Raw genomic sequence first — 210,621 nt, forward strand, 5'->3', positions numbered from 1 at the left:
CAAAGGCCAAATTCCCTTAATCATTCATCACAATGAGTAAAACCAAAGAATATAGTTCTGATGTGCAGCAAAAGATTGTTGAGCTTCACAAAATAGAAAGTGGCTGTAAGAAAAATAGCTGAAAATCTCCATTTCCACCATCAAGGCGATAATTAAGAAGTTCCAATCAACTAAAGATGTTAAAAATCTGCCTGGAAGAGGATGTGTGTCTAAATCGTCCTAATGCTCGATGAGGAGGAGAGTTTGAGTGGACAAAGACTCAAAACCTGAACGCTTCTGCTAGAAATCCAATAATGGGCAATCAGTGGTGTAATGTAACGAAGTAATAATACTTCGTTACAGTACTTAAGTATTTTTTGGGAGAATCTGTACTTTACTTGAGTTTTTATATTTCTGTCAACTTTTACTTTTACTCCACTACATTTCCTAAATAAATTATATACTTTTACTCCGATACATTTTCCGAAAGCATTTTCGTTACTTACTACAAAATAAAGTCGGAAGAACACAGACTGCAAGCAAGCATGTGCAAACAAGTGCTCGCACAACCGCGGTTGATTTAATTTTCCGGGTTGCGTCCATTGCTGGAGCGGCTGAGAAGTGCACTGTCATTACGAGCATAGATTATGCAGCCTGGTCTCATTGTTAATACGTAGTTATTAATACGTAACTTTAAAAGACACAAAACGTACATATTTGTACGTTTTGAATGGTGCTAAAACGTACAAATACTGACGTAATTATGGCACCAAAACGTAAACATACTTACGTTTTTACTGCGAATAAAACGTAAAATATTTACGAATCTTTCATGTCATAAAAATATATGCATAAAATATATATAAATGTTCCCTTTTTAACATTTTTAGATGAATGTAATATCCCTAAACCCCACCCCGAACCTAAACCTACCCATTTTATACATAATGTTAAAAGAATAAATCATAATGGACAGAAATGTGTAGGAAAATGACAATTTTAGTAAAAATATGACATTAAAACGATATTTTGAGCCACTTATCCTACACCTACCCATAACAATTTCTTAAAACTACATACTGTTAATAAATGAAAAACAGACAAACAAGCGTAACGTTAATCACAATAATTTATTTTTTGCAAATATGTCAAAAGTGGTACCAAAGGTTAAAATGATGATGAGTTCCAGTCGCAGTCCTCTCTGGCTGTAACGTAATAGTTTTTATAGGGTACAGAGCAGAATATAATTTATTAATCCGTGAAATTATGAATCTGTCTTCTCTCCGTGAAGGCGCGCACTCATTTCAAATGTCAATCCACTGAAACACGGCATATCGCAATCTGCGACGAAGCAGGTGAGAACCAATGAGCGTTCGATATCAGTGCCGTAAATCATGTCGTAACGCTTCTCGAGGGTGGCGCAGGCGCACTGGCGCTATTTTTTAAATTTGAATCATAACGTGCGCGGGCTTTGACTGTGACGATCGCTGTTGCTGAGAATGAAGGTGAAGATCGACAGATAAAGGGCTGAATTTGAATCTGTTCCTCGCAAACATATGGATTCTAAAGATATGGAGTACAGCAAACAAATAAAATGGGTGTGATTTGTTAATTTATGTTGTGCTTTGGTGTATCTTATGGTTGTATTGTCAGTCACTGCATAGGAAAAAAATCTGACAGCAAAATATTACAAAACGATTATAGAAATGTTATTCATTTTAAGGTTTCAAAGTGTAGTCTCGTTTAACATTATGTAACGTTAATGACAATTGAACACAACATATTTGAATCATTAAAGCCACGATTTTAATATTAATACATGGTAATTCATATACATTCACACTTTACGTTAGATGTTTTACGTTTTTTAAGCTGCTAATACGTAAGTATTTGTACGCTTTAGTGCTATAAATACGTCAATGTTGTACGTTTTTGTGTGTATGAAAACGTTAGTAAATGTACGTGTGGTAGAACCACACTTCACGTAAAAATACACACGTATTCTCATGAGATCACGTTGGATTATGAGACATTACGAGAGCGGCCTCTAGAGGCGAAATAAAAACTATCACTGATGCCTCGTATGGTTTCTTTTGACACGTGATGTGAGGCTGCGCGCTGCACAGAGCGGGTCACTTCAAAACGATTTAAAACGGACAACAAAACGGTATGTTATACAATGTACACTACAGTACATGTTTTCATATCACTATAAAGTAATTAGTTTGTTGACTAGATGCTGCATTAGTGGAGAATAAGTATGTTTGTCGTCGAGGCTGAGACATTAGTAGTAACCTCAAGCGGTTAAAACAATGTGACAAAAAAAAACAACAACTGTATGCCACGATTGTTACCATTCATTTGCATTAGTTTATAACTATTTCTTCACTGTTATGCATTCATTATCCGGCGAAGTTGCATATTTAAACTGTATTCTCATACAGCGACAGAAGAATAACAAATCAGAAATGTAGCCTATTCAATTTCAGTTTTTATCGGCACTGTAACACATATTTTGATTAGATAATCATCAATTTTTCTAAAATAGAGCCAAATAATGTGTGAAAGTACACATATAATAGACCCATGCTATGCCTTTGTGTGTAAAGATGGTAATTTTTAAGAATGACTGTTTGGATTTATATGAAATAGTAACATTTTACAATAAGAGTACATTTGTAACACTGGTTAAGGTTAATAAAAGTATTGTTAATTTTTGATTTCATCATTTACATTTTAACATTTTAAAGTTGTCTCTTGCATTAGTTATGATGCACTATAAATTAACATGAACAAATCATCAATGTATAATTAATATATTAGTATTTTTTATGTATAAAAATTACAATAAACCTTTAGCCAATTTAAAGAAACAAAATGTAAGAGAGTTAAAACTGAACACAATCTTGCTGCTCAAACTGTGTATAGAACAATTTTTAATTTTTTTTTTTTTTTTTTGCTCCTTTTGTATTTTACATTTACTTGTACTTTTACTTTCAATACTTAAGTACATTTAATATAAAAAAAATACTTTTCATACTTAAGTACAAAAAATATCACATACTTTAAAACTTTTACTCAAGTAACATTCTAAACAGCAACTTTAACTTCTACCAAAGTCATTTTCTGGCAAGATATCTATACTTTTACTCAAGTATGGTTTTCGAGTACTTTATACACCACTGTGGGCAATGGGATCATTCAGGACAATGATCCAAAACAAACACCAAAACCAACACAAAATTGTGTCTCTGAGCACAAAATGAAGCTTCTGCATGGTCCTCCCAGTTCCCTGACCTGAACCCTAAAGAAAATGAGTGGAGTGAACTCAAGAGAAGCACCATCAACATAGAGCTGGAATCTGAAGGATCTGGAGAGATTCTAAAGGAATGATCTCTGATCTCTTGTCAGGTGTTCTCCAATCCCACCAGGCATTATAGAAGAGTCAGAGCTGTTATCTTGACAAAAGGAGGTTGCAAAAAGTATTGAATAAAAGTGCCAATATTTGTGCTCAATGTGTTTTGGAGAAAAACATTTATTTCATAATGTGATTTTCCCCCCACTTTCATTTATTTTCCTTGAATAAAATGATAGATTTTTGAAAATTTTATGAATTAAAGATCGAAATGATGCAGATTTATTTTTACAGCCATCTTAGTTCATATTTACCAAGGGTGCCAATAATTCTGACCACCACTGTAAATAAAGACAACCTTTTTCCTCTTTAAGCACTAATTCAAATACACGTGATATGACCATAATTTCTCCAAATACACATTTTCCACACTAGAGGGCAGCAGCGGACAGCAGGACAGAAATTTCTTCAGGGACACATGAAACTCCAACCGCTTGACAAGTAATGTATTTTTTATGCTGGGTTAAATATGGACAAAACCAGGGATTGGGTTGTTTTCACCCAGCCATTTTTTCAACCAATTTTGGATTTATTTTTTTAGCCAGCAATATAGTAAAAGGCATGTTTTTGCTCACCCCCAAATAGGGGCAAATTTGTGGGGTATTTTAAGCTGAAACTTGACCAGACCAGACTTATATTACATCTTGTTAAAGAGGGCATAATAGGTGCCCTTTAACCCAACCTGCTGGGTTTGTCCATATTTAACCCAACTTGGGTTGTTTTTAACCCAGCATTTTATTTATATATATAACAAAATAACAGAAACTGCTAGTTATTTGTGGTAAGAACCCTTGCTATATACAAGTACAGAACAATGATGAATGTGAGTTTGGAAATTGCAACAGAACATATTTAAATGATATTTCTTATATATTTAAGTTATATATTTAAATATGTATTTATATGTAATTTACATTTAAATATAATTGCATAATTGCATAAAAATAATATAAATGTAATATATTAATATAAATATATTTAAATATTCAAATAATATATAAGGCTAAAATATATAATAAAATTATTTAAAAAATAATAATATTATATAAATAGGCTATTTTAATATAAATAAATAGGTTATTTTAGTCAACATGCATGAATATAATTTTGGATGGCAAACAAGCTCTTTAACGTGAAAACGTTGCAAATCTCTCGCTTAGGGTTGCTTGTTTGTGTTAAGTTCTTTTGGTTTTTAGAGATGCTGTAAATCTATGAGTATCTTGATTCATCTAACAAATCCCAGGTAACAAATCAGAGGATAGGAGAGAGAAAGTGAGAGCTTTCTTGTTGCATTATACAGCTCCTTTTGGTGAAAGGTTTAAGTCTGTCTCCCGTCCTCCCATCTCTCTCTCTCTCTCTCTCTCTCTCTCTCTCAGCATGGTAGTTTTTAATTCTGTGTTTGTGCAGATGGCTGGTTGCCCCATTAGCATTCATTACAGATTCCTTGAGCACTTAATTATGGAACAAGAGAGAAGAGTGGCAGACGGAAACATTGAGGAGTCTCTCTCTCTCTTTCCCTGTCACTTCATTGCACCTTTAGGTCCGTGTATGGCACAGACAAGATCCATGAAAATGTTTTTTAGAATGCTTGCATGAACAAACATACCATATCCTTGATGTGCATTGGGAATTATAAAGGATAAATATGAAATATGAACATATAATTTGTGTGACATAGTGCAAAATATGATTCACTGCTCATTTTATGCAATGCCATGGTCAGCATATAAAAATGCTGAGTTTCTGTAACTGATGATACATTAAAAAATCAGCATTGCACATCTCAAGGATAATAAGTACACATTCACTAACACTTGAGTAATTCCAGGGATGTGAATAACACCTCAATTTCAGATACTGAGAACATCTTAAGTTATTATTAATAATATTGTACACCACATGATCATTTTTATGGTTAGCTCCAGGATACAAGGTTTACAACAGAGATCCATTGCCACTTAATTTTTTGGCCATTTAATGTATAGCCTACTAAATAACGAGCCTTCCACAATTTACTGAATGATTTTGGCACAACTAATAGCCTATTCAGTACTTTGAATAATAAATAAAACGACGTCTATTCCTTGATACTATAAAGAGGTCAATCTTAAAGCATGACTGTGCGCGTTCACGGGTTTTGGCTTTCTAAATAGGCGCTCAACATGTTGTTCTGCCAACTGTAATGATTTTCTAATGCGCACTGGAGTTAACGAGCCAGTCAAACATTTAGCCTAATCATTACCTTTAAAAACACAACATGAAACGGTCGCTGAACAACCCCTCAAGATAGCCTAAATATACATCGGCCTGTAAATTAATAGCGAGGCAGAAGTTTGTGAGCTATATCGCTTGAAGCCTTCTTCGCAATGCTTGCACTTTTGTCAAAACCCTGAAACGAAATATTTTCAATAATTTACCCACTCGGTCGCATAAGCCTCATAATGCCGTCTTGTAGCCCAGTCCGCTGACCGCGGGTGAGTGATCGGAAACAGGTGCAGGCGGCTCGGCCTGCCATGAGATGTTATCGATGTGCAGTTCTGGAAACCACTCCGTGACCAAGTTAATACGTTACTGCGTAAACGGGTCAACGATTTCTCATTTTAATCGACAGACACTGGTTAAAGACTAAAAACGATGACTGTAATACGGTTTGTATATAGACAAAACTGCCATCGAATTTAGTTCTTTAGGCTATAGTTAGTATAGCTAATGTCTGTGTCATTATGCACTGCTGATTCTTTTTCTTTTTTTCTTTTCTTTTCTTTTTTTTTTTTTTTTTTTTGGAAAGTAGTTGGCAGTATTATGTCTTTAATAAAAATAATTCATAAAAATGACAATTCAAAACATGATACTAACAATAATAATAATTACTTTACCATGCAGTTGGAAGATTATTATTAGTACACTAAAAAAATGCTGAGTTAAAAACAACCCAAGATGGGTTGAAAATGGACAAGCCCAGCGAATGGGTTGTTTTAACCCACTGGTTGGGTTAAATGTTTGCCCAACCTGCTTGGTAGTTTTGTTTAACTCAACTATTGTTTAAAAATTACTATATTGCTCGCTTAAAATGAACCCAAAATATTATGGAATTAAGTTTACTTAATAGTTAAACAATAAACATTTATTAAATTACTTTTTAACAAAATGTTCACCTTTTTTTCATTTTAAACCCACCTTGGGTTATTTTTAACCCAGAATTAATAGTATAGGACTATTAGTATTGTTATTATTATTATTAGGCTATGGCCCATTGAATAAATTTGATATTATATTATGCCGAAATTATCTAATTTATCATCTAGATATTTATGTAAATTGGACCTTTTAAATGTGGATTAATGAAAAATTAATCTCAGTAAAATTCATTGCTGGCATATTTGCCAGAGAACTAAGTAAATGCATTTGGTCCACTCCTACTCAACTCTGTAGACGCCAAAATTATTAAGAAATGTGGATTTGAATGTGACGTGGGTTCTGTTTTTACTCAATTGAAAAACTCATATTTTTGTGTCCTTTACATGTTCTTGTTAGGGTTTTGTGGCAAAAAAAAAAAAAAAAAGCAATCAACGCAACATAACATCCCCGTTTTTATTATTCTACTGGGCTATTTTGAATTAGCCTACTACGGTTCAGCATCATCGCTGTAATTATGCGTAATTGAAGAAAAACATGTTTAAATTAGTTAAATGAAGAAAGGTTCAAAAGCAACCCTTTTGCTAAGGCTGCAATAAACTGCAGATTGTAGCCTAGTACACCCTGAAGGCTTGCGTAGCCCATAGCTGGAAGTGTGACAAGGAAAATAGTTTTTGATGATCTACTGCGTAGGAACTGACCTGTTGGAGGCAGCCCATTGAAGTGAATGATCAAACTAATAGAGTTCATTATCTGACCCAAATGAATGTAGGACCCGCCCACCGCCGGAGCTCTATGCGCCAAGGGCTTTCATCCAATGAGTGCAAGTCTCAGACGACACTGTGTGGCGTCCCTCAAATCCAAATCGATGGGTCTCGAGCTTCTATTCTCACTTTTTCTTTCATGATTTATGGACACTCGTGGATCGATGGATTACACAGCAATTGGCAAAAGCAGTGTTTTATATTTAGTTTAGGTCTGACTTAACTACAATGTCTTTCTAAAATACTGCTGCTGACAGAGGTCACTAAAAGAGTTCTGAAAGGACGTAAAGGTGAACCTCATCATCTGCTGGACTGTACTGGTAACGTCACGGACAATGTTCTCGGCAACGGGGAAGCGGTGTTTTACCATTGAGTCTTTGGTGGCGAAGGAAAACCCCTTAACACAAGAAGACCCCATTCGCCCCACCGCCCTGAGCTATTCTGCGCCTGCTGACAGTTTTCTTAACGGGTATCAAAGCCCCGCAGGCCGCGCGCTCTATCCAAACCCCGAGCTGGTGTTTTCGGAGACTGTGAACCATGCACCTCTGAGCATGCACCCACACCCGCTCGGCAGCACGCACCTCCAGCACCCGCACTTCTTTGGCACGCAGCACCGCGAGCCGCTGAATTTCTACCCGTGGGTCTTAAGGAACAGGTTTTTTGGACATCGGTTTCAAGGTAAGCTCGACATTAAACAACTTTTTCACCTAAATAAAAATAATAAAATAGCCTATGCATATTTTTTACACGTACATGTGGGTTAAGTGTTCAATAAAAGTAGGCTGGTGCATTAATGCATACGCGTGCGTCTCTGAACTTATCTGAAAAATTCTCATAAATGCTCACCCGCGGCTACAGGCTACTTACCACTGTGGAGCGGGATAACACTGATAGATGGAGATTGTATTTGAAGGTAATTCCGGTTAAACTGCAAATGAAAATCACAAATGATATGCTTACAGCTTTTGCCATGCCCTGAGGCGATACTTAAAGAGGGACACACAGATTTAGACTAAGCTGTCCACGCACAATAGCACAATGTCAAATCTCCCAAAATGAATGCATTATGTTCGTATAAGCTTATAATAGAAGCATTGGAGAACAGTTCTGATAACAGTAATTGCTTGATCTTGCATTCAAAATTTCCACCAGTTTCATGTGCCTACGGCAAAGTGGGAGAAGTTCAAATGTAGTCAGCCTTAATGTTGTTTATGAGTTATTTTTTTTAATAACGTAACATTATATTATCATATTAGTATTTTAGTGTCTAAGAATACCTTAAATTGTTTTATACTTTATTAGTTGACTGTTACTTAATTAATTACTTATTATTAGCTTACTATTGCCACGCTATCGCTGTCTTTGCAGCGAGAGATAATGACAGATGACGAACCTGCTCTGATGAACTCGTTACACCTCATCATTATCACAATTTAATTTTCATAGGTCACTCGATAAATTGTCCTCTTTTGATGTTCAAGCTGTTGCCGATGAAAGTAAACTAATATATGAATTGAATAAATACAAAAAGCTAATATAAAGGTCAAATATTTAAGCTAGCTAACAGTGTTAATAATTTAGCTAATTGTGATGACCTTTAAAGATGAATCTAAAATCTAAATTATAGGCTATTCTTAAAAATGTATTCCTGTTAAACAAGATTTATTCGGTGAAACCTTTATAATTGAGAACGTTTAAAATTGACAGACTCTGCATTTTTTTTTAAATATAGTCCATCAGGCTAAGGGTTGCAAAGCATAGGCTAATGAGTGTTAAACTCATTACATGGCTATTAATAATAAAAAATTACAGGCTAATATGTTGCATGGCTATCGATTTTAATTAATGCTTGCATTATTTGGACTTTATATTATATAGACAAATATAGAAAAATATTATGTAGCTGTAGCCAACCGTCCGCCAATTAGCCTACCGTGAAAAGGTTTTATTCAGATGAAAATGGGGGGTCATATAGAAATATTAGAAAGGGTCTGTTGTTAATTGTTTTCGTTATTCCTTCATAAGACATTAAAACATTATTCAGTCATGTAGTCAATCATTTAGACTTTTCTTATAGAATTAGGCTACTTAGCTCAGGCGGGAAATAAAACTCCAAAAGCGCAAAAAACTACAACAACAAAAAAGTTAGAATGGCACGATGTTGATACAAACAGTATTCGACGAATAAAATACAGTTCATACTATTTAATCAATTATATCAATAGGCATAAAGCAGGGTACATTTTAACTCTTTTTGACAAAGTCGATACTGATGTCAACTTTTGTTGAAATTTACAACATGGGCTAAAGCCAGAAATGGTGCCTCTTGGGCTATAGTTTTCTTCTTGGGTTTAATTAACATTACTTAAAGTTCAGTTTCACTGACATAGCCCACTGTCGCATGGCTATAATCAAGTTGTCTTTTATTGATTATTATTATTACTGTTATTTCAGGGAACGACGTCTCACAGGACACGCTGTTACTACACGGACCGTTCGCGAGGAAGCCCAAACGGATCCGCACCGCGTTCTCGCCTTCTCAGCTGCTGCGCCTGGAGCGAGCCTTCGAGAAGAACCATTATGTAGTCGGAGCCGAACGGAAACAGCTCGCTAACAGCCTCAGTCTATCTGAGACTCAGGTAAACATTAGGAAACGCTGCAAGTTCCCATGCTCAAATAAAATCGTTTAAAACAAAGTAAAAATGGTATTTAGTCGACTACGGTTTCGCTTACAATAAAGAAACTGCCCCGTGGACAATTTCACAAATAATCACAGACAAAAAAGTAGGCTATTGCTAATTAAATTATTTAGTGGAAAATTAAAACTAGGACTTGTTCGTTTAAAAAAGATGATAAATATGTTTTAAAAAGTTATGAGGAAGTGTTTGATATTGTGAAACTGAGGGCTATTAATGAGACATTTCTTTATTTTGAATGATTAATGTTGTACTGACAAGCTGTTGCTGTTGGCCTACATGATAATGTAAACAACACTTGGACTGCTTGCAAAATCCAGAAACGGGCCAATAGCAGAATATCCGAGTCTGAAAGGACGCTGGCTGGCCATGTGTCAGTTGTTTGCTGCGCCCTGTGATATAATTTTATCTTAGGCCAAGACTTTAAAGGGATGAGTAGATAATAGTCGCTTCGCTCAGATGCCACCAAGTAGGAATAAACCCATTCGCCCTGATCCTTTAAAACAATGACGTAAAGCTCATTTTTTAAAACCTTATATAGAAGGGAAAAAAAAAGTTTTTTCCACAAAAAAATCCAAACTATGGCAAAAGGATTTTTTCTTCAGTGTTCCTCCGCATTCGCCATATGGCAATGAACTGGCACGATTTGATGCATCGCATATAGGCCTACCTTAGTTTGTAAAATCTACGTTTTACACTGGGAATGATCATGTTCTCTCTCTGTTTTTACTTTTTGTGGAGTTTTACTGCAAAAATTAACCTAAAAACTCAAATGACTTAGCCTACCATACACGCATCTCAGGAGAGAGGCAATTTTGGTAAAACATAAATAAATAAATAAATGATAAAAAATTTGTGAATTTTTATTAATGTATTGGCTACACCTGTTTTATGGAAAGCGATTCAGGATTCAGTCAGCATCTTGAGAATTTATTCAGCGTAGCGCGCGTGTGATCGCTTCAGAAATAGCCTAAATAGAATAAAATAATTGGTAAGCCATCTTTTTCACCTATGCGCGGTTGTTTTTGGCTATCCTTATGTTTCTATAAATGCGACTATTTATGACTGTGGGCATATCAGTCTCTTGAAATGTGTGAATGAACAGTTGTTGCAAAAATAAACGCGGTTTTTAATTAGAAGGCCAAATACATTAAATGCCTAGGCTACTTTATATTTTGAAGATCTGTTAGTGATTGTATTTGAATTAAATTAATGTTTTTAGATGGCATTATCTGTGGAAACTTATTCGTCTTTTTGTTTGGATTTCTTCTGATACACAACAAAGTTCTGAAATAAGTGTAAAAAATGGATAATGTCGTGACAAAAAAGTCAACATGAATGAATTCGAACGTGAATACGCGTCATGCTGTTAAAATGGTTCGATTAGAACACAAATGAGTTTGAACTGTCTTGCGTCATTCACAATCTGTCTCGGTTTACCATTATGACGGGTGAACTGTCAACTGCGTTATATTTAACCTACTCACCAAAACCTAAACGGCACTGATGTCCTGGTCTTCTGCTCCACTCAGGTGAAGGTGTGGTTTCAGAACCGCAGGACCAAGTATAAGCGACAGAAGCTGGAGGAAGAGGGCCCAGAGTGCACACAGAAGAAGAAGGGAAACCACCACATTAACCGCTGGAGGATTGCCACCAAACAGACCGGATCTGAGGACATAGATGTCATGTCGGATGCCTAAGACCAACCTAAACACTGCCCAAATGAACACACAAGACCAAGAAAAGCACTATTTATTTAATGTTATTAGTCATGATATTTCAGATTCTAAACCTAACCGCAGAGGACCTGACCACGTGAGTGTGGTAAATATGAGTTAAGGATGAATTAAACCAGAAAGTAATCTACACGCAGGACTGAACACTATAGTTGTTTAACATACCTCTGCTGGAATTATCCGATGTTTGACACATGCTTCACCTGTAAGAAGAAATCATCTTATATATATGACGATGTCTTTTTCGCGCTCTCTTTTTTTCCCTTCTTTTTTTGGGGGACAAGAAATTGTATTTAAAACTAACAATTAAGTTAATTTTCACAAGTCGATATTTTTTAATTCTGATTAGTTTGTTGTTTCTCTGTAAGGTCAGTTAGTAAAATTAGTTTTAATGGATATTTTTATTAAGTTAAAAATTATGTTGGCTAAAATCCAAAATCTATCCAAACAAAAATGTTTCAAATGCTTTAAAGGGTTGGTTCACCCAAAAATAATATTTTTGTAATTAATTACTCTCCCTCACGTCGTTGGACGCATAAGACCTTCGTTCATCTTCAGAACACAAATTAAGGTATTTTGTTAAAATCCGAGTTTTTTTATCCTCCATTGAAAGCAACGAAATTAGCCTACAACATTCAATGTCCTGAAAAGTAGTAAAAACATCGTTAAAATAGTTAACGTGACTACAGTGGATCAACCTTAATGTTATGAAGCGACCAGAGTACTTTTTAGTGCAAAAATAATGAATTTATTCAACAAATTTTCCTCTTCCTCCTGTCAGTATGTTATGATGTTGACACAGTGCTGTGTTTCTGTGTTTACGTCCGAACGCAGGCTCATTATTGGCCGGCTCCTGCATCAGCATCTGCAACATGCATCACGTGGACAGGCGTCGGCCAATTCTGAGACGTGGTTCGATGTAGAACCCGGAAGAGCTGGAACGAAAATAGTGTAGTAGAATGATAGGGGAGAGACGAATTTGTTGAATAAAGTCGTTATTTTTGTTTTGTTTTTGCGCACAAAAAGTATTCTTGTCGCTTAATGACATTAAGGTTGAACCACTGTAGACACGTTGAATATTTTAACAATGTTTTTACTACTTTTCTGGACATTCAATGACAGTAATTTCATTGCTTTCAATGGAGAATAAAAAACCTCTCAGATTTCATCAAAATATATTAATTTGTGTTCTGAAGATGAACGAAGGTCTTACGGGTGTAAAACCACATGAGGGTGAGAAATTAATGATAGAAATGTCATTTTTGGGTGATCTAACCCTTTGAGACATGCTGATGAAATTGGTGGCAGTTTTAATTATCATAATTATTTTAAATGACTGTAGCAAGTAGCCTGAAATAACTTAAGTGATGTGAGGAATCAGTTTACCAGCCAGTTTTAACATGAGCCATCCTGTACCCACAGCAGAGGCAAGGGTGTGTGTGTTTGTGTAAATAATGGTCTCTGTATCTAAAGAAGTGTAGGAATTGGTGTTAGAGTGTGTGTGCGCATGTGTGTATGTATGTGTGTGAGAGTGATATGCGTGCTGTCATTCAGTAGGCCTACTGGTAAATACAGGCTGATGTATGCAGGTTTCTCTGTAACAGCTCCTTGATCATTCTACTGGAGTCATCAACTAAAATGAATGTTTGCCAATTTACACATTAGCTTCTTTATAGTGTTCATTCACCTAATTTTCAAGAAAAACATGATCAAAAATTGTCCATAATTAATAAAGATGTTTCAGAGACAAACCTCATTTGTAGCTCACACCTTATTGTTTTTGTTGTTTTTTTTTAACTTTAGTGATTGTAAATCTTTTTATTTATTTTTTTACTTAAGAAAAACAATTCTTTTAAAATGTTTGCACACACACACATACACGCACACTCAAACAAAGGGATAGCGCCTGCCGGCAATTTTCCTCTCATCTCACCCTGCTAACTTCCTGTCACAAGAAACAGGGGAAGATTGTGTTAAACGAACCCGCAGGTGACCTTTCACCTCAACATTTGACCCCGAGCCTGCAGAGTGAGCAAGGGTTATGAGAGTGAAATGCGCAGTCTGATGACACCCGAGTATCACTGTCAAGTACGACAAGAGCAAACTGAGATGGGATGAAAAAGATTGTTTTGGTAGGTTTGTTTTGAGGCCATCAGATATCCAATCCTGTGTGCAGGTGCACACATCACATCCTCTGTAGCTTTACATCACACATTCCATGCATTCCCTAAGAGCACTATTTCCTCTTTGAGAAAAAAGATTGAGAAAAAGATGGATCTTTGTTTGTGCACACGAAAGAGTTTCATTTTGTGTGATAGCACACATAGTCCTGGTGAAAATGATCATAATTTCAATGGTAAAAGACTGCAAAATGCTACAGTTAAAACTCTTTAATTGGTTAACAATAAGACTTCATGGATTCAAAACAGAAAATTTGATTATTTTATTGCATATTGCAGTATTTGCTACAAATTATTTATCTGATAATATGTTCTAAAATTCATGTGCTCTCATAATCTTTAATCAAAATAGCTTCCCCTCCCTCTTAAAATGACATCTCTTCTCTCTGATCATGTGCTTACTGGTGCGAGGGCGGGGCAAACTGTCACACACATGACATCACAGCAATAGCAAACTACAACCAACCAATCAATTCCTGATTGACATAATCAAGTCATTTTTTTCCTTTTCAAGATGCCATTAGGATAGGATATATAAAAATAATGATAGTAACTTACTTTTCATCTACAATGTGAAAAAAAAAGAATCTACTGAGACATGTCATGTAATTTAACATTAAAATATTAAAATATCATCAAAGTGTTAGTTCACCCAAAAATGAAAATTCTGTAATTACTCACCCGAATGTTGTTCAAACCCATAAGACCTTGTTCATCTTTGAAACACAAATTAAGATATTTTTGATCAAATCCGATGGCTTGTGAGGCCTGAATTGAGAGTAAGTTAACTCAGACTTTCAAAAGCCCAGAAAGATACTAAAATATATTTAAAACAGTTCATGTGACTACAGTGGTTTATGTTAAAGTGACAAGAATACCTTTTGTGCACCAAAAAAACAAGTAACTACTTTATTCAACAATATCTAGTGATGGGCGATTTCAAAACACTGCTTCATGAAGCTTCGACGCTTTACGAATCTTTTGTTTCGAATCAGTTGTTTGGAGCACTACAAAAGTGTAAAAGTGCAAAAACATTGAAATTTCGAAACACTTATGATGCAACGAATCCTCGTTTACTGGAATCAGTTTGGCAGTTTGATACACGCTCTGAACCACTGATTCGAAACAAAAGATTCGTAAAGCTTCATGAAGCAGTGTTTTGAAATTGCCAATCACTAGATATTGTTGAATAAAGTCGTTGTTTTGTTTTTTTTATAACATTCAGGTTGAACCACTGTAGTCACATGAACTGTTTTAAATATGTCTTTAGTAGCTTTCTGGGCGTTTGAAAGTCTAAGTTAACTTGCTTTCAATGGAGGCCTCACTGAGCCATCTGATTTTATCAAAAACATCTGAATTTGTGTGTTCTGAAGATGTCTTACGGGTGTAGAACGACATAAGGGTGAGTAATTAATAAGAGAATTTTCATTTTTGGGTGAACTAACCCTTTAAATGTACAGTTCTTGTATTGAAAAATAAAAAAATGTAAATTGACATTCCCAGAATTGTGACAGCTCACATTTTTTTTTTTTACTGAGATAACCATTTCTTCAATTTTCTTATCAGTTATGTACATTAAGATTTTGTAACATCTTATTGTTTAATTTATGTCCAATGGATTATTTTTAGTATCATATGATGGTGATTTGTATTTGTCTGCACTTTTTATATATTAGTATTTACCTCAACTTGTGGAAAAGCTCTTTGTGTTTAACTTTGAAAAAGCTGATTTAAAGGGGCTATATGTAGAATTCATGACATTTGCGACACCGGTGGCCATTAAGTGAACTGCAGCTGGTGCTCGCACTCATGCACACACTCCATAGTGATGCAAACTAGCCTCCGATGGCCAAATCAGTCACATAACGTACAAGAGACTGAACATGATCCAAGGCCTTCATATTTTCATGCCAAAGTTCTTGTTCGGTCTTCGCCTTGGAAGTAAAAAGAAGTTGGAAATACCTTTTAAGTAATATACTGTTAATGAACAACCTTACACCGTTCACGCTGATTAATGAGCGGTGAACATGCAAATATGTGCTGCACGGTTTCCTTAATAACAAAATAAACACAACAAAAATGACAGCGATGAGAAAACAGTAGTTCTGTCATGACAACTCTCCAGTGTTTGGCATGGTAATGGATATTACAATGTTTATATGTATGGTTTTGGCAGAATAGATCTGCTACGCTGCTGCTGCAGAGCAAGTATGTGACTTGCTACTACCTTTACATTCACAGACACACTGCTGTGAGCAAGTAAGAGCTGCTGCTGCTGTACAATAGCATACATGAATTCCCCGTAGCAGATCTATACAGGTGGAGCTGGGGAAGGTGGAGGGTTTGCTACTGCTACAACAAACGCTGATCAAGTATGATTAAGTTCAATCTATAAAACTTAAATTGTTGCTACAGTTTTATGGTAAAATGCTGGCAACCACAGCTGCAGGTTTTGGGCTAACCTTTTTTTCTTCTTTTTTTTTTTCACAGTGAACTGCTTTAAGCACGGTGGTGTAATGGAGAACCTATGGTAGGTAAACAAAAGCTTGTTGATGTAGAGTGCCACTCTAGTGGAACATGATTTTTGGCTGCTTGCTGCAAGAACTCAAAGTCTTGTGGGTTAACAAACTATTATTTAAAGCAATTTTTTGTTGCAAATTGAATGGCTGCGAGGAAACACTCATCTAATGACAAATTACTGAATATATATGCCAGTCATTAGTGTGACACTACACAGTGGGCAGTGCAAAAACCAACACTGGATCAAAGAAAACTTTTTTTTTTTAATGAAATTTTCATATTTTTCACTCTGTTTTCTCTGAAGATGAGAATAGTTAAGCTAGATCAGTCTGTCACAGGACAGATCATATTCTCACAGACCTGATTTTGGTCATAACTCAATTTTGAAGATGTTTTGTCTTTATAGGGCAGTGTTGTGCTCACAGGAAATCTCATTCTAATTAGGAAAAAAAAAAAAACCATAAAAAAAAAACATTTATCTTGATTTTGAAACTAAAGCAAAAGCTGACAAAAAGGGAAGAATAAGCTCTAATGCTACCCTCATTAATCTGGTCATGTGCGTGTTGTGCAACTGTTTCTGTGTTTGGCAGTCTTGCACGGTTAATGATTCTACATGCGGCTTCATGTCATGTCTCTCCTCACTACTGCCCACTGTGATCTGTTCCCGTGACAACCAGGTAGAAAAACACACAGGTCCACTCCCTCACTCTAGCGATAGATCGAATGATAAAATAGAAGTTTACAGGAATCATTTTACAGCCCTGCCAAAGGAACTCAAACACATCCAAATAAGAGATATAATCATCTAAAAACAATGGAACAAATGGATGGAAAAGGAAGAAAGTACAGCAGGAATTGTACACTTGTGTGCAGTGTTTTCATTCATTAACCGTGATAATAAAGTTTTAAAGGATTTCTATGTATTTTCTTGAACAAAGCATGTGATTTTTTTCCAAAAAAAAGGGAAAGCATGTGATTTTATCGTAAACTTGAGTGCTTAATGCATTATTAGCATGCAAATAAGAAACCAACATAAAAAGAACATAGAAGTTCTATATAAAATCAAGTGAGTCTGATGATTTTTGTATGTATTAAACAGAATAATCTTTCTGTAGTAATAGTGTATGTTCTTCCATTCTGCTATACATATATTAGTGCTATCAAATCGATTAATGGTGATTAATTGCATTTAACAAAAGTTTGCAAATATATAATGTGTATCATGTGTATATTTAGTGTTGTCAAATCGATTAATGGTGATTAATCACATCTGACATAAAAGTTTGTAAATATATGTGTGTGTGTATATATATATTTGGTGCTATCAAATCGATTAATGGTGATTAATTGCATCTAACATAAAAGTTTGCAAATATATAATGTGTGTCGTGTATATTTAGTGCTGTCAAATTGATATTGTAAATATATATGTGTGTGTATATATGAAGAGTTTCGTTGCAAAACGAGATAACTTCGTTTTTAACATTTTTGTAAAAACATGTTTACTATTATGTTATCATGTTATTATTTTGTTTTGTATGTTTTAAGTTATGAAGGTTTAAATCAAAACAAACCAACTGCAGTTGAATTGATATTAATTGGAATGCACAACCAAAAAACAAGATTTTTGAAAAATAAAAAAAATGGAGTTCTCGTTTTGCAACGAAACTCTTCATATATGTAAGTGTTGTCAAATAGATTAATCGCATCTAACATAAAAGTTTGTAAAATTGTGTGTGTGTGTGTGTGTGTGTGTATATACACACACACACACACACACACACACAAACACATTATATATTTGCAAACTTTTATGTTAGATGCGATTAATTGAGATTAATCGATTTGACAGCACTAAAAAATTATATATATATACACGTGCGCACATATTATATATTTACATACTTATGTTAGATGAGGTTAATAGCGATTAATCGATTTAACAGCACTAAATATATACACATATATATATATACATACAAACACTTTATATTTAGAAACTTTTATGTTAGATGTGATTATTCGCGATTAATCAGTTTGACAGCACTAAATACACACACTTCAGACTATTTCAGTATAGTAAAAAGAGTAAATGAAAATGTATATAATGATAATGACAAAAATTGAACAAATAAGGTTTATTAAGTAAGATAGATCATAACTTCTTATATCTTTTCCATATGGGAATTACTGGTAAATCTTTTTTTTTTTTAAAACAATTTTCTGTTTACATTCATCTCATTGTGAGCATGATTTGTGGTTTGTAAAGGCATTATAAGAAAATAACACAAAGGCAGCTGAATTCTGTGTAAACAACATTTTTCCTAATTACAATACAGTTTAAAATATCAAAACTGGTTATTTATTGTTTTAAGACAATTACTTAGTAAACATTATAATTGCAGGCAGTTAATACAGAACTGTTTGAGTGAGAAGGCTGATAATTATGTAAATTTGTAAGCAGATCACAGGGAAATTCAAAAATCCTCTATTTGCCATTGCCATGTTCAAGTACAAGGAAAGAGGATGATTAGCACTGGTGTGAGTCTGTCTCTGTGTGTGGCTGGGAGAGGATTCACACACAGCAGGAACAATCCAGTGAGACGCAATCAAAATTTGTAATAACGCTTTGCATTTTTTCTGTTCGCATTAGAGTTTTACTGTGAAGGACAAAGACATTAGTTGCAAGGTGTCAAGCATTTACTGGTTAAAGACCCTTGTTGTAGGTCAGGATCTTGCACTCTGTTGCAGCAGAGATCTCTGGCTCTAGCTCTGACACGTGGATCTGAGAGACAGAAAGCAGGGCAGAGGCAGAAAAACACGCAAATAATCAGCGTTTACAGCTTCATCAATACCTTATCTCAATGCTAATCTATATCTCACTATTATATTCATTTAATTCAGCTTCAGCGGAAACAGAAAAACAACACAAATATCAAAAAGCATAAAATCGCCTCGTATATGAATCCGCTGTTTTGATTACGGAGTGTTTTTTTTATTTTTGTACTGACATTAAGATTCAGATCTTTTGGCTACAGTGAGATAACCATTCACAGCAATTCGTTAAGTCATTAAGATGTTTAAAATGTTTCATCAAATGAGAATTAAAAGTGTGCCATGTCTTTCCAGCCTCGAGCATTTTTCACAGTCAAAACTGACACTTCTGCCATCATAAAAAGCTAAAATGAAGCAGCGAGCACTGGTAAATATCCAAACCAGGGCCAAAACTTGCAATATTTTGCTCAGAAACAGATGGCAATGAGTGTGTGAGTGTGTGAGGCAGAATCTGAAACAGACATCCTGTGGGGTGTGAAAAGGTGGGGGGGGACAGGAGTGGAGTTTTTTGGGAGCGTTCGTCTGGAACCCTCGGATAAGTGTAAAGAGGGAGCGAGAGAGTGAGAGGAGAGGAGGAGGGGAGGGGTGGGAGAGGAATAGAAGTAGTTGGCAGCACATATGTCTGCAGTTCAGTAACCATATGGATGAACAGCTTAATAAACACCATTTTAAACCATAACCGTCTTCATGGCAGACAAAGAGAGGGGACAGAGAGAAAGTGAGAGGGAGAGCACGAGCGGATGGAGGGAGGCATGTGTGAGTGCTCACCTGACTGTTTTGGGGGAACAAACTGATGGCAACAGGCAGCGCCAGGCCGAACGCAGAGAGACACACCATGCTATGAACGGGCAGCGCAAGACGAGGGTGCTTCTGCAGCAGAGGGAGCCTAATGCACAAAAACGCACACGTTATTGGCAGAACACACACTCCAAACTCATGAGCATTCCCGCCATTATCGTTATTAAACTCCCTTGCTGACACTTTCAAACTGCTGCGCGTGATTGGTCTCTGACACCTCCCCCTCCCTCCCTGGCCGCAGTGCGTGTGGGGGGTTGTGGGATAGCGTGCTCTGCAGGAGTCCTCCAGAGTAGTCCTGTTTTAATGAAGCCAGAGACTGCTTAATGATGACTTCATCAACACATACGCATGATGAGCTTTAATTGGCCACCAGAAACTCTCTCTCTCTCTCTCTCTCCCTGCGCATGCTTGTGTGTATGTTTGGGAGAGAAAAGCTACGGAGAAAAGGATCAAAGTACGTTAAAGCCTTTTATCGTGTCCGTCAACTGCTCTAAATAAATCTGTCAACCGTCACTCGGACGTGAAGAGGTCGAAGCCGAACTGAAGTGACGTACCGCAAACAGTAGTGCTGCCTTTACAGGAAATAAACGCATGGAGGAATTCAATGTTTGCATGACATCCAGTCTACTCTCAAAATTCATCTGGTTTTTGTATCCTTTGCTGCCTATGATATTTGGGATACACAATATTTATTTTCATGTCAAATTCTATTAAATTGTTTAAAAAAAATGTAAAAACTAAAAAAAATTACACTTATTGTACTGTATGAAATTTGACATTCATCTTGAGATTTGCTGAAGATTACATTGATTTAACAGTGTAACTATTGGCACTATTGAGTTGCTTTACAGCAGAATTGAATTCTGTTTATATCATTGATCGTAATCTTCCTGTTTATCACCGTATAAAGCTGCTTTGAAACAAACTGTATTGTTTAAAGCACTATATAAATAAAGGAGACTTGACTTGTGTTTCTGAAAATCAACTTTAAGTTGGTATTAGATGGCAAAGGTAATCTCAATGAAAAAATGAGGTTAAAATGTAATTTACAATTAAATCAATTCATTTTTTATATACCAATTTTTTTTTTTTTAAATCTTGGTACGGTACACATGACTATATGATATATTGGCAGTCAGTCCCTCTAAGAACAGCATCTGAAAGTAGAAAATTATTTAATTAATGCCCTTTTTTCAACTTTAAAAAATTCAACCAACAAATAAGCATTGTAGTAATGAAATATTTGCTTGGTTGTGTGTAAAGCTCATTTCAATTTCCTCCAGATCATTTGGTGTGAACACATTTTCCTTATGGTGCATTCAAGTCCTCCTGGGAAGGTCGTATTTACAAGTTGGGAAGTCGTAATTACCACGTTAGATGCATTTAACTTAGTGCAGTCAAACGATTAATCGCGATTAATCGCATCCAAAATAAAAGTTTGAGTTTACATAATATATGTGTGTGTGTACTGTGTATAATTATTATATAAATACACACACATACATATATACATATATATATAAAATTATATATAATTTATATTAGATATACATATAAATATTTGATATATAAATATATTTTTGTTAAATATATACATGCATGTGCGTGTATTTATATATACAGAATAAATATGCATAGTATACACACAAATATTTTGTAAACACAAACTTTTATTTTAGATGCGATTAATCGCGATTGATCGTTTGACAGCACTATTTTAAGTCACTTTCTACGGAGTAAGATGGCGGTGTACCTTCTCTTAATTAACTATACAAAAATACAGCAAGGTTTTTTAATTCTACTCCTAGAAAATGAAGAACAAAGAATGTGCATCAGGTGTGTTTTCCTTTTTATGATTTTTTATTAATTTAAGAAAATTTACCATCAACTAGAGATGTTGAATCCATTGATTCAAACCCCAAACTCGGAAACTCCTGTATATCTCACTCGTAATTCCGACTGTGTGGTGGCGATCATGTGTGCTCAACTCATAAATACGATCTTTCCGACATGACTTCAAGCCACCATTAGGCGGTACCTTCATGCAAAAATGCCTTCAGTAAAGCCAATGACTGTTCGGTAAAGCAGCTGCTGTCGGACAAAGCAAGAGAGATAGGTGAAAGGTTCAAACACCGCACATATATCACACAGACTCCTCTCAGCGCTCTAATTAATCAAGGATAGCCCTGCCACTCAGTCTCACCCTTAAAGCAGTGACCCTCCTGCATCTCTGTTCTTGCTCCATTGAGAGCCAGTGAGGGTGAGCTGACAGTCAGCATAGCAGAGGACAACTCACCATTTACTGCCGCTCACACACAGACACACCTACACACACACATAGCCGTACACACCTGCGAATCAGAGCAGCAAGAATTTGAGGAGGTTGCAACAGTCTATCAGTCAGAAAACCCAACAAATTCTGTTGAAGATTTGATCCCATAAGGGCTCAAAAGTCAAAGCAAGTGACAATTTGTGTTTTGCATTATATTTTTAGCATAGCGGTTTGAGTAAAAAGTTATAAAACTTTTTTTTTTTTTTTTTTTAATTCTACAAAAATTCAACATCACATACAGGACAGATAGACAGACACTATATATAGTTCAACCTAAAACCTAAAATTTTGGCATTATTTACTCATTCTAATGTCATTGCACTACTGTTTTAATGTTTGTGCTGAGTAAAGTTTTTGAAAGAAGTCTCTTAAGCTCACCAAGGCTGCATTTATCATATTGGATCTACAGTAAAACAGTGATATTGTGAAATAATACTACAATTTAAAATAACTTGTTTTATATTTTAATATATTTTAAAATGTAATTTATTCCTGTGATGCAAAGCTGAATTTTCAGCATCATTACTCCAGTCTTCAGTGTCACATGATCCTTCAGAAATCATTCTAATATGATCTAATATGTCATAAGATAACTTCCTGTAAGAAAAAAAAAATTACAATTATATATTAGAATATTAAAAGTGCACAAAATATATTTAAGAGCTATGGCAAAGGGGAAGATTTTTAGTGATTGTATGGCTTCAGAAGACTTTGAATATAGCATACTGTATTTACCACTGCTTATTATTTTGAGCTTCACATCCAAACATCTCCTTTTGTTTGTTTTTTTTTTTTTGTGTAATTTTGCATTTAATTTATATGTAAACTACTCCTTTAAACACATACATAAATGTGTTCACATCAAACCGTCAAATAAAAATATACCAGGACATATGGTTCATATGGATGTGTGATTTTCGAAGTGATGGTGCTGTAAAAATAACTCCAATCTGAAATGTCAAATTCACAAGAATTTCTCTGACCTCTCCAGTATGGCCATTATTAAAGGCGGCAACAGGAGAATAGGCATGGGCAGCACTACACGTGTCAGGGATGTCTCCATTAAAGCCTGAACAAAAAGACATTTATCAGAGCAGATGTCTTTATCCTTTCACCTTACACATGCGAAATAATCCATACTCACATGCCTGGCAGCCAGCTTTGAGGAGCCCACCACATTGCCTTTGTCATCCAGCACACTGATGCCCTCTGACAGCTCGGTGTGGCGCATCAGCAAAACATTACACACGTTGGCACTTGCTAAAAGAAGGTAGAACTACAGTTAGAAAACAAAGGGACTTCCATTTGATGGCCAAATATTTCTTATTTGGATGCAACACAGACCGCTGATTATGATTGAAGAGAGAGTCATGTGTGACTCTGTTTCGACTGTTGTTACTATCCCTGATACATTTTGAAATAAGAAAACATATACCAACACAAACACAGTAGGGGAGAATAATGGGGTAAGCTGTGCAATTTTATTTTTAAATTGTCCTCTAGGCCAGGAGAAATGAGACTGAGATAAAAACTAATTTACCTAATTATATTTCAGAATATATCCTTTCAATTATAAGAAAGCTTCTATAAAATGGGGCCATAGAAAAAAATTTTTAGGGTTAAGCTGTGTCAGACATTAACAATTTCTATTTGAAATAAAAATATGAACATAAAGTCTTATTAGTTCATCCATCAGTCAAAGGGTTAGTAATTTAAAATTCTGTCATTTATTACTCACCCTCATGTCATTCCACACCCAGAAGACCTTCATTCATCTTCGGAACACAAATTAAGATATTTTTGATAAAATCCGATGGCTCAGTGAGGCCTGCATTGACGGCAAGTTAATTTAGACTTTCAAGTTGAATCAGTGGTTCAGAGCAAGTATCAAACTGCCAAAGTCACGCCCCCCAGTGGTGAACCTTTGATATATCATAACACTTATGATGTTAAGCCTCATTTACTGAAATCATGTGACTTTGGCGCTCCGAATCACTAATTCGATACAAAAGATTCATAAAGCTTCAAAGCTTCAGTGTTTTGAAATCACCCATCAGATATTGTTGAAAAAAGTTGTTATTTTGGGGGGTTTTGGTGCACAAAAAGTAATCTTGCCGCTTCATAACATTAAGGTTGAACCACTGTAGTCACATTAACTGTTTTAAATATGTCTTTAGTAGCTTTCTGGGCTTTTTAAAGTGTAATTTAACTTGCTGTCAAGGCCGCACTGAGCCATCGAATTTTATCAAAAATATCTTAATCTGTGTTCCAAAGATGAATGAAGGTCTTACGGGTATGGAATGACATAAGGGTGAGTAATTAATGACAGAATTTTCATTTTTAGTCTTTAATGCTTTATCTAACCTTAATTGAACCTTATTGTAAAGTAGATATGTTACCATATCTAGTTCAGTCAAGAAACTCTAGAGGGCGCAGGCTGATAAGTCCATTATGGCATGGCACAAGCTGATTGGCCTCTGCTGATCCTGTAGCCAATGAGATTGCTTGCTTAACATTTAAATAATGTGGTTCATTGTTTGTTGTAACCTCCACCTCCCCCAGCTCCACCTGCCTACATCTGTTACGAGATTAATGTTTGTCTATACATATAGCTGGTTTTACCTTGATATGCAAAGGGTTTTTACCAATAAATTTGCTAGATTGGGAGTGACACATCTTACCCCACTGTTATATATACTATAGAGCTAACAGAACAAAATAGGGTACTAATAATCTGTTAGAGAGTCACTGCCTGTGAATACTAAAATACACTATGTTCCAAATTATTATGCAAGTTACATATCAGTAGGATTCAGTACAATTTCAGTTCAATAAATATTTTAGTGTTTCTAATAAAGTGTTTGTTTGTTTATTTATCCATGTCTTCTTAGATAACTGGTATCAGTCTCAGACAAAATAATTTGCCAGGTCTACTTAGGTAAATGGAAACCCTACTTAGAGGTTGTTCCACATTATAAAGCAAGTCACAGTTTTCATGCAATATGGGGAAGAAGAAAGATCTTTCTGAAGATGAAAAGCATGAAATGGTGCAATGTGCAAAAGGCATGAAAACAACTAATATTGTGTGAAAACTAAATGGAGATTATTGAATTATCATAAGATTTGTGAGTGATTTAGAGCACAGCAGATAAAAAAAATGTATTGTATTAAAAGGGCAGCTTTAAAAAAGCCAGTGTTGAGCAGCAAACAGGTATTTGAAGCTCCTGGTGTCTCTGGAGTCTCAAGAAGCTCTCCATGCAGGCTGGCAGTTGTGCGGAAAGATGCATTTCAGCCACCACTAACCAAACCTCACAAAGAGAAACATTTACAGTGGGTTTAGAAATACATAAAGACTAATTTTTAAATAATTTTACTCACTGACGAATGCCGTAATACAATGGATGGTCTAAATGCATGGATTTCTGGATGGTTGGTGAATGGCCACCACGTTCCAACAACACTGTGACTTCAGAAGGGAGCTGGCGGGTGATGATTTGGGCTGGAGTATTGGGAAGTGAGATGAAAGGTCCCTTTAGGGTCTCTGAGGGTGTCAAGGTGACTTCATCAAGATGATGCTGAATTCATAACTGGCCATTTTCAGCTATGGTATAAAAAGAAGTGCCTTCTGAATCACATGCTGCAAAAAAACACCAAAGCAATAAAACTGTTTGAAAATGTATTTCTACACCCACTGTAAATGTTTCTCTTTGTGAGGTTTGGTTAGTGGTGGCTAAAATGCATTTTTACGCACAACTGCCAGCCTGCATGGAGAGCTTCTCAAGACTCCAGAGACACCAGGAGCTACCTGTTTGCTGCTCAACACTGGCTTTTTTTTATAGCTGCCCTTTTAATACAATTAACATGTTTGACAGAAACTTTCCTTAATAAGCCTTTATTTGAACGAGTTCTGCTGTGCTCTAAATCACTCACAAATCTTATGATACTTCAATAATCTGCATTCAGTTTTCACACAATATTAGTTGTTTTCATGCCTTTTTCACGACATTGGACCATTTTATGCTTTTCATCTTCAGAAAGATCATTCTTCCTCCCCATATTGCATGAAAACTGTGACTTGCTTAATAATGTGGAACAACCTCTAGGTAGGGTTTCCATAGATCTGGCAAATTATTTTGTCTGAGATTGATACCAGTTGTCTAAAAAGACATGGATAAATAAACAAACACTTTTAGAAAAACTAAAATATGAATGTTTATTGTACTGAAATCCTACTGATATGTCACTTGCATGATAATCTGGAACACAGTGTAAAAGCAAGCAAAACTGGAAAACATTCTTGATCTGGAATGTCTGCGTTAAGAGGGGTTAACTGGATATAAAACAAATAGTTTCATATGGTCATGTCAAAGTGCACACGTGAATTACAAGCGCAAAAATGATTAGAATAATGATTTACTTCCTGGCATTATCATCTGTGGCATGTGGTGAGATTGGTGTGGGTGTGTGTGTGAACAGAGAAATAAAGAGAGCCTGAAGCATTTTTAATTTACAGGCCTTGTGTTGTGAGTTATCAGTGTTCAGTGCTGCAGTGTTGTGGGGCTGAGTTAATTGGCTGAGTAAATAGCTATTCACCTCTGAGGGGTTCAGACCCAGGCCAATTAACCGCACACACGCACACACACAATGCAAAGAGAATCAAAAACGAAGAACAAAGAAAAACATATGCATACTAAATCTGACAAAGAACAAAGTCCTGCTTTAGGTCATGCAGCCTAAAATCATCATAAAATGTCTTTATAAAGGCGCTGATTCCAAGAGGATGTCATTTTGAGGTTAATAAAATGATAAATGAATGCTGTTTTACTTGCGCAAAAAAATCTGAAAGCAAAATAAAATCCAAGAAAAATTTGTTTCCACTGCGTTTCATTAGATGTGTTTAATTGCCTTTTATAACTAAACACTGAAAAACAACAACAACATGGCGGCCTGGAGACAGGGAACCCAGAGCTAACACAGAGAGCACTTTAGGCCTAATTAACCAATTAGAGAGCGGCAGCCGAGAGCTAACAAGGTCCCGTTACTCCAGTCCAGAGAGGTGAGGGGGAACCTGCTGATTTAATTAAAGGGGTGGGGTGGGGGACAAAAACAATTTAATTACAACCAAGGATCCCCAAGGCATTGTGGGACAGTCTCCCTCAGCCCCTCTGGACCTGTTTGAGCCTCAGCACGCTAATGGAACACTGAGATAACATTTCAGCAGCATCCCCCTATGACAACAGGATCAGTCAAAACACAACATGAGAACAAACAACAATAAACAAACGCTTGAGGTTTAATGGAAGTCTGAACCAATGCTCATTTAGAAATTGAGTGTCATTACAAATGCAAAGACGTGAGCTTTCAGACAGCAAAGGAGCTGATAGAAAACTGCAAGCATTAATTAATATCGTACATTACTGAATCAATCAATTTATGCTTTACTAATCAGCAGTTTAGCAAGACAACATGACAGGAAGCTGTTGCTTGAATTCTGTCATAAACGCAACAGGGCAGATTAAGTGGTGCAGAAAAATCAAGCTCACATTCATCGCTAATACATACATAAACACGCTCTTGCACACATGCACATACCAACTGCAGGGAACGGGATAAACCTCTGGACCAGGATTCTTGTAGCTGGACTGAAATGCTCAGCTCTCTTAATAAGAATATTCAGCCCCACCTGTGGACACAATAACATTAAATTTTACAATGTTTTTTTTTTTTTTTTAAACAATTTAAACTTTTATTTTTTTTTTATGTTTATTATTTTTTTAAATAAACACTTTTAACATTATATTACTATTCTAAAGTTTTAGGCAAGTACATTTTTTATTCAGAAAATACAATTTTATTCAGCAAAGAGGCATATAAACTGATCAAAAGTGAGAGTAAAGACTTTTATAGTGTTACAAAAGATTTCTATTTCAAATAAATGCTGTTCTTTTGACCTTTCTATTCACCAAAGACACAAAATATTGAGAACACTAATATAGTATAACGACCGTTTTCAACATTGATAATAATAATAATAATGAGAAATGTTTCTTGAGCAGTAAATCAGCATATTAGAATGATTTCCGAAGGATCATGTGACACTGAAGACTGGGGTAATGATGCTGAAAATTCAGTTTTGCCATCACTGGAATAAATTACATTTGAAATATATTAAAATAGAAAATATTTATTTTAAATTAATTGTAATAATACTTGAAACAGTTACTGTTTTACTGACTTTAATCAAATAAATGCAGGCTTGGTCAGCATAACAATTTTTCCAAAAAAAAAAAAAAAAAAAAAACGGATCGAATTTGAACCTGAGTGCCCATGAACCCAACAGCGTTCACATGTGTCCTACTGTGCTACAGGACCACTATCATCAAAGATGATTGACGATTGACCGTTTGCCCCCTTTAGTAACTGTTACTACCTACGTCCTACAAGCCATGCTGCGCTCACGCCACACATCATATTCTCACGCAGTGAAAAAGAGCAAAGAGGACACTGACAACACGTCGACAGACAAGACACAGCAGGTTACTTTTGATATTTCAATTTTTTAAAAATCCATTTCTTTTAAAGAAATTTAAACAATAAATACCATTTTTCAAGTTCAAGTCCACCGACGTTAATCTACTATCTCCCCTGACTGCTTTGTTGACAAAACAGCGGATTTGGTGTTATGATTGGTTAGATCACCTGTCAATCAAACTCCTGGCCAAGAGTCAATTAGCATACAGTTTGGATTGTCAAGTTGCCAGAGTTGCCAAGTCTACCTGCAGAACTGGGCTACTTTAAACACTGTTGCCGCAGGTTGTTTTACATGTCCGCGTGTTGAAGCGACCCCAGATAACATGATATTTAGCCCCGGAAATGTGAATTTTTACCAGGGGAACGCTGCCAAAAACACTAATTTTGGGCTAGTTTTGAGTAGCATTTAGCGGGTTTTGTTGTGAAAACCTGGCAACCCTGATTGGCAGTATGGCTCTGTTCTGGGCAAGAACTCTTTGCCCATCCATGCAGCCTCATGGATAAGAGCAGGGAGAGCAGTGATAACCACGTTAGGGTAAACAGAACAAAGCCAACATAATGGTCTGCAGATATCATTAATGTTCAATAATTGAATATAAAACATAATTCAAGAAAAATTAGTCTGATTCAAAGAGGAACATCAGAAGGCCAAGTCCTGACTGTGGCAAGAGGAGGAGCTGGGGATGGAGGAGGGTAATTATCTCCTGAGCAACACAATAAAGCTGCTGATAATACTGAATGGACCTAATATATGCTGTGATGGGTGTGGTATTCCTTTAGGTAGATGTGGATCAGCTGAGAGTCATCTGATGTGACCTGCCAGAACTAACACTACGCTTGATTTGTTTTTTCCATGTGTTCAAATTCAAACTCAAATGAAAAACAGAAACACGTACCTATAGTGAAACAATGAAATCTTAAATTAATCTTATATGAAAAATATAACACATTAAGTCAAAGACGTTATGGTGACAATACACATTTGTTTTCATAGTGACCTTGAAAGCATGTAACTCCCAGTGGGCTTCATGACAGGTCATGACAGGCTATGCTAAGTTGTTTCTCATCTCGCCTTGTGAGTCTCTGGTCATCTCTGTGAGCTCTTCTAACAAACATCTGAGAACATAACCCATTCACATCCCTTCCCTTCCCAGCAGGGGTGTTCAGAGGGATTGTAGTTTTAATTAGTGCCCCCCTCCCGCATTTCTCACAGGCATGGGGCCATTTGTAGTTGTTGTCACCATGGTTCTGCTTGTCATGCCCCTGGGCATCAAACTGCCGCCCAGCAGGGCAGCTAATTGGCTCTAGAGGACACAGGGGGCGTGACTAGAAGGATATGCAATTCAGCAAAGTGAAATACAGCATAGGGCTCTGTGTGCCTGTGTGATGCAATTAGACTCCATCAGTTTGCTTATTAAAATTAAATTCACATAATACTAGAAAAGTCATTCTGTTAATAAAAGAGAATTTTTTCTACACATCAAATTACATAATACTGTTTTGTGTAAACATGTGAACTCACTGCAATAGTAACTGCACTGCTGACTGCACCAAGATAACCCTGGAAAAACGTAGACATTGGTGTGGGCTGAAAAGATAAAAAAATATATAAATTAATAAAAAATTTAATTAATGGCATTTTTGGTAAGACTTTTTATGAAGCCTGTATTTTTAATGCATAAGTGTACTCTTATGTCATTAAAATGCAATTGTAAAGTATCACTTTACAATAAGGTAGAATTTGTTAAAGTAAATTAATTAGTTAACTTGAACTAACCAGAGTAATATATATTTTTTTACAGCATTTAACTTTTGTCAATGCTAAAAATACAATTGTTCATTGTTTGTTCATGTTAGTTCACAGTGTGTTAACTAATGTTAATTTTGATTTTAAAAATGTATTAGTAAATGTAGAAATTAACATTAACTAAGATTAATAATTGCTAAAAGTTTTGTTTATCGTTAGTTCATGTTAACTAATGTAGTTAACTTAACGTTAACAAGTGAAACCTTATTGTAAAGTGTTACAGAAAAACGTATGTTGCATCATATCATGAATTGTAACAACAGCTATAATGCCTTTTCATAATTACCTATGGGTTATAACTTATATGACGATTTATTAAAGCACACAATGAACACATTATATCCTCTTAAGTTACAAATGATAATAGTTCCCATAGTTATATTGTCCTATGTCTCTTACTTGACATCTGTACTTTATCTTACTATATCTTGAGTGGTATTTTACTTGTAAACATCCAACAAGCTTTTCAATATATTTGTAAGTGGTCCTTGTCTGCTTTAAGTAAAGTTACATAAGTGGGAACTATAATAAGAAGTTAAGTCTTCTTTTAAACAGCCATTGGATATCATGAATGGGTTATGACACATTTGCTTTGAACATTTTCATTGTAATATCAACAAAACCTATTGCATTGTTTCAAATGTAAAAAGGTTGCCAATGAGCATTAACCAGCTGACACTGAAATTAAAGGGAAATTAAACTTCTGTCATTATTAACTCATCCAAAAGTTGTTCGAAACCTGCATGAAGTTCTTTCTTCTGTTGAACATAAAGGAAGATATTTTGAAGAATGTGGGTCACCAAACATTTGCTGGACTTTATTCTAGAAAAAAAATACTATGGAAGTCAGGAGGACCAGAAACTGTTTGGTTACTGTCCTTCTTCAAAATATATTATTTTGTGTTCAGCACAAGACAGAAATTAATACTGGTTTGGAACAACTTGTGGGTGAGTAAATGACCACCACTTGAATGTAGCAAGATACTGTGCAGATCTTAAATAAACAAGGTCAAGATGTGAGACTTGCAATATATTATAACTATGGGAATTATAATCCACTATAATTTAAGTTTATATAACATGGTGTTTATTGTGTGTTTTATATTAACTCCTAAAAGTTATAACCATAAATAGGCAAGTAACTGTTTTCACAATTACTCATGAGATGAGAGGCTTTTTATAAGGTACTTTGCATGCATTATAATGCATTAAGAATACAATTACAATGCGTTATAAATACAGGCTTCATTAAAAAGTGTTACCACATTTTTTCATTATAGAGTGCTGCCGGGATGATTTATTTTTGTAGGCCAAAACATGGAAATTAGTTACCATTTTAGCACTTCCAGTTCCATCGTCCTGAGGGTTTTTTGAATGGGTTTTAGGTTAAATGTCTGGTTAACAAAAGCTCAAGACATTTTCCCCTTTCATTCTATGACATAAAATACAGCAGTAATACTCCCTTAAAGCTTCTACGTGTCTTGAAAAAGGCGGTTGCAAACAAGTGATTAAATGGGACTACAGAGAACAGAAACTCACTCGTCTGCTTTCACAGTCTCAAATTTATAATCACGCTCTTGCAGGGGCGTAAATTTCATCGGACAGTAGGGGGGGACAATAAACATAAAATTTCTCAAGAGCAATTTTTGAAGGAGACACAAATAATACAGCCACAATTTTACTTATAAAGGATATATGTAACGTAATGTTACACAGAAGAAAACCTTACTACTATTATTAGTGTAGCATGTAGACTGCCATTATGCTCAATGTTTCTCTTTGGTTCAATAAAAAAAAAAAACTTACTAAATTGACCAAAATATTCAAAATCATTTATTTATTGGAATATTTTTGAAGTTTTTTACAACCAAGTCACCAAAATACGATGAATATACTTTGAGCAAAACCCAACACACAACAGTAAATCTTCTAGCCTTATTACAGTTCACATATTCTTATCACACGGTTAATTGTTGTTGGTGTGGGTGACATAGTATCCAACAAACTATTGTAAACAAGCTACCAAACACGCTAGGTAACTTTATAATTGCTAAAATAGCTCACGGAAAAAAAATCATGTTATCATCTTGCTTTTTTTTTGTTATGACTAACTTAATTACTCAGCGTCGTCATCATTAAAGCAAAAATAACCACTTCATCCGATGTTTTTGAATAAAATAGCCTTAACAGCCGACTTACTAGAGCTCTTCTCAACCACCGTCTCTGTTCTCTCCCGCCGGCGCCGCCGGATTTCTACACGCACGAGTGTGACGTGCGCGGTGGACCAAACCACTGTGAGGCAAGGGAGGGGTGACTCAAAATGTTTCTAAACTTAAAACGCCTGTTTGCATTTGTATTGCTTTAATTCTTACACAATTATTTAAAAAAAAATATCATTTATTTACAATACTTAGAGTGGTATTTAATTATATTTTTTTGGGGGGACAGCACTCAGATAAGGGGGTCATGTCCCCCCCGTCCCCCCCGCGATTTACGCCCCTGCGCTCTTGCAAACTATTCTAACTCAAACTTTAAGGGATTTTTTTTTTTTTAAATAAGGACTGAAAGAGTAGCTTAATGGTGGTTACATTGAAGCCATGTGACCGTGTTTTAGCTACGTTTAGCTTTTTACTTCCTCAAACAGTTGTGTTCATATGTGAACATTATCGTGATGAACAAAATATGCAAGAATACCAACTTATCTTGGTCACAGAGCTCATTTTCTGCAATAATCTAAAAACCAATGTAAAAATCCTATTGGGTTAGGGTATTGTCAAGGGAACCAGGGTGATGTTAACTTACAGAAATCTCTGCAGCACTCTTTTTAATAACTTTAGTTTACATGTGAACATAAAATATGCCATGCCATCACCATATGCACCGGTCAAAATTATATTACTTACACAGTACCTTAGTTGCATTGCGGTTGCAGTAGTTGACACAGGCATTGTGACTCTGGTTCAGCCACTGTGAGACAGACAGTGCGATTGAGTTCATAGTAAACTCACCAAGCATAAAGACCAATAAAACATGTGTATACAGTACCATACCTGCCAGAAGATGGTGGAAGCAAATGTCTGATTGGGTAAAAGAAGGCCAACAACCTATAAATGGAGAAGAAAGTGATTTAACACAGTGATTTAATGTGGTGACAAGACAAGAAGGAAATGTTGGATATCTTTTCACATTGACCTACCACTGGAGTACCAAAGGGCACAAAACCTGAAAGGAAAAGGAGAAACAGGTGCCAACAGAAAGAATAGGAATGAGATGATTTCAGGAGGAAATTAATCCCCTTGAAACACTAAGAATGTAATTTTGACATTTGAATACGCTGGATCAGGCCACAGAAGTACATTTCATGTCATGTTTGGTTTAATAATCAGAATTATAGTCTCTCATATGACTTTATTACTGACCTTTAACAGATTAATAAAATCCTCATTATTCATAAAAGATAGCATTGTTCAGAGGTAGCCATCATAATTGTCAGGCAGGTCTCTCCCTATCTGTTCTCTCTTTAAATAGTAGTGTTAACAGAAGACTAAAATACTCCTATTTCTGAGTGGCCCAACAACACTTCCAGACAGCAGGAGGGAGAGGGTTTAATCAGAGCCCAGCTGAGTGTGACCTTTGCCAACAGATCGGTCCAGAGAGACCCCCTGCCACCAGACTCTAGTCTCCAGAGCTGGTAACAAGCAGAAAACTGCCTACCACCCATGACACAGACACACACACACGCGGAAAACACACTCACACCCTTACCTGACATGCGAAAGGGCATGGGGATCTTCTCTCCTGTGTCTGGATGGATGATGGCCTGAGGACATAATGAATCCACAGACAGCAGACAGGATGAAGAGGAGAAAACGAGAGAGAATAAGAGGTGAGAGCGGACTGATGGGAGAATTATGCTGAGGTTCTCCGCAATTCTCCTCTCATTACACCATTATTCAGAACCACAGCTTGTGAGTGTGTGTCACACCGCGCACGAAGATGTTGAGTGATTTAAGCAGGTTCTTTCATCATAGGAACCTGTAAAAGGCTTTCAACACTGTTCACACTCACCTGTTTAATCTTCTGAGCTTCCCAAAGCTATTGCGAAAAACAGAGAGAAACATGCAAATGAGCGAAATGTTTACAATTATTTCATCCTCACCTTGTTTTTGTTGTGTTACTAAAGTTACCAAGAAATCTGAAGTTCTTTACACAACACGTGTGAGTTGAATGTCAAATTCTGACAGTTTGATTGGTTGAAGTCTTCTTTTCTTTTCACATTCCCATTAGCTATACACACTCTTTTACTGGCATCTATGGTTCCATAAAGAATTAACCTTTAACATCCATGAAACATTTTCATTCTTTATAGAGTTTTAGATTATTCAAATGTTCTTCACAATAAGAAAAACATGGTTCTTTTAAGATCTGTTTGCTGAAAGGTTTTTTGGGGAAACTAAAATTGTTCTTCTATTTAGCATCACTGCGAAAACCCCAATTATGTACAAAAATAGACGGCCCCAAACTTACCTGTACATTAGTCACACCTGGAGGCAGAGTTCCATTTTTGAACTGATCCAGGAGTTTCATACATTCATTTAAATGTTTCTACAAATAAAAAAAGAGAAAACAGCAGTCACAGATAAACTATCAAATCATTTGAGGCTTACATTTCAGGAGAATCTTGTTTACCTCTGAAACAAAGAGCGTTCGGGGGTCAATCACATCCAAGAAGTGTCTTAATCTGCCATAAAATGAACCCTGAAGTAACGGGGAGAACATTATGGGAACATTAAGAAATAAAAAAATAAGATGCACTCTATTAACATGTTGGGAATTACCAAAGACTATAGAATAACACAAGACGTGTCACTCGTATTGTTTTGAATGGGAGAAAGTGTAACGCAATATGGCGGAAAAAGTCATCGCGTCACTGCAGCAGAAGCACCGGTTTCTATAGAAACAGGCAGACGCGCGCCTCTGAAACATGGCAGAAGAGACGCGCATTTACGTCTGCGCATGCGCATTAGCACCAGCCTAAATTTTTTTTTTTTTTTTTTTGTCATGATTCGAGCCTTTGGATAAAACTTTTATAAGACAGCTGTTGTCAGATTTCATTGGTGATTTCAAATATGAAATGTAATCGTAAGGTTGGCGAACAGTTTTGGAGAATTTGATGTTTCCCCATTCAAAGAGATAGGGCATGATGCCCAGGATGCCCGAGAGGCATTTCAAAGATGGCCGCCGAATGAAATGACTTGTCTTAAAGGGACTTTGGAATTACACAACACACTCTCATGGCATTTTGTAACTATTTTACATTTTGGTGAATTGGTGCCTTATACATTTTTCGTATGTGTTCATACAATCTGCTTATGCCCCACTGAAGGTTACACTCAAAAATTGCTGGGTTAAAAACAACCAGTTGGGTTGAAAATGGACAAACCCAGCAGTTGGGTTAAATGTTTGCCTAAACCTCTGGGTATAACTGAACTATTGTTTAAAAATGACTGTATTGCTTGCTTAAAATGAACCCAAAATATGTTGGTGTGGCGAGCAGGGCGGGCGAGAGCCGTGAGGGAACGGCGCGAGGCCGGTGACGCGAGAGATAATGAGCTCCTCCGTGAGAGACTCAAGGCCGGTGCGCCTCGCAGGTGGAGCTCATTATCTCTCGCGTCACCGGCCTCGCACCGTTCCCTCACGCCCTGCTCGCCACAGTTGGAAATTAACATTTATTAAGAAGTTTAATGAATAATAATGAAATAGTGGACATTTATTAAATTGCTTCGTAATAAAAATTTTCACCTTTTGATTATTATTGTTGCCTCTAGTAATTATGTGTTCTAATTTCCAACCTATTTGGGGTTCATATTAAGCCAGCCATATAGTAATTTTTAAACAATAGTTGGGTTAAATAAAATTATCCAGCAGGTTGGGCAAACATTTAACCCAACCGCTGGGTTTGTCCATTTTCAATCCAACTTGGGTTGTTTTTAATCCAGCATTTTTTCAGAATTTAGATTTAGGGGTGGACCTTCATGCTTAGTTTTTTCCTAAAAATGGTGGGTTTCCATACAAATCACATCGAACAGATTTATATGAAATTGACACCTTGTAAAATAGTTTGCTCATAAAAATAGTTTGGAATTAAATGTTTAAAGATCTTAAAATTTGAGAGAATGCAACAAAAGAAGTGAAATCATCAGAAAAACCTACTTGTCTGGAGGACATTAATTCCAGCTGAAATAGATGATATATTCTTTCCTTCTAATATATTTCAAGTTTAACATCTAGTGCAGTGCATACCTGGTTTGTGACAAAGGTCCATTGTTTTGTTTGTAATGTAGATTGAGATTACAGGTAGAGACAATTTTATATGTCTTCCTTTTTACTGTGTGTAGTGGAGTTATTTAATCAATGACAAATGATCATATATTTGTCAGCTTATTTGTACTCATCCTATTTTTTATAGTAAACTAACTTGTATTGTTTGTTGGTTATATGCTTGTTATATGTTAATTATTTAGATTTTTTTAATTGATTGATTGATTGATTGATTGGTTGATTGATAATTTGTTTCTCCCCCCCCCCCCCCCCTAAAGAATCCAATGAATTCTAAAAATTCAAAGTTTTAAGCTACTCGATAGGGAGGCGTGTGTGGAACAAGAACATTTCTCCCGTGAATAATAATCATGATTATTAATCATATGTTCACAATTTCTTTAAATTACTCAACAAATTATTTCTGAGGTCCCAGAAACTTTCTCCAGACGCGAGAGTCAGCTGCTGATGCAGACTCTGACACCACGGCCGAACCAGTTGTTTTCGCACGCCAGGTGTGTCCGCCTCATTATATGTGCGCACCAACTGCTGCTGGCTGATCTGTAGACCTAAAAAATTCTTCCAACGCAATTAAAATGTTCAAATGTGTGTGTGTGAGGAGGATTTCAAGATTTCCAAGCAGCACGCAACATATTCTGTGTTTATCACGTCTAACAGGCGGCCCTTTACACATATGAAGGACGGTACCGCTGGAGCAATAACAGCAGATGTGAATCATCTGTATTAAATAAATAAATGAATGAATATACAAATTACCTCTCAATTCCTCTTCCTCTGAGGTTAAAGTTATTGAGTCACTAATACATATAAAATGGCTTAAATAGTTTTTGTAGCAGTGAATGTTCCAGTTTCCACATGTTTTAATAGAGAGTGTTGCTAATGAACTCGTTTTGGCTCAAAACAGTTTTTAACGATGCTTTATCTCTTCATTTGATGCTGAAGATTGAAAATAATTAATTGAGGCTGAGGTGTGAATTACAAGAGTCTGGGCCCTGACTTTTTTGTTAAAACTTAACCACTAGAGACTTAAGAAAAAAAAAGTTGGCAAAAGTATGTTTTTACATACAAATAATATACATATTTTTATATAAACAAAAGTCAATCTGAAAAAAGTAATCTGATTACATCTTTTTTCAAGTATCTAGTAAAGTAACTCATTACTTTTAAATTTAGCTACAACAGGATTTAGTTACTTATGTTTCAAACGCAAGTTACTTTCTTTTCCCATTTACTGACTGACACCTATCTTGTCCCCATATTGAGAGAAATCGTGAGTGCAGAGGTGTTGTGTGCGCTGTGAACATGATGGTAATAATACTAAATTTACTCATCTCAATTGCACAAAAACAGATTCAGTATTCCTCAAAATTATTAAAGACTGTAAAATGTAAACTCAGAATATTGCACAAACCTTAATATCACTTTATTAACCAATGTCTTTGCCACTGACCTTCGATGATCCAATTCAACCATGTTAAAATTAATTTAGATAAACAAAATATTTGTTTTTTATTGCTGAAGAGTGTTGAAATTTCTTCTCCTGCGTCCTATTGTTCTTCAATCAAAGAATTAAAAAATGGCAGCACAGCTGAAAGGTTTGTTTGAGCTGCGGCCTCTACTGTACAGACATGCTATCTCACGACCAATTCGTACGTACAAATTCGTACGACCTCACTCGTACGAATTCACACGTTTTGTTTAAACCTCAGTGATGGGTAGGTTTAGGGGCGGGGTTAGGGGTAGGTCATTTGTATAGAGTACCTCAGGGATGACTTGTTTTATAGGCCAACCTAGAAATTAGTTAGCAGCACACGGGTACCCCTTCAATCGAAAGCCTATGCATTTTTTCCCATAGACTTTTGGAAAATCGCAAAAAATAAGAGTTATGACACTTACACGTTTTGTCTATCAAGATAATCTTTACAAGTTAATACAACATTTATACATTCCGAAGCCTAAATAAATTTGTCAGATATAAAAAGCTAACAGTAGGCTATAAACGGACTACAGCACACCAACGTCACCACTGCCAAGCTTCCTCAAACTTTATTTAAAAAACAACTTTATTTAAAAACATGCTCGCTGATTATGATCTGCGGCGTGTATGAATACTTATTCACTTTTTCATGAGAAATTCTGTCCAAATGTCCTGTTTGTCATGATGACGTCTACAGTCCCCGCCAAAGGAAGTAGTCCCTTTTAGCAACTTGTTAGCAACCGCCGTTTTTAAGACACAATAAAGGTTTAAAAAAAGCGGGTTATAACTGGTGTGTTTTATGTCATAGATCAAAACGTGAAAATATTTAGAGGCTTTGTTAAACCACAGACCTTATTTCAGGTGATTTAGCAAAAACCCATTCAAAAACCCATTGACTTAAAGCGATGGAACCGGAAGTCCTAAAATGCTAACTCGCTTCCGGGTTTTGCATGCAAAAACACGTCATCTCTGAGATACTCTATTCACACGAATTTGGCAACTTGTAAAACATGTACGATTTAGCAAGAAAATAAGCCACCTTGTAAAAAACGTCCATGATCGAATTTGCTTCAGCCTGAGGCTTATTCAGTTCAGTTTTGATCTGAAGGGGCTTTACATCTGCCAAAAATAATATTTTTATGTTGTTATTAAAAAAAACAAGCAAGCAAGCCAAGCCCATGTGAGAAAAGTTAAAAGCAACGTAGCACATTACTTACACAATTGGTTACTTTTTTTGTACAGTAACTTTCCTCAACAATATGTGTGTGTGTGTGTGTGTGGTAAAATATGTGGCATTTTGGTTGCTATAGTGGCACAAATAGACAATTCGGACATAAATGCTGACCCATTGTTTGAGGCTATTATCTGTATTTCTGCAAATAATATTAAAAAAAACGTGTTTGACTTGTTCTACGCAACAAAATATTAATCACATTTTGTGAAGCAGTTATGTCACCAACAGAGGTCACTGTTAATGCGACTGAACTACAGAGTGTGAGTGAGGGCGGAAGAAGCAAACACTGCAGTGCACTGTTTGGTTTTAGCGAGTAAAGCAAACTGAAGCTCATTTGAGCAGCAAAATGCGATTCCTCTTAAACAATTCACTTGAAACATTCCGTCTCCAAACCCGTCTGCATTGAGCTTAAAGGAATCAACCAGAAACAAAAACAGAAAAGTCTCGCATTCAGATGCACTGGGTCCGGTTGTTATTTACCTGATCAAACCGAGACTCGCCGAGTCTAAACGGAGGACACTCAGTCAATTCAGGCATGGCAGGTTTTGCTTTCAATAAGGCTGTTTTACTGAGCTCTGAAACTAGCGTAGCGTAGACTTTCCCAGAGTGGTCGAGTCATCCGTATCGATGCATTTTGGGTAATGTCGTTTTTTTAACAGGTCAAAGTATAGAAGCACCCCATGGGTGTGATAAAGGACGTTTGGAGAGTAGTTTAAAGATTTGTCATGAATGTCAGTAAAACATTGCTTTTCATAAATTACTTAATTTCAGTCGCCTTTACATCATGTAGTTCAGTTTAGTCATTACTATGAACTTGCACAGGGTGTGATGTGTTTTGAATTCATATCTACATAATTTATCCAAGATAGTCATTCCCCAAATAGCTCGGCGACAAGCTGTGTAATATTAATTTAGCCATAAATTATGTTCTCCTATTAAAGGATTAGTTCACTTTCAAATAAAATTTAGCCCAAGCTTTACTCACCCTCAAGCTATCCTAGATGTATGACTTCCTTCTTTCTGATAAACACTCTCTGAGATATTTTAATAAATATCCTGATGTATCCGAGCTTTATTATGGCAGTGAATGGGACCAATTAGTATGAAGCCGAAGAAATTGCTTCCATCCATCATAAACGTACTCAGTCCGTGTTAATTAAGTGTCAGGACACTTTCCAAAGGGGAAATTTGAACTGCGTTGCATAGATATCTCTGGAAGGGGGATTAGGGCTGTGTGGCACAGTTTGAGATGTCTTAAGACAATTGGCAAAAGGGGAGATTGAAACTTTATCAGTTTGAAGTGCCTTAACAGGTAGTGGTCCTGTCGTGTGAGGAAGATCCATTTAGATACACTCTGACGGGCAACAACAACAAAAACAAAAAACTCCCTAAGACTTCCTAGCTCTTCCATCCAGATGGCAAAATTCTGTTTTTACTCTTATCTCTATTCCTTATGTTCTATTTTTATTCTTCTTTATGTAAAGCACTTTGAATTACCATTGTGTATGAAATGTGCTATACAAATAAAATAGCCTTGCCTTGAAGCAAAGCGATGTGTTTGTGTAAAAAATATCCATATTTAACAAGTTATGAAGTAAAATATCTAGCTTCCGCCAGATCACCTTCCGTATTGCAGTTACGAAGAAAGTATAAACTAGCGTTGCGTCAGTTACTTTTTCCGTAATTTGAATAGGGAAGGCGTAGGACGTAGTTTAAGTGTTTTGGTCTGCAAGGGTTTTACACTTTCTGCATATGTTGAATATGGAAGGCGTTCTGATGGCAGCTAGATATTTTACTTCCTAACTTGTTAAATATGGATTTTTTTTTTTTACAAAACCTTTTTTTTGAAAGTGAACTAATCCTTTAATACTCTCTAAAAATGAACTCATTCAGTGCGAGCACATCAAAACATTTTAATCACAAATGTTCTTGGGGAATCTTTTTTGCATATTTGTTGCACTAATGGTTGATTAAAAGCTATCATCTCATCATTGAGGCAAATCTCATTTACAGTAGTATAGTTGAATAGTGTAGTAGTGTTAAAATAGTGGTTTAATTTTCAATACCACTACATACAAGACATATGAGAGCTTTGTCTTTTTTCCTTTTTTGTGTCAAATAAGGACAGTCAGAGATGCATCCCAAAGTGAAAAGTTTATTTCATCAACAGAGACCTTTTCCTAGCAGAGATGCATAAGAGCACACCGAAAGTCAATTGAACATCTCTCAGATGAGGCATTGGATAAAAAAAGAATACATCACAACCTCCAGTGGACACTCATGTAACTACACCCTAAACATCCAATCGAACAACACCTCAAGGAAGCACTTCAAATATATGTTTTGCACCTAAGACAAATGGTTTCTCTGAACATTCCCATCATGTTCGGTGCTTATATGCTACTTAATATGTGAGGTTAATTTAAGCCATTTTTATCCACTGAAATTTACAACCAAGAAGGAAGAATTGAGCCTATACTTCAGGCATCAAACTTCTTTTCGATGCATTCTTACAACTTTAAAATAAACCCTTTGCAATTCTTTAAAAAATATCTAGGTTTTAAATGACCTTAAAAGAAAAAAGATATTCCAGACCTCTAAAAAATAAAATGAAATGTAGTCTAGTAAACACAAGTTTTTATTTGCAAGTTCCAGAGTTTGTACTACATAAAATGTAGCTTTGATTATCAACTTCACCATTAAAAGCATACAAATCATCTTCTACACACACATCTCATGATATCATTCAGCCAAGGGCACTTGAACACACTTTCTTACTAGGCTGCAGGCTGTGTGTATTTGTGAATATTTATAGAAACTGCTGTTCAACACAGTGGCAACCCAAGCAAATATTTCATATTACATTCCATCTGTTTAGACCTAGAAAAGTATGAATCTCTTAAATTCTGCAAAAGCCTGGCCTTCACATCTATTGCTTTCTGTTACTACTGACCTTTAGAAAGGAAATCCTAGGTTTAGTAATCATGATGTACACAAACAGCGTAAAAAAAAAAAAAAAAAATGAACGGAATGTACAAACCTTAATACCACCCCAAAATAAAGGCGACACAAGTCCTGCCCACAAAGCAAAATACAATTTAAAAAAAAACATAAATAGGCATTTGCATGATTAAAATGTAACATATTCTTGAAAATTTGTAAACTTTTAAGTTTAATCTTTATTAAGGGGTTAGTTCACCCAAAAATGAAAATTCTGTCATTCATTACTCACCCTCATGTAGTTCCACACCTGTTAGTCCTTCGTTCATCTTCAGAACACAAATTAAGATATTTTTGATGAAATCCGATGGCTCAGTGAGGCCTGCATTGAGAGCAAGATAATTAACACTTTCAGATGCCCAGAAAGCCACTAAAGACATATTTAAAACAGATCATGTGACTACAGCGGTTCGACTTTAATGTTATGAAGCAACGAGAATACTTTTTGTGCGCCAAAAAACAAAATAACTTTATTCAACAATATCTAGTGAAACACTGCTTCATGAAGCTTAGAAGCTTTACGAATCTTTTGTTTCGAATCAGTGGTTCGGAGCGTGTATCAAACTGCCAAAGTCACGCCCCCCCAGTGGTGAACCATTGAAATTTCAAACACTTATGAGGTAACAAAGCCTCGTTTATTGAAATCACGTGACTTTGGCAGTTTGATACACGCTCCGAACCACTGATTCGAAACAAAAGATTCGTAAAGCTTCATGAAGCAGTGTTTTGAAATCACCTATCATTAGATATTGTTGAATAAAGTCGTTATTTAGTTTTTTTTGGCACACAAAAAGTATTCTCGTCTCTTTATAACATTAACATGAACCACTGCAATCACAAGAACTGTTTTAAATGCATCTTTAGTGGCATTTAGTAGTGTAAATTATCTTGCTGGCAATGCAGGCCTCACTGAGCCATCGGATTTTATCAATAAAAATATCTTAATTTGTGTTCCGAAGATGATCGAAGGTCTTACAGGTGTGGAACAGAATGAGAGTGAGTAATAAATGACAGAATTTTCATTTTTTGGGTGAACTAACCCTTTAAATGAACATTCATTAATCCACCTCCAATAGTCTGCGAGACGAACCTTCAGCGCACACGAGTCTTTAAGTGCTTCTAATCACAGAAATATGTTATTGATAAATCTCGAGCTTTCTAGCAGGGACTAGCACTGAAACACCGTTAATATCCTGTGTTTAGAGGATTATTAGTCTGTGCAATGAATGTGTGTGCGTTTGACTACGTGCACTTCCTAAGCTGTTGAGAAAGAACTGTTGTAAATGCCTCAGTGTGAGGTTTAAAAGTGCTGCGGCCTACGCCTCTATCACATATCTACATATAGTGCTACATTGTACACAGACAGTGGCAACACTGATAGTGGCGACATCATAAAAACATTACAGTAACATTAACAGAGCCGTTGCGGTATCGAGAATACTGTAACGTTAATTTAGAGCAGATAGTTTCTGGCATTTGCATTGTCATGGCTTTCGTTCTCTCTCCAGATCATTTTGATACTTAACAGTCTTGGGAAAGTTAAACTTCGTCTTTTATTTTGTAATATAATGTGCCATCTAATTAAAAGTGATGAGTTCAGCGACAACAGAATGGAGAAAATACTGTGATAAGGCAGCATTTGGCATTTTGTCCGAGTGGCATATATGCAATGAATACAGTATATATCCCATTCATTACACCTGAAAGCACTGGCAGCGATGTACGTGCATTGGCTCAAGCAAAGGAAGAAAGAGGAAGGACACCGACCTACAAAACAAAGCTAGAAGGTCAGTTGGTGTGAGCCTCTGCCCTTAAGCTCTTAAGTAAAGTGCAGAAGATGTGTAGGGAGGCACAAGCAGATTCAAAACTGGCTGATTCGCCTCACGCTCCCTGTCACACACTCTAAAGCCACCTGGAATTCTCAAACTTTTGTTCGCTGTTCAAGCAGCTGAGCGTTACATGTCAAAAGGTGATAGAAAAAAAACGAAAGATAAAGCAATGCTTTTCTTCGTGCATTAAAAACCATTCACACTAGCACTAGAAGACAAAGTCATGCCTTCCTTTCGACTGACAGGTGGTTTTGGTACTTAGCTAGACTATCATGTGACGTCTGGTGAGCGAATATGGATCCTACCAGCTTTGAAGTTTAGCAGCAGAGTGCCGACCTTTAACCATCAATGCAAACCTGCAGTGCACACAGACCCCTGTAGAAGCCCAGGTATCTTTGGACATAGTTAAGAACACCAAATCTACACCCTCTCCTCCATGCCCATCACCTAGCGCCAGATAGCTCTCTACATATATATGGTTGCTGTAGCAGTGCAAGGTTGTGACGTCCACCCAGGATTTATGGAAGGATAGTGGAGCGTTTGTTGCATCATTTCATCTTGGTGCGGACCTGCAGCAGCGTGGGGGTTTGCTCCATGATGCGTACGAGCAGCGTGTCGATGTAATCCTCTAGATCTCGGATCAGAAATTTCATCTTCTTTATCTCAGTCTCGCGCTTCTCCAGAAGAGCCCCTCGCTTCTCGTACTCCTCCTGCTCCTGCCTGAGCTCGGTGTCTCGCTGGATCAGCAAATTGACCAGCTCGCTGTGGTTCAGGTGATAGTACAAGCCCCCTCCCTCTACTAGAGGCTAAAACAAGAAAGACAAGCAAAGAATTACATCACCAGAGTATTCTGAAGTTGAGGGGAAAAAAGTAACTTCTGAATTATATTTTGATTTGTGATCATGGTAATGGATTTAAATGACAACTATTAGAGTAGTAGTATTAGTACACTGTAAAACCTATTGTTGTTATGTTGGGATTTAAAAGGGTTTCTTTCTGTTATGTCTGAGTTTTTGGTGGGTTACCATTGTGCTGAAGAGTTGAGCCTGCACTCTGAAAAAATTAATTCAGGGGACCTGTTACCACAACTTAAATAAATGCATGGTTGCAAGTTTTAAAAAAAAATAGAATTTATTTTCTTATTAAACCTTTTAAGTTGCGAATATTATTTTGTTGAGTTTTGTTGACATAAAAATCATGTTACGGGGGGAAAAAAATACTCTTTTTTTTTTTTGGTGGGATTCCCCTGTTAAAATTTGCATTCCAGGGGCTAAATATTATGTTATTTGGTATCACTTCAACCTGCAGACATGAAAAATATCTCACGGCAACAGTGTTAACGTAGCCCAATTATGCAGGAAAACCAGACTTGTCAACACTGCACATGTTAAGCATTAGCCTGCTAAGTAGCTAGCTAACTAAATGTTTTTAAATTAAATTATTTAAATTAATTGAGTTGATTAATTTTTGAGTGAAGTTTAATTGTAGTTTAGGAAAAATTCTTTTAGTGAACTATAAGTTCACAGTACTCATAATAACTATTGATTTGTAAACTTTGAAGCAAAAAACTTTGAAGGTTTGAAGCAATCGGTTTCCTGAAATGATTTATAACTTGTTGGGTTTTACTAGTAACTAGTAGTGCTCATTTCATTTTATTAACAATTAAACATTAATTTTAGTACATTATTATTTACAGAATATTCATCTAAATTTTAAAAGCAAAAAATATGTCTGAGCCTGATATGTTTCCACACACACACACAAAAAAAGAAAAAAGAAAAAAAATCACCCAAATATTTCAGCAAACATATTAAGTAGCACAATTGTTTTCAACATTGATAAGAATGCAGCAAATCAGCATATCAGAATGAATTCTGAATGATCAAGTGACACTGAAGACTGGAGTAATGATGCTGAAAATCCAGTTTGGCCATTACAGGAATAAACAGAAAATAGAAATTTCACAATATTTCTGAAATATTTCACATTTTTACTGTATTTTTGATCAAATAAATGCAGCCTTTGTGAGCATAAGAATGTGGGAAAATTATATCTAATACTTTTGATATATAGTGCAAAAATATCACTTTTACTCAAATAATGATCAGAGTAGGAAAAATGTATTTAGATGCCAATAAGGTGACATGACAAGTGAAAGCTGATAAAATGTTTTTGGGTTCATCAGTGTCAATGAATTAAATGATTTACTCAAATTACAATTTTACTATCTAAAAAAACAGACTGCTTCTTAATCATGTAGTACCTTCTTGTCAGCTTCCTGGTCTGAGTGGTGACTTCGTCCTGAGTGGATGGTGGATTTAAGCTTCTCTAGTACCGAGCGACCCTCTGACCTTTTTTCATCAGGGGGTGTCAATGGCTTCACTGGGTGTGGACTAAAAGACATTGACACAGTAAGATTAGGGTAGAGGGCAAAAAAGAATGGTGGCAGCTTAAAATAAGTCAATCAATTTATTCACAACAGCACACCATTTAAGATGTTTTCAAGAAAAGCTCTTAAGGCCCATTCACACTAATGACAATAACTATAACGATAAACATGTAGTTTGAAAAATATCTAAAAATAAAATAACCTAAACTTTAAATATTAAAAAAATAGCAGAGTCCACACCACAACTATAACAATAACAGCAGAGAGAAACAATATCACTGGAATTACTTTCAATACGGCGTGTGGTGTGGACACTAATGTAGTTATCGTTATAATTATCTTTAAAGTTATCGTTCTTGGTGTGATCAGCCTTTAGTTCGGAGACAAGCAGATCTCCTCTAGGACACAATAAATGTTACATTCAGTTCATCCAACAACTCCTCAGACTAGCTGTAGTAAGGGTAATCAAGCAAACAAATATGAAGGAAACAACTAAGCCACCAAAGTCACAGAAACTAAAATTTACTCAGCCAAGCTTCCTGTGGACCGAACCACACATCTCACTTGGTTGGACCGAACCACGCATATCACTCACAGCTCACTTGGTTAACACCTGCTAATTGAAGTGAGGCTCCCCCATCCCAACTGTAGGATCCACAAGAGAGTGTGAGCCTATGTGTGACTGTCCATGGAGAAATCAGGAGACATGCTGCTACCACAAACAAATTAACACAAGAGAGAAGATGTGGATGAAGGGAAAGAGTCTCCCTGCAACCCGAGAAAGTGAAGTGCATCGATTGCGAGTATATAATAAGAAATCCCAAAAGACACCTTGCCCAACCCCATAACACTATTTTCACAAGAAACACCTTGCATCACATATCTAAAACAGGAAATCTGTAGTTACTGAAACTGGCAAGACTGTAGATATTGTAGATGTATGTAGAACATCAGTTTATGATGCTCTAGTCCATGCATAGTCCAACACCATAATAATTTCTAGGATGGATGGGCCATATGGCGGTCATATCTCTATTACTCCATAAATGAGAATTTTTAATGATCCAATATGTTTAAGTCAATAAATATCAGCCAAATTATCATGGGACCCCATAATGGCCTACCTATCAATAATTATCGATTATCTGAATTAGCCAAAATTTCCACATGACTGCATCATTCATTTCTAGGAGTGTAAATGACCAGTTTCAGTAATTACAGATTTTACCTTTAAACATCATTGAAGACAATAAGATTTAAAGCTGAATGAAAGTGACTGGAAAGCCCAAGAAATTTCTAAAAGATCTTCAGATGTGCCCATTAGTGCAAGACCAGGACCTTGAGGATTTAACATCGATCTCCCATAGCAACTACAACAAAATTAATTGAGACCTCACCTGCCCTGATGATCAAATGGCTGTGTTTTATCCTGGAGGAAAGGATTGTACGATGTAGTAGGCTGCATAGTAGGAAGAGGAGCAGCAAGTTCTGGATGTGGCAATGACTCCACTGAGGTAGGGGGAATTTTGGGAAAGGGGAATAGCTGGGGAAATGCATTAGTATCTACTGCTACATGTGGCGTTGAGGAAGCTACAGGTGAAAGGTCGAACAAAGAAGATGTAAAGTTAAGGCTACGATCATGCCTTGAAGCCAGCTTTGGCTGATCAAATAGTGAAGGTGCTGATGGATGGGGTAAAGGGGGCCAGTTTACTGGAAATAAGTCAGGTGTCCCAGAATCATGAATAGCTGGGGTTGTCCACATTTCAATATTTCTGTCTAGATTCTCTGCAGATTCAGGGTTTGCAACTGAACTTCTACTAGTACAGACAAGGTGCGTTTCAGTTGGCTGGGGTAGAAAGATGCTTTTCAGGTCAGAATCAGTTATGACAAGGTCCTGAGTGATACTGGAGGTTTGGTCTAATGTACAATCGGATAGAAACACGTTGGGTTCAGTCAGCTGGGCTAAATGTAGGTTTCCCTCCGATACAATCCCAAAAGATTCAATATTATGGGATTCGTCTTTTTGCACTTTTTGGGAATCGTTTTGTTTGGTTGGGCAGGTTTTACAGTCATTTACCAGATATGTTTCTCTATCTAACGGTGCAAGCTGAGCCTCAAGTTCTGCTATCATATCCGAGGTAATAACAATTGGCATCATATCTTTGGAAAAGTCGTTTTTCTCAACAATGTCCCCTGAAGGGTTGTGCTGTAGCATTGCTTCATTAAAATCTGACTTTATCATGTCAAACATTATGTTCTCAGAAGATGTATTGTGTGAGGGGGCCGATTTTTGTGTAAAGGTATGCGTTTCTGGCAGCAGGTCCAATAAGCAATTTCTCTGTGAAACATCTAGAGGGGATTCTTGAGAGAATCTTGGCTTTGGCAAGACCTCTTTAGATGGTTTAATGTTGTCTTCTATGACCTGATTTTGCTTACAAGCCATTTCTGGTACAGCCTTTACAGATGTGTCAACTTTTGGCATGGCATGAGAGATTTGGTTTGGCAAGGTCTCAAATTTCTCTACAGACCAATCACGTTTGGGTTGCACATCCTGTGTGAGCTCTAAGCTAGGGGAAATTGAATCCTGCTGAGACACACAAGTAAGGTACTGGTCTGATTCTGCACTCTTGTACAAGCTGTGGAGGAGCACACTACCAGGCGAAAGCACAGAGTTTGGATCTGATGCATCCTCATGTGTCCCTGTTCTAATTCCAGTGGTGGGAAGGAGATGTACTTCAGGATGTGCTGGCCCATTAGAATGCATTATTTCTTGCTCTTCACTGATGCTCTCGAGTAGATTACCCGTTAAGTCATTCTTGCATGGACTGGTGGGCAATTCACTGACTTTCTGTTTGTCCTCCTGCATGTCTTTAGACATGATTTTTGAGAGCCTTGGAGAGGAAGGGCCATCAAATAGGTTCTCAGGAACAGAGTCTTCGATTTCAGAACAGATATCTTTACTACTGACATCCTCTAAGAGACCATCTCCTGATTCATTCTGAAGCATGGTGTCCATAACTGCATCTGCTTTCTCTTCATTCTTCACTGGAAAAGCAGCTGACACTAGGGAACTCTGTGCTGATTGAACATGAATTCTTGAAGGCTCAGTGGTTTCAACTAGGGACTTTCCACTTACTGCCACAGTTTGAATGAGTAAGGCATTCGATCTCCAAAATTCTTCATCAGATTGTATTATATTACCTGGAATGATGTCACTTTGTGGAGAATGACAGGGCTCAATAGACTGGTGGTCTGGGTCTCCACCTAGGGAATCAGATATCACAGTAGACTGTTCCAGGGTGTCACCGGAGCTGTTTTCTCTACAGAATGGCATAGGATCCTCGTGGACTATCACAGACTCAATATCTGTAGCAGACTCAAGTGCTTCAGGCCTCTGTGATGTTTCAGGATTCACAGACACCCCCTCTGAGAACTCAAAGCAGATACCAGGAAGAAGGTCAACAGTATCTGCTTCTGATAATGATGGCTGTTTGACATCTGATTTGGCATTTTGTGAGTTTATGGACATCTTTGGGCGGTCTTCAAGCGATGTTGCATAAGAACTGTCTTCATTCATGGAGCGGGATGACAGTGTAGGATAAGGGCATGCAAGTGTATTCAGTTCAGAAAATTCTAAACTGGAATTTTCTGGTAAAGAGATTTCGGATAAATTCATATCAAATTCTAGGAAGCCATGTGATCCGTGATCGGTGAGGTCAGGCTTGTCAGAACTAGAGCAAACATCATTAACATCACTTCCTGAAACTTTAGGTGTCTCAGCAGCAGTTTCCTTAGATGCCTCTACAGCACCTGCTGAAGCAGTTTGCCCTAAATCAGTTAGGTCATTTGTATCCGACACCATTAAGCCATCCAAAGCACCCGAGGGCTCTTGATTATTTGTTTTCAGAAGGAGAGCAGGGGGTGTAACCGGATCTTTTGTTTCATTCACCTCATCTGAAGGCTTCAGTCTGTCCTTGGCAAAATGTTCAAATTCATCCTTTTCTGTCTGTCCCTCGAAGTGAGAAATTAAAGGATCAAATGTAATATCCATTTGGGAAGGTCCTTGTTTGTTTCCAATTCTTAGCAAATCTGGGGTGGCATTACCACCAGACTGTGAGCTAAAGAGAGAGGGCACATCAGGTGTTAAAGGAGCAGCAGAATGAAGCTCCTGAAAAAAAGGATTCTCTGGTGCAAGTGGGAGGAAGGGATTGGCCTCAAAAAAGGGTGGTAGAGAAGTGAAGGGATTATCGTGTTTGTCAGCCATACTCTGTGAAGGGTAATTAAAGGTCAAGGGTGCAATTGGATGGATTGTACTGGCACTCCAGTGTGACCGAGGAGACACCAGCGGGCTGTGAATGGAAGGTATATACAGTGCACTTCATTAGTAACCGTGACCTCCATTAAACCCTTAATAACGACGAGAAACAATGACGGCCAAGTGCAATGACCAGTGACCTTCACCATCGTAAATGCGAAATCCCTCAAACACCAATTGTGCACCATGCATTCCAAACAAAAAAAGACGCCTGCTACAGGAAACAGACACTGTTTTCTAAATACTATCCCAAGACACGTAGAAACGCTGAGTTTGAAAAGGCCATAACAAATCACTGAACCGTATTAGAGGGGGAGGTGAGAGATAGGAAAAAAAGAAAGATTGAGCAAACTACAGACTTTTTCAGACTGAAGTCTACACCCATATAGTTAAGTTCATACATAAACTAAATCACTTTTTGCTTCAAGCAAGAAAACATAAGAGAGCATGTGATTGGTTGGGGTATTTGACATGTTCCAGTAGCTAAACTTCAATGAAAATTCTATGAAATCATTTGAACTAGATGTCACATAGTTAATAAAAACATGCTAGAAGCCAGTTGCTTAGGAAAAGATTAACAATAGTTGTGAGCTAAACTGCATTGTAAATGGTGATTTTCAAAAGAAAACTGTTTTTATGTTAGGTCAAGGCTTAATCTGTATCCATTTAATAGGTCATTAGCCATAGAGATTTAGTCTGTTATGGGACATTTCATGGGTGAATAATAACTTGATCAGCATAGATTATATTCTCTTTGAGGTCTATGTGTGTAAATCCGTTTATCTCACTCCCATCAGGATTTCAAGGGACTTTTTTCTAATTAAAACGGCCCAGAAACCACACTGCTATTTGCAGAATTTGTGTTGTTTTGCATTGAAATCCCACCATAAATTATTATTACAGTAGAAGTGCAATTCCTGTAAATATGTTGTGCATAATAACTGAATATGCATTAATAAGTGCACACTGACTAGGCTCAACAATGAGTCAATATATTTGTTTCTTTTTGATCTTTGCATGATCAAGTAGCAAATTCCAAAAGGCGTTTTTGCATCTTTGACAGACGCAAATATGCAAATATCTGTGCTCAAATATGGCGCATTTCATAGGTTCATTCTAAATAATGTAAGCAACTAAATTCTGCTAAGAAGAGTCCTTCCTCGAGGCCATTAGCAAAGAGTACAGATGAATGTCATTTCAATAGAGAATATTTATGATAAGACAATCTGTACGACCATTTTAAGGGCTGAGGTTTTACTTGGAATTTCAAAACCCAAGACACAAAAGAACAACATTGGAGGTAAAAGTGTTCTACCGTTTTGTTTAACTAATGGGATTTAAAATAAAGTGTCAATGACGTCTTCGCACATGTACCAAATGTGAAAATACGAGATGTAATGCTGCTCTCTTCTGAGTAATCTCACTTCAAGTGCCCTACAGAGTGAGTACAACATAATGAAGCTCAACTGAGGAATTTGCTCCAAGACATCAGCAGGAAACTTCAACATGAGATTAATTTGGAATTCACAGATCTTAATTAGCTAATATTGCTTTCTTTTTTCCTCTCAAGTTTGCATTTTTTTTGATGTTACATAACTGAAAGCATTAGCAATTAATGCAGGGATTTCTTTATTTGCATTAATTTTTGCAATTGAAAATCCAATGGATTGGATCCAATTGCAATGGATGTTTATGAGCATGAGCATGCATGTGTGTGCATTTGTGTTGACGCAGCATGAGGGGCATTTCCCTGCTTTATAAAAACCCAAACCAAAGCTCTGAAAAAAATAGAACAGAGTGTGATTTACCATCACCAATGAAAAAAAGAAAATATTTACCAAACAATGGACAGAATACACACCTACAACAGAAACAAGAATGTAGTTATACTGGTTCAGGTCAGTGACAGATTTAAACTGACTGACTCCTCCCATTCATAGCGAACACAAACACTCCCACACACATTCAGATCCATCTGTCTGCAATACAAAAATAGCACTTTCCGGTTAAAATTGAGAAATCGAAGCTTGGTATTGAGGGAGAACGTGTGTGAAAGTGAGAGAGAGAGATGAAGAAAGTTAAAAGGAAATAATTCAAGGGTTCAGGTTTCCAGGCAACACCTCCCTCTGCAGTGCAGATGCTGAAACTAAATCTACGGCTGTATGTCATAGCGTTCACACTCATACACACACACACACACACACACACACACACACACACACACACACACACACATACTTCTGTTTAGCATCTGTAACATAAATATGGCAAAAATAAGTTTACCTGGGTTTACTGTGTGAGTCCTTGGAGCTGAACCATCCTTTGTGTTTAACTTCCACAAGTGGTTGAGCATGTTCTGCTTCCTCTTTACTTATGATTGGTCCTTTCCCAGCCGAATCACCTCTCCCATGTGAAAACAGGCCCCTCCTTTTCTTGTTTTGAGTCTCTGTCTCTCCAGCAGGTATCACTGTTTCCATTACAGCCTCATCTGTGACTCTCCCAGCATGCTCTAATGCTGCTACGATGGCAGCTTTTTCTTCCTCTCCGGGTTTATCGAAGGACCAGCGGCGGCCATCCACAGGGCCGCCGTTTTGCTTTTCTTCCCCACGTCGAGAGAGGTTCTGCAGGGAGAGGGAGAGAGAGGAGCCCTTCTGAAGCACCCCGAGGGCTGGGAGTTGGGGCTCGTGCCTTGGCTTTGACTCAGGCTTGGATAGCCTGGTTTCTTCGGATTTCGGTTCAATTTTCTGAGGCTTAACTGGCAGCTTGGTTGCCTGTGGTTGACCTGACTGAGATACTGGTTTGGTTGACTCTCGTTGAGGTTGTTGTAGTATGAGTGACGGTGGGTGGTGAGTAAGAGGAGACGTTTCAACCGGATTCCCGTTCACGCACACTGAAGGAAGCAGAACTGGGGTGTCGTTCTCTGACGTCACAAAATGAGGCACTGGTAAGCTGATGTCGTACATCACGTGTCTGACGGGAGAAACCTGTGGTGAGGGAGCCACTGTGTGTTCTGAAAGAGAAAGAGTTTTACCGTTTTCTTAAAGTCGCTATGTAACGGACAAAACAATTTTTTTTTTCCATGTGACACATTGAACAGATTATTGAAAAAAAAAAAAAAAAGTAGGATGGGGACTTGATTGGACAGAGACAGATCTGACTGCGAGTATGCAGTCGATTGTAAGAAAGAGGCGGAGTTTAATCAGAATAAATGACTGGAGAGTCCAGCACACGTCACCAAAGATAAGTCTGACATTTCACCGAAAGGTTGAGTTATGACATTAAAGGTGCCATCGAATTGAAATATTGAATTTACCCTGGCATAGTTGAATAACAAGAGTTCAGTACATGGAAATGACATACAGTGAGTCTCAAACACCATTGTTTCCTCCTTCTTATATAAATCTCATTTGTTTAAAAGACCTCCGTAGAACAGACGAATCTCAACATAACACAGACTGTTACGTAACAGTCGGGATCATTAATATATACGCCCCCCAATATTTGCATATGCCAGCCCATGTTTAAGGCATTACACAAGGGCAGCCAGTATTAACGTCTGGATCTGTGCACAGCAGTATCATCAGACTAGGTAAGCAAGCAAGAACAATAGTGAAAAATGGCAGATGGAGCGATAATATCTGACATGATCCATGATATCATGATATTTTTAGTGATATTTGTAAATTGTCTTTCAAAATGTTTCATTAGCATGTTGCTAATGTACTGTTAAATGTGGTTAAAGTTACAATTGTTTATTACTGTATTCACGGAGACAAGAGCCGTCGCTATTTTCATTATTGAACACTTGCAGTCTGTATAATTCATAAACACAACTTCATTCTTTATAAATCTCTCCAACAGTGTAGCATTAGCCGTTAGCCACGGAGCACTATCAAACTCATCCAGAATCAAATGTAAACATCCAAATAAATACCATACTTATGCGATTAGACATGCTGCATGACGAACACTTTGTAAAGATCCCTTTTGAGGGTTATATTAGCTGTGTGAACTTTGTTTATGCAATGATAGAGTCGAGAGCTCGGGAGGGGGCGGAGAGCATGAGCAATTAAAGGGACTGCAGCCTTGAATCGGTGCATTTCTAATTATGCATCAAAATAGGCAGTTAAAAAAATTAATTTAAAAAAATCTATGGGGTATTTTGAGCTGCACATTCAGGGGACACCTTACATTTATATTACATCTTGTAAAAAAAAACGTTCAATGACACCTTTAAAAATTACAAGTTTAAAAAAAGAAAGTGAAACATGCACATCAATTGATAATTTACAATAAAATCAATAACATGCACTTAGAAAATAGACAATGAATTTCATTCAATTTCATGCCGACTTAATGGGATTTTTTTTTTTAAGAAAACAAGGGATCAGTCTAATTTATTTTTTGTGGTACTTGCAGTATAAATAAATGAGGCCAATTTTTGGAGGATTTAAATGCAGAAATGTGAAGCTAATATTTTAATAAAAATATATACTAGTATATATTATGTTATAGACATAGTCAGAATTGCGAGATACAAACTTTCCCACTCAGAATTGGACTATATAGATATAAAGTCACAATTGTGAGTTATAAAGAAGCCGAATTTTGAGATATAAACATAAAATTGTCACTTTATATTAAGCAATTCTGACTTTATAACTATATAAATAACAATTGCGAGTTTATATCAGGCATTTGCAAGAAGAAAATTATTTTATTTTATTTCATTGCCCACACTAGAGATGTCACTGTAAGGAAATTTTCCCCAAGGTTAATAAACTTGCGACAACATCAGTGTTACCGATTACACCGGGGGGTGGGGTTATTAAAATCGCTTTTAGTTTTGCACCGGCTACCATAGCAGGCCTAATCCACACCAAAGGGAGTTAATTTCTGCAAAAGAAAATAATTCCATGAAATGCCTCAGTTGTAGTCCTGCCATCATTTCTGTGACTTAGCCATGTCACCATGTTACACATTTGCATAATGCCGCCTACTGGCTGCTTTGGCCTGTTCTCAAAGAACAGTTATGTAAGTGATTTCTAGAAAACATTGTTTTGGACTTCATTGTACTTCCAATACTGATGCCAGTTATCATAGATTTAATACTGTTTACGGATGCTCATGAAACCACGGGAGCTGAAACCCAGGGGTGTTACATTTCCGACACACTCTAAGTGGCTGACCAATCCAACAGACTGGGGGCGGCTGACCAATCAGAGCAGACTAGTCTTTTTGGAAAGGCATGCTTTAAAAAGACAGAAACTAAAATGCATTTCAGAGCATTTCAGGCAGAGGGCAATGTATAGAATGAGAAAAATGCATATAATTTTACACAGAACAGGTTAATAAGCAATTTTTACACTAAAAGCATGTGAACATACTTATTATTTACGTTTTCTGGTTCAAGTACTTAAGCAGCAAGTGTTTTAATGTTGCTTGCACTTACCTAAGACAGTACTGGGTAACTTAGGTTTAGGTTTTTCTGTAACCCACATTTTAGTTTAAAAAATAAAAAGCGAGACAAGTTGAAATAATTTTTTATGTTGATTGAGTTAAACTTGTACTGAACCCAGAATATACCTTAAAAAAAAAAAAAAAACTTTTAATGTGCATACCTGGACTGTCTGCAGTCAGGTTGCTGCTGTTACTCGGAGAGTTGGACAGATCTGAGACCACCACACTGATTCCTGCTGTCGGGCTGAGGCTGCCGCCCCGCGATGAAGACTCGCTGCTCTCGGAGCCCAATGACGTGCTTGAGCGTGTGTCTGAAGACTTCCTCAACCTCCCACGCAGGAAAAAACTTCTCATCTTACTCCTACGGACCTCCCCGCCTTCGTCGTCCTCGTAGTCTTCCTCGCCACCCCCATCACTCGGCAGCCGCCCCCGCACGCGTACCAGCGATCCGTATCCCCCAGCGACGATGGCAGAAGAGGAATCTTCTTCGTTAGAGCGCTTCTTAGCTCGCATGCGTTCTCTGAGCTTGTCGAATGCAGAGCGAGGTTTGTCCTTCATGGAAAGGTCATACATGCTGGCCGTCAGGTTGTGCCGAGTGAACTGCACGGTCAACTGAAGCTCCCCTCTTTCCTTCTCCTTTTTGCCAGTTTTAGAATGCAGCCGGTGCCACCTATGAACAATAACGAGTAAAGAAAATGTTAAAGGGAGGCACAGATGATAGGAAGCAGAACTAGAGGCCAAACATGATGTAGGGTCAATGAAAATGAATCCAAACAAGTTTGATTAAACCATTAAAGAACACAACACTAAACTTGGTTAAGGTTTTTATAACAAAAACAACAAACATTTTTCAAAATAATTTTTTTTGTTGTTGTTGTTCCACAGAAGAAATTAAGTCATTCAGGTTTGAAATGACACATGGACATAATGATGACAAAATTTTCATTTTTGGGAGAACTATTCCTTTTAAAATGATTGGTTTAGATGTTTCTTTTTAATACCGGCCAGTTATTGGTTATAACATGAAAATAATTATAAGCTCATCAGTTTATTATTTTAATATTAAACCCAAAAATGTCTGTGTTTTTTGGAATGGTGGAATTGTGAGAGAAACTTTATATTTCAAGCAGGCAATCCACTGAAGGTTGAAGAATAGATTAATTGATCTGATGTTCAAGGTTTTGCCAAGTGCCCTGTCCTCTTCATTCACACGGTTTTCATTTTCTAACACAAATACACAAACTTTATGTTTGATCAAATGGTCTCCCTGCTAAAATTAATTGAGGATTTCCTGATCCCGAGTTTTTTCATGTAAACACTAAAACATACACAAACACACACACATACTCAGACATGCTGACAAAAGCAGAGCTGGGACAAGGTCAGCTTTCTTCCATCAGCATTATTGCTTTTCTAGACAAGACAGCACACACACACACACACACACACACATAACGCAATTTTCTTATTGTTAGAAACTTGGCTGACACATTAAAAGAAAACAATTATCCAATTAACAGATGAACAGTTAGGCGGATCCACCCACACATGGATGTCTATTAATTATTCACATTAACTAATAAACACATTTGGCATTATTCCAGTGCACTTATGTTGCTATGGTAGCATCACATTGAAGTGACACTGGGATATGTTGTTTTATATTGCAATTAGTAAAAGTGATACATACAATACATTGCAAACACTACAATATGTAACTTCAATTCCATCAAAATCCATCCACGTATATATAGTTAAGTGGAAGAATGTTTGGAAGGACGTTTCTTCTTTTGCTGAGTATATTTCACTTATAATTCATGTATATTGTACAACATGTAGACACATGCACACCGTCTCATTGGACTATGGATTGAAATGGGGGTAGTTTGATGTTCTGATGCCAAAGCAGATTAAAAAGATATCAGTGCATCTGGGAAACACAAATATTCACACATATGCACAAACAAAAAGACATATCAGTCTTGTGATGTCATGGCAAAGTATCAAAGACCACCAGCAAAATCACAATCTCTAACAGGAAATCAAACATTCTCTTTCTAGGTCATAACATCTACAGCATTTCTGACACCCTCGCTTTAAGCATGGAGCAAAGTCACTTCATCCAAAAATGAACACCCATGTCTCATAGATGTGCAAACTTATAATGCCATCTTTTCTCTTTTCAATGTCCAATCATTGTTACCAAAATTCAGTCTTTAAAATCCACCTATTTTAATTTATGCTAGGGCTGTGCGATATGACAATACATATTGTTACCACGAAATAAAATGTCTATCGTTAGAGATTTTGCCATGTCATATATATGGTAGTATGTAAATATATTGCACTATTGACACTTCAGAGTGATGAAATGCATGACTGAGAATATAAAGAGCGGGACGTGCTTTATGTTAAAAGAGTTATAAGTGCAATATATCCTGAAAAGGAACGCGGTGCAGAGCTCGTGCTGACTGGCACACTGTCGAAGTGCGCGCATGAAACCTGCCTCTCTTTTAGAAGGCAATCGTGAATTAGAGACATGCTCGATGTTAAAGTGTATTAAGCACAATAAAAAGGGGTGGGCGATATACTGGTAGACACGATTAGCCTGTAGAAATTTGTCTGGTAGAGATTTTGGATGATCGTCTCTGTTGCAAGAGGTTGCTATGCTGCGCAGTCACAAAAGTTTATAATTTGCATGAGTTTTTAAGCATTGTGGTTTAAAAACAAGTGGTTTTAAAACGTTTAAGTAAAGACTATATATTGTTTTTTATAACTTTGATTACTTTATACATGTTTTAGTGCTATTTCGTCTGTCTTTTTTGTTCTATTGTAGTTGTTTTCTTTGCTCTTTCTTTATCACAGTTTATTTGTATTCAGTAAGCTTGAGAGTTTTTAATCTAGTATTTATTTTTTTTAAATTATATTAAAATGAAAGATAATTATGAAATATCAATGATATGGAAAATTTTGATATCATAAAAATCTTATTTAAAGCAAAAATAACTATACCGTGATATATATTGTTATCGTGATATAAAATTATTCAAATGGTGATAGAAGATTTTGGTCATATCGCCCAGCCTTAAAGGTGCCCTAGAACCAGTTTTTACAACATGTAATATAAGTCTAAGGTGTCCTCTGAATGTGTCTGAAGTTTCAGCTCAAAATACCCCATAGATTTTTTTTATTTAATTTTTTTAACTGCCTATTTTGGGGCATCATTAACTATGCACCGATTCAATGCAGGACCCCTTTAAATCGCGCCCATTTAACCACATTTAACAGTACATTAGCAACATGCTAACGAAACATTTAGAAAGACAATTTACAAATATCACTAAAAATATCATGATATCATGGATCATGTTTTTTCGCTATTGTTCTTGCTTGCTTACCTAGTCTGATGATTCAGCTGTGCACAGATCCATGTATAATGTTACTGGCTGCCCTTGTCTAATGCCTTGAACATGGGCTGGCATATGCACATATTGGGGGTCATACATATTAATGATCCCAACTGTTACGTAACAGTCGGTGTTATGTTGAGATTCACCTGTTCTTCTGAGGTCTTTTAAACAAATTAGATTTATATAAGAAGGAGGAAGCAATGGAGTTTGAAACTCAATGTATGTCATTTCCATGTACTGAACTCTTGTTATTCAACTATGCCAAGGTAAATTCAATTTTTGATTCTAGGGCACCTTTAATTTATGCATAGCTCCTTTGAGAAACCACTAATTTATTACCAACTAATGAACATTATTACGAACTACATTTAAAATATATTGACAACCTTCTCAAAACAAGAATCACAGCCAATAAGTTGTTAGTGGTGTTTGCTAAAGGGAAGCTTCACTATATTTATATATAAATATAAATATATATTTTATATATAAAGAGACAGATGACGATCCCCATTCACAGAGATCTGTGCCCTGTCCAAATACCCACACTTGTGGTCTTGGCCACTTGAGAGCTTGTGCACGCGACAGGAAGTAAATGCGCAAGACTGTCCCATGTCTTAAAAGTGCCCAAGTGCAGTCCCCTTAATGCACACTAAACTTGAATACCGCTTCTGAGCAGTATTCAAGACTAAGCATATCCCATCATGCATTATGTTCCAGACCTCACATGCCCCGAAATCGCAACATTCCACTGTAAGTTAAATTAATTAGATATTACATATAATTTGAGAGTAAATCAAAGTGTTGCACATTTTTTTGGTGCAAATATGGGTAAGGTATGTGTATTTTGTACAACATTTTCAACTGCTTTTTATCACTTAATTAGAAGCACCACAATTTTAAAATGGTGCCTTCTGTTAGCTACATAGTGACCACTGAACAGACATTTAGATGTTTATTTTCAAATGCAAAGTATTTAAAATAAAAAAAGAGCTGTAAACTTGCATTTTTCACAACACTAATAAGTGTGTTCCATTGGGTAATCAAAAGTTCTATACAGACCTGCGGTCTTAACACCTACTTGAACACTTAGGCCAAATACAGGAAAGATGTCATGCAAGTAGAGAAGTGGTCAAGTGCAAAGATCGCAAGTGTGGGTATTTGGACAGGGCACTGCTAAAACGATTAAAAATGCTGTATTCTGCTGCCAGGCCAGTATTGGCAATGTCACTTTGTAAAGAAACACTAAACATCTGTAGACTGAACACATAATATGCATGTGCATGACGGCACCGTTTTCACAAATTTGTTTGAGAGACATTAATGATATCTTTTTTAAACTCTTGCACTTTGAAACCTTTTTTCAAAAGTTTTGAGTTTTCAGGCCCCCAAAACACCATTGTCGTGTAAATTAACGGCCAGAACGCATAAAATTTTTCAGTTTTTTAGTTGAAAACAGTGTCGTGTAAACGGCCTCTGAGTTAATGTTAATCTCAGCATTTAACACACTTTTAAGATCAAAAGTTGATCTTGTTAACATTAGTTAATCCACTTTAAACTAAAATGAACATGGGCATTTTTATTGTCTTGGAAGTGTTGTTTGTTGTAGGTTTCTTTTTTTTTTAACGGACCTTGAGTCAGGAAATAAAGTTGAATGAATCTATTAACTAACATTATCAACTGGTTAATAAATGCTGTAACAATATATTTTTCATTGTTAATTTTCATTAACCAATGTTAACAAATAAGACCTTATAGTAAAGTGTTACTGACATTTCAAAGAAAAAAGGTGTACAAATGTAAATGCATAAAATGTGAACTAAATAAAACCTCCATTTTTCCTTTAACTTAACTGTAAGAGTAAAACCTTCTACAAAATAACTTTTCTGCAAAGTTTCTTAAGTTACAAGAGATATTATGTACAGTACTCAGCACAATGGTATGCTCAAACAATGCCTGGTCAACTAAGCAAATGAAAAGCAACATGAACCTAGTAAACTAGAAATTAGTAACTGAATATTTTGTCTTCTCTTACTCTTTATTAAGGACTTTGCATGGTGGTTGAAGCGCAAAATGTTACTTTGTGTCTTTGAAGAGCTTTAAGATTCAAAAACGTCTAGTCAGCAAGTCAAATCAGTCTTTTGTATTCTTTGTAGCATCTATGGTAACCACACCACACCAACGAGCCCAAAACACCCACTATTTCCAGTATCAATGTGAATAACCCAGATTCAGAGCTACAATCATTTCACCTCTGAGGTGAGCAGCAGACTCCTGCCCAGTGTGGTTAGATGTGGCCTTTATTACTCAGCATCCAGCAGAACTGGCTCTTTCACAATGTGGTCCTTTCAAAAAAAAACTCTGTACATGGATGGAAACACTTTTTATACTTCTATCAGCACCAAGTATAGAAAACTCACATCTGATGGATTGAATTTTGAATAAATGTTTTAATCATGAAATGCAGAGTCAAGAGTGATCTAATCGTTATGTCTTACAATGGTAATTTGCCAACCCACAAACTAACTACATGATTCATCTGACTACCCGACTCACCCCACCTACACAAACAAGGGGATATACCAACACTCAATCTGGAAATCACCAGGAAACAAGTAGTGAGCATCATATTCAGCAAATATTAAACCCTCAGTGTCAACATTTAGTGCACTTTTAATAAACTGAAAGTAGAGGTCTACAACCCCACCCAAGCCTAGTGGGTTTGGGCCAGGCTCAAGTATTCTTCCATGCATAACTTTAGGTTTGTGTCAGCTGATGAGTTGGACTAAAACAAATTTCTTTGCTCTGCTGAACACAAAAGATGATATTTTGAAGAATATGGTAACTGTAAATATGGTAAGCAGATCATTGTCTTCAATAATATGGGGAAAAAATACTATGGAAGTCAATAGGGCTCATCAACTGTTTTTTATTTTGTGCTCAGCAGAACAAAGAAATTCATACAGGTTTGGAACAACTTAAGGGTGAGCAAACGATGACAGAATTTGTAGTTTTTGGTGAACTATCCCTTTAAGGCTACAGTTTAATGCCTGTGTGTACCTTTCATTGGGATCAGTGAACAGTTACAAAAAATTATCATTGTGTCACATGACCTACTCGAGGTATTACCTATTCTTTTCATATTTAAAAGTTTTTTGTTTTTTTTAAATGCAAGTTGAAGACATAATTTCTGGTTGCACTTTAACAGAAGTGATACCGGAAGAGCTAGAGAGCAGCACTGAAAGGCCTCTATACAGTATAATACAAATTAATTATTTCTTTTTTGCTGGCCAGTTACAGGAAATGGGGCGTATACTGTGAATAAATATCTCACGGCTGTATTGTTAGAATCTAGATACAGTGTAGAGCCTCACTCACCCACAACCCACTCATCAAACACATAAATATATGCATCCTAAAACACTTCCTTTGCATGCTACAGTGAAACACATACGGTTTTAGCCTCAGGATGAATGAGAAATGTTTAAAAATGTATCAATAAGTGAAGCATGAAGTCATCATGCTCCACTGGTCTTCCCAAACGTCCATCTTGAGCTATTCTGAGCTTCTGACATCTGTTATCTAAGTGCCACAGATGCTTTTGTCATTGTTTAAAAACTCTTGTGTAGGACAATATCTTAATGTGAGTGAACAACGGGCACAGCAACATAGCTGACAATTGGTCCTGCAATGTGACAAATGTTTTTTGTAAGTATAAAAAATGCATTTTAAAATGGTTTGAGATGCTACATCACAATGCAGTACACTGTTGTCAGTGCAATGCATTTTATTTTATTAGGAAACATATCTTAACCACCTTTAAGTCACTAAGATTCTTGCATAACCGAAAGAAGAGGTTCTCTGAATTCCCTTTTATTTTGTTATGGATCTTGCTCGATGGACTTGTGAAGCCAACCTGATCTCAAGAGAAAAAAATATTGCCATTTTACGAGGTGACGATTTTGCATTAATGTGTACGAGATGAACATAAAATCTTTAGAAAAAAACATGAAAGTCTACACCTAACCCCACCCTTAAACACAACCATCACTAATAATGATTGCGCAAATTCAAACCAGGTAGAGGCAGCACATGACCCAAGCCTTCATTTTCCCTCTTGTGCCTCAATCTTACATAATCGGAAAGCTGACAGAGCAAAGCTAGATGGTTCATAATATATGCATAAGAAATTATACATTCCACACTTTAGCTCCCTGAATCAGATCAATCAGCGTTTCTCAACACTGATCCTGGACACCCTCTAAGACTAAGAGTTCACACAGTCAGTCCAAATCTGATTATTTCTGTATCCGAATGGAATCTGATCTAAATTATTAACTGTCCACACTGTGTATCGCAACCGTTTAGATCCGCAGCACTATTTCGTTTTCCGGAATCGCCTTTCTGCGATAGTTTGTTTCTATTGAAATGGCGTTGCATTGGTAGGTCTATGCCAAACACAACATGGAGTTTGTTTGCAATGTTGTCTTAAAATATGACAACGTAGCCATGGCATTGGACTACTACATCTAATGAAGCAGTGGCAGAAACATAGTCTCTGCCAGTCTCAAAATTCAAAGAGGTGTGTGGACCAGGCCGACTAGCAATGACTGGTGGACTCGTGTGGTATCACCACATCACTGGACCACGGAGATGTCTCCATTATATTATAAATTACTGTGTAACACAGACAACACAACCAACCTTATTCCTTTAAATGACATCTGACGCATTTACGTGGCGTGAGAAAGTGAAGTGAGAAAAAAGCTAAGCTAAGCAAACAGAACGGTCAGAATGAAACACTTTTCCAAAAATGAGGTTTTAATAGGATTTCAAACCACATATGAATGTAGCTTGAAACTGATTTGCAAAAAAATAAATGTGATTTTTTTTTTTACCATTCACACTTGCTAAATCTAATCAGATTTCAATCTTGATATGCAAAAAAAAATGGATTTGTACGGAGTCTGAACGAGGCTTAAAGGGTTAGTTCACCCAAAAATGAAAATAATGTAATTTATTACTCACCCTCATGTCATTCTACAGCCGCAAGACCTTCGTTCATCTTCAGAACACAAATTAAGATATTGTTGATGAAATCCGATGGCTCAGTGAGGCCTCTATTGAGAGCAAAGCCATTCAAACTCTCAAGGTCGATAAAGGTACTAAAAACATATTTGAAACAGTTCATGTGAGTTCAGTGGTTCTACCTTAATATTATAAAATGACAAGAATACTTTTTGTGCGCCAAAAAAAACAAAACAAAATAAAGACTTTAACAATATTTAAATGGGACGATTTCAAAACACTGCTTCAGAGCTTTACGAATCGAATCAGTGAATCGGAGCGCCAAAGTCACTTGATTTCAGCAGTTTAGCCGTTTGATAGGATATCACTGATTTGATACAAAAGATTCATAAAGCTCAGAAGATTCATGAAGCAGTGTTTTGAACTCGGCCCATATAGATATTGTTGAAAAGTCGTTATTTGGGTTTTTTGACGAACAAAAAGTATTCTTGTCGCTTTATAATATTAAGATAGAAGTTTAGATAGAGAATAGATAGTTTTAAATATGTTTTAGTACCTTTATGGACCTTGATAGTTTGAATGGCTTTGCTCTCAATAGACGCCTCACTGAGCCTGGTTGAATTTCATCAACAATATCTTAATTTGCTTAAAAGGTCTTACGGCTGTAGAACGACATGAGGGTGAGTAATAAATAACATTAATTTCATTTTTGGGTGAACTAACCCTTTAACACATTTAGAATGCTTTACTTATGGGACACACCCATTTCTAGTCTTGGAGCCTCTACTAATGAGCTCAGGAGTTGTGTTTGATGAGGAGGATTCAAAATGTGTACGAGGCCCCCAGGAACAGGAATGGAAAACACCAAGGAAAATTCCCCTACTTTCCTCAGTCAACATCCAGGCCCACTTAAAAGAGGGCGTGACTGCAGAGGAACAGATTGCAGCAGTCTGAGTAAGACATTTCCAACTGGGCTAATGGCACATATTAATCCTGATTCCTTCAGCCACAGTAAAAAAAGTCACAACGGCTCCTTCAAACTGATACTAATAACAACAACAATGAATAAATACATTTAAACAATAAATGCAATGACAAACTTACTCGTTTTTCATGCATTTCCGATCCTGGAAGGCTTTATCTACCGGTATAACAGCCTGGCCCAGGAACCCATCTAGTCCTATGAGAGCACGGTGCATAACGGTGAGGGTCAAGTCGGCACTACCGGGTGGGTACGCGTCTCGCCCTCCCTCTTCCAGGATCCCCGGCAGCAGCTCGAACGAGCATTCCTCGCCCCATTCCGGATCCGTAGTCTTCTCCATCACGCACGTGGAATATTTCTCCTTTCCCAGCTGGATGATGGTGTAAACATCGCTGGTGCCGTGTTTACCCTTCGCGCGCAGCCCTCGGGCCCGTAGCACAGTTACCTGCACGTGCGTTGGCACCCATCGCTGCTCCTCTTCACACTTCACCAAGGACATGCTCACCGGTGCACCGCACACGGACACATAGACAGTGGGGCAGCTGATAACGGCTGTTCTCCCGGTCGAGCGTCGCTTAGTAACCGCCAGCCTATCGTCGTGGTCCACAGCAAAACATTTTTAAGATTCAGCGCGCGTGAGTCGTCGAGCCGCCCACGATGAAGTGGCTGGTTTGTGCTCGCACGCCGGGGTGGATCGTTTGTCCGGGTCGGGCGGACAGCTTTCCCTCTGCGGCGTTATAGCCACCGTGCAGACCGGTCCACCGACGTCACTGCTTTATCCTCTCCGCAGGACAAGGAAGTGACTGTAGCGGTACCCGGACTACAGCATGCTGCATTCGCGTTGCTCTAAAACACACGTTCTCTCGTGTTCATTTTAGGAAAGCAGTTTCACTTGGCAACCTCAGATTAAATAAACTGTCATTCGTTGTCGAACTTTATGCTAAAATAACGTATAGGCGAGCTATCCTGCGCGAGAATCCGAAAACGATGACATAATGTTGCAGATACCGGGATGCGCGGACTTTAAACCGGGAAGATGCTGGTACAGGGCAGGGTTTTAACCCTCATGTTGTCTTGAGAAACTTCACCCACCTGGGAGCCTCTTGAAAATTTTGGGCCACATTTGAAAACGATTAAAAATGCATGATTTTTTGATTAGGATGCAAATAAGGGTCATAGGCTTTTACCTTTAAGGAAAAAAGGTCATGTTAAAAAAATGTGTTATTTGTTGAAAGTTAAAACTAAGAAAATAAATAACTGAATATTGATGGAGAGACACCATTTTTATAAAAAGACTCAACTTTGGCACTGGGTGTTTCCCTTCCTGGTTTATTTCAATCATTTTATAATATCTAATTTAATAACATCTTATGTATTGTACCTTCAGAACAGTGTATATTTTAGTTCATGCATACTTCACAAATAAATCTAATATGAATACACTTTGCACAACTGATGCAAAACCATGTAACTGATGCAAAACCATGTATTTATTCATTTATTGCAGCACATTGTTGTTGTTGACCACACGGCCTTTAGCTCCATTGTACCATATCATCAGAATTTCTCATCAAATTTCATACTTTTTTCTATCACCTTGGATATTTATTGCTGAAAATATGTTGAAGATAAAAATAAATCCACAGTCTATGCCATGGTAAATAGTAGGCTACTGCCTGAGCCAAAATGAGGGTGTTAGTGCTTAGATGTAGCTCACTATGAGGAGCTGACACTAACACAACTAAGATTTCCGTTAAACTTAGCTATTCTAATGATACAACCAATAAAATGTTTAAGGATAGTTTTAGATGGAGTTTAGTGTATCTTACCACCCTACTGGACATTTCATAATATTAAGCAATTTTTAGACATTGTTCCTGTCACTAGGCATTCCACATAAACATTGCAAATGTAATTATTAATTTAAGCTAACCCTTTACCTAGCTTACAAGGTTGAAAAATGCCTTACTTCCTGTTGGGGTCCTGATTAGCAGCATCAAGGATCCCTAAGAGATTGCCTACATCAAAAAAGTATTTTTGATGACAAAATTTGACATATTCCCCCAGTTTCACAGACAAGGCTTAAGCTAGTCCCAGACTAAAATGCATGTTTGAGCTTTCTTAACTGAAAGCAACTTGCACTGATATCTTAAAATATATCAGAGCCATTGTTTTGTCTCAACATGCACCAGTAATGTTTTTTCTATATGTTTCTAAAAGCTACTTAAATACCCTAATTGAAATAAGGCTTAATCCTGACTTAGCCTAAGACCTGTCTGTGAAGCCAGGCCTTAATGTGTAATATGAAATATAAGGTAAAATGAATGACCAGCCATTTTTGAAAATAGACCCAAATAATCAAATAATGCCAAATATTTAAGAATTTAATACTTCTATTGTTCATCTTCATATACTTGCATATTATACAGTTCATAAGAAGGACAGCACATTTTACTTAAGATTAATAAACAATAAAATGAAAAACAACTACTCCTCTGTTTACACCAAGGTATAAAATAGTAAAAAAGTAGATGGTATAGCTGTAGATACAGTTTGCACCATCATGTTTGCACTAGTGATAGATGATATTCACACGAAGTATAAACAGAAGTAACATGCTATTTGTACTGAGGTTACGTTGTTTGAGCAATGGTTGGTGGAGTTTGTGAAAAGAGTCTTTGCATAAGGTTTATTTGCAGTTAACACACTTTAAAGCCATGACAATTTAAGCAATGGCCAGTCATGAAACGGAAACCTGTTGTCAGGCCTCTGAGTTTGAAGCAATGCACTAACAATTTCCTCTGATGTGGAAAACACATCAACCACAACTTCAAAGGGTTAATTCTGTCATCATTTCTCACCCTCATGTCACTTCACACCCATAAGACATTCATTTATCTTTGGAATACAAATTAAGATATTTTTAATAAAATCAGAGATTTCCATCCCTTTATGAAAGTCCATTCGCCAAAAACTCTGATGCTTCAAAACATTCGAGATCATAAAAGAAATCCATCTGCAACAGTTTAATCCAAGTCTTTTGAAGAAACACAATCACTTTGTATAATGAACATTTAATTTAGGCTTTATATATATATATATATATATATATATATATATATATATATATATATATATATATATATATATATATATATATAAACATTGATCAACAAACATACATAGCGCTCAAATTTGGTAAACAGAAGCTCAAGCATGAGAACCAATGAGGTTCATTCTCACATGTCATGCCAGCATGTTTTGGCTTCTGCAAGTGCATCAAGCAAGGTTGAGCCTCCGTTTATGTGCTCTATGAATGTTTATATGTGAATAAAATGTATGTCTGGATTGGATTGGACTGGATTTGACTTGGATTAAACCGCTCCAATCAAATGGGTTTATTTTACAATCTTTTTATGAACAATTTGAAGCGTCAGAGTTTTGGGTGAAAAGACTTTCAATGAACAAAAGTCTACGGGTTTGGAACAAGAGTGAGTAATTGATGACAGAATTTTAATTTTTGGGTGAACTAACCCTTAAATTGTCAGTTTAATAATTCAAAAATCTCAATCTCTGCTTTTGCGTGATGACATTAAATGACCATTTAAAAAGAGAATAAGCTGCATCCCTAATGACTATGTCTTACTTTAGACCTAATTAACTTCTATGCTATTCTTAGAAGTAAGATGTCTCTTACCACAAGTATCTCTCACACATATTGTCTTCACTTCGACCAAACACTTGCACAAAACACTTGTGCACGCTTGCTAAATGACAGTGTAGACAGAGGTGCAGCTGACATTCATAAGCGCACTATCTGGGCCAAGAGAAACACACGCGCACACACACAGACTCACACATACTTATCTGGAAAGGGTTCAACTCCAGCACCAAAGTGCAAATAGACCACTTACAGTCTAAACTGGGTAATTAGATCCTTAATCAGGGATCAGAATCACAGAGTGGCTTCTACATAATGAAATTCTTCATTCTTCTGAACATACTCATATACCACATGACCCAATCAACTTTCAAGCACACTGCCTTGAACAGCTGTGACTGACACACTGCCTGTCACTCAAGCGTGTAAATAAACACTTGCACACACACAGATTATTTTCCATGATAGTCATCAATAATTTCTAACATGCGAAATATAAGATAGAAGTTAAAGGGTTAGTTCACCCAAAAATGAAAATTCTGTCATTTATTACTCACCCTCATGTCGTTCCACACCCGTAAGACCTTTGTTCATCTTCAGAACACAAATTAAGATATTTTTGTTGAAATCCAATGACTCAGTGAGGCCTGCATAGGGAGCAATGACATTTCCTCTCTCAAGATCCATCAATGTCATTATTTAGTTTTTTTAGTGCACCAAAAATATTCTCGTCGCTTTATAATATTAATATTGAACCACTGTACTCACATGAACTGATTTAAATATGTTTTTAGTACCTTTTTTGGATGTCATTGCTCCCTATGCAGGCCTCACGGAGCCATCGGATTTCAACTAAAATATCTTAATTTGTGTTCTGAAGGTTAACAAAGGTCTTATGGGTGTGGAAGAGCATGAGGGTGAGTAATAAATGACAGAATTTTCACTTTAACACTTTAATTAGTGAAGTTTAATAACAAATATATAGGCTAGGTGGAATTTGGTACAATATGTAGGCCTATATTTGCACCTAATGAGTTCTGTAGTGTTTAATCAATGGTCAGTCAGGAACCAGAAACCTGTAGTAAGGGCCTTCTATTTATTTATGGACTGGTTGTCTCATGGGAATAAACCAGATTCGAAATGCCCAAGAGAGACGATTAATAATGTGCATGTTTCCGCTCGGTCAGACGGATAATATCCTGTCAAAACAGCTCGTGAGACTGCAGACGTGTCTCGCGGCCTTGTCCTGTACTAGACTGGCGTCGTGGCGGTGCTCGCGGGCTCAATAAGCGCACACTTGTTTGACGCAGCTGGCCGCACGCGGCTCTTCTCTGTGTTCTAGGGCTTTACTCGCGGTGTCGATTTACAAACTAGAGGCATCAAGATTTTCTTTGAGCGGTTTAACTCGATTTAGAATTTAATTATCCGCTAAACTGCGCGCGGAAGCATTTTGTGGGAACAAGCAGCATTTCACAACCTCTCGTGTCAATCATGAGCTAAAGAGGGAACACAAATAATCTCAACAAGCGATCACGTTACCACTAAACTTAAAATTATATCTATTATAAAACATAAAAATCTATTAGGCTACCATTTAGATAAGTTTTCTATTAATCGACTGTAATATGATTTAATGATTTAACTATTTAGAGCTAGCAACATGAACTAGCCTACCCAACACAAAATTCAGTATTGATAATAGGCCTACTTGTCAGTATTTTTTTCCTTCACTTTTAAAAATTCCACCTATTTCAACATACACTAAGTTCAGTTGCTGCCTTACATGTTTATAATCACTAAGTCATTTAAACTTAAATTATATTAAACTGACTTAAAAGTCAGAGTTGAATCTTGTATAACTTTAAAAAAGTTGAAATTGCTTTTTTTTTAATGATTAATGTAAAACATATGTTGCAATGACTTATTGATCATCTCATTTTTACAGTGTTGTCACTCAAATTAACATTTCAATAAATGTTGTCACAATTTCATCGCATGTAATCCACTTAATTTTAATAACCTGGACAGAATGAAGAGTAAACGTTCATTTTATGTGTTTTTGAGATGAGATGAGAAAAGATAGACATTTAAGAGTTTAATGGTCTGTTGGGATTTAAAAGTTTCAACAACATTACATGTAGAAAATGTGTGCTTATTTCAGTTTGGTTTATGCTACAAAAGGTTTTGAGTGGAGTAATTTAGCTAAGAAGAACACTTAACAAAACAAAACCAACAAAAAAACGGATCCATCCACATTTTCAACCATGTCCGCATATGTATTCAGTTTAGCCAAATAATTATTTTTTTGAGTTCTTCCACTAGCAATGGTAAAACATGTTATTCAGTCACATTGCCCTCTACTGGTAGGTTTGTTTTCATAAATGACAGATCTAGTTCAGCAATAATGCATTTTTTTTTTTTTTAAACAATATTACATAACACACCTAATAACTTTTTACAGCACTCAAGGACACCTTACAGCATAAAAAAACAATTAAGACCAAAAAAAAAAATCCAAAATAGCAATACAATAATGATTTATATAAAGAATAAGATCATTTGAGCAGAAATGTTTTAATCTGAGATTTAAACACATGAATTTATACATGAAATGTTTTATAGTTACAAGTTACAATCACAAAATTGACCATGTTCTTAAAGTCTCAGCACCATGTTCAAATGTAAAAAAAAAAAAAAAAAAAAAATTTAGACTATAAACACCAATGAAAGGAAGCAAGTAATGGCCTTTAATGTTGAAAATAAAAAAGAAGAAACAACAAATGATGCATATTTATGCACTTTTTCAAGTATCTGTGTATCATTCTGTGATGACAGATGTCTCTTTTGAATATATCACTCAATTTCAATCACAGAATGATCTTTTGAACAGAGAAAGATTACAGACTCAATTTGCTTTAGGTTTTTGAGCTAACTGTGGTGTGGCGTTTGAATGAGGGTCCGTGTTTGAATCATAATGGTCCAATCTGTCAGTGATCTTCAGTGTTTATCTAACAGCTTAGACAAGGCAAATAGACACTTGGGTTTGATCTTGAGGTCTATTGTGATTGGACACCACAATGAGCAGACACATTTGAGCAGGTTAGAGGTTACAGGTCAAAGGTCACAGGGTTTGTGGTCATGATCATGGGTGGCGTATCCCCACAAACATCATAAATTGAGATTCTCAGAGCCATCTGTGTGCATTTATATGTAAGATGACTGAGTATAACAGGATAGAAACACAAAGCACACAAACCTTTCTCCTCGTCTCTGATTCAAAGTCTATTGCCATGATCACCGCAAGGTCAAGGGAGATGGACCTCAGCAGAAAATATTGATTATGAAACTGTTAAAGATTCTTTGCTCTTGAGCCAACACTCTAAGAAAAGGTTCTGTGTAGAACCTTAAAGGGTTCTGGCAGTCGCTTTATAAATATGGATTTAGTTTTAATTCATTTTTAGTTGTATTTACATTGTATGAATTAATATATATTTTTATTTATATAAATATACTATGTTTTTATGAATTAAACAGCTCATAAACATACTTTATCACTAGAAAATTTTAAATAACCAGTTAAACATGAAAGTGTGCAATCGTTTAAGACATTTCTCTTTATATTCTGGCATAAAGCATTCTTTAAATTTGAGTCAAAAACCTCATTTAACACTTTTTTCAAAGAGTGTTGAATTATTTATTTTTTTTAATTAACTGTGATTTGAGGATATTTTCTAATAAATAATCAGCAATATAGCTTTAAGTCATGTCACCCAAAGTCAACATGTTGACAAATACACCGATCAGGCATAACATTATGACCACCTTCCTAATATTGTGTTGGTCCCCCATGGACTCCACTAGACCCCTGAAGGTGTGCTGTGGTATCTGCACCAAGATGTTAGCAGCAGATCCTTTAAGTCCCGCAAGTTGTGAGGTGGAGCCTCCATGGATCGGACTTATTTGTTCAGCAAATCCAACAGATGCTCGATTGGATTGCAATCTGGGGAATTTGGAGGCCAAGTCAACACCTCAAACTGTTGTGCTCCTCTAACCATTCCTGAACCATTTGCTTTGTGGCAGGGCACATTATCCTGCTGAAAGAGGCCACAGCCACCAGGAAATACTGTTTGAAAGAGTGTACATTGTCTGCAACAATGCTTAGGTTGGTGGTATGTGTCAAAGTAACATCCACATGGGTGGCAGGACTCAAGGTTTCCCAGCAGAACATTGCTCTCCACACATTGCCCTATCACACTGCCTCCACCGGCTTGCCTTTTTCCCATAGTGCATCCTGGTGAAATGTGTTCCCCAGGTAAGCAATGCACACTCACCCGGCCGTCCACGTGATGTAAAAGAAAACGTGATTCATCAGACCAGGCCACCTTCTTCCATTGCTCCATGGTCCATTTCTGATGCTCACGTGTCACTGTTTGCTCTTTCGGCGGTGGACAGGGGTCAATATGGTCACCCTGTCTGGTCTGCAGCTATGCAGCTCCATACACAACAAACTGTGAAGCACTGTGTATTCTGACTCCTTTCTATCAGAACCAGCATTAACTTCTTGAGCGATTTGAGCTACAGCAGCTCGTCTGTTGGATTGGACCACACGGACCAGCCTTCACTCCCCATGTGCATCACTGAGCCTTGGCCGGCCATGACCCTGTCACCGGTTCACCACTGTTCCTTCCTTGAACTACTTTTGATAGATACTGACCACTGCAGACCGGGAACACCCACAAGAGCTGCAGTTTTGGAGATGCTCTGACCCAGTCATCTAGCCATCACAATTTGGTCCTTGTCAAACTCGCTCAAATCCTTATGCTTGCCCATTTTTCCTGCTTCTAACACATCAACTAAGAGGACAAAATGTTAATTTGCTGCCTAATATATCCACCCACTAACAGGTGCCGTGATGAAGAGATAATCAGTGTTATTCACTTCCTCTGTCAGTGCTCATAATGTTATGCCTAATCAGTGTATATTTCCTATCTAAGGCCATTTCTTATCAAAAAGTATTCATCTGCATGATGTATCTTTTACCCATTATTCCCATGCTCATATTGACCCACACACATGCTTCACTTCTGTGTGACCCTGGATTAAAGGGCACACATACACTCTGGAGCTAATCGAACAGCGTCTGGAGGTTTAGGCGTGTCATTTGTTTATTTTAGTGGGAGGCCGTCAAAGCCAAAGGCGAATATCTCTGTGCATTAATCAAAAGGATTTTAGTTCATTTATGAACACGCTCGCCCAGCACCACTGTTTTAAACTCCGCTGTCTTAATCTGAGTGAACTGTGCGTCTGCCGTTGTTTTGGTCTTTGCCCTTGACCGCTGATTGATTTGTGCTCAAACAGGTCGGTAGTGATGCATTTGCTAGCAGTTTGAAAGGCAAACGTCATTAACCTATCAAAGCATGGCCTTCGATTGAGCATAATCTGATGACCACAGAGAAAATGTTACTGTTATTAAGACAGTCATTTCATTAAGGTTGTTGTAGCGCTGTATTGGAATGTATTTATTTTTGAAGAAGTACCACGTCTATTAATGGGTACAGCTACAGTAACATCAGAGTCAACTTGAGATCCTTTCCATCTAAACTGGTTATATCTCTTAAGCCTTGAATGTTTTATGAGCAGTAGGATAACCTCTCTCTCTTTTTTAGTTATGAGAAAGAACCATATTCATCTGCACAGTAACGCAGAGCCAAAGCACAACCAAAACAAAATTCTTGCAGTTTTATTTTAAACAGCTAGTGGGTCAAAAGTTACATAGTGTACCTTTAAACAAAAATAGACAGTTATGTAGTATATTGTCCATAATATATACTGTGGACAATATATTGGATAAAATATCTCACAATTAAGTGACCATAAAAGTAAATTCAATTTTTTTTTCACTACTTTGGTTTGTATGGATTTTGACATGTCGTTGGGTGTTGTGTAACTTTAAAAAACATGAAAAACTGACAATATTAAGAAATGTTTTTTCCATTTTTCTAATCAAAAAGTTTAAAAAGAAACATTTTTCTTAGGAATTTTGTTTTAATTGGTACTTATTTTATTGGTTTTTCCTGTGTCTTTTAATTAAATTTCTAACTAAGTCTTTTGTAAAATCATTTTAATAAACAAAAGCTAATACTTCAGCAAATTATATATGGAAGTGAACATACTCGCCCTTGAAATGGGAAGCCTGGAGAGAGCAGGGAAATTGTGTCTCATAATGTAGCTGTTTGGAACACATTTGGTGAATGGAGTAATGGAAAAACAACCACATTTTCTCTTCATATGGAATGACCTTTCAAGTGACATCCAGGCCTTAAAGGGTTAGTTCACCCAAAAATAAAATTTCTGCCATTAATTACTCACCCTCATGTTGTCCCAAATCCGTAAAACCTTGTTTGTTCTCAGAACACAAATTAAGATATTTTTGATAAAATCCAAGGGTATCTGATCCACACATAAGCAGCAATGATAATGCGTCTTTTGAGATCTAGAAGGGTATTAAAAGAAATTGATAAAATGGTCAACGTGACTACAGTGGTTAAACCTTAATGTTATGAAGCGACGAGAATACTTTTTGTGCGCAAAAAAAACTAAATAAAATAACTTTTTCAACAATATCTGATGGGCGATTTCAAAACACTGCTTCGTGATTCCGCATAATGAATCTTTTATTTCGATTTCAAATCACTGCTTCATGAAGCTTCAGAGCGTTATGAATCTTTTGTGTCGAATCAGCGGTTCGGAGCGCCAAAGTCACATGATTTCAGCAGTTTGGCGGTTTGACCTGCGATCCGAATCATGATTCAACACAAGATTCATAACGCTCCGAAGCTTCATGAAGCAGTGTTTTGAAATCAGCCATCACTATTTAAGTCCCATTTTGTTTTTTAAATATTCTTGTCGCTTTATAATATTAATAATGAACCACTGTACTCACATGAACTTATTTAAATATGTTTTTAGTACATTAATGGATCTTGAGAGAGGAAATGTCATTGCTCCCTATGCAGGCCTCACTGAGCAATCGGATTTCAACAAAAATATCTTAATTTGTGTTCCGAAGATGAACGAAGGTCTTACGGGTGTGGAGAAATAAATGATTTTATTTTCATTTTTGGGTGAACTAAGTGCTTGATCTTGACTAGAGTAGGCCTATATTTCTGAACGTTGACTCAAGTGTATTTTTTATAAAGGAGGAAAAATAAAATAGTAACACAAATCGTTACGCTTAGTTACCACATAAGGTGCCAATGGTTCACAGAAGAGCCTCGGTTTTTATATAGGGGACGTGTAAAGCAACGATCAGGGAATATTCAAAGAGTTTCAGGAAACGCTTGCAGAGCGCTTAAGGGCATAAAGCAACAGGAGAGGATTAACACAACTGAGCGCAGGAAATGACATTTAACTTGTTAATATTTCTAGCTTTAGATTAATGATAAATTGTCTATTATTTTCCCGTAAAAGGAAAAGATAAAACTGGTGTTTGGCCGAGGGCCCGAGCGCCGTTCGTATGCAAAGTGACAGCCAATTAATGCGCGCTGAGTTCGGCTAATGACGTCATGCCTTTCAGCGTCTAGTTTCGGGTAATGACTTTCCAATGAATCTACTGATTGAAATGTAACTTGCCTGGCCTGGGGCGAGCAGCTACAAATAGCTAGAACAGAGGCAATCAGAAGATGGCTGAAGACAAAGGATACTCCCCTCCTTACAAATCAGTTTCTCCATATAGAGCTGCAGTCAGCCGATGTTGTGAATCTAGGTGAGGAGATATGCATATATTGATGAAAAAATTATTACGCCATAGACTGCTTCCAGCAAACATGCATTAGCATATTCATAGTAAATATGAAGGCTATTTACGATAATAAGGTCGGATTATTCAATTCAATGAATGTTAAATAGATGAGCAAATAGTGTACGTGTTATCTACAATGACTTCTATTTATTCTTCATCTCTTCCCAATTGAACTCTTCATTTCATTTAACTTTTCTCCTTTTTTTAATTTCAGTCGATTTCTGTGTTGTTTTTTTTAGAAGTCAACCTAACGTCCGGGTTATGTGCTGAGTAGCTTATTTGAGGGAGAAATCCCGCCCTGCGGCCAGCGCGCGGGAAAAGCGCTTTTTTATTTACCGCCACAGATAACGTTGAGATTAGCGCGCGAATGCTATGCATAAATGTATATGCGTGTGGATCAAGATAAAATGATGCCATTTCCGCGCGTATGGCGTCCCACTTTGTGTCACAGTTACTCTGCAATTGTGTGAGAAAAGTTTTTTAAGCAGGGGTGTCAATCTCAGCTCCTGTGGGCCAAAGTCATGCGGAATATAGCCTTAACCCCCTTTAACCCGGTCAGAATTACTTGAAAACAATGTGGCAAGTGGATTGGAGCATGTTTGAAACAAAGCTTTGCGAGAATGCGGGCTGTGGCCCTTTAGGAGTTGAGTTTGACACCCTTTTTTAAAGTGTTCTTCAAGTAACTTCTTGTGAGGCCATGAGCTTAGCTACTAATGGACTGAATAGCCTATTATTGTTTGTGTGAAACAACTTGACTCAGAGCCATCATTCATTAAAAGCGAATACCTGTCAGAAGACGATGACCGCCTCCATTTAGCTTTCATTTCATATGCAATATTAAAATATTAAGGTTTATAGTGTCTCTAATGTTATTCTAATTACGCCATATTAGCCTACTTATAAACTTACCTTTTTTTACGGTCATGGTATTTGGCTTTATGGACTCTGCTGCCCTCTTCAGGATAAATATATGTATTACTAATCTCTATTTTTCATTCTAACTATCGAAAGCTTTGGAGATTTTAAACATTTGCAAATTATTTCATGTTTTTTGTGTAATTTAGCTTGTTCTTAATGTACTGGTATTCATTTTGTGTAACTAGATAGGTGTTAGACTGTTGTTGCAAAATTGTTAGAATTAGGCTACATAGAAAATAAGTTTAAATTGCTAAAAAATGTGTAGATTTATGTCATATATTTTATTTTGAAAAGAATTATTTTAAGACAATTTAATTGTTTATTTGTTTAGGCTAATTGTTCAGAACATTATGAAATATATTTAAGAATTACAAATAATAATAGTAATAATAATAATGGTTTAAATTATTGTTTAACTATAGGCCTATATGGTTTACTTCCTGATTCTTCTTAGCAATAAAAAAGGGAAAAAGTAATACTAACTATACTGTCCTAAATCTAATTTAAAGATTATTCCCTGTTTATGGCACTTCAGAATTATTTTATGCAATCCTTGAATTTACTATTTTAGTTATTGTAAACATTACAAATTCAAATTTGGGATGGAAGCATTCTATAATCACTAAGCAAATGTACAAAATGGAGGTTCAAACCCTTATAGAGATCACCTGTTAAAGTAAGAAAGTGAGAAAAGTGCTTTTGAGAAATACAATGAATGAATGAGAATGCTCCACTATAAATTATAAATGATTAATACATTTATAGCACCTCAGCATTCCTCATATCATGTGTTTTGAATGAAAAAATGTCAATTAAATTTAGCTAAGAGCCTCCATTATGTTTTTGGAAACAAGAAGTCAATAAACTAGCCCTACCAGTGAGTGTTTTTTGTTTGTTTGTTTGTTTGATTACACTATAAATTATATTTTATATTGAAAAAAGAAAAGTTTATTTAAGCCAATTTCCTGCCTATACTCTGGAATAGGCTCCAGCATCGTTTTCCAAATACATAAGAAAAATCTCTCTGCACCCCTGCTGAATTTCATTCCATTGAATATCTTGCCCTGATTTTTCACATTGTTTGTCAGAGTGTTATTAAAATATTTTTAATGCCCCAGGGGCAATCACATACATACATCTAAAAGCACTGACTGACAGCAGAGAAAAAAAGCAATATTGTGCGTGTTTATAGAATCTTCTATAAAAGCAGGTCCCTCAAGTAAAAACCCTTTGACCTTCCAAGAAATTCTCCAAGAGGAATAAAAATAACCTCCTGTCCTCTGCACATTAAGCAAACATTTTTGCTCTTTCTTTGTTGTTAGAAATTGTAAAAGTAAAGCCAAGGGCACTATGTCTAGAAGAAATTACATAAACACACTGGCCCAGAATTGTAAAAGCAAGTCTAAAAGAGTGACTGCAGGGTCTCTGAGCCACAAGATGCTTGAATACAGAATAAACATGAATGTATGAACTAAGAAAAGAAATATGATAAATGTAGCAAGGCACTTTTTTTCAGCTGTAAGTCACACTCACAGTAGATGCAATAGAAAATATTTCCCCAAACTCCTAAAATGTTTCCACAGATTCCACTGTAAACCTCCATTTATTCGTAATTCTTTAAGTGGTAAAGTTCACAGTGTGAGATATGTTTTGATAACTATCTGAATGCTTTTCAGTCACCATTTGCACAAAAACACAATCCACAAAAAGTAGACCTTTTGAGATTGTTTACTTCATTCAAACTGCACTGGTGAGAAAATGGGAATGCCATTAGTATGTTTTAAATGCACAATAGACAAATCTGGGTTTGTGTTTCCCTTCAGCTACGATGACGTTGATGCTTGACGACACTGAATGGCATCTCTTAAAATATCGCATCAGCAGCCAAGCGCGCGCACAGAAAGGTTCATCCACAGCAGAGTAGTTCCTACTGGATTACATCTCGTGGAGTTGGACATGGCAGCAAACAACACATTTGTGAGTTACGACGGTGGCATTCAGCAGTTAGAAGGTGAAGATACTAAAGTAATCATACCGACTGTTCTCGGCGCAATCAGTGGGCTTGGGATCGGCGGGAATGTTTTGGTTCTCGTGATTCTAATCTACGTTTTTGCCAGCCAGGGTGCATCTGAGGCGTATGTCATGCTCGCCAACTTGAGTGTAACTGACTTGTTGATACTCTCTGTGTGCGCTCCCGCGCGCGCGTTCACATACTACATGCGCTCGTGGACTCTCGGACTACTGGCTTGCAGAACTACGGAGTGGATCCAGCATAGCTGTCTGGCGGTCAAAGCTTTCACACTGTTAGCGACGAGTCAAGCACGCCATGACTTTTCCACTCATCCCGAGGACCAGTCGAATTTCCGTCAAAAGAACGTTATAATCACCTTAGTGATCATATGGACGGTTGCACTTGTTTTTCCGGTTCCTGATATTGTTTTTTCCAGGTTAAAGGAAGAGGGAAACATCAGTCTGTGTGTCACTGAATTAACCTCTCAGTCCCAAGATGCTATGCGAGTGTTCAGTAAGATGCTACCATTGGGTATCTATGTTCTTCCCATCATCCTCTCTGCTGTGTGCCACATCAGGACCATCTTCCTCATCAAACCCAGTACCAACGAGGAGGTTTTTCTTTCACGCCAATATGAGAATTCCTTGATGTATTTAAGCGTCATCGCCGTGAACACGCTCATGATGCTTCCTGAATGGGCCTCTTGGGTGTGGATGCGTCATAGTTCTGGTGAAAGCTGCAGACCTTCAGCCGGTTTGCTGATTTTCGCTCAGGTGTGCGTTTACTTGAGCAGCGTGTTTTTTCCCGCCATCCTTCTCACCATGCATGTGCCGCTCAGAGAAAGTCTTAGCAATTTGTGTTCGCTGTTGGCTTGTCGAGGTTCTAAACACAGACTGAAAACCGAGGGCAATGGAAATGAGATGCGCACGATGGTTATGAAGGTGTTGGATGAGCGGGGATGTGGGACTACAATTGAAAGGCACTCGGATGCATGCTGTCAAACTCTCCCAGAACTCGAGCATTTTTGGAGCGAACGGCGAAACACAACAGTCACGGAGGATAGTGACCCTTTACCATGGGAACGACTGAATCAAAGTAATGTTGAACTCTAACCCTTGACCTCTGTCGTTCCCGTGTTGGAAATTCAGTTTAAGATGATAGCTGTGTTTTGGATGATAGCTGAATCTAGCTTGACTAGCTTGTCCAAGCTGGTAAACCATCAACAAACCAGCTGCTAACTGGTCATATCATCTTGTGTTGGTTTTTGGAACATGGTAGCTGATGAATAATATAATTCTTTATAAAAAGTGATGAGAGAAGTCTAGTAATATTTTGTACATATTACACCTTGCAAAATAAACTGTGCACTAATGCATGTATTGACTATACGCAAATCTTTTGTTCTTGCCCTGGTTAGTTACACAAGGCCAAAAAGGTTTAATTATTTTTTGTCACTAGTCTGCTTCTGTTTTGTCTGTTGTCTATTTAATTAATATATGATATGTTCACTCAGAAATGTTTCAAGTATGTAAACAATAAAAATATGTTTTACAAATTATGATAATGTGTATCATTTATTTCTGTTGTTGGTTAATTTCAAATTCAATTTAAAGGCACAATATGTAGTTTTTCACCACTAGAGGTCGCCTATTCAAAGTAAAGGTTATGCGAGAATCGAGCATGGAATCATGGGAGATGTCGTCTTCACAGCTGGTGGAAAAGAATCGAGATGTACGAAGAAGAGTGCTGGGCAGCGATCGTGCGCAGATAAATGTAAACACAGCCCACTGCTAACACCCTTGTAATTCGCTTCAACCTTTTCGAACTTTATGAATGATTATTTTAGGTTTAAGTGGTGTGTGTAAAGAAACTGGAAGCAAGCATATTACAGGTGTTTCTAAAGCACATAGTTCCATCTGCTGTTATAAACTAAGCTCACTGCAGTAAGCTAGATCAATATTAGTCATGGTAAAACATGGTACTTGCGGTAAATCAAGAAAACAAGATTCAAACAGTAAGACTAAATGTGCTGAGCTATATATGATTAGATTTCTGTCTATAAATGTATCCAAACAGTTGTTCCCTTGTCTAATAAAACACGCAATATATTAAAGCGTCTTTGGTTTTACCGTGGTTTCTACAAAATAAAAAAAAAAGAGTAACGCGGGTATGATGTCATTGATAGGTGACACACGGAAACAGTACGTATCCTGGTCAAAATTGCTTATTTCTTTTAAACATTCTTGGAAACATCTGGGATGATGTAAGCACACAAGTCAACACAATATGTACCACTGTTCTAGTGGTTTTTGGATATTTTAATCCAAAAATCTTACATATTGTGCCTTTAATATGTTGGGACTAACATTTCAGAACATTCAGCATGATTTACCGAAAAAAGTTTCATAGACATATTACATATTTACATATGAATTCCATGTCCAGGCTGGTTTATGGTGGTAAGAGCTGGTATTGTGCTGGTTTAGCTGGTGGACCAGCATAACTGAGCTGGTGTAACTGGTCCTCAAGAACTCCTGCTTCCCATGCTGGAGAACAGCAAACCAGAAACCAGCATCCATACCATGCAACATACCTTATGCCGGTAAGCAATGCTGGATTTATATATATATATATATATATATACATATACATATACATATACATATATGTATATTTAATATTGTAGGGCCTATATGTCTTTATTTGTATATGGTTTCAAAAGATTATAGAATGAAAGGAAAGACTGTGGAAAAACCACTTGAGCAAGCTATATTGCAGTCAAGAGCTCAAAGTGGATGCTGTGTTAGTGTAGGCTCTATTAGTGCCGAATGGATGATTACCTTTAGGTGCTTTTAAAAGATGACGGTTCTTTCAACTAAAAGCCTCCTTGGCTAATACAAAATACATTCTGACATTTACTCTTCCTGCAATATATAGGCCAGCAATGAATGATCTCCACAAATGTGGAAAATACAAGAAAATGTATATGTATACATTTACTTAGGAGCTCTTCAGTTAGATGTGACATTAGCCAAGATGAACTTATTTATATATATATATATATAAACTTATATAAATATAATATATTTATATATATATATGTTTAGTCTGGCTGGGTACGGAAAGTATTCAGACCCCCTTACATTTTTCACTCTTTGTTATATTGCAGCCATTTGCTAAAATCATTTAAGTTCATTTTTTCCTCATTAATGTACACACAGCACCCCATATTGACTGAAAAACACAGAATTGTTGACATTTTTGCAGATATATTAAAAAAGAAAAACTGAAATATCACATGGTCCTAAGTATTCAGACCCTTTGCTGTGACACTCATATATTTAACTCACGTGCTGTCCATTTCTTCTGATCATCCCTGAGATGGTTCTACACCTTCATTTGAGTCCAGCTGTGTTTGATTATACTGATTGAACTTGATTAGGAAAGCCACACACCTGTCTATATAAGAACTTACAGCTCACAGTGCATGTCAGAGCAAATGAGAGTCATGAGGTCAAAGGAACTGCCTGAAGAGCTCAGAGACAGAAGTGTGGCAAGGCACAGATCTGGCCAAGGTTACAAAAAAATTTCTGCTGCACTTAAGGTTCCTAAGAGCACAGTGGCCTCTATAATCCTTAAATGGAAGACGTTTGGGACGACCAGAACCCTTCCTAGAGCTGGCCATCTGGCCAAACTGAGCTATCGGGGGAGAAGAGCCTTGGTGAGAGAGGTAAAGAAGAACCCAAAGATCACTGTGGCTGATCTCCAGAAATGCAGTCGGGAGATGGGAGAAAGTTGTAGAAAGTCAACCATCACTGCAGCCCTCCACCAGTCGGGGCTTTATGGCAGAGTGGCCCGACAGAAGCCTCTCCTCAGTGCAAGACACATGAAAGCCCGCATGGAGTTTGCTAAAAACCACCCGAAGGACTCCAAGATGGTGAGAAATAAGATTCTCTGGTCTGATGAGACCAAGATAGAACTTTTTGGCCTTAATTCTAAGCGGTATGTGTGGAGAAAACCAGGCACTGCTCATCACCTGTCCAATACAGTCCCAACAGTGAAGCATGGTGGTGGCAGCGTCATGCTGTGGGGGTGTTTTTCAGCTGCAGGGACAGGACGACTGGTTGCAATCGAGGGAAGTAAGTGATTAGCAGTGAAGAAAGTGAAAGAACCAGTCAGCGTGGGAATTCAGATGGATAGGGACAAGATGGAAGGCCCACTGGAGAAATATACATGGAGGTGACTTGGCTAGTAAGCAAACACCAAACACCTGAATACCTTGTAGCATAATGGAGGCTTTTGCACAGACAAGCACAACAGTTTCTTACAGATATATTATTATGCTGCTGCTGCCATGTCTTACTGCTTTAGTTTTTCAATTAAACATGACAAAATTAAGTTATATCTTAAGAATTTTGACAGTCTTTTTCCTTTATTCTGTCTATTTTGCAACATGGAAGTAAAGTTATATTTTCTGTGAATGTGTGAGACTTCCAGTTCATTAGCCGTAAATAACTAGAAAAATAACAAAGTGCTGTAAACGTTAAAGCAATTTGCACTACAAATCAGTGTGCTTATATTTAAGACAATACATTAAAATAATATGATAAGAAATACAAGTTTGCAATATCAAGCAGCATAATGAGTTGGTTTTTGCTGGAAGTGATTGACAATGGAAGCCTTCCACATTCAAGTAACAAATGGCCCCACCCAATCTCGTGTTAACCCTCTGGTGTTTGTCAGTCACTTCTGAACAACAAAAAAAGTTATTTCTTTAAAAATTGTAACTTCATCGGAATGGTATGAAATTTGGTGACTTGTGGCACTTACTATGTGAACAAAAAGAAATCATGGACATGATTCGAAAAGGCTAAATCATTGTAAAATTAATGGGAAATACAGAGAATCTTTGGGGTGTACAATCCACAAATAAAGCATGATAAAGCATTCCTGTTCATTTCGGTTACATTTTTATTATGTTGTGTAACAAAATGCTTTCTCTGTGTTCAGGTTTGACTGTAATAATAATGCCATTGCCTGACACTATAAATTAACATTTTACATATTAAAAATTTTGACAAGTAGTCAAGTATCAACAAATTGATAATGTCTAAATACATATCCAAATATTAATATAATTATGTCTGAAAACACTGATCTCAGCAAGAACAAATAAACAGGAATACCCTGTAAATATTAATATGGCTATAGAGGCATATAGTGTTTATAATAGTGTTTATAATATAAAATATTATATTCTTTATTACTTTCCACCTGATGGCACCAATCTGCCTCCATTCGTTGGATTTTAAATAGTTTTGCTCAATTATTGTCTTAAATATACTGCATAATTTGAAAAAGGTGTTTTTATAAGGCCTATTTGTATTTTTATATAGAAATAAATGGTGCATAATTTAGAGGTGAATATTCTTTAGTACCACAAAATATTAAAGTAAAAATATTATTGAACCAAAATATAGTAGCCCACATATTTATTTCATTGCAAAACCACGATGTTCAACATGTTCCTGGGTCAACGTTTTTGTTGATCCTAGAACAACATTCAAATCAACCAATCAGATTTCAGGGACAAGTTTACAGATTATGTCATGTTTAGGCTTAAAATCATGAACTGGTGCTTCTACATCAGTGTTATTGCTCTTTTTGGTATAACTTTTGGGTAGGGTTAGGTTTAGGGGTAGGAATAAAGGTTAAATTTTCAGACTAGAATGTTGTTCAAGGATCAACAAAATATGTTGACCCAGGAACGCATCTAACTCAGCAATATCAGGACGTGCGAATACAAATGTGATTAAATGAGGTGCAACATTTCAGTTTAAAAATAAGGTGCACACCAGTGCTACTCAACTTTACAAGCTCATGGGCTTAAAACAGTATCAAATAATAAAATAAAACATAAATAAATAAACATTTGGGAGAAGCCCCTTTTTCTGTCAACTGTGCAGTGCATGCATATAAACGCGCATGTCTGGGAACTCGCGTCTGCGCACACACTGTTAAACGCACGCGCAGCATATTAGAATATTTGTACACATTTCATATTTATTTTTTGTATTATGTCACAAAAACAGCGGCTCGGGGGACTTAGACATACCAATAACTGGAAGTATATGGCACGTTCACTATGAAGCACATGTCCTTTCCCTCCCTCAAGAAAGTTTATCAAGTGCCGTCTTTATCAGATTTTACAGCTACCATACCTTTAACAGCTGTATAATTAAAATATGAAGCCATATATTTCAAAGTCTACCTGACTAGGCATAATGTCTACTTTCGACCTCACAGTTTGTCCTCTCCAATCGCTATACTGCCACCATAATGAATGATACATAATAATGTTATGTTTTTTAAAGTTGTCATGTTCCAATAACATTCCAAAATTGGAGCACGGGAAATACAGGAAATATGAGAATTTAGTGGCGTTCTATTGTAACAAGTTGAAACACAGTTCGGAGATCCAATGAAAAAGACAAAGCGTGTGATGACAGGGGAGGGTTGTGCTTTAAATGCCTGACGGAAGACGTGTAAACGAAAGTGGCTCAATCTGCGAAAGACTTCATAGACTGACCTTCCTCTAGTCTAAAGGGTAAGCTCAAATACAGTTTGCATTTATGGTATGTTAGTTATTTTGTGCGTTAGTTATACTGTACTTGTGTTTCATGTATAAATGTATTGTTGCACAAAGCTAAGGCGGTTATGCTAAGGGGGTACGATTTCACTTACAAAAAGGCTATTGTGTCTTGTAAATACCCGTCACATGAAGTCAAAATGCAATAATTTAACACATTTATATGCGCGTTTTGTATATTTATGTGTCCTGCGACTAGTTTTTTGGCGTAAACTCGACTTTAAAAGCATGCTTTTTTTCTGTGAACTCTTCTTAATCACTTTTGTTTGGGATTCAAATGTTGTTCTTTGTTGCTAATCTTTATCATTTACGTCAGGCACAATGTGTAGCATACTTTAAAGTGTGGTATATACTGTGGTATCGGCTACTTTTAAAGTGTGGTATACTATATCAAGATATGTAGTTGCTTCCTGGTCACCTCCAAGAACTTGACAAGGTTCCTTCAAGATTTTACAGGGAAATGACGGTCGTTTAGAGGACATTCCACGTGAGAGTTGGTTTGCCAGTTTCCTTGAAGTGAAGCCAGTTAAGCAGTCTGTCATTGTGACCTCAATCTCGTGCTTTAAACCCTATAATAGTTTATTAGAAACTGTGAATAGTCTTGAATCTGGTTGGCTGCACATTAGCTCCGAGGAAGGACAGCACCTGAATACCTGTCAAGTTTAGTGTTAAGAGTAGATCTCTATGTGCCTGTTATCATACAAGATGACAGATAATAACACATGGCTCTGTTCCAGTTAAACTATATTTAATTTGTGACCTTTGAGGGACATGAACTGTGGATTAACCTGCCATTGCCTTGGTTTAGAAGAGCAGTAGTATCATTGAATCTGACAACAGATTATAATTTCTGAGCTGTTTAAGTGCAAACAGACCAAAGTCTCCGACGACCTGTTCCCTTGAACCCTCCCTTTGCCTATAAGTTTGTCAAAAGTTTGGTTACACATGACTGAATACTCATGTAGCATCTGTGTTTTCAGTTGTTGTCTTTAACTATATCATACTTTTTATATTGTATATTATACTGTAATAAAGTAGTATTACACTGTATACTTTTTATTCTATTTTACAATTTATATACTACTTTTATACTAATATTATAACATGTGGAAAATAGTACTAATAATGAATGAATACAGTAGGTGTGTCCAGGTTGTTTTCGTTGTTTATGCCCAAAAAAAGTTGTATTAACTGGAGTATAATGAATGGGAATATTTTATGTATTTATTTTATTGTGAGTGAATAGCCAGACTGAACAAGTCAAATGACATGAGTATCTGTTGAAGACCAGGGCATTGAGTTGTCACTTTACTCCATTGGCTTTTGGCATCCCAGTTTTGAACATGATTTCCTTCCTTCACAGTATATATATGACCCTGGACCAAACATTTTTTGAAATTGAGATTTATACATCATCTGAAAACTGAATAAATAAGATTTCCATTGATGTATGGTTTGTTGATAGGACAATATTTAGCCGAGATACAACTAATCTGAGGGTGCAAAAAAATCTAAATATTGAGAAAATCACCTTTAAAGTTATCCAAATAAAGTCCTTAGCTATGCATTTCCACTCAAAAAAATATTTTTTTTATATATTCACGGTGGGAGATTTATAACATATATTCAAGGAACATGATCTTTATTTAATATCCTAATGATTTTGGCATAAAAGAAAATTTGATAATTTTGACCCATACAATGTATCGTTGGCTATTTCTACAAATATACCCGTGCGACTTATGACTGGTTTTGTGGTCCAGCGTCACATTTTGAGGGAAAGAGGAGCAATGGTTACAGAACAGCAGTAGTTTTATGCTTTGATGTTTGGAGATCATTAATTTTTCCACTAGGGTAATGTCCAAGTCACATCACGTTTTGTACTGACTACCATACAGAAATACTAAAGTATTCATCCATGTCATGGTCATTTTGGTGGTGTTCTAGATAATAGTTCTAGATAATATACCTACTATTGACCATTTTAAGTGCCAATTATTTAGCAAATTTGTCTTAAACATTTAAATAATTTGCACTTAAAATGATTTACAGATATACTGTACGTGTACTCAGAAGCTTAGCACACATACTGATTAACTGGCATATTAAATGTGTCTGCAGGAGGTAGAGATCGGATTTGTCTCAGACATGGCCTTGCTTGCGAAATCCTATAGGATTTATTTGAAACATTGCAATGAATACAGTACTACAACTTCTCAACTTCAACAGCTTCTCTTTGGTCACGTAAGCTAAATTCGGTTGTTGGTTCACCTTGTAGTGCTTAATCCTGTTCTGTACACACACTGTGCGGTAATTTATGGGAGTGACAAATGCATTCTACAAAAAATCTATGCAGTGTGTAGTGTACGAGACCTTTGTGTTCCTGATGTGAAGTCTTAACTTGTTCGGCTTCATACTGTCAAACAGCATCCTTTATGTCAGAATTTGCGTGAGCGCAAATGGGAATATCAGTTTACTCTCAGGGATTTGTCTATGTCTTGCCGCATCCAGTGTAGACAGCATCACTAATTATAATTAGTCTCATCTGGTATAGATATGTTATTTTGGTAGTTGTGAGTTTGAAGTAGATTCATTGTCTGCTTTACGTTTACCTGGCACTGGCAGTCCATGCTTGTCCATGCTTAGTGCAGAAACATGCATAATTTATATATTTACTCCCTGCAATACTCAATTCTGATTCTTCAGTTGCGCCATCTAGCGGTCTGTTATTCCACGAAAACAATCTCTACATCTGATAACAGGTCTCTCAAGCATGAGGTAATATAATGTCAAATTAATAGTTTGTGTTCAATTATTTACTTATGTGACAAGTAGCTGGATAATTTCACAGCGGTGTCTTGTATCACCCTGAGGAGGTTTATTTTGCATAATAATCTGCTGACTGTACTCTATCCCTTAGCCTTGCAGTGCCCCCTTTTTAGAACTCCATGCCCCACAGTTTGGGAACCACTGCATTACTGACATATAGTCAGACTAAAAATGGGACAGAGCTCTGAAAAATAATGATAAATGTAGTATGCCTGTGAGTTTGGGAAAGTATGGGGGCATTTATTGACATCCACTCCACTGCAAATGCAAAATCTGCTTTACATTCATCATCACATCCGCTCTACCTTTCATAGACATTTATGGGGGTGTTTGGGGACATCCCCTGTACTGATGAGTAAATGTTGCAAGATGATGTAAAATCTGCTTTACATTCATCACATCTGCTCTACATTTCACTTTCACAACATTAATTTCTGGTTTAAGATTGCAATTATGTCAAATGCATTTTCATTTTTCTGTTATGTTTGAAACTCTTTTCTAATGGAGGCCAAATGGAAACTTAAGGATTTCCCTATAATTCTCAAAATACACCAGTTTTCACTTTCACTTTTAGTTGCTTTCCTCATCCAGAAGTGCAATCCAGGATGCATTATGAGATGATGCAATCATATTTCTGGCATTGTCAGCAGACTGTACTCTGCCTAGCTGATGATAATTTAAGCCAATTCAGTTATCATTAAACATTTTTTTACGCTTTTAAGGGTTTCACAACAAAGATTTAAATAACAATTTGTTATTCTTTTCCCAGGGCTGATTTGGAGTCCAGATTCAGGGACACAAAGAAGAGCTGAATTTTACGGTTTAAAGCAGGTACTTATATTCATTTCAAAGTATGTGTTTTTATTTAGTGTAATTAATATCAATACTGTAAATCACTAAATAAAAATCTTTTTCTATCACTCTCTTTTGAAGCGCAAAAATGTCATTGACACGTGAACAATTTTATAACAAAGCGATCAGGCCAAATTTGGCTCGCTTTTCGTCAACGGTCAAAGTGAGAGATATATTACCTCACCTGGCATGCCTCACAATCACTGATCGGGTAAGATGAATCACATGAACACAAATAACATCACAACTATAACCAGATATGCAGTTAAATTGTTTTTGTTTACTAATTACATTTTTTTAATTTTGCAGGAAGAGGTCGAAGCTAAGAGAGAAACTTCGGGAAACTTCACTGCTATGCAGACACTTCTGGACAATCTGCGCAGACGAGAGAACTGGCCTGATGAGTTCATCACTGCACTAAGGAACTGTGAACATAGAGAACTGGCTGATGAGATGAGCACTGCTTATGACAGGATCAGGGGAATCACAAGTAAGAGCTTTCTTGCTTGTGTTCACAGCTAATTATGAAAAGGAGGGACATTATTTCTGAATTCCTTTTTTCTTTATGTTTTGTCTATAGATAATGCAGCTCCTGCTGCTCCTGTGCCTAGACCTGCACCTGCTCTAGCTCCTTCTTTTTCTTCAGCTGGTGCCACAGCAACCGTAACCACAGCAACAGTTCATACTGTCCCAGTGACCACTTCTCCTTTGCTGAATCCACCTGCAGGGGACGTCCCAGCACATTCAACTCCCCCTTCCAACATTGCAGCCCCAGAACCATCTCCTGCTCCTGTTCCCAAAGTTCCAGAGACACAGCAAGTGCAGAACATTCCTACTTCAGTTCCAGCACCTTCTCTTGAACCAGTGTCCCAAGCTGAAATTGCACCTGTGGTTGTTGCTCCTTCCCAAGCACCTCCCTCCACTATAGTCTCAGTCTCCAAAGTCCCAACCCACACTGGGCCAGCTGAGAACAAAACAACTGATTTAGATACTCCAGATGGCTTGGATTTAACAGACCAAACCTCCATCTCCTCATTATCTGATGAAACTGTCCTCTCCACCTCAACTGCTCAAGCATCCTCCTCAAACACCTCTCCAATTCAAATTACAAAGCCTTCCACCACCTCCCAGAGTTCTCAGATGTCAGAGAAGATCCAGGTGCCAATCGCAGTCAAGGACACTGACACCTCTGAGAAGCTCCCTGTCCAAGACACTAATCCCCCATTGAGAGAGGAAAGGACAGTTCAGGAGCCTGAAGAGATCTCTGACCCAACTGCAAATGAGGTAATGCTCAAACCAAAGCACTTCACTTTTGTTCTTAGGCAAAGCTATACTGTTGCTAGTTTGTTTTCAGTTCAGTCCAAATCACGTTTATTTGTATCCGCTTGTTAAGTCGTGACATAAGGAACGCCGTTTCTGGGTCCAAGCCTTGACTCGTTTCACTTGAGAATGCCATCTCGACGACATTTTAAAAAGTTAAACATTTAAAATACTTAGTCTACACAACAGTCTCCATGCTCACAGCATCACAGACATTAATTTTTTAGCAATTTATAAAAGATGTATCACTGTCTAGCCATCTGGAATTTTGGTATGGAGATAAAGGTTATGATTATAAGTTTTTGGTAGTATTACACCACATCGTGTGTGTATATTAGCACTGTTTGTTGATTTTTTTTTTTTTTTTTTTTTTTTTTTGTGGTATGGGATAGAGCGTTTGGACCCAGAAGCGCTGCCGCGTGACGTCAGACTTAACAGCCGTATTACGCTTTTAACAATAAATATAGTTTCAAAGCAGCTTTACAGAAAATGTATGTTTCTACTAGGGCTGCCCCCTAATATTAAATGTTAGTCGACCAAAAATGTTATCAGTCTGTTAAGCCCTAGGTATACTTAGTTTTTTTTATGCACTAGTGTACGCGCACAGTCGAACGCACAGCCTTGGAAAGTATACTTCATTTGACTCGTACACAGGCATTCGACGCTTGTAAAGTTTTGAGCAATCTTTCACCATGACGAGTTACCACCAATGTAAACATTTTTTTATGCTTTTATGCTTGAGTAGTACAAATGAGGGTACTTTCTAACCTCTTCGCACAATCTCACGTCTGTATAGGCCTCCATTGTCACTGTAGCTTGCATGCGTTCTGTTCTGTTTATGCATTTTGTCTTTGACTACCTTGTGAATCGACGCCCCCAGGGCACGGTTGCCACCGTGTGGATAAACTAATAACTGCAAAAAAATTAAATGCACACTGTTACAAAAAATCCAGCGGTGCGCGTACAGTATGCATGTACTCTTCAGATGACAAAATTCGAGGTCACGTGCACTATACGCTGACCCTCGCGTACGCGTAATAAGTGAACTATACTTTGGGCTTTATTCGCAGAAAAAGAAACACTTGTGGCAAAGTCACGCAGTATGCGAGAGACAGATCCTTATGATTAATTACAGAATGTTGGGCAAGAAATCCAAATTTTCGCCTGTCATCCATCAACCTCAAAAATGGCTTTGAAACTTGTAAGTAACTTGGCTGCTCGCTCTAATGTTAACCTAGATAAATATGTGTTATTATTAGGTACATACCAAGTGTTTTTGTGGAGAGTGAAAACTGAAGTATTAACTTGCTTACTGCGTGACATGAAGGCGCCAATGCAATCACTTGCATTTTTTCTGATAACAGCGGAAACAACTTTAAATACTCCATTTTTGGTCATACAGATAAGAGTAATGCATAATTCGAAACTGGTCTACTTTTTTAATTTGTGTAACTCCACAATAACAAGAAAACATTGTGCCTTTGTAAATTAAAGAAACAAACAGGATGAGCTTTCTGCTGTCTCGGTCTCTGTAAACTTAAAGGTGCCCTAGAATTAAACATTTAATTCATCTTGGCATAGTTAAATAACAAGAGTTCAGTACATGGAAATGACATACATTGAGTCTCAAACTCCATTGTTTCCTCCTTCTTATATAAATCCATTTGTTTAAAAGACCTCCGAAGAACAGGCGAATCTCAACATAACACCGACTGTTACGTAACAGTCGAGATCATTAATATGTATGACCCCCAATATTTGCATATACCAGCTCATGTTCAAGCATTAGACAAGGGCAGTATTCACGTCTGACACATTCAGGGGACACCTTAGACTTATAGTACATTTTTTAAAAAGACGCTCTACGGCACGTTTAAGTACGTCAAAAAAAAAAAAAAAAAAACTCAGTGTATACTTGCCTCACAGACTTGAGAATTATATCTATAGAAAGCTTGAAATGTCAAGCACTTGTCAACCAATTTAAGTGGTAAACAAATGTTCTCAGATTATGTAATCTGTATGAAACATTCATAAACATCCATTATTGCTGAGATGACCAGTCAGCATCGTCAACCTAATTTCTGCAGCCAAAAACGCAGAAAACATTATCAATAAATTATTAAAATGTTTACAGTTCACATTCATAATCATTACTTTTGCTGGTGCATTGTGGCAAGCTTTATGCTTGAGTTTGAGTGCTGATTAGGCTATGTATTATATATATATAAATAGGCAATTAAAGGCTTGTTATTATGATTTATATAGCTTATTAATATACACTTGCTATTAGTCAACTAATCGCTTGAACAACTATTAGTCGGCTAGAAAAATCTTTAGTTGAGGGCAGCCTTAGTTTCTACATTACCATTTATTTTAGAGTAATCTGTTATCAGATGTGATCAAGTAATGTCCATATGTCCAGAAATACATTTCTAAGTTAATACAAATCATGCAGTTAGCAAATAAAAGCTCATAAAAGCAATTACTACAAGTTGTGATAGTAATTGATTACAATATACAGAATTTTTTCATCTCTTTTTCCAGTTATTCAACAATTAATCTGTTGTATTCTGTGACTTCTGTTTTCTCTGCAGCTTGTTCAGAGGAACAACACTGTTGTATTACCAGTTTTTAATGGCCAAACAAATTCGACTAGAACAGGTCAGGCAACATCATCCGCACCTACTGAGGAGGTTACACACCCTCCCTCTTCCATCGAGCAGGAATATTTCAGCAAACCTGGCACCCTTCAGTATCCAGAACCCCAGGAGAACAGAGCAGAGCCTCTTCCTGCCATGCCAGAAGAGCCTTGCTCAGTGGTTTCTGATGATTTGGAGATCAGCAGATCAATAGGGTCTTCCACAGAACCTGGACGGTCTACTAGTCTTGCAGAGCAGACCTCCACTGCCATTGCTTCCCTTGATTCTGCCTCTTGGTGTGAGCCTCCACACATTGCTGCTCCCTCGACTCCTAACCAGCCTGAGGAAGACCACTACGAATCTTTCTGTCCAAGTCAGACACTGGTCAATGAAATCCGGTTTGCTGAGGAGCCATCTGCTGAAAATTTGAATGGTCAGCCACCAAGCATGCTGCAGCATAGCAGAGTCATCTCTGAGAACCATATTGGCACAGAAAATGTAGTTCCTCTCAGTGATCCACATGGGCATGATTCAGAGGCATCAGACCGTAAGAAGTCAGCCTCCACCAACTACCAAGAGGAAGAATCTAATGCTAGGCCAGCAACTATTCTACAGCCAGAGCTGAGAGAAGAGGGCTATCGAGAGTTATTCAGGAAAAACAACTACCAATTTGTTGCTGCTGCTGGGATCGCTCTGTCTGCTGTTTTCTTGGCCTGGAAGCTCAAGCATTAACTGAAAAGGTCTTAAAAGGATACTTCACCCCCAAAATGAAAATGCTGTCATTATGTACTCATGAAACCCATATAATTTTTATTTTCGTGATTAAGTGAATGTCCAGGTTGATACAGGTTGGAACAGTGGATAGCAACTGCTGCTGTCAAGTTTAGAAAAGGACAAAACGTAGCATAAAAGTACTTCCTACGATCTGTGCACTATATACCAAGTCTTTTAAAGCCACACAATAGCTTGCGGTGAGGAACAAACTGAAATTTTAGTTAATCACTGAAAATTTTGCCTTCTATCCTACATAACCTCTGTCACCAAACTCTTTTGTGGTTTCATTCTTATGTATTTATTCTCATGTGTGTATATTTAGGCCTATACATAATCCTTGTTTGCCATGTGCCTTGTATGACAGGGCCGATAATGAATTTAACTGCCATTGCACCAGTAAAATCAGATTCACTGCTAATAAATGAAGTGTCATGTAGCTTTTAAGTAATTTGGAAAACCTAGCTTGTCAAGTATTATATATTGTACAACAACTGGTTGTATTGTCAATTGTAAAACATTGCGAGAATATATCCTGTGAGTGACAGAACATGAATATAAGGAGCTTTTGCATAACCTCTATTGAACATTTATAGAAAGCACTTGCTCGAGCATTATACAATTGCTCCAACCCTCTCCGTTAAAGCTAAATGCAAACATAGCCAAGTGCCTAATCCAAGTGTGGAGGGGGGAAATCTGTTTATATATAAGGGTTGTGTCTGCAGAAGTGTCTGTCTATTTTGAAGTGTAGTTGAATAGGATAAATTTCATTTTTGCCAGATGCATTTATCTTAAATTGTATTCAATGTATATATTTTTCAGTTCACTCTCTCCATTATTCAAACTCATGTTCTTTGGGTTGCCTGCGGCATTCGCTACCTTTTGAGATGAAGAAATGTTATACGATTCATGCTATTAGCATCAAATTACCTGTGTAAGAGTAATTGCAAGTAAACATTATGAAACTCTGAACCGAGTACACTTTAAACTTCATATTTTAATCAGCAACTGCACTTTTTGATATGAAGTTTAGACATGTATGATTGAACATGATTTTAAAGGGTTAGTTCACCCAAAAATGAAATGTCATGTATTACTCACCCTCATGTAATTCTACACCCGTAAGACCTTCATTCATCTTCCAAACACAAATTAAGATATTGTTGATGAAATCCCATGGCTCAATGAGGCCTCTATTGAGAGCAAAGTCATTCAAACTCTCAAGGTCGATAAAGGTACTAAAAAAATATTTGAAACAGTTCATGTGAGTTCAGTGGTTCTACCTTAATATTATAAAGCAACAAGAATACTTTTTGTGCACCAAAAAAAACAAAATAAAGACTTTTAAATAAGGCTGCACAACGATTAATCGTTTGAAAAATAAAAGTCTGTGTTTACGTAATATATGTGTGTGTTCTGTGTATAATATGTATATATTAATACATGCACATACATGTATATATTTAAGAAAAAAATTATATTTATATATGTAATATTTATATTTATGTAATATAAAATATATATAAATATGTATATTTATTTATACATGTATATATTTTTTAAATGTATACATGTATGTGCATGTATTAATATATACATAATTATTATACTCAGAACACACACATATATTACGTAAACACAGACTTTTATTTTGCAAACGATTAATCGTTGTGCAGCCATACTTTTAAACAATATCCGATTTCAAAACATTTCTTCTTCGGAGCTTTACGAATCGAATCAGTGAATCGGAGCGCCAAAGTCACGTGATTTCAGCAGTTTAGATGTTTGAGAGGAGATACAAAAGATTCATAAAGCTAGAAGATTCAAGAAGCAGTGTTTTGACACTAGATATTTATGAAAAATCATTATTTTGGGGCACAAAAAGTATTCTTGTCTCTTTATAATATTAAGACAGAATCACTGAACTCACATTAACTGATTCAAATATGTTTTTAGTACCTTTATGGACCTTGAGAGTTTGATTGGCATTGCTCTCGAGGCCTCACTGAGCCATGGGATTTCATCAACAATATCTTAATTTGTGTTCCGAAGATGAATTAAGGTCTTACGGGTGTAGAAGGACATGAAGGTGAGTAATAAATGACATTATTTTCACTGCTGGGTGAACTAACCCTTTAAGTGCATTGTATGTATATATTTTAAGTATTTTTCCTGGGCCTTTATTTTTTAGAAACTGTATTTCAGGAGAATGCCATGCGCGGTCTTAGCGATTTCCAGTAATGTTTCTGAAATAAATGTCCTAACTTGTGTCTTTCTGGTCAGTCATATAATAATAGGCTGTTAAGGGTTGCGACCGAAGTGTTGTTATATGAAGCGCGCCATCTGCTGGTGATGAAGACAACGTGCTCGCCATTGAGAACAGAGAACTTGATTGGCTCTTTGCGATTTCAGTTGACAGGAGAAGCGCATTCATTGGTGATTCGAGTAACTGTGCTTGTGTTGTAAACACAGCGACGTAAACATTTTCTATATAGATCTAAATAACAATAAGAAATACTGACAATGCATTTATACATGTTAACGGTGATTTTTCTGCTTGACAATCGATGTAGAGATTTTTGTTGAACGACATAATGGAGCTGAACGGCTTTCACTGTGACGGCGAGGGATGTGCGGAGGAGCAAGAGGAAGAATCGACAGCGCTCAGGCTGCCTCGATCAAAGACGGAGACGTCATGTAGCATCATTGCTACACCGGGAGCAGACAGCGCTGCGGCCGGCGGCAGTGCACTCAGAGAGCAGCGAGTGTCAAAATCGACGCCGGCAATGATGAGGCTCGATTCGCTGAAAAAGAACAGGCCGCGTAGGTGAACCATCTTGTTATAGCGATAGGTAACGGGGTTAACGGAGCTCATGCTCACATCATAGTGATAAAAATGTCGAATACGAATAAATAAATAACCTATAGTCTCTTTTTAAAGCCATATTTGTCAATATTGTACGCTCACAATTAACACGATAGAAAAAAATGTAAATTGGAGGTTCCTGTTAATCTGCAAAAACATAATATGCACTAGTCCTGGAATTAAATATTGTTTAAAATGACATATGGGGTGTAATTAGGTTTAGAAATAAACACAATTCAGGATATTTGCATAAGGAATTGATACAGAATAATTTCAAATTGATATATTTAATAAGGAAATGGTTGTTAACTAGATTTTTTTCAGGAATTTTATATTTTCACAATAAGTGGCAATCCAGCACTAAAGTAAAATTGTACAGAAGTATAAAATATACACAGTAAACTGACTCATCGGCCACTTTATTAGGTACACATTGCTACTACTGGTTTGGACCTCCTTTTGCCTTCAAAACTGCCTTGTATGCCTGCCACGTAAGACATGTTCCTGGATCAACATCGTTTTGTTGATCCTGGAACAGCATTCCAGTCTGAAAATTTAGTCTTAACCCTGTTCCTACCCATAACTTATCCCTAAAATCAGAGGGGAAATATTGGTGAATAACATTGATGCAGAAGCACCTAACCCTGGTTGCAAGCCTAAACTTGACATAAATGGTAAACTTGTCCCTTAAATCTGATTGGTTGATTGGAATGTTGTTCCAGGATCAACAAAGACCTAGCAGACCGGTGACCTAGCATCACACAGTTGCTGCAAATTTGTCGGCTGTACATCCATGATGCGAATCTCCTGTTCCAGCACATCCCAAAGGTGCTCAATTGGACTGAGGGATGGTAACTGTAGAGGCCATCTGAGTATAGTGAACTCATGTTCAAGAAACCAGTTTGAGATGATTTGAGCTTTGTGACATGCCGTGTTATACTGCTGTGCTGTGGTCATAAATGGATGGACATGGTCAGCAACAATACTCAGGTTGGCTGTGGTGTTTAAACAATGCTCAATTGGTACTAAGGGGCCCAAAGTGTGCCAAGAAAATCTCCCCCACAATGGATTCATGCTTTCATGTTGTGTACCTCAGATTCTGACCCTACCATCTGAATGTCGCAGCAGAAATTGAGACTCAGACAACATTTTTCCAATCTTCAGTCTAATTTTGGTGAGCCCATGCAAATTGTAGATTCAGTTTCCTGTTCTTAGTTGGCAGGTGTGGTCTTCTGCTGCTGCAGCCCACTTGACGTGTTGTGCGTTCAGAGATGCTCTTCTGCGGACCTTGGGTAGTAACAAGTGGTTATTTGAGTTACTGTTGCCTTTTTATCAGCTCGAACCAATCTGGCCATTCCCTTCTGACCTCTGGCTTCACCAAGGCATTTTCACCCATAGAACTGCCACTCACTGGATATTTTCTCTTTTTTTCCTGACCATTTTCTGTGTAAACCCATGAAAATCCCAGTAGATCAGCAGTTTCTGAAATACTCAGACTAGCCCGTCTGGTGCCAGTGACCATGCCACTTTCAAGTCACCATGTGATTGGCTGATTAGATATTTGCGTCAAAAAGCAGTTGAACAGGTGAACCTAATAAGGCCGGTGAGTGTGTGTGTGTATCTGTCACTGTTTAAATATTCTTGATTATAATTACAATCATTTTGATAACCGAATTCCATGCAGTAAAAATATTTTAAATTAGTCAGTTTTACTTATTAGTCAGTGTTGACATCATCAAATGCAACGATTCAACCCTGCCCAAGTGATTGTGTGAACATTTATGAAATTAATCATTAACTGCATTTTAATTTATTTAAAAACAAGCTTAAATAAGCTTTTATTTTTATTTACTTGCAGGAAATGCGTTCGGAATATGCACAAGGTACTAAAGTGACTTACCTGTCATTTGTCTCCAGCTTTCCCATGGTTTGGCATGGACATTGGTGGCACATTGGTGAAGCTGGTCTACTTCGAGCCCAAAGACATTACAGCAGAGGAAGAACAGGAGGAGGTGGAGAGTCTGAAAAGCATCCGTCACTACCTCACCTCACACACCGCCTACGGCAAAACAGGTATTCGAGATGTCCACCTGGAGCTGACTGACCTCACCCTTTGGGGCCGCAAGGGCAGTCTGCACTTCATTCGCTTTCCCACGCACGAGCTGCCTGCCTTCCTGCAGATGGGCCGAGACAAGCACTTCTCCAGTCTGCACACGACCCTCTGTGCCACCGGAGGTGGTGCATTTAAATATGAGGCTAACTTCCGTACGGTATGTCCAAGCTTACTTTTTTACTCATTTTTATTCTTATGTATTTGATTTTTCTTTATGTAAAGCACTTTGAATTACTATTGCGTATGAAATGTGCTATACAAATAAATTTGCATTGTCTTGTCTTACTTTGTTGCACTTGTGTATCTTTTCTATGCAATCTGTTTAACTAAATGGCTCACTGTGCTGTCTCTCTTTTCTTAGATGGCCAATCTGCAGCTGTTGAAGCTGGATGAGCTTGAATGTCTGATAAAGGGGGTTCTGTACATTGACTCGGTGGTCTCAAGTGGTCTATCTGAATGTTACTATTTTGAACACCCAACAGACCCTGAGCGTTGCGAGCAGAGGGCATTCAACCTGGAGAACCCCTATCCTTTGTTGCTTGTCAACATTGGCTCAGGTGTCAGCATACTGGCTGTATACTCCAAAGACAACTACAAGCGTGTCACTGGAACCAGGTTGGCCATGCCTTGATAATATTGCATCCATTTCTTAATAAGTGTTATAGGGTTAGTTCACCCAAAAATGAAATTTCTGTCATTAATTACTTAGGTACTTGATGTCCAAACCCCCAAGACCTTCGTTCATCTTCAGAACACAAATTAAGTATTTTTGATGATCTCCCTATACACAGCAATGTCATTCCAAATTTCAAGGCCTTGAAAGGTAGTAAAGGCATTGTTAAAATAGTCCATGTGACTACATGGACCATGGAGTCAAGCAACGTGAATACTTTTTGTGCGAAAAAACAACACAGCGGTGTTCTGACGTAGAACACGGACGCGCTACACTGTGTTTACTACGTCAACAGCGTAGGAGAATGACAGGGAAGAGAAGAAATTGTTGAATAAGTTAAATGAAGTTATTTTTGTTTTGTTTTTGCACACAAAAGTATTCTCATCGTTTCATAACATTAAGGTTGAACTACTGTAGTCACATGGAGAATTTCAACGATGTCTTTACTACCTGTCTGGGCCTTGAAATTTGGAATGACATTACTGTGTTTAAGGAGATCAGAAATCAAATCTGTCTTAATTTGTGTTCTGAAGATGAACGAAGGTCTTACACGTGTCTACACCAGACACGTTGCTTCGCACCGCAACAGCTAAAAGCTGTCTACACTTTGCGAATTTGTCACGTTGCATCGCATCCAGTGTAGACAGTATCACTGATTATAATGGGTTCTATTGTCTTTTGACGCGTTGCGCCACTCGCGCCCGATGTAGACATGGTGTTTCGGGGTTGGAACGACATGAGTGTGAGTAATTAATGACAGAAATTTCATTTTGGGGTAAACTAACCCTTTAAACCTAACAATTTAACAAAATAAACATGGATTTTGCTGTAAAGATATGGTATTTTTTTCTCAATCTCCCTTCCAGTCTTGGTGGTGGTACATTCCTTGGGTTGTGCTGCCTGTTGACTGGATGCTCCACCTTTGAGGAGGCATTGGCAATGGCCACAGAAGGGGAAAGCACACGTGTAGATAAACTAGTCAAGGACATTTACGGTGGTGACTATGAGCGATTTGGCTTGCCAGGATGGGCTGTTGCCTCCAGGTACAGTTCAAACATTTGGAGGCTTTTTTATGTTAAAGGGTTATTTTTGACACACATAATCAATATAATTTGTATATATGGTTTTTTTTTTCTGTAGCTTTGGGAACATGATGTGTAAGGAGAAGAGAGAGACTGTCTCAAAGGAGGATCTGGCTAGAGCAACACTTGTCACCATCACAAACAACATTGGCTCAATCACACGCATGTGTGCGCTTAACGAGGTACACATGTACACCCACACTATAAATCGCTATTATGTTGTCCTTGCCCTTGTCTGTCAGCCTCTTTACGGTGCTGCCTTGTGAAATCTGGATCAAGCAGCATTGTACAGGGCTATGAGAGACCAGGGGCCAATCAACTCCTGGAAAACTCCTCTTAAATTAATTGCATTTTCAGGATGAATGCTTATTATGAGTTTCTTCTGTTTAGAATATTGAAAGAGTGGTGTTTGTTGGGAACTTCCTGCGAGTGAACACATTATCCATGAAGTTGCTTGCTTATGCTTTGGACTACTGGAGCAAAGGACAACTCAAAGCCCTATTCCTTCGACATGAGGTGTGTGTGAGTCTGTAAAATACCTCCACAGCTCAAACAATATCTAAACACATCACTCATAACCGTTTTATTTTTGTTTTTCAGGGATATTTTGGTGCGGTTGGTGCACTTTTGGAATTACCAAACCCATTCTGATCTACTAATCAATCTTAGTTCATGTCTTTTACCAAAAGACGTATTTATGCAAACAGACCAAAGTTGCCTTCAAAATATCAGACATGCCCTCAACTATAAAGCCCAAGTCATCTACCACATACCAAAAATATTATAGTCACTATAATAATAACATTCAGGTCACACAATCAGGATTAACCTTAACCTAACATTATAATACTAGTTTTGGGAATTGCTGCAAGCTTCATAAATATTTAGACCCTTTAAACGTTTTCAACATCTTATATTATGGCATGTTAAAATGCTGTTATTCTCAATAGCTGATATGAGAGTAAACCAATAAGATCTGATCTATAGGTTATATCAGCACTTTTTAGTCACAATGAAGTGATTAGATATCATTTATAATACTGAAATGTGTCCGCTATCATCTTATATTGACTGTACAACAGTTAATGGTTATGGATTGAATTTGCATCAAGCAGCAGTACAGAGATTGAAACCTGTATTGTTTGTGGTTGTAAGTGTCAGTAATCATTACCCCGGTATACAGTACATTTCACTATTTTTGAGGCACAATCATCATTTACTCAAATGCAAGCAGATATCACTCAGGCAACTTTCTTTTTCATTTTGCTCTATACTTTATATAACTGATGCAATATATAATTGTTGTGGAGGTCTGGTGTACAAAAAGTTTTATGTTAAGTGAGAATTTCAGAATGTAGCTCATATTATGTTTGTGAATCTTGACAGCATTTTGCATTAAACAACTGTTAGAGAGAAAGGGACCAGGCAAAACTTTGACCTTTTATCAGGGAGGGGAGCAAAAACTTTTACACTATGGATAATTCTCCTCTTCAAAGCTGAGATTGTCTAATCGTTTTTTGTGCTCTGTTACTTTCTCCTCATAGTCTGTTGTATATTACTTGCTTGATTGCTCATGTCTGTACAGGTAATAGGCAGTTTGTTCCTACACCAGCAAATATCATGCTTGCGTTTTGTTTGTTTAAAACAACACTGTGGTATTGCGTTCTTCAACAAAACAGCCTTTGTACCTTTTTAATCCAAATGATTGTCAATTTTCTTTGTAATAAAATATGTAAATCACAATATAATTAGGCTTCTTGGTGTTTTTGACATGCAGAAACATTTAAATCTAATCTATTACTGGTAACACTTTGCATTGAGCAATATTTGTTACTGTATTTATTCATTAACATTAGTTAAAAATAGCATGAACTGCACATGTTAGCTCAGGTCCATCAAATAATTGTGATGTGTATTTCTGAAACTGCCCTATCCTGGTTCACTTCCTACCTGTCTGATCCTCAGCTTTATCCACAAGGCTAAGTCCACTACTGCCCCTGTTTCTCACAGGGTTCCCCAGAGTTATGTTCTTGGTCCTTTATGTGTGCTGCCGTTTTGACCAGGTCTCCCTAGAAGAAGAGATTATGATATCTCAATGGGATCTGGTTAAATAAATCTAATTTCTGTGTTGACAATGTTAACATTGCTGGAGTCTTGGTTCGACCTTCCACCACTGTTGAAAACCTGGGTATAATCTTTGACTCTTCTCTCTCTCCTTTCTTCCTTCACTCACTAAGTCTGCCTTCTTTCACCTCCGTAATATTGGTCATTTACGTCGCTTCTTAAAAATGGTAGGTAGGTAGGTATCAATGATGCTGAGACAGTTTCATGCCTTCATTATTTCCTGACAACTGTAATTCTCTTTTCTATGGTTTATTATTATTATATTCACAGATACACTGCCCTCCAAAAGTTTGGAAACACCCCTGGCAAAGTGTGGTTATGGACGATATCAGCATAAATCCTTATCATTTTTTGGTGCAAATACATTAAAGTAACTTAATAGCTTCACCAGTTGATTGCCAATTAAGTTTAGAATACAATGAACCAATTAGAACCCAATTTAGGTCAGATAGCTGCTAATGTTGGATATTTTAATGAATGTAAATTTAATTTTTTTTCTATGTATAAACTGTTTATGTAATAAAATATGTTTTCGTAGTTTGTGTTGTCCCTTATCAGTGCAAAATTATCACAAATTAAAAAGGATTAATGCCAATATTGTCCACTTTCTAAGGCGTTTCCAGGCTTTTGGAGGGCATGCAGTGTACATTTTTATAATATTTTAATAATTTATTAGTGAAAGCTGAAATTAACTAAGATTGATGAATGCTTTGGAAGTGTTTTTCATTGTTCATGTAGTTAACTAATGTTAACAAATGTTTTTTTTTTTATTTATTTAAAAATAATTAGCATTGATTAAAATTTCATAAAGGTCAAAATTCCTCCATGTAGGCCTAAAATTAAATTTTTTTCCATGTATAAACTGTTTATGTAATAAAAAATGTTTTCGTAGTTTGTGTTGTCCCTTGTCAGTGCAAAATTATCACAAATTAAAAAGGATTAATGCCAATATTGTCCACTTTTCTAGTGCGTTTCAGACTTTTGGAGGGCATGCAGTGTACATTTTTATAATATTTTAATAATGTATTAGTGAAAGCTGAAATTAACTAAGATTGATGAATGCTTTAGAAGTGTTTTTCATTGTTCATGTAGTTAACTAATGTTAACAAATGTTATATATTTTATTTAAAAATAATTAGCATTGATTAAAATTTCATGAAGATCAAATTCCTCCATGTAGGCCTAATTTTACAAACATAAAACGTGACCAGAAGAACGTTCCGTTATGTGGACTGTACAGTAGGAAAATCTTTTCCTGAACTGTGAAAGGGTTATGTGTTTTCCTAAAAACAAATCCTGCCCCTTTTCATTCGTGTGAAGTCGTCCACGAGTCAGCTCCACCTCTCCCTCCTGTTCCCCCAGTGTGTCCCGTCTTTCCCATCGCTCTTTCTCTCTCTCTCTCTCCCACCCGCACGACTGTCCAGCTGGCAATTCACTGCCATTACAGCGGTTTATCACTGTTCATTAGGTGTCTTTCTTTGCTTCGTACAAGGTCTCGGTCCTGAAGCCGGTATCTATTCTTTTCTAGATGCTTTTCAGTTTCTGTGCATAAATACAAACTTCATGAAACTGTGCTAAGACTCAGTGTGGGGAAACCGACTAACTTAAGGTAAGTGAAAAGTGAAAATAGTTTCTTTTTTATTCGTCTGTGCGTATATTATTGAATAGTTTACTCTTTTAGTGAAAAAAGTGTCAAATAGTTACTATTGAATAGCGTTCTGCACCGAGATAATCTGAGATAAAGCAGCTGGACGCCAAGTAGCCTACAATAGTCTTTATATTTCTCTCAGTTTTGTCAATAAAAGATGCCAATTAGCCTGCTTGTATATGTTTTAGAGAACAGTGATAATGGAAGTTTATTTTCTCCTCCTCGGCTTGTAATGTATTTCTTAAGAATGAGCAGCAGTCTTCTTCCTTTGCGCAGAGACGTTGATTAAAACTAGATTTGGAGTCGCTTTAAATAAATATAGAAACATTTGCATTTCGCCTTCATATACTTAGGAACTTGTACTATTATAATAAATAACTTGTAACTAAGTAGTTAATATTGGTCGGTCTACGACCCCTACAATCTCCACATACCTTTTGGGATCCAGTCAGATCTGGCTGCGTCTCGCCGTTACCTCAGCAGATTTGTTTATATAAGCATTTCAACTAGATACAGTTTACAGATTAGATTATTTAAAATCGTATACTTAATGGTGTTAGTTTGATTTAAATATAATAACAGTTGAAATACCATTATAATTTAAAGTGCTTGTGAATCATGTGACCCTTGAGCTACTGAATATCTGTTTTCAATTGCGCGCCAGTCTCTTTACTACCTTGTATAATTGGATCCATCCAAGCATTGGAGGAAAAGTCCTTTGTCTATTAAATGGAAGACGTTTGACACGTTTTTAGCATGTTTTACACATGAAACATTCTTGAAATTACTAATAAGTCTTGTCTAATACAACTATATGTAGATTTAATAGGCCTATGCGGATCTGCATATGCTATTTTATTACAAAAGAGAGAAAATATGAGACATGTGATTCTATAATTAAGGTAAATATCTCTAAGAGAATAGTTTTATTCAAATCAAGCTGTTATTTTGGCAAATTATGTAAGTATGGAAAATTAGTGAGTGTATTTATTTATAGGCTACATAAATGCTAGCTATGAAATTCCCTCAGCAAAACAAAGGAGTTTGCCATTTTATACCCAAAAATGTTTAAAAATGTGGATTTGCATCACCGTCATTTCCATAATTAACCTGTTAACTGTTAACTTTTTGAAAATATACATGAAAATGCACCATCTAAACTTAAATAGTTGTAGCCTAATTAAAGAATGCTTTGGAATATAGACTTAAGTTTGGTCTCATTTTAAAGAAGACAGTCAGCAGATTATTGCTCATGTGAAACAACAAAAGGACAGCAAAAAATAAAAGTATGAAAAAGTTATGTAAGTTTAAATTTATTGCAAATCAAATGTACTGTATTTATATAAAATATATATGTTACAAAATAATTTTTACTCTAAAATTACTATCAAATCAAAGCCATATGTCTAACCAATTTGTGTTCCAAATTTGAAGTTGATATCCCAAAATTGAAATTCCCATGAGATTTTGTTTAGGTATCAAAAATAGCCACTGAGTTTCATTGACATTCTTTAGATTTTTTTTATGCATTCTCCTGTAACAAATTTATATATTTCTGTCCAAATATCACAAAACAGTTGGCAGATATAGAACCGGGAGACACAGACCTTTCCAACAATATGTGTTTTGTCAAGATTAGAAAAGGTTTTTATTATAAAGTAGTTAAAATATTTTTTTTTTACTACAAAACCTGACAGGGGAGGAGCTTGCTAAAAGAATTTAAAGTACCATTTTCATGGTAACACAAGGTCCAATTTCAAAACAGGATGAATCTTGAGTTTGTAAGCTTTCGAATGATATATAGTTTGTCAACATTATAGATCAGGATAAGTATAGGATATAATTGTTTTAAACATGCAGTGGCAAATGGGCCCCCGGTGGGCCAGTGACAGTTAAAGATGTGGCGGAAATGACAATGTGGTGCAAAGTTCATAACAGAAATGAAAGATACATTTGCCCAACTGTGTGACATTGTTAAGGGTCACACTTTATATTGGGTGGCATTAACTACTACTAACAAGACTGAGGATTTACTGTGTAACTACATCTTGTCCTGGAAAATTCCCACATTTACTTCTAATGAGTTTGATGGCTAGATTTGGGAGTAAATGTAGGGTTAGGATTATAGGGGTTAGATTAAGATTTTGGGGTAATGGTTGGGTTACAGTTATGTGTAAAGTGTAATGCAAGTACTATTAATTTAATTACAATGTATCAACATGCATGCACATTGTTGTATCAAATGGTTAAGTACATACAGTAGTCGTCCACCTATAAAGTGTAAAGTAACTGAAAAGTGAGTTTTAAGAGAGTCCACTGGACCACAAGTGGCCATGTTTAAAGGAAATATTAGGGAATCACCCTTATATGGGGATCTGCTTGTAAAGGCCAAACTCGTCTTGCAGTTCGTAGAGTTAGTGAAGTTTTTATATGGATTCAAGTTTGTGTTATGCTTCAAATGAAGGTAATGCAAAGATGCTGTCTAGTCCCAAGGCTGACAGTTGAAGGGCATGTGTTTGGGTGACGGGTCTGTACCCGCTCGCAGTGCAGCAGTGCTCAAGATTTACATTCCTTTGTGGTCCACAGGCTCCAGAGTGACTTGTCTGTTAAGCTGTTGTTACATTAGTGAAATCCCATAGCTGCACCAGTGAGGGGCTTTTATATCATTTTCATCATCATTACAATTTTCTGTGCAATATCGTACTATATACAAAGATTTTAAACTATTCTGTCTACAAACATTATGAGATGAACCTCATGTCAATCACACATGCAGTCAGTGGATTGCGCTGTTAAATGTTTTATTGCTTCCTTTAAGTCAGTATACAAGCTGGTAATAATAGCTACTGAATCAAGGCAGACAGCTGTAGTTTTCCAACTCTGCTTTGAATCCAGGGAATTACATTCACAGCTTGTTCAAGTCAGGTGTTTAATTCATGTAACTTTTTTGTAAATCCTGAAACAGCTCATAGTGTTCAAAAATATAAAAATAGATGCTTGCACATGAAAGTATTGAGTATGTGTTTATGTTGAATAGGATGTGTGTGTCAAATGCAGTTGTTGTCAGTTTCCTACTCACTTTTTCTGCAATACAGCAGGTACCCTAGGGCATGTTGGGAATCCAGGATACTTGCAGACCTTTGATCTGTGGGTGAATCTCAAGAAATCATGTCTGTGTCACATTTTGAAAAAAAGAAAAAGAAAAAAAAGATATATAAGATACTGTAACATTAAAAAAAAATAGTTAAGTTAGCAAATAGCAAAAGTTTTTTAAATAAAACAAAGATTAATGGAGTATATTTTACAAGAACGTACTTAGTCTTTCTACTTCAAAATTTCATGTTTAATTCAGTGTGTTACTTGCCATTTCTTTGTATTTATTTGTGATTTTTTTTTTTACATTACAGTGATTAGAAAGCATTTTACTGTACTACATTTTACTGAGAATTTAGGGTGGGGTATGCTTAATCATCTTGAAAATTATGTTACATGGCAAAAAAAAACAAAAACAAACATGGTATTAAATGTCGGCAGGAATCTGAAATCATGTGATAGTCTTTTCTTCCTTATTGTGACAAAAAACCAAATGTGAAATGGCTTTTTAAACAAGAAAAAAATTAGATTATGTTCATCAGGAATTGATTGGATGGTTGTGGTTTGCTATTGCTGTGATGTCATGTGAGTGACAGGTTGTCCCGCCCTCGCTCCGGTAAACATAACGTGAGAAGAGAAGGGGGATTTTTTTTTATTAAAGATTATGAGGGCACATGAATAAATAATAATAATAATGTGCATGCATGGATAAGTGATTTTATAAATACTGCACTATTCCAATGAAAAAAAATAAGAATGGTCTGTTTTGATTTCATGGAGTCTTAAATTGTTTTTAAGCAATATACAATTTTGCTGCGAAATGTGACCCAGGCTAGAACAACCACAGTGACCAACATGCAAGATAAATTTAACAGTGAGCTTAAACATGTTTTGTGTGAGCAACATTGTGAACGATAGTGAACAAATCAAAACTCACACTCGCACAACAGTAACCGTGTGTGTTTCCTCTCTTTGTTTCTGTTCCCTGCTGCAGAGCCACACATGGAGCTGTGTCAGTGGTGGCTACACATTTTTGTCTTCTTACTTAATGCTTGGATTCCATCATGCTTTGCCCAAACCCCACCGCCAGTGCGCTCCAGCCCCACACCGACCCCTCAGACGAGTCAGACGGCAGAAGGGCCAGAAACTCTGAAGTTCCGCTTGTCTGGTTTCCCCAGGAAACACAACGAGGGACGAATTGAGGTGTTTTATAAAGATGAGTGGGGAACCATCTGTGATGATGACTTCTCACTGGCCAATGCTCATGTCCTCTGCCGGCAGCTCGGCTTTGTGTCCGCCACGGGCTGGACACACAGCGCCAAGTATGGCAAGGGCACAGGTAATGCGCTTGCACTCACTCGCACACTCACTCAGACCAGATATAAAGCTATTTCTGCATGCTGGTATGTGCTCCTCAGAGAGTTTGTGTTTGTTTCAGGGAAGATTTGGCTTGACAATGTGCAGTGCAGTGGCAGTGAACGGAGCGTGTCGGTGTGTAAGTCTCGCGGCTGGGGCAACAGTGACTGCACTCATGATGAGGACGCTGGAGTGATCTGTAAAGATGAGAGACTGCCGGGATACGTGGACTCCAATGTTATAGAGGTAAAAGACCCTACACCAGTGTTGGGGAAAGTTACTTTTAAAAGTAATGTTACAGTATTGCGTTACTCCCTAAAAAAAAGTAAGTAATTGCATTACTGCATTACGTTACTTTTTCTCACCTTGGCAAAAATTCTATTTTTGGCAAATGAAAAGGCCCTTTCACACCAAAAGTGAAATGAATAAGCCTTAAAGGGATAGCTCACCCAAAACTGAAAATGTGATGTTTATCTGCTTACCCCCAGGGCATTCAAGATGTAGGTGACTTTGTTTCTTCAGTAGAACACAAATGATGATTTTTATCTCCAACCGTTGCGGTCTGTCAGTCATATATTACGTCAATGGGAACTCCAACTATAAGAGTAAAAAAAAAAACACGCACAGGCAAATCCAAATTAAACCCTGCGGCTCGTGACGACACATTGATGTCCTAAGACAAGAAACGATCAGTTTGTGCGAGAAACCAAGTGGACATAGTGGTGTATTAGAGGTAAAAAATGATATAAATACTGTTCGGTTTCTCGCACAAATCGATCGTTTCGTGTCTTAGGACATCAATGTGTCGTCACGAGCCGCAGGGTTTAATTTGGATTTGTCTGTGCATGTTTTTCTTTACTCTTATAGATGGAGTTCCCATTGACACGCATTATACGACTGACAGACCGCAACGGTTGGAGTTAAAAATCATCATTTGTGTTCTACTGAATTAACAAAGTCACCTACATCTTGGATGCTCTGGGGGTAAGCAGATAAACATCACATTTTCAGTTTTGGGTGAACTATCCCTTTAAGGCAGGTGCACATGTGTGATTTTGGCCACAATTTGGTCATCTGAGACAAATTTTGAATTTCCTAAAAGATTTCTCTGATCCTAGGCTAAAATCTGTAGTCTCTGGTCGTTAGTTTGACATGTTCACTGATATCCAATGCGATCAAATTTTACCTCAGATGAAATGTTGGCAGTGTCAGAGGATTTGGCGCACAGTCCTGCAGTGTGTTTTCTTCTACGACGAATGTCAAATTGACTTATTTTTCAAGACAAGTCGTGATCAAAATTGATCACTAGAGATTTCTTTGTTCGTCTAGGTTTCGGTCTCGCATGTAATGCACCAAATGTGTATGGGCTGATGATGTAAAACTATGGTGACCATATGTGCCATTTTCTCAGGACACGTCCTGTCCAGGATTTCTAAGTTGCATAAAATGTAGTTTTGGTTTTGTTTTCATATTTGCAGAAGGTAATGATTAAAAAATTATTTTACCAATAGCGTGCATTATACATAATCGACCAATCGTGGCTTGCGAGAAGGCTGGATCTACAGAGACCGATCAAAGCATTGCAAATACGACAACATTTTAATGCATTGCATGAAGACTGTCGATAAGAACAGTGGCTTGCACAGACCTCCGTTTAGAAATCACGTTCCGGGGGCACATCAATATGACCACTTTCACGATTAAAGAGGCAAGGGCTTAAGCCATTTTAGGCAATTTAGAAATCCTGGATAGGAAGCATCCTGGGAAAATGGCACATATGGAAAAACTCCAGACAAGTTAGTTTAAGTTTTTCATCTAATAGTTATATTTTATTTTATTTCAGCTTCATTCCAGTTAACAAATTAGTTTTAGGTTTAGTTAACAATAATAACCCTGATAAGAGTGCAGTACGCACTCCAAGCACCTCTTTCTCACATGCTTCTTCGCTCTCTGTTCTTGTTTGACTGTCCACATAGTTTCTATTCTTTGCACGATGCATTTCTCTCAGGTGCAGGTGAATGAGAATAAAGTGGAGGAGGTCCGTTTGCGTCCTGTGTTCACCATTGCAACTAAGCGGATGCCGGTCACCGAGGGAGTGGTGGAAGTCAAGAATAAGGACGGGTGGGCTCAGATCTGCGATAATGGTTGGACACCCAAAAATTCTCGAGTGGTTTGTGGCATGATGGGATTCCCTCACGAGAAGAAGGTCAACAAGAACTTCTACAAGTGAGTGTTCATGACATGTAGAAGACCTCTGACAGGTTGTAGGGCGGGAATCAATTTTATCCATCAGGATTGTGATTGGCCAATGAAACATTGTTACAAAAAACCCTGTTAAAACCAGTTTTACACAGATGAATGTTGCTCTATTTAGAGCAACATCCTGTGTGTGTGTGTATGTGTGTGTGGCATCTCACTATACTGTGGCTGTTTAGCCAGTGTGAGTGGAAATTATGTTTACTTTCTCAGTCATCTGTGAAATGCAGTTTAGCTCAGCAACATACACACAGTTTAAACCACAGACAAACACTTAGACAAGGAAACTATTGCATATTGCATGCACACTAATTAGAAGAAAGTACACTGGATTCTCATCCTTCAAATCCAGTGGAATGTTACAAGAATGTTTGTAACCTTTGAGACCTTTGTAAAACACATATGGCTTTACACACATACACTAGTGAAGATTTGATAATGAGAAGAAGCTTAGAGGATGTCTGTGTCTCCATATTTTCCATATGTTGTTTTATTGACTACATTAAGGTTTCATTTCTCAAGCCGTCTCTCTAAGGCACGTACGCACCATTACCTACCCCACATTCTTGAATCAATGGCACACTGTGACTGATGATGTTTCCATAACCTCAGAAAATCAGAATCCGAAAAAATGTCACAGGCTCCATTAAATATCCCGAAAACTATAATATTTTAATGGAACTTTAATGGAATTCTTTTTGAATTCCAGCATTGTAAAAGAACAGTCTGATTTATGTTTTATTTTTGATAAAAAAGCAAAGCAAGTTTCTTTCTGCAATGCTATGACTTTGTTAGAGCTGGCCAGGTCAAAATAACATACAAAATACAATCAAATTAAAATAACAAAATGTTAGAGTAAATATGGAAAAATATTATTTTTATATATATTCATTTTATATTCCCTTTTAGCATACTTTTAAAAAGAGTGTTTATTATGGAAATAATATACTTTAAAAGAATGTACTCAAGTATGAATGTAAAGTTTTACTTTTTAATTTTAATTACTTGAAAATGTATTATAGTTTAAAATTATATTAAATGAAGTTAGCTGAACTTTGTGGTTTTTTTGACCATCTTAAGTAGGAATTAGGTACATCTTTATTTGTAATTTCATAATTACTATTATAATTTTAAAGCTCAATTTACTGACAAGCATTTTTGGTAAACTAAAATATACTTTAATGTAAACTTGTGTCATGTATATGAATATATTTGTAATGACGAAGTTGCAATTTAGTACATTTAAAATGCTGTAAAAATCGATTCATCGCATCTCACATAAAAATTTGTAAATATACTGTTTGTGTGTGTGTGTGTGTGTGTATATATATATATATATATATATATATATATATATATATATACACACACACACACATATTATATATTTACAAACTTATGTTAGATGCACTTAATCGCAATTAATCGATTTGACAACATTATTTAAAATCTAACTATATAACTTTAAAATATAACATTAATATTGAATAGCACTACAGTTAAAATGAAAATGAAAAGTACTTTACTTGTGCTTTAATGAGTCACTCAACATCACAATAAGTGTACATCTTTAAAGCATGACAAAAGATTATTAAAACAATGATTTAGAATGTACTTTACAGTAAAACTTTTAATTAGTCATCATTACAAAGTGCAGTTTTTAAAAGTGTGTCAAGTATACTATCTTTAAGTTCACTTAAGTGGCCTTTTATTTCATTATTATTATTTTATCTGCAAGTACATTACAAGGGCACATTCAATACAAATGAGCAAACTTTATGACCATTTCTATCAAGGGTTAACTTATGGTGATGCTATACAACCTTTCCCCTCTCAAACAGCCTGAACTGTCCTGAAGTGGACAAAGAGAAAGAGTATGTGTGCTTGACCCCATTTCCCTGTTTTCAACAGGCATCTCAGAAAGAGATCTGCTGAGCCAAAAGCTAAAGTTAAAGTAACAGCGGCCAGGTACCATCTGAGGGAAAGAAACCAGTAGTGTTCTTTCCCTAGAAGACTGAAACACATAGTGTGGCTTAAGTAGTGATCTTAAACGCAGCGCTATTAGTTTTTGTCATCCTCTAACTAACTTCAATCTAATGTGTGTTTTAGTCAATTATCCTATTTTGTGAATGAGTTGTTGATTTGCTCTCTCAGTGAGGTGTGTGTGTGTGTGAGAGTATATCTGAGAGAGTGGAGGACGAAACATTTCCCCATGAAGAACTTATTACCATCTGTTAGTTTTACTCACATAGTTTTGAGATGAGGCTGTGCTTGTGTAAGAGTAAAAGCTTTCAGAGGGAGGTTTCTTGAAACGGACACCCTCGTGATAATACTAACACAAATCCCGTTCTTTTGCTTCCTGCATGTTTACCTAAGATATGTGCGCTTCTAAGTGTGCTTGTTTCAGTGTATATAACAGGCGTGGGAAAGTGAAATCACCACTAACAATTTTTTTAATTGATGTGGTATTTTAAAGTTTCTGTTACTGACTCTTAACGTAATTATTATATACCAAATAATAATTCATTTAGTTGGTTTCCTCACAGCATCTTGTTAAATCTTAAAAAAAATAAAAAGACTTACATTTCATTTCCCTCTTTCCCATGCAGCTGGTATGTATATGTGTGCACATGCATGCTGGATGTTGCAGTGGACATTTAAGTGTTTTGAATGCTTAATGGATGTTTGCATTACAGGCAGGGGCCCAAAGCTAAGACTATCACTAAAACTAGTTCTAAGCATAAACTGGGCAAATCAGCTGCAGCTAAAAGGTAACCTTGGTAAAAAAAAAAAGGGAAACATACTTTACTTTCTTGTCTCAGACCTTTCTAACCTTCTGTTTTGTTTTCTAAATATAAATGTGTCGCCAGTCAGAATTCTGAGGCCTACAAAACCTCTAACAAATTATAGAAAGTGGTTGAAGTCTTCTGAAATAAAAATATATAGAAATACACTGCCATTCAGAAGTTTGGAGTCAGTAAGATAATTGTTTTAAAGAAATTTGTACTTTTATTAAAAGTGACATATTTAAACTTTTTTTTTTCCTGTAAAAAAATATGTATTCATGCCTTAAAGGGATTGTTCACCCAAAAATGAAAATTTGATGTTTATCTGCTTACCCCCAGTGCATCCAAGATGTAGGTGACTTTTTTTCTTCAGTCGAACGCAAATTATGATTTTTAACTGCAACCGCTGCCGTCTGTCAGTCAAATAATAGCAGTGATTGGGAACTTGAACAATAAGAGTCGAAAAAACTTCCATAGACAAATCCAAATTAAACCCTGCGGCTCGTGACGGCACATTGATGTCCTAAGACACGAAACGATCTGTTTGTGCGAGAAACCGAACAGTATTTATATAATTTTTTACCTCTAATACACCACTATGTCCAACTTCGTTCAGGTGAGGTCTAGTCAACGGAAGCTCTGACAACGGAAGTGATGTCTCGCGCTCATTGAAGTATATGGGTGAGACATCACTTCCGTCAACAGAACGTGTTTTTTGACCTCACTAACAGGAAGCTGAACGAATATGGACATAGTGGTGTATTAGAGGTAAAAATTATATAAATAATATAAATTATAAATTATATAAATAATCGTTTCGTGTCTAAGGACATTAATGTGTCGTCACGAGCCGCAGGTTTTAATTTTGATTTGTCTAAGCAAGTTTTATTTACTGTTATAGATGAAGTTCCCAATCACTGCTATTATTTGACTGACAGACGGCAGCGCTTGCAGTTAAAAATCATAATTTGCATTCGACTGAAGAAAAAAAGTCATCTACATCTTGGATGCCCTGGGGGTAAGCAGATAAACATCAAATTTTCATTTTTGGGTGAACTATCCGTTTAAAAATAGCCTAAATGTAACTCTACACCCTTGCTTCATTAACTATTTTGATCAAATAAATGCAGCCTTTAGCAGAAACTTCTTTCAAAAACATTAAAAAACTGTACCGACCCCAAATCTTTGAATGGTAGTGTACATTTTGTTGTATGTCATTGTTAATATTAAATTACTGTCCAAAATTAATATAATTCAGCAAGCATCTCCAATATTTCCATGAACAAAATCAGAGAAAAGGAATGTGTAGCTTATAAAAATTGTGTATCTATACAAGAATATTGCAGCAGCTGTTGAATGTGTAAACATCTTTCTCAGAATAAAGGCTTAACCTGAATATGGACCTTAATGTGAAAATGACATGCATGGAAACATGGTAAGTGTCTTTTTCACTTCTCCTCTCTCAGGCTGTATGCTGAGCGGCAGAAGAATCACTTCCTGGTTCATTCAGTGGCATGCTTAGGCACAGAAGTGCACTTGGCTGCATGTCCTCTAGAGTTTAACTATGGCAATGCCACAGAGTCGTGTCCTGGAGGAATGCCTGCTGTGGCCAGCTGTGTACCTGGGCCACTGTACGCACAGAGCGCTACCATGAGGAAGAAACTTAAGATGCCGGTAAAGTGTGTTCATGTGTATGATACATGCAATAGACTCACTTTTACATGTATTTACACTGTGGTCCCCACTGTTTCATTTCAGTCTGCTATACGCCTGAAGGGTGGAGCGAAACATGGCGAGGGTCGTGTCGAGGTGTTGAAGGGCAGCGAATGGGGGACGGTTTGTGATGATCGCTGGAACCTGCTCTCTGCCAGCGTCGTATGCAGAGAATTAGGCTTCGGCTCTGCCAAAGAAGCCCTCACAGGTGCTCGCATGGGACAAGGTGAGAATGCAAAGGAGAGACCAGAAAAGATTAGGAGAAAGATTTTTTTTTTGCCTGCAGTGATGGAATGCATGGAATGCTTTATTACCTGACCAGTGACTTGGACTCTTATCTCTGAGGTCATCAGAGATAACAACCCATCACTGAATATATAAATGCCCTAATTTATTACCTGACTGCCTGGAATATTTCATTCTGACTGGTCAGTTGCTACAATCTGCAGCCATATATAATAAACAGGAATTATATAACTGACCTTTGTCCCTGGCAAACCAGTCTCCTATATAGCTATATGCTAGTTATAGCTTAATGCTTAATGGGTTATTTCACCTAAAAACGAAAAGTATCCCATAATTTACTCACCCTCAAACCATCCTAGGTGTATATGACTATCTTCCTTCAGTCAAACACAATATATTAAAAATATGCTGGCTCTTCCCAATAGTAACTGAGATTTAACTCTTATGCCCAAAAAAGCACATCCATCCATCATAAAACGAATCCATACGACTCCAGGTGGTTAATAAAGGCCTTCTTAAGCAAAGTGATGCAGTTTTGTAAGAAAAATATCCATAATTTTTTTTTTTTTTTTTTTTCAATTATTTGTTAGTATGAATGTGCCATTCTATGCATATACTTCTGTGTTTTCTCTCAGGATTTGGGCCTATCCATATGAATGAGGTGCATTGCACTGGTCATGAGCGCTCTCTATTGAACTGCCGCTATAAAAACATCACTACTGAGGACTGCAAACACACTGAAGATGCTTCGGTCCGCTGCAATGTCCCATATATGGGCTATGAGAAGACGGTCAGAGCAACATATACATTTGTTATAATAGGTTTATATGCACTGTTTAAATGTGCAAAAGTATTTTTACATGTGCTAATTTTATTTCATTTATGTCATGTCATGTCTGTCATTCTGATGTTTTCAGAAACTCTATTTTACATCCACTTGCATCTATTGCTTGTTTCTCAATTCAAGGAGAACGCAGCAATGATCAAATGAATGAATGATGTTGTGCTCAATATTCATTTTGACTCAAAATGGATGACTTGAGTGGTATCATTGTCTGTATCAAGAGACAATTACTGGAATTAATCATCTGTTGTGATTTACAATGACTGATCTCAACAGATGCAACATACCTTTATGCATGTAGGGGTCACCAAGGATAGTTGTCACACACTATACAATATATATATATGGTCCAGTTATACCAAAACTAATTTTAAAATTCAGATATCATACATTTTTGCAAAAGCTGTTTGGAAACACATGAACAAAATAAAACAACACTGACATACACTTTTTTCTTTCATTCAGCAAGGACATGTTGATCAATACAACTGATCAAAAATAACAGTAAAGGCATTTATAATATTACAAAACATCTACTTCATATAAATTCATCAAAGAATCCTGAAAAAAGAATATTGGTTTCCACAAAAATATATATATTTTTATTTTAGTTTTCAACTTTGATAATAATAATAAATGTTTCTTGAGCAGCAAATCAGCACATTAGAATAATTTCTGAAGCATCATGTGACACTAAAGACTGGAGTAATGATGCTGAAATTTGTTTTTTTTTTTGTAGCCAAAACTGACTTTTAAAATAAAAAAACAAAAATGCAACCTGAGAAAAGGTGTGACAATTAGCCCTGGTCTCCCCTAAAATCTAATTGAACTCCCTCTTACCCCTCGTCCCTGGTTGTGCTATGCTCAGGTGCGCATCTCAGGGGGCCGAACTCGCTATGAGGGCCGTGTGGAGGTGTTGCAAACTGAGGCCAATGGGACGTTGCGCTGGGGCCTGATCTGTGGAGAAGGCTGGGGCACTGAGGAGGCCATGGTTGTGTGCAGGCAGCTGGGCCTCGGGTACGCCAACCATGGTCTACAAGTAGGATGCTAACAGTAACAGCAATACACACTTGCATGCTAACAATACCTTGAACTTTCTGCTACCATCAAAAAAAGTTCAGATGGTGCTGGCTTACACACTCCCGCATACATATTCAAAGCCTTGAACTTTGAAAACCACATGAAAACACAGAGTCAGTGCGTGTTGTACAGGGACAGAAATAACCCTGCTGAAAAGATCAGTCAGCTCTATCCACGTTTGCTAATGAACAACTTGGTTATACTAGATAGACCAGCACCAAACTAGTACTAACCAGTCATGCTGTTCTATACTAAGGCCTCTTTTATAAAGACATGCATGGAATGATCCTAAATGTGAACGAACAAAAATTTCCGAAATGTTCCTACTAATGATTTATGGAATAACATACACAGAGACACAAACAATTATCCTTAAAGGTGCAGTAAATGATTTCTGAGAAATGCTGTGGAAAATTTAATGGGGGCTTTCATTTTGATTTCACTTTTTTAACTGTAGTTAGTGTAAAATAAAGTTCAATGCAAAGGGAGATATTTTCTTTTGTAGAAACCGCTTTTTAAGGACTACAAAAAATGGCTGGTAGGAACTACAACAAGCTTCTTCCTGGGTTGGTGACATCACAAACCCCACAATTAACATATGCCCTGTCCCTGAGAACATGCAGGCCATGTTGGGCCCCTTTAGAGGAAGAGGAAGAGTTGTTGTAGTAGAGTGTTGTTGACATGCCGTCATTTTACACCAAACTGCTTCACAAACGAGAGTCAATTCAACACTGGATTTGCACAAAAGATTAACATGACAGCACATGCTAGTCGATGAGATTAATCAACTCCACAACAACTACATAAATTTATCCACTAACCATTCAGAAACGTCCAGTTGCATTCTAAAAGTTGTAATTTCTTCCTGAGTTTCAAATATCATCAGTGTTTCACAGAAATCGCTTAATACACCTTTAATGCATCCCACTTTATAAATCACAGTTTATCTTTAATTCAAGCGCATGTTCTTCATTTGGCATACTTATAAGATTTCTTTTTTTTTTTTTTTTGCCTTTATGAATCCCAATTTGTTCCTTAACATGGGATAAAAACCATGAAATTTAGGATCGGATGAGATTGTATGTGCGTTTTATAAATGAGGTCCTTGGCCTTTTCAGCAGGGACGTCTGTCTTTGTATGTGGGTAAGCATCGAATGGCAGGAGCCAGATTGGTGAGCGTGGTCAGATATGAGTGTGTTTGACGTTGCGTAGGTTGTGATTTCAGGTGCGTCTGTCAGGTGGGAGGTCACAGTATGAAGGGCGAGTGGAGGTGCGGGTGGGGCAGCGTTGGGGCAGTGTATGCAGTGAGGGCTGGACCACCAAAGAGGCCATGGTGGCATGCAGGCAGCTAGGGCTGGGGTTCAGCATGCATGCTATTACAGTGAGTACATGACATACACACATGCTGACGCAGACGCAGCTGTTTTCCTTCACCAGGAATGTTGTTTTTAGGCAACATGAATGATTAGGAATAAGATGTTTCTTGTTTTTTTGGAAAATAAGTTGAACACTTTTGTGGTAACTCTGTATAGACTAGAACAGCCATTGACGGTCTGGATGCTTGGCCCTGTTTTTGTTATGTGGTGCGGGCCCACTATACAATTCTGGGTCATATTTTACCCCAAAATAAAGTAATCATAGAAATAATATTTTAGGACCAAGATTTTTTGCATATGGCATTATTTTCATAATAAATGAGCACCCCCTCCCCCATTCTCATTACCATAATGCAATAAATAAATAATCTTTTGTTAAGTATAATTTCTTATTCTTTAATTTTAATTTTTTTATTTTAGAGTTAAGTGTAATCTGGTAATGTTTTTCCCCAAAATAAGGAAATTATAGAAATAATATTTTAAATATATGAATGCGAGACAAATTTCATCTAGTGGAAACATTTGGTACTGCGCCCAAACAAAATCTTACTGAAAGCTCATTTTTTTAAGATATCAAGCTCTAATTTGGAGCACAACTTGTTTAGATGTATTGCTTTAATTTTCTCACAAGAGTAAACCATGTTTTGGAAAATATATATTTCAAATACAATTTAAAAATAATATTTTTGTACATTTTTCCAAAATCATAATCTTAAACTTTATAACTTTTTCTTAGTTTCAAATTTTTTCTTTTTTATCTTTTTTCTTTCTTTCTTTGAATTTTAATTTTAATTTTGAGATGAAGTATGACTTGGTCATGTTTTAAAGAAATTATAGAAAATACATTTTTAGAACCAAGGCATTTTGAATTGTGACATTATTTTCATGACAATTAAGTATATTTCCGACAAATTCTCAATTAAAATTATTTATGCAAAAAAAAACAAATAAAGAATAGTATAATTTATTTTTCTTTCAGTCATTTAGTTTTTTAAATTGGGGTGAAGTGACTTGGTCATGTTTTTGTGAGATTTACACAATTGTTATTTTTTCTTGGGTATAAAAGGTGTTAAGATGAAAGGAACTTTACAGTACAATCTTCAGATAGTTATGAAAATGGCATGTGTACCATATAAGTCTGTGTTGGTGTAGGTCCAGTGAATTTATGACCATTTCATTCTTTTCATAGAAAACTGCTTATCACCATCTGTCTGTGTTTGTTTGTTTTGATGCATTTGCTAAGGAAACATGGTATTGGGATAGCAGTAACGTGACAGAGATGGTTATGAGCGGAGTGAAATGTACTGGAGATGAGATGTCTCTGAGCCAGTGCCAACACCACAGAACGGTCAGCTGCCAGAAAGCAAATGCACGATTCTCAGCAGGAGTTATCTGCTCGGAAAGTGAGTAATCTTACATGTACACACAAATACAAAGGTCCTTGAATTTGTTTGGCTGAGTAGCTGATATTAAGCTGGTATTTAGACCAACAGCAACGGGAATTTTCACTGATTGCAGCACTTCATTGGTGTTTATAATTTCCAAACAGACTTTCAGTTTTTGTATTAGTGGTAGAGTATTTTTCAGTGACTCTTTCTGTAGGTTACATTGTTAAACCAGTAGGTGACTGTCTTTATAAGTGGGTCATTGAATCATTTATTCAACTGATTTGTTCTATATATTCGTACTATATAGAACCGAGTAGAAAAAAGTAGTTTGTCCGAATTCATAGTATTCATAAAACAGTAGGCGAAAAGTACCCGGATGACCTACTACTTTGTGCAAGATTCTGAAGTGCGCATCTTATGGACATTGTGCACATCTTATACGATCCCATGAGGCCAGAGGAGAGGATTTGTGAATGTCAGTGAAGCAACACAACAGATGCTGAAAGTCCAGAGTTCATTCATACTACACGCATTCATAATACATAAAACATACTTTTTTAACGGTCGGCAAGTAGTTTCTTAATTAATGATTAATAGGTTCTGTCTTTATGAGTGAGTCACTGAATCAGCCACTCAACCAATTTGTTTAAAAACCCTGATTCATTATAGGATCAAAAATAGACAAAGTAGTTGGCAATATTGTGTCTAAAATTAAGGTTACTTAGTATGAACTTCTTGTTTATAGAACTGTTGTATAAAAGCAATGTCATATTCCGAATCTAATACTGAGTCTTGAATATTCAGTCATTATATACAAAATATTACTCATGGATAACTGGAATTCTCACCTCTCAGACGGTCAGTCTGCTGCTGATGGTATACCAAAAGCTGTGGTCAGTCTTGTTTATCTCTCTCTGAGCACTAGCCTGTAATTAGTGAACCTCACATGGCGAAGGCTTGACTTCAGATGACTTACACCTGTCTGGATTACGCAAATGAGACAACATATAATTTTCTTAACTGTTGTACGTTGAGCAAAACTGTTTGTTCAGACAACAAAACCTCAGAAATCCAGTCCAGTGTCCAACATGCAATGGCATAAAAATAGAAACAAAACTCTAAATCAAATTCCTGGAACAAAAAGATATATCATTTTTTTTATCGTTGAACTTTAGTTTTAAATTGCCAGCATGCCATTTCAGAGTTTTCATGTTTTAGCTTGATCCTGATATGCACAAGTTTATTTCCCCAGCTGCATCAGATCTAGTGCTGAATGCACCATTAGTGCAGCAGACGACGTATATAGAGGACCGGCCGTTACACATGCTGTACTGTGCAGCAGAGGAGGACTGTCTGTCCAAGACCGCTGCTAAAGCTAACTGGCCTTACGGTCATCGCCGCCTGCTCCGCTTCTCCTCGCAGATACACAACATCGGACGAGCTGACTTCAGGCCCAAAGCTGGTCGTCACTCATGGGTCTGGCACGCATGTCACGGGTAACCATACTGATCCAATTTCTTCCTTCAATAGAGTAAAGTAATTCATATTATTCATGTTGCGCTGAAAATTTGTGTTGCGAGTCAAACTGCGAGTCACATTGGTTTCTGTGCAGTTTGTATGGACTGCCACAGACTAAAAATGGTAATTGCGACTTTTCATTTCACACTTCTGACTTTTTTTCTTAGAATTGCGAGTTGATACCTCACACTTCATAATCTTTTTCTCAGAATTGTGAATTCATATCTTACAATTCAGACTTAATGACTTACAATTTCGAATTGATATCTCACAATTATGACGGAAAAAGTCAAAATAGTGAGATATTTTGCGTTTTTTTTTTTAGAATTGCAAGAAATAAACTTGCAGTTCTAACTTTTCTCTCACAATTGTAAGGTTATATCTATATTATGAAATAAAAATTGCTATTACCTTTTCTATTTTTTATTCCATGGCAGAAACAAGCTTCCATAAATTTGGCAAAATCAACAGTCCAAAAAAAAAAGGAACTAAGGATTCATGAAAAAACAGAAAACCACTATTAATATGTCAGAGATTAAAAAGATCAAATATGAGAAATTATGAACTCCTATTGTTAAAAAATTGTTTCTCCCTTTGTGTTTGTGAATTTTAGCTGCACAGACATGCTTTTTTTTCTTATGTTTACTTGTGGTGACTATTTGCACACTGAAGTATCTAACATTATTTGTACTTAGTGTGAATAGTATTTATCAATATTTGTACTTGGTGTAAATAGCCTCTGCATTTTTATGTCTGGTTCTCAAACCTTTCTGAGAATAAAATGGTTTATCACACTGCTTTTAAACGCTGCAACAGACTAATAATTGAGATTTTACAGATTTACTGTTTGACTTTACATTTCAAGTTTCACTGAAATGAATTGTTTATTAAGTGTCTCAAGCTGTTTAACAATCAAGTGTGGGTCAGATTGACCCACAACACAACATCCACTGCTCTTCTAACTGGTTTCTTTTCAGTCAGTTCTGATGGGATAATGTTATACAAGTTTAAAAACGTTTGATATGTGTGTATGTGACTCCACAGGCATTATCATAGTATGGACATCTTCACACACTATGACCTGATGTCTGCCAATGGCACTAAAGTGGCAGAAGGACACAAAGCCAGCTTTTGCCTGGAGGACACTGATTGTGAAGAGGGTAAATCACACTCATCCACATACACTAAACAATTACAGTCAGCTCAGTTTATTTAGACATGCTATCAGTGGCATAGTTAAAAATCTGTGTTAATTCTAGGTGTTTCCAAGAGGTATGAGTGTGCAAACTTTGGTGAGCAGGGCATCACAGTGGGATGCTGGGATTTGTATCGCCATGACATTGATTGCCAGTGGATCGACATTACTGATGTCAAACCAGGAAATTATATCCTTCAGGTCAGAGAATGGGTGCAGATCATTGTCCCAATCACAAAAAAAAATATCTTTTATTGAGTCAAGAGTAACTTACGGTAGAGGATTAGGGCCAAGCAATAATAAAAAAATAAAACCATCTTGAGATTAAAGTTGCTAAATTTCAAGAAAAAACTTGTTAAATTTCAAGAAAAAAGTCGAGATAAAATGTTGAGAATAAAGTCATTAAATTATGAGAAAAAAGTCTTTTGATTATGAGAACAAATTCATTAAATTATGAGAAAAAAGTCGTTAAATTATGAGATTTTATCTCGACTTTTTTTCTCAAAATTTAACGACATTTTTAAATCGAAATTTAACTAGTTTTTTCTCGTAATTTAACGAGTTTATTCAACATTTTATCTTGACCTTTTTCTCGTAATTTAACGAATTTATTCTCAACATTTTACCTCGACCTTTTTCTCGAAATGTAATGACTTTTTTTCTTGAAATGTAACAACTTTTTTCTCGTTATTTAATGAGTTTATTCTCAACATTTTATCTCGACCTTTTTCTTAAGATTTTAATGACTTTTTTCTCTAAATGTAACAAGTTTTTTCTCTAAATTTAACAACTCTAATCTCGAGATGGTTTTATTTTTTTATTATCGCTTGGCCCTAATCCTCTTCCGTAGTAACTAGACTTGTTTTTGCTTGCTTTTTTCTAGGTTGTCATAAATCCCAACTATGAGGTTGCTGAGAGTGATTTCACAAACAATGCCATGAAATGTAACTGCAAATATGACGGCCACCGGATCTGGGTCCATAATTGCCATATTGGTGAGACACGAATACAAAGCCTCAGAATTACCAGAAAATTTTGGAGTAGAATACTACTGTCGCTTACTACTTACTGAATTATCTGCAAGACATACTTTTAAAAGTAGTATATGAAACAGAATTATGCAACCATTTTAAACAGCAGTGTGCTACATCCCTGTCATGTAAACCTTACATGATGCAATTATATTGTATATAATTCAGAGAGTGGTGTCATATTATCATCTTGGAATTAACACAGTTATTTTGGATTTAATCCAGTTTTTGACTAACTTTTTTGGCAGTCTGATCGAATACAAGAAAAAAAATAGTAGTTGATATCAATTCCAGTTAAAGTGCATTCTGTTGTAGCGATATGCATTATGCACTGAAGATAGTAAGAGTATATGGTAGTATGCTGAACAGGAAAAAGTGTTTCCATTGAATGTCAAATACTGAAAGATTTATTTTTCCTGTCTTCATTTCAGGTGATGCTTTCAGTGAGGAGGCTGAGAAGAAGTTTGAGAAATACCCTGGACAACTTAACAACCAGATCTCGTAATCATATCACCAGATTGAACTAATTATCATATTGAGACAATCTAACATGTAGGTTAATCCAGAATAAAATATTTATTCATTCAAACCAGCCATAAACTAATTATCGTCTCACATTGCAAACCCTAAAATCTACAATATCCAGTGTTTTAACACCAACAGTATAGTTGTATTGACATTACCTGTAATTTCCCACAAAAACAGAACTCTAAAATACACTCTGGGCCACTGAGTCTGGCTTAAGTAGTGTGAAGATTAGATGTAAATGAACATTTGCCTCAGGCCGTGCAGTGGTACAGCCTGCTGTATGTGTTTACAGTGCAATCAGGTGCTTGTTTTCTTAAAGGTTTAAAAAGCCTTGTTGATGCATCACACAGCCAATGTGCTGCTGTCTCTGTGAGTTAAAAGTACTTGAATGTTTCGTATTCCAGATGAGCATTCGTGTTTAAAAGCTGTTGCAAAGTGTGAATGTATGTTATGCTTCAAAGCTCTGACTCAATGTAGGATCCTATTTTACTTTCAAATGGTCTTTTATGTACGACTTGTTAAAGCTTCAGTGACGTTTTTTACACACTGTCCTGTTTATGCATTCATGTGTTCAGATACAGTAATATTAACATTTCATGTCACGTGGAACTGTTAAAGACGAAAAAAAAAGTATTTAAAGTTGTAATACAAAAAATTTCAAGTTTCATGAGCCAATAAACATAAATGGTCATAATGAATTATTAGTCATACCTTACTTTACAAACGTATGGAAGCTTGTAATTGTGACTTTTATCTCACAGTTCTTTCCCTTGGAATTCCGATTTTATATCTCGCACAGTAGACGACTTTAAAAATGGTCAAATTTCATACTACAGGACTGGTATTGCAGACAGGTCTAGATTTTTAACCTGCGTGCTAAATATCTCATGTGTATAGGCGACGAATCAGAGCTTCTCTCAGAGAGCCGTCGTCACTTCAAACGTGAACGAGCACTGATGTGCTTCCAATGTTGGGCTTTTTTCTACTCTCCATTAAAGGGGTGGTTGATGATGATTTCAATTTTTTAACTTTATTTAGTGTGTAATGTTGCTGTTTGAGCATAAACAACATCTGCAAAGTTACGACACTCAAAGTTCAATGCAAAGGGAGATATTTTCTTTTACAGAAATCGCTGTTTAAGGACTACAAACAGCTTTTAGGGACTACAATGAGCTTCTTCCCGGGTTAGAACATCACAAACCCTAAAATTTAGAGAACATGCAACAAAGGGGGCGAGGCCATGTTAGACTGCTTCACAAACGACTCCGGTTTGAACAATGTAAGGCTGAACACCGTTACTGACAATCCTCATTTTGTCTGCGTGAGATTCTCCAGCTTTGTTGTTGTTGAGCAACCGAAGCATGAGCTGTTAAAGCTCCGCCCTCTTCTGGAAAGCAGCCGGGAGCAGCAGCTCATTTGCATTTAAAGGGGCACACACAAAAACGGTGTGTTTTTGCTCACACCCAAATTAGGGGCAAATTTGTCAAGCTATAATAAATGATCAGTGGAGTATTTTGAGATGAAACTTCAGACACATTCTGGGGCCAGAAACTTATATTGCATCTTGTAAAAGAGGCATTATAGGTCCGGTAAGCAGAAAATCAAGGCTATCACATTGCGTGTTGGGTGCCATTAAAAATATCTAGACCTGTCTACGATGTGACCTGTAATGTGAAATGCATTTTGACTGGAACTGACTTCGGCGACGACAGTTGTGTTGTAGACTGAAAAACAACAGCATTTGAGCTTTTTCACACACTGTGATGACACATTTCCAGTTTTCAACATCCCAAATCTAGTAAGTTTTATATATTTTCATTAAAATATTTATAGACACAGTACAGTCCAAAAGTTTGGAACCACTAAGATTTTTAATGTTTTTAAAAGAAGTTTCGTTTGCTCACCAAGGCTACATTTAATTCAAAATACAGTAAAAACAGTAATAGTGTGAAATATTATTACAATTTAAAATAACTGTGTACTATTTAAATATATTTGACAAAGTAATTTATTCCTGTGATGCAAAGCTGAATTTTCAGCATCATTACTCCAGTCTTCAGTGTCACATGATCCTTCAGAAATCATTCTAATATGCTGATTTGGTGCTCAAGAAACATTTATGATTATTTTCAATGTTGAAAACAGTTGTGTACTTTTTTTTTCAGGATTCCTTGATGAATAGAAAGTTCAAAAGAACAGCATTTATCTGAAATACAAAGCTTCTGTAGCATTATACACTACCGTTAAAAGTTTGGGGTCAGTAAGAATTTGTATTTTTATTTTTTTGAAAAAAAATTAAAGAAATTAATACTTTTATTCAGCAAGGATGCATTAAATCAATCAAAAGTGGCAGTAAAGACATTTATAATGTTACAAAAGATTAGATTTCAGATAAACACTGTTCTTTTGAACTTTCTATTCATTGAATAATCCTGAAAAAAAATATTGTACACAAATATTTTATACAATTGTACACATTAAATGTTTCTTGAGCAGCAGATCAGCATATTAGAATGATTTCTGAAGGATCATGTGACACTGAAGACTGGAGTAACGATGCTGAAAATTCAGCTTTGCATCACAGGAATAAATTACTTTGTCAAATATATTTCAATAGAAAACAGTTATTTTAAATTGTAATAATATTTCACAATATTACTGTTTTTACTGTATTTTTAATTAAATAAATGTAGCCTTGGTGAGCAGACGAAACTTCTTTTAAAAACATTAAAAATCTTAGTGGTTCCAAACTTTTGGACTGTACTGGACTGGACTGTGTATATATATATATATATATATATATATATATATATATATATATATATATATATATATATATATATATATATATATATATATATATATATATATATATACACACACACATTTAAAATGCTATACTTTTTTACATTAGCAGTAATTACCTTGGCAGTGAATTAACACTGCTGCGAGTGTAATATGACAATTTCTGCTTCTGAGAAGACCGGAAATGTGACAAGGGTCAACATCTTTGTGTGTGGGCGGATAAACATGTTGATATTAATTTTCTGGATCAAAGTCTATTTGGTTACTTTCGCATGAGCTCTGCACGTTCAGAATGGAAATTCAGTAACCACAAACCAGGACGCCATTACCAGGGTAATCTAAACTCAGAATCTGCTCTAGAATCTACAAACATCAAAATGAGGCAGTGGGAGTTGATTACTTTCTGAAGGTACTGTGAATATATAATGGAGATGAGCCAATTACTTTGATATTCCAATGTTTTACTGCAAAATCACAGTTGTTTTTAAAATGTGTTGAAAGACAAACGTTGAAACATGAGATTCAGTACAAAACATCTGCAATGTTGTAATAATAGCACCCACTTTTATTATAATGGTTAAATGTTCACTGATCTTTTGACGATCGTGTTTCCCAAACATGAATAATTAGTGGATTTCCTTGAAAAAAAAAAATACTGATACAGTGTATTTTGCGAGGACCTTGATATTAATCCAGTTCAATTCTCAGAATCATCCACACTAATTCATATACTTCCAAAAACGTGCACAAACGGCACAATTAAAAGATTTCAACTACACAAATGTCTAGCTTGGCTAAACAAACTAGACTGTTCAGACCTTTACATTATTAAAAAATTCCTCACATTGATTCTCAAATTATCTCTCGCTTCTCATTTCTCACCAGCTATCCTCAGCAAAACCATTTCTTACTCTCTCTCTTTTTAATGCATAAGCTTCACATAATGTCACTCTGTGGACTCTGGGGTCATGTGCAGCATGAGGAGGTCGGCACCCCGGCTGACCACCATGTTTAAGCTGTCGCTTGTCCTCACAGCATTATAGATCTCTTCTGACGTGTTCACCTTTGCCCCGTTTATCTCAACAATAACATCCCCTGGTTTCATTCCGGCTCTGTGAAACAGAAAACGAGAAACGGCATCAACAATAGGAGGCCTCTATAAACAGACCACAGCACTGAGGTCAGACCATTGCTGCTTACCTACTGGCTGGAGATCCTATAATAACACGGTGGATAAGAACTCCATGAGAGACATCAGGAAAGGACATGTCACGCATCTTCAGCTCTTCGATGATACTGAGGAGAGGTAAAGACAACATTTAAAAGTTTAAAAAAGTCACTTGACTCAGTGATCATCTCACACATTCTTAAGAACCCGATATACTTTAAGTGAAATCAAAGAACAAACTATGTTTGAAAAAAATCAGACCAAAATGAAGTTTGTTTGGAGTTCAAAACAGCTTGCCAAAGCGAACTTGGTTGGTATAAACCATAGACTAAAAAAGATGGACGACACATCTTCACTCTCTTCCACTGTAGTAACTGAAGCTGCTAGTGTGCCAATATGGCGCTGACATCTTGAGTCTCGAGTCTGCACGTAGTGAACTTGGAGCCCGAGTCTGCACAGTAGTGAGTCGCAATATCAATGTCCCGCCCAAACTCAGAACAACTCATTATGTCGGTGTGAAATAAACAGTTATGGAAATGTAGAAATTAAAGTTAAAGCTCCAATCCCCTACAGAATATCCAGAAAAAAGTCTGTTGGCGCCTCAGTGACTACTTCATTGACTACCCGTCAATCTCAGCTGTCAATCATGATGTTACACCCCCATTTTTTTAGCATCAATTAAGTAAATAAAACCAAACTTTTTAAAGAAGGAACACATGAACTAACACCAGCGTGATAAAAACTAGGGATGGCCATTTTGGCAATTTAGATCATGGACCGGTTTCAATAACAAGTAATCGAATACTCGGGGGGTGGGGCGTGTGTGAGGGGCGGGGCATGGCTGTCATGGAGATAATAAATATCTGAATACTGTTATGAAAATGAATGTTAAAAGAAAAATATGACATGAAAACTTGACTATGAAAACATGAACATGTGATTAGAACAATGTTATGATTATGATGCAGCAATGTTATTAATAAAGAAGCATCTAAAAGGAATAGCTGCCTGAGGTGAAGAGTGACTTTATGCCAATAAACTGAATCCTGTTTTATGATATTAATCAGATAACTCAGGTACATAACATAGGCGTAACATTACAACTTATATCTGCACAAAAGGATGCAAATGCCAGTGAACTTTAAGTTACGTGCTATAGCGAGAGAGAGAGTTCCCGAATTTACTATAGATTTCTATAATGTTGGTCGGTGTTATATTCGTCCTGCCCTTCGTCCACTCTGATTGGATGGCTAGGTAAAAAGTGAGTAATGAGCGCAGCGTTTTTTCCGAAGTTGAACATTCTTCAACTCAACCGGTAAAAGATGCCGAGCGCTTCAGCATGAAACAGATGCTCAGCACCTCGTTACGCACCTGGCTTTTTTAAAAACACAGTGCTCAGATTGAAAACAATTGGAAAAATACGCTAGCCTCTGAAAAAATTAGCTGGATGGACGATGACATCACTGTTTTGTCCAGAGCTGCTGTATAAATTAAAGGGTTAGTTCACCCAAAAATGAAAATTCTGTCATTTATTACTTACCCTCATGCCGTTCTACACCCTTAAGACCTTCGTTAATCTTCAGAACACAAATTAAGATATTTTAGTTGAAATCCGATGGCTCCGTGAGTCCTCCATAGGGAGCAATGGACACTTCCTCTCTCAAGATCCATTAATGTACTAAAAACATATTTAAATCGGTTCATGTGAGTAAAGTGGTTCAATTTTAATATTATAAAGTGACGAGAATATTTTTGGAGCGCCAAAAGAAACGAAATAACAACTTATTTAGTGATGGCCGATTTCAAAACACTGCTTCAGGAAGATTCGGAGCGTTATGAATCAGCGTATCGAATCTGATGTTCGGAGCGCCAAAGTCACGTGAATTCAGCCGTTGGCAGTTTGATACACGATCTGAATCATGATTCGACACACAGATTCATTTATGCTCCGATGCTTCATGAAGCAGTGTTTTGAAATCGGCCATCACTATATAGGTCTGTATTTCGTTTTTTTTTGGCACTCCAAAAATATTCTCGTCGCTTTATAATATTAATATTGAACCACTTTACTCACATGAACTGATTTAAATATGTTTTTAGTAACTTTATGGATCTTGAGAGAGGAAATGTCATTGCTCCCTATGGAGGCCTCACTGAGCCATCGGATTTCAACTAAAATATCTTAATTTGTGTTCTGAAGATTAACGAAGGTCTTATGGGTGTGGAACGGCATAACATTATTTTCATTTTTGGGTGAACCCTTTAACTGAATTAATAACTGTTGATTTTTACAACATACTGAATCAATACTGAACTTACTTAAGATGGACAATGAGTCCATTTTCTTCTAGAGCTCCTGTACAGCCAAAATTATGTTCCCTCTACCACTGTAAAGCTGCTTTGACACCATTTGCATTATAAAAAGCGCTGTATAAATAAAGGTGACTTGACTTGTTATTGAGAGGAAAGTGCAGCACATATTTACATATTCATCTAAACGCTGCTCTCATCAGTACTGGATGTTCATTAACCCGTTTTTACCCCTGAGCAAAGAACGAAAAACAACTTCACTGTGAGTATATCGGGGCCTTTAGGGTCTGGTATCAGAGAACAGTTTGGCACCTGGGGGTCAAAGTCAACATCATCACTCCAATGTAACGGCGTTTTGATCCCGATTCTCCAAACCAGGACTCTTAAAAAAAAAAAAAAAAAAAAAACGATACACGTCAAAAACAGTCAATGAGCTCAAAACAAATGATAACAAGAACCTGTGAGGTCAAAGATCATTCTTACTCTGCTTGTCTGCAGCACGCTCAAGGAAGAGACGGACTCTGTCTGAGGGAATAGCGAAGGAAATCCCTGCAGTCACTTTCATAGTATTAATTCCGATGACATCCCCATCCTGAAGGTTACAAACATAAAACGTCAGCTCATTACACGAGGCTAACACATGACCAATCATTAGGTTCTCAGACAGATTGATCAGATTCTTCTTGTTGTTTATATTTGTTATTCTATTATTAGTCATATGAACTGTAAATTAAATTTAATGTGCAAAATTAAACACCTCAATGTCCTTGTTCCTTAAAGCCAAAAGCTACAAGCAGTATGTTATGTAAATGTCAGTGACTCACCAGGTTTATAAGGGGACCTCCCGAATTTCCAAACTGTAAAATAGAGATTAACTACTGAGTGATGCAATATATTTAATTATTAATGACACAAATATAGTGCTTATTACATGCAAATGTCATTTTCATGTGTGCTTACATCTATGGTAGCATCAGTCTGGATGTAGTCCATATTGGAGTTGGACAGGCCCAGTTCTCTACTGCCTCTCTGGACAGAGCTGATGATTCCAGATGTGATTGTGTTTTTAAGAGAAAAGGGGCTTCCCATGGCAACCACGAACTCACCCTGACGCACATCAGACGACTGACCAAGACGCAGTGTTGGGAGGGGATGCTGGGATGAGACAGAGAACACAATGAGACTATGTGATTTATATTTCGTGAGTTATGACTCTTTGGATCTAGCATTCTGCCAGCTTTAAATCAGACACAGAGATAAGGTAGTGTGGTAAGATTACATTTGTTTGGTTGAATTATAACATTTATTTGAATGAATTATCAAGAGAAGAGAGATGCATGAGTGAATTACCTGCGTCTGTGCGCGTCTGTGCAGTGTCTCTTTACTAACAGTGAATCTGTGAGTTTAATTAGGCCATCCTTAAAAATATTTTGGTTTGCAGTAACAGTAAAAAAAAAAAAAAAAAAAAAGGGTCGGTAGGTAGGTCTATTTTTTTTTTACATTGAAACTTAAAAATAAGTACAATTTTGGTGAAGGTTGATTACGTAGGTATGAATTTAAACAAATTAGCATATCGTGACGTCACTGACTGGGTCTTTCAACCTGTGCCTTCGGGGGCAGCCGTGTTTCCACTGTCGGGCCTAAAGCGGGCGTGCTAGTGCGTGCCAGGGCCATCACCAAGACTATGCGCGCTTTTACCATAGTAAACATGGTAAATACGGCGGCTTGAAGAAATCAGACAAATATACTTAGGTTATCACAATCATGTAATTATTTTATGTCAGCACGTCTTGTCTCTCAATGAGTTGAGACGAAGCGAACGCACCGGCCATAGTGTGACATCCGTTAACCAATAGTGTAAACATAGATGACGTCAGGTTTTTATTTAAAAGAAAGAACATAGCCTTCGTTTGTATGTAGGCCTAGGTTATTTATATATTTACAATACTTACTAAAATATAATTAATATTATTTTATTGCTTTTGTATTAGTTGTTTGTAGAGTAAAAAAAAAAAATTTGGTCGGTCTTAACGCAAATTTACAACCAGCAAGTCGGTCGGACTTAAAGCAAAAAAAAATTAAAAATTTGAGTCGGTCCTAAATTGACAGGGTCGGTCGGGTTACGGCAAACAAGAATATTTTTAAGGATGGCCTTACTTAAAAAACATCTATGTTACCCCCTCGTTGCTGAGTAATATAATGTAGGAATTCAGTAGCAAAGCTATTTTATTTAAAAAAGTCACAGGCCAGTGTTGCGCAGAGCGATTTTCTATCTCTGTGTGCAAATGGTGTACGTTTCAATTAATGCAGTGTATTAATACAGAAAGGTAATTAAACTGACGGGAACTACCAGTGCATTACAGTGTGAATGCACACCTTCCAGCCAATCAGAATCGAGTATTCAGACAGAGCATGGCACTATATATACACTGCCGTTAAGATTTTTAATGTTTTTAAAAACTGCTCACCAAGGCCACCATTTATTTGATTAAAAATACAAAAAACACAGTAATATTGTGGAATATTACTACAATTTTAAACAACTGTTTTCTATTTGAATATATTTTAAAATGTAATTTATTCCTGTGATGTCAAAGCAGTATTTTTAGCATCTTTACTCCAGTGTTCAGTGTCACATGATCCTTCAGAAATCATTCTAATTAAGATTTTATTTATTTATTTATTTTTAAAGAAATTAATAATCTTATTCAGCAAGGATGCATTAAATAGATCAAAAGTGACAGTAAAAAATACATTTATAATGTTACAAAAGATTTTATTTCAAGTAAATGCTGTTCTTTTGAACTTTCTATTTATCAATAATAATAATAATAATAATAATAATAATAATAATAAATGTTCCTTGAGTAGCAAATCTGCATATTTGAATGATTTCTGAAGGATCATGTGACACTGAAGACTGGAGTAATGATATATAATGACATATTCAATGGTATATATACCGTTGAAAATGTTTTGAAAGAAATCTAGGCTTCCAAGACGACATTATTATTACAATTTAATTCTATTTTCATATATTTCTAAATGTAATTTATTCTTTTGATGAACTGAATGCTACCTTAGCATTGATTTTGATGGTGGCGATGTCTGCAGCCTGGTCTACATCCTGGACAGTGGCATTATAAGTCTCTCCATTGGTCAGTTTGACACGGACTCCACGCTTGTTGGCAACCACATGAGCATTGGTCACTATCAGGCCATCACTGCTTATGATAAAGCCGGAGCCATTCGAGATGGGCACCTCACGGCCAGAAAAAGGGTGTCTAAAAAAAACAAAAAAAAAAACAAAACAGTATATAATACATGACACAATCAGTTCACACATGTTAAAGGATTAGTTCACTTTCAAATTAAAATTTCCTGATAATTTAAGTTACTCACTCCCATGTTATCCAAGATGTTCATGTCTTTCTTTCCTCAGTCGAAAAGAAATTAAAGTTTTTGATGAAAACATTCCAGGATTTTTCTCCATATAGTGGACTTCAATCGACCCCAAACGGTTGAAGGTCAAAATTACAGTTTCAGTGCAGCTTCAAAGTGTTCTACACAATCCCAGACGAGAAATAAGGGTTTTATCTAGAGAAACCATCGCTCATTTTCTAAAAAAAAATAAATAAAAAATAAATAAAAATATATACGTTTTAACCATAAATGCTCATCTTGAACTAGCTCTCTTCTTCTTCTCTATTAGAATTCCGGTAGTGTAGACACTGCTAAGTGTATTACTGCCCTCCACAGGTCAAAGTTTGAACTAATTGTTATATACTTGCACTAGCATATTGTATATGACAATTTAGTTCAAACGTTGACCTGTGGAGGGCAGTAATACACTTAGCAGTGTCTACACTACCGGAATTCTAATAGAGAAGAAGAAGAGAGCTAGTTCAAGATGAGCATTTATGGTTAAAGCATTATTTTTTTTTTTAGAAAATGAGCGATGGTTTCTCTAGATAAGACCCTTATTTCTCGTCTGGGATCGCTGTAAACTGTAATTTTGACTTTCAACGGTTTGGGCTCCATTGAAGTCCACTATATGGAGAAAAATCCTGGAATGTTTTCATCAAAAACCTGTATTTCTTTTCGACTGAAGAAAGAAAGACATGAAAATCTTGGATGACATGGGGGTGAGTAAATTATCAGGAAATTTTAATTTGAAAGTGAACTAATCCTTTAAATGATTCAAAAGTTCCCTGTTGAGAAAAACAACTCAAACCAGCCTAAACTGGTTTGCTCGACTCCAAGTCAGGCTGTCTCGAGTCAGTGGTCTGTTGGCTAGTTTAAGAAAGACTTGGGTAATTTACTTCATCAGCTTGACCAGTATAAGAGACCATATTTAAGCCAGCTAAGACCCTTTTAGGCTAGTTTAAGGTGTGTTCAGCGGAACTAGTACACCGTTTTATTGTATTTTTGACAGACTCACCGCCCAACGATCTCGATGTAGACTACAGCAGGAGTGGACTTCTCAACCACATCCGCGATGAAATTGTACTTGTATCGCGGACTGTCCGGTTTAAATGGAGAGGCACACTGGACAGTAGGTAGTATGCTGTCAATCAGCAAATTCCTTACCGCGACTGTCCTCTGTAGGGCATCTTTATTGTTCTCGTCTCTTAATGAATATAGTAAGGCTGCTGCTCCTCCGAGTCCAAAAGCGACTGCCAGGGAAGCGGTGCGACTGCTGCCTCCTGAACCCCGGTGTGAAACTACAGTTTGTACTTCTACATGTTCCTGCTTACCTGAAGAGGTGTTAGAAAAGTGTCCTAAAGGCCTTGCTGTCATAACATTTGGTTGCCGACGGAGACATCTCGTGATTGTCCTTATGAGACATCGATTGACATATGATGTTGCCATGTTGCATCAGATGTATCGTGGTAGAAAAACTCAATCCAGATGGAAGCAGGACTTTGACATCGCTGTGTCTAACACATTATATTAGCAAAAGTTTCTTTGAAAATAATTTTTCTTCATTCTATTCTATAATATTCTTCGCATAAGCTTGTAGATGTGTGCCTGTCAAATCCTCTGCTCTGACTGTGGAGTCTGTGACTTTACCGGAAGTAGTAGTTGCCCAACGCATCTGCGCATGTCTGGACATGTCTGATGAGAGAGGGGTTTAATTCGGAACCGCATACTAGCATACTACTCTTACTAGTATGATAGTATGTAGTTGAGAATACGGCATCGGAAGCTCTACTCAGTTAGAAAATCGATTATCTTTGATTAATTTGGTGATGCACCAAATTGTTTCCAATTCATCATCTACCAGTTAGGGTAAGATGGGGCAAGAATGTGTTTTTTTAAAATACTATTAAAGTGGCTATTATTTAAAAATGTTGTATATAGGGCACAGCTAGTGATGGGAGAAACGAAGCTTTTCAAAACCATAAATCAAGCTTTGCAAAATGATTCACTGTTTTGAAGCACTTGAAAAGCCACAGATCAGTGTAATGCAGCGAAAACTCAGTCCCGAATACAACTCTTCCTTTTATTATACAAATGTGTCATTAAAGGATTAGTTCACTTTCAAATAAAATGTTCCTGATAATTTACTCACCCCCTTGTCATCCAAGATGTTCATGTCTGTCTTCAGTCGAAAAGAAATGAAGGTTTTTGATGAAAACATTCCAGGATTATACTCCTTATAGTGGACTTCAATGGCCTCCAAACGGTTGAAGATCAAAATTACAGTTTCAGTGCAGCTTCAAAGGTCTTTAAACGATACCCTTATAGGAATAAGGGTCTAATCTAGCAAAACGATCAGTCATTTAAAAAAAAAATGTATAGAAATGCATATGCTTTATATAAACAAATGATCGCCTTCCAGAATGATCGCATTCCTATTCTTCAGAAAGCTTACGCTGTATGTCCTACACCTTCCCTATTCTACTTACGGAACAAACGCAGTGCCAGTTCCATTTTTCCATAAATTATATGGGAAAATTTTATTTTAAAGTGAACTAATCCTTTAAATCAAATTTGGTAAAAAATCATATATAGAAACTGGTTCTTGAACCATTCAAATTTCGAATCATTTAGTGTAACGAAGCCTTGTTTTGAATCACTGGTTCAAAACAAATGATTTGCAAAGGTTTCGAAGCTTTCAAAAGCACCCATCACTAGGGCACAGGGATGATCACTTTACAAACTGAGGGATGAGACAAAATTAGCTTCTGTGGTAAGTTCCTTTTTCTACATTTAAAGGAATTATGATTAATTTACTGCACACCATACCCCTTACTGGAACTTTATTCAGTAGCCCCACACTGCAGAACACACGAGATCCAGGGGGTGGAAACGGGTAGGTTTAAGGATATGTAAAGTGGGAGGAGTTGGATCCAGATCCAGGGGGCGGAGATGGGTAAGTTTAGATCCAGGGGGTGGAGACGGGTAGGTTTAGGGATATGTAAAGTGGGAGGAGTTGGATCTGGATCCAACCTCACCCCCTGGATCTCAGGTTCTGCAGTGAGGACCATCTCACCTTATGTGGGCATTTTTAGATGCCAACTACGACAACATTGGTTGGAGCATTTACTGTATGAACTGTTTTAACTAATGAACACCATCTTAACAAATCAGTTCCAAGAGACTTAAGTTGAGACATTTTGAAAATGAGTTCCTCACACAGTACACACACAGAAAGATATCACTCACTACATCCACTGACTCTCTCATAAAGTGTCAGAAGACAAAGAACTCATGTGAATCAATTTTGAGAAAACACTTTATCCAAACAAACAGCTTAAACCATGACACTGACAGTATATATTTTATTTACATAGGTATTTTTGCTCTACGAATTGTGTTATCACTGAAACGCAGTCCGTTTGACAATACGTCCTTCTTTATCGATGGCAAAATTGTAGTTTTTCGGGTTGTCAAGAGCCTCTTCAATCCGCTGATCTAGGTTATCCAGTGTGATGAAGTCCTTTGCTTCTTCCTGAAACAGAGGAATGCAAAGAGTTAATTCATAAAACCATAACCCCCTCCCACCTTGTTCTGCTGCATCCTATCATTGCAAAATACTTAAAGATTCACCTGTAGTTGAAGAATTTGTCTTTCTTTCTCTTTAATGTAGTTCTCCAACTCTTGCTGGCGTAAAAGGATTGCTTCTCTCCGTTTCATTTCCGCTTCCTCAGCCTCCTTCTGCACACGCTGCTCTCTGGAAGAGCAGATGATACACATACGTTTCAATCAGCAACAAAATGCAGTCTATTCTACTGCATCCTGCAGTACTACAAATGAAGCGGTAAAGACCCATTCACACCAAGAACGAGAATGGTAACAATAAAGTTCTAAAAGTCATTCTAAATATTAAAGAATAGCAGTTGATGAATAATAAATACACTGACAGCCAATTAGAATCCATCCTGCCTTAAAGAGTTCACACATTTAAAATGGCAGATGACAAAACTGCGGTGTGCACTTATAATAAACAGAACGATATCATCAGCTGGTGTGGACGCTAATATAGTTATCGTTCTTGGTGTGAACGGACCTTAAAGAGATAGCTCACCCTAAAATGAAAATTGAGTCATAAATAACTTAAATAACTTAAATAACTAACTAATTTATGGACCACAAAAGTAATGTTACTGCTTGTAATGTATTATTTAACGAAATTCACTCCATCTTGCAGAGAAAATGCACACAAGTTAGGAAAAAAGAAAATGAGATTAACAAAATCAAGACATGAAATACAATGCCAAGAAATCCCCAAAAAGTATCTGTGTACTTATATATATATATATATATATATATATATATTATATATTATATATTATATATTATATATATATATATATATATATATATATATATATATATATATATATATAAATATATATATAAGTACACTTATAAAGTACATGTATATACTGTATATATTCACCTCAGAAAAGAAGGTACATGGGTTGTATTTCTTGTCACATGATAATTTTATTAATCTAATCAGATTGAACTGCAGAGCGTCATGCAGCTGTGCAGAATAGGCCAAGGTCAAGAATTTCGTTAAATAATTTATTAAGTTTCTGTGTTTTTCACCAAACCCCATTGTATACCCCCAGAACACTTGGAATATGTGATACTTTTGCGTAGCCTGATGCTGGTTGCTATTTACTGTCATTATATGGACAAGCTCAAGTCTGACTTTTTTTTTTCTTCTCTCCTTTTGTGGTCCACAAAAGAAAGAAGGGCATACAGTGTATCCCAGCCAGAACTCATCCTGTTTTCCCCCCAGTTATAAAGTATTTTAATTATGAAACTGTGTATTTTTTATATTATTTTAGGGATAGATTTGTAGCTATAATTATTAGCATACAACAGGTCTGTATTTGATTGTGTGATTTATTTTATGTTCCATTAATAGCAGCTAAAATATAAAGCAATAAGTTAACCTTACAAACATTTCTTACATAAAACATGTACACAGCATAACTTTAAAGGTGTACTATGTAATATTTTCTGTCCACTAGAGGTCGCTAGAGGCCTATTCAAAACAAAGGTGTAGTTTGATGACGCCAAGTTTGAGCACAGAATCTTGGGACATGTGGTCTCCATCTCAACGGATGGTGCAAAAGAATAAGGGTAGGACTCAGAAAGAAATCATGTTCATGGATGTGATTATTAACGTTACTGTAGTATGAAGCAGAGCAGGACCGAGTGTTGTGGAGCTGAACGAGGAGCTGGAGCCATTGCACCACACACGCCGCAAGCAGCAGGACTTTTATTATGCCACATTCGCCGGTGCTGCTTCTGCTTTTCCGGTCATGAGTATGAGGTAACACAGCTCTGTTTATCATATTAGATACATTTGAGTGTGTTGAAAATTATGTTATAACGTTACTCTGTGCGTTCGCTCAGCGGCTGCTGTGAGACACTTGTTGCACACTGCAGTAAGATAGATTGATTTTAGAATATCATATTAAATAATGGATGGCTTGTGTTGATAAATGGCATGAAATTAATTTTCAAAACGTATTGTATGATGGATAAAATTCTGTATTACTGTTACTAAAAATAAAGCTGCATCTGATTATGCTGTTAGCTACTTCACAAAATATTGTTTTTCTCTGAGGCATGGTAAAGCATGGTACTTGCAAAAAAATCAAGAAAATTAGATTTTAACAATAAGACTAAATGTGTTGAGCTATATAACAACTTTTATTTTTCTGTCTATAAACGTAACCAAACAGTTGTTCCCTTGTCTATTTAAACATGTATATCAAAGTGTCTTTGGCGTTTCCATGGTTTCTACAAAATAAAACCGGAAACCGAGGGTAATGCGGGTATGACGCAATTGACAGGCGACTCCTCACACGTCCCGGAGCCTTGGTAAAAATTGCAATTTTCTCACGATTTACAAATAGTTGCAAACATTTGGGATGTTGTAAGTACTCAAGTGAAAAAAATATATAACACTGGCCGAGTGTTTTTGGATATTTCACTGCAAAAATCTTACATATTGCACCTTTAATAGCAGCTATAATATAAAGCAATACAAGTTCGCCATACAAACATTTCTTGCATAAAACATGTACACAGCTTAACTGAGCCGTGGTTTGTAGTACTGTGGGACACAGACAGACCCTTTTCACAAAATGATCCTCGCGTACATATCTGATATCTCACAGTAATCACATCTACTCACCGTATTTTACGTAATCTGAGGTTTTCAGCATCATTCCAGGCCATTAGTGACCGATGCTCTTCAGCCTCTCTTTTAGCTCTCTCCTCTGCGGCGGAACCAACCTCATCTTCATATTTCTTCCTCAACACCTGCTCCTTGAACTCAAGTCTACATGCATAAAATGTTCATGTATGATTGTCAATCTCAAATGGCAAAACATACCACTGTAATAATAAAGAGACATAGGGGTAGAGTGACCTTGGTAATCACAGATCTGCATTCACTGCACATCATAATCAGTGAGGAAATGATTTAATGTCATGCAGTCTTACCGCAGGGCTCTTAGGATCAAATTGTACTCAGTAAAACGCTCCTTTAGTACAACCATTTCCACTGGATCCACGGGAGGGGGAGTCTTGATCCGGCCCAATTTTGACTTCGCTTTGGGGTCTGTGCGAGATTTTCTTCCCCTGACAGTTTCGACCAAAACAGTAGAGCGAGGAGCGAGAAGACGGACTACAGGATCATGACACCTCGATAAAGCCCGCAACATGTTGAAGATTATCTATAGTTATGATTAACGGTAAGCGTCTGTACAGTTAAAAACTGAAGGAAGTAATGAATAAAGCACAAGTAACAGATTCCAGCATGGCTAAATAACATTGAGCATCTTCACTGAGGCCGCCATGTTCTTGAACTTTAACCACGGAAGATGTTTCTTTACTCGATGTACAATCACTGGCTGAACTAAACGCAAAGCGCTCTCTACTGCCTCACGCTGGAAATAAAAAGAACTGTCTGTGGACGCGTTCAGTACAGGGATGGAGATCGTGAGGTAGTTAACAATTCTGGTTCATCTTAATGAATGATTTATGTTCCTTAACTGTTCCATTAAATGTTTTAGCCTACTTCTGAGGAAGACATATCAGGGGGGAAAACTATCTAAAAGCATTTGGAGGCGGTATAAATTAGGTAACAAGGTAATCAGGTGGTCTAACTGTTGGATAAAAATACTAAACAAACAAGCGTTTTGTAACATGTTTCATGACAAAAACGCATTATCTTTACACATTGTCTTATGAACAGCCACTAACTGCGAGAGTGATTTATATGGAAGGCATTTCCTCCACATAAGGGGAAAAATATGATAGGCTGCTATACATAAAAATGATATAGTCGTAATTGAGCAGTGTTGGGGTAACGCTTTACAAGTAACGCGAGTTACGTAATCAGATTACTTTTCAAGTAACTAGTAAAGTAACGCGTTACTTTTTCGAATAATGTTTGTTTTCCAATTTATTGACTGACAGGTCTGTTAAAGGATTAGTTAACTTTCAAATTAAAATTTCCTGATTACTCACCCCCATGTCATCCAAGTTCATGTCTTTCTTTCTTCAGTCGAAAAGAAATTAAGGTTTTTGATGAAAACATTCCAGGATTATTCTCCTTATGCAACAGTTGAAGGTCAAAATTACAGTTTCAGTGCAGCTTCAAAGGGCTTTAAACAATACCAGACGAGGAATAAGGGTCTTATCTAGCGAAGCAATCGGTTATTTTCTACAAAAATACAAATGTATATGCTTTAAACGATCGCCTTGCACGTGCTTCTGCTTTCCGTAATCTTCAAAAAGCTCATGCTGTATGTCCTACGCCTTCCCTATTCAATTTACGGGGAAAAAAATGGAACTGGCACCGCGTTCGTTCCGTAAATTGAATAGATAAGACCCTTATTCCTCGTCTGGTATCGTTTAAAGCCCTTTGAAGCTGCACTGAAACTGTAATTCTGACCTTCAACCGTTTGCATAAGGAGAATAATCCTGGAATGTTTTCATCAAAAACCTTAATTTCTTTTCGACCGAAGAAAGAAAGACATGAACATCTTAGATGTTATTATAGACTAGTTTTAGACTAAATGTGAGCATATTTACATCTTAATCGTAGGTTTTAACGAGCAAGTTTCAGACTGGCTCTCAAGGCATGTCTTGCAAAGGCTCACACACTCAAACACACAGCAGAAGAGGTACTGTTGCTTTATTCAGCATGTATTCAGGTACAAACATACAGCACCATTCAGTTCAGAGACTGTCAAGATGAACAGACTCGGTTTCTTGTTCATTTCCAAATTACTGATAACTGACTTACATTATAACTTAGATGACACAACAAAAGCAAATGAGAGCATAGCTGTATTTTAACCACGAGTCTAAAAACTCCAGTTCTAGAGCTCTTATTATTTCTACTCTTGATTTTTCAGTCATGCTTTTATCATGTCAAACACTGTAACTGCTAAAGCAAAATAATCAAATAAACTCAACAAAACAAACATATGAGAAGCAGAACACAGACAGATAGTAAACTAAATGTTAGGCTACTACAACGTTCAGTAAAAATAATACATTCTAACATAACTAAAACATAACTCTTGCACTAACTACATATAATCTAAAGAGCCAGGGATGGTGGACAGTGTCCTGTTGGCTGATTCTTGTTCTAATGTCAAATTAACAAATTGGCTTTAGTCTATTCCTAGCATCCAAAGCAAGCTGAGATTGAACAACGATTCACCTCAACAAACAATTGGTTAAAAGTTTGCATATTGGGGATCATTGGCTAATCAGATGCTCAATGGGTGCTGGGAATCAAACATAAAGACATTACAATGGATTTACTTGCAGAACAGTATAGTGTTCTTCTATGGTCCTCCATGAGAATCTGCCAACATGACACCGAGCTCTGGCTGAGTGAGTGCTGCCCCTAGCGATGTCTCCAAGGTGGTAATTTTTCCATTTCGAGTGTAAAGAAGAAGGGGGACCTCCTTATGTGTACCTCTTGTGTGACACAAGGGCTCGTCTGACTTTAAAGCAATGATATGCTGAGGCTTTGTTTCATGGTTGGATGGTGGAATTTGGGTAACTAAAGAACTAGGAACGGAGATAAATACAATGGTTATGGATGTGAATTTGGCAAAGAGGGTCTTAAATGCTGGGTCCAGGGGCTGTGTTTCTCAAAAGCATTGTGAGCTAAGTTTATTGTAGAGACCATTGGTGGCAATGGTTCTATGATATAGTTAGGTTTATGATACTTTTGGGAAACGCAACCCCGGTTAGTCAAGTTTTTTTGGGAAAAAAGTATGTTTATTTGCCTATCAATGTTTGAATCTGGGGGATGATATTGTAGGTTTGTATTTTAGGATCTTAAGGTGGGTCTCTCCTTCAGTGGTATTCAAAATATGAATATGATGAATGTGTGTTATTGGGATTTTGTGTTTTAGGGGTTTAGGCAAGGGCTGGGAAGGTGGAATATGTAAATCGAAATTCTTCTCCCTCCAGGAGTTTCCTGTTAAGACAAAAATGAAGGTCAATTCAAAACAAACCACATCACATTTATACCAATTTGTGATCTTACCATCCAAGCTAGGTCTTACATATTTGTGATTCTTTTAAATGTGAAGTGTTATATTTCAAGGATATTACCTGTAAGCTGCAATCTCAACATCCAAAGCCATCTTCACGTTAAGCAGATCTTGATACTCCCGCAAATAGCGTGACATTTCCTCTTTCGCATCAGCAATGTCCCTCTCTAGGTCACTTATCCTCCCCTAGAAGTTATTCAGAGAAAATTTCAAAGCATAAATTCATGCCTAAGTGATTAACTGACAGAAACATTCCTATACTGTATTTGTGCCAGAGTAGTAACTTCATAGACCTTACAGATTTTGCTCAGCAATACCTTTTCCTCTCAGCCTCATTTGTTCTACTCAGTTTGTCAGTCATGACTCAGCACTGATGGAATGAGTCAGCATCAGTAACATTACTGCAACTTTTGTATCACTTGGGCATTATAATGACAAAAGCACAGCAGAAATAGTATTCCATCAATGTTGAGACTGTAGAACAGTAAAGGTCAGCACAATGACAGTCTGTGTCAAGTCTTTGTTTCATCATTTGTTGCCTCGTGAGGAAGCACAAAGACTTTAGACAAAGAAAATTGTACTTTTATGGGACAACAGTTTATTACTGGGGCAGAACCCTTAAAGGGACAACTTTAAACCTTTGTATCCTTCAAAGTATCACAGTAGTAGCTTAAAGCTATAGTTCACCCAAAAATGAAAATTCTGTCATCATTTACTCCCCCTCAAGTTGTTCCAAACCTGTATACATTTCTTTGTTCTGCTGAACACAAAGAAAGATATTTGGAAGAATGTTTGTAATCAAGCAAATCTCTTTTTGTCCTACTATGGTAGTCTAAGGGGGGGCGAGATCTGCTTGGTTACAAACATTCTTCCAAATATCTTCCTTTGTGTTCAGCAGAACAAAGAAATTTATTCAAGTTTTGAACAACTTGAGAGGAAGTAAATGACAGAATTTTCATTTTTGGGTGAACTATCCCTTTCAGGGTACATATTACAACTAATATGCATCTTTAATAGGTAGATATAGTCTCTTTAAAAATACGGCCTTAGTGACAAGCTGTTGTGCCCCTGAAGGTACATTTTTAGCACATTTTAGTATTATGCCCCTAACTACAAATATAATACAAGTGTCTCTACAGAGACATTTAATTGGTTTTATTGCACATGTGGTGCAATTATTATTGATTACTGCCAGTGAATTATACCTGGTACTTGGTGACCTCAGTGTTCTGCGTCTCCTCAAGTTCCCCTAGTTGTGCATTCAGCGAATCGATGACGTTCCTCAGTGATTCGACCTCAGCTGAACGGGACTGCAGCAGCCGTCGGTACTCAGAGGTCTCCTCACGTACCAAGCGCACAGCCTCCTCCTGCTTATCTGTCAGCTCCACTACGCTCGCCACCTTCCCCTGGAACCAAGCCTCGGCGGTTTGCATGTTGCGTCCAGCCAGGCTCTCATACTGCGCTCGGATCTCTCTCAGAGCGGCCGACAGGTCCGGTCTGCTTGTGTCCAGCTCCACGCTGAGGCTGGCAACCTGTAGCTGGACCCTCAGCCCCTCCTGCTCCTCCGCAAACACTTGCTTCAGGAAGGTCATCTCCTGTGCCAGGGAGTCAACGCTGGCCTCCGCATCACAGCTGCACAGAGCGATTTGGCCTGCCTCCTCTCGCAACCGCTGCAGGTCCGCCTCTGCCCGGCTACGCCGCCGTGCCTCTTCCTCCCAGCGCTCGTGCAGCTGTGCGTGCGCCTCCCGCAATGTCTCCCTCTGCGCCTCCATGCGAGCTTTAGTCTGGGCCTCTTGGTGCAGCTGCTCCCTGAGGCCCCGTACTTCCTGCAGGTAGAGCTGCTGCAAGCGGGACGGCTGACTCTGTCTGCGCCGTAGGGCCTCCAGCTGCAGGAGCAGAGCCCGGTTTTGCTGCTCGAGGTGTCGCACCTTCTCAATGTAGGATGCAAAGCGGTTGTTTAGACCCACCAGCTGCTCTCGTTCTTGGGCCCGTAGCTCCAACAGCTCCGCGTTCACTACATTCGCCTGAATCAGGTCGATATGCTCCAAGCGCTGCAGAGGCTCCAAACGCATCGGCCTCCTGGAGGAAGATAAGGGCCCCCGGGAGAGCCGATAGGTGGTGGTACTGGAGTGGGAATCTTCCCTTCTCCGTGAGAGGGAGGAGATGAATGGGTCAAAGCTCATGATGCAGGATTTTTTGTTGTTTTTTGTTTGGTTTTCAAATGATGTTGATGTTTTGTTGGTTGGAGAAGTTTTTTCTTTTTAAGTCCCCCTTGTTCTGCACACCATTAGTGGAGATGAACCGGCACTGCACCAGTTCAGAAATGCTGCAGAGCAGTGTGCTTTATACAGGACACACATTCACACTCTCTCCGTACACACACACACACACAGATCCTCAGCCAATCAACAGCTCAGCAGTGTCATGATGCTGCCGATTGGTTTTGTGTTTCTTTTTTAGCTGGAGTAGCATATCAGGAGGAAGGGAAGATTTATATATTTTTATTATAGGATCACTCTACATCTTTTCAGACAAATATTTGAAATGTTATTCAAATGGCTATATGAATCTGTGTGTGAAACCTTTTAAAGAAATCCATGCAGTTATATTTAGAATATGGGAATAAACAATAACAACGCCTTCAGAGCCGTTTTTTTCCCACTGAGAATTTTTTTTTTAATTATTTTCTTTTTATCCACTTGATATTTGCTATTCTTTAATGTATAAATTATTCTAAAAACAAACAAGATTTGTGCAAACTCATTTTTTATTCAGTTTTTTTTTTCATGTACACTACAATGGACACTAGGACTGAAGCATCAAAAAATTAATCACATTTTAACCATACATTACTTATGAACTAGAATTTAAACAGTATGTGAACTAGCATTGAAGATTTAGAAAAGAACACATACTGTAACAATAAGCAATGCAATAAGAATGTAGGAAATGTAAGATGGTAGGATGGAGTCTCAAAAACATGTTTGGTTCTTTTTGTTGGTTGCAGTGCATGAATGGGAGCATGTGTGTATATGTCTTGTGTGTTTGTGAGTGTGTTTGTGTGTACTTGTTGGTTTTGATAAATGATTGTGTGCATATAGCTTCAAGACATCAGTGTGTGTGTGTTGCTGTGAATGCACTCATTTCACATTCGCCATTTCTGTTTTTCACTAAAACTAATGAAAAACTGAACTGACAGTTTATGGTCACAACACTGAAGACATAAAATCAGATAAAAATATTAATAATTAATTTGATTAAAACCTAATATCCATTGCAATGGACATCAGACTTTTAATAAATCCTGTGTTCTACAGCTCTGAAAGATCTTCAAACTAACTTTGAGATTATAATAGGTTCAAGTTGATGATGCTACCATGAACATAACTCTGCATATAAAGCCTGGAACACACCAAGCCAACAGTTTTCTTAGTGTGTTGCGCACCGTTTGCTGAAGTTGGTCCTCGTCTGCTTTTTTCCGGCCGATTTGACAGGTTGAATCGGCGTCGGAGCTTGTCGGTCAGTCGGGCCATCTGATCATTCTGATTGGCTGTTCAGCTACTGCCACATGCTGGTACAGAAAGGCATTACGCAGGCGCAGAACGGACGTGCTACTTTGGCCGTCGGGTGTCGAGCGTCAGTTTGGTGTGTCAAGGCAACTTTGGACCCTGACACTGCCAATGTAGTCTGCTTTCGTCGCCACTAGTTCGGCGGCGTCAGCTTGGTGTGTTCCGGGCTTAAAAGGTAAAAAAGGAGCTCACCCTCCTCCTATTTGTTTAGCCATACCTGTGTTTTGTGATGCCTGATATTACAGGACATACTATCATTGTGATTGGTTGATCAGGGACCAATCAGTGACCAGGCAGTACTCATATTACAAAAACATAAAATCTTGTTTGTCTAAACCAAAAACCATGTGGTGTCCATTCAAATGAATGCAGGGTCTGAAGGGGTTAAGCTAAGATTTTAAACCTCTTGTTCTCGCTCTTCCAGGAATGGCGCAGCCTCTGGCTGACATCCTTGAGTCTCAGAAAGGTGAGTCTCTGAGAAATTATTTGATTCAGCAATGTCTCCTCCCTGTAATTGTGAACACAGACAGTTATTTCAGGATTTACATGATAAATGTTAAGAGCAATATAAGTTTAGATCCCCATTGAGGAATTTTTAAAGTACACTCTGGCATCAGAGCATAAACATCAGGGTAACACATTACAGCAATGCAATAAAATGCATTTAAAAGTGTTTACCATTATTTTAGTTCCTTCATTTTGTTAAACAACAACTAAGTTGTAAACCAAACAACATACCTGTGACTTTACTCTTTGCCCTCAAATATTTAGCCTCTAAATCAAAGTTACCTGTGGTGTGCACTGTGCCGCAAAGTCCCTCAGTGCATAAAGTTCCTTCTGTACACTGAAAGACAATCAATTAACACTTGCTAAAGCAACTAAACAATGCAAAATAATAAGAATAAACTGTGAAAAAGTTCCATTATTGGATCATCATATACTGCTGACTTCAAATTCAAAAAAATATTATTTTAAGGAAAAATGTAAACTTACTCTCTCCCTGCAACTGCCCCTGTAAAACAAGAGTAAAGACAATGACAGTGAGCTGCATCATTAACAGCTCTTATACCTGTGTCAAAACATACCAATGAAACTTACAGTATGCATAGATCTGTAAAACCAGCCACACACCAGACATAATGCTTTCAAACGGCAGCACTATTACACGCAGATCGTCCACTGTTCTCTCCCCTTTGTCTTGTTAACAGAAGAATTTAGTGTCCTCTTTAACAGAACCTTACAAAAATATTATTTAAGTGTTAACACTTACAAACTTGCAGTATTAATTCTGTGGCAAGAGAAACAGAGTTGACCACTGGCAGACCTGCCACCCCATACATGAACAAAGTAGTGTAAATGACATCTGCAAAAGAGAAGAAGTTAATAAGATATAGAAAAGGATTACGCATTTTTAAGCCCTACTGATTTTTTAAAAATGTTTACAGATGTTTTTGCCAAAAAGTAACAAAATCTCAAAGTTTTCTTGACGTCTTTCCTCATTTTAGGACTTTCAGTGTATTTTGTTACCAGGAACTGTTCTGGGGAATCGTGTTGGTGCAATCGCAGTCAAGATGTGGAGCAGAACTGTGACAAAGATCCATCCAAAACGCTCTATGATCAATGACACATTATAATAGTCAGGTAACAATCGCTGGAAAGACATGCTATACCGTAAAAGTAAAAAAAAACAAAAAACAAGCAAAATGTAAATGTAACAATGCAAACAACTTGTTTTTTTTTTTTTTTTTCAAAATAAACAGGGCAACTGATTTTCCTAACATTTGACACCAACTTACCGTTCGAATACTCCAGAATCTTGTTAAGATAATATAAAATAAATGCAGTATGCCCGATGAGCGTAACCACCATAACGTTTACCCAAACTAAATCTAGGGCAAAGATAGTGAGAGACAGAACAATCATTATTGATACAGCCAGCATGTTACTTCAACAAATATAATTAAAAAATTCAACGTTAGTCATTGATTTTTGATTTGTCCCAAAGAGGGAACATGACAAATAAACATTTTGACTTGTTGTGACATGTCAAATGAAATGCATTGAAGGAACACTCAACTTTTTTTGAAAATAGGCTCATTTTCCAACTCCCCTAGAGTTAAACAGTTGAGTTTTACCGTTTTCGAATCCATTCAGCCGATCTCCGGTTCTGGCGGTACCACTTTTAGCATAGCTTAGCATAGTTCATTGAATCTGATTAGACCGTTAGCATCGCGCTTAAAAATGACCAAAGAGTTTTGATATTTTTCCTATTTAAAACTTGACTCTTCTGTAGTTAAATCGTGTACTAAGACCGACGGAAAATAAAAAGTTGTGATTTTCTAGGCTGATATGGCTAGGAATTATATACTCTGGCGTAATAATCAAGGAACTTTGCTGCCGTTCCATGGCTGCAGCAGTGCAATGATATTACGCAGCGCCCGTGAGCCCCTGCTTGCACAGGGAACGTGCCTTGCAACCATGGAGACGTTTGTGAGAGACACTGCGTAATATCATTGCACTGCTGCAGCCATGATACGGCAGCAAAGTTCCTTGATTATTACGCCTGAATGAGAGTATAGTTCCTAGCCATATCAGCCTAGAAAATCACAACTTTTTATTTTCTGTCGGTCTTAGTACACGATTTAACTACAGAAGAGTCAAGTTTTAAATAGGAAAAATATCAAAACTCTTTGGTCATTTTTAAGCGCGATGCTAACGGTCTAATCAGATTCAATGAACTATGCTAAGCTATGCTAAAAGTGGTACCGCCAGAACCAGAGATCGGCTGAATGGATTTGAAAATGGTAAAACTCAACTGTTTAACTCTAGGGGAGTTGGAAAATGAGCCTATTTTCAAAAAAAGTGGAGTGTTCCTTTAAAACTACATTTGTTTGTGTACTTACAACATCTCCATATGAGTGCATGAAGTTGATCTGTGTCACGTTTTGAACAAAGGTACTGTCGAATTGCTGGAATTGGAAGAACTATGAATGATATGGCAGCAGATATTCCCCCAAAAGCATATGTCATTATAATCATGGCTGAAAATTAAAACAGACACATTTTAATGTCTGTAAGTAAATAAATATCTAAAACAAGAGACAGATCCTGGATAACTTACGAAAACAATTCCTACTTACAAATACAATTCCTACTTACATTCATCAACACTTGGTGATCTATAGAAGAAGAGACGCATTTGAAGAAAGTTGCTTGACTGCATGAGAACGTGTCCTAATGACTCTACATGACAGAAATCACACATATGACTATAGACCACTACACTTTACATGCAGCCTAGTGGTTAAAGATCTGGAAATCTGGCCTTGATGTAATTGTAGACAATTTCATAAGCATAAAAAATACAACAGAATACATTTTTACATACTTGTTACAAATCGAAGGGAAAAATTAATATCAAAAAAACGTGTCAAGAAAATGTTGCTTAAAGCTTGAAGAAATGCCGGCATGGATGACAGCAGAATAACCCCGACACTGACAAGCACAGCTTCATTCCTCTGAGATGCATTCCAAAGATCATGAAGAACAGCTACAAAAGAAAGATGAATTACATATATCCATAAGGAAGGCCCAAAATTGTAGTCCATAATTGTATCCCTTATAATCAAAATTACATATTTAAATGTTTTTTTTTTTCCTCTGAAAATTATTTCTTCATGCCTGAAATAGCTTTAATGTAACATCATGTATACCCTTGCTTCATTTAGGAACCATAAATATGCTAATTAGTCCCCGCCTCCACTCAATCACACCACCTGATCCACTCGGTCAACTTTACTGTGGACAAATGGCAAGTGGAAATACTGGTATAATTCAGCCATTTACTGTATGTTTGAACCTACAGCCGATTCAGAAGAAGAGGAAGAGCGAATTATACAGGGTTGTCTACAAGTTTATGTATCAGAAAGGTAATGTGTTTTATGCATCGCTCTCTAGTCTCTACAATGTCGGACACATAACGGTAATTGATATTAGACTTTGGCTTGACTACGTTATCAAACAGTAATATTTTGTTGCTAATGTTACACAAACCATGTTTCCATTCATCATCTCAGAGTCAGACTACCTTCTAAAAATCTCCACCCATAGAAAAGTCAGTAGAGAAAGGCATATAGTTCATCGTAGCATCATAATTTACATCATACATAATTCACCTGCTATATTGCTATATGTACGTGTTTTTTCTTGTCCCTTCTTAAAGGTGATTTTGTGCTCACTGATAGGAAAAGCCCCGCCCCGTTGACTGATGAATTTGCATGTTTTGTCTTTAAGTATATTAAAAACGCTACATATATACATCAGGGGTGTTTCCTCCGAGGAGCCAAGGGAGGCAGCCCCTCCTCAAAAAAAAAAAAAGCTTTGAGGAAAATATACTGATATTACAAAAATAAACCAATGCAAATATTAAAAAATGTGACATTAAAAAGTGTAAAAGTCACTTGTTTTTATAAGGAAGGCAGGTAAATTTACAGCGGGATACACATAAACAAGATTAAAAACTTGATTTTCAGCACAGGAGGTCTTAGAACATATTAAATGAATAAATTCTTTACATAAAGACTTTAAAACCTGCCTCCTTACCTGAGCAAAATGCAGTGGAAATCAGAAGATATGCAACAGGTATACTTGTATATTCAATTACTCCGTGGATGAAACCTGGAAAATCAACTGGGAAAAAAAAAAATTTTTTTTTAGAGGAATAAGACAATTATTTGTACAACTTTCCATAACATTTAAAATTTTTAAGAGAACTAGAATTTACGGAAGAGGATTAGGGCCAAGCAATAATAAAAAAATTTAATTTTGAGAAAAAAGTCGAGATAAAATGTTGAGAATAAAGTCATTAAATTACGAGAAAAAAGTCGTTAAATTACGAGAACAAATTCGTTAAATTATGAGAAAAAACTCATTAAATTTCGAGAAAAAAGTCGAGATAAAATGTTGAGAATGAACTCATTAAATTATGAGAAAAAAAGTCATTAAATTACGAGAAAAAATTCGGAATTTGTTCTCGTAATTTAACGACTTTTTTCTTGTAGTTTAATGACTTTATTCTCAACATTTTATCTCAACATTTTTTTCGAAATTTAACAAGTTTTTTCTCGTAATTTAACGAGTTTATTGTCAACATTTTATTTAGACTTTTTTCTTGAAATTTAACGATTTTTTTTCTTGAAATTTAACAACTTTAATCTCGAGATGGTTTTATTTTTTTATTATTGCTTGGCCTTAATCCTCTTCCGTAAGAATTTAAATGCAAACCATTTCATAAAAATGAAACCATATTCATACAGTTATATTTAAACATTTATATTAGCTGCTTCCATAATTACTGTAGAATTTACTAGCAAACTAAGACTTCTTTTTACAACTTTAAATTTTTGAACTTATGTACAATGCCGTATGAAATGCATTATGGAATATATAATACAATCAAACAATGTTTTTCATTAAAATACACATACATACCAGAAACTGTTGTATTCCAATTAAAATAAGGAGCCATAAGAAACAACAAAAGGATCCTTGTCAGATTAATTACTGCACACATCGTTACCTCAACTACAGACCCTGAGAAAAGCAGTAACAAAACAAAGTCATCAGAGAGAGAGAGGGAAAAAAAAGATGGGTAAATAATACTGTTGCTGACAATGCATGCAGATTTAGAAAAGTTAAAAGACACATACCTTCAATTACACCCCACAGAACAAATGCAATAGATAAACAGATGTTGGGACAGACAACTTGCAAATAATTTATGTACATGGGCTTTTTCCCAGTATCTGAAGAAGAGCATAAACGTCATTTACAATCATTTAGTATGACTGTTGTGTGTACTATTGTCTTCTTTAGAGCTGCTCTACAGCAGAATTCAATTCGGTTTGCATCATCCAATCATTATCTTCCCGTTTATCACTGTAAAGCTGCTTTGCAAACAATGTATATTGTATAAAGCACCATATAAATAAAGGTGACTTGACTAGACATTTACATATAAACAGTGATGCAATGGAAGAATAAGAGAACAGCATCTTATTAATGTACAATTGCTATACATTAATAATTAATAATAAAAGCATGCTTCATAATGCTTACCTTTTCTGCTTATATAGATTGTGACTGGAATACTTAATACAAAAGTCACAAAGAGGGAAATAAAGCAAAGCATCAGTGTAATGATGTGCAGAGCAGACATTCCTACATGGGGGAGACAATGATTTTACTGACATTAGATTAACCTTGTGTTAAAAAGAACGATTTGACACAACAACAAAACAAATTGTACTATAATAATAATGTACCGACCCAAACTTTTGAATGGTTCAGTGTATTTCTCAGATGACTTACCCAACCGCCCTATTTCCACAGTTGCAGAGCTCACTGAATATTCTGCATGGACTTCACACATGTATTCTCCCTTGTCGGCAGTCTGGACATTTTTTAGCCTCAGTGAGAAGTTGCCTTTGGGAATTTCCTCTCTGAAGAACTCTGCTCTGTCTCTGTAATGCTCGTGAGACGATTCTGGAAATATCGTCCCATTTTGGAAAAGTAAGACAAGGACGATGTCTGACTTTTTGTCCACCTTCTTCCATGAGACCTCATCAAAATGTTGAGGAGGAATATGCGAGTCAACCATGCAATTTAGGACAACCTCCTCACCAACACGTCCAAACACAATTTGATCTTTTCCTGTCACAACTACACGCTCTGTCATAAATAAAAGACAAATGATCATTCTGACAAAACAACAACAAAACAGGCATTTTTAAAGACTCTTTTAATGAATACTTACCCACATGTTGAATTGTAACAGGGATCTCTCCAACATCCTGGTCAGAGTAAACTACACATCTGTAGATACCAGTGTCCTTGACTGTTATATTTTCCAACAGGATTGAAAAGTTTCCTTTAAAGATGTGCTCGGGAAAGAAATGTGCTCTATCCCTGTAAGACGGATACTGAGCCTCAGGTCTGTCCTCTCCATTCTGAAACAAGTGCACGTATGCCTCTTCACCTGTCTTCCTCCATTCAACCTTCAGCCCCTCCACAGGTAAGGGGGTTTCCACAGAGCAGGGCAGGGTGATGGAACCTCCCAGTTGTGCAACCAGAGACTCAGCAGGTCCTTGAACCAAGAGCCCTTAAAAAACAAAACATGAAACAGCAGCAATTCAGATGGGACTGTTATGGAGAAAGTCAGAAACAAAGCATGTGATCCATACCTTCAGTTGTGAGAAGAGCTGCTGCTGCTATCAAGACTCTAAACATGTTTAGGGACACACCAAACCGACGCCAAAGAACTACCTCTAATGAAAGCCGACTGTGTTGTCACAGAAAAAAAATCTGTGCCTGTCCTGAACACACCTACAGGACAACAGGCGAAACTAGCACGCGCGTTCTGCGCCTGCGTGTAAAGGAGATAACAGTCTATTCAAGATTTATTCGTCATTCAGAAAGTGAAACCGAAACTAAGACTACATGTAATACAAACCATGAACAAAGCAGCGCTTGCTTACCGTTATCAATCATGCTGAGCATGTTTTTTAAATTCAAATTTGCTTTATTGGCATGACTTACACAGTATTGCCAAAGCAGTGGCCATTACATAAGCAATAAACAAATAATCAGTATATAATGCATAAACAAAATAAGAATAAACACACACACATATTATATTATATATTATATATATATATATATATATATATATATATATATATATATATATATATATATATACACATACACACACAAGAAATAACAACAGCAACAAAAAAAGAACTGTATATTAAGAATATTTCTAAATCTAGTTCTTTATTCCACTCAGCTTATGTTATTATGAAAATATTCGCGCAATGGAAAGTTCAGGCAAGATGACGTAAAATTAGAGCATCCTTCTGTTTGTGGCGTCATGACTTTTAATCAGAACGCTTTCATGATTTTGCTCGTTTTCCAGTTCGCTAAACTGAGCAGCCAATCAGAGTTCTCTCTCGCGCTTAAAAACGGCGCGACATTGCCGACCGTCGGCTTGGTGTCCCAGGGTTAGTTAACCCCAAAATAAAAATTCTGCCATTAATTACTCACCCTCATGTCGTTCTACACCCATAAGACCTTTGTTCATCTTCGGAACAAAAATTAAGATATTTTTGATGAAATCCGAGGGTTTCTGAACCTCACGTATAGGCAGCAATGTCATTGCACCTTTTGAGATCCAGAAAGGTATAGACATTAGGTCCATTTACATGGAGCATTGTAATCTGTTTGAAAGTCCAATCTGAATGAAAATGCTCCATATAAACACCTCAATCGGAATAAAAATGCCCAAACCAAATTAAATTGTAATCGGTTTGAGGGTGAGACAACCTTTCTATAAACCGAACAAAATAAAAATTCTACCATGTAAACGCGTTAAACCGATTACTTTGCATCTACGTCACGTCAAGAGTTAGTGGTCGTCAGAATGCAAAATTGCGGCAGCAAAATTAAACTGGAGTAAAACTAAAACAAAACATTTCTTAAATACACTCAAGGAACTCAGTGTATCATCCCAGGTGAAAAAAAAAGTACACTTCTATAATGTATTTAAAGTGCTCTATTTTCGTGCACTAATTTTGTACTTAATATACTAAAAATTCTTCTTTAGTACTTCTTAAGATCATCTTAAGAACATCTAGTGTACTCAACTGTGCTTTTTTGAGACACCATGAAATATGAACTAAAATGTGCTTTTAATATACTATCTCTGTATTTAAATATATTTAGCTACCACTTGTAGTACACTATGGGTTCAAATGTGCTATAAGTTGTATCTAAATACATTCCCCTTCATACTTGCAAAAACCAACATACAAAAAAAAAACCCCAACCTTCATAGAACGGAGTTGATCTTTGTAACTATATGTGCTTGCAATTTTTTGTTTCAAATAGAAAATGTCAGAAACAAATGTCATTATTTCACATTAGTATGCTTCACTGGGAAACCAGTGAACAGAAATTCAGCATCAGTAACTGTCTTAAGTTGAATAATGATATTTATGAAAATAATTGATCATTATTTTCCTGTTTATCACTGTAAAAGTTGCATTGAAAGCGCTATATAAGTAGACTTGAGTATCCATTAATACCAATCAGTTTACACACTCAAACATTAATTAGGCTCAAGTCTTGAGATCTTTTACTGTTTTGACGTTCAACTTCTCATTATCTGGAGAAGCAGCAATCATTCACAGATTAAAGCTAAACATTACTACACAATATTTTCCCTTTTAATTATAGGGGTTTTGGAGGTCTAATGAACCTTAATATACATTTTCGTTTAAATGAGCTGAAGTGCAGAAAAAAGTCACTCTACGTATATCAGTATCAGTTTGTTTTGTGATTGCACTTGAATGGAAAATGAGCCAGAATAGTAGGTAACATATTACTGATAAAAAAAAAAAAAGAAAATTCAAGATTTTCCCATTTTTCAGGGCAACTTTTATTGTATTAGAGAGTAATTTTGCATTGCTTTACAGGTATATCACTGGAAATCAATTACAATTTAATGCAACCTTTTCCTCATCAAGATTTATGATATAATACTGTTTATGCCAAATAGTTTTTATAACAGATGTGGCGTGGAGAGATTTGAATTCAACTCATGACACATTTCAACTTTTACAGAAGCAGGTAAAACCTGCAGGTTAGAATCAGTCCAAATAAAACCTCTCAGAGAGAGACAACACTTATGGTTTGAAACCCTCAGACAGGGTCATAATAAGGCAAATATGTTTCCCAATAGTAAAAAAAAAAAGGAGATATTTGCAGTGACCATGTATTAAACTTTGAACAGCCTTAAAAATATAAAGCTTCACGCCACTGTCAAAACATTAAAACTAATAACTGACTTAGTAAAAGGGAACATACTATTTTGTAGGACAAATTAAGTTGATTAAATCACAGCCACCATACCGGTTTGTCCAAACTCAAACTCTCTTTAACTTGTGTATAGACTGATAGTAAGACTAACTATTTGTAGACAAAAATTATGAATGACCAAACACGATTAGCCCCACATTGTTTTATGCATGTGAAATTTTTACTGTATCCAACTAATTACTGATTTTGAAAGGTTTAAATCCCTCTGTCAGTGTGCTGTGAATCAGGGGTGTGATTTGGCTTTGTGGCGGTCAACGCCCTTGTTTTCTGGAATATGCTTGTAAGTGCAGCGGTCATTCTTTAAGCAGCCAGTTGTCCTCCAAAAATAACATTCATCAGGTTGTTTGCTGAGGAAAAAAGTAAAGACAAAAATTTAAAATGACCATGTTAACAATTATTAGGCAGAGGCTATTTGCACTAAGTGAAAATAGCAGTATTTTCTTTGCACTAAGTGTAAGTAGTGTTAGATGCCATTTATACTATTGTGCAAATACTATTTGCACTGCAGTGTATTGCAGTACATTGTAAAACAATAACATTAATTGAATATGACTATATTTATTAAATTCATCAATGGATACTGCCTTATTAGGACATTACTTGTCCCTAAAGCCCTCCCTTACACCTAACCACACTGAACCTGCTGATCAGTAAAGGTGTCCTCGAAGGTTCAGGAAGAAAGCCACGGTTGTATATGGAGTATACTTTGAAAGGCTCTGTGTTCAGCTGTACACATGCTAGTAATCTTCAAAAAAAAAATTATTCTTTGGGCTTAACAATATGAGCTGTATGCATCATGTCCAATTAATGCAAGGACATCATATCAAATTTCAACGATATGCATTTTAAATTCCCTTTTAGCCACTTTATTTTCACTTTTCAAAAATATTCTTTTTTTGTCAAATAAACACCTCCGATATGCGAAGGGAAAATGAAGAATGGGATCGGAAAAAGGCGGATTTGAATTGGGTTGGTTGCGACAAAAGGTAAAGTCACTATCCTTAATCCCCACATCACTATTCCTGTGATCTTACAGGTTTCTTTCTTTAAGTTTGTCTGGTTTAACCAGTTATTTGTAGGTGGAGCTAGTGTAAAGAGCCTGCAACAAAATTCAAAATCAGCAAGTTTACGCACTCTGTCTTCCCTGGGGACTCTGTAGATGCATCTCTGGACACTCCAAGACGTGTGTGAATCCTATCAGGATAGCGCACCACTAGAGTTGTCCCATCAATGGCATAACCCTGCAATACACACACACAAAAAAAAACATATATAAACTGTAATGTTTCCCCTCATTAAAAAGACAAAATTTATTCCATCCTCACTGCAAGATCTTCATTTGACCTCCAATATCACCTGACAAGGGTTAAACATATTATACGCAGCTGTATTGTACCCAGCGTGTTTAACATTCAACTGAACAAAGCAACAGAGCAAAAATACTTACATGGAAGTCTTGTATGGCTTTCTCACAGTCCTCCTTGTTGGTGTAGTTAACAAATGCACAGTGTCTCATTTGTAACACTCGTACACTATGGACTTGTCCAACACTGTTACACAAAGATAAGTTGTATTGCTTAAAATAAGCTCCATCACATCAATACACAATTAAACATTTTACTGGTTTTGCCGTTTTCAAAACCAATGGTCACTTACAAGCTGAATAACTTATAAAGTTTAGCCTCTGTTATAGAAGGCACCAGATCTCCGACCCAGATAGGGAATAGCTCTCTGTATAGGGATGAAAGACACATCAGGATTCGGGTGATTTTAAGGTGAAAGGTTATATCATGAAAGCCTGTACGTGAGCGTCTTACGGGGCATGACGGCGAACTGGAGCAGCGGCTGGCATACTGGGTTGAGGATGATTCTGAGGAAGAGGTCTGAGAGGGAATTTAGCTGGAGGTTGTGGGTGACGCTCTACAGTCATAAACTCACTTTCTCTGGGAATTAGGACAGGGGTTAAACCTGAAAAGAAAGAGTTATCAATGCAATCTGAATTAATTACTCTTTTTTTAGTTGGTCTGTCATATATACATATATATATTTTAAATGGAAATCAGTGTCTTTCTGAGTGCTCCAAAAACAAACAAACAAAAAAAAAAAAAAACTAGAAGTGAGGGGAAATGTGTCAGGGCTGGAAATAAACAGGGGCTTGAAGCATCAAAATGAACAAATTCAAGATACAGGGCAAAATAAAATGCCCCTTCAGTAACAGATGAACTAAAAATAGTCCATAAAAGGTTCAAAGCTTGTTTTGCCTGTGTAGACAAATTATATACCATTTCTCCACAAACAAAAATGTTTGTAATGTACCCCGTTAATCATTTTTGAAATATCAAGTACAATAATCTACAGTAATATTGCAGCCATACCCTGTAAAGAGTTACTGTTTTAAAATTTTATAATTTATACACTTTATGAAGGCTATTTTAATTAAGGCTACATTAATCTCAGTGTAAATACATGTATGCCACATTAAAGCAGCATTAAACAGTCTGTGTGTAAGTGTAAATAAACATATCAGATCCACCATGGCAACGTAAAGATGGCTTTTGTTGATCAAATTTTATTAGAAATTAGAAAATAAAATAAAAATTAGAATACTATAGTCTTTTACTAATTTATTACATTTTAATACAGGATACAAAAACAATTATATATTTATTAAAAGAAAATTATAAAAATAAAAAGTGATCCAAGAAATCACTTTCAAATTTCATTTAATAAAAAAAATTACTTATTAATACCCAAGGGGGCCGGGGCAAATATATCCCCTGGCTGGAAAAGTTGATTTCTGACCCTGATATGTATATGTATTATCATACCTGATAGCCCAGAGAGACTTTCTAAGGCTTTTTCTACAGTTCCATGAAGAATAAGTGCATTTGAACTCTGCTCTTTGGTGAATCCCATTTCCTGTTGAAGCAGCAAGCATATTTCGATATGCTCATTCAGGTGATTTATAACAAATGGGCAACTTAAATCCAGTATGCAGCTTCTGACAACATTCAAGCAGTATCAGCACTATAACAAAGTGTGGCCCATTAGTTACTCAAATCCACTCACCATAAGCTGCATGAGCTGCACCCTCATCATCTCCTCAGCTGCATCCTTACATGTGCTATCCAATTTTAACACTTCACCATATGTAAGTCTGGCTTCATAATATCTCTGACCGAAGTGGAAACAACAAGATTGTGTGAGGATAAAGTAGCAGAGGGGCATTCGCAGGTCAGTCTGTACTGATGGATGACACTTGTAAAAGGTTTTATTACCTTCAGCCCAACCAGCGCTTTGCCTTTTCTGTAAAGCCCTTTAATCCATTTGGGGTCCATAGAAAGAGCAATATCAGCATCGGTTAAAGCCTTCTCATATTCCAACATTTTTTCATAGCAGTAAGAACGATTCCCGAACAGCCTGCACCAAAGACAGACACAAAACACATTATAAATGCAACCTCTTCAAAGACATGCTGTGCTTGATTTATAACTAGTTTATTCAAAAATTATGTTTTAGTTGAAACTGTTGGCATGGACTCTTACTTATATTCTTTAGGGTTGTATTTTATAGCATCTGTAAAATATTTCACAGCCATCTCCAAGTTTCCTGAGGCGGCACACTGGTTACCTATAACTATAGAAAAGATGTGGGAATTAGGAGGACATTTCATGGCTAAACCATTTTTAAAGAAAAACTCCACTCACCTGCCATCTCCACGCTTCTTGTAATAAAATAATTTGCATTGACAGTCTCCTCGGACTTAACTTCCTCCTTGTTATCAATCTATGAGAATGAGAAATAATTTAATGTTATGCATAATGTGTCAAAAATAGATATCTATATCTATACAATGGGTGTGTCTGAAACATTGCTGCTTTGTCATGTGGTTTTTAGAGGTGGGAATGGAACAAGGGAAATCTAATGTGTGAATATCCTGTTTACTGACATGCCTCCATCTGGTCACCCAGCACATGATTGCTGGTATAGAGCTATTTAGTCATGATATCAATATATAGGCAACGTTCCATGGGAATAATGCAGAAAATTCCCATACACAATTAATTTGCCTTAACACATAAGTGAGAATTTGTACATTAATCAAAACAGAAGAGCAAGTTCTATTCAAGTACAATTTCATCATGATCGTGTGAAAATCTGTGCTAGTGCATCCTGTTCTGCAATCTCTTATGTACACATTTTGTTAAACATTAACTTTGAGAGGAAAGTTTCACTTCTACTCCTATCAGAGCTGCTTAGAGCTAAAACAGCCTTGCCATTTTTATCTCTCTCTGGTTTTCTTTCTGGAATACACGTGTATTTTCATTGCCTTGTGTAGGCCTATCAACCAGTTTTCCTTTTATTTGTTTTAATTTGATCACATTTATTGCATGCACATTTTGAGAGATTATGAACTAACTTCCTTCTCTGTCAGGAATTGATTTGCTGCCATTTTTATTTTATACATTTTTTAAAATTACCCATTTTAATATAATAATGACAACTATTAACTCGTTCACTAATCTCCTATTTCAGTAATTGTTATAGGTCAGTTTTATGAGAAAGTATACCAAGAACACTGCATCACGCCTATTTGTCTTTATATCCTCCCACCCATAAAAATCTATTAAAAAATAAATCTATCATTTGCTGCCTTTAACTCACAATCCTGTGTGAAGAATTTGGCAGTTGTTCAAAAACTAAAAACTAATTGTATTTCCACTAAGATGTAAGAACTGTAGATACACATTACCTGGTTGTCTCCAAAGCACATATGAATTTGTATCTAGATCAGTAAACATGACACAACACTGAATCACTAGGCAGTAAGTCAGCTGATTTCTATTTTAAACACACCCAAGAGCTATGTTTCCATCCAAAGTTGCGAATTTAACTTCTACACAAAATTAGAAGCGTGTTCAAGAGAACAAAATAATCACTTCCAGTGAAATTTGTGCAGAAAAACAGTAATAAAAATGGAAGTTGCTGCAATTGAGGAAACCACTGTGGCTCTTTTTTCCTACATCATAAATCACTTGCATTTCAGAGCACACAGATGAAACACAATAAAGGCTGATGAGTTTCTTACTATCATCCCAAGAACCTTCCCCGGACAAAATATATCAAAGTGCAAATAGCAATATATGCTATGTACACGAAGTGTAAATAGCAATTATATAGCATAAAAGCATGAAATAGCAAATTTTCTTAGCAATATATGTTATTTACACTAAGTGAATATATTCTATTTACACTATATATAAAAGTAGCAGTTCTTTGCAATAAGTGCAAATAGTTGTTAGATGCCATTTATACTTATAAATAGTGGCAGATACTATTTGCACCTCAGTATTGGTGTACATTAACAGGATGAAATAATAACAGAGTGCAAATTATTATTTATTAAAGGTGCCCTAGAATTAAATATTGAATTTATACATCAGCATAGTTGAATAACAAGAGTTCAGTACATGGAAAAGACATACACCGAGTTTCAAACTCAATTGTTTCCTCCTCCTTATATAGATCTAATTTGTTTAAAGGACCTCCGGAAAACACGCAGATCTCAACTTAACACCGACTGTTACGTAACAGTCGGGATCATTAATATGTACGCCCCCAATATTTGCATATGCCAGCCCATGATCAAGGCATTAGACAAGGGCAGGCAGTATTAAGGTCTGGATGTGTGCACAGCTGAATCATCAGACATATATTACATCTTTTAAAAAGAAGTTCTAGGGCACCTTTAATTATTGAATGGAATAAATGCCTTTCCGATCCAAAGCTACTTCCCCGACCCATAACCTCTACGCCACTGCAGATGCTGAGTAGCACGCGTCTTTTTTAAACTTGCGTGGCCCAACCAGACATTGGTAGGTGGAGTTAGTGTAAACAGCCTTTAAGACAGGCTATTCACACTCAGTGCAAAGAAACAGACACTCCAAATATCAAAACCCTCACAATTTTCCTACATTCAATCCTTTCCAACCTGTTTTTGTGGTGTAGTGGTGACCTTCTCCTCTGACCCACGCTGTTTTCTTGAGTTTGCTTGAGGTTTCTTGTCAGGTTTGGGTTTTTGTTCTAGTTTGCGCTTAGCGATAGCAGCTGCGTTTGACACGAAACAGCTATTCATATCAAGCTCCTAAGACACACATAAAGCACCATCATGAAAATCAGCTCAGTGAAGAGCTGTAAAAAAATATATCATTAAAAAAAAATCTAAAAAACATCACTTTTGAAAACGACAAGGGAAATTAAAGGATTAGTTCAAGGATTAAATTTCCTGATAATTTACTCACCCCCGTTTCATCCAAGATGTTTATGTCTTGCTTTTTTCAGTCAAAAAGAAATTAAGGTTTTTGATGAAAACATTCCAGGATTATTCTCCATATAGTGGACTTCAATGGCTACCAATGGTTTGAAGGTCCAAACTGCAGTTTCATTGCAGCTTCAAAGGTCTCTACGCGATCCCAGACAAGGGATAAAGGTCTTATCTAGTGAAACGATTGGTCATTTTCTAAAAAACAACAAATTATATACTTAACCACAAATGCTTGTCTTGCACTAGCTCTGCAATGCGATCATCACGTTGGAAAGGTCACATGTGACGTAGGCAGAAGTACCGAGCAAGTGTTTACAAAGCAAATGTGTAAAGACTAAGTCAAGCAAAACAAGTAAGGCGAGTTTTTCGGCCTTCCACGGTACGTCCGCCTACGTCATGTGTGACCTTTCCAACATGATTACATAATGTGTGGTGCATTGCAGAGCTAGTGCAAGATGAGCATTTGTGGTTAAAAAGTATATCATTTTAAATTTTTTTGAAAATAACCGATCATTTCGCTAGATAAGAGCCTTATTCCTCAGCTGAGATCATGTAGAGTCCTTTAAGGCTGCATTGAAACAGCAATTTGGACCTTCAAACCGTTGGTAGCCATTGAAGTCCACTATATGGAGAAAAATCCTGGAATGATTTCTTCAAAAACCTTAATTTTATTTCAACTGAAGACCGACAGATAAACATCTTGGATGACATGGGGGTGAGTAAATTATCAGGAAATTTTAATTCTGAAATGAACTAATCCTTGTCATATTGCCCACCTCTGGTTCTATAGTTGACTCTTCCTCTTCATCATCTTCTTCATCGCTACTGCTATCACTGCTCTGCACAGGTGCTGAGGTGCGTTGAGGACCAGAAGGCACAGATGAACAATTTTTGTTTTTAACTTTATTTTCATTTTCATCTTTATCTGCATGTTTAGTCTTTTCTGGTCCAGGGTCAACTTGTACCTTAAAACAAAGAAACACACCAAGATAAAATTAAGTCTGTGTCCTTTCAGTGAGACAAACTCAAAATGAAGGAGGTATGATGAGTGACCATAAACTGCAGCATCATTTTTACTTATACTTAAACCATACAACATAGCAGTCACAAACAATAACGTATTTTCTCTCACCGGTTTATTTTTTCCTTTATCTGCATTCTCCTTCTCTAATTTTTCCAGCCGACGTCTCTCTTTCTGTCTCTGTTATATTTCAAAAAAATGTAACTTAAAATATTCCTGCTTATGATAATCAGACAAAAAGACTTTTCTTCATGTGTGCCCTCACCATCTTTTTCTGTTTCTTCTTCTCTGCCTTTTTCTTAAGTTTTTCCTCTTCATCTACTAGCACTTTTGCATTTCTTTCTGCTTCCTAAAAAGAATGTAAATAGTAAATGTTAAATAAAAAGCTAAATAAAACAAAATAACGAGTGAATCACAGGTGTTTGACACAAACCTCAGCTGTTAAGTGTTTGGATGGTTTTGGCAGGCCTCTATCAAGGAAGTTGCGAGAAAAACCACAGTATCTGTTGTTTGTACGAATGCCATACTTATCATTATCGTCGTCATAATCATAATAATCCTCATCAGATGAATCTTCATACCCTGTAAACTGAGCTGCAAAGTGGTCCAGTTCTGGAACTTCAATACAAAAACAATTTGTTTAAATGCCACACAAACCTAAAGTTCATTAAAGGGTTAGTTCACCCAAAAATGAAAATTCTATTCCATGTTGTTCCACACCTCTAAGACAAATTAAGATATTTTTGATAAAATCCTTCATGAAGCTTCGAAGCTTTACAAATCTTTTGTTTCGAATCAGTGGTTCGGAACGTGTATCAAACTGCCAAAGTCACGTGATTTCAGTAAATGATGTCATAAGTGTTTCGAACTTTCAATGATTCACCACTGGGGGGCGTGACTTTGGCAGTTTGATTCACGCTCTGAATCAATGATTTGAAACAAAAGATTCGTAAAGCTTCAAAGCTTCATGAAGAGCGTTTTGAAATCGCCCATCTCTAGATATCATTGAATAAAGATGTTATTTTGTTTTTTTGGCGCACAAAAAGTTCTCTCGTCACTTCAAAACAATAAGGTTGAACCACTGTAGTCACATGAACTGTTTTAAATATGTCTTTAGTAGCTTTCTGGGTGTTTGAAAGTGTTAATTATCTTGCTCTCAATGGAGGCCTCACTGAGCCATCTGATTTTATCAAAAATATCTTAATTTGTGTTCTGAAGATGAACGACGGTCTTACAGGTGTGGAACGACATGAAGGTGAGTAATTAATGACAGAATTTTCATTTTTGGATGAACTAACCCTTTAAAACACTACAGTTATGAAAATATTGTGAATCAGTTCATCTCCTTCCTTAAAACGAAGAAAACTTATTTAAAAAAAAACCTTATTGAAGTCAGCATGAAATGGAAGTTGCGATAGTCTTTTCTGCCCTTATTGTGACACATTGAAAGGGCGGGACTTCTTTTTGTTCCTCAGAATGGATTGAATCATTGTGATGTGTGAATGCATATTTTCTTTTTTGCATTTAGAGCACTTAGAACAAACAATATTTGGAGTAGTTTTAAATGATTGCAATTGCAATAATAGCCAAATTTGAATTTTAGACCAGCCCTATTATAAAGGATTTAAATAAGTGTCCATATATGACTATTAGGTCATGTTTGAGTAAAATAAAGACATTTCTTACCAAATCCATAACCAAAACTTAAAGCATCTAAGAAGCTGCGGTTTTGCTGTCTATCATTGATGAAATCGACCATAGCCTCCTAAAAAAAAAGGCAGCACAGAAAAATAGAAATTACGGATTCAATCCAACCACCCCAAAATAATTAGAATTAAAATAACGCTGATGCATGTGAACAATTAATGCACAGAAACGTAATGACTCACGTGGGTCCGCTGGAGACGCTCATCGTCACGCAGCCGGAAGTATTCTAAAAGAATCATTTGAAAATCATTTTTTAAAAGTTTGAACATGACTTACATAAACACAGATACACACTAATAGTGAAATGTGTGTCTCAGACCTGCTGTATGTGATCAAAACATGGCTTCTCTTTCGTATACTGTTAAAGTTTGAGATATACAAAAATATACTAGATTAACGAGACCGCATGAATAAAAACAAAAATGGTTAACTCTTTCAGAGCCTCTGCACAAGTTCCAGGCCTGTATTGTTAAACGACACGTCTTCTCTATTGTTATTAAAACTACATGTGTTTGCATGGCGAAGTTTTGGTAGACGTCATGAAAAAAGCAGAGCGATACTTACCAGGTCCCATGGTGTTCTTTCTTGACATTTTAGCGAATATATTTATATATGTTAAGTAATTCTAAATTATAAAATATTTAAGCAACTTCTAAATGGTTTTACATTCCTTCCAATCCTAGTGTTTTCTCAAGATTCGTCTCCACCTTTGCATACACAGTGCCCGCTTACGCGCATGCGCACCTACTTCTAGACGGGTGCGTACGACGCTCATGCTGCACCACGTGGTGCAGTTGAGAAGAGAGAAATAATTTTATAATTTTTAAATAAAATAAGACGACTGCATTTATAACATGTTGTGTAAACGATTAGTTTGTCTACTAAATATAATAGGCTATATTTGAATGTAAACACCTTTTCCCCATTCTGTTTATTATGACGTTGCAAATTTAATGGACACTATTTATTTACAAAATAAAATGCAAAAACTATGCCTTAATATCAGATCAGTGTATTTAAATACTGAGTAAAAATGTAAATACCGAAATAATCTATAAGTACTGGTGTGTTGGATTGATATTTTATATTTTTATTACAAGTACAGTGCAGTTTTGTAGAATAGCTTTGGAGAACTATGGGCAGAACTAAGAAACTGCAAGTCTATCTAGGCTCACTATTTAGTTTATCACTGAGCATGTACAGGTACTTTTCCACTGTACAGAGATATTATGTCTGCATTCTTTTTGGCTTAATGTTTTTTGTCAGTATTAGGAAACCTTTGAAGTAAATTCTTGTGGAGTGAGGTAATAATCATTTAATTTATTTTAGGGGGTGGACTGTGGGCGCACCATTAGGGAGAAGCCAAGAGGATAATGAAATAATTGTGGCAAGAATTTAGGGATGAGCCAAAAAAGAAAGGGAGGAGAACACCTGTGAATGAGGTCATTATGAACTGTATAAAAGTCTGAAATTTGGCACCTGGAACTCCCTGACTTGAGATTTTTATTTATTTATTTTTTTTGAAAGAGAGAAGTATAGAGAAGTAAAGGGAATGTATTCCCTAGTTTGTTTGAATGACCCCATAGGGAAACAGCAGGAATTTTTGCTAAATACACATTTGACATTTGACTACTTTTTGTGCACCAAAAAAACTAAATAACGACTTGATGGCCGATTTCAAAACATTGCTTCATCACTATATTGTTGAATAAAGTTGTTATTTTGTTTTTTTTGGCACACAAAAAGTATTCTCGTCGTTTTATAATATTAAGGTAGAACCACTGAACTCACATGAACTGTTTTAAATATGTTTTTAGTATCTTTATGGACCTTGAGATTTACAATAGCAGTGCTCTCAATAGAGGCCTCATCAGATTTCATCAACAATATCTTAATTTGTGTTCTGAAGATGAACGAAGGTCATGGGTGTAGAACAACATGAGGGTGAGTAATAAATGACATTATTTTCATTTTTGGGTGAACTAACCCTTTAAGACTTGAACAGTGCATTTCAACTAAATCAAATAGATGATCTGAACAGATTTGTGGTCTAAACTTGTAAAAACTGATTAGATGTTTAAATCCTAAAAATAAATGCTTTTATGGTTTCAACTGTTTTGTATTTACATCTTTCTTTACTCCTATGTCCTCTCTAAAACTAAATAAGATGGTATATGTGTAGGCAATTACTAAATTGCCTACATATACCATCTGCTGCTGTAACTACAATGGTGTTTGGTCACCAAAATGTTTATTAGCTAAAATAATCAGCTAAATGTGATTGTTATCTTATTATTTTAAACTAGGACTTCAGTTAAATAGTACTCGAGCTACACGAATTAAATAACATTAAAAACGTCTTTAGTTTAAGATTATTTTGTTTATTTTGCTTAAATTTAAAAATTGGCCACTAAATTAGGCATTTTTTCTGTAATATTTATGTAGTTTTCTGAATCTGGAGCAGATCGTCAAGACAATGGCATCATGATAAAACTTGTTTTATATTACAGTAATTAAATTTGTATCGACAGTTCTCAATAAATTAATCTAAAGTAACAAAACATAATAACAATACTTGGGCAAAGATATTGAAATAACAACGTTTACACCACCAGTATTTCAGTACTATGTCAAGATAGTACTAGTACTTTCATTTCCCGCGCAACGCTGCGGGCTTTCCTTGTTGCCATAGCAACAGAGTCACATAGCTTCGCTAGTGAATCTCGTTTGTTGTCTCTTCAGCTAAACCGGTGTGAATGGGGTTCTTCTGTTTAACATCATGCTTGGAGATAACTAAATTTATACAGAATAATACACGTTGTTACTGGAACCGTTTTATACTGTTACACATTGTAACGTGCTTGTATTTCATTAGTTTCAGGGTTAATTCAAATTCCTGTAAGTGCGCATGCGCGCTAACGTCTGCGTCCGTCACAACATGGATTTAGAGGAGGATGCTGCAAACGTAAACAATGTAAGTGTATAGAAATTGCTGTCAGACGTAGTACGACTAGAAATATGGTTGCTTATGTGTTTTTTTTATTCTGTAATGTGCTAGCTTTCGATATAATGTCTACACGACTGGTCTTAACTCGCTAATCGAGACAACATTGTGGCTACTATCACTGCATGGCAACAAGTGAGCCGCTCAAAGTTAGCGCTAATGACTGTCCGGTGACTTGCTGGGACTCAACATATGATTATTAATTTATATAGTCAACACTCAGCCGAAAGCACAAGAACAGACTTGAATGAAAAGGAAAGCTTTGTAGTAATCGGCTAATCACTTGCTAGCTGCTTTAGGCTAAAGGGTGGGTAGCAGACAGACACATCATCAGAAAAACAAGAGTTTTTAGTAGTGTAAATCACTCTATTAAACTTAACTGATAAATAATAAATTATACAATCTGCCATATGTAACTGATGGCTGAAGTAAACACACAGGCACTTGCACGATGCTTAGGTGTGTGTTGCTAATGCAGTGTGATAATTCATGTAGAATAGAAATTATGAGAAATCTAATTGTGCAAATAATAACGAAGGGGTAATGGTTATAAGTCTTATAATAATGATAATGTAGAAATAAAATCAAAACATTAATCAGATTTATGACGAAATTCAACATGAAATAGTGAATTAAGCGAATAAAATAAAATGATTCATTGAAAATAAATGTATGGAAAAGATGATCTTAAAAGAAACAAGCAATACATTGAATGTTAAAGTATGGATACGTGAAAGTGAATATGTGACCCTGGACCACAAAACCAGTAATAAGGATACATTTTTTTAAATTGAGATTTATACATAATCTGAAACCTGAATAAATAAGCTTTCCATTAATGTATGGTTTGTTAGGATAGGACAATATTTGAATACAAATCAAAATTGCCTTTAAAGTTATCCAAATGAAGTGCTTAGCAATGCATCCACTTACAAAAGTAAATTTTTGATATATTTACAGTAGGAAATTTACAAAATATCTTAATGGAACATGATCTTTACTTAATATCCTAATGATTTTTGACATAAAAGAAAAATTGATAATTTTGACCCATACAATGTATTGTTGATTATTGCTACAAATATATCTGTGCTACTTTTGACTGGTTTTGTGGTCCATGCTCACCTATATGGTTATAGATATGTGAAGAATGAAAAATATTGAAAAAAAAAAAAAAATCTTGGATACACTAATTCCTTTTAATAGATAGGTATATTTTTTTCCTTTCCAGACCCCTGCAGAGGCTCCCTGCCTGCAGCAAGGACAAAATGTGCATGGTTCAGATGCTGGCAGGCCATACACAGATCCTGACAATCCTGGAAGACCATTTAGTAACACTCAGGATTTAAGCGTGGAGCCACTGATAGACAGATCTGAGACTTTACAACTAGGTACAGAATTCAGGTGTATTTATACAGTGGGCTTCAGAGATCTGAGATTCAAACTAATTTAAATCTGGAAAATGGAAATATTCACAATTTTTGGACTGGATAGTAATATCCCTAAGCTATTAATAAAATAAGCAAATCGCTTTGTACAAATGGTCAGATCATCTCAAATCATACTGGAGAACATGATCATCTGGGCCCGGTTTTTCAAAAGTAATCCACTAGGATTTTGGATAACGGAATGGATCAAATCTTGAAAATGTGTTTTTCAAAAGAAAAAACGGATTACATAATCGGATTAGATCATGTAATCCAATCTTGGTTTTGATCCGGATCAAACCTTTAGTTTGGGTTTTTCAGAACTTTATTGTAGGATTTGGATCACTTTGATCCAAAAAAACAGGATTATCCTGATCCCAACAGAGGGTAGGATTTCAAGGTGGATTCCAGGAGGAAAATGTAGTAAAACTTTAAAACTAGTCAAAAAATACAACGTTTTTATCATGTAATATACATACACCTTTTTATCTTGCTCTTGATTAGTTTAACTGTTAAAGTAATAAATTAAATGCAGACATTAGTCTACATATTTAGCCTTTCGGTAACCTACTGTAAAGTAAAAATAAATTTTGGTGCCATAAAACAATCCCTAAACAGCTGTAAATATCCAACAAAAATATATTTAATTCAAAACCCATATTCTTTCTATCAACATGTCCCTTTAGGGCCTCCGTAGAGCACTGGAAATCCAGATTTGGTGATCCTGAAAAGTTCCTATCTGGATCAGATTGATCCAATCCGATGTTGCTTTAAAAAACTGGCTCCAAAAGTAAGCTGGATTACGTGATCACGGATCGCAAAAAAAGGATTACTAAATCCGGATCAATTTTATCCGGATTAAACCTTTTGAAAAACCGGGCCCAGGATTTCACACAAACTTGTGGAGTTCAAGCAGCTTGAATGATACTGTAATTAAAGCAAAAGAGGATTAACCAAATACTGAGACATTCTTGTACATTTTTCAAATAATCTTTTAACTTGGATGCTGACAAATTTGAATGATTTTTTTTTATTAAATTGGAAAAATACCACACACAAATCGAAATTGAAATTGAATCCCACTGTACATTACTTCATACCTCCGTGAAAGTTGCCTCCAAATATGTTTTATTTAAATTTGCATAATAACATTTATAATCATCATTACATCAATTGATTTTCTTTTTCAGAGTTTCAGGATAGCCAGATGTCACCAGCACTTACACTGCTTCCCTGCCTGGAAAAATCTCACCTTCTTTCTGACTCCACGTTTTTTCAGCAGACAGATGCAGAATTTGTCCCTCTCCGGTACTGTTTGTTTAGTCATGTTCATGGTTTTGGCTTTCTTTACCTTTTTGTATTTTTTTTTTTTTTTAGATAATATTTTTTCTATTGTATTTATGTACACAGGGGATTTCCTGATCTCTCAGTTGTCTCTGAGAGATGTCCCAGGATTTCACATGTAACTCATGCGTCCCACCTCCAACATACTATTTATGAGCAGGCTACACTTTCCCAGCATCCTTTGGAGGTACTGTCAGAGGGTGAAAAAAGCTGCTGTTCACTGTCCCAGCACAGCTTGTCACCTGGAGACCATTGCAAAGGACTTGAGGATCAAGGGAGTGTTTCATATGGTGCTGCAGACCAAATCAACAGACATATGGAGGGAGAAGAGCAGACAGCTGCTCAGCAGCTTAGTGAGGGAATGTCTGCTCAGGAGCCGACATTGGAAGAGGATGTTATTGTGGCTGTTAGCAGCAGTAGTGCCGTTCCCTCTGTCTCAAATACCCAAAACACAAAAACCACAAACCACAAAAGCCAGTTAGATCATTCCCTGAATCTTCAAACAGGCAGAGAGCAGCCGCAAGGAGACTCACTGTCATTATCATCTTCATTTCAGAAGGCTGCAGGTTCAGTTGTTGGCCCGGATGTGTCAAATATTACTTTTCGTGAGTCACAAATGCATGGCCATCTCCATGATCAGCTTCTGTCTGCAGGACAAAGAGGCTCAATATCTGCACCAGCAAGTAAGAATCATAGTGGGAACAAAAGTGGACTATGTGTAACACCAGCTGGTGAAGGTCTGATGCATGTACCAGGTCTGCAGAGAGCACTCTGGAGCTCCGGTCATCTAACAGCAACAGATGGTTTATTCTTGAGCTCGCAGCCTGTGTCTCAGTCCACACCGGCAGTACCTCTCATGAGACCCCCACTAGCATTGACCAAACTCTCACTCATACACTCCAAACAAGAGGCTGTTGCCTTTGAGACTGCATCGGCCCAAAACAGTCTCTCCAAAACTGGCTTAATACCATCATTGGACCTAAGCGGTCAACATTCCTCTCCCATCTACTCTGAAACAACAGCTACAGCCTTTGGTGGAACTTCAGAGACTGCACAATTGATGTCACATGTCCATTCCGTGTCAAACGAACAAGTGCCTCCTCACTCTGACACTCAGCCCTCTGGTACAGAGATGAAAGATCAGGTTCCTTGTTTGCCCCTTGGGAGAGTACAGTCTCTTCCTTGTCTGAGCTACTTACAAAAAGTAGATGCCTGGAAAGCCAATCAAAGTTCTAGCAGGTCGTTTTATGATAATTTGGACCTACAGGGGTTTGATGGTGTGTCGCCCAAGAAAAAATCACAGGATGCAGTGTCTGAGGCACTTAAGCACATGCTTTCTCGAGACATGCGTCAGGCTTTTTGTGCTCATGCCAGCTCGCAGGTGACTCAGCCACTGTCCTCCTCTCATTCTGGAAGCGGCTCACCCCGTCGGGTGGATGTAGTTGGGGCAGGTGCATGTAGAGGACAAGCATCTGAGTCACCTGTCAATCGCTCACACTCTCACTCCTCCCTGAGCTCTGTGGTGACCTCTATTCAGCGAGACACTGGCACACACAGTCAGCAAGTTCCAGCTGCACAATCTGATGTTATCATTCCAGCCACTAGATCACTGGACAATCGGCCATCCTTACTTTCAGGAGGAAGAGGTGAAGGAGGGAATAGTTCAGCTCCTCACATGGACAAAAGCTCCATCAAGATGTCTCCTCTCCTCAGTCTTGGTCGCTTCAGTGATGTGTCATCAAGCCTCAACATGAGCAGCACCCTCTCCAGCTCTCAAGGTAGTTACCATGGTGAGCAGAGTATGAGGGTGTCAGTGGGTGCTGCCTCTTCTGTTGTGAGTCTTGAGGTAGATAATTATGCACCCTACTGGACCTCCAGACCTGCGTCTCCTCCTCACACTAAGGAGCTCAACATTGAAGACAGAATCCCTGTAAGTTTACATAGTGCTGTAGAATAGATAGTAGGATGTACTTAAAGAGTTAGTTCACAAGAGTTAGAAATTATCTTTTGCTACTTCTGTTACATTGTGAAAGTCAGCATGAAATCAGAATTGACCTTATTTATTTTTAATGTGCTTTTCTGTTATTATAAAGCATGATTCATCCGTGCACATTATTCCAAAGAAAAAAAATATATAATTGTCTTCATAATCTGTCATCAAAATGATTTACCTCTTAAAGGGATAGTTCACCCAAAAATGTTTATCTGCTTACCCCCAGCGCATCCAAGATGTAGGTGACTTTGTTTCTTCAGTAGAACACAAATGATGATTTTTAACTCCAACCGTTGCGGTCTGTCAGTCAAATAATGCTAGTGGATGGGAACCTCTACTATAAGAGTAAATAAAACTTGCATAGACAAGTCCAAATTAAACCCTGCGGCTCATGACAACACATTGATGTCCTAAGACACGAAACGATCCGTTTGTGCGATAAACCGAACAGTATTTATATAATTTTTTTACCTCTAATACAACACTATGTCCAACTGCATTCAGCATTCGCTTAGTGAGGTCTGATCGTGCTCTGACACTGCAGTGATGTCTTGCGCATATACTTCAATGAGAGCGAGACCTCACTGCCGCTGTCAGAGCGCGATCAGACCTTACTAACGAGCGCTGAATGCAGTTGGACAAAGTTGGATCTTTTCATGTCTCAGGACATTAATGTGTCGTCACGAGCTGCAGGGTTTAATTTGGACTTGTCTATGCAAGTTTTATTTAATCTTATAGTAGAAGTTCCCATCCACTAGCATTTTTTGAGTGACAGACGGCAATGGTTGGAGTTAAAAATCATCATTTGTGTTCTGCTGAAGAAACAAAGTCACCTACATCTTGGATGTGCTGGGGGTAAGCAGATAAACATCAAATTTTCATTTTTGGGTGAACTATCCCTTTAAACACTTACCTTTTCATTGCCAAGGCTTTCCATCACCTGGGCTGCATGGGCTGTTGGTTAATGTCAACTAATAGCCAAATAGCTATTCAGATATTGTTTTAGGCTGCTGTTGTTGGCAGTATATAAAATAATAAAAAATAATGTGTAATTTTTATATATCATAATTAAAATAATTGTAGATAATTAAAATTATTACATTCCATAATTAGAGAAGTTTCAGCACCTGAATGAATCCACTTTTTTTAAACTCACAAATAGCCATTTCTGCCTAATAAATTATTTTAGAGTTTGGCATAACTAAAAATTATATTCAATATAAAAAATGTATATGACTTCTTAAGAGTTTTCCATGTCTTTAAAAATTAGGGTTCCAGGTTTTCCTGTTTTTTGAGGGGGTCAATTCAAATAAGAAATATCTTGATTTTTAGCTTTTATTTTAATGCTTGTTTCGTCTTATTTCAAATAATTTTAAGTCATCTTTAGGCACCCTTAGAAATTTACTGAGGACTGTTGGGGTCCCCAAACCCCTGGTTGAGAACTGCTGATTTAGTCAGATTTTTTTTTTTCTTCATTTGTTTATCTACCCTTTTAGATCAGCCTTTTAAAGTTATGATCCTGTTTTTATATCTCTATACTAGTTGTACCTCCTAAATTTGGGTATCGACCAATCACCTTCAACAATCCTAAATCCATTTACTCAACGAGGACCAATCAGAGAGCCTGAATTCTCTCCTACTGACTTATGTACCATCAAAGGCTCCATAGGAACACCAACTAAAAGCACACAGCCATCTGAAGGTGAGCCAAAGACATCTGACATCTTGTTCATTGTGAAAGTTTAATAGTACTTTTGTATGTTTAACCTGTATGTTTATTTTTTATTTGTAAGTTGACAGTCTTCAGAAGGAGACATTCTCCAGTTCCAGCCAGCTCTCAGCTGACTCCAGTGCTTCTGTCACACACCGCCAATCAGCGCATGAGCAAATCCAGCCAACCAGTGACAGAAGTGTAAAGATGACATTCTCTGAGGTGGATACTCAACCACTTCATTCAACATTACATCCTTCATCAAGTCTACAACAATCTGATGTTCCACAAAGTGAAGAAAGCTTTGTGCCTCCTCCAGGTCCGAGAGAAGTGATGAAGGAGGATGACGACTCTTTTGTGGGCTCTGGCACACTACATGAAATCAGGCGTTTGCTGGGCCGTGCAGAAAGCCTGGTTTCTGGTCGATCCTCTCTGTCTTCCTCCCCAGGCTCACACCGCCTCTCAGAGAGTGACACGTCCCTTGTTTCACTAGGACGAAACACTCGAGGTTATCACAATGACACATCCCTGTCAGCTGGTGGGAACCTTTCTCTGCTGCTAACTCGCTCTTCATCAGATTCGGCTTTAAAAGGAAGCTTGTCGTCCTCCCAGGGGCCACAGCAGACAGACCGATCAACTATAGAGCCTACTGCTCTCTCTTTGAACAGAGAGGAAAGTTTAAAGTCACGTGACCTCTGTGTGACCCCAAGGCGGGCTGAGCCTGAGGGCTGCAGTGCTGCTGACCCAGACAAGGCAAAACCACCTACAGCCACATCTGTAATGCAGATAAATGTCCCTTCGATACCAGAGAACCTTCAACAGAACCAAGGCAAGACTGAGGATGCTGCGATTGGCTCCTCCGAGAATAGTTTGTCTCATGTCTCAGCTGAGGTTGAAAGTTTGAGTGACAGTAGCAGTGAGAGTTCATTGGCTGCCAGAGTTGCCAAGCTCCTGCAGAGTGAGTCACCTGTTTCTATGGTTACAAGCCGGCCAAGCACCGCTGACCCAGAAGATAGCCGTGCCCGAGGTAAACAAACTGATTTGTTAAATAGAATGTGCCATATAGTCATATACATGTTTTGTCACTACCAGTGGTACTTTTCTTAAGCTGTCACTGAATTTTACATTGTGAATAAATTGAATTTTGTCTGTTTCTCTAGAATGGATCCTTATGAAGGTTTCTGGCCGCCGTTGTGAAAGTTTAGAACTAAACGCAGAGGACAGGGAGAGAATTGAAGACATCAAAAGAGAGCTTCTACTGAACACCAAAAACACCAAGGTAACATCCATTCGACGACACAGTACACAGAAAGGTCTGCCGATTTTATTTCTGTGAATGTCAGCAATGATTGACTTGCTGTTATAGCCAGATCTGTCGGATAAATAACATAAATATTCCTAGCAATGCACAATAAATATGCACCATACTGGTTATCAGTCAAATATTTTCAATAATTTTATTCAGTATTGGTAGATATTAGATATTTAATTGTGCATGCCCAGTTTCTCTATTTTTTGCACCAGTCACTTAAAGTTTACCTTTAAAAACACTAATAATTTAATAACACTGTTAAATGTAATCGTTTGCAAATCTCAAAATATCAATTTTTCATACTGGACATTATAATGTTGTGATGCCTAAATTCACTTGAAGCATTTAAAACGATTGTAGGTTTTTACATTTATTTGGACAAAATAAGATTTTTTTTAATATTGGCCACTTATCATCATAATTTCATATTATGGCCAATTAATTACAGATAATTATCGTCATCAACCAGAAAATTTAAATTTGAGTCTGAAATAATATGAGTTTTGTTTCTGGTGCGGCAGACTGCATTGTGGATAGTCCTGATAGAGAGGTAAAGCTGTTGTTTGCTCTCACTCTTGCAGTGTTTCTACTGACTCTCCCACTCATCACTATCTACTTCCCACAGTCCTCCCCAACCCTAGCTCTCATCAGTAATAACACATCTTTTTTTCGTTCTCTTGCTTTGTTTCTCAGTGGAGCTCAGATTCTGAGGGCAGTTCTCAGTCGAGTGTTGGTCCTGGATCTCAGCTGGTGAAGGACTTTGTTGGACTGCGTAGGATGGAAAATCATATCTCAGATCAGCTGCAGAAAGCTACTCCAAAACCTTTGGACACAGTTTCAATTTACACACCTTTACAACAGGATCCAGGGGCCAAAGTTCACCAGATCGCCCTCAGAGAACGGCTCAGCCCTCAGCCTTTTACTTCTATTACTATAGCAACCAATCGACACACTCCATCTCCACAGTCACTGCCAAATTACCCTATCACAGGTACTGCAGAATTGGATAATATTGGTCCCAAGCATGAACTGTCAGAGCGAGAGATCCACCACAGAGTGGGAACACAACTGAGACATCAGCCGCTCATTTTACCAAATGTATCTGACAGCGAAAAAGAGACCGAGAGAGAAGGACAACATAGAGAAGAGAAAGAAAGAGAAGAAATGACTGATGACAACAAAGAGAATGCAGTTACGAATGATTCCAAGAGTGTCCAAAGAATGCCTCAAATGGATTATCCTGTCACAGCCAGTAACCAGATATTATCGAGTGCAACGTCGATCTCAACCTTTGGCTATAAGTCACACCTCTCTCAAATGCACGTCACCTTATCACCCAAACCCAAACATCCATCCAGTCCTGTGAAATACCACTCAAGCAGACCATCTAGTCAAAATACCAGTAAAGATGTCCCACTTCAGAGGCATTCACGTATGGTGTCAAGTATGACCGATGAACATCTGCAGTCCATCCACCGAATCTCAAGATCAAATCACGCCAGTTCTTATGAACCCAGAGAGCCGGTTCAAGGCCAGAATGCAGGAACAGTCAGTGTACACTTACAGGCCAGATACCCACAAACCTTTGTTCCCTCTCAGAGGCTGGCTGGGACATCCAGAACTCTCTCTGTCCAAGCGGCAAGTAAGACAGCATTGATATAAGCTTTTCAGTGCCATTTAAATAATGCTAATTCATGTTGGTAAATTAATCAATTGATTTGTTTTTTCCCCTATGTACACTTCCTGTAGCTGTCCCTGCACTATTGCCATACAAACCTCATGGCAGCTCCGAGCTGTTCTATATCCAGCAGACAGATCCAAAGCTTTCTCCTGGTCGCTCTGATACAACTGTAGAAAGCTCTCACCCAGGTATATCACAGAGAAGAACTGTGCTCAGTTATTACATCACAGTATCCTACATAACATTACCAGTTTATATGGAATGTGACCAGAGTTGCTGTTGTGGACAAATTAAATGGCTACTTACCTAATAAATAGATAAATGGACATAAATATTGATTTGAGTCTGAAATGAAACTAGCACAGTTTTATAGGAAATTGTTTACTCGGGCTAATGGCCAATTATACCACTTTGCTGCATTTAATAAAATGAAAGTTCTCCTGGGAGCTGTGTAATAATGATATTTAATGTCAGCATGAAATGAAAATTCACTAAATGCATGTTGATATTATTGTGAACAATTATTTTGAATTAGCTTTAATTTTTATTTTGTTATTTTATTTCAGATTTGTTTGTCAATGGAAATGATTTTTAATAGTTTCGTTTTAGTTAACAATAACAACAGTAGGATTTCTCCTGTCATTTATTCTGCATACACCCTGCCCCTTTCTTACAATCCACTGCAAGTTTGCATTCATTTCTGATCAACAACCAATGGATAGAACCAAGTCTCTGGCCTACAATTTTTTTAAAAGAGTTTTTCACTCTGATGTACACCATAATATGTAAGAAAAGATCTGTCACTACTTCTGTCACTACTTCTAGAAGCATGTTCTACTTCAGATTTATCTATCAATGATTTAAGGGAGACTGTAGATTATTTTTTTTTTTACTTCAACCATACTTCAAATAGCTTTTAAATTAAGATTCAACATTATGTCATGAACTACTACAGTTAATTAAAAATATCCAATCAACAGAGGATATTACCAATTTTACAAATATTTTTCATATATAACCTGCGATTGTGTATATGTGTGGTTACTTGCACCTCTGCTGGCCCCTCCTCCCGAGTCTTGCAGATGGTTCATGCTCTCAGGCAGTCCTGCATTATTCATGTTCTTTGTCCATGAGAAAGGCAATCCAGGAACACAAGCCTCATTTGATCCACTTGCCAAACCCTTCTGGGGCCCTCTGCTTCAGTGCTTTTTGAGTATCTGTTTGCCCTCTGTCTGATCCAGCTCTCTCCTTCTCTCTCGCACCCTTTGCAGGTTCTGATGATGCTCTCCCTCCACACTTTAATATTGATGTTTTAGGCTCTAGAGAGCTAGAAGACAACATAATTACACCAAAACACAAGGAAGGCATCTACAGTAAGAGGGCCAATATGAAGAGAGGTAAGATGCACATCAGTGTTTCTATTAGCTGTACAATATTTGCTGAATTTTTTTGAGCTCAAAGAATTTAAATTGTCATCATTTACTCGCCCACATATTTTTGTAATATAATATATTTTAAAGAATTTCCTATAAAATGAAAGCATATAGTGGCTGTCAAGCTCAGAAAAGCACAAGAAACAAACCATAAAGTGGTCTATCCTACTCACACAATATTTTAAGGATTTTGAAGCAATACAAGTGGAATTTATTTGTATGAACTACATTTTTTCTCTTTTGTTGAACTTGACAACATCCAGATATGCTTCAAAATGTCACACACGTTTAACTTTTTTCAACTTGAGCTTATCGTTTTTAGAATAGTGTCAAGAGCGAGACACTGCAAAATACGGCTTTCACTAACGATTTTTTTGGTAATTGAGTAATCGGTCGATTATTTTGACGATTAAGTCGAGTAATCAGGTTTTTTTTACTGGTAATAAAAATAGATCCAAGCAAACAATAGCTTTTAAAATGACACATATAATACATATATAATAACAATGAGGCAATCATTTTTGGTTCAAATAAAAGGAAGCAATTATATGGTTTTATAGGAAAACACTGTTGAAATACTTAATATAATATACATAATATAAACAACTTATGTATGTTAAGTATTATAACAAATGCCTGCAGAGGGCACCAACGGCCTGCTGATGGTTGTTGTCCCACTTTACAGGAGATCAAATCCTTGTTTAATACTGGCCAAGCAACATTTAATTCAAATGTTTACCTTATCTTTAATATTTGGGAACTTCTTTACAATAGAAATGCTACATCTACTGTAATTTCTTGAACAAGAATATGTGGACATCAAAACATGCAAACTCAGAGAGAGGGTTTAAACTTAATTTGTAATTGCGATGAACAACCGTTTACATATTTAGATATATTCTCATGCTTTGGCATAGGTTTATAAATGATTTACCTAACAAATCTGATGAAATGGCGCAGATTGTGTTCCCATATGAATGTTATAAGCAACCCAAACTCACAGCATATGCAGAGGTGGAGTTTGAGACTCGCTCCATATATGTGAATGATAACAGTTCGTGTGGAGAAGCTTTTACTGTGAACCGAGCTGCTCTGAGACGCATGTTACCTACACGCATGCAAATAATTAAAGCGCATATATATTAAACCCACAAGGCATATATTTATTTCATTGAATTTTTTAAAATCAAGTACTCAAATTTAATCGAGGAATCGTGACAGCCCTAAAAAAACATGATTTCAGTGGTCAAACACATCTGTTTTACCTCATGTTTACATAGAAAAACAATAGAAAAGTATTGCAATGGAATTGAAAAATGTGTTCTGTGTGAGTGAATCTTTATGTTTCATGGAAGACAAAAGTCATGGATTTAAAATGAAATGCGAATAAATGATGACAGAATTTTTAATGTTTGGGGTGAACTATTCTTTTATTTTTTTACTATTTTTTTTTTTTTCTTTTGCTATTTTTTGCTATTACATATAAGACATCAATATACAAGCATCTTTGTCTCTCCCACTGTCAGTGTCCAGTGTGTCTGGAAATGGTCTTCCAGAGTCAGTAGTCACTTTTGCTGACCAAAATGACAGGACTGCTCCTGAAGCTTCTTATGTCTCTGAAAAAAACATAGAGACTGTTAGTATAAATGAGCAGTATAAAGATGAGGAAGAAAATTTTGTCCCTCTTCACATGGAGGCAGACTACAGCACAGATGACGTGCATCTTCACAGCAACTCCATGCAGGAGCCTAAATTGCCACTAGAACCTCTCCATTTACCTTCTCAGTCAATCAGAAAGTCCTACAGGGGGAGCAAGAAAAGAACGGACAGAACACCTCATGATGTTAACATGGAGATCAGCAGTTCTTTGGACCAGCTGTGGCGTCGCTTCAGTGAAAAATGGAGCATGGATGAAACCCGACTCACCAATGAAGGAGAGATGTCTCTGCTTGATAGATTGGAGCGTCTGTCTCGTCTCATTCACAGTACCACTCCAACAGACCAAACTATACTACAACCAGAAGGCAGGAATGGAGACTATGACAGGGGGAGTGATCGAGAGGATGGGACCACAGAGGGAGGAGAGGAGAGAGAAAGAGTCCAGTTAGAAGCGGCTCCACAACAAGCATGGTCTGAGCATGAAGTGAGTCAAGAGAGAGTGCATCGCTGTCCTGCCGAGAGGGATGAGTCTGCAAGTGTGTCCATGGAGACGAGCAGTAGCCTGTCCACCGTTGACACAGAGCGGCTGCTGCGAGCTTTTGGACCTCACCGGGTCTCCAGTAAAGGACTGAAAAGCAGTGACAGTTTGCTCAGACTTTACAACACCATCAATATGCAGAAGACGGACCGAAGGAAACCCAGTGCTAAACATGTTGCCGTCTCTGTTGGTACCAATGACATGAGCACGGATGACTCCACAGTAAGCCTATGCTTGATTGAATTTTTCATACGGACTGTTAATTACCTTTTTTTGTTCAAAGATAGTCAGCAAATTGAAAAGAAAGATGTTGTTAGATTATTTGTATTGTTAAAAATGTCTAAGTATAAATCTCTGTATTTTTAACCTTATTAAATGGGTCTTTGACGAATAAGGTTTTTAAAATTTCAGTTTTACCGAAGGACATTTTTTGTTATACCGAATGACAATATTTTCAAACAATGCTAACAGGCTGATATCAAGCTAGTTAGCTTGCTAGCTAGCTAGCAAAAGGACAATCAAACATTTATATTTAGTTCAAGTTTTTAAAATATTACATTTCCATGTTTTATAGCTGTTGTACCAAATGACGTTTCGGGACATGCGTATGAGCAAGTGAAAACATCAATTTTTCAGATAGTTAAAAGAGAGTTAATTAATTTGCTTCAAGACCATGTGGTCCTTTGCAGGTGTCTGAATAATGTCACATGATACTGACCACATGACTTGATCCAAAGTGGTCCCTTTATATTGGTTACTCCGAATGACAAAATGAAATTCATTTTTCCGGACATTCTTTCTCATAACAAAGCAATGACTTCTACACATATTTTTATTACAATTTTGCACTATGGTAATATATGATGTTATAAAATTATGCCAGAATAAAAAATATATACATTTATTACATTTTAAGATATTTTAATCACAAATTAAATGGCTGTATTGGACTTTGGACGGTTAAACCGAATTACCTTTTGACACTTCAAAATCTTTAAAATACCTTTTATATGTATCAAAATATAATTAAAAGCTTTTGGATTTGATAAAAGAGATCTAGTTGTTCTACCTTACATACTTTAGATGTCATATCTTTGTTTTTTATTATTATTAAGGCCTTTGGACAAAAAAATCCCATCATCTCATTGACCCAAATATAAGTTTCTCTATATGCTCTTAGCTTTTAAAAAAATCACTTACATTTTTTTTTTTGTTTGTTTAAATAAACAATCATTTCCACAAACACATTGTAGCTCAGTGTAATCTATATATATCTATATATATATAATATAATATAATCTTTTCTTGTTCTTCCAGGTCTCTGCTGACTCTTTGTCATCTTCAAGCACTTTTTCCCATCATTCTCAAAGAGGTGTCTCCCACAGCCTCAATTCCAAAAGATCAAAGGTCAGACAGCTCAGCAAAGGTGTACAGGCAGGTCAGTCACTGGTCCACTTTTTAAAAAAAACCAACATTTTAAATTTAGACAGGGACTAATTTCAACAAAAAATATAATGAAGGATATTGCACCCTTTTTTGCAGGTGATTTGGAAATTGTAATAAACGCCACGCGCAGACATACTCGGGACGTGGGAACCATCTTTCCCTCCCCAGGTGCTTTCAAAAATGTCCATTCACCAAACACGTTTGGAAGAGGCATTCAGAGTGGTGTTCCCATCCCCACTGCTTCCACCGCTAAACCCACCCAAAGCCTGACCGCTCTGAAAAGAGACAACAAGAGTGTCCGGACCCATTACCCAAATGGTGCATATTACATGTTCACAGATAAGGACGTTTTTCTGCAACTGATCCGTTTTCTTATTTTGTCTTACTGTATTATATATCACATTCTCTTTAAGGTGTGTCATGGTTTGTCTCAGCTGATGAGCTGAAGTGTGACGGTCGCAAGGAAAACCAGCCACAGAGTGAATCAGCACCTAATCTAAGCCAAGCCTGGTTTGAGCCTTACAGTAAAATCCGACCCTGGAGAGAAATGACCAGAGAACCTCTAAGAGAGAGACAGAACCAACAAGAGCATGACAGGCCAACAGAGTCTAGAACAGATACCGAGACAGATTTCAGCGACAAACCCTCGGCTCTTGTTCGCCTTTCACTACAGGTGTGACAAGCAACTAATTTATTTACCTGCCAAAGTGAAGTTTTAAGACCTGTTCACACCAAGAATGATAACTGTAACTGTAAAGTTTTATTAATCGAGAATAGCAGAATGAGAATAGCAGAGTCCACACTGCAGCTATAACAATAACAGCATAGAGGAATGGAATACTTGGTATCACTTTCAGGACCTTTTTTTTTCCAGCTGATAAACATTTAAAAATCATTGACAGCCAATCAGAATCGACCCTACTTTACTGTGCTTGAGCATTTAAAGTGGTAAAACGTCAAATTTTATATAGACGGTTTCAACGTCAACAATATTACTGGCCCAAACTTAACTTCCGGTTGACTTCCACAAAGAATCAGTAACAACAGAGTCCCTTTAGAGTAGAATATTTCTGATAACAAGCAAAATAAATTAGTAAATTATATTAGCTAGCAAGTTAAAACTATGTCTAGCCAGTATTATTTTGGGTTACCAGAAGAAGAAAATAACTGTTACTTGCGACAAAGTTACACTACCAGAAAACGTTGAGACAAGAATGTTTTTCTACAGACCTGAATACCTAGTCGAGAAGGAATGTGTATATACAACAAGGGAGGCATTCAAGGCATATTGCAGCTTGGATGCCTATAACAAACAAGACCGGAAGTTAACTTCGGGCCAGGTGCATAACCGTGGCAATGCGTGTGCGTCCGATGAAACCATCTGTAATAAATGGAATATTATTGTGCATCGGTGTGGATGCTAATACAGTTATCTCTATCTACCTTATATTGCAACAGCTATTTTCTGTGTAAGACTTCCGATTCATTAGCTTCTGTTTGTAAATAACTAGAACAGTAACAAGTGCAGTAAACACTAAAACTATTTGTGCTACAAACCAGTGTGTTTATAAGTACTATAATAAATTACAATAATATGATAAATACCAGTTTGCAACATCAAGCAGCATAACAAACTGTTTTTGTACAGCTAAAATAAAAGAAGCAACTCTCATTGGAAGCCTTGCACATTTAAAGTTCACCCAAAAATGAAAATTCTGTCATTAATTACTCACCCTCATGTCGTTCCACATGTGTAAGACTTTCATTCATCTTCTGAAACACATATGAAGATCTTTTTGATGATCAGAGAGCTTTCTGAACTAAAGTCTTACACGTATGGAGTGACATGAGGGTGAGTAATTAATGACAGAATTTTCTATTAACTAACAAATGGTCGTGCCCACTCATACGTTAAATATAAGGTGGATAGTTGTCTTTGTAGTTATCGTTCTTTGTGTCAACTGGCCTTTACTCTGATTTGGAGCTTGGTCCTTATTTGGACATAGTGTTCATTTTGGACCCTGGCTGTGTGGTTTTAGAGAGTACATGGATGTTGATTGTTGAATTTAGTATAACATCAAACATTTGCATTGATGGTTTTCCTACAGGAAGCTCTGGCACTCCATCGGCCGGAGTTTGTGTCTCGTTCACGGGAGCGAATGAAGCGCCTGGGGCTGCTGGTTGAGGAGAGGAGGTTACAGGCAGTCTTCAGTAGAGAGAGAGAAGAGCTCTTCAACTGCCCTGGACCATCACATTCACTCAGACCAGGTGACCTTATACCCTAAGATTACTTGGGTAAAATTACTGACTACTTAGTATATATTTGATGTAAACTAAAACATGCCCCTTTCACCAGCTCCAGTACCCCGTAAACGAGTCGTTCCAAGAAGAGAGATGGTCCAACGATCCAAAGAGTAAGTGTACTTTATCACCCAGACTATTTTCAAACCATCTAGATAGTTTATGCGGTGATAACAGACGGGGTACATAATACCTAAACATGCAAATATGGGTCATTTAAACAGCATTCCATGACTTTTAATGTTTCATGTGCCTTTTACATGCTTTCAGTTGGGTAGAGAGGAAATCACACAGTCAGAGAATAGACAGGACAGACAGACTCATGAGGTAATAATATGTATCATAATGTGTGTGTGATTGTGTGTGTACCCACTTAAATCTGACAAAATCTCCCAGAACCTACTTTTTGGGATGTTCCCATTTGTAAAAACAAATTGTAAAAATGCAGAAAGTTTTCGCTTTGGGCTAGGGTGTTTGTTAGGTTATAGTATTTAATTTAGCTGTATATAAAAACAGTTGAAGTCTAGGCAACGTCCCCAATTAGATATCTGTGTGTGTGTGTGTGTGTGTGTGTGTGTGTGTGAGTATCTATCTTTTATGTGAAATATCTGATGTGATTCAAGTTAGGCCCTGTCAGAGGCATATGTACCCCACCTGCAGTCTAGTTCAACATTTCATGTGGGTTTTATTGATGTCAACTTTCAGGTAATTATGCATTTTATGTTTTAAATAAATATTGTATTCCCTCAGGAAATATGCTCAACTTCCTGAGGTCCAGAAGAGAAAGGAGGAGGAAAGGAGACGGGCGGAGTACCGCTCCTACCGCCTCAACGCTCAACTCTTTAACAAGGTATACCAGCTGTTCTGGGCTAGCAGCTGTACACAATAGGCTAGTTTTTAAATCGATGTTGTTTCAAGAATTTCAGGAATACACATGACACAATTCTAATGCACTGCATCTTTCTTCTGCAGAAAGTCACCAATCGTGTGTTGGGAAAGAGAGCTCCCTGGCAGTGAGGTCAACTAAAATATACTCCATTCCAAAAAGCCTTACTGTTCTGTGAATGTGACAGGGTTTTTTTTATATGGGTCGATATTTTATAATGGTTGTGTGTACTCTTATTTTAGGTGTGAGATTTTATTTAAAATAGTTGTGAATGTGTATTATTTATGGAGTTATGCAGTTATGGATTGTTTTATTATGACTATATTACAATTGCAAAATTAATTTTTATTATGTCTTTCTTTGCAATGTTTAGTAATATTTTTTACGAAGCAAATAAACAGCTATTTGTAAGAGCTTTTGTGTGTGCTTTTTATGTGGCTAATCAACAACAAAAAAAAGCTTGTTTTCAGTTTATGATTAGAGTTATGCATATAACATTCAAAGAGAGAATGAGGCCACAATATAATGGTCATGTTCACTACAAAAAGATAAAGATAATAGCTTTTTACTCTAAAAAGTAGTTCATTACAATATGAAGTACATGTACAGTATATTATTATACTGTAGTCATCTGTACTGTCATACGGAGGGCTGCATTATTAATATGAGCGAAGATATTTTTTCCATATTTCAGTTGTTCACACATTTAATACAACATTTAAAAGTTTTTATTTTTGCAAATATTTTATTTTGAAACCTTAACAATAAAGATTATTTAAGTTTTTATGGAAAAGAAAATGTTTGAACCGAGTTCAAAAGTGTGACATGTGACAGTCTCTATGGCAACAGGTGTAAACAAACTAATCCAGCACGAACAGATCGCATTGAACACTAAAGCACAGAGAGATGCCGAATAAAAAAGGAAAGAAGGGAAAGAAAGGAAAAGGGTGAGTAATAAAAAAACACTGCCCTGCCTGTTGATTCCGATATTTTCTTGCGATTGTTTGAAAAACTGCGATTCAAACCGGTCTTAAGAATTTGAACAGTAAGGTTATATCTGACAGCATAGTTTTACTTTGTGATGTTGAGGATGATTCGCCTTTCTCTTCATTTTTTTATATAGAAAAGGAAAAAAAGATGGCAAGCAAGAGTCAAAACGGGATAAGGAGTCTGAAATAGAGAAAGCTAAAGCAAACATGGCTCTGTGGGAGGCCAGGTGTGATATGACGGAGAGTTCTCGCGTGGAGTATTCTGAAGCCGCGCGACGCCTGAGCAAAGCCAACCAGCAGCTCACTGACCTACAGCACCACACCGAGAAGAACACCATCGAGATCATCGCTGTTCTGAGGAGGAAAGACCTGCAGAATGAGGAGAAGGTATTTTTTAATGCATTTGATTTTTAAAGCTAGTGACCAATGTAAACTACATTTGTTTTTAAATCTTAATCTCATCTATTGTTAAAAGAATAGTTCACACACAAACTAAAATTGTCATCATTTACTTACCCTCATGTCATTCCAAACACATAACCAACTTTCGTTCATCTTCAAAACACAAATGAAGATATTTTTTAATGAAACCTTTGAGATTTCTTTCACTCAATTCCAAGCTTTCATGCTGCAAAAGGTTTATAAAGAGATTGTAAAAGTAATCCATAAATTTGAGCGCTTTAATCCAGATCTTATACACAAGATACACAATCACTTTATATGATGAACAGATATAATTCCATACAACCACTGATCAACACACATACATAGAGCACATCAAATATGGAAATTGAATGGCGTCATGTGTGAGAACTAATGAGTTTTGTTCTCATGCATTAATTATGGTTGATCAATGTTTATATATGTGAATAAAATCCTAATTTAAATCTGTTCATTACATAAAGTGATCGTGTCCCTTCAGAAGACTTGGATCAGAAGACTGTGATATCTTTATGAACTTTTTGGATCTTCAAAGTTTAGGTTGCATGGACTATCAATAGAGGCATAGAAATCTTTTAGGTTGCAGTAAAGTCTTGATGAAACAGAAGTTGCGATAGTCTTTTCTTCCCTATTGTGATGTAGTCTATGGAATCCCAAGTCTGACAAAATTAAAAATAAATAAATACATAAATAAATATACAAAGAAATGTAAAAAAGCAAAAATAAATTAAATATACATAGAAAAAAAAATATATATATATATATTTATACATTTATTTCCTTATTTATGTGTATATTTTATTTTTTTCCACATTTATTTTTTTCTTTTATTTATACATTTATTCATTTCGATTTTTTCCATATTTATTTATTTATTTATTTCCATATTTGTTCATTTCCACATTTATTCATTTCTACATTTCTTTATTTTTACATTTATGTATTTTTACGATCCTTTCCGTGTTCTGTGTGTCCGAATCTCAATCAAAGGCAAGCCCATTCATTCAAAGATTAATAATGGGAAATAACAAGCGCTTCCATTTCAGAGTCCCTGTTATCAGATCTGCTGAAGATGTTGCTGTTCATGTTTGCCAGCACATGACATTTTACAAATCCAGACCAGACAATGTTCTACGGCCATGTCAAAAATAAAGAGTAGACTATCCATGTCACACGTACAGTTAGGTTGATATTACTTAACCAAAAAAGAGAAGCTATAAGATTTTGGCCATACTACCCATTCAAATTATTCATCCCAGTATCAACATCAGTAGGCTACACTTCTTGTATTTCGGGCACACCACAAGGTGACACTGTGGCCTCAACGCTTCGCTCTCGCCTACTCTGAGCTCGATTGCTATGTCTGAGGTAAACCATGCCCTCCTCATTACCCTACGGACAAAGAAATGTAGAAATAAATAAATGCAGAAATGAATAAATGTGGAAATGAACAAATGTGGAAATATATAAATAAATGTGGAAATAAATAAAAATCGAAATGAATAAATGTAGAAATAAAAGAAAAAATAAATAAATGTGGAAAAAAATAAATATATACTATATATACTATGCTTTTCTATGTATATTTATATATTTATTTATTTTTGCTTTTTTTACATTTCTTTGTATATTTATTTATTTTTAATTTTGGCAGACTTGGGATTCCATAGTAGTCAATATCCAAGAGAAACACCTTTTCGACTAGATTTTTCCATCTGGAATTGATTGGTTGGTTTTGTTATTGCTGTGATGTCATGTGAGTGACAGGTTGCCCCACAATCATGCCAGTTATCAGAGAAGAGAAGAGATGTTGCTGCAAGAGGGAGGGGAAGATATTTTGATTAAATATTACAAGGGCACATGAATATTAAAAAAAAAAGATGTGCACGGATATATAATTTCTAAAAAATACTGCATTATTCAATTTCATGATGACTTTAAAAATATCTTCATTTGTGCTTTGAAGATTTTACGGGTTTGGAACTACATGAGGGAGAGTAAATTACAGATTTTCATTTTTGGGTGAACTAACCCCATAACATATTCTCAGATCACTGCACTGGAACAACAAATACAGCTTGAGAAAACAAGAGCCTCTCAGGAAAAAGAGAATTTGGTAAGATTTGGTAAGCCTTTCCTCATATGGGAAAACAGAAATAAATTAAGTTATTGTGCTGTGCTCATCTTTACGGTTTTATTTTTCCCCCTTTAATCTGTTGTAAATACAAAGATTGTATTAATTAATTAATCAATACATTATTTTTTTGAAATCATAAGAAATGAAATCAACTCATCCAGTTTAAGTAAAAAAAGAAATAGTCATCCAGTTAAATAAATAAATAGAGTTGTTCATTTTAAAAATGTCATCAGCGTTTTTTTTGTATTATTTATATACTGTTGCAGTATTTAATAATCTGAATGAGCTTTTATTTTTATGCTTTCATTTTAACTTTCATTTTGTTTTTAGCCATTTTGTGCCTTTAAAAAAAACTATATTGCTGTTATTTTTTATTTCAGTTGTAGTTTTAGCCAAGGCAACATGTCTAATTTTCATTTTTTATTTAATATTTATATTTAATTTTATTTCAGCTTTATTTCAATTACCAAATTGAATTTCAATTCAGTTTTATTATTAGTTTTTGTAGTTAACAATAACAATACTGATTGACATTACAGGTCACTGAATACATGCTGCAGATCAATGGGCTGGAGGAGAAATTTAAGAAGAGATGTAGCGAGTTCAGCATGATTCAGGAGGAGCTAAAGATCATCAATGACTTCCGTAGGAAGAAGCCCCAAATGGAGCAAGAACTCAACAATGTATAATGCAATCTACTGATTTTATGTACACATTATACAGAAGTATTACATCTGTTTTAACCTTTGTGCTGTGTTGAAAATCTGCTACCTAATTTAATGTTCGCAGTCAAAAATGATCAGGTTTTTAAATTGCTTGTAAATCTCTCATTCTGCTATATTATCAGCAAATATTTGATTCAATCATGTTGTCAGCTTGTTTTCTTTCAATTAGCACAGGTTTTGTATTTCATTTTGGAACTAATTGATCGTAGACCTTATTGATCTGAGCTTATTCACCCCAGCGTCTGAGTGAAAAAAGTTTATTCAAGCGTATTCACCTAAAAAAAAAAAAGGTGCATAATCTAAGATCAATGAGGCCTACAATCAATCACTTCCATAAAGGAATACAAAAACTGTACTAATTAGACAAAAAAAGTTGATAAACAGATTTGCCAATAACATACCATAACAAGAGATTTATAATCAACTTTCTGTAGTTCGGTCATTTTTGACCGTGAATGCCACATTTTTAACAAAGTCGAAGAATGTAAGGGATAATGCCACCATTGTTTTGTACAGATGAAAGAAACAATGGAAAACGCTGATCTAGAACACAAGAAAACACTTGCAAGAATGGAGCAAAAGTTCTTCAATAATAAGGTATATATACTGAAAAAAATAAATAAATAAACATTTCAACAAAATCTTTCTCATTCACTCTCTCAGCCTCTCCTTCTACTCTGTCTTTAGGTTCACCTAGAGAAGGAAGCTGAGCAAAAGATTGCTGTGCTGGCAGAAAAAGCTCACAATGAAGCCATCATGTAAGCATCTTCTCCAACTGATGCTACTGTGTCTGTGAGATACATTTTACATGAGATAAATGAAATGACATCCTCCATCTTGGCCTCATCAGACAGCTGGATGACGCATCGCGCTCGATGTTCAAGGAGAATGTGCGTTTAAATAAGGCATTGGGTTACCACATCAAAGAGGTGGAGGATCTGCGGAAGAGAAATGCAGATCTGGCAGAAGAGAACGACATCCTAAATCTGCATAAGGTGGCAGCACAACACCATAGCATCTTTACTGTAGTTCACATACTCTAACGTTCTAAAGTTTGGGGTCAATAACATTTTGCAAAGAAATTAATACTTTATTCAGCAAGGATGCATAAAATTGGTCAAAAGTATATAAAAAAATGTCTTTTAAATAAATGCTGTTCTTTTAAACTTTCTATTCATCAAAGAATCCTGAGAGGGGGTAGTTAAAAATTCTCTATGGTTAAAAATTTAATCAAAGACAACTGGAAAAGCCATTAGGGATTAGGAAGAAACACAGAAACTAAAAATTAAAAATAATAATCCATTATTTCATTTATTTTGTTAAAGTATATTGTATTGATTATAATTGATGTATATTATATTCATAATTTTTTTAATCAATTAAAGGTACAATTTGTGATATTTTTCCGCTAGAGGTCGCTAGAAGCCTATTCAAAACAAAGGCGTAGTTTGATGACGCCAAGTTTTAGAGCGGAAACTTGGGACATGTGGTCTCCATCTCAACGGACGGTGCAAAAGAATAGGGATTGGAGTCTGGAAGAACTCATGTTCGTGGATGCAATTATTAACGTTACTGTAGTATGAAAAAGAGCAGGACGGAGTGTTGCGGGAGCTGAACGAGGAGCTGGAGCGATTGATCAACACACGCCTCACGAGCAGCGGGACTTTTATTATGACACAGTCGCTGGCGCCGCTTCTGCTTTTCCGGTCATGAGTTTACGGGAGCTGTCCTTGTCGACCGAACCAGCAGCAGATGGTAAACAGTAATTATGTTCCATAAATAAGTAACACAATCCACCATAAAACGTGCAAGAAGTAAATAAGGAACTGCTTGAAGCAAGCTAGTGGTTTGCTGGACGCTAAACACTACTTCCGCATTTGTCCACGGCACTGTTGTCGTGTGGTTTCTACATCAGTAAAGGCGGTAATAAAGGTAACTGACGTCATTGACAGGCGACTGCACTGCCCCGTGTCACTGTTTAGAATGGGAATTTCCTCATGATTTACATGTAGTTGAAAACATTAGAGATATTGTTAGTAATCAGCTGGACAAAATATATAACACTAGCCTAGTGGTTTTTGGATATTTTACTGCAAAAATTTTACATATTGTACCATTAAAATGATTAAATTTATTATTACATCACTTGTGCACCCACACAAACACTCACATGCATATATATGTGTACCAATAAAATAAAATTAAAAATTTTCATACTAGACCCTTTGAAAAACCAGTTTACTATAAACCTTACCTTTGAAGCAGCAGACATTGATAATAAACCCACAATTTCATTCACCCTGCAGGAGATGAGTCAGGACACCTCGAATGACACCATATCTAAGCTTACAGCCCAGCGGACCACAATTTCTGAGCTGAGAGCAAAGGTGTTGACACTGGAGCAGACCCTGGCCAGCATGGTGGCTGAGTTTGAGAGGAAGAAGGCTGACATCAAGCAGCGTGCTGCGGTCAGAACTCAGGCCAGCGGTGTAGAGCTGGACAAACTGCAGAAGCTCCTGAGCGTACGGGACAGGGAGTTGAGCCGATTGAAGAGAGTAGCCCGCAGCGTCGTGGAGCAGTGCTCAGACACGGAGATCCTCTTCCATGAGGCTCTAAATCACGTGAAGCAGGAGATGTTAATGCACAGGTGCACTTTATTATTCATTATTGGTATCGATAAAATACCAGAAAATATTGAAATATAATTTTTTGTCAATATCACCTCCACCCCATATAATTCATTCTAGAAATAACAGTTGACAAGCAAGAGGTCCAGGCTCCATTTCACTGCAGAAACGTTTGTAGATACACTATGTTATAAGATACATTATGTTATCCAGACAGGAAGAAGAGGTGAACCGTAGCAGGCGGATGGATGAGTTCTTATCAGGGAAAAGGGATCATGTTCACACCATCAACAAAACTCCACACAGTACCAACAGCATTTCTGTAGGTATGGAAGAGGCTGAAAAGGGGTAAGTTTTAAACATTTTTTTTTTTTTTTTGATGAAATGATAACTCAAAATGTTATTACCTGGAAGATGATTTTCCATAAGCAAATCTGTCTGTAATGACACTGTTATTTTGCATCAGCAATCTGAAGAAAGCCAAAATTCACGTATCAGAGATGACCTGGGAGCAAAAAGAGAGAGTTCTCAGACTGCTCTTTGCCAAAATGAATGGCCTGAAATCAAAGTAAGAACTTGCTAGCAGATACTGAACTGTATTTTGGATGATAAACAATTTAGCACAAATGTTTGAATATATGTGACCTTTTAACCTTATTAGACACATGAAACCACTTTAAGATAAATGGAAAGTTAATTTGGTACAATTAACCTTGAGACAAAGATAGTGGTAATGGCCATAGTAAAAATAAATAAATAAAATAAAAGATAAAATCCCAAGCTTATTTGTACTTCTCAGTTTAAGAAAAGAAGTTTAAGGAATTGAAAGGAGTAATAAATGTGTATTTTCATGGCACTTTTGTTTTCTAAATTTCTGAAGGAAAGCAATTCATGCTCTGGCGCTGGCAGATTCTGAATGGAACCAGTGTAGCAGCAATCCAGGGTGAGACATGCCAACAGATGTAGGTTTTTCTGGCTGATAAACAAAATATCTAGCCTGGATGCCAGCCGAACTTAGCCCCGCCCACAACATTTTGAGGTCGGGGAGTTCGGTCTGGACTCGATCCGTAGAGGAGTAATTATGCCCGAATAGAAACTGTTCGGACCAATCACATTTGTCAGGGCGATGATTGACATATTATCACCAGAAACATAATCAGCCACGTCATCAAAGAGCGCTTGGGTTGAATTAGTTTACAACAATGATGGCTGTTGTTGAAGAAATGAGATGTGTAGATTCCGCCATCGCGTCCGTTATAGAAGATATCGACAGCGCATTAATTGGCAAGTACTCCATGTATACTTATTCTTTTTACAACACCGGCAAAGATTGTTTACGCTCATCTTCTACTAGTTCCAGCATGTGTGCAGTTGAGTTCTGTTGACAACTATGCATCGCTCAACATACGTCACTTACTCTGTAGCTCTGATTGGTTGTAGGTCTATCCAATTGAGGTCTTTCCTGGATCAGTTGAAATACGCCCCCATAATCAAAGCTCAATGGAGCAGTATCAGACTCATATTCGAACTAGAATTGAGTATGACCACGTCAGGCTACAAGATATCAACTTATCAATGAAATCATGTTTCTATTGTAATTTTAAAGTGCCCCTATTATGCTATTTTAAAGGCTCTTCATTTTGTTTTGGTGGTCTCCTACAATAGGTTTATACATATCCAAGGCTAAAAACACTTTAATTTTTTCACAATATACATTGCAGCATCATCTCTTTTCTCACTGTCTTTGAACCAGTTTGATAAAGGATTCAATGTACCACTTACAGCGCGCCGGAAACAACGTCTTCTCGACATATGTTCCAGGCCTCAGCTACAACTACAGTGTTTGAGGGTGGGGCAAAGTAGACATTGTTCGTGGGCAGCCAATGAAGACCAGGCTGGCATTATGCAAATTTGACACAAACATATTGAATTACTGACAATAGTTTCAGGCAGTTCAGAATCAGTTCTTTCTTTTGGGACACAATAACTCCATTGGATCTTTGAAACCTTGCAGACTTTTTACATTCCCAAACAGCTATAACACAATACATGAAAGCTAATATCCAAAATAGCATAATATGGGCTCTTTAATATCATTCTAATATAATTAATCAATCAATACAAAAGTGCAAAAATATGTCAGTTCAACCTTTCCATTTGACAGTAGCACATAAAGAGAAATAAACTATGACGGGAAAGATTTCTGAACGCAAAAACTGATCTGCACCAATACACATATGGTGCGTCACAATTCACATTCTCATGCACTATCCTATGCCATTTTGTAGTATAAATAGTATAAATACCCGCATGATTCACTTAATCATCTGAAAAACGAAATGTGGAATGTTCAAGCACTTCATGCACTCAAACTGTCGCAGGAGGGGCTGCTATCAGACTCTGATTTTGAATGACTAACCTTTTAAAATTACTACACTACACAGTTAAGTGCATAGTGTATAGTGCATCATTTGAGACACAACTATAGACTCATAATGCAGTGGTCTGTCTGTCTTTTCTGCAGGAATGAAGAGGATGAATCCAATGCAACCTTTTTAACCCAAGCAGCAGTTTCCAGTATGAGCTCCAGTGATAATTGCAGTGACCTGTAGATCACCTGACCTCATCACAGATAAGAGAGCTAAATAATGTCAAAGTATATGTTAGAGATTGCATATCAACTATGAAATACCAAGAAGTTTTCATGAATGACTATACCACAACTTAAAAGGAGGCCTTTTTTTATATATAATACATTTAGAGATGCCCACATACCAATACTGATAATACTGGAATTTCAAAATTACACAAATTGCGTAAAATAAATATTTGCTGTATTCAGGAAAGATTTAAAAAGGATTGGCATGACACAACCCACAATTCTGCTATTTTTTTATTGCAAACAAACAATTCAAACTGAATTTAATAAAACACAGAAAAGAAGTTTAGCAGTTTTTGAACTTGCTGATGATTTATATCTTCTGGTACAGTTTTTTATATTTGAACTGTTTCATATACAATGAATAATATATTAATTAAATGTAACTAAACTAGTTTTTGAGGGAGGATGATACAATTGTTATCATGCAATCTAATTTTCGTAAGTATTGATGTAGTTTTGAAAATGTAATACTTTACTACATGTAGGTGACTCATATTAAAGTAGGCATTCAATGGAGGTTGCGATTTTTTTTCTTTTCTATTGTGATGTATATAAGAGTGAAACGGCTTCTCGAACAAGAAAAATGTTGGGCAGGAATGGATTTTGTCTATCAGGAATTGATTGGATTGTTGTGGTTTGCTATTGCTGTGATGTCATGTGAGTGACAGGTTGTCCCGCCTCCTTGCGTCAGTAAACACGACATCAGAGAAGAGATGTTGCTGCTAGAGGGAGGGGGAGCTATTTTGATTAAAGATTATGAGAGCACATGAATTAAAAAAAATAATGATGTGCATTGATAAATCATTTACAATAAATACTGCAATATTCCATAAAAAATAAGAATAGTCATTTTTGATTTAATGGTGTCTGTAAAGAAGGGGAAATGTACTGTTTTTGTTCCTTTTCTCATACAAAAGTATGAAGGTGAACATTATATGCAGACATTTTTATTGTTTTTGCAAACATTTAGCCAACACTGTATTAGTTATAAAGCATTATACATAATCTACAATGTTTGTCACTTTATTTTAAGTTTATCTTCAAATTTTTTTTGTTCTACCTATATTTCTGTAACCATTTTACAAGAATAATTTTCATGAACACATACAGAATATGTCATTTAATTGTACAGTAATTGTACTGAACAATGAGTGGTCAGCATGTTATCAGTCAGTAGATTGGTCGGATCTACAGATCATCGGGATGGCGTTACAACATGACCTCCCAGCACAGTGACAGTGCTGCTCAAGTAAATATAGACAACTATTAATAGGATCATATACACACATACAGCAAAACAGCTGCTCAGTGACCAAGCAAAGCCTCTGTTCAAACAAACCAAGATCTTCAAATCAAAGCCAGACTGACTTCAAAAGACATATAAAGGTAAGATTATAAATTCAGAACTGGTTCATATCACAACTGAACTTGTGTACACATGCCTCATTATTTTCAACAGAATGGGAGACTTTCAAAACTTTGAACAAGACTTCTATCAGTCTGGATATTATGTGGACGGTCAGCAGGAAGAGGAATATTGCTATGATCCAGCCTACGTTAATCCAGAATACCATGAAGTGTAAGATTGCTAACTGCATACATGTGTCTAATATACCATTTATTAATGTATGCATTTTGTGTGCAATTTAAGTGTTAGTTGTGATTCAATGTTTACCATTTGATTATCAGTGATAATTCCGCACACTTAGATGAATATACCACTACAGCATCTTATACTGGACAACTGTATCAGCCTGTAGCGCCACCTGAGCAAACAGAACACCTAGACTCATATGAGGAAGAACCGCCACTCTTAGAAGGTAATAAAAAATTATTTTAATAACACATCTTTAAGCTGAAGTGTGTAACTTCTGCACTACCAAATGGAAAAGAAAAAAAATTTGAAAAACAAATTTCTGAATATACCCCCTAGTCATCCATTAAAGTCAGCATGAAATGTAAGTTGCCATTTTTTACCCCTATTGTGACATATATGTGAGTGAATTAAATTCTCGGAAAAGAAAAAACGCATGACTTACATTTGATCGCAAAAAAAGAAAACGCATGACTTGATTTTGCCCATCGGGACTTCATTGGATTATTGTGGTTCGCTATTGCTGTGATGTCATGTGAGTGACAGGATGTCCCGCCCTCATGTCACTAAACTCGTCATTATAAAAGAGAAGAGATGTTGCTGCAAAAAGGAGGGGAAGATATTTTGATTAAAGATTACGAGAGCACATGAATTAAAAAAAATAAAATAAATGTTGTGTATGGATAAATCTTATAATCACTGGATAAACACGGATACACACTGCAATATTCCATTAAAAATAAGAACTGTCAATTTTGATTTCATGGTGACTTTAATTTAAAAACAACAACAACATATAGTCACGCCCGCGACTCATGCCATTGGTTGAGTCAGGAGGCGGTCACATTTATCGTCTTTCAGCAAATTTTTGAGAGTGAGATTTAATAGGAATCATTATATCAGGAATTTCACATGGTTGAAAGAAACCCTTGCAGATTTCACAACAGTTTCAAGATGTTTGATTAGGGTTGGACCTCAAGGGCCAGAGGTCAGAACCCCTGTTTTAGGATAGTGTTTTAAGACTGAAAACTTACATACTTCAGCTTTAAAAAACATTCTTACATTTTGCAGAAAATGTAGTTTTCAAAGTGTGTTTTTTCTCAGAATTGGGCATTAACTTTGACCATATCTGGCAGAAGACTCTGACTGTGTTAAATCCACTGAAGCCTGCTGATGGCAGTATTATGAACGAGACAGACCTCACTGGGCCTATTCTCTTCTGCATTGCTCTGGGATCCACACTATTGATGGTACAAACTACACCTTGAACCTTTTGCGAAACCATAACTAGAGGTACACAGTGATTTATATTGCACAGAGGAAACGAAAACATAATGTCCAGCGCACGTACCTGTGTATTTGTGTGGATTCTCTCCGCAGGCAGGGAAAGCACACTTTGGATATGTGTATGGCATCAGTGCACTGGGATGTGTTGGGATGAACATGCTGTTGAACCTGATGAGCAGTTACAGCATATCCTGTGGATGTGTGGCGAGTGTCCTGGGATACTGTCTCCTGCCAATGGTTGCGCTCTCTGCCTTTGCTGTTGTTTATTCACTTCAGTGAGTATGCATAACTCTACATTATTTATTTAAATTTGCCATACACTCTTAAAAATAGGTTCTTTATTGGTGATTATGGTTCCATGAAGAACCTTTATCATCCATGGAACCTTTCCATTGCACGAAAAAGGTTCATTATATTATTAAGATATCTAGTTCAGTCATGAATCTCTAGATGGCACAGGTCCTTTACATCAATCTGCAAGCTACCTCGCCATTAACACATGGCACAAGCTGATTGGCCTTTTCTGATTCTGCAGCCAATGAGGTTGCTTGATCAACATTTAAATAGTCTGGTTCAGTGTTCATTTTTTGTTAGTCCGCCAGAGTTCGTTTGAAACCCTCCACCTCCCCAGCTCCACCTGTCTAGATCTGCTACATGATGGGAGTGTTTATTCATGCAGCGGCAGCAGCATATCCTACATACTTAGAGCAGCGTGTCTGTCTGTGTATCTAGTAGCAATAGCAAGTCGGCTAGGGAACCCAAAATGGTTCTATGGCATTCAATGCAAACACCCTCTTTTGGAAACTTTATTTTTAAGAGTGTATAATTTCAGCTACATTGCATTTAAATAACAAAAGGCTTTCATTTTAATACAGAGGGCTCTTGGGAACGCTGTTGGCCGTGTTTGTGGTTGGCTGGTGCAGTCTATCAGCTTCTAAGATCTTCAGTTCCACTCTTAACATGAGTGGGCAGCAGCTGCTGGTGGCCTATCCCTGTGCTCTTCTGTACGGGGTCTTCGCTCTCCTTACTGTCTTTTGATAACTAAGAAATGATCACTCTAAGATGAGATGAAAATCCAATTTTATGAACACGTAATGCACTTAGCCTGTCAAAGTGCTGTAAATCAAAGTTACTGTAAATCAAAAGAATAAAAACAAAAGCATTATAGAACTTGATGGACTGGGTTAGCAGAATCATTGTTGATATTGGAATGCACACATAATCAGATACTATGAACTCAGCCACACTAATATAATGCTTGATCCCAGAGATTGAGAGAAAGCGAATCCCTCTCTGGGATCAAGCTGAATAATGCAAAGAAGGCTAAACTTAACTTTATTCATAATATGTATTCTTGTATATTATTGAATATTTTTATGTGTGTGGAGGAAGCGGTTGTTTTTGTTTGATTTATAGGGATAGTTCACCCAAAAATATTATCCCATGATTTACTAGCAAGTTTTTTATTTTAGCCAAACACAATCGGAGTTACATTAAAAATTACATTAAAAGCTAATAATTACAGTTTATAAAGTTATAATTATGGATATTTTTCTTAGAAAAATGCATCGCTTTGCTTCAGAAGGCCTTTATTAACCCCCTGGAGTCGTATGGATTACTGTTATGATGGATGGATGCACTTTTTTGGGCTTCAAAATCTTGGGCACCATTCACTCCCATTATAAAGCTCGGAAGAGCCAGAATATTTTTAAATACAACTATGATTGTGTTTGACTGAAAGAAGATAGTCATTTACACCTGGGATGGCTTGAGGGTGAATAAATTATGGGATAATTTTCATTTTTGGGTGAACTATCCCTTTAATTTATAAAGTTCAAGTTAATTGCTTCTGCATAATTATTCAAAAATTCAAGAAAGTATTACGAAAAATAAAAAGGTTGGTGTGACTTTTTTGTTTTTATTGCATTAAAAATTAACAGTGTGTGTATATATATAAAAACATCTTATTTTCTAAAAAAAAAAAAAAAAAAAAAATCACAATTTTATCACAAACAATTAAAGGTCAAAATAAAGAAAAGGCACCCCAAACATAAGCAAAAAGAACATTCCAAGCAACCAGTTGACTTTACAGATCCTTTCAGTTCTTTAATTCAAAAATGCTTTTGCAAAAAGTTCATATAAAAATATATTTACAGAACTACAATATACACAAATATTGAAAAACACATAAAAGCAAAAACATTGGCCGCTGTTCATCACTTTCACTCGCTTTAGTCTGTTGCACATCCACCCAGGGTGACGCCCTATTTTGTAACCCAGCATCCTCTGCTGCAAGCCATCTCATGGTCTTTTAGGCCGGTTCAAAATATGCGAGTCCTTTGAGAGACACATATTTATTAGATATTATAGATCAATCGTTTAACAGTCCTCAATAATATAACAACTGGCAACTAGTAACTTAGTATATAGTCATAATCATAAATCTGAAATTTGTTATAGTATTAGGAGGACAATTAATGCAAATTAATTTAAGATTTTATTTCAAGTATAAATTATATAGGCCTACAGGGCCACAGGGTTTAGTTATTTTATAGATTTATTTGCTATTGATTTTAAAATGCTTAAATAAGAAATAATAAAGAATGAGAATAAAGAACACATTTAACTGGTTGTAACACTTGGAAACACTTCCTGGTAATGAAATATAATAATTCTTATAATAAACAACAATCCACTGATAATTGGGAATAATTATAAATAAGCATTCTATAGCCTAATTTTCCTCTGAATGTGGTAATTATATGACCTTTGGGTACATTTCATGAAATCAAATCAATTTGCATAAAAAATGCCTCGAGCATAACACATTGTAGAAGAGTCCTATACAGGCTTTATTTTTCTAAGCACGTTATGATTTCTTATTTCTTGTGATTTTGGGGTGAAATATAACCTGGACATGTTCTTGAAATCTAAACAAAGCCTCTTTCTTACATCAATTAGTCAGTCATTAATCCTAAATGCCTTAATAAGGGTGATTGAGTTCCTTTTTCCAGCTATAGAAACTCACACCTCCATTCTCCTTTTCTTCTCTCATTCATTAAAATCCGTTTACAGCTGTTTTAAACATCAATAAATGTGTTAAGTAATTCTATTGCTCTAAATAAAACTTACCCCATACATTTTGGACAGGTTGTTAAACAGCACCTGTCCCGCGCTCACTTTGTCTCTCACGCCCCGAATAGTTCCGTTCTTGCTGAAGATGTTCACGCGTTTTCCGGTGAAAAGCTTCTCCTTGGTTGCACTGGCGTACATGAGCAACTCGTCCGGCTCGCTGCCGCTGTCGTCCGGTTCTGGTCCCACCAGGCCGCTCAGATGGCTGTTCGCCTCCGAGATGACGGGCGAGCTCGCGCGCTCCTGCTCTGGCTCTGAGCTCACAGTAGTGTCCGTGTCCGCGGAGTCTTCGAGCGCGTGCTCTCTGAACACCTCCTGCAGGACGCGACCGCTGTGCGCGGACGCGACGCGGAACCTCACTCTCCTCCTCTCTCCTCGGTCCTCCTCAGCATTGGATGTGCGTCGCTCCATTCTGCCTTTAAAAATCTACATTATACAAATTTTGTTTGCCTGAAATTAGAGTGTGCTCCTGGTAAAGTGCATTGCCATGACATTAAAGGTCTACCTTGATCTTCTGATAAAGGGTTTGTGGCATAAGGGTGTTAATTCGACACCACATTCTTTAATATTTAATAAACGTTATCCATGGAAACTGTGGAAGCCGACTTGTGTTCTCTTATGAATAAAAGATAACTCACGTGTGGGTCAAAGAACATAGTGTGTATAACTAATAACAAAAGCACCTAACGTGTGAAATGGGTTTTTACCCAATTTTGGGAAAATTGTTTGGCTGGAGGACTCTTAAAATTAATCAGTAGCTACGATAGTAATAGGCAGAGCCATCTTGAAGTGGGCTATACTATACTTTCCATATACTGATATGAAAAAAATAAATGTCCTTTTTTTAACTAATAATTAATTTACACTAGTGCTAGACGTATAAAAACTGTGTGGTAGCCTATAGGAAAAAGGGGCCATAAAAAGTATTTTGGGAGAATTTCATTGCATTAGATACAAAATATCAAACCATGTGGCATCTGCAGACAAATACTAGCTTTTCTCAGAACTATAACCTCAACTTTTGTCAGTCAGAAAGTGTCCATTTTGTGCTGTATTTCCTTAAAATAAATGCCCCTATTTCATTTTTTTCTATATAATAGACCTACAAAAACATTTATACATATTATAAGTGTCCACATAGCTTTTGGGGCCACTGTATACATACACACACACACACACACACACACACACTTTTAGACCTTATAATAAGGCCAACACTGTCTTCACTCTAAAAAATCTTGGGTTATTTTTTCTACCCAAGTCCTGGGTTAAACCTTTTGGGTAATTTTTTTGGGGTTATTTTCCAGTGTTTGGGTAGTTTTTGTGTTAGATGTAGGGTGAAGCCAGCTAAAATGGGCAAATAAGCTATGCATGAGATCTAATGCTATTTTTACAAATTAAGTTGCTATTTTTACAAAATAAGTCTCATATATATATATGTATTATTTTTTTTTAAATGTGAAAAAGTATAATTGTTTTTAAATCATGAGAGTTAGAGTATCAGCAGATCCCTTCTTTAGCCACAGCACGACATTCAGGTAAAATGGGCCATTATAAAAAAATGAGAAGATATGTTCTCAGAATTGTACTCTGATTATTTATGGACAGGTTATGGAGTCAGTCACAGCATTTTCCGGCTACGAGTGAAACGCATGTCGGCGGTCTAAAGCAGTTTCCCCGCCAAACACGAGCCATCTCCGGCACGAGATCCAGCGCCATTACGCTGGAAACAGGACAACATAACCCAACATGTGTTCTTTCCTATATTTACCAAGCCCTTGGGTTGAAAACAACCCAAATTATTATTATTATTTTTTTTTAAGAATATTCCTTAGGTACTTTATATAGAATATAACTGAATCCATTTAACTCCAAGACTGTTTGACCTAAAGATGTCAAACCAAATACAACATATTAATTCAGTAGCCTATGAGTCACTTCCTTCATTCATTCCTTCATTAATTTATTTATGCCTTTGGAAACGTTGAGGGGAGACCCGAAACAGAGGTCAGAAGTTCAAACCTAAATCTCAGTGGCACGCCTGGGAAGGATTTTGATTGTGGCAAGGGTTCTGCTCATACTGAAGTGCCTCAATTTTTGCCGTAATTTGTTTTTGGAAACTTTTTTTCTCTCTACATCAGTAATGTTTTGTTATCGCCCTCAGGATTGGGAGGTTGTTACACCGTGATGCCGCTAGATGGCGATGTGACTCTGGAATCCAGTGCGCTGCTCTTTTAATAATTCCATAGAGCGAGACAATCCGGAAAAACAACAGAGAAACTGGACAGCGTGGAATCTGAACCAACTCTGCAACACTTGCACAGAAGAGAGGAATTGCACTAGGATCGCATGAATTGAAGGACACAGTGTCTCCGGCTGGTGAACCAGTACACTTATACTAATGCAAACTGGTGTGTTAAAGGCATTTACGAAATCATATTAGACAAAAACTGTGCTAAATGTTTTTTTCAGTGTTCAAATCACTAGTCCGTTTAAAAATGCAGCAAGTAGCATCGTGAATTTAGACAAAATGCATTATAACAGATGACACTCCAAAATAAGGCACTCCCAAAATCTCCGAAAAAAGCATTTTAAAACCCTTTATAGGTGTCATCTGTTATGGTGTTATATTCAAATAACCTAAACCTCTTATATATGTTCTCATTTCCCACTTAATATTTGTCTGAAATCTCTTCATATGTTTCAACGATAGGTTAAGATGTCAGTATGGGTGGCACTGCTGTCTATGGCATCACTGGGGCGAGGTGTGGACTGCCCGCAGTGTTGCTTTGCCTGGCAGCTCTCCTTTGCGCCAATCTGCTGCTGTATTTCTATCTAGATGCCCTGTATCAGGACACTAACCCTCTCTCAGCACACACGCAGTGCCCGCTTCGACACTTTAAAGTGGGCACAATGACCGCCTGTACTCCTTGGCTCCGGTGCCCGGAAATTCGAGCTGAGGTCCGCCGTGTGAAGCTCATCGGACAAGGAGCTGTAAAGAAGGTGAGAAGATGCAACTAGCGTTTGTTTTGATGATCAGTTAATCTGTTGTTTTTTATTTATTCTATTAATCGAAAAAATGTTATTACATATATATATAAACTTAATTAATCCCACATTTGAATCCATTATTTAAAAACGTGCCATTTGAAGGAAATAAAAAAAAAATACATAGTGAAGGCTATTTTCACTTAAAAAGTTCACCCAAAAATGAAAATAATGTCATTTATTACTTACCCTCATGCCGTTCCACACCCGTAAGACCTACTTTAATGTTCGGAATGCAAATTAAGATATTTTAGTTGAAATCCGATGGATCAGTGAGGCCTCCATAGGGAGCAATGACAATTCCTCTCTCAAGATCCATTAACGTACTAAAAACAATTCTAAATCAGTTCATGTGAGTACAGTGGTTCAATATTAATATTATAAAGCGACGAGAATATTTTTGGTGCGCCAAAAAACAAAACAAAATAACGATTTACATAGTGATGGCCGATTGGTTCAGGAAGCTTCGGAGCGTTATGAATCTTTTGTGTCGAATCAGTGATTCGGATCGCGTGTCAAACTGCTGAAATCACGTGACTTTGGCGCTCCGAACCGCTGATTCAACACAAAAGATTCATAATGCTCCGAAACTTCCTGAAGCAGTGTTTTGAAATCGGCCATCACTAAATAAGTTATTTTGTTTTTTTTGGCGGACCAAAAATATTCTCTTTGCTTTATAAAATTAATATCAAACCACTGTACTCGCATGAACTGATTTAAATATGTTTTTAGTACCTTTATGGATCTTGAGAGAGGAAATGTCATTGCTCCCTATGGAGGCCTCACTGATCCATTGGATTTCAACTAAAATATTTTAATTTGTGTTCCGAAGATGAATGGGTATGTCTAATGGGTATGGAACGGCATGAGGGTGAGTAATTAATTACATTATTTTCATTTCATCCTTAGAGACTTACACTGATGCGTAATTGTGTTTTCTAGGTGTATCTGTCGGAGTGGCGAGGGCAGAAGGTGGCGCTCTCTGTCTTGTCATCAGAGCAGTATACAGATGATTTCCTCCACGGACTGTCAATGCTACGTGCCTTGCAGAGCGCCCACGTCGTGGCGCTTGTAGGGGCGTGTGAGGAGGATGGTGTGTTCGTCACGGAGTACCACCCTCTTGGATCAGCACTAATGCTCGATGCCACTCTTGCGCAAGACCGATATCAGTGGAGAAACTCTTGGCATACTCGACTACAGCTGGCAATAGACTACGTCGCCTTCCTGGCATACCTTCACAGCAGTCCAGTGGGCATCCGAGTCATGTGTGACTCCAACGACCTGCACAAAACTCTAAGCCAGTTTCTTCTCGCATCCGATATGCGTCTTTTGGCCAACGACCTGGATGCGTTGCCTGAGGTAAAGAGGGGAAGCCAAGGGGTGAAATGCGGTCACCATGAGCTCACCGGGGACTTTGTTGCCCCCGAGCAATTGTGGCCTTATGGCGAGGATGTTCAGTTCTCAGATGAAGCCATGCCTGGTTACGATGAAAAGACGGACATCTGGAAGATTCCAGATGTGACACGTTTCCTTTTAGGGAATGTCCTGGGAAGTGATGTCATTCATTTCCACTTGTTTCAGATCTACACAGAATGCAAGAGGAAGGAGCCTCACATGCGGCCCACGGCGCTCGAGGTCCTCAGTGTGTATCGCTCCGTCTACGACAGCATGATAGAGAGCCAATCCCAGAGAGTTAGAGATATGTTGTAGAGTGTTATGGTTGTAAAAGGAGTGTTCACTGAAAAAATTCTGTCATCATTTACTCAAAACCTGAATGACTTTCTTTTTTCTGTGGAACATAAAAGAAGATATTTTGAGAAATGTTCCATATAGTGGATGTCAATGGTTACCAAAACTGTTTGGTATATAAATATTTTATTTTGTGCTCGACACTATAACAAAATGAGGGTGATTGAATTATGACAGAATTTTCATTTTTGTGTATATTATCCCCTTGAGAGTTTAAGAAAGTAACGATACCAATGCAGTACAATGGGTTTGGGCACTAAAAAGATTATGCAGCAAATGTATGACAACCACATCCAGCAGAGGATGAGATGCAGCATCTCAGGGTTTCAGATTTGAATTCAGCTACTTCTTACTATAGTATTTACTAGTTACTATAGCTCTTACTTATGCTGACTAACACGTTTTGCATAACTATACCTCATAAAAGTTCCTTTCAGTTTAGTGAATAGAACTTACTTTACTGATACAGTGATTTGAAGTTTTATTTTAATTCTAACAAGATCATGATTATCATTCTAAACACAGAACCTGCTTTGTGGATATTTTTGTTCTCTCAGAATTTGGAAGCCTTTAATAAATCATTTTCTCAAGAACACACTGGGATTGTGTTGTCAGTTGTACGCTTTTGAAACGGTGCTTAAAGGGTTAGTTCACCCAAAAATGAAAATAATGTCATTTATTACTCACCCTTATGTCGTTCCACACCCGTAAGACCTTCGTTTAACTTCGGAACGCAAATTAAGATATTTTTGCTGCATAGCTAGCAATGACATTTCCTCTCTCAAGATCCATTAATGTACTAAAAACACATCTAAATCAGTTCATGTGAGTACAGTGGTTCAATATTAATATTATAAAGCGATGAGAATATTTTTGGTGCACCGGAAAAAAACAAAATAACGATTATATAGTGATGGCCGATTTCAAAACACTGCTTCAGGAAGCTTCGGAGTTTTATGAATCTTTTGTGTCGAATTAGCGGTTCGGAGCGCCAAAGTCACGTGATTTCAGCACTTTGACGGTTTGACCGTTTGACACGCGA

The 210,621-nt window shown here is 36.8% G+C and overlaps 16 protein-coding genes across 29 annotated transcripts; 9 read left to right on the plus strand and 7 right to left on the minus strand.

Moving 5' to 3' along the window:
- The first annotated feature begins 7,365 nt into the window (after positions 1 to 7,365).
- emx1 (empty spiracles homeobox 1) lies at positions 7,366 to 12,282 on the plus strand. Its single transcript, XM_067385101.1, has 3 exons — positions 7,366 to 7,971; positions 9,748 to 9,932; positions 11,522 to 12,282. The coding sequence occupies exons 1-3, from the start codon at positions 7,629 to 7,631 to the stop codon at positions 11,687 to 11,689; spliced, it is 696 nt and encodes a 231-aa protein (XP_067241202.1). The 5' UTR covers positions 7,366 to 7,628; the 3' UTR covers positions 11,690 to 12,282.
- A 6,340-nt stretch (positions 12,283 to 18,622) lies between these two features.
- Positions 18,623 to 40,378, minus strand: sfxn5a (sideroflexin 5a). 4 transcript variants are annotated; one of them, XM_067385103.1, is made up of 14 exons: positions 40,258 to 40,378; positions 35,417 to 35,485; positions 35,255 to 35,332; positions 34,796 to 34,822; positions 34,493 to 34,547; positions 33,924 to 33,949; positions 33,778 to 33,831; positions 33,638 to 33,694; positions 30,444 to 30,509; positions 27,983 to 28,073; positions 23,535 to 23,650; positions 23,374 to 23,459; positions 20,029 to 20,146; positions 18,623 to 19,210 (listed from the first exon to the last, which is right to left on the minus strand). In XM_067385103.1, exons 1-14 carry the CDS (start codon positions 40,312 to 40,314, stop codon positions 19,133 to 19,135), a joined length of 978 nt encoding a protein of 325 aa, XP_067241204.1. In that variant the 5' UTR covers positions 40,315 to 40,378; the 3' UTR covers positions 18,623 to 19,132. The 4 variants fall into 4 exon arrangements, with proteins under 4 accessions (XP_067241204.1, XP_067241203.1, XP_067241206.1 ...); XM_067385102.1 differs by having other exon boundaries at positions 20,029 to 20,353; XM_067385104.1 differs by lacking the exons at positions 18,623 to 19,210; positions 20,029 to 20,146 and adding an exon at positions 20,236 to 21,215.
- Positions 40,379 to 43,103: 2,725 nt separating this feature from the next.
- Positions 43,104 to 66,940, minus strand: rab11fip5a (RAB11 family interacting protein 5a (class I)). 2 transcript variants are annotated; one of them, XM_067385106.1, is made up of 5 exons: positions 66,310 to 66,940; positions 56,932 to 57,440; positions 53,594 to 54,320; positions 46,870 to 46,999; positions 43,104 to 45,412 (listed from the first exon to the last, which is right to left on the minus strand). In XM_067385106.1, exons 1-5 carry the CDS (start codon positions 66,684 to 66,686, stop codon positions 45,155 to 45,157), a joined length of 2,001 nt encoding a protein of 666 aa, XP_067241207.1. In that variant the 5' UTR covers positions 66,687 to 66,940; the 3' UTR covers positions 43,104 to 45,154. The 2 variants fall into 2 exon arrangements, with proteins under 2 accessions (XP_067241207.1, XP_067241208.1); XM_067385107.1 differs by lacking the exons at positions 43,104 to 45,412; positions 46,870 to 46,999 and adding an exon at positions 52,995 to 53,171.
- Positions 66,941 to 80,523: 13,583 nt separating this feature from the next.
- LOC137020495 (G-protein coupled receptor 151 protein) lies at positions 80,524 to 81,690 on the plus strand. Its single transcript, XM_067386144.1, has one exon. The coding sequence runs from the start codon at positions 80,524 to 80,526 to the stop codon at positions 81,688 to 81,690; it is 1,167 nt and encodes a 388-aa protein (XP_067242245.1).
- Positions 81,691 to 87,081: 5,391 nt separating this feature from the next.
- On the plus strand, positions 87,082 to 97,026 carry mavs (mitochondrial antiviral signaling protein). Its single transcript, XM_067385108.1, has 6 exons — positions 87,082 to 87,185; positions 90,826 to 90,887; positions 90,990 to 91,119; positions 91,218 to 91,398; positions 91,489 to 92,192; positions 94,823 to 97,026. The coding sequence occupies exons 3-6, from the start codon at positions 90,997 to 90,999 to the stop codon at positions 95,597 to 95,599; spliced, it is 1,785 nt and encodes a 594-aa protein (XP_067241209.1). The 5' UTR covers positions 87,082 to 87,185; positions 90,826 to 90,887; positions 90,990 to 90,996; the 3' UTR covers positions 95,600 to 97,026.
- A 607-nt stretch (positions 97,027 to 97,633) lies between these two features.
- pank2 (pantothenate kinase 2) lies at positions 97,634 to 104,110 on the plus strand. 3 transcript variants are annotated; one of them, XM_067385109.1, is made up of 8 exons: positions 97,634 to 98,074; positions 98,212 to 98,461; positions 100,422 to 100,774; positions 100,979 to 101,232; positions 102,157 to 102,333; positions 102,431 to 102,554; positions 102,763 to 102,888; positions 102,973 to 104,110. In XM_067385109.1, the coding sequence occupies exons 1-8, from the start codon at positions 97,991 to 97,993 to the stop codon at positions 103,021 to 103,023; spliced, it is 1,419 nt and encodes a 472-aa protein (XP_067241210.1). In that variant the 5' UTR covers positions 97,634 to 97,990; the 3' UTR covers positions 103,024 to 104,110. The 3 variants fall into 3 exon arrangements, with proteins under 3 accessions (XP_067241210.1, XP_067241212.1, XP_067241211.1); XM_067385111.1 differs by having other exon boundaries at positions 97,991 to 98,114; XM_067385110.1 differs by having other exon boundaries at positions 98,006 to 98,461.
- Positions 104,111 to 105,880: 1,770 nt separating this feature from the next.
- Positions 105,881 to 127,221, plus strand: loxl3b (lysyl oxidase-like 3b). 4 transcript variants are annotated; one of them, XM_067385116.1, is made up of 15 exons: positions 105,881 to 106,105; positions 110,232 to 110,576; positions 110,676 to 110,839; positions 112,602 to 112,819; positions 117,102 to 117,309; positions 117,394 to 117,574; positions 118,230 to 118,384; positions 119,307 to 119,477; positions 120,744 to 120,899; positions 122,138 to 122,297; positions 123,535 to 123,778; positions 124,845 to 124,960; positions 125,060 to 125,196; positions 125,879 to 125,990; positions 126,458 to 127,221. In XM_067385116.1, the coding sequence occupies exons 2-15, from the start codon at positions 110,240 to 110,242 to the stop codon at positions 126,529 to 126,531; spliced, it is 2,433 nt and encodes an 810-aa protein (XP_067241217.1). In that variant the 5' UTR covers positions 105,881 to 106,105; positions 110,232 to 110,239; the 3' UTR covers positions 126,532 to 127,221. The 4 variants fall into 4 exon arrangements, with proteins under 4 accessions (XP_067241217.1, XP_067241214.1, XP_067241215.1 ...); XM_067385113.1 differs by lacking the exon at positions 120,744 to 120,899; XM_067385114.1 differs by lacking the exon at positions 119,307 to 119,477.
- A 2,565-nt stretch (positions 127,222 to 129,786) lies between these two features.
- LOC137020367 (serine protease HTRA2, mitochondrial-like) lies at positions 129,787 to 138,118 on the minus strand. 2 transcript variants are annotated; one of them, XM_067385801.1, is made up of 8 exons: positions 137,279 to 138,096; positions 135,917 to 136,121; positions 133,798 to 133,992; positions 133,662 to 133,694; positions 133,321 to 133,429; positions 133,150 to 133,219; positions 130,560 to 130,655; positions 129,787 to 130,471 (listed from the first exon to the last, which is right to left on the minus strand). In XM_067385801.1, exons 1-8 carry the CDS (start codon positions 137,707 to 137,709, stop codon positions 130,306 to 130,308), a joined length of 1,305 nt encoding a protein of 434 aa, XP_067241902.1. In that variant the 5' UTR covers positions 137,710 to 138,096; the 3' UTR covers positions 129,787 to 130,305. The 2 variants fall into 2 exon arrangements, 1 of the variants encoding a protein (XP_067241902.1); XR_010895189.1 differs by having other exon boundaries at positions 130,435 to 130,471; positions 133,099 to 133,219; positions 137,279 to 138,118.
- A 1,214-nt stretch (positions 138,119 to 139,332) lies between these two features.
- mrps26 (mitochondrial ribosomal protein S26) lies at positions 139,333 to 143,206 on the minus strand. The gene is made up of 4 exons (XM_067385804.1): positions 142,816 to 143,206; positions 142,505 to 142,651; positions 139,894 to 140,017; positions 139,333 to 139,795 (listed from the first exon to the last, which is right to left on the minus strand). Exons 1-4 carry the CDS (start codon positions 143,034 to 143,036, stop codon positions 139,664 to 139,666), a joined length of 624 nt encoding a protein of 207 aa, XP_067241905.1. The 5' UTR covers positions 143,037 to 143,206; the 3' UTR covers positions 139,333 to 139,663.
- A 2,552-nt stretch (positions 143,207 to 145,758) lies between these two features.
- neff2 (neuronal intermediate filament family member 2) lies at positions 145,759 to 148,093 on the minus strand. The gene is made up of 3 exons (XM_067385117.1): positions 147,101 to 148,093; positions 145,957 to 146,081; positions 145,759 to 145,819 (listed from the first exon to the last, which is right to left on the minus strand). Exons 1-3 carry the CDS (start codon positions 148,076 to 148,078, stop codon positions 145,759 to 145,761), a joined length of 1,164 nt encoding a protein of 387 aa, XP_067241218.1. The 5' UTR covers positions 148,079 to 148,093.
- Positions 148,094 to 148,653: 560 nt separating this feature from the next.
- On the minus strand, positions 148,654 to 156,843 carry LOC137020369 (uncharacterized). 2 transcript variants are annotated; one of them, XM_067385803.1, is made up of 17 exons: positions 156,706 to 156,843; positions 156,279 to 156,623; positions 155,834 to 156,193; positions 155,582 to 155,683; positions 155,173 to 155,268; positions 154,955 to 155,056; positions 154,067 to 154,153; positions 152,853 to 153,014; positions 152,624 to 152,707; positions 152,368 to 152,433; positions 151,261 to 151,353; positions 150,992 to 151,075; positions 150,735 to 150,827; positions 150,563 to 150,661; positions 150,458 to 150,476; positions 150,254 to 150,308; positions 148,654 to 149,972 (listed from the first exon to the last, which is right to left on the minus strand). In XM_067385803.1, exons 1-17 carry the CDS (start codon positions 156,749 to 156,751, stop codon positions 149,862 to 149,864), a joined length of 2,004 nt encoding a protein of 667 aa, XP_067241904.1. In that variant the 5' UTR covers positions 156,752 to 156,843; the 3' UTR covers positions 148,654 to 149,861. The 2 variants fall into 2 exon arrangements, with proteins under 2 accessions (XP_067241904.1, XP_067241903.1); XM_067385802.1 differs by having other exon boundaries at positions 152,368 to 152,505.
- A 2,101-nt stretch (positions 156,844 to 158,944) lies between these two features.
- Positions 158,945 to 169,203, minus strand: si:dkey-33c12.4 (uncharacterized protein LOC560112 homolog). Of its 2 annotated transcripts, XM_067385807.1 has the most exons (19): positions 169,018 to 169,203; positions 168,636 to 168,679; positions 168,433 to 168,511; positions 167,328 to 167,364; positions 167,180 to 167,216; positions 167,012 to 167,095; positions 166,858 to 166,926; positions 166,502 to 166,690; positions 165,393 to 165,545; positions 163,108 to 163,186; positions 162,946 to 163,036; positions 162,679 to 162,820; positions 162,470 to 162,574; positions 162,229 to 162,319; positions 161,218 to 161,368; positions 161,057 to 161,131; positions 160,848 to 160,950; positions 160,535 to 160,641; positions 158,945 to 159,747 (listed from the first exon to the last, which is right to left on the minus strand). In XM_067385807.1, exons 1-19 carry the CDS (start codon positions 169,043 to 169,045, stop codon positions 159,624 to 159,626), a joined length of 1,788 nt encoding a protein of 595 aa, XP_067241908.1. In that variant the 5' UTR covers positions 169,046 to 169,203; the 3' UTR covers positions 158,945 to 159,623. The 2 variants fall into 2 exon arrangements, with proteins under 2 accessions (XP_067241908.1, XP_067241907.1); XM_067385806.1 differs by having other exon boundaries at positions 167,180 to 167,364.
- A 2,167-nt stretch (positions 169,204 to 171,370) lies between these two features.
- alms1 (ALMS1 centrosome and basal body associated protein) lies at positions 171,371 to 189,597 on the plus strand. 2 transcript variants are annotated; one of them, XM_067385808.1, is made up of 19 exons: positions 171,371 to 171,427; positions 172,689 to 172,848; positions 174,075 to 174,192; positions 174,295 to 176,158; positions 177,764 to 177,923; positions 178,015 to 178,959; positions 179,093 to 179,211; positions 179,938 to 180,886; positions 180,994 to 181,113; positions 182,197 to 182,322; positions 183,885 to 184,777; positions 185,873 to 185,993; positions 186,098 to 186,319; positions 186,415 to 186,674; positions 188,110 to 188,269; positions 188,358 to 188,415; positions 188,573 to 188,629; positions 189,053 to 189,152; positions 189,275 to 189,597. In XM_067385808.1, exons 1-19 carry the CDS (start codon positions 171,392 to 171,394, stop codon positions 189,317 to 189,319), a joined length of 6,513 nt encoding a protein of 2,170 aa, XP_067241909.1. In that variant the 5' UTR covers positions 171,371 to 171,391; the 3' UTR covers positions 189,320 to 189,597. The 2 variants fall into 2 exon arrangements, with proteins under 2 accessions (XP_067241909.1, XP_067241910.1); XM_067385809.1 differs by lacking the exon at positions 188,573 to 188,629.
- Positions 189,598 to 190,057: 460 nt separating this feature from the next.
- Positions 190,058 to 199,440, plus strand: bbof1b (basal body orientation factor 1b). Its single transcript, XM_067385118.1, has 12 exons — positions 190,058 to 190,135; positions 190,312 to 190,564; positions 192,669 to 192,734; positions 193,295 to 193,438; positions 193,997 to 194,077; positions 194,168 to 194,238; positions 194,331 to 194,475; positions 195,787 to 196,127; positions 196,321 to 196,455; positions 196,574 to 196,675; positions 196,988 to 197,050; positions 198,632 to 199,440. Exons 1-12 carry the CDS (start codon positions 190,095 to 190,097, stop codon positions 198,717 to 198,719), a joined length of 1,530 nt encoding a protein of 509 aa, XP_067241219.1. The 5' UTR covers positions 190,058 to 190,094; the 3' UTR covers positions 198,720 to 199,440.
- A 342-nt stretch (positions 199,441 to 199,782) lies between these two features.
- On the plus strand, positions 199,783 to 203,539 carry zgc:123321 (Protein YIPF5-like). The gene is made up of 6 exons (XM_067385119.1): positions 199,783 to 200,155; positions 200,229 to 200,348; positions 200,459 to 200,589; positions 201,468 to 201,613; positions 201,744 to 201,925; positions 202,526 to 203,539. The coding sequence occupies exons 2-6, from the start codon at positions 200,230 to 200,232 to the stop codon at positions 202,686 to 202,688; spliced, it is 741 nt and encodes a 246-aa protein (XP_067241220.1). The 5' UTR covers positions 199,783 to 200,155; position 200,229; the 3' UTR covers positions 202,689 to 203,539.
- A 3,499-nt stretch (positions 203,540 to 207,038) lies between these two features.
- pomk (protein O-mannose kinase) lies at positions 207,039 to 210,161 on the plus strand. Its single transcript, XM_067385121.1, has 3 exons — positions 207,039 to 207,193; positions 207,496 to 207,785; positions 208,773 to 210,161. The coding sequence occupies exons 2-3, from the start codon at positions 207,510 to 207,512 to the stop codon at positions 209,538 to 209,540; spliced, it is 1,044 nt and encodes a 347-aa protein (XP_067241222.1). The 5' UTR covers positions 207,039 to 207,193; positions 207,496 to 207,509; the 3' UTR covers positions 209,541 to 210,161.
- Positions 210,162 to 210,621: the final 460 nt, after the last annotated feature.

Source organism: Chanodichthys erythropterus, chromosome 5, assembly GCF_024489055.1.
Source record: "Chanodichthys erythropterus isolate Z2021 chromosome 5, ASM2448905v1, whole genome shotgun sequence".
NCBI lineage: Eukaryota > Metazoa > Chordata > Actinopteri > Cypriniformes > Xenocyprididae > Chanodichthys > Chanodichthys erythropterus.

Bases quoted from the DNA above. Each gene is read 5' to 3' on its own strand.
- mrps26 (XM_067385804.1), bottom strand. From the start codon at position 143,036: ATGTTGCGGGCTTTATCGAGGTGTCATGATCCTGTAGTCCGTCTTCTC. The intron at 142,652-142,815 runs GTAAGACTGCAT...TTATGCATGTAG, and splicing joins TTGATCCTAAGAGCCCTGCG to ACTTGAGTTCAAGGAGCAGG. The intron at 140,018-142,504 runs GTGAGTAGATGT...CTGCTCTTCCAG, and splicing joins CTCAGATTACGTAAAATACG to AGAGCAGCGTGTGCAGAAGG.
- emx1 (XM_067385101.1), top strand. From the start codon at position 7,629: ATGTTCTCGGCAACGGGGAAGCGGTGTTTTACCATTGAGTCTTTGGTG. The intron at 7,972-9,747 runs GTAAGCTCGACA...CTGTTATTTCAG, and splicing joins TTTTGGACATCGGTTTCAAG to GGAACGACGTCTCACAGGAC. The intron at 9,933-11,521 runs GTAAACATTAGG...TGCTCCACTCAG, and splicing joins TCAGTCTATCTGAGACTCAG to GTGAAGGTGTGGTTTCAGAA.
- mavs (XM_067385108.1), top strand. From the start codon at position 90,997: ATGTCATTGACACGTGAACAATTTTATAACAAAGCGATCAGGCCAAAT. The intron at 91,120-91,217 runs GTAAGATGAATC...TTAATTTTGCAG, and splicing joins GCCTCACAATCACTGATCGG to GAAGAGGTCGAAGCTAAGAG. The intron at 91,399-91,488 runs GTAAGAGCTTTC...TTTTGTCTATAG, and splicing joins CAGGATCAGGGGAATCACAA to ATAATGCAGCTCCTGCTGCT.
- sfxn5a (XM_067385102.1), bottom strand. From the start codon at position 40,314: ATGCCTGAATTGACTGAGTGTCCTCCGTTTAGACTCGGCGAGTCTCGG. The intron at 34,823-35,254 runs GTAAGTTTGGGG...TTTTCGCAATAG, and splicing joins CAGGTGTGACTAATGTACAG to CTTTGGGAAGCTCAGAAGAT. The intron at 33,950-34,492 runs GTAAGGGTGTGA...TTTTCCTTTCAG, and splicing joins CATGCCCTTTCGCATGTCAG to GTTTTGTGCCCTTTGGTACT.
- zgc:123321 (XM_067385119.1), top strand. From the start codon at position 200,230: ATGGGAGACTTTCAAAACTTTGAACAAGACTTCTATCAGTCTGGATAT. The intron at 200,590-201,467 runs GTAATAAAAAAT...GTTTTTTCTCAG, and splicing joins AGAACCGCCACTCTTAGAAG to AATTGGGCATTAACTTTGAC. The intron at 201,926-202,525 runs GTGAGTATGCAT...ATTTTAATACAG, and splicing joins GCTGTTGTTTATTCACTTCA to AGGGCTCTTGGGAACGCTGT.
- rab11fip5a (XM_067385106.1), bottom strand. From the start codon at position 66,686: ATGTCCTTGGTGAAGTGTGAAGAGGAGCAGCGATGGGTGCCAACGCAC. The intron at 54,321-56,931 runs GTATGCACATTA...TTTCTCTTTCAG, and splicing joins CCTGACTGCAGACAGTCCAG to AACACACAGTGGCTCCCTCA. The intron at 47,000-53,593 runs GTAAACTTATTT...AATGTCTTTTAG, and splicing joins GACTCACACAGTAAACCCAG to TCCACACCCAGTGAAGCCAT.
- LOC137020367 (XM_067385801.1), bottom strand. From the start codon at position 137,709: ATGGCAACATCATATGTCAATCGATGTCTCATAAGGACAATCACGAGA. The intron at 136,122-137,278 runs GTGAGTCTGTCA...TGTTTTTTTTAG, and splicing joins TACATCGAGATCGTTGGGCG to ACACCCTTTTTCTGGCCGTG. The intron at 133,220-133,320 runs GTAAGAATGATC...TTTTTTTTTAAG, and splicing joins GCGTGCTGCAGACAAGCAGA to AGTCCTGGTTTGGAGAATCG.
- si:dkey-33c12.4 (XM_067385806.1), bottom strand. From the start codon at position 169,045: ATGTCAAGAAAGAACACCATGGGACCTG. The intron at 167,096-167,179 runs GTTTGTGTCAAA...CATTCTTTTTAG, and splicing joins CCAAACACTTAACAGCTGAG to GAAGCAGAAAGAAATGCAAA. The intron at 160,951-161,056 runs GTAAGTGACCAT...TTTGTGTAACAG, and splicing joins CTTTATAAGTTATTCAGCTT to TGTTGGACAAGTCCATAGTG.
- loxl3b (XM_067385116.1), top strand. From the start codon at position 110,240: ATGGAGCTGTGTCAGTGGTGGCTACACATTTTTGTCTTCTTACTTAAT. The intron at 118,385-119,306 runs GTCAGAGCAACA...TGCTATGCTCAG, and splicing joins ATATGGGCTATGAGAAGACG to GTGCGCATCTCAGGGGGCCG. The intron at 124,961-125,059 runs GTAAATCACACT...TGTTAATTCTAG, and splicing joins GGACACTGATTGTGAAGAGG to GTGTTTCCAAGAGGTATGAG.
- alms1 (XM_067385808.1), top strand. From the start codon at position 171,392: ATGGATTTAGAGGAGGATGCTGCAAACGTAAACAAT. The intron at 174,193-174,294 runs GTACTGTTTGTT...TTATGTACACAG, and splicing joins GCAGAATTTGTCCCTCTCCG to GGGATTTCCTGATCTCTCAG. The intron at 188,270-188,357 runs GTGACCTTATAC...CCCTTTCACCAG, and splicing joins ATCACATTCACTCAGACCAG to CTCCAGTACCCCGTAAACGA.
- bbof1b (XM_067385118.1), top strand. From the start codon at position 190,095: ATGCCGAATAAAAAAGGAAAGAAGGGAAAGAAAGGAAAAGG. The intron at 190,136-190,311 runs GTGAGTAATAAA...TTTTTTATATAG, and splicing joins AAGGGAAAGAAAGGAAAAGG to AAAAGGAAAAAAAGATGGCA. The intron at 197,051-198,631 runs GTGAGACATGCC...TCTTTTCTGCAG, and splicing joins CAGTGTAGCAGCAATCCAGG to GAATGAAGAGGATGAATCCA.
- LOC137020369 (XM_067385802.1), bottom strand. From the start codon at position 156,751: ATGTTTAGAGTCTTGATAGCAGCAGCAGCTCTTCTCACAACTGAAG. The intron at 156,624-156,705 runs GTATGGATCACA...TTGTTTTTTAAG, and splicing joins AGCTCTTCTCACAACTGAAG to GGCTCTTGGTTCAAGGACCT. The intron at 155,269-155,581 runs GTAAGCATTATG...GCTCTTCTTCAG, and splicing joins AATCTATATAAGCAGAAAAG to ATACTGGGAAAAAGCCCATG.
- LOC137020495 (XM_067386144.1), top strand. From the start codon at position 80,524: ATGGCAGCAAACAACACATTTGTGAGTTACGACGGTGGCATTCAGCAG.
- neff2 (XM_067385117.1), bottom strand. From the start codon at position 148,078: ATGAGCTTTGACCCATTCATCTCCTCCCTCTCACGGAGAAGGGAAGAT. The intron at 146,082-147,100 runs GTATAATTCACT...AATAACTTCTAG, and splicing joins CTGAGGTCACCAAGTACCAG to GGGAGGATAAGTGACCTAGA. The intron at 145,820-145,956 runs GTAATATCCTTG...TTGTCTTAACAG, and splicing joins GTTGAGATTGCAGCTTACAG to GAAACTCCTGGAGGGAGAAG.
- pank2 (XM_067385109.1), top strand. From the start codon at position 97,991: ATGAAGACAACGTGCTCGCCATTGAGAACAGAGAACTTGATTGGCTCT. The intron at 98,075-98,211 runs GTGATTCGAGTA...CAATCGATGTAG, and splicing joins CAGGAGAAGCGCATTCATTG to AGATTTTTGTTGAACGACAT. The intron at 102,555-102,762 runs GTACACATGTAC...TCTTCTGTTTAG, and splicing joins GCATGTGTGCGCTTAACGAG to AATATTGAAAGAGTGGTGTT.
- pomk (XM_067385121.1), top strand. From the start codon at position 207,510: ATGGGTGGCACTGCTGTCTATGGCATCACTGGGGCGAGGTGTGGACTG. The intron at 207,786-208,772 runs GTGAGAAGATGC...TGTGTTTTCTAG, and splicing joins GACAAGGAGCTGTAAAGAAG to GTGTATCTGTCGGAGTGGCG.